Raw genomic sequence first — 281,628 nt, 5'->3', positions numbered from 1 at the left:
TATTTGATAGATTTGGAAAAAAAAAATTTTGTGATTGGTCACCGAGACTGAGCTTTAGAACGGTTTTCAATTGAGTGTCGTAAAACCAAAACCAAACCAATTACGTACCATTTAGACTACTCAGCCAATCTCAAACCGAAGTAAAACCAAAACCAAAACCAAAGTAATTGTCTAATTACTTTTGACACTCAATTGAAAACCGCTCTAAACTGTATAATACCAGTTGGTGTATAAAAGAGAACACTTGTACACATATCTTCCAGAAGTCAGGAACAACACAGAGGCTCACAATAATTTTAGTCTTCATTATTTGAGAAACAGAAAAGATATATCCTGTTTTTGTTTCAAGTTGAGGAAAGATTTGTGGAAGTTTGGAGCTCAATCTTTTTCGAGTTCTCCTAAAATTTCACCAGTGTTTCTAACTTGGTATAAACAGAGGGAACTTGATTTTTTTTCTTCCTTTCTTTTCTGTTAGAAAACATAGCAATAAAAGAAGGGAAAATTATTATTCTGAGTGCCTTTCAACAGCTTATGCCAGCTGTGTTTCTTTCAAGTTATAGAAGTGTGGCTTCTCGTGCAGTCTTTCTCAGAGGGTGTTGTCAAAATTCTGTTTTTGAAGATGCTGTGAGCAATATATTCGGCAAACATATTGACTATTATACTCATGTCATTGATAAGCCATATTATAATTTTTGTTTTCCACAATATTAAGGGATTATACTACTCATTTATCTTGACCCTTAAGCGTATTATTCAATTTCTATCATGTTCTTCCGATTTTTGGTTAATTGAGTCAATAAACCATAGAAATGAGCTTTCTATTGCTTCTATTACTTCCAATTTAAGAAATTATGTGAGAGCAATGACAGATAGAATTCAATTTGCATGTTTTGGAAACCTATACCCTATACACTACAGAGTGAGTTTCGTGACATAGTAATAAATGAATGGAATTAAACAAAATATGACCTTCCATTTCCTTAAGGACATGTGTTGCCCATATTTAACTTTCTGAAGAGCTGAATTCATGGTTAAGAAATTTAAACTTAAATTAAGATTATTTAGGTCTACAATCAAAGCGTCAATAGTGATCATTTTTGATATTGATAAACCAGCAAGATATTGTTAACACATACATATTGCTTTTCAGAGGAAATTCATAAATCTCAAGTAGCTGTTATTGCAGATGGCAGGTAAATGTTTTTGTATTGTCATGGAGGACAACCTAATGATTATATAATAAACATTTTCTTCTTTGCATAATATTAATAAGGTGACAAGAAATGTTTGATGTAAATAAAGAAAACTGCATCTATTATTCTAGCACCTGATACATCTCATCTTGATGTGCTATCATATTTTTTAAACTAAAGTAGCTCTATTTGTAATACTCAGTTGAGTATTTTTACTTTACTTAAATTGAGTGTGGTGGTTAAGAAAGCTTATGCCACATACACATATAATTATGTACTGCTGAACATGTAGTTGTTTCTGCACAGGTAAGTGCAGTCTGAATTAAATTCAAAGCCAAAAAACCAACGATTGATCACTTTGTTAAAATTTGGAAGTCTCTGTACACTGTACAAAATGTATTATTGTAATACAAGAGAGCAAAGCTACACTTCACTTGACATTTGTTTGTTCTTATTTGCAGTGATGAGAGTCCATCATCAGCTCTGCCTCCTCCTAAAGGAAAGCAACCCTTTATTGAAGCAGACAAATATTTTTTACCATTTGAACTTGCTTGTAAATCCAAGTGCCCTCGTATAATTGTCACAGCACTCGACTGTCTGCAGGTACTGTTAACTTGGTTAATATCATAGTACAGATTGATAAGCTCTATTTTGTATAACAGTGGAAGCATCATTCACTTACACTGTATATGTATGTAGTTTTATAAATAATTGTTGGATGAGGTTTTTGTGATATCCAGAATAATCAAGGTCTCGTTAAAGTGCCACTGAAACGAAATTTTCGTATGTGAGATTTTTGCTTAGTAATAAAGTTTCAACCTTACTTGGAAACACTGCAGACTTTTTTTTCCCATACGGTAAGTGAAAACTGCTTTTTCAGCCGTTCGAAGTTGGCTGGTTAAGCCCAAAATTGGCGGCCATCTTGGCGCGGCCAAAACAGCCTAGTGACGTCACTGGTTGTATTGCTCTCATGCCGCGCTGAAAATTTAGAGTGATTATGGGAGAAGAGAATACTGTTCGAAGCCCCCCAAAAAACATCTTAAGGACATCTCAGGGCTGTAAAGCAGATAATAACAGTAGCCTTAGACATGAAGAGGTGGAGAGTCGATCCTGGGGCTTTTCAGTCTATTTAATTGGATATTTTATGTAAGCAAGCAAACGAGTGGGAGTTCTTAGATCGCAAAATGATCGGGACTCTTAGTGAAATGGCCAGCACTCAATTAAACAATATCTACACTCATAAAGTAAAAAAGACATGAAAACAAGAGAAAGCGGCTTTTGAAAATATTATCCGGAGTGCTGCTGCATGAATCGTAACAACAACGTTTCGAGTTTTCGAGTCGCTTCGCTTCGAGGAAACCGGATGCTTTGTGAGTTTCACCGCGGACGAGATTGTGCCACAGTGACCTTTAGTCTAGTTGTATCTGCTACATCCTACAAGTTATCACAACAGCAACAATTTAAGAAACCCTCTTCTTCTATATGAGGGAGCGAATTTAAACTATAAAGGTAAACTTAGCTGCCATGACCCTACAATTATATGTTTTCAGGAAACGAGAGAAAGCGTGACAATGTCGGCGGCGAAAGGTCGTATATGCAAATTAGTTCAAATTCTGTTTAATAAACCTTCGAAAGGAGTGCAAACTGGTGACGTTTAACGAATTGCTTTGAACTTGAATACTATTAAATGAAGATCATAAACATAAGTATGTGCTAAAGAACTCCAAGTTATCCATCGGCCGTGAAATATTACAATTGGGAGATACGTGTAAAAGAGACGCGAAATTCCCGCTTTGTTTACACTGATACGTATGCGGCGATAAAGCAAACCCTGCTGCGGATCATAATTTTCAAAGATACATTTTGTCTACCACAAGAACTCTCACTTACTAGTATCATAAAAAGATGCTCTCTGTGTGCAAAGAAGTACTCGACTCAAAGCTTGTGGACCGTTAATAACTTCATGATTGTGCGGATGGCTGATGCGCTTACGGCTTTTAATGCAGCAAAGTTGCCGAGGATATATTCGAACCTTGTTAATAGACCTTAGATAAACGTGAGAATCCCAATTTCAGAACCAGGCTGAAAACAGACGACGAAATATCGTGTTTAGGCTTCAGGACGTGATACAAAAGTTGCCACACTCGTCTTCGAAATCTCCAATCGAGTACTCAAGATGTTCGAAAAGTATACTGAGCTGTTCTAATCTGTAGCATTCATTTTGGTGAATCTTCATTCTTTGGCGCCCTCCAACGTTTATGATGCATATTTCCTGTCAAGGCTGGACTGAAATTACAAGGTAGGAAACTAGCAGGTATCGACAATATGAAGAATAAACTTAAATAAATCAAGTGAAAACAAGAGAGAATCTTAAGCGCTTCTTGCGTGAATACAACCAGTGACGTCACAAGGTTCTTAAACTCGGTTCCAGAGCCCGGACACAGTTTTGCTCCAAAAAGTCGATTTCAGAAGCTAAAAAGAGCACTTTCTGTTAGGATTTGACAGAAATAAAGTTCACCATTATTTTAAGCACGTTTGAAACTATAAATTGGGCTAAAAAAAGAGAGTACGAAAATTTCGTTTCAGTGGCACTTTAAGGGTTATCAGCCCCAGCCTTTTATATTGTTTTTATCTTTTATAAACAGTGTACATGTGTAATAAAAATAAGGTGAAACCTGTCTATGTGCATCCTGTTTATTTATCTTCCATCATATCACTTTTTGGATCTCCATTATCCCTTTTAGGCTTCATTTCAGGAAAACTGAAGTGTAAACCCAAAGGAATTTTCCTCATCTTTCATTACTAGTAAAATGGTTGTTTGTGTCACTGTAATGTGGGTTACCTACTAAACTGGGTTTTGTTCTTCATAATTTACTTCTGATTTCTCTGTGTTTTTCTTCAGAAACTTATTGCTTATGGTCATCTTGCTGGCGACATTCCAGACAGTACTGAACCCGCCAAGAGGCTGCTAGACCGTATAGTGGAGACTATTTGTAGCTGTTTTGTGGGAGTGCACACTGACGAAGGAGTTCAGCTTCAGATTATTAAGGTATCAGATTGATGCAGTGATGAAAGCCCCGGCCAAACGGACTTGCAAGTACAGTAACCGCAAGTTGAACTTGCATAGAGACTTGTGTTGGGTGGCCAAACAGATTCACAAGTTTCCTTGCAAGTACACATGCCAGTCACAAAAGAAAAACCATTTCAGGGTTATGGGCTGAGTCCTTTCATTGGCTAATAGGTGGCTATAACAACAAATGGATGTCACTCAACCTGCATTGACTTGGATTTGGTTACTTACAAGTCCATTTGGCCAGGGCTTAACATATTTTATTATATAAATATTGACGAAAGACCAGGATTTTTCTTTTTCCTAAAGTTTGATTTCTTCATTTTGTGCGCAGTAAAGATACTATTTTTATCTTTCACATTTGAGGATAAGGATGTCTTCATGGTTGCAGACATGTATAATTTTTCTTTCAACAACAACAACAACAACATCAACAAAACTTTATTCCTTTCTCAATGATTTACATGAATTTTAGGTTAATGAGTTGTGTCACATCTGCACTTTATTTATTAAAAATAATTAAGTTAGAAACTTAAATATAATGACAGATGAAGCCACAGGTACATGTAGTCTTGGATAATCTAGGCGGGCCACATCTATATATATATTATACCATTAATATGCAATAAGTATTTGTCAACATCATTATGTCAATGAATACGTTTAATTGTTGTGTTTATTGTCTGTAGGCTTTGCTCACTGCTGTAACTTCGAATTCTTGTGAAGTTCATGAAGGAACACTCTTGCAGGCTGTACGGACCTGTTACAATATTTACCTGGCCAGCCGTAACCTTACTAACCAAAGAACTGCCCAGGCTACACTCAGCCAGATGATAAGTGTTATTTTTCAAAGGATGGAAGCTCAAGCAGTAAGTGTAATTTTATTTCTTTCTCTTCAGGAACCTTTATCATCCAGGGTCCGAAATTAACTTTTTTCCGCAGGCGTCAACTGGCGACTGACATTTTTTTTCAGTCACCATATGGAAAACTGTGGTCTCCAAAAAGTGTCAAATAAAAATTTTCCTTCGCAGCGAAACACAAACCAAACTTTTGGGTCGCCACGGGCTTGCTGGCAAAATATTTGCAATTGATGTAATCAGGAATCAAACCAGTACTGAAATCATCTTTTGACCACTTTGACAGATCTACATTTCAACCTTTTGATGCCCAGAGAATATCTAAATCTTCATCTAATTTCTTCGTGGATGTTCTGTCTCCACTTTGTAATAAATTACGGAAAGATTTCAGAGCATCTTTGGACACCACATTGCCTGAATAAATATTCATGGCGAAAGAACGCATGGGGCCTCTTGCACCCACAATACATATGTTATGGGAAAACCGCTGAAAAAACATGGTGGTGAAGCTTTGCACTGATTGTAGCTGTGAAACGTTGTGGTAGATTTATAATAACAGGAAAATCAGTTTTATACTTCAAAAGCAGCGGAAAGGTAAAAAGGAAGTGACCAATTGGCGGGCGGCTTTGAATTTTATTTTTTAAAATCGATTTGGCTGAAAATCAAAGTTATTGTTTGTGCAATTATCGTGGCATGAAATAGTTAATCGCCCTCTGGCGACCAGTTGTGGAATTCTGGTTGCCAGTGCAAAATTTTTAGTCACATTGGCGACCAGGAAAGCGCAATTTCGGACCCTGTCATCTGTGGTAGTGTTGGGAATTTCAAGTTAGGAATTAGCATTTGTTGGAAGTTTCATGGGTAATATCTAAAATTAGCCAAGCCTAAAAGCAGAGCTCCTGAGTACAATAAGTTAACTGGACTTGAGCCTGCAATCCAATTGAAAAATTGGGCAGCAGTCATTAAATGAAACATGACCTTGTTGAGCTTTAAACCTGAGCCGGCAATGTGGTCACGTGACACTCGTTAGCGGATACCTTGTTTTGACTAGTGTCAATTGACTATAACATGGATGTCCAATGTCAAAGACGTAAGCTGTAAACCAAGCCTGTGTGCCTCTGTCAACCTTTTAGCTGGATTATGGCTGCCATGGTGTGCAACATCATCGTCACTGTGTGTACACGCCCACAAGCAATAACCATAGCCAGGATGTCCACGAGAAAAGCAACTCATGGGTTCCTATGAGTATGGTGCTCCGCTTGGCGGCCCAAAGCTCTCTTATTATCGAGAGATCTAATAATGACTTTTTGTACTTGCCATAAGAATATCCTACATGTAGCTTAGAGTGGTTAGCTTCCATTTACATAAGTTATTCCATTCCTATACAACACCACTAGCAGAATATTTTACAATCTCTAGGCAGCAGAGGAGGAGTCAAAAGAAACAGAGCCAGACACCACATCTGTCCAGACAGCTTCTACCCCCACCCCCTCAGAGACGACAGAGCCACAATCTCCTGACAGACTTGCTACTGTGTCATCAAACTTGGATAATCCTGCTTCTGACTCTGTGGTAGAGGACCATGAGCCAAAGAGTGTGAACACTGACAATGACAGGACCGAGGAAGAAAGTAATCAAACCGATGATGTGGATGAGGGTGTTGATCTGCAAGGTAAGAAACACAATGAACGGAAAGGTAAAAGTTTAAGATTTCTTGAATTACCTTCTACCGTTAACTTCTGACATTAACAAGGAACTTGGTGATTTTATCTTCAGCTGATGAACAGCTTGAAGATGGCACAAAGGGATCTTTAGAGGAATGCAAAGGAGAAACAGGAGCCTCAAGTTCAACTGATGGTGGTAATAACAGTATAGCGGAGTCTACTGAGCAGGATGGGGCAGATAAGGCTGAAGTAGATGCAGAGAGTGCAGGTAAAACTATATCCCAGAATGGTACAGATGGCAAGGAGGACACTGTGAAAGACAACACAAGTGAAGTGACTGCTGACAGCATTCCTGTTGTTGGTGATGAGGATTCTGATAAGGTACAGCTTTGAAGTAAAGCAAAGTTCACTGTGGTTTTAGAGTGTAAAGATTTATTTCAAAAGTTTATTTTATTATCTATCTTTTACCTATCTCATCCTGTTAAGTGATGTACTCATTAGGTAATGTGTTGTGTGTGCAAGTTGTTAACTCCAACCACACCTTGGATAAACTAAATAGAAGGCCGAAAAAGGTCTTGAAAGTGTCAAATAGCTACTAGACAAAAGTGTAAAACTTTTTGGGGCTAGCTCTCCTTCAATTCAACGTACTGAAGAAGGGTTAAACCTGAAAAGTCTAGTTTATGCTAACTATTTGACACTTTCAAGAGCTTCTTCAACCTTTTATGTCATCAGATTAGTTGTCTCTTATTTTACATCTCTTGAATTTGTTACTTAACACTACTGGTAGTACTCAAAAACACTATTTTCAGAGTTTATATGGGAGCCCAGAATGCAAAGTAGAATTTTCTCAGAAGTGTCTGTTGTTAACAAAAATGTCGCTACCAAGGGACCTGAAATATTTGTTTTTTTTTTTTAACATTGCTTTTTGTTGGCACTTTTGAGATACAATACATGCATTGTTCCAAAGTGACATGGCTTGTGTAATACCAGTGTGGGAGGCATATGCTGAGATCTTTATTTTTCTATTTGTTTATTTGTTTGTTTGACTGTTTGCTTGTTAGGCTGAAGAACCAAGCAAGCTTGAGCAAATCAACACTGACAATCCTTCAGGTACTGTTAAATGAAACTAAAAAGCTCTAAAACTGGGAATTTTTATACAGGGGTGTCATGAGTTTCCATCTGCTGGCAAAATCACTATCTACTTCGTGATCTCAGACAGCTACTCTCCTTGCCGTTAATCTGTTGATTCTTTAGCAGAAAGATACTTGTAGCAATGTCAGTCACTTACATGAGCCCCAACAATAATGTTGTCTACTTTAAAGTGTCACAATCTTGTTATGGTATCTATTCCATGATCATTAAGAACTTGCAGACCATAGAACAAAGTTTTACTACATTTTTACTGCATAAACTGTTGTGAGTATAGCAATACCTTGTGTATCATAATTGCATTTATATAACAATTCATGTCAGTGTGAATAAAGAAATTTCATTGGCAGTTTTTGTTTCAAAAAATCATTCCCACTTCCTCTCCACCATTTGAACATTAGTAGTGAAGTTGTTGTCTTAAATAACATTATTATGTTCTTTGCAAGCCTCAAACATGTCTTTCTCTTGTCATTAGATCAAACCATTCTAGCAAATGGTGACATGAGTGAAAGTAGTCCAGAAAAGCCAAACATCAATGGACTTCCACAGTATGACCTCCAGGTACCCTCAACACCAACAGAAACATCGTCACCTATGTCTGATGAGCTAGGAGACACTCACAGTGAATCAGGAACTGAAGCAGAAGGAAGTGCATCATCAACTTCTGTCAACAGTCAAGGAGGAGGAGCTGTCAAGTTTTCTCACATCACGCAGAAAGATGCATTTCTAGTGTTTAGATCCTTGTGTAAACTTTCCATGAAGCCACTGTCTGATGCGCCATTGGATCCTAAGTGAGTGACTCTTTTGACCTAGGAACTGTATGTGGTCTTCTTTCAACTTCATCTCAAACTTCTTCTTTTTTTTTTTTTTGTAAACCTCTTGTTCCATTTCAGGTCCCATGAGTTAAGATCCAAGATTCTGTCTCTGGAATTGATGCTTTCTTGTCTTCAGAATGCAGGACCAGTGTTCTGTACTCATGAGATGTTTGTAACAGCCATTAAACAATATCTTTGTGTTGCATTGTCAAAGAATGGTGTTTCCTCTGTTCCTGCTGTGTTTGAATTATCATTGGCTATCTTCCTTACATTGCTGTCATCATTCAAAACTCATCTCAAGATGCAGATTGAGGTAGACCATTTTGATGTGAAGTTCTGCTCTTTCTTGTTTTTTTTTGGAAGGAAAACATATCATGATTATTTTAATCCATCTGTCCATTTATTCATTCCTTCTTCCATGGGTTCATTTGTTTACTGTCCGTGTCTGTCCATCTGTCTGTCTGTCTGTTTCTGTCTATCAGTCAGTCTGTCTGTCTGTCTGTCAGGCTGTCAGTCAGTCTGTCTGTCTGTTTGTCTGTTTGTCTGTCTACAGGTCTGTTTTTCTGTCAAAAATCTTTTCCAATCTTGTTAGCAATATTTGAACCATCTCTCTGGTAGGTGTTCTTTAAAGAGATCTTTCTTAACATCTTGGAGACCTCAACCAGTTCATTTCAACACAAATGGATGGTGATGCAGGCGCTGACGAGAATATGTTCAGGTACGAGATAAAATATTCTGATAATGGTATGTCCAAAATGCCAGGTAATTGGTGTAATTCATTTTAATCTTTCTTTCAGATGCCCAGTGTGTTGTTGATATTTACCTCAACTACGACTGTGACCTGTCACTGTCCAACATCTTTGAACGACTAACAAGTGACTTGGCCAAGATAGCTCAAGGAAGACAAGCAATAGTGCTAGCTGCAACTCCAGTAAGTTATTGTACTTTAATATTAATAGGTTGGTGTTCAGTTGTTCGAGTAAAGTGAAAATTAATTGCTTGAAAAAACTCTTGGAGAACAAGAATCACAAAGGAACGCTTCAAGATACCAAAGGCTCCTAAAGGAGCCACCCCTCATGAAAAAGGCAATGATCAACAACAACAATGTGCTTTCCATTTGTTATATGTTTATTCAGTGACATCTTAAGACGTTTTGTATGAATATTAATTAGGCCTTAGAGAACTCCAACCTTAGATGTTTCTGTAGATGAGGCGCACCCCTGATTTTTGACTTGAATTTTTAGAAAAAAGGTGCAGCTTATACATGGACTTTTACGGTATCTTGCTTAGAAGCTATTTAGTGCTGGTACATTACACTGGCAAGCATAAAAAGAAAAGTGGATTGGAGAGTGTTTTTCACACCAGTCAAATTAATTAGGAATGATAGGGGGATTCTGTGTTCTTAAACAGTACGTCTTCAGTGAGCTGTGTGCTTTCATCTCTAGGTGCAAGAGAAGAGTATGCGTCTTAAAGGTCTGGAGTGTTTAGTGTCCATACTAAAGTGCATGGTGGAGTGGAGCAGAGAGCTTTATTTAAACCCTCACTCCCATGTGGCTAGCTCCTCAGGTTGGTGCTTAATTGTTTTTCATTGTTATACTTCTTCCAAGTGTCTGTTCAGTTCTATGTTAAATTGCATACAGAGACAGTTGTTCATCAGGTTTCTATTTAACCTGCTAATGTTGCAGATACACCAACACCAGGTGTGAAGAGGAAAGGCAGTATGAGTGAAGCAGATGCTGAGGAGGCAGGAGATCGTATCAATTTGCCAGAAGATCGTATCAGTCTCGGTTCAGAGCTCAAGTCATTTGGTGGAAGCCAGGGCTCGTTGAATTCTACATCAACAGCGTCAACTGTGGCACCAGACAACCCTGAGCAGTTTGAGTCCCTGAAACAGATGAAAGGATTGATGGAGCAGGGAATTGAAAAGTAAAGTGCTTCTGACTTTATTGTAATGGCATTAGATGCTGCCTGATATGACTGAGTTGATAGCTGTACTTCGTGAGTGTAGCCAATGAAACACTTGATGAAAAAATTGCAGCTTCATCGTAACAACAGTGATAACAGAGCTACATGTAATGGGCTGAGTGGGATCCAGCCATTGTTTATGACATCCATAATTCCAATAGCCCAAGGCTTCTGACAGAATTGACTGAACAGAGCGCAGTCAAACCTTCACAAATGAACCAGGACTGTCACCTGTTGCCTTGATCTTCACATGTTGTATCTATAACAAAATTGTTACACTGTGGGTAAATTGTATCATTCAATGATGACACACAAGCTCACCAGGAACATCAAAGGCCCATTAAGCATGTTCAGCTGTGACGGGCATTACAGGAGGTACATGTATTACAAGGTGTGGTCCGTAATGACAACCCTTGGGACCTCTCAAAAGCCGACCCTTTGTCATGGTCACAGACACTACATTTGTATCCTCCCATCAATTGAAACCTCTCCTACATGTAAGTGGATACATATTCTGGTCCTAAAGGTATCTGCTCCCGGAAGGCTTGACTGTACATGTTAAACACATATCTGTCTGGAAGTCAGTAAGAAAATTAATAAAAACATTTAAATCACAGCAACAAAAAGACGGAATGTTAATAACTCTTCTATGTATTTCCATGTGGGTTTATACATTTACCCTTTGCCCTTTCCCATAGTGGACAATATGTTCAGTTCTGTATCCTTTATAGAAGTAACATTACTATGAATTTATTTTTCCTCATCAGATTTAACAAGAGTCCAAAGAAAGGAATAAAGTACCTTCAAGATAATGGCCTCCTGGGACCTGAACCAGATGATGTTGCTGAGTTTTTACACACAGATGAAAGACTAGACAAAGTATGTTTTCTTTTGTAGGAGAATTTTTGCCTTTATGCACACCACTGCAGGAAATGGAGCAAAACTTGAAGAATGTATTGATAATTAAACTGATTTGTTTCAGACACAAGTTGGAGAGCTGATTGGAGACCATGACCTGTATGTATTGAAGCCTTTACTATTGGTCGCATTGCTTTGTTTATCTTGATAATCAGTTCTTATTTTCTTAGTAGCACTTCATTTCATCTTTGGCAGAGGTTGAGTACTGATTATTAGCCAGATGACCTTGCCTAATCCTGCTTCTGCCTTTCTTTGTCATCTGCTCATGCCAGGATTTAAGCCAGGATTTTAAAAGTGGATTTCCAAAATTTGCTATAGAGTCTGCTCAAATGATCAATTTATAGAGCAACATGTGAGACATGAAACAATTTTCTTGTGAAAGTGAGCGTCCACAGGATGCCTGGACACCCATCTGGCTAAAAGCCTGGCTCATATATATGTAATTGACTGAATTTTCATGATGAAGGCAAAACTGAACTTGCTCACTTGTTCGGTTGGTCAGTCTCTTGGTCAATTCCTATAAACATTTTTGTTTCTGAGCTGTGCTTAAAGCTTGCAAATTTATTTTTTGTTCAGGTTCAGTAGAGAGGTGATGTATAGCTACATCGACAAATTCAACTTTACGGACATGGACTTTGTGTCAGCCTTGCGCTTGTTTTTAAACAACTTCCGACTTCCAGGAGAAGCTCAGAAAATTGATCGGCTCATGGAGAAGTTTGCCAGCAGATATCTTGAAACTAACCCCACGTAAGAGCCCTTGATACATGCACATTTAGTGTCATAATAAGCTTTGTTATCTTTTGCAAGTCTGCTGGGGAGTAGAGGGTAAGAGAAGATTGACAGCAGTTCTTTAAACAGGAAGTTGAGGGCATAATGTGTAGAGTAGCAGAGTAGCTATAGTTGATTTTGACTCGTCCTCCACTTGCTTCTTGTGAGACAATTTTAAGTTGTGGGTGATGATTTTTCCTAGTTAAGAGATGACTGGGGATGAGTCTGCAGTTGTTTGGGGTATAACTCTCGAGCTTACATGTAAACTGCTGGATTTCAATCTCATTGAACTTGCAGTCATCTTTGTCACAAGAACTGTCCACTGGCCTTCAATTGTATCCTCTATATAGGGGGTAATTTTCAGTCCAATTCTGTCTAAAATGAAGACTACCAGAGAGATGATATTTCTTTTTGTTATACAAAATTAAGTGGTCTACAGAGTGGTAACAAATCAGTGAAAACAATATCCCACATGTGAGGATATCATTTTTGTCCCTTAACTGCACTAGAATTTGTTGGTGTATGATTGAAATGTTTTTGGATCTTCTTTGGAAGTCTTCAGCAATCTATGAAAATCTTCAGAAATTTTTTGGAAGTTTTCTGAAAATGTTCGGAAAAGTTTGTCTGGCCTTTGGACACTTTTGGGGAATCTTTGGAAATCTTCAGAAAGTGGTCGGAAATCTTTGGAAAATTGCAAAAAACGTCATATGAATGTGTTACGAGAATTTTATGTAACAAAAAGAAAATTATGTGGTTACTTAGAGATATGAAATTTCTCTTTTCATGTTGAAAAGTATTTTACTTGTTTGCTGCGCTTACTCATGAAATATTTTTCAACAGTTAAAGAGAAATTTTGTGTCTCTGTGCAGTCATGTAATATTCTCTATGCAATAGGTGTTTTTAAATTCTAATCTGTCTGTTGAAAATGCTTATTGCTATGCATATATGCTGACAGATCAGTCCCTTTGTACAACATAGTTAATATCACTTGTAGATTGTATTACTAACGTGAAACTTCATTTGTTCAATTCCAGTAACACAGTTTTTGCCAGTGCAGATGCAGCTTATGTTTTAGCATTCTCCATCATAATGTTAACAACAGACTTGCACAACTCTCAGGTGAATGTTTCTGCTGCATATGCTGTTCTCTACTATCGTTAGATTACATCATGAAAAGCAACTTCATTTTATCAGATGATATTGTCCCTGATTAGCACACAATTGCTAGATATGGCTTTTTTTGCTCTGCAGGTAAAAAGAAAAATAACCAAGGAACAGTACATCACAATGAACAAAGGAATCAACGACAGCAAAGATTTACCACAAGAGTATCTGGAGTCTATTTATGATGAAATATCGCAGAATGGGATTAAGATGAGAAATGCACCCAAAACAGCTAACAGATACAGCACTATCTGTAAGTAACATCCAACTATGATTATTTCCTTCTCGATAAAATAAGTACATGTAATCAAGAAACAACCATTTTGTGACAAAATTGGAAAATGGTTAACGAGAATAACAGGACACACATCCGACCCACTTAAAATCACTTCAAACAGAATAGCAGAAGACTCGCTTATCAACTCCAAGAACGAATAAAACTGTTTTCAAATTCCACTTGCGATGGTCACGATTGCCGCACACTCCCACAGAGAAAGGACATCTCGTGTTGACTCGCATGAAGATAGAGAACACGTGGGCTATTTTAAAGGTTTTTTTCATTAATAAATTGACATTTTTATTAATATGGCGGAAGATTCACGAGATTGGAACAACGAAATAAATTTCCAGCTACCGCGGTTTACAGTTTTTATATATTAATTTTTCATTTTGAAGTGATTTTAAGTGCGTCGGTGGTTGATAAAAAGACGTGATGTCTTGTTCTTGTTGTTGTTCTAACACATTCCTGGTATCGGCAATTCAAATTTCCCATTGGAACAAGGTGGTTTTTGCAGAATGATGTTCCCTTGAGAAAATACATTATTGTTGTTTGTCTTACTGGCGCACCTTTCTTCCTTGTTTAGACCTTCAGAATGAAAAACAAAGAAGACTTCTTTACTACCAAGAAATGGAACAAATGGCTCAAACAGCAAAGACATTGATTGAAGGAGTGAGTCAGATTCAAACCACATTCACATCTGCTACTCATGTGGAGCACATCAGACCAATGTTTAAGGTATGGGAAGTCTTTAGTTGAATAGAGCAATTCTCCTAACTTATTTTGATCCACTTCATTTCATTTGAGTTCTAGGAACTTAATGGCACATTTAATATAACTTCAGGGAGTTGCAGTGGCCTCATAGTTAGTACGCTCATCTCTGGATCAAGTGGTCCGGGTTTGAGGCCTGGCTGGGGACACTGTGTTGTGTTTTTGGGCAAGTCACTTCACTCTCACAGTGCTTCTCTCCACCCAGGTGTATAAATGGGTACCGGTGAATTTAATGCTGTTGGGGGGGGGGGGGTGACCCTGCGATGGACTAGCATGCCATCCAGGGGGGAGTAACAACAACAACAACTTTATTTGTACTCAGCTAGAAATTAGACGAACAAATATAAGTTAAAGTAAAAAGAGTACATGACGCGCCAATCTTGTCAGAGTAGAAATACTTGGCTTGTATGCAAACTTTACCTTACATTAACTTGTTGTTTGGTATAATTTCCTACCCAGGTTACATGGAGTCCATTTCTGGCAGCATTTAGTGTGAACTTACAGCACTGTGATGATCAGCAAGTGGCCTCACTGTGTTTGGATGGCATACGATGTGCAATCAGAATCGGATGCATATTTGGAATGCAGGTATAGACGGTTACGTGAAACAATTGTGAAACAATTGGCGCGGCTCAAGGTTTCTGAACGTTTCTCCAACAAGACTTGGAGGTAGCGTGGCCGAGTGTTAAGGCCACCGGACTTGAAATCGCGGGTTTAATTCCCGCTCTGGCCACTTAGGCCTCGCCTACACCACGCCTGGGGAATATAAAAACGGAGTTTTCACTCTGAAAACGCATCAAATGTTTTCCGTCCACATTATGCTCTAGGGATATGACAACGCAACAGTCACCGGTTATTTTGGATTCATGGTCGAGGAAAACTTGGGTAGGGAAATCGCAATATTATTGTTACTCCATTGTTTCCGAAAAGCTCCGTTTCCAAAATGTTTTCCGACCACACTAAGACGCAAAGCCGGCGTTTTCAAATTCCTCGGGTTTGAAGAGGGGACGGGGCGATCTTGGCAGACCCTAGTTCAACTTCACGGTCATGCTTGTAAATAGCTAACTGGTCTGCCTCGCCCTGCCTCCCTTAAGCGCATTATTTTTAATAGTTGATATATTTCTTTATTCTCAGTTTAAGTTGCATGCCTGTGAACTACATGTAGCTTGGTGTAGCTAAGCGCATTGACCACTATGAACCACAACATTTGAACATTTTTTTTGAAGACACGTACTGTGTAATAAGTTTTATAGTGCTTTGTTTCATGGCTTAGATCACACGTTCATCTTTTCTTACAGCTTGAGCGTGACAGCTTTGTCCAGGCTCTTTCTCGGTTCACGCTCTTGACAGCAACAGCAGGATTACACGAAATAAAGACAAAGAACATTGACACAATCAAGACACTTATAACTGTAGCACAGACAGATGGTAACTATCTTGGCAGGGCGTGGCATGAGGTAATGTAAATTATACTTAGAATTATGTTCCAAATTCTGTTTGACTTTATTTTGTTAATATACACACATTTCTATAAGAATGTTATATTGCTCTTCCTGCCGAGGCTGAGTATTCTTATATTTCTGCCGATTTTAGGCTGAAAATATCTTTGTGAATATTCTTAGATTATAGCGTATGACGTATCTGTTTTCGAATGTATTTGATGTCTGGATGGTGTTAAAGTAATTTTGGAGTCAGGCTAAAGGCATTGAAACCTGATATCACGCACATAGCTTCTCGCAGAAATGATATCAGCATTGAACATACGGCTAGTGCTGTTGCTTTTTGGCTACACTAGTTTTGCCGTTTAGAGAAAGGAAGATTTCTATACGGTTTAGTTAAAAACATATAATTGTATTGTATTTACAAATTTTCAACGTACAAAATTATGTTAATTTAAAAATATCAGCTTCGGGTTTATTCTTAAACTGAAATATTCTTAAAATTTCGCAATTTTCATCCTCCATGTTCTTATAAAAAAGAGTGTACTCTAACACTTGAAATAAACAGTGTTTCAAGATTGTTACGAATATTGATATATGTTGATAGATTAAATATGTAAGTAATCAAAGAAATAATTTAGATTGTTCGCTCTCTGTAAGTACGAAGTTATTCATTCATTCATTTATTTTTTTGTGTCGTTTGTTCTTGTTGTCTTCTTTTTCTTGTCTAGTTTTCTTTTTTGTCACTTGTAGTATAACGTAAGCTACTAATGTTAACTTAACAGCCGTTTATTAATTTTTAGCCTATGTTTTTTTTTCACAAATTGATGTTAGCATGAATGAAAATAAAAAATGTGAAGGAAAAAAAAACTTTAAGATACTAAACTGTATTCACTAGCGTATGTTTCTAAAACGTAGAAAGTATTAAACGTACCACAATTTTCTTACATGTCACGGTCAAGTGACTGCCAGTTGTACATAACTTCCTCGGAGAGTTCTAGAAGGTTAGTAGACAATTTTCGTAAAAAAGATTGACAAGGAAGATTTAAAGTACACAGCTGAGGCTTCCACAAGAAAACTGCCTTGAGTCAAGCCATAAGATAAGACTTCAACCTTGATTTTATCACGAGATTGATCATTGATCTTGACATTTACTGAATGCTACATCTGTGCAGATACTCAAGTGTATATCTCAGCTTGAGCTAGCCCAGCTTATTGGAACAGGCGTCAAGAGTATGGGTCCCGCAGGAGTGGTGGGGCAAGGCATTTCCACCCCAGTATCCATGGGCACCACCGGTCTAGTACCCTCCCATGGTGAGTGTAACCTTTACAATATACTGATCAACTAACAAAGTGTTTGACAGGAGTCTGTTGGTTTCTCAGTTAGTCGAAAAGCAAGCAATGAAATGAAACAACCGTACAAATAGTGAGCGACTTTGACTCCTCGGCGTTCAAGAGTAGCAGACATAATTTGGTATCAGGGGTTGGCCAAAAACTTTCTCAGGGTGGGCAAGTGTAGGCTCGATTACCAGCCGCTGTTCGGGAAAGGAGCCTGCTCTCCTCCTCCGAAGGGAAGGAACGAAGACCAGACTCGAGAAATTCTAGGGCAAGTGAAGTTCGTGTAACAAAACACAAAATTTCCTTTTGGATTAAGTATCACTCTTTTCGGAGACGTTTCAAAGTAAGTTTTAATATGTTTGTAATTCCTTAATTTCATTCCATGTTTTATCGTTTTTTTCCCTCAGATCCCAAGAAAATTCAATATATTCAAGAAACAGTTGGTGAAACGAGTTCTCAGAGTGTTGTGGTTGCCGTGGACAGGTGAACATACATACATACAAACAAAAAACTTTATTTTATAGGCTAGCATCTCCGAGAAAATTAAATCCCATATGCGCAGAGATCTTTAAACCAAGTTAATTTTGTGAAGCATTTTTTTAATTTGTTTCTTTTCTTCTGATTGTTTTTCAGAATATTTACGGGATCCACTAAACTGGATGGAGATGCAATTGGTATGTATTTGAGGCCCGCATAGACCGTTACTAATCGAATCAAGTCACGTTTCGGATTACGCATCTCGCGTGACAGTCCCCAACGTGTGTCTTAAAGACATGGTTCTTGGTTACTTGTGGGTAAAACTTGAGATTTCTAAATCTCAAGAGACTGTGAAGCTTCAGATCTTTTTTGGTGTTTGTATTTTATGGAAGGTGCACATCTCTTCCAAGATATCATTTAGAGCGGTTTTCAACTGAGTGTCATAAAACCAAATCTAAAGTGATCACAAAAATGTTCAAATGTTGTTGTTTGTAGTGGTTAATGCGCTTAGCTTCACCTAGCTAGTTCACAGGCACTAATACAGAAGGAAACAAATATATCAAGTGAACATAATTGGCTTTACAAATCCAATCTGGCGGAAGCCAGACTAGTTGGCTATATGCGAGCATGACTGAGGAGTTGAACTAGGGTCTACTGAGAAACAACCCCACCTCAGTAGCCAGAATGGGACTTGAACCGGCGACTTCCGAATTTCAAATCTGGCGCCCAAAACACTCGGCCACGCTGCCTGCCTGTCACTCTGATCTGACCAATCACAAAGGATACGGACAATTCAATGAACCAATCAAAACCGGGAGTGAATACATGTAGCTGACGTGAAGCGCGGGAAAACGTGTTTTAACGAGTCACGATTAGTTTTTGTTTTCCTTCTGATTGGATGAAAAAGTGGCGCGAATTTTCTGAGCCAATCCTGTAGCGAAGTAGCCGATCACTTTTTGACACTCAAGAGAAAACTGCTCATCTGCAGCAAATGATTAATCAAATTTTTCTTACAAGTGTATGTGTTTACTCTCAACAGTGGACTTTGTTCAAGCTCTAGGAGCGATCTCATCAGATGAACTCGCGAACCCTACACACCCTCGAATGTTCAGTTTACAGAAAATAGTCGAAATATCTTATTACAACATGAACCGGATCAGGCTGGAGTGGTCCAGAATATGGGCTGTGCTAGGAGACCACTTTAACAAGGTACAATCTTCGTCAACTTTTGGTTGTCACAATTTGTTTTAGACAGGATTCCGTACTTTTTTTTTAAGTTAAGTTTTTAGTGGAGCTCCATATGGTGTTACGAGTCTTGGGTCACATGGTTTTATTAAACCCGAGGGATTTTTGCCGAATAAACAATAATTAATAGAGTTGATTATTGAAAGCTGCATTCACAGCATGGGCCTTGCTTAAAGGAGTTCAGTTACGGTATTTTGGGTTATTTTCGCCTGGTACAAAATTACCTTTAAATTGAAGGAAACCTGAAAATAGTAGTTTACTCAGATGGAAAAACACCAAAGAGATACTAATAAGCCTTTAAGGAGCAAGTGGAGAAAATTAATACGGATAACAAAACGACAACTTGAAAAATTTAGGCTAAACTTTTCAAGATGCGCGACCCGTGACGTAACTCCTTAATAGACAGAGCTTCTTTACTGTCTGCTTCTAGAAGTCAAAGGCATCGTTAGAGCAGGAGAGGTATAGTTAAGGGGCTGAGCAGATCTGAATTTCCAACATTTAACCTTCATATTGTTCTGTTACAGTGTGGTTGTAATCCCAATGAAGATGTGGCGTTTTTCTGTGTGGATTCCTTGCGTCAACTCGCCATGAAGTTCTTGGAGAAAGGCGAGCTACCTAACTTCCGCTTCCAGAAAGATTTCCTCCGACCCTTTGAATATATAGTCAAGAAGAATAGGTAAGTCGCGTTAAATCGGAATCTGAATACATTCCTTCAGATTTGCTAAAATATTTTCTAATCATAAATTGTTTTCTTTTCAAGTCTCTCGTTGATTAAAAGTGTCTTCTTATTTTTTTGCATCAATCACAGGTCAGCTACTATTCGTGACATGGTAGTCCGCTGTGTAGCACAAATGGTACATTCGCAGGCTCATAACATCAAGTCCGGCTGGAAAAACGTGTTCTCAGTGTTCCATTTAGCTGCTTCTGACGAGGACGAAGGGATAGTGGAACTCGCCTTTCAAACTACTGGTACACTGTTGTAATGTGATGAAATGCTATTCGCTGAAACAGAGAATACAGTTAAAATCAGCCTTCCTATCGTTGTCTCTTATTTGTGGAGTAATGTTCAACAAAAACGGTCCATTCTATTTAGATTTCTTTGAACTACCCTCTTAAAATCACTCTTAAACTCTGTGACAGTGCCCAAATGGTCAATAGACAGATTTGGCGGGATGCGGGATGGGACGAAACATAGAGGCGGGATGCGGGATGGCAGAAATTCTATTGTGGGATGCTGGATAAAAATGTTTCGGCAGGAGCGGGATTTGCCCATTTTGAGGCGGGATGCGGATAGTTGTGAAATTGACGGCGGGATGCGGGATGAAAATCAGAAAATTACAGGTAACGAACGTTACGCAAAAAACTGCTTGTATAACCAGGTGGGATCGGGATAAACATTTTGGATCAGTGGGGCGTGATGGCGAAATGTAGCCAAATGTAGTGGCAGGATGCGGGATTGAAAAAAGTCACTGTCTATGTTGGACCCTCAATCAATACATGTCCCGTTCCTTTCAGCTACCATATTCGAGAAATACTTTTCGGCTACGATTGATTCATTCCAAGACGCTGTCAAGTGTTTGTCAGAGTTCGCGTGCAACGCTTCATTTCCTGACACCAGCATGGAGGCCATAAGACTCATCAGGAACTGTGCTAAGCATGTCTACGAGAACCCTGAGGTAAGAACTCTCACCATCTTGCATGTCTGGGCTTTTAAAATCACTTCATGCACGCACATCGACCAGGTTGTGATGACTCAATATGTTAGTCACGCTCATAGCACGCCACCGTGACAACTCACAGTCACGTGCTCCTTTCAGGCAGCTGCAGTTGTCATTACGATCGAGGTCATTTCATAAGAAAGTCTGTCGGTCTGTCTGCCAGCTCTTAATGATGTGCAAAGCACTCGAAGATGATTTCCAGTCCGTACTACGCATTGTGGAATGTTTGTTTACGTTTGTCTTTTGAATCATGTGAGATGTCACAAAATGTAACATTTTGTAATAACTTACATGAAGCAAGTTCAAAGTTTCACGTCAACCGCCATTATCGACGCGAAGCTTTATGCTTTGTTCCTTCTGACATCACTTATGAAACAACTTCGTAGCTGTAAAGATCAAAGGAACTGTTGGAAAAAGAATTTAAAATGTCTCAAAGATATGGTAAGCGGTTCGTAACGAATAACGTCAATTCACATTCCATCGAGTGAGACTCACAGTCATTGGGGTGCTGAGACTGCGCAGTAGGTGCTTGAAATCATCTTTAATCCGGACAAAACACAGCCTCGACTGTAGGATTTTTGACACGGAAGTGAGGTAACACATACGTGCTTTTGTTGCAGATGTTCAAGGAGCATAGTAGCGAGGATGGTGGAGTTCCAGAGGCCGACAAGGTCTGGGTCAAAGGCTGGTTCCCAGTTCTCTTTGAGTTGTCGTGTATTATCAACAGGTGTAAGCTGGATGTTAGAACAAGGTATGTTGAACTTTGACCCTACCAAATATGTCTTTTGGCTTTCGATTTTTGGAAGTCTTGTTCACGATAGCTCCCGACACATGTCTGGCGTGCGTCAAATAGCACAATAATCTAATGGGTTTGTAACTTTATTTGTTATGTTTTCTTTCAGAGGATTAACCGTGATGTTTGAAATCATGAAGAGTTATGGGCACACGTTTCAGCAGCACTGGTGGAGAGATGTGTTCAGAGTAGTGTTTAGGATTTTTGACAACATGAAATTACCAGACCAACAAGTCGACTGGTCAGAGGTAAACAATAAGCACTTAATGACTAGCCCCAAGGGAAACAGATGAGTTATTTTAGAATTGTTGGAATTACTGTAAATAATGTAGTTAAATTTTAGTCTCTTTTTTATTGTAAATATCAAATTTAGGTTTTTAAATTTTATAATTTATTTTATTTATTTTATGTGTCCCCTATTAGTAGAGGTTTTTTTTTTATCCTCGGCTAGAATGTATTTGACACATTAATAAAGTTATTGTTGTTGTTGTTGTTGTTGTTTCCCCAAGACCTACAATGGGAACACTGAGGGTCGAGGGGAAACAAAACTCGCTTTTTCCCAAGGGGCCGGTCATGAAATGTTTTGAAATAGAACAAACTGAGAAAAAAATATTTGCTTGATGCCGGCTGGCACACAAATTTGCCGCGGTTTCTAGGTGCACAACCTGATGACGTCCAAGTCGAAAGTTCAAGTCATTGTTTCCCCAGCGAGTTAGTGAGTTTTGACCCCTGACATGTGACATGTTCTCCTCCAATCGAAAAACATATTGGAGTTGGGAGGTATAACAAAGGAATTTGTAGTCATTAGGCTACGTTTTCGAGCTTTCATTACTGCTGTTACAGACTGCATCTGAATCATCGCAAGTTCATAGAATCAAAGATTTGCTGTTGTTCGGGTATAACCAGCTGATACAAACGGTCAGTGTAAAACGCAGACTGCGGACTGCAGACCGGGGATAAAATGAACGCTGAGGGTAAAATGCAGACTGCAGACGGTAGACTTTTTAACTCAATCGTGTTACCATTAACCATTTCCATCATCGAGAGCTAACCGTAAGCAGGCTAACCGGAGCATTATTTAGGCTAAACTGAGTGACATTCAGGTTAACCGGAGTGCGGACTTACACTGCGATTAGCTTGAATAACCATGTCTAAGGTCAGCATTCGATAATGAAAACAACACGCTGCTTATCTGTATCTGACATTTTGCGTTTATCTGGTCAGGGAAATTCTATTTTTACCAGGGCAAGTCAGGGAATTTTATAAACTGACATCTGTGGCAATCACGAATGTGTTTAGTTAGCCTCTGAACAGGCTCCGGCTGAAAGGCTTTGACCACGGCTGGAAAGACCGAGAGGGACTAGTTGAGAGTGAAGTGGCCGAGGGGGAATAGGGTGGGGGCTGGGGCGTTTTTCTTTCCCTCCTCTCTTTTCTGTCTTCTTTCTTCTCCCTTTCTGTTCGCCCCATTCTCGACTGGAGAGCCTGTTCACAGGCTAGAGTTTAGTTGATGTGTTACTTCTGATAATGGGTTGGTTAGTTTTCTGATTATCGAGTTTTCTTTCTTATTCCTTGTAGAAGTCAGAGTGGATGACGACAACATGTAATCACGCGCTGTACGCGGTGGTTGATGTTTTCACACAGTACTTTGAAGTGTTGTCTGATGTCCTGCTAGAAGACATGTTCTCTCATTTGTTGTGGTGTGTTCAGCAAGGTATGTTTCCTCTGCTTATTTCTCACTAAATTTTGCAGTCATTTTTCATATGACTGTGTTGTAGTGGCAATCACATTTGCACAGTTAGTTGCTGAGAGCACAAGTCATTGTACAATTATGACGTGTAACAAAATAGTTGTAACTGGTGACAACTGCGCGTAAGGTCGCGTTCGACTGACTTGTATCTGATTGGCTGAGAGCACTGCAGCTTTACTGTGTTTGGTTAGATGGCAGCACAGAAGTTCTTTGAACCTCAAAATAGGCCATTTCCGAGTTACCCTGCGCCTCTGTTTCAAAACGAGTCTGTGCAAAACCTTTCATATGAAAATGCGTTTGATTGGCATGAAAATGAACCTCTAGGCGGAACGCATTTTCATATGAATGGTTTCACACGAAGACAAGTTTTGACACAGGCAAAAGCCAACTCGGAAAGGAAAGGAAAAGAAAAGAAGAAAAAGAAAGCTTTATTTAAACACGGTCACTTTGCTCAAAATTATAATACATTGCACTTTTGTTCTTCCCAAAAGGAGTCCTCTGAAAAGTGTGCTTTGTGGTAGAACTCTGTTTGAAGTACATGTTAGTTTAATCTGTTCCGAAGTAAAGCGCAACAACATGAGATATCACTTCGGAGTCCAACGTTTTTATCTTCCATCTTATTTCGTTCCACAGATAACGAGCAGCTCGCGAGGTCTGGTACCAACTGCCTGGAGAACCTGGTGGTTTCTAACGGTTCTCAGTTCTCCTCCGATATGTGGCAAAGGGCGTGTCGTTGCATCCGGGACATATTCACGTCGACCGTGCCCAGTGAGCTTCTAACATGGCGACCGGAAGTGCATACTATGGGTTTACCCACCCCAGAATCCACACCCGCTCACAGCCCTACACTGACTCCTGCCCAGGGACACTCGTTCGACAATGTAAGTTGTAAGACACACTCAGCGTGCAAAGGAAATTGCAAAATTGCAAATTAAGTTTCTCACAGTAATGAGTACGAGGCGGTAATTGTGACAGGATATTTCTAGTGTACGAACACAGCCACCTCGTACTGTTTCGGGCCGTTTTTGGATGCTAGAAGCGGCTGACAGTGTTGTAATTCTCTTCTTCTTTTGATTCGTTGGCAGAAATCCGTTGATATGGAAGTGAGGCCGGAACATGACATTGTTCCTCGTCTGGAGGAAGGTTTGTTCATAATTAGCGCTTGTCATATCACAGTACGGCCCTGCTCATGGAGTCCCTCATAAGATATGGGTTATTGACCAGGCCTGAGGTCGAGATGGCTGGATATTGGCCAAGTTCTGGTTTTGCATGCTTATGGACCGAGACGGAGTAGAGGTCCATAAATAGGCAAAAAAAAAAAAAAAACAAGGCCAGTATCCAGCCATCTTGACCGAACAAGCTTGAACGATAAAGGCTTTATTATATGGTATAAAGAACAATTTTTTTTTCTTGCGGGACATAGCGCGTAATCCCGAACGGGCAAGATAGCGCCATCTTGTCCACTCGGGCAGCCAATCACATCGCAGGATTTGGTTCATCTTGCCAGCTCTGTGAGCTAGCCAAACATATTGCAATCTGATTTGTGTATCGCCAGGCTGGCTGAGCTGACCCGTTCCGGAAAAAGCCGTCTAGCCCAGCAAATGTCAACAACTTATTTAGCACGCACAATTCGAACATTCACAACTTCACAACGTTTAGCAAAATATTTGTCAAAAAAAGGTGAACTAAACGCGCTTTGATGACGGCACTTTTCCTTTGCTATCCAGTGATTGCATACATTTGGTAGAAGTTCAGATTGGTTTGACATCAGCGGTCTTAAATGACTGGCTCAATGTTTAATTGCTTATACAGTGCTTTGCCCTTGAACGAAAGGTTACTCGAAAAACTCCATCCTTTCTGCGGGCACCAAAAATAAAGACGGACTAAAAAGTCTACTTAACTTGTGTTTTTCTTTTGTCTGTAGACGGAGATGAATGGGGAATGGATACATTGAGAGAGGGAAAACACGCCGACACCGCTGAGGATGCACTGCAGGCTCAGGAGTCAGAAAGTACCAGTAAAAACATACTTTCTGTGGTTCAAGTGGAATCCACAGAAGGATTGCCTCACCACTGTAAGTACTGTTGACTTGTGCAGCCCCCCACAGTGAGTAATGTAAACTTACACGCATGACCACTGTTGGTACTGTTAGGTAGAGCACCCTTCAACAGTCAGTGCCGCTGACCTGCGCGCCCCACCACAGTGAGTACTGCTAACTTGCAGACGCTACCATTGTAGATACTGTTAGCATACGCACCCGACCACTGTGGGTAGTGTTAACTTGTGCACCCCACCACTATCAGTACTTGTAAACTGTGCACGCTTCAATCGAGAGTATTGCTAGCTTGTGCTCGAGAATTTCTATCGCAATCGTTTTGTGTTTTGTCACGCAACACTCGTCATCTGTTTCCAAGTCAGGTAAAGCCTGTATACGAGCCAAGTGACCCATCAGGCCGGAGCTTATCGCGGTTTCTGTAGCATGAAGCGACTAGGAGTATTTCTACTCCCCCCTGGATGGGATGCTAGTCCATCGCAGGGTTACCTCCCAGCATTAAATTCGCTGGTACCCATTTATACACCTGGATGGAGAGAGGCACTGTGAGAGTAAAGTCTGTTGCTCAAGAACACAACACAATTTCCCCGGCCAGGGCTCGAACCCGGACCGCTCGATCTGGAGACGGGGGCACTGACCATGAGGCCACCGCGCAATTAAAGAGCGTTATATTAATTTGAGTTTCGGGTGATGATATTTAATTCACGTTAATGTTTCAGACGATACTCCAGAGGAACTATTTACTTCTCTGTTGATTCGCTGTGTTGTCCAACTCGAGCTTATCCAGACTATTGACAACATTGTGTTTTTTCCGGCTACAAGTCGACGAGAAGACGCCGAGAATCTGGCTTTAGCTCAGGTATGAAAAGTCATCTGTTTTGGGACAAGCGCTTAATAAAATTTTCTTGTTGATAATGTCATTCAACCGCGAATGATTACAGCGTTCATTGTTATGCCTCAAACTAGCTTGCGAAGAAGTAACAAACTTTGACGATTCTGTTTTGTGACCCAGGAAACCCTGTGCAATCTTCTGTGTTCACTGTTTACGTGAGAAAAGCAGGTTCAGTTTCAGAGCTGGGGTAGTCTGTTCAACTATCGAAGTCAAACAAAAACCCGAACAAATAATTACTCACCATACTCCATGAAGAGTTGCGTAAATCACTTTATTGCATCTTTCAGTTACTGCTCTGATTGGTCAATTAAGCGGACCGTACTCTACTGTACATCTCGCTAAAACTTTAAGCTGTTTTTGTGTCCAAAATGTCTCTTAATTTATCGCCAAGTTTTCTTTTGACTTGAAATGTACGAGCGGATCCTCGCTTCCCCATTCGATGCATGTCCCGCGGGGTGTCCCGCGCGCGACGCCTTTGGGCCATAAATGGAATGGCAGAAAACTTGGTCCGTAACTTACAGTACGGCCCTCGGATTCGTGAGTAAGAGGTATGAATTTCATTGATGTCCTGTGCTTTGGTTGCAGTCTGGGGATAAGTCCCGTGGCCGCCTGGATAGTTCACTGAGTGAGTCAGCTGTAGGTGCAGGGATGTATCCGTTTCTCAGCTCCTCACAGCTTCTCCTCTTCGTTGGCTGTTTAGAGGAATCCCATCAGTTCGCCAAGTCATTCAATGCTAATAACGAGCAGAGAACGTTCCTCATGAAAGCGGGTGAGTTGGCAATAGGCCATGTCCGAGTTTGTTTCAAAACGGGCGCTCGTGCAAAACCTTTCGCAGGAAAATGAGTTTGATTTCCATGAAAATGAACCTGCCTGTGGGGAGAACAAATTTCCATATGGTTGGTTTCGCTCGGAGACTCGTTTTGACAGAGACTCAAAAGTGGCCTAATCAGAGTTCCTACGAGTTCCTACTTTTTCTCTTTCTACTTGCATTATCACTGATCAAACTACGAATTCTTTTTGCAGGTTCCCCTTCTTTTGTCTCAATAGGAGTTGAGAGAATTTGATGGAATATAAATTAATTTTATTTCCCAGTATTCAGTAGCAAGGGGGCGATATTTCTTTTGGTATTCTTAATCTGTGTTTGTTTTCACCAGGTTTTAAGGGCAAATCCAAGCCAAACCTTTTGAAGCAAGAGACTTCAAGCTTGGCTTGTATGTTGAGGATTCTGTTCAAAATGTATGGCGACGAAGAAAGAAAAGATTCATGGCCAGAAGTTGAACAACGATCAGTCAGGTGAGGAAGGGCTTAAGCAGTGAGAACCGAGCTAGCCTGTTCCAGGCTTTCGGTCAGTGGGGACGATCAAAGACGCGGCCGCCTCACGAACGGGATCTGGGACCGTTGGTCGCCCGCCCGCCCGCTTTTTCGATCGCCCCCACTGACCGAGAGCTTAGAACAGGCGAGAACCAAACAAGGGCTAATGTTGCCAATTAGTGTGTTGATTCTCGGGACATTTCAATCTCTGACAAACAGCGGAGTAACCTTTCATTAATCTTGACGTGAATTCCGGGTACTTCGATATATTTTACAATATTGTAACTTGAAATTACGTTTTTACTCGGGCTTTCCGAAGGAAACGCCCGAGGTATAAATTCGGCTCCGTTTTCTGTTTTTTTTTTTTGCGTTCAGTCACAAATCGCCGTCGAGGTTACGGCGCATGCGTAGAATCTGTATAGTGCGCATGCGTAGTTTGCGCTACTGAAGCACATGGGCGAGTAATGGCGGATGGTGTTAAGGTCTCGTCGGTGACTGCGATTTCTGTGTCACAGTCATCAACAAAATGGCATACAGCCCTGGAAAATCGCCTTCAAAGAGAAAATCAGAGTCCGTGATCGGATATGTTCACGAATTATCGCTGATCAAGAAGAATAAATCCCGCACGCTCGAGTACCATTCGCTGACGCTGCAAACATTGAGTACTCAACATCGTGAAGCCCTCCTGTATTCAACTCAAAAAAGTAAGTTCTTGGAAGAGAGTCTGGAAACCAGGACACCAGTGAAACTTCAGAACATTACGTACACTGCGGACGGCAAAAAAATTGTCATAAATGACATGACCTCCGTCACCACTCCAAAGCCAAGTGAATACGACTTCCAATACGCAGACTTGTCGCGGCACGAGGACACAACACCAGTCCCGATTATCGACGTACTTAACGAACATAATCAATGGGACACTGTTACCATCAAAAGAAAGATTACACAAATAAAGGATACCACAATCGTCGGATCAAAGGAACTGAGACTCTGCCAAGCACTGATTGCAGACAACACCGCAACCATGCCATTAGATATATGGGAGAACAATATCGCAACATTCAAACTTGGATCCATCTACATTGTAGCACCAGTCCAAGTGAGTGTGTGGTCACGTGCCAAAAAACTCAGCACTATAGTTCAAACAACTGTGACTGAGACCACCGACGAGACTCTTTCAGACATCTCTCTAGTATCAAGCGAGCTGGACGAAAATGAACCCGACCTCGCAACGGTAACAATAAAAGAAGTTCTACGAGTCCAGAGCAGCGACAAATTTCGGAAGTGCCTAAAATGCGACCGTAAGGTTCAAGATTGCTCTTCTCGGGTGGTCAACTGCCAAAAGTGTGGGAGCATGAGAGCAGATAAATGTAAATATGGTCTCACCCTAAAAGTGGAAGTCAAACTTAGTAATGATGAGGAACTTACCATCAAGTTCGCCGATGAATCACTAGCAAAAATCCTCAATGCCGAAATCCTAACAATGAATGAGGACTCTATCACTGAACAATTGCTGTTTATTGAAGACATGAAGATTACTTATAATGTTCACACACATACCCTTGAAAATATCTTATAAGCGCATGACACTGTAGAATACGGAAAATATTTGTTGTTGAGATTTGTTACCGTTTGTCACATTAGATCCAATAGAATTTGAACAATATTGATATCGTTAAACATATCCCTTATCTTAAGACCGTATTATATAGGGTCTGGACAATAATTACAGGTTGAATTAATTAAAGTCTTTGTAAGAGCCACATTCAAATTATTTAGAAAACTTGTCTTAATAAAACCGTTAATGTCAATAATATGAAGATTTCCTTGCTTCCGCGCACTGCCTTCTACACCAACAATTCCGCGCTCATGCTTTTCCTTCTGGTAAGGTCTTTTTTTATCTTTTTTAAGAAAAACATTATTTACATATGAACTATACAACGTGATAAAGAGATACTGCTGGCAATTTAATATTCGACAAACATTATCTTTACGTTTTCTGACGTCACCTGATACAGGGCCAACAAATCTGGTGTCAAATAACTTTGAGATTTTCACGTTGCTTAAAGACGACTTCTGTAGCGTTCGACTTTTACATAGCAAGATGTTGCAAAAAAGCCCGAGTTCACGCAGTCATGCGTCTAGTTCTAATTACTCTCATGTTATAAATTTCCTTTCCGGCAATTCTTTTTTATTTTATCGTATCCTGACCGCTTCTTTTTCTTAGAAATCCGTAGCCATTGTGTTGCCTCAATCATGTTTACAATTCTTGAACCAGGATATCTCCGAACTGACCGTTTTTATAATTTTCTTTCCTGTTAGAATATGTAAAGATGCACTGTATTATTTTCTATCCCTGGAGTCTTCCAGTCACCGGGATGCCTGGACATCTCTTTTATTGCTGCTCTTGAACAGACTTTTGAAGCTTGACGACGATCGGGTAAGATATGTTTGTAGTTCGTAACGAGAAGAAAGCTGAAGCGAGTTTTATCTTTCGAGTTTCATCTCGGGAGTCTCATCACGCGAGTTTAATCTCGCGAGTCTCATCTGGCAAGGTCCATCTCGCAAGTCCCCATCACTCAAGTCTCACCTCGCGAGTCTTAACTCGCTAGCCACATCTCGCGAGTTTCATCTCGCGAGTTTCATCTCGCATAACTATCATGTCAGCATAACGTTTATTTTCTGTGTTTTGATCTCCACAGTTCAAGACCCACATTTCTCAGTATCACCCACTGCTGTGTAACATGCTCTTGGTGGACAGCAAACTGGAGCTGCGCTCCGTTCTCAGACGTGTCTTCCAGCGCGTAGGATCCACGTTTGGCATCTTTGAAATAACCGAGTCCAGTTGACGTGTCTTAAAATTCAACTCAATTTAATCCAAATAAGATGCTAAGACTTGTAAGAAGTTAAAACTTCCCTACGTAATTTTGAATTCTGAGTCGTTAATTCGTTTTAACAGCAAGCGCCAAAAGCTAAAATAGTCGATATATATCTGTCAGTACCGATGTCAATTAAGGACAGACAAGTTCCTCGCGACCAATAAGAAGCCATTTGAGACGAGAAGTTGCTACAGTCATCCATGAGTATCTCTCTGAGGGGTGAACTTCGCATGTACTGCATAACTTTTGGTATAAAATAAAGGGAATTGTTCCACCGAGTTGATATTTTTCCTATATGAACAAGGTTGATTGAGAGTAAAACTCTCCGCTCTCTCAGATGAATGCACTCTGGAAGTTGAATCCCGCTTTGCACGTCAAAGTTGTTAACTTGGCGTTGCCTAGCGGCGTTGAAACAACTGATAATAGGATAATCTACTTTGTTTCGATTGTTACTAGTGAGAACGAAAATGAGAGAAAATTTTTCAGCATTGCTGTATTCTATTGGTCAAATTACAAAATGTAACCTACTTTATGATCAGTCCCGTGATGCAATTTTCCTATTATACTGTTTCTTATAGTCTGACGAGTAGTTACAACTCAATACAAGGTAATGTTTGCTAAGGGTTTAATTAGAAGTAGATTTTCTGTGATGAAGTAATATTTAACGTTGTATTAACAATTGTTACTTTTTATGTAGATTTTTACCTTAAGTCAAATTTGAAGTAACCTTGCGTAAATACTCCACAGAAAGGAAGTATTCAAATTTCTTTTGATGCGGCTGTATTCTCGAGCAACAAAAACGAGAGATTTTAGGATGCGCGTTCTTGTTTTGTATGAAAATTAAATTGAAGAAGTTCTCGTGAATCGAATAGTGGTACGAACAAATATCTCATTCCCTAGGCATTTAACGACTTGTATAGAAAGTGGAACGAAAAAATGTGAGATGGAAATTTCGTAATAAACACAATTTTCTGTACAGTGTCTTGGTATTCATTTATTAATCTGTTTTTGTCGTGAGGGCTCGAGTAAAAGTCAGTGTACGTCTTTTTCATGCTATTCAGAAAAGAAAATTTTTACCACAATTGCTACCAATCTCGCAATCTGATTGGCTAATTTGTCGTTGTCGACAACTGATTGCCTATGCACTATCTATTCTATGCGTTCTATCACGAATACCGTCCTCTGATTGGCTACGTTACTCACGTTCTATTAAACAATTAGATCATGAGCTCGAGATTTCTATCGCGTAATAGTTGACGAAGGCGCAGCCCTAGTCAACAATCACGCATAGAAATCGAGAGCGAAGAATTTAACTGTTTTAGTATAAATCTACTAGTCGTTCAAAACTTTCATCTAAATCTTCTTCACAGACACTTCGAAAACACAAAGAAGCGTTACCCAGCGCACGCTGCTACGCTACTCACTATCTATCACAGATTAGAGTGCAGTGGCTTTTTGTCGTCCACGAAAAGGCGACCTTTTTTCGTTTTCCCGAAGTTTTGGAGGAACGTTTAGATGCAAATGGTAATTAAAATCCTAAGAAGACTGGGAGTATTTTGACTTTAAAAACTTGAAATCATAGAAAAAAACGAGTGCGCGCGCGTAAACAACTTCAAATTTCCATTAACAATTCAGTTCGTGCGATTTTGTTAAAGCGTGAAGTTTATAATAATACGTGGAGAAAAATTAGGGAACTGTTCTTTACGATAATTTTAAATTAGAATTCTACTAAAACAATGAGCTCGAGATTTTTCGAGCTCATAATCTAATTGTTAAATAGAAACACGACTTTAAACCAATCAGTGCGTGTATTTTACTTGGGCTATTTTCTAAATAATATGATCAATATTATGTTATTGTCAATATTATATGTCTGACCGAATTCGCAAAAACATGCCCACATTGACTCAAAGACAGTCCCACCGGCCAGAAGTCCTCTGACCAACCCCCTGGCTAGGAGATTGGCCCCTCGCGCATGCACGTGGCATGGACCACTCCAACAGGGTACCACGTCAACTTAGAAGCTTCCAACAAGGTTAAACAACTGAGTAAAATACCCAGAAACACAGTCAATATCAAGGTTATTTAACACTGAAAACGCAAAGTCTAGCTAGCTGGGGGTGTTACTGCAAGACATTGCATTGGGAGTGGATTCTTCGGTTCCTTTGACGCACCATGATCCGAGAGATGTTGGATTGATCTGTTTGGTAAGGAAAAGCAAAATCCGTTTTCGGATTCTTTCGGATTTAAGAATCCAATCTTGGATTTTCTTAAAGAAACGCATAATTTTGGTCTCGAGATTCTCTTCTTCCCAGTTCATCTCCGCCGTGTCCGCTAGAGATTGGTAACGAGCCATTTCAAAATGGCGGCCAGGATAGATAGCTGTGGTTGGAAGAGTTTTACTTGATCTTTTGGCCGATAAAGATGAGAAAAGGCAGCGATTCTCCACGAAACTTTAAATTATAAGTTTTTTTTTTCATTTTAGTCTCTTAATTCTATGCTCTGTGTCGTCAGTAAATCGGAAAGCAACATTTCCATTCGTATCACATTATAGTGTGTATTGTTGTTTATGAATGAAGCTGTGTTTATTGTAGTTTTGTCTTTCTATTTTATACGCTTCAGCAGACGCTATGCATCACCTCAATAGACTTCAAGCGGAAATGCCTCTTTGTAAGTAAAACTGATTTATCGTAATCATGTAGTGGTACGAAAGATCGATCAGTTGATCAGGAACCTAAAGGTATCAAAATTAACGAGTCAAAAGGGCCGTTCCATTTTTTATCCGCACCATCCCCCCCCCCCCCCTCACCCTTTTGAGATACTAAGAAATCTGAGGGGAAGGGGGCACTTTGATCTTCCTTTCTTAATGGGTAAAAAGTTTTCTTTTCTGAGGTGGTAAAATTCAAAGTACATCAATAGGGGGGATGCAGATATTTAATGCAATGGCCCAATGCGTCCTGATTCAATCAGTAAATCTTTCAAGTAAGCCCAAGTTTATACATCATGTTTCATCTCCAGAACCATAAACAGGCTGAGCGTTGTTCAGACTAACTGGAGTGTTATCAAACCCTACGGACCCCCTCTACGGACTACCCCCCCCCCAAAATAGAATAAAAATAAGAAAGAAATATTTCAGTTATGGGTTGTGTAATAGATTACTCCACAGACCCAGTCCATAGTGGGGTCTGCAGACCAGGGGTCAGTGTTTGAGGGTTACCCGAAATCAAGAGCGAATGATCTAATTGCAGCAGTAGAATTCTAACTTAATGGCTCTTAGACTCATCTGACTAGCAACAATAAGGAGTTTTATAAACCTGCGAGCCAAAGGGCGAGCCAGTGCGAGCCATGCGAGCTATGCGAGTCATGTGAGTCATGTGAGTCATGCGAGCCCTAGAACAAATGTTAAGATTTTTTGTTTGTTACATTTATATTCACATGAGAACAAGAACAAGAGCAACGGAACAAAATGAATAAGATCGCAATATTAAATTCTTAGGGAAGAGACAACCACATGCAGCAGTCAGCCAACCGACAAAGTTTTGATAACTCTGATTCACTAAAGAGCGAACCTGTTAAAATTACGCGATTCACTCACCATTCTTGATGCCAATACATGGAGTTGTCATGAAGTACTATTCTCTTTTTTCTTGAATGATTTTCAACGTGGTTATCAATGAATGACAGGTGCCAATGGATACCATTCACCTACACATTCGAGTAGCGGTGGGGCGGTGGAGCCGTATGTTTCTCTCAGAAAATTTTCTTTACTTTAGTCTTGAACCTTAATAAATTTTTGATGCATTGTTTTCATTTTTTGCGGATCCTGGGCAATTTGAATGGACAAAATTTTCTCCAAAAAACAATAATGTGAAACAAAGAAAAAATTCATCACGCTCAGGGTAGCCATTACTATGACACAAGACTTGGCATGATGTACAGATGTTTAGAGCATTTTTCATATTCGCCGCACCAGCAATAGTTCTGGTAACCGAAGCAAGATTTGGATTTTCTTTTGGGAATATTTCAATTGTAGGCACTTTTGAAGCTAACTTTAAAATTAATTTCCCAGGGAAAGAGAGAGTACCCTGGGCACGAGGTTGTACTCGTCCCCAGGGTCATCTCCGCTTTCAAGATGGCGGGCGGGCGGTTTATAGCGATAGTTTAGTGATAGTCGGGCGCGAGATCTATGTTTCTTGGTGAAAAGTTGACGACCTCCTAGACCAATTGAAAAAAAAATACTCGCAAAAATGGCTCGCATGACTCGCATGACTCGCATGACTCACATGGCTCGCACCGTGGCTCGCATGGCTCGCTGGCTCGCAGATTTAGCACACCCACAATAAGCACCTCACTGATCAGTCACCAGCATCACACTGTGCCAGTTACTAATCAAATTTTGTACATTTTGCAGGGATATGTGGAACTAAGAATCCTTCCTTTGACAAGCAACCTAACAAGATTGAAACTGAACTCCAAACAATGCAATATCTTTTGAATTTTATCCGTACCTTAACTAATACACATGTTTACATCCTTGCTGCCTCCTAAATTCAGACCCATGTGATGATTCATTTGGGAGGTAACAATTGTGTCATTTGTTACACATAACTGATTGCATGGGAGTATGTACAAATAGAACAATTGTAACCTCCCAAATGAATCATCACATGATCTGAATTGAGATGGCTGTAAGGATGAAAACACTTTCTCTGAATCCATCTATTGATAAAGTACTGTTGTATTGTATTGGGGTTTCAACACAGTTGTTGTAACTTTGTTCCTTGACTTTATGTATGAATCATGCGAGTCTGTATCCGCGATGAAAGAAAAACAGGAGAGCAGGACTGGTACGATGCTGGATTTCAACTGGATGATCCAGGCAAAGTTATATGTACAGATAACAAGAAGTATGCTCACAGTAAAATTTGTGTAAAATTTGTGTACTGTAAAGCACTGTGACAAATTTACTGACTTAATAACCAAAAAAGTCTTCATAGCTAAGAAAAGTTAGCAGACATTCATCAATACTTTTTTAATTGCCAACATTTTGTTATTTATTTTTGACAACTTTCTGATGGCTATGCCAAATTGGACTGATTAAGTAAATTAACTAAACAAATTATAAATTAATATTATTTTTAACATGGCAATACATTATTTGCTTATGAATGGAAATATTACCGCTAAGATTCTTAATGATTTATCAACCAATCAATTGGTCAGTTGGTTAGTCTATTCCACTTACAGCAGTCTTTATTTAAACACAGTCAAATCATCATTTAGGTAAATGCAAATTGAAAAATGCTACAAAACTGTTTTACATGGTTGCCGTGTGGGATACTAATGTATTGTATCAGGGATGTCGTTGATTTTGCATTTAGCAGGTATGAAAAATTTCTCCATTTGTTTCTTATCTCACCCAGGAGGAACCTGGATCATTTCTTAACATGCATGCAGAGTGCTGTCAATGCTGTAGATCCTGAGACTGGTGGTGGAGAACTTACAATAAGAATTCCAAAGGAAGTCTTGGGATGTGCACATGGTAAGAAGAACATGCTGCTATTTTGTTGTTCCAGAAAATATCCATACCCCTCCCATGGAAAGTTTTGTAGCTTGAACTCCCTCACCCCTCCAGAAATTCCATTTTAGAGTCATAATTTCCTTTAAAAAATTGGGCTTTTGAAACCCCTCTCCCCATTGGAATTTCCATTAACTTTCCTTGGGGTAGGTATGGATATTTTCTAGAAATGCACATTACGTTAAGACGATATAAAAACATGTCCTTGATCATAGCAAACCCAACAATTACTAATTATATAGCTAGATTTTGAACAACAATACTCAGCAAATGGGAAGAACCTTGCAAGTTTTATCTTTTGACCTTTGAGTCTCGTAAACACATTAAGTAATCTTTATACTGTTCATACCATTTCAGTCTCCATTTTTTGTTTGGAAATATCCATCTAGTAGAATTAGAAGAGATGAAGAACTTTATTCTCTCTTGTACATTTTTTTCTTCCAAAATTTATGACATTTTTCACTCCCCAAAAGTCCTAACTGACTGATAATTGATTTGGATGTTTTTGTTAATGATGTTCAGAAGGTCGACAGTTTCGTGTGAGCATTGAGTTTTCCCTGGAGCATCCTGCAGGAGGAATACAGTTTGTCATTCCAAAAGGAGAAGGCACCATGGCCCAGGTGTGGAACGTTTTGTTAGCGTGTTGTTTGATGTTATGGTAGTTTTAAACACTGGGAGATGTGTCGTTGTAAGTTTGTCTGTACTATAATTCTATCACTGAGGCTGCTTCAGAGGTCTTAGGTTAGATATTTTCAAAGGTTACGTATTGAATATCACTGGTTTAATTGTATTTAAGTAAGTTAAAATTACTTACTTAAATAATTAATCTATATTTTGATGTGGAATTTGTGGAGTAAGGTTTTTATTAGAAATGTAGCACTTATCAGTCAAGTCAAGGGGTTGTATGGGGAAGTAAGCCTCTTAAGTACTGTTCAGGAGTGTAGCTTTAATGAGGGCAGTACTTAATTTGAGGACATATGATTATTTCATTTGTAGGCTTTATGTTCTTACTTCTACAAATGTACCAATATATACTACACTGTCCAGTACTTTAGGCATCTTAGTGAACAGAAATGCTGACTTTTGAATATTGCACTCTAGGTTATTTCAACTGACATGTAATATGCATTTAATATCAATTCTACATTTTGAATGATGAACTTCTGGCTCTAATTTGAGAATTAATTTTTGCATTTCTTTTGCTTATGTCACGTTACAGAGGTCAGCACACTTGTTCAGCTATGGTTGTGCAAATTCTTCAAGGTAAAGTTTCATAAATTTAAACTTACAGTTTTTACCTACACACAGACATGTATATCAGTTACCTAAAATAACTGATTGAAATAAGGTAATTAGTACTACATAATTTTCTTCGCTGATTAATATTATAAATTTGCGATTTGATTATTTTTCATTTTATTTCTTGTAGGTTGTGGTTTCCTTGTGTTGATTCTTATTCTGAATTGTGCACATGGAACATTGATGTCACAGTTGATAAAGACATGGTCGCTGTCAGCTGTGGAGACCTTACAGAACAGGTAGTTTGGTTAGTTAGTTCTGCACCGTAGTTTCACTAGAAACAGACAGCTGCTTGTCAAGATACAGCTTCAACCTTTACAAAGCTGGCTACATTCTAAATTACTTACTTCAGGTATAGATACGGCATTTTGCCTTTTTGTGTGTTAGTAGAATGTTGAAGAAATCATAACAAAATTCTGAAAGCAATAGTAGGGTTCAATTAGTTTGTTCTAGTCACTTGCAAGTGTGTCTTGTGGTAGTTCCATTCAACTGGGACATTGCTGTATAGTTTCTTAAGATTATATCATTGTGTTTAATTAAACAACTGCCGTAGGTTCCCCTCTCCCACAAAACCTTGTTTTCTTAATTCAAGACTTCTATGTAGCCTACTGCTAGCATCATAACCAGTTGTTCCAGTTACCACAAGGATGCATGGAACAACAAATCAATTTTATTAATTAATGACCCCACCATAAGCTGTTAAACAGGATTATTAGGTCACATGTACTGGAAATGATATAATGACAAGTTTCAGGAATAATAACAACGTGATAAGACCAAATAACAAAATGTATTTTGGATTTTTATGAACACATTTACTGAGTTCATTGTTAATTCTGATCAGGTATTGACAGCTGATGAAAAGCGAAAAACCTATCACTACACACTGAGTATTCCTACTGCAGCTCCTAATATTGCCTTGGCTGTGGGGTAAGTTACTTTTCTTCAACCAGTTCTATAATAAATTTATCTTATCAGACATTTTAGGGTAAAGTGTTGTGCACAGTATATTTGTCTTTGGGAATTTTGGTGGAGATTATATTGTTCATTGACAACATTTTTCTTTTAAAAATGGGACAGCTTTTGAATTAGATGTGTTTTGCATTTCCCACCCTCCGCAGAACTAAAAGGATTGAAGTACTAAGTGTTACAATTAACCTGTTTAACTGGTTTCCCAGGTGGTTTGTACCTGTTTTGCATGTTTTCTTGAGTTTTGGAGTGCAGTTGGATAACATAATCAGTAGTATAATGTCACACCCAAAATGACATTTAGCTTTCTTTTCTGAAGAGCAGAAAAAGGGCAATTTATTATTCATCACTTTGTGCCATGTTGGTACAGTGTTCAAATTGGACTGTAAATTACCTGTATTTAGAGAAAGACAGTCAAAATGTATAGCTGGGTATAAATGTGGAAATGAACAAATATAAACCAAGTTAAACTCAAATTGGACTACCGTGAACAAATAGACAGTTGTGTGTCATACGGGGGAAATTCTGCATACAAGCCAAGTCAGTGCTTATCTCTGGTTTCTGTAGCATGAGGTGACTGGGAGTACTTCTACTTCCCCCTGGATGGGATGCTAGGCCATTGCAGGGTTGCCCCCAACATTAAATTTGCTGGTACCCATTTATACACCTTGGTGGAGAGAGGCACTGTGATGGTGAAGTGTATTGCCTAAGACCACAACAAAATGTCTCCGGCCGGGGCTCAAACCTGGACTGCTCAATCTGGAGACGAGTGCACTAACCACAAGGCCACTGCACCTCCACTGTGTGTCATAAAGTCATGTGAGAGGTATTTTATTTTATTTTCTATTTCAGACCATTTGAGATCCATGTGGACCCAGTCATGCCAGAGGTAACACACTTTTGTCTACCTGGTCTACGCCCAGTTCTCAAGAACACCACAGCATTTCTCCATGAGGCGTTTGAATTCTATGAAGAATATCTGAGTTGTCGTTATCCATACACCTACTACAAGCAAGTGTTTGTCGATCAAGCTTATGACATCCTTTCGCCATATGCATCCATGACAATTTTCAAGTAAGTAACTGATAGCATGGTGCACAACAGGCCAGAGGGAAGGGGGGGGGGGGTTACTCTTCAAAGTTCTAAACGGGGACGCTCCACTGCTTAGGTCCAACCACTTACAACCCCTTACTCAGTTAAATGACTTTGCTCTCCATGAGTTGTTGTAGCTCAGTGGATAGAGCGAGCACCTGGTGTTCGGGAGGTCATGGGTTTGATTCTTGTCGGGGACTCAGATTTTTTCTTCGTCCCACGCTCGTGTCATGTTGATCAATTCACCTTTCACATTTCACAACCCCTTACCCTTTTGTATACCATTTTGACAGAATGGGTACTCCTTTTGTATACCTTTAATTGAAAAAAACCTCTTTCACATACTTTCATAACTGGCCTGTAGTACAAATAAATTGTCAAAAAAGGAAGTCTTCTTGTCATTTTCATGTAGTGCCTAAAAAGGAAATGTGTAGTTCCAGAAAATATCCATATCTTACCCATGGTAGGGATTTATTTTAAGACCCCCTTCCCAACCCGTCTGGAAATTTCAGTTAAGCTTTATACATTTCTTTAATGCTTTTGGTTTTTGGTCTAGAACCCCCCACCCCCCAGGAAATTCCAATCCCTTCTGTGGGGTAAGAGTATGGATATTTTCTGGAACTGCTCAATAATATAGCCATAAGGTGCATCTGTTGAAAATGTTTTAGATAGTATAAAATATTTGAAAATGCTCTATTAAATAATTTATTTTAATCTAAATGACACATGTATACCTCAACTTATGAAATCCCTACCTTTTTACACACTTGAAGCTTGAAAACGGCACCCGTTTTGGGTGGAGCCTCCTCGTATAGGCCATTATAGGGAGTACCCCCCTCCCAGGACAACAGAACAACAAGCAAAAATGAAGCTAGTGCCAGCTAATTCTTGGTACTTTTGATTTTCTTTCCAGTACCGGTCTCTTGCACTCTTCAAGAATCATCGATCAGGGATTTGAAACAAGGAAATATCTCTCTCAGGCATTAGCTGAGCAGTTCTTTGGATGTTATCTCTGTATACAAACATGGTAAATTTGTAGCTTAGTTAAGCAGAGCTATTATGTAAACTGAAAGACCATCAGTAATCAAATGCTAATCCTAGGAAATCCAAGTCTTCTACTTCTTCAGTGTGCTTTTACTTTATGGCAGAGTAGGCTTACAGTTAATGTACAGTAGTGACTGATTAGAATTAGTTTTCTACGAGTGACCATAAATTAAATGATTAGGTGTTTGGTATTTTTGTTTAATAGGTCTGATTTATGGCTTGCAAGAGGAATATCTGGCTACATGTTTGGTCTATTTATGAAAAAGATGTTTGGTAACAATGAGTACAGACATTGGATCAGAGAAGTAATTGAACCCAACACAGGGCAATGTGTTTTTCTTTATTAATGGCTGATAAAGTCCTGAAAGTTACATTTACTAGACAGTTACTCAAACAACCTTGCTCTTTCTTTGGCAATCATTAGAAGAAATTTATTCTACTTGAACACTAATGCAAATGTTGCAATCTGTTTGGCTGAGTGATCCTACAGTATCAGCTGTTAGTTAAGTGTGCAGTGGCTTGATACTTTTTTTTTTGTTTTTCCAAAGTTTTGAAAGAACGTTTTGATGCAAATGGGTAATTCAATTCCTTAGAAGACTAAAAGAAGAACATAAAAAGTTTCTTGACTTTAAAAAACTTGAAATTATTGAAAAAATGATGCACGTGCACACACAACTTCAATTTCAAATGACAATTCAGTCCGAGTGATCTTTCTCAGGCGCAAAGTTTTATACATCAAGAAATAATTGGAAACTGTTATTTGAAGTAAATTGCAGTTAAAATTGTATTAAAACAAAAACTTATTCGCTCTCGATTTCTATGAGGTGATAGTTGATTTGGCCTTCAGTCCCATCAGCTATCACCTCAGAAATCTCAAGCTCATAATCTAACTGTTAATGAGAGCATGTAATTAACTGATCAAATGTTTTTCCCACAGGAGTCAAAACAGGTGTGTCATTATGAAATGCAAGGCCCAGGAATTCCTCCCCTTCACAATACAGGATCATTATCAGCTTCGAGTGTAGCAGGCTCGTCCTCAGGTCAGACGCCAGAGTCCCCTTCTGTGGGTGCCCCACACATGCATCCTCACTTGACCTCAGGAAAGAACTTGGAAATTATCTGGAGCAAGTCACATCTTGTTATGAGAATGATTGAAATGCGCATTGGACAGGAACCGTTGCTACAGGTATGTGCACTCTGACAAATTTGCAAGTGAAAAATACACAATTATAATCATAAAAATGCTGTGCCCATAACGCAAGGTTTGTGTGCAGTATCTACCTCTGAGTGGCAACAATATTATTATCGAACAACTACTGAAACCTTTAATGTTTATGCTACACGTCAGGTATTCAACAAACTGTTGTCCCTCGCTAACAGTGCAGCACAGCCCAAGGCTGACTACAGTCTCTGGACAAACCTTCTACTTTCCACTAGTGGGGTAAGGCTGTGAAAATATATTATTTGACATGAACTGTCTGTGGACAATTAGGTGTAAATGAAAATGATCTTAGCACCCATGAAGCAAATTAGGGGGAAGAAGAAGTCTGATACGGGCCACTTCAATCCATATAATGCTATTACTGATATTTTACTGTTACATTTCATTGTCAGTTCCTTAAGTCCATATCAACAGTTTCTGGCAAAGACATCAATGTGTTTGTGGATCAGTGGATGTATCCTGTCAACACAGATGTTAAGCTCTCTACAGCTGCCACATTAGGGCAGAACAAACTGTCCAAATGTAGACATGTGCCCATTGAAGGGAGGTTTCAATAGAATTAGAGTGGATGATTCAGTATATACAGTCGAGGGGAAAAGCCATGGCTGTCATTGAGGTTGCCACTATAGTTAGCTGGCCACCATAGTCAGCTAAATTCAATAGCTCACTTCACTCACAGTTTTTCTTGTCAGTTGTTTTTTTTTTCACAAGACTGTGCAATCTCATAATTATCAATTCAGTATCAGGTTTGCACCTATTACAGGGGCGGATCCAAGATTTTTCTTAGGAGAGGGTGCACCACTAAGGAATGGCGTATCTGACTGGTGATGTAAACAAATTTTAAAGGCGAATATGAAGACTTTATCTTGGAGGGGGGGTGCACACCCCCTGCACCCTCCCCCTAGATTCGCTCCTGTATTAGCTCATTGTGGTTGTATAATCAACCATGAAACTGTATGTTCCATTATAGGTAGTCATACAGGTCACTGAGAATTGACCATTAAATGGCCAAAGCCTGGCTAAAAATAAATGATTATTTTTTTTTTAATCATGTGCTGTTATCTGAAGTAGTATTTTGGTTTGTTTTGTACTTAATTCCTTAACACACACTGCAGTTGTCATAGTGGTGTGGCCAATTTCCATGGAAGCTTTGTGTTTAACAGAAAGCGCAACATCGTTGAGCTTCAAATCAAGCAGGACATGTCAAGAGGCACAGCAAAATATGTGGTAAGATGAAAAACTTTTAAACTTAAATCTGAGTAAATAAACGTACAATCACAAGTCTTACTAATGTTTGGAAAACTTATGTGACTTTTGAGATCATCATCCTCTTTAGGGACCACTAACGGTATGCATACAGGAGCTGGATGGATCATTTAATCACACTGTACAGATAGAAGATGTGTACAGCCGCCATGAACTACCTTGCCATTCAAAGAGTCGCAGAAATAAGAAAAAGAAGATTCCTCTAATGACAGGAGAAGAGGTTGATATGAACCTTGATGCAATGGAGTAAGTACCAGCAATTACCTTCTTAATTAATGTCTGCCATTCTCCTCAAGAAAATAATGGTTCATTTGGATATCTTGTGAACTCTGCTTCTTATAACTCAGTCAACAACTTTCCTATCCAACTATAGGCCACATTAGACAGTGAAGTTTTAAAATAATTTGTTATTATATATTGTCATGCAAAATTCCATGCCAGAAACGCATGATTATTTGTTAATTCTGTAAATTAGTTCTCAATTTGGATATATACATGACCAAATTAGTCCTTGTCCAGTCTGGAAAAAATTAACTAGTTAAAAAAATTCCTGACTACCAAACTGGACTTGGCCTACATGTGTGACTTCTTCCAATTTTGGCAGTCCTCTAAATTTTTGTCACCGGATTTATTATTTTTAAGCTGCTTCAGAACTTTACATTATTATACTAGTAATTATCTTTCTCTGTTTTTATTCACAGCTCAGACTCGCCAGTGTTGTGGGTTCGTATTGACCCTGAGGTGACATGGTTACGACAAGTTACATTTGAGCAGCCTGACTACATGTGGCAATACCAACTGAGACATGAGCGAGATGTCATTGCTCAGAGTGAGGTATCATTACACTTTAGCTCATCGATTTAAGTTGTCCTGGATAATATCAAACAGACTATTTTTACACCATGCCATAGAAAATACGTGTACAGCCAATCAGAATACAGAAAATCTACTGTATACTGGATGGTATTACACCAAACCTTCCTACCATGCACTGCATTGATTTTGTTATCTACTGCATTTTCCATGGCATGGTAGAAAATAATTAATATGCAAAGTTCTCTTTCTCATAGTATACATAAACAATAGCTCCCATTTGGCGCAAAAATATGCACGGATATTGTCCGCGGACATTATGTGTTGTGAGAAGTGAACAGTTTTCCGAGAGCGTAGCTCAAAGAAAACTATGAGCCATGAGGAACAGATAATGTCCAAGGACAAATATCTAAGCATATTTTTGCCCAAAATGGAGGCTATTGTGTTTATTATTCTTCAAATCTTTTTTGCAACACGAGAAGTTTTGAAATTTGGGGAATATTCTCAGATATTCCCCAGTTTAAGCTGGGGAATATTTGGACACATGACGTGTTAAGACCAATCGCATGTGAGCAAGAATATTTGATGGATTATTTTAGAAAACAGTCCTAAGAAAATTCGTGGGCTGCTTGGTTAAAAATCGTGTTTCTGTAACTCGATGGAAAAACAGAACTAGCACAAGCTGTTGGCCCTCATAGTCCTCAAACCTTGTCTTTAGGATTTCAACAAAGTTTATGGTGGTATGTTTAAATTTTCTTATTTTGATAAGAAAATGTTTCTTTTGAATATCACTTTTCTGATGCAGGCTATTTTGGCACTGGAGAAATTTCCGACTACATCAACTCAACAAGCTTTAATGGATTTAATCAACCAAAATGAGTGCTTTTATAAAGTGCGACTAGAGGCTTGTTTTTGTCTTGCTAAGGTAAGAGAACACACATGAGAGCTAGTAAAAACAAGGAATGCAGTCTTTGATTTAAATGTAGTTGGTTGGGTTTACATCGTATATGCTGTCTAGTTTACCAAGTTCCAGTTGCTATGAAACATTTTCACACCTGAGGTGGCTCTCTATGGAGGGTAGCCCTCCAGCAAGCGACAATTTTCTTTTTCATTTAAACACAGAACTTTTGAATTCATGGAAAATGAAACGATCACAGTAAAGAACACCTCTTAGGTTATTATTTTCACGCCTGAATTATTAGCAAAGACCAAGAAAGAAGAGGTTGTATACTTTGGTTTAGCCAGTGTCTAGTAGATTGCATGAAATTACACTTTTCAAGTAGCCCAGAAAAAAATGAAGTAATGGTTATATTATAGTGATGTTCAATTTTGACAATAAGGGTGTTGGATTTGTTGTGTATTCTAGAAACCTGCCATTACTATGGGGCTTATTTTTTACGGCATTCTTTTGTTTTGATCTATCATGAATGCCATCCTTTTCATTTGTACAGATTGCTACAGCATGTGCTTCCAGTTGGACAGGTCATACAACAATGACTGGGATTTTCAGGAATATGTTTGGTTCACAATCTTGTCCACACATTGTCAAATACAATGATTTTTCAAATTTCATTGCCTATTTTATACAAAAGGTTGGTTTCAGGATTTGAAAGAATAGAATAGAAGCTTTACTTTATGAAAATAGCAATGTACTTACAACTGGTGTATGTTTCAAGCAAAAGTGGAAAGCAAAAATTCTGCTTAATTTTGTAACTCTTGTACTCTTTGTAACTCCGGTGCCATACGTGGGTTGAGTTTGTTGTTAGTTCTCCACTTGCTTCAAGGGTTTTTTTCTCTGGGTTCTCCGGTTTCCCTCCCGGCACAAAAACAAACACCTCCAAATTCCAATTCAACCAGGATAGAGGACCTACATGAAAACCAGCTAAGGTTGATGTGGTTTCCTCTCCAAATGAAGTTTTGTCATTAATAAATATTTTAATTTTACTTGCAAAAAAATTAATATGTTTTTGTGTTCTTTAGACCTTGCCTGTAGCTATTGCATCAGTGAGAAATGGTCACTCCCAGTGTCCTCGTGAAGTTTTGCAGTTTATCCTGGACTTAATCAAATACAATGATAACAGGCTTAATAAGGTATCTGAACATGCTAGCAAGCTTAGTCTAAAATTAACTCTCACGTTTACAGTGACCACACTCAAACCACTTCACATTTTCTAGGAACGTTTTTTCGTGTTTTTTCCATTTGAGGTCTCTTTATATAAAGAGAAGGATTTAGTGTTTTTATGAAGTAAAAGCACGAATTCAAGTTTTGTCTATACAAAGAGCCCTCAACTGGATAATTTCCAAGAAAACGTGTGAAGTGTTCATTTCTCAAAAGTCCTCACTGTCTTGCCTTACTACTACAACATTTTTGTTGCTAATCAAAAATGCTTGTTTAGTGCTGTTGAATGCATGAATGGCTATTTTATGGTCACTTGTAAATTTTTATTCAGTTTATCGCTTACAACACATTTCTTAACAAAACAACAAACTGTTTTTGCTAAACTCGTCAGCATCCTCGTTCTTGCTGTGCCACGGGATGCACAAGGCCTCAACTCTAGCTACACCACACCTGTATGTACTTACTCATACTTCCATAACTTCTCTTGACTGCAACATGTTCAGTTACAATGTGCTACATATATCCTTTCAGTAAATCATATTGCATTGTAAAGGTGAAATCAAGCAACAATATATAAGAAGAAATTATGATATAGAATATTAAACCCACCCCTTGGATCGGCTTGTCTTTTCTACTAATTTTGTACTATTATTTAATTTTGTTTAGTACACTGACAGTCATTACCGCAGTACCCTCATTGACGCACTGGCCAGTACTGTCACACCTGGTGTCTCCATAGTAACAACAACTAGGCATGTACATGTGTCCATTTGGTTTCTCGATAGATTTACATATGCTACGGACTGCATTGCTGCATTGCAGACCTATGATGATCCCGAATATACATAGGTCTGCAGAGCGTGCAAAGAAAAACAGTTATGTAGTCCTTGCACAACTTGCCGACCTAAATAGCTCTGACCTACATAACTCTGACTATAGGTGTGGTTCTTCTGCACATGCTGCTAGCTTATGATACTTTGTATTATAGACTTGTTTCAATTCCAGCTTACAACCTTTTTTCAGTTTCTAATTCTGTTTTTAATTGTTGTTTGCGTCAGTGATGGCAAGACGGTGGTCAAATTAACAGAAGAAACACAACTCATTTTAGGAGAAGTGACTCGTCAACTGAATCTAGAGAAGCTGCTTCCCACTTACAGATATGTCGTGTCTGTCAGGTGAGTGTGGACTTTTGATATCGTAGACTCACTCACTCACTGCCCATCATGCCCACTGGCACACTAGGCAGCAACAAAGGACCTCCACAACTGTCTGTCCCCAGCCAGCCTTTGGGTGTAGCTCCAGCTGTGGCCCAAGCTCATCATCTCTGTCTCTATAGTGCGTCGCCATTTATTTTGGGGTCTGCCCCACTTCCACCTGCCCTCTGGTGTCCAGTGGAGTGCAGTCTTAGAAAGAAGGTCTCTCTCCCTCCTGGTGACATGACCTATCCTGATCACATAACCTATCCATCACTTACAGATAACAAAAGAGTGAAGCCTTGTATGCATCTAGGAACAAATAAAGTTAGTAGAGTCATTCACAGGGCAGATTTTCGTTACTTAAAAGTTTTATTCCAGAACCAAGTATTTTACTTGGGAATAGTGTGATTAGCCAAACATAACATGAAATATAAATGCGCAACTGCAAGGTTGAGAGAACATCAACTCGCTGCAAGTGTGGGACAGCAGTAACTGGTGTCAAATAAACAAGAAATCAAGATTGTGTTCAGCCTCGAATCTGATTGAAATAAATGACAATCTTCACTGTGATTGGTTGAATGATGCTGTTTGTTTTTTTTTACCCCAGCAAATGTAAAAATAATTCTATCAAAACAATCGAAGAAAACTAACCAATGATTTCATTTTTTTTACAGTTGTTTGAAGGCTCTCAGAGTATTACAGGTTAATAGTCACGTGCCTCCTGACCCTGCTGCGTTTGAATATTATGCCAGGTAATTTTGTTAACGGACTTTCTGGTGGTAAAATGTTCCAGTGGAGGGTTCCTACAAGAGCTGTAAAAATTCCATTGAGCACATGGGGCAGTTACAAGTCAGTAGTTAGGAGGAAGGCGCTTGTTCGAGATGAGATGATTTTTTTTTTACCTCGACATCTTTGAATTTCTCAAACTACAAATCGTGTACGTGGCTTAAGCTGGCCTTAACTAACAAAGCAAATCGCCCTCAACTCGAAACTTAAGTAAACTAGGCAGACTTGGTAATAGTATTTGAAGACAACATCATTTTCTTAAGTTCGCTTGTTGGAATAGGCTGGGGGAGGCTCATTAGAATGGGAGGTGAGCACTCTACCGGAACTAGGGTGCTACGTTAATGTTCTTCACTTTATTTTATTTTTATTTATTTTTTCAATTTGATTTTTTTTAATTAAATAAACATTTATTTAAAGACAAAACAATTGAACAGGACTAAACTTACATTACAGTACTCCTCTTCTTGTTACATTACTGGACTTGTCGCATTAATCTACTTATTTCTTACATCACATAGCTTGTAAATAAGTTACTCTGTTCATTTTATTTAAACAATCCGACGCGCTTTGAGTATTGAATCACTCTCAGTCATTTTCGTAATAGAGTTACGCACTCAGAATTTTTTTTGTTCAGTTTTGGTCACTTTGAGGATGTGCGGCTTGCAGCCATTGATTGCCTGGTGGACCTGACCAAAAGTGAGTTTTCTTTGTTATATTTAGTTTAGACGTATAGAACGTGTTGGCCGATCTAAATTGTTCGACGTTTGACCTTTCGGTCAAGCTTTAACCGTGTGGGTCGACTCAAATTACAAATTACGTTCGTCTCGTGTGAAGTTCGACGTTTGACCTGGGCCTTAGAGCCATGAGTTACAGTTGATATTTTACACTCTATGCTTACTTGACTTACTACAGTAGGACTCGGATTCAGATTTTTCAAAGTGTAGTATACTTATGGGCTAGTGTTTCCTATGCCCACGATTTCCATTTTCCGCTTGATACCGTCTTGTCATTAATACGACACTGTGTTTTCTGCGTTATAACTTAATTTACTCACCTGGACGGAACGATGCTTGAAACATCAGCTATTAAACTCGAGGTCCCCTTTGCCTATCCACTCCAAGTTCATGTACCCGCTTAGTTCTCCATTTACTTGTAAGTAGTTTCACCCGGTCTTTTTTTAATTTTTTGATTTTGTTTTTAGCCGAAAGCCTGGAAAGGGGTCTGAATTACTTGATGGGATTGATTGAAAATGATCCTGTCCCTTTTATCAGGTGCGTTATCTGCTTCAGTTAATTTTGCACGTATAGTTAACACAATAATGGTCCAGTTTCGAGTTCGCCATGACCGCTGAATAAAAGCACTGAGAACGCATTTGCACAGGGTTAGCCTCGACCTAAAAGAAATATTCACAAATACCGGCGGGAAGGTGCCACAAATTTGAAAATTAAACAATACACAGAGCTGTAAACAGGTCATCTTCTCGCTAGAATTTGTGAATATTTTACTTTAGGTCGAGGCTAACCCTGTGCAAATGCATTCTCAGTGCTTTTAATCAGCGGTCATGGCGAACTCGAAACTGGACTATTACGATAAAACCCTCGATCGTGTCAACCTCGATCCCAGGCTCTCTCTTCTTTGCCTCCGTTGACGTTGGGAAGTTGGACGTCATCGCATTTCTTTGTCTTTTTATAGACACTACACCCTGTGCGCACTGACGAAGAATCCTCCGTTTTCGAGAAAGTCAGATTCTCCTCTGAACAATCTGGATCTTGTAGAGTGTTTGTGGCGATTAATCAAGTAAGCTGTAGAGATTGTTTGATCGCATATCAGTGTGGTGTATTTTCAGTATTTAGGTATTTTCAGGAAATCCTAGACTACGAGTAGTTCTTCTTTTGCTTAGTCCGTCGTGGGTGACGCGAAAGAAAACCGCAAGAAAAAATGGCCGCGTGAAATGTTTTCTTTCGCGTCACGCACGACGGACTAAGCGAGAGAGGGACTACTCGTAGTCTAGTAAATCCTCTTGCACTCATCTCAAGAAATCCCGATGCTTTTAGACAACTCACAGAATAACACAAGGGCACTTAACATTCACATTGATATTAATGAAAGGGTACCGGCGAATTTATTGCTGGGGGGGGGGGGGGGGGGGCAGGTAACCAATGCGACTGACTAGCATTCAATCGATCAATTCAATTCAGTTCAATTCAATTCTTTATTTACACTATACTGGTTATTTAAACACATTTTTTCAGGTAAAGTACTGAAAATAATATACTCACCCATCCATTGGGAAGTCAGTAGAAAAACACCTTGTCACTTTACGTGTTTCACTTCAATTAGATTTTACACTGGATGACACAAATTAATTGCGTTGAGGATAAATCTTCGCCCTTATTCAATTCTCTCACTTTTAAATGGGCCATATCTTAGTTACCTCGTGCCTCTGTGTCAGGACGAGTTTTTCTTACGAAACCATGATATGAAAATCCTAAATTTAAAATGTGTTCGCCTACAGGTTCATTTTCATGTAAATCAAACTCATTTCCATATGAAAGGTTTTGCACGAAGACTCGTTTTGAAACAGAGGCAGAAATGGCCCACTGTCTGACCTGAATACTTATTGGGTCGATACATGTTGGGCCTTATTTGATTTCAGTTCCAGTTCCTCAGTTGATGCTCGGCTCAGGCGAGACGGAGTCGAGTTGTTCAATACATTGTGGGGTCGCCTTACACCTGGCTGTGTTCCCTCTCAGGGGGTGAGTGAAGAACGACTATGAGAGAACCAGTAAACAACTTTTCAAAGGAAATGTTATTCAACCAGTAACTACAGCTAACGAAAGATTAAGGGACAAAGACAATCTTTTGAACAGAAAGACTGTTTGTGAAAAGGAATTGGAGGCTAAGTGGACAAACTTTACTTAAGGATTTTGCTGGAGATGCTGTACGTACCTTGTTAACTACGTTAAACGAATTGTGTCACAGATTTGACTTGCCAAATTTAGGCATAAGAAAATGGCTTTCAAATCGAGTGAAATGTAAAATTAATCACATACAGGGCGACTACGCTAACCAAGGCCGCCCGACAAAAGTTTCTACCCAAGTCAGAAACCTAAAAGCGTGTTAAGTTTGTTTGTGTGTGTTTTTCGTAGATGGGTATCGTAATAGACTTGAAGGAAAAGAAGATCATGAGTCTTTCTCCTCTTCCACCTCCCGCATCACCGGTAAGTCTGTCAATACAACAGAAAGTTTTGTGAGGATGAAATCATGATTTGAAATTTTCCATTTAGAGAGGGTCGCCGTCGACTTTGTAGAACTAAGTGAGTTTGTTAACTTCCCGGTTTTGTTGAATGTGTGTTACGTGTACCGATATTAATGATGTTTGGAGAGTAGCTTAGGCGTGGCCAAGTAGTGTAGGGTGCTGGATTTGAGACCTGTGGTACTTTTATTCAACCCCACTTCCACCCTGCTATAATTTGGGTTTGCTCAGCTCCTCAATCATCAACCTCGTTCCCAGGGCTTTCCCTAAAAGATTCATGCCTTCTAAACATCCACAACTGGTCAGCCTCTCTCAAGTTGAGCTCTTAACACGTTTATGGTCAATCTCAATCGGTTTGTCAGTCGATTTGCAAATTTGAACAATTAGCACTCAATAATGAAGTCACTTTTCTATTTTACGTTTTAATTCTCGGCTTGTTCTTTTCTGCCAGGGATCTGTCAGCGGCGAGGAATCCACAGCGTCAAGGAAGAGCCACAAGAGAAAAGCTTCTCGAGCGGCATCGCCTGCAGGTGAACATCAGAAACTGTCATTTGGTTTAAAGCCCTTAACCGCTGTTTTGTCTTTCGTTCACTTTTCATCTGTTTCCTTCCATCTTTACAGATTTGAGTCATTTGGATTCTCAACCCGACACACCCATGAGTGTTGAGTCCGCGAATTCTGAAGCCAGCAAACTCCGCCTCAAGATAAAGGTACGTGTAGTTTCCAGTCTACGTAATTCTCTCGCTCGTGGTTCTGCGTCCAAACTAACTTTTCTCTTTCGTTTTAGATTGCAGGTGAAGAAAGCGGTGCTGAAAGTGGAGGTGAGGTTCGAATAAAACCAGATCTCGATGGAGGCGTTGCCGGGCACAAAAAACACAAGAAAAAGAAAAAGAAACACAAAAACAAAGAAGACCGGGAGAAAAGGAAACTAAGCACGAGTAGCAGTAACTATGATTCACCACTCATGTTCGACACCAGTCTTACATAGGTATTATTACTCGAAGACGAGGCTGTGAACGTAATCTTGTCAATACAAGGCCTGGAAACCATGTGGTCTGTTCAATTCTTGCCAAACATTTCTGCCTTTAGGAGCTGCAACGAAACACAGCAGACTTTGGCAAAGGACACACCCTTCAAAAAAGAGAACATTTTCAGAAAAACAGTTGAGAGCTAAATTATAATTTAGGAAATACTTGTAAACTGTTCTATTAGGCAAGATGGTTTGTGTGGATTTTACATCAAATGTCTTAAATATGAATGAGCCTTAAGTAAACACACAAATCTCAATGTAACATATTGACAGTTTGCCATGAAGCCTGCGAACGCAGACGTATTTCCGGTTGTCGCTTGTCTCCGCTGTTTATGTAATAGGCCTGTAATCTGTACATGAGTTGTTGCCTTAGAAATTAATCGTTAAAATATGTAAAGAAAAAATCAAATCAAATACTGATGATAATAAAGTACAATCAAGCTCACCCTTGGGAACGTAGGGACGGTTAGTCGGGGCGAGACGAACTACGCAAATGGAGTTCTTTACAAGACAACTGAGACCTTTAATTTGCGCTAATATATATATTTTTTAACGGTTAACTCTCAGATTCAAGTTGTTTTACGCCGGCAAACCGTTAAATTGTAAGCTTTTTTAGGCCTAACGGTTAAATGTTTGGCCCTAACGGCTAACGGTTAAACCCCATCGAGACACTCAATTATATCTTGTGGGACTATCTTGTATCAGGAGTATATAACATGTGACATGCTGCTGCTTGTATCTGATTGTATCTATCATCCTAAGAACATGATTCACAAATTACGCGGAAATTCAATTTTATGAGTTATTTGACAACAAAATCCCTGAACCTCTAAACTCGAGGCATGTTTGCTCCACTTTGAAAATGGTTTTATAAAGTGTTCTCCAATTTTGTCACTTGCCAAAAGTTAGGGGCTGATAATGGGTCGCATGGGGTCGAGTGGGGGGGCTTTGTCCGAGTTGTACCCAGGACTTCGAGGAATGTGACCGGGAAAAAATAACATAGTTGTCATAAAACAACACGGGTAGCTACGGCGAAATGAAGGGGCAAAATACTCTTCTTTTGCTATCATTGCTGTTTGTTTTTAACATATTTTGCCTTCATTTAACGGTAGGTTTTTATTTGACTATTAATTTGGGAGAATTCTGGGAAATGAACAGTAAAATCTTTACTAGATGCTTGCAGGTATCATACATACTTCAGCATACTTGAGACAAACAACTGCTCGGCAAATCATACTTCGACAGTTTGTGCGGTTCTTTCTCTTAATATTAGTAGTTGTTATCTATGACAATTCATATCGAGTGTCATTTTCAAGGCATAACGCAGTTGTCGCGGAGAGGTGCAGAATCTTTCATTGTAAGGTTATTTGCGTCTGGTTTCACAAGTTGTGACTTTTTCGAAATTAAACTCACTAACTTACCTAGTTGTGGAACCGGGGGCCGCTGTGAAGGGTACGGTTTTCAGGCACTTTATTCTGGGTTAGGGTATAGAAATCAGACAGTTTTGGTCTAGAATAGAGTGTTATTTACAAAGTCTAGATCAAGGTTCTTTACTCGGGATTCCATAATAGAAATTGAAACTCTTTAAAAGTGACTTTGTATGATATTGGTTTAGTATGTTGGACAATGATAGTGATAAAGTTTATGCATGGAAAATTAATAAATAGTCTGTCATCGTCATCACCTGTTCTGCTTCTCTGTGTGGAGAGTGGGGCCAGAGTCTGCGATAGTGTAGGGGTTTTTGGTGCCTAGCTAGTCTAGAATAAGGTTGCATATTCGAGTTGATGATGGTCTAGTATAGGGTAAGCAGCAGCACACGACCACCCAAAGATTTAGAGTACCTCCCACCCCCCTCGGAGTTGTGGCCTTCTCAGAAGAACCCACACATTTCAAATTGTTTGATCAATGCTATTTTGTAACTTAAACTTGGAAGCAAACTTAACCTTCAGCTTGCTTATTGCTGGTTATAATGTTACTGACCAGATCACACTCTGACACTCTGACCATGATGGACTACTGGACAGGGAATCGGTGGACTGAAACTTAGACAAAAAAAAAGGCTCAGTACGGTGACTTGAGTCAAAATAATAATGTTGTTAATGATGCAAGGTTGATCGATATCATTTTCCCCTGCTTGCAAAATTGTCAGATACATGCAGATGTTACAGTATAAGGTGAATCCCACTATTTCAAACTTTCAGGGGAAAAAAATAGTTCAAAGTAAGTGATAGGTTATTTCCAAGGGAAATAGTTTTAAGTTCAAAAAAACAGGAAATTCAACATAACCAGGTTCAAATCAGCAGGGTCTAGCCCTATGAACGAATCATGTATCCTAGAGGGTTTAGTGTACAGTGAGGTACATAGCTAAATTTGATTGCGATTTATGGGTTAATGACCAAGCATGAGGTCAAGGTGACTGGATATTCACCAAGTTCTTTGTTTGCATGTTTACGGACTGAGACAGGGTCGAGGTCCATAAACTTACAGAAAAAGAATGAGACTGATATCCAGCCATCTTGACGGAACAAGCTTGGTCAATAAAGGATTCATTACATAGCTTTCAAGAGGATTTTTTTCTTTTGGGACACATCGGGTAGTCCTGAGCAGGCAAAATAGCACCATCTTGCCTGCTCAGGTAGCCATTCACAGCACAGGATTTTGTTCATCTTAACTGATTGTGGAGCTAGCCATATAACAAGACAAACTTTAATAACATAGATCTAGCAAACTCAAAATATTCTGGTCGCATTTCATTATTGTTAGGGGTTCGCTGATCCTCAACCATCTACCGAGTTTCCCATCATACTCTTCTCTGAACTGAATTACAACAATGGCTCTGATAATGCCAACCAGTACTACACAAGTCTCAAAGAAGGCGAATTCCATGTCTGGGGCAGAACAATAACTGATCAGAAAAGAGAATTCCTGTACAGATCACTGATTGTCATGCCTGGAAGGAAACTCACATTTAAAGGTAATTTTGCTTTGTACCATTAACTATTATTAAATAATTTGTATGTCAAGGACAGAGGGCATGGTTCTTGGTCTGAATGGGTCTATTATATATTATGAAATCAGATCCAATTAGTTCTTTCACAACATTGAACTGATTATCTTAAGAGAAGGCTTTCTTACTGCAGAGCTCAGTTGTGGAACAACTTACCTATAGACCTAAGACAAGCATCCTCACTGACCGATTTCAAATCTAAATTAAGTCACCACAGTTTAAAGTAATATCTTTATTTTAAGTAAATTTTTAGACACAGCCTCCATGACAAGCAGTTTTTTTATTGGGATTGTTGTTATTAATTTTAATTGTAGTTAGGTAGATAGGTAGATAGTCCAGAAACTTAATTGACTGATGGAAAAACTGTGTATAAATAAGTTATCTTATCTTATCTTACCCGTAACAAACTTGTTACTCTCTTGGTGAATGGTTTTAACAAACGGCAAGTTCACGCATAGCATTAAGGGCCAATCAAGCATACTTGGCCATAAAGGTGTTACAGGTCACGCACAGCCCTTATTAATGACAGCTCTGATTTGGCCTTACTTGTTTCTTTTTCCAGCTGGCTTTTCTAGTGGAAACAGGTTTACTTCTTTCATTTATAACGTGACAAACATCTCTAACATACACTTGTGGATGTTTGACAATCAAGATGTTGGTGGGTCGTCAGGGATCTGGTATACCCAGTGGGAGCACTGGCAGATGGATTTTGCTCTCAAGGTTGAACCTTGTCCAAATTGTACGTCTCCAGACTGTGGTGGAAAAACCTGTTATTTTGGTACATGTGGTATAGATGGCGAATGTCAATGTTTAAGTGGATATTCGGGAAGTAACTGTTCTACAAGTAAGTCAAGTCTTTGAACTGGTTAGTCTATTATTGACACATTTCACTTAAACCTTGCTCATTTATGTTAGAGGAAAAGTCTCACAGACTATTGACCATACTACATGTAATAGGAATACAGAATAGAGCATTGCCAAAAACTAAAAGTATTAGCTGTTTTCATAACATTGCATCTCAATTGGGCATTGCTTAGCTTGTATTTCTTTAGCATGCACATGAGTATTATATACTTGACCCCCTCTCCCCCCTCCCTGTGCCAGAGCAGTTTGCTGGCATCCAATGCCTTGTTGACTTGTGATTGTGGAGAGCTATAAAGCCAAAGTTAAAGGAAGGAGACTCTTGATAATGGTGTCATTTTCAGGATCAAGTTCTATCAGGCCTGTGCTCTAGAAGTGCCCAGGTGCCACAGGCAACTAACATTTGCCTTTGGGCAACTGGAAAGCATAATTTTTTTCATTTAAGCTTAAGCGTTTAGCAACCAGGATTTCATGATTAGGAACCTTAAGGCTCCTTGTAATTTTTCTTAGACTACAGCCTTGGTTCCTGCAGATTGAAAATTCATCAATTCTCTCCTTGATAATAAACACTTTTGTTATGATTGATTTCAGGACCTGGTGATACTGCTAAATATCCCTCAATCCAGTACCCACTGATTTTGTTTCCCAGCAAATATTTCACAGGAACACCAAAACAGGTGGAACCAGACACTTTTGAAGAGTTTGCCAAAAACAGTCAGAGTCAGTTGGTTTTCGCCTACCAATCAATGCGCATTCTGTTCAGAAGGAAAATTACCTTTTCTCGTGTTGACCATAATGTCCAGTATGAGATCCCCATTGGACGAGACATTGAGGATATTCCGTCTTTCATGATTATGAATGAGGAAGTTGGCGATGCACTGTGGATCAACTATTCACCTGCGATTGACCTGAGCTTTGCTGTCAAGGTGGACGATAATCCTTCTTGCACTAACTGTAGTGACGTTGGTGGTTCGTGCTTTACAGGGAGTTGTGTCTGTCTGCCCGGGTATAGTGGAGAGAATTGTGAGAGTACTGTCTAATCTCTCTACAGTTAATAATATATTGTGTTCTAGTAAGGATTGGTAGTAGAAATTCACCTTGGCAGATGCTCTTTGAAATCCATTTAGACCCATTTGGGGAAATGATAAATCTAAGACTTGTTAAAGGAGCTCAGTCACGTTATTAGTGTTCTTTTGGCCAAGTACAAAACTACCTTTAAGTTGAATGAAACCTGAAAATAACAGTTTACAGTAACAATAAAAAAAACACCAAAGAGATATTAATAATGAACCATAAAGGAACAAGGATGTTTAATGATGGGGAAGATCAACACAGATTCAATCAATCTTTGTTTAAATACGAAAATCTTAATCATAAAAATGGTCTTCCTAGGAGTCGTAAACCAGGACAAAGCTCCTTCATTCAGACCATTTCTTAAAAATTTAGGCATGTAGAGACTAATTTCCAAAAAGTTTTGCCCTTGCACTGACATCAAAGATTCTGGAACATTACAGAAGCAAAGATTTTGTTATAATTTGTTGACACGTTCGACAAGCAAGACAGATTTTTATATTTTACAGACCATTCTACAACCCCCTTTACCTGAGTGAATATATATTGCAAGTTATATATTTTTTTACTTACATACATTGACCGAAATGTATATATTTTTTTGTTCACCTAATTTGGAGTGGTTGAAGTAGAGATAATACTAATAGAGAGTTGCATTGTAAAAATTATATTTTCGTTCCGTGTTCCTGTGTCACAACACATTTCGGTGGAAATGTCATGATGTAGTGAGGCTATTCAGGTAGTTTTGTGCTATTTCTTATCATTCTAAACTGTTATTATAAGCTCATACATAATTTCTGAGTAGAGAAGTCTACCTAGGAATTTTTTACTGATTTTTTTTAAAAATGATTTTGTTACGCACAATTATTTTTCCATAGTATTTAACACAGTGGTATTTATGTGACAATGAATATTTTTGTGTACAAGTTGTAAATATTTTTGCAAATTGTTGATGACTTGCACATATTTTTAAGCATGGTTCTTTGTAATAAAAAATAGCGAAATAAATTTCCGTTTTGTATTTCTTGTGTTTGAAATTTGGGATTTAATCACTATACCTCAATTGAACTAGGTTAGCAAAATTTTGGGATTAAAGCAGAAGAAAAGCACCTGTGACTCTTTTCACTTTGATCTATAAGATTTTCTTTTTCTTCTTCATGTAAAGGGTCTCCAGAGCAAGAAGACTTGTTTATGTTCATGAAATCTTGCTTTACTAAAATAATTATTTTCTCACTTATCCTGCACAGAAATATTCTTCTGGTAACCCTCCAACCCCTAACTGATGGACCATTAAGTTTTTGAGGGAGTGGGAAATTGTGCAATTTTTCTCCCGGGGGGCGGGGGACTCCCATATATAAAGGACTGGGGAGCTCGTAGGAAATCTTGTAAAAAACCCCTAAGAGTTACTAAGATCCTCTTTTGTGGGCCGGGTTTGGCTTGATATTTTTTATCTCCTAAAAGGTAACAATTATTCTAAACAACACATTATCTCATGCCACATTTTTTCGGTTCAATACCCTAAAAGGAACCACAAAAGCTTCCACTGGGGCATTATCGATCTTTTGGGGCTGAATATCCCAAGAGGTACGAAAACCGCTTTTTTGACCCCTAAAAGGTATGACGTACGACGAGCACTCCTGTCCCGTTTCAGGGTCTCCCTTACCTGGTTTTTCTGCGCAATAATTTTTTCAGGGTCACCTAGGTCTGGCAAGACTTTTTTTTGACTTGATTGATATGTCTGTTTTACGTGCCTTGCTCTAAAACTTTTTGTTTGTTTTCCTTTATCGTGTGTATCAGGCCGGAATCATCACTGAACGTTGACGTCACGCAACGTGATGAGAGTAACGCAAGATTGTTGGCTGGGACTGGAACGAGATTTCATGCAAGATGGCGTCGAATTTTGAAGATACGCGTATACATTGGGGACAGCTGATTTTCACCCATGTCAGCAAGCCTCCTGTGCTTATCAGTAAGGAATCAGTCAGATTAGGGAGGAAAGAAGGTGATGGTCAAGTTATAGCAGCTATATCTTATAAGCGGCCGGCGATTAGCTAGTTCCCGCCATGACAGTTAAATAAAATTCAATGGTGGAGACAGACTTATTAAGATATGCAGGTTATCATTGTGAGCCTTCAAAATTTATGTATGAAACATATTTTATGCATTAAGATAAGCCATCTGTGTGCGATCAACTGAACAAATAGCTAATAGCTGCCATGTCTTGATTTGTGTTTTGTTTACATGTAATAAAAGTTGCTGTCTCTGTTATATATGTTATTTCACAGATTGTGACATTAGCTTTGCTGGAAGTAAATTTGTGTCTGGTCATCACTGTACTATTTCAAGAGATTCAGACGGTAAAGTTTGGCTTCAGGACTTCAGGTGATTCAATTCTCTTGGAGTTCCTTTTACTTGATGCTCATCGGACAAAGTTGAAACTACCAAATACTTAGTCTTTGTATTTTTATAAATCTTTGTCATCATTCAAGCTTAATGATGTGTTGTTGAATTTCTAGCACTAATGGATCTTTGCTCAATGGGAAGAAAATTAAAAAAGATGAGGTCAGTGAATAAAAGAGTTAATTATAATGAGGGTAACCCGAAAACACTGACCCCCAGTCCACGGACCCCCACTATGGACCAGGTCCGCAGAGTACCTATGGACCGGTCCATGGACTACCTCTATGGACCCCCTCTAAGGACCACCCCACAAAATAGAATAAAAATAATAAATAAATATTTCAGTTACGGGTTGTCTAATAGATTACTTGTGACGGCGAAATTTCGAACATTACATTGTGTAAATGTAACAGACTTGGATTCAGGTTCAGGCGCAATTTCTATCATTACACATTGCCATTTCCTTTGCTGTGGCAAAGTTTTCGGGGGTCAGTGTTTTCGGGTTACCCTTATTATGATTGTATTTCAGCTTATTTTATACCATGCTAAAAATCTTTTTCCCAAAAATGTTAAAAAATGAATTAAGGACTGAACAAGCTAAGAAAGGAATTTGGGAACAGCAGGAATTTAGTTACAGTATTATTTAAGGCACTGTACATAAATATGCCACCTGTAGATAAAATAAATTGCAACTTATATATAGAGAAGAAGCCGCATCAGCCTTAGCTGGTTTTTATGTGGGTCCTCTATCTTGGTCAAGTTGAGAATTGGAGTGTTGGTTTTTGTGGAGGGAGGAAAACTGGAGAACCCGGAGCAACCCGGAGCAACCTGGAGCAAGGCGAGAACCAACGACAAACTCAACTAAGGTATGGCACTGAGCCCGAATTGAACCGAGGCCACATCAGTGGGAGCTGAACACTCTCACCAGTATGCCAATTCCCTGCTCTCGTAAGAATTAATCAAGTATGTAGTTTCCATTAATTTTCATTCCTATACTTTATTGACACTTTTTTGTTATATTTGTTTACAGAAAATCCTGATTTGCCACAATGATCAAGTACAAATAGTACATCGAAAGGACCACCCTGGGAGTGGTAAGTACCTTCCATCTTGCCATTTTGTTTTCTGTTTTTAAAAATTTTTGCATCTAGACTAGTTAGCTTTTCTTTAACTTTAGTTAACTCAAAGTTTTCTATGATTGAATACTTTATCTTTTTTTTATTATTGTATCCTGAATCAAACATGTTATGTTATGTTATGTTATGTTTATGATCCCCCTCTCACTTTCATTATTATTTTAAGGAATAGAAAACATGTATCATGTTTCTATCAAGTTTTAGTAGAAATCTACTAGCATTTTATCACAAATGACATTCTGTGATTGGCTACGCAACTCACTATCTATTAAACAATTAGATTATGAGCTCGAGATTTCTATCGCGTGATAGTTGACTCGGGCTGCACCCTCATCAACTATCACACATAGAAATCAAGAGCGAATAATCTAATTGTTTTAGTATAAATCTACTAGTCGTTCAAAACTTTCATCTAAATCCTCTTCACAGACACTTCGAAAACACAAAGAAGTGGCCCCCAGTGCACACTGCTACGCTACTCACTATCTATCACAAAATAGAACGTGAGTTGTGGAGCTAATCAGAGGATGGCATTCGTGATAGGACGCCAGTAAATGTAATCATCTGTGATAGATAGTGAGTAGCAAAGCAGTGTGCCCTTCTTAACAAAATGACAGCTGCTTCTTGACGTTTTCCAAGTGTCTGTGAAGAGGATTTAGATAAAGTTTTGAACAACTAGTAGATTTATACTAAAACAATTAGATTACTTGCTCTCGATTTCTATGCGTGAAATATCATGCATAGAAATCAAGAGCGAGTAATGTAATGTTGTTTAAAAGAAAGACAAGTGAATGTTTAGGAGAACAAGAAATGCTGTGGGAACACAAGCTGTTAGGCGAGTGTTTCCACAGCTTTTTTGAGTTCTCCCAAACTTTCATGAGTTTTCACAGCATATATATAAAGTTCAGCATGTGCTGTAAGATTACAGACTAACGCATATCATTTTTGAGTTGGGTCATAATGAGATAAATACGATACCTAATTTTTGCAGATATTGCATTTGTGTTTCAAGACTTGAAGGTTTTGAGGGAGGAAGCTGCGTTACTGGACAACACTTTGGAGTATAGTAATGATACTGGTCTGTACCAATTCTGCACACTGCACAAGTTTAATGTGCAATCCATGTGATTATGGTCATCATTCACCCTGTATGTGCCTAGAGTGAAGTAGTACATGAACAAAGTTTTTCTTGCACCTGCATGTGTGATATCCAAAACTTTAACTCCTCCTGGGTTTCAATTGCAAGTTCAAAGCTGTTTTAATCTATAAATTTCTCTCATGATTTAAAAAATATATCTAGTCTTTCTCAGGACTACACTATACTCAGACAGTTATATTTATTTGTTAGATAAAATTTGCAAGAACCTGCAAAAAAAGAAAATCAATTTATCATTGGGGAACACTGGGATGGTGCAGTGGTGAGAGCGCCTGCCTCCACCATGTGACCCAACTTTGATTCTGGCCTGGAGCCATATGTGGATTGAGTTTGCTGTTGGTTCTCGCCTTGCTTTCTGGTTTTCCTCCCTCCACAAAAACCAACGTCCCCAAATTCCAACTAAATAGTGATAGAGAACCTGCATGAAAACCAGCTAATGCTGAACATCAAATGTGGCTTCCCCTCTAAATATTGTAATTTTTTTATTATTCATTTTCTTACTGTTTAATCTTCCCATTAATTGGTTATATATTCATTTTAAAGGCATATAAGACAGTATGATATAATAGTTACCAATGGAGCTTGGGACTAAGAAATGTTATGTAATATTTTATTTTTTTAGAAGAAGACATTTCTGAAGAAGAAGAAGTTAAGGCAAATGAAACAGGGTCAATCTCTCAAAAAAGATCTCACAGTGAGGTATTACCATATAGTAAATACAAACTATATTATATCATTTTTTGTTTTTGCAAAATCTCAACAGACCAATGAAAGAATAACTGAACATACATTGTATAAATTTACATAATACATATACCATAAACTGCTGCTTATAAGCCCTGGGCTTATGCAACTTCATAAGGGCTTTTAGATGGACTTACATGTATAAACGGAGAGGCTTATGTGGGGGGGCTTATAACTGGAATAAAAAACGGTTTCAAAACAAAACATCTGATGCAGCACATGTTGATCAAAATGGGTTTTTCATTTATTGGTTAATTAAGCTTTAAAACATCATAATAAATTGAATTCAAAACAATGAAAGCTAGAGGGGGGCTTATTACTGAATGTATTTTTTGATTTGCAGGTAGATGGGCCTGTAACTTGAGGGCTTATAAGCGGCAGTTCAGGGAAAATAAATTATCTGTTCATTTTCAGACTGGAGACAGTGATGAAGGTCCTGCATTGAAAAAGAACCATCAAGAAGAGTCAACCTCAGACAGCAAGAAAACCAACCTTCCAGCTCATAACTCCATTGCAGACACATTGCTTTGTAGCATCTGTCAGGTATGGAGGAAAGGCTGCAAAACTGAGCTACTCTGCACTTTGCTATTTAATGAAAGTAAACCCAGCATGCAGTCACGTTTCTGTGACATACCTCGTAAAGAATGTCGAATGATTCTTCCAATCGAAAACAAATGTCTCACAGCATTTTAATCCAATTTTTCATGTATTTAAATTGCAGTGACTGTCTTGTTTTTATATACGAAGCCATTTTGAAGCATTGATTTCTGTTATGATTTTTAATGAATGAGAAAGTCTTGGGCTTCCAGAGAGGACATAGGTCTCACTGCCTTGCAGCCTCAAATAATTTATAACCATTTACCACTCCTTCTTAAGATCAATTTTGCAAATATTGTCACATAATTATATACAACGAAACACAGATTGAGCAGGACGTATTTGTTTTCTTGTTTTTTTGGGGGGGTAAAAATTTAAATCAGGCTAAATAGAGAAAATTTGGTATTAAGTTGATATGAGTCATAACTTAATGTGTTATTAAATTTGAAAAGGAACCCTTTGGCTTACCCGTAATTAACTTGTTGATAAGCAATATTCAAATGGAGGGTAGGTGCCAATTGACAGCAAAGCAGGCAATGAGCAAGCGAGAATGGGCAAAGTGCAAATAAAGGGGATAACCATGGCAACCTCCCACAGCACCTGTCACCAAGAGGCAGTGGAAGGGGGCAAACCAAAGGCAAAAGCAGCAATGCTATGCAAGGCATTAGACCACGAGGGTAAAACTAGGGCCGCAAAACTAGAACTATGCATACCCGCAGTGATCATCCGCTGGCCAACAGCAGATCTTCCAGTTAATTCTGATTATTGACAATCTCATTAAAGCTGAACATACTGTAAATCCTTGAATTAGCCCCCCCCCCCCCTGACACTAATTCGAGGATTTATTGTATCAGCCACAGTGACATTTATTCAGACACATTTTAAAATAAATCTTAAATTTAAATTTTCTCTCTCTTAGGACATATTTCATGATTGTGTGAGGTGAGTCAATAAATTTACATTCATTGGTGTGACTGTAGTCTAACCTATTTTTAATTCTACCCAAAATGGCTAACAAAACAAAATAAATCAAGTGAACATCATTTCTTCAATATAATAGAAATGCATTCAAAATTGAGCCTGATCGCATCCAGGCGACTCTATTATCTGGAGGGCAATAAATACTTTGTTTTAAAAAGAAAATTCTACCATAAATAAATATGTTTAAAGCTAGTCAGAACTTTTATAATTTACAGGAGTAAAAAGTATTTAATATTTACTTTTTATTAGCTTTTTTTATTAGCTTGCAGCCTTGTATTCACTCATTTTGTGCAGCATGCTATTCTCAGTGGATGAATCGATCCAGTGATTGTCCCAGTGTAAGTAGCTTAATTACTAATAATGGTCAACCTCTACTAACAGCCATATAACTGTCACCTTACTGCGTTGTGCGGTGCCAGAGGTCCTTCTGTGGGAAGGCTATGAATACTGCTAATGGTCAGTTAATTGTACCTCAGGGTGGGCATTGTAGAGAGATTTCAAATCACTGTATTAATAATTAAAAATTTATTATTTAATTTTTATAAAACACCCAATTGCATTGGGTTTGCAAACATCCGTCTCATGCGAAAATTAATACAAACAATAATATTTGGCAGGGACTGTTTCTTTTATTAGAATTAACAAGTGTTCACCTGATGCATGCACATTGTTGTCTCATTGAGAAATATCCAGAAAGTTTGTGGTTTAGAATGGTATTAAAAATTTTGAGAACTTATGTTTATATGTACCGGTGGTTTCATATTGCTGTTGTTCTTTAAAATGAATTTCAAGTCAAATTTAATTTAAAGTAGTGTGGTTGGTGGTAATAATTATTATTATTGATCTGGGACAGGAAAATACAAATCAAACTAGTATGAAACTATTTTCACTTGATGTAAAGATCATTTTAACATTACAACTAACCAGTTCACATAAATCCACCCAGGGGTAGAGTCAGTTGCAAAGTGTACAGGTAACAAAGTTTCTTCCCCAAATTCTTCCATGGCAGGTCCCGTAGAGACTATAGTCATATTATCAATAAGTATTGAATAAAAAAATTGTAAGTTCAAATCTGCTTTTGATTTGGTAGTGTCGGAAAAAAGTAGAAAGAATCAGTAAAAATCATGTCATCAACAACTTTGTGGAAGCATTTCTTAAGGAACACCCAGGTAAATAAATTTGAATGTGAAATTTAAAAATAATGACAGTAAATGTGTGTGCGAAAGGTACCTTCAAATAAGCATTTATTTTGTTTATATTTCTCATACATATCGCTTTTGAGAACATTTAGCTGAAATTGTCCTCCAAACATGAAGGTAAAATGATATCTACTTAACAAAAAACTGTTTATTTTGAGCAATGAATTAAAATTTAAAGCAATTTAATTCAAGCAATGTAAATAAATACAAACACAAAATTTAAAAACATTTTGCGACACACTGTCTTGCAGGGTCACTGGTCAAAACTTGAATTAATTATCTCAAGAAATATTTGTTACAGGTGTTGACGAGCTGAAATTGAATTCTAAGTGTTACCAACAGTTCAAATGCCTTTCCTGGAAAATATTTTGTCCAGTACATTAGTTAACATTTAATTAATTAAAAGCACTTTTACCGCAAGCTATAATCTGTTCATCGCTAGTTCAACTTCACGTGCAGATCATTATCTGATTCGATTAAAATTAGTTTTCTATCGAGCCATTCGAATGCCACCAAAGTAGACCAAACATTCAAAGTACTTGCTTGAACGCACTGCTCTAATCATTGATTACTACAGTAACTAGTATGTCATTATCTAAAATTGATTTTTTTCTTACATATATCAGCAAGTACATTTGTAGTTGATTAAAGACAACAACATTTCACTTAAGTGTTTTGTATTATTTAACAGAAAGACGACGATCAGAAGAAGAACTTAGAGAAATGGATTCAAAAAACAAAATCACAGAGGACATGGTGAGTGAATTTGGTACAGGTCAAGATAAGAGATTGTCTTGCTAATTTATTTACCAAATCAAATTTTGTTTGGTTTGCTATTTGACACTTGCCTGTATTTCAAATGCATTGATATTGCAAGTAACTGCAATTATTCTTGAAAGATTAACCACTCCATTGGGAATTCAGAAGACCCAATTTTTCAAGTCTGGACAAATTATGGACAGAAGTAGTATGAACTACTGACAGAATTAGACAAGCATGAATTACTGACATAATTAGTATGGAATACTAAAAGCTGTGAAGGCACAATGGCCTAGTCGTTGGTTATCTTCTTATCTATGGGTGGAGCAGTCCTGGCTCAAGTCCTCACAGGGATCATTATGTTTTTTGCAAGACACCTAAAAACATTTTCAGTGCCCTTCTCGACCCAAGTGTTCAAATAAGTTCTGGTCAATTAAATGCTGGGGGTAACCCTGTGATGGGCTAGCTCCCATCCAGGGGTGAGTAGAAATATCCCCAATCACTCCATGTTGAGGAAATGTAAATCTCTAAAAGTTGGCCTGAATTAGGTCATGAGGCTCAAACATTGATTTAATGAATTACTGTAAGTAAATAACATCTTTAAATTCAATATCAATCTGAACATGTTTTGCAGCTTTGTTCAAAACAGAAAAGAAGAGGATTGTTTGGATCCCCGTCTTTTAATGATGATGATGATGATGATGATGATGATGATGAAGATGATGACTATGCGGATGAGGATGAGGATTACAGTGATGAACCTGACAGCCATGAAAGAGAGGATGGCCTTGTGTAAGAACTGGTGCTCTCATGATCAGAAATATCTATCAGCATGCCTTTCAAGTCTCAATTCCTTTTTCATTTTAGGTTTAAAGGAAGCTTCATAAAACTGGTGGTCTGACCTTGCTTGCAAAACATTATCATTATTTGTTTTGCAATCAATTATATATTAACTATCACATGAGGGCTTTTGAATGTTTTGCAGAAGTTTGGAAATTGATTTATGACTTTAATAAAATTAATATATAATTTTTAGTAATTTTCTGAAAACAGTTTTATGTTAGAAATCTCTGGATAATCTTATCAGAATGTGTTTTGGAAATTCCTGAAAGCTGACAGTGGTTGAGGATCATTGTGATGCTGGTTGACAGTGGAAAACAAATTTATTTTTAAAAAAGTATTCTAATTTTTTTCTCCCACACAGCAAAATCAAAATCCAAACAACCACTTTACATACAATTTAGTATCATTTTTCCCCAAGTACTGTACTGCCATCATTTTCATTAAGTAATTGCTGTTGCAATTCAGAACATTTTGTACTGTTACTCTTTGCCGTGGTAATGAAACGCCAAGCAAATGCAGATTTCCTATCCTGATATATTTTTAAATCTTTTTTTCATTTGCAGAGGAGTATCAGTCATGCCATCTTCTTTTGGGGGTTTGTTTGGATTCTCTCTCTCAAGGTTAGTTTTTATATATTTTTTTTTATTTTGCGAAAGAATGGGCCATTTCTTGGTTCCTCTTTGCCTCTCTGTCAAAACGAGTCTTGGTGTGAAACCATTGCTCTAAAAATGCATTTTATCAGTAAGTTCATTTTCATGTAAATTAAACTCATTTTCATAAGAAAAGTGTTGCACAAGTACTTGTTTTGAAATAGAGGTGAAAGGCAACTCAGAAATGGCCTATTGCCTTACAATTATGCTACTAAGGAACATGCTTATAATTATAATAATAATAATAATAATAATAATAGCCAGCCATGACCTATGTGCAAAGGGTCAAGCTGAAAGCCAAACACCAAGCTTTAGAACAACTCAAGAGCAAATGGGAAGAAAAGCCTTTGCATGGTCAGTACCCAAAAAGAACAAAAGAGAAGGATGTAGACCAAGACAAAACCCACAATTGGCTGAGTACACCTGGCCTCAAATCAGAAACGGAAGGTTTCATTATTGCTGCCCAAGATCAATGCATTAAGACCAACGATTACTGAAACAAGATCCTGAAAGATGGCACCAACCCAGTGTGCAGAATCTGTGGGCAATTTCAAGAAACAATTGACCACCTTGTCTCCGGATGCCCTGAACTTGCCAGGACAGAGTACATACAAAGACACAATAAAGCTGCAGCATATCTCCACTGAACAATATGCAAACACTATAACATCAAAGTACAAGATAAACACTACGACCATGAACCAGCTACTGTGACAGAAAACCAAACAGCGACTATACTTTGGGACATGCCAATCCAAACCGACAAAGAGATAAAAGCAAACAGACCAGACATAGGGGTGAAAGACAAGAAGGAAAGAACCTGTCTGCTTATCGATATGTCCATCCCCACAGAAAGGAACACCTCCTTGAAAACAATGGAAAAACTCACAAGGTACAAAGATCTTGAGATTGAAATCAAGAAAATGTGGGGAATGAAAACAACAACTGTCCCAGTGATCATTGGAGCTTTCGGGCTTGTCAAGAAGGGAACAGAAAACTACATCGGCAAGATCCCAGCCAATATTAGAATAACAGAGCTACAGAAGACTGTCCTCCTTGGAACTGCTCAAATACTTAGGAGGACTCTACCTCACCCTCAGGTGGTTTTCAGGCTGGTCCTGAGTAAAATTATATACACCGGTATATATATAGTAGTTTAAAATTGTTAAATCTAAAGAGTTAAAAGTATACAAATATTATTAGTATTATTTATAATATTTGCTAAGTTTAAGTATTAACCAAATAAATACATATTAAAGGTTTCTAGATTTTAATTTGCTTGCTAGAGTTTGCTCCTATCAGTCTTTAATTTCGTTTAAGAAGACTATAAAGCTGACAGGTTCCCTTATCTTTGTAGACTGAGATTTAACGCATTGGCAGGGAAGAGAGCCAGTTGATGGCCACATAGGAGACCTGGGCTTACAATAATTATACCTTCTGCTATGAAGAGCTGGCGTTTCTCACATAGTGATCGATAATTATAATTTGGCAAACCTTTTTATCTCCTGTTGAAGGCCAGTTCCTACTAGCTGTAGACTTTGTCCAGGTTACATTTCACCTGCTGCTCCATCTTGTTCAGCAAGTGCTGGTGAAGGTTGGTGTCAAGAACAATTCAGTAATTTAAGGTGGCCGAACACAGTTTTCAAGAGCCTATGCCTAATTCACCATTACTTTTAAGCTATTTATGCTTTGGTGCTCGTTTTTTGCAAGAGTCAAGGTTAACCACAGAAAAGTTTATTCTCGCATTTTGGCTAAGGTGTGTGCTGTTACCATGGCAACAGGGCTGGTTAAAAACAAGGCTTAAAAAATGGTTTTTGTTTATTTAAAAAAGATCCAGTCGTTAGATTTTTTTCATCTTTTGCCCAAAACAAATTGACATTAAATCCCTTCTGTCAACACTGTTCTAATAAAATTTTGACATAGGCGATTTTCGTAATTCACCATAAATCGTTTTCACCGCATGTTCTGTATTATTAAAAATTCCCTATGTCAAAATTCAGATTTTTTGCGATAGATCATTCATGTGGTTTCTGAACTATTTTTTTGCCAAATTTCTTGAAATTCTAATGACTGGATCGTCAGAAATCCGCAAGTTTCTGCAAAAGCAATCGGTCTCAATTTTTCCAGCAACTGCGCATGCGCTGCATTTAACTGGGTTCTTTCGGTAAGAAAGAAAAAGCTGAGAATTGTTGGGTTCTTTGCATCGTTACCTTTTCTAACATATCTTTGTAATAAAAGACTAAAGCCATCAATACGCTGCGTTCAATTATAGAGAAAAATAGCACAGATACGGCGGGTGTTGAGTAAATAAAATAATCGCTCTGTTGACGGCATGTTTGTTTTTTGCGATACTTGTGCATGCGCTGAATTGCATCAGCAAAAGCATGCGCAAAAACTGTGTTCGGCCACCTTAAGTATTTACCATCTAATGACAGTGAATCTTGTTGCTATGTTTGGAACGTTTCTATCTTTGAGGGCTGCTCATGATCACTACGATCTCGGTTTAAACCAAGCCTTTTACAACATGTGGAACAATTTTTGATTGCAAGCATGCCTGCGCAATCTGACTCTTTTTCTTTTTTTCGAACATTCACAGAGATGGAGAAAGACTGTCCCATTCTATAGCTATTTTTGCTCTTGAGTCCCATTTTTTAATTACTTGGATTTGATTGTGATTGGTTTTCAATTTTTTACTCTATTTTACCTTTAGTTACTGAGGACCTCCTTGAAAACCATGCAATGTGACAGGAGCTTCCTCTATAAAGATTATTTATTATTATTATTATTATTTTTATTATTATTATTAAGCTGTTGAAATGTAGTCTTTGATAAAAATTAACAAAGTGTCCTGACTATAAAAATTTTTAGGAATCAGTATTTAGTTCTCAATTTTTGTCCAAAAAACGTTTCTTTTGTGCTCTGCTTTGTTTTTCTTTTTCTTCTCCTTCTCTCATTAAATATTAGAACTCCAAAGTTGCAATTTGATCTGGAAAGAGTGAGAAATAACCACTCCATGGATATGCTGCAACTTATTCTCATTCATTCATCATGTTAAGCAAAAATAAAAAGGCTTGACTGCGCTTTTTGTTTTTGGCTCAATTATTTTGAATTCAAATTATGTTTCAAGGTACATCAACAAGTGTAAGTCCACCTGACTATACATGCACTCCAGATCAAATCCACATATTATGTCAATGCTGCCTTCAACCTATGCCGAACAGTTGGCCTGAAACATTAGCAAGAAGCATTCCTGCACAGAAGTGTAAGTGTTCATTTACAGTATTCACAACAGTGAACACTTGTGATCATTTAGTAAATAATACATTGTTATATCTGAAATTAAGATTTTTAAAATTTAAAAACATTTAATGTAGTCTTTATATTCAGTTCTCATGACTTAGGTGAAATCACTGAAAGATCTTTCCCCTTCACCCTACACTATGTTGCTGGTACAATTTACCATGGCATGTCAAGCAAGGCAAGATCCTGAACTGACAATTAGCACTCTATCACAAATGTTGTCCTTTTATTTGCTATTTACTACGCTACTCACTATCTATTCTGTTGTAGATAGTGAGTAGCTTAGCAGTGTGCCTATGTTAACAAAATGGTGGCCAGTTCTTTGCATTAATATGTAAGTGTCTGAATTTGAGGGAAATTAAGATAGAGTTTTAAAATGCTATAGCTAGTAGATTTATACTGAAGTAATTAGATTTTTTGCTCTCAATTTCTATGCATCACGACTTGAGCTTGTGTAATAGAAATCCAATACTTTATGAAAAATATTGCTGGAATTGCTACTTTCAACAGTGTGAAAGAGTGTATTTAATTTTTCTTCAGGGCAAAATAAATGTAAATTTAGTTTGACCTTTTACTGATAGGCTTTTTTATCTGTGTAGGCTCCATTTGTCGGAAGCATTTCTGTCACTTGTTATGGGGCTGCAGGAAAGCACCTGGTGGCTGTCTAGGATGTCTGAATAAATTTACAGGTAAAATGCATGAGAAAACTGGCAAAAATCTTGGGGACTAACATGTGAAAAAACTTGTACACTCTAAGCAGTCAGATGACACATAATTACTTTTTCAATGGGTGTGAAACTTGGAAAACCTGTGGACAGGGAACTGCACTTCTCACTGGGTCAAAACCTGTAAAATGCGGCCCATTTTTCAAGTCAACCAGATTTTACTAGCATGAGGGTATCACATATTCTGAGGATCATAAAAGACCTGCAAATCATTGGAAACTGTTAGTGAGAAACGAGATTGCTGTTATGCTTAAATTGGCTGGTTACCATGGCAAACAGTACAAGAGTAATGTAAGGTTCAAAACATCACTTTCTAAGGATGTATTCACCTGTGAATACTTGTACTATGGGATTTCAAAGATTGATTCATTAACTCAACATATTTAGTTTTGTTACTGTTTGAATTCCATATAACAGATTTCAAGTTTGGAGAGAAGTGTCTTTTATCCGTAATCAACAACAATCCATATGAATCCAAAATACTTAAGGTAAAATTATTCAGAAGTTTGATTGTACTTTGCCTTGTATGTTGTCTTTTTTCCCCCTTCCCCCTTTATCATCATGCAGTGACGATAAAGAGGGAATGGGGTGGGTTGCATTTGAATTTTTAATGAAACTGGATGAAAGTAAATTTAAAATAGGGAAAAAGTTAAAACCACCAGCAGAGATGCTACACATAGCACAATAGCACTTCAGGTTGGGTGCAGTCTATTTTGCTCATAATTTCCCTCTATCAGTTTAAGTCATTATTGACTAAACAATCTAATTTCAAAGCCTCGTTAAATTCTCGTTTTCTCAACTCATTCTCCCCTTTTTTCTCCATTGAAAATTTAACACTTCAACTCATCTAAAAATCCTCAAAATCTCACTGGACCTTCCACAGTCCACTGTAAACCTATGATGGCATTTGATGACTGCAAGAAACCTTACAGAGAAAAGAGTTCCAAAATGTAAGAAATCAGTATCCAGTCATACCCCCCTTAACCTGTTTGCCACAGGAGAGCACTTATGTACTTGTGACGTCACTGTTAGGCTCAAATCCGGTCGATTTCGATGTCTTTGATGAACTTTTTGCAGCTAAATGATCTTGTAAAGATCTACTCATAGAAAGCATAAAATTGTGACCCTCCTATATTTGTATAGTCTACCACCCCTCGAAGTTTTGGAACTTTTTTACAATAATTATGCAGCCTCTAGTGAATTTGTTATTTTCCTATTCATTGAAAGCTGTGATATAAGGTATAGTTCAAGGGTTCTCTCCTTTCAATCCATCGATATTCAAAGCTAATTCACTTCCTTAGTGGTTGTTGACGCGAGTTTTGGAAAACACAGATCAAAAGCTTTCAGATGGTATATTAGAAATGGGTATAAGGAGTATATTATTTAAATTGGAAAAACACCCGGGCAATTTAGGGCTGAAAGGGTGAAAGTAACAACTCTCAAAACACTTTGAGGTATAATAAGCACTTAATGACTGGTCCCATGGGAAACAGTGAGTTTTGTTTCCCCGAGACCCTCAATGTTCCCCAAGGTGAAGCCGAGGGAAACATTGAGGTCAGTGGGAAACAAAACTCACTGTTTCCCTAAGGGCTATACCTCCCAACTCAAAAATAGAAAAAAACTGTGCAGAAATCGTTTCCTTGACACCGGCTGACTTACAAATTTGCTGACTTACAATTTTTCTTACAACTCAAATACGTTTTCCAATTGGAGGAGAATGTGTCACGTGTTGTGGGTCAAAACTCACTGACTCCCTAGGGCGAACAAAACTCACTAACTCTCCAGGGAAACAACAACTTGAATTTTTTGACTCGCACGTGATCAGGCTTCGCCTCGGGGAACATTGAGGGTCTTGGGGAAACAAAACTCACTGTTTCCTGCGGGGCCAGTCATTAAGTGCTAATTGATGCATAGTCCAGCTGACTGGTACTTGTAGATATGTAGGCTGTCCAAGGCACCTTGTATTTCCTGTAACATGCTTATTTTTCTCTAATTATTTGTTTTCTCGCAGGATTATTTAACTGAGCAAGGTCTCAGTGAACAAGACCTACTCCAGAAATGTCTCCAAAAATTAGACTCTAAAGAATATACATCAGTGGGTGAGTAAAATTCTATTCTGCACAAATTACATATTTTCTTCTCTTAGTTCCTAGCTCTCCTCTGGGGGAATAGGGCTGCATTACATATTCACAAATCTCAAAGTAAAATCTCTGTTCCCCAACCCTTGTTCTACATCCCTTTTCGCAAAAGATTAATGTTTAGGGTTATTTTTCAACAGATGCGGCTTCTCATGATCTCAACTCCTCTACTGTGCTTTGCTATAAATGTGGATTACGAAATTTCCAGGAGCTTGCTTACCAGTTCCGTCGAGACATACCAAGAGAGGAGTTGCCAGGTGTGTTAAAGGTTTCCTTCATTTGTTTGCTTCTGGAAATGTCAGCTGATAGAAGCGACTATAGTGGCCTGTTTGCAGTGCGCTGGTGTTAGAATGGGAGAACTCGGTTTTAGCCCATGCTGGCCCAGAAGAAACATTTGCCATCAAAATTAAATTACTCTCATTTCCTTCAAGTGAAAATGAATCACTGTAGTGAGTGTTAAAAGTGTATCCTGTCTAACGGGAAATTAAGGGGGACTTTTTCATGCAAATTTCTTGAAAATAAGTCATAACTGAAACACTGAAACATTTTCGAGGGCCTGTTTGATGAAACTTGTCTAGAAAACAGTGGATAATGGTGGCCGCCATTCTTGGAATAGTTCTGTCATGTTGGGTCTCTTACTCTCACAATGCCATAGTCTGAATAAATGCCTAGCAGTAATCTTACAGGTAACTTAATACCATCCTGGGCGGTAGCTATTTAATGCTGCAAAAAGAAAAGTGTTTAGGCTCTGTAAGGACTATCTCTTTACTGTAAAATGATGTAATAATTTGTTTAATCTGCCGCAGACTCTGTTCTTAGTCGTGCTGATTGCTACTGGGGCAAACACTGCCGCACTCAAAAAAACAAACCACTTCACGCGAGGTAAGTTGCAAACTAGATATGATATTAAAAGAATGTAAGTCGTTTAACCTCCAAGTCGACTAACCCCAAGTCGTTTAGCGTTTAAGTCGATCAACCCCTAGCCGGTTAGCTCTCAGCCAGAAGTCGATTAGCCTCCATGTAAGCTGAGAGAACGAGAAATTGACAGTGTTTTCGACTTCCGTTTGGGGCTAATCGACTTCTGATTGGAAACTTAACGGCTAGTAGCCTGCTAGCAGGCTCACCTTTGAGTCACGCACGCGAGCGGCGAAGAGCAAAGCAATCCGGCGGGGAGGAGTCTGATTTCGCGCTCGCGGCTGCGTCGCGCGCTTGTGCTTCAAAGTGAGCCTGCTCGCAGGCTAAACGGTATCGACTTGGGGGCTAAAAAATAATATGGTATCGTACCCTTTAGAAAAGCTTTGTTTCTGCAAATTCAACGTTCACATTTCTGTCACATTCATGGTTAGTTTCAATACCGATTTAATTGTCTGGGGATTTTTCTTACTAGTCTCCATCTATATTTCCTATGGTACCATTAGCTAATACTTGTTTTTTGTTGCTTGTTTTTCAGTCGCTTCAACCACATTTGTGAACAAACAAGATTTACATAGCTTTTTAAAACTAGCTGTTTATCTAAATCACACCATTTTCAAGGAATCTTCATTCCGTCTCTTTTTGTCGCATTAACTTTTTTCATTTAAAACTAGACGTCTGTTTAATGTTTTATTAATTCTGCTGCATGCGTATGAATGTGAGTTCAGTCTGCATATGACTTTGCTTACAGAAGCTGAGAAATCCAAAAATTGTTGCAATGGATGTAACGTTTTATTAAATGCAACCACAGTGTATTTTTCTATCCATGTTTATCTCAGTGATGTTTGAGCGAATACCGAGACTGGGGGAGTGAATCTAAAATCTAATTGCCTCATTGGCTTATGGCAAAGGTAAAACAAAGTGGATAAACAATTTCAACGCTAGCTTTATGTTGAAAAAATACCTCGTGAAAACTATTGAAATTAGAGTTGAGGGTTCTTTGTATGGAACTGGATAGAAAGCTCATTATACCTCAGTCGAGCTGTGATAGCAGAGTTCGTAGCGTTCTTGACGCTAAAGAGCAACCGCGAAGGACTATTAAAAACCCCCAATGTAGTTGGTTCGAAATGCGGTGTTTTTTTCTTTTTTGCCCCATGGGATATTACAAGATCTGTATTTTCACGAGTCGTAGCTTTTAATATATGATGGTATAAAGGAAAACAAAAATCGGAGTCGTATAGCCGTGTCAAAAGCTCGACGAAACAAACTCGGAAGGTTTTCAATTTCTTCTCATTCCCCTTATGACGTCATTGCTTATCATCCAGTGAAAACTAGAGGCGGAAGAATTCTAGAATTTCTGCTCCTGACTCTGACGGTCCAGTTTTCACTGGATCCTAGGCGACGAGATCTAAACGGAGATCGTATCGTTCTACGCTTGCAAGTAACGACAGTCCTGCTACTGGAAACGGTCCATGCCTCAGGATACCAAAGCATTACCAAAGAACCATGCATCGTGCGTTTGAGGGAACTGACCTGAGATGCCCCATAACCTCCCGGGGAACGTAAAGGAACGCGATGATGATGATGATGACGACGGTGATGATTAGTTTTTCGACAACCTTTTTCCCAGGCACTCTCTTCAAGAGAGGCAGAGGAGAGAGACCCTGGGAACAAGGTTGGTTTTTCGTTTTATTAAAAAATCAAATCATGACGAGTGGAAAAAGGAAATAATTCCACGCGCGTTTTGTCAAAATTTTAATGATGCGAACCTTTAGGCAAGGGAAATAATTGGAATGTTTTTCTTAATTTTACGAATATACCAAGGAGTAATTTGTCACCCAAGATATAGTAAGAATAATAATTAATGCTAATAAATTTTGATGAAAGGTTCTTTTTTCCCCTGGAGCTACCTAGAACCAAAATTTATTTAAACAGTTGTCCGAGTATCAATCAATGTTGCTATAGAGATAGTCAATAACTTGAAACAGAATCGACAGCTGAACAAATAGCGCTGGCAATTATTCCAGAAGAGAAAAACGGTGGCGCATTTTTATAATTTTAGAGGTAAAAACAGCAGAGTAACAGCAAGTTTTAAAAAGAAAACATTTTTCATTTTACAAAACATGTTTCGACATTCCTATGTTATCTTCAGTTGCAAGTGTTCGACGGTTATACGTTTGAATTTTAATTGTATACATGATTACGTTATAGAATTACGCCATAAAATTCACGATAACAATTTGAATATTGGAATACATTGGGAACAACGGACTGCGCGCGCCAACAGTAGTTGAAACACAATCAAAAAATTCAAATAAAATGAACAAAAAAAAAGAAAGAGAGAAGAGACATGAAAAAGAGTCATGTTTTAATTCTTTTTAATTTTTTTGGTTTATTTGATTTGATTTCTGATCCTGTTTCAACTACTGTTTTTTTCTTTTTGTAATCTTTTAGTTTTTTATTGCACTTATAATACAGTAAAATATGACACACAACTTAACATTTCCGAAGATTGCCGAAGAAGATCCGAAGATGTTTCGATTATACATCAACAAATTTAAGTGTAGTTTAAGGGACAAAAGAAAAATGTTATCAAAAAGGAATGATATCTTCACAGTATGAAAGATAAACATAGTATCTTCACTACGCGCGGTGAAGATATGATTTTTTAGTAAAAGGAAAAATCCTGGTATTTCACTGGTGTTTATATAATAAATTACATTACTAAACGTACACTACATACATGTAAATTAAATACAATACTTTGCTCACAGAAAACTACTTACAATGCGTTACGTCAAGTCTTACAGTACTTTTTCGGGAGAGGATGTTCAAGAAAGCGGGGAGAGAGGGGGTACTCGACGTTGTTTCAACGACTGTTGGCGCGCGCGCAGTCCTTTGTTCCCAGTACATTCCTATATTCAAATTGTTAACGTAAATTTTATGGCGTAATTCTATAGCGTTATCATGTATACTGTGAAAATTCAAATGTACAACCGTCGAACATTTGCAACTGAAGATGACTTAGGAATGTCGAAACGTGTGTTGTAAAATGAAAAATCTTGTTCTTTTTTAAAAATATTAGGAGGCTTCTCTAGTAGTTCGATCCTGGTCTATACGACTGGCCTTGAAATAAAACTGCTGAGAGTTGATGAAATCTTGAAAAGCTAGGAAGTATGTATAAAAGATCTCGCGGACAGCTCGCGGACCGGACAACTTCACCGGTCGTGACGGGAGACATTTCATGCATGCGTAATTGACGTCATCCGGGATTGTTACCAAAACAATACGTGGCGCTTTTTGTTTTGGACGCGATCGTTTCAACCCTATTACCTAATATTTTCGTGTTGATCGGGTTAGCAGCTTGGGGAAAAACGCTGGTATTTTGTTTTCTCTTGTGTTTGCTTTCTTGAGCAATCGTGCTGAGCAAAGTCGCACTTCGTCGCAAAGAAAACGTAGCGTTGTTGAAGAAACGAAACATCCTTGTTCAAACGCCGCTCCGAAGACCAACTTGAAGTCAACATGGACGGCGGGGGAGGTGATTCGTTTGACCCGTGCGAGTGTATATGCAGCCATGAAGGCGCAATGCGGAGGTTGATTTCTTTAGTAAGTAGTCATGATGCCTTTTTAATGCTTTCTGAACAAATCTTTTATGCTTCACGCCTGTAGTGCGGTCGCTTCTTGGAATTATAGAGCTGCATGCCGAGAAATCATTGAGTGTGAAAATTTCCGGTTTTTCGTTGCAGCTAAGATCGTCACAGAGCTACTGTACCGATAACCAGTGCTTGCAAGAACGTAAGTTGGTCTATATTCTGCTGAAACACTCCAGAAATGTATTCAAAAGTGTCAACTATTTTGAAAAAATATTGGGCAAGGTTAATGATGGCACTCGACGTAGGTTTCTAACAAGGGTTAAATATCAGCCGATAAACTCATGTAGAATCTTAAAATGGAACTGTTTTCTATGTGAACGAAAAATGTTGGGGGTTTTTCCACTGTCGCTTCGATAAATTATTCTCTTTTAAAAGGTGTTCATGTTCAATGTTCGCCAGACTTAGTATGATGGCCGTCATACATTATATTTCAAGTCAACATTAATAATTAATTATTATTCATTCAAGAGGCATACCTTTCCAAAGTCTTCTTTAAAGCAATGACGTAGATTTATTAATATTTAACTCACGTCCCCATTTTAAATCCTGGTATTTCACCAGACATAATGTTCATGAACTTGTACTCGATTGAATATTTTAGATTTTTTTGTTCTAAATTTGCAAATCATTAGAATTAATTTTAATGATCGTCCACTTGTGAATGACAAGTGAAGATGAGTTATCTATGCATGAACACAGAAAGCAAATTTCACAGAGAATTTTGTTGTTTACCTCGGACAAATTTCATAAAATTTGCCTCCGGTTACAGTATTTGGTTTATTTGGATAGCTCTCTTTTTCACCTCAGTAGTAGTGTGGTGTGCTTGAGACTAGAGCTTGAATAAACCTAAATATTAATAATGCTCAGGTTAAGCTGATGATGCAGTAGCCAATTATTAATGCTGATTTTTAACACAGCAATGTTGCATTAAAAATCAATGTTGTGTAACATGGGGCACTAGGTGACTTTTACAATATAACGCAACATTTCGTTGGGGCAACATGTTGCAGATTTTTGAAAGTGATTCAAAAACTTGCAACATTGTTGCCCGAATTTACAATGCCGCATTAAAAATTGTCTTGTGTAACATACCGTTGCCAACTGTTGTCGCAACAAAGTTGCATCAAAAGTTGTCTAGCGTATCATGGATTAAAAATCGGCTCATGTAACATTACCTTTAGCCTGTTTACAGTTTGTTCTTAATAGTGGTAATGGTAACATGATTACAGTACACCTGAAAGACGTCTTGATTCATACGACTGATTTGAATTGTAAATGTTTTGGTCTCGCAGTTCCAGGGCCACAAGGAAATGACACAGGAGGAGATAGTCACACAACTTTCTACATCATGATGGCTTGGATGGTCATTGCATTTGTGCTTTATCTTCTCAGGTAATAACTTGATATTTACTCATCAGTCCATCTACTGTGCACCTACATGGAGTATTGAAATTTAGCAATAGAGCACTCTCTCCATGGTTATATAGCTTCATCTAAACATGGGGGTGTGGAGAATTCAAGGCAGTTATGCAAACCTGTAAAGCAGGTGAGGGTTTGCATAACTTTCAAGATTCTCTCAACCCCATAAGTGTTTAGATAAGGTTATGTTAACACGGAAAAAGTACTCTGCTTTGATGAAATATTTCGCACAAATTTGCACAAATCTAAAATGTCACAGCTGTGTTTACATACTCTTATCTAAACACACCTATTGACCAATGGGAACATGCATAGTATCTCAGTTATGTTATAAAAGCCACAGAGGCACACCTTGCAACCTTATTTTATCCTTTTAGAAAATAGCCCAGAGAAAATGTCAGCACTGATTTGTTTAAAGTCATGTTTCTATAACTTAATAGAAACACAGAACTAATATGAATTGTTGACGTGATGATGGTGTGAGCAAAGAGAATAACTTTACACTTTGATGATCAAAGGAAACAAGTTATTTTCTTTTTTTGGTCACAGATTTTCTAAAAGAAATAAAGAACATGTTCTCTGTGTTTCCATCAAATTATAGAAACTCTTTCCCTCAGCATTTCTTGTTCTCCCAAACTTCCACTCTCAGTACATGTTTTTTATTTCTTAAATATTACATGTTGTCATAATACACTGAGTTGTAGATAGATGCAAGGGAGAATCGAAGGTGAGCAAGAGCCACTGATATCAAAATTGTCACAAGTTACCAAGCAAACTGTGACAAGGAAAGGTCCATCACATGTGGTGTTTATGTTCCACCAGTAGAAAAGAGAAAGAATTTCTTCAACATCATTATTTCTCCTCCCTCAACTGGGAATAGGGCCTTTGTTAAAACAATTATAGGAGAAATATTTTTAAAGGTTTACTGTTCCAGTACTCACAAGTGACTTAAATACTGTCCTATGTCGGGTTTCCCTAACTAAATCAACATTATGTCTGGTATACCAACAGCTACCTGTAGCATACAGAAATGTAGTCCATAAGGTTTCTTCAAATGGAAGAGATTTAATGTGTAGAAAGTTATATTAGTAGTTTACTTTGTGTGTACATAAGGAGTTAACTGTTAGACATTTTTAATTACTGTTTCTCATCAGGCCTCAAAGTATGAGACAAGGAGCAGAGAAGCCGAGTCGCAGTGATGTAAGTTAATGAAACAATCCACAAATTTCAGATTTGGCTGAACAGGACCACTTTCCTAACTCTGTAACTGTTTAGCTAGGGTTTTAGAGTTTGTTCTTACATTATTTCATGAAAATCAAACTTAGTGTAGTTATCATACGCTCTTTCAAAAGCTGAACGGTGGGAATGATAAAAATTAGGTCTCACTTTTTTTAACATTTCTAGCAATGTCTTTTAATTATATTTTATTTTCAGAGAGGCCCTGGCCCTCAGCCTCCAGCACCTCCCGTGCATTAGGCCACACCCAGCAAGCTGCCACAATGTGTACATTATCAACCTGTCAATATAAATATTAGTTAGCAATAAATAGAAATAGCCCAAGTGTATAGTAGCTTTCTATAGTCTTCATGTTATATACAGAACTTTAATTATGTTGAACTTGGTTATTTAATATCAAACTAGAAAACACTAATTTTCAACTGGCCTTCAAAGTAAAATGAATGGGTGTTCAGGGTATGAAATGGAGTCTAGGAAAATAAAAATCAACACTTCTTGCTATTGTTTTGTCTGATATGAGTTCAGTTACTGTTTGTTAAAATGTAATTGATCCTTTTTAGATTTCTACCATTATAATTACTCTAGTTTCTCTATTGGTAGACTCCTAGATTCTTGCCATTTTATCCCACTCCTGGTTAGTGTTATGCTATGTATTTTAAATGTTGGTTGCATGAATCATTGTAAATAGCTGTTACCTTGTGTTTACCATACCTGTAGAGCACAAGGTGTAGTTCTTGAAAATATAGCAAGAGTGAATCTATTTGAATAAGCAATTTTGTAGTTTTCTTCAAGTTATATATTACTGATAGGGGTGTACATAGAGATTAACTGCACAATGTCTTGTCAGTGCAAAGGTTATATCAGATGGGATTTGTTTCTATATGAAAAGCAATAAACAAAAATTTTAACTGTCATGCAAGTCAGGCATGTTAGTCCTGATAATTGAAGAAGTCTCCAAGGGAAATGTTATGTTGATGCCAAAATAAAGATCACTGACATCATTTAATTATTAGAGGATCAGAAAAAATGGTGGGTGGGGTTATGTTGTTACCTAGAACAATACGATTTTTCCATTGGATGCAAATGGATAAATACAGAAAAGTATAAATGATTCAGTTCTTTGCTCTTTCCAGCTAACCAATAATAAATTATTGGTTGGAGTTTGTTTAGAAATGCTGACATTTATTTATTGCCCTTCATGAAAATAACATGTAACCGTGCATTTTCACTGCCAAAATGCAAAGCGGATATTGACGTCAGGACTACCAGCAGATGCTGTAGCATAATTCCACATAATTATTGGCTAGAATTACATTCCTTCTGCATATAGTACTGCTGTAATGTGACAGCTGTGTTTTCAGACAATTTAATGTTCTAATGTAACATTGTCATCTTTGATATTGGCTGAAATCATATGAGAAAGAACTGCCAATAAAAAATTATCAACTCTGTCCTTGGTGTCTTGTACTGTTGAAAGGGAAATCACAGGTTCCACCAAACTGCACAGTTTATCAGAACAAGTCAGATGAATGTTGGAAATGATCACTAAAAGCAAATCCACAAATTACAGGAAATTGAAAATTAGACAAGAGAACTTACATGTTGACAGTGAGGTTCTCAAACTCATTCATAATAATTCATCAAGTTTAAACAAAGGAAATCAAGACTGTTGTGGTGGTTGGATATCCAATTTTGATTAGCATAGGTTCCACGATTCTATTTCTCCATTTTCCCGTTAGTTTTAGTGTCAACTGAGAAGACATATCAAACATTCAATACTGTGTTGAACTGCAGTTACAAATACCTTGAAGTTTGTCAAACATAACTCCAATTAGTGTCATTTTTTGCAGCTGTCTTTTCGGTGTTTGGAAATGTGGTCAAACACACTCATGTTTGATAAATAATTTATCTAAAAAAGATCAACAAACTAAAACGTTATGAAAGAATCTTTTATTTCCCTTCAAGCCATCCCTAATTATTTTTGTTAAAGTTTGGTTGTTGCAAGTGAGTAACATGCTCCTGGTGGCAGCCAGAAGAGCTCTATGAACAAAATGGCGTGCACACGACATTAAATTTCAAGAGTTGACAAATAAATGTCAATTAGTGCTGAAATCATTAAATTTTAAGAAGACTTCTTCAGTTGAACATCTCAAAAGCCACATAACCATACACAGCAACACATAAGACATCATACAAAGAGAATCAAAATTCAGCCGAAACCTCTGTGCAACAACCTCTTAGGTAGGACTACCCCTCACAAGCAACCACATTTCCAAACTATGAAAAAAAAAAATCGCTACAGGTGGAATGTTTCCGTAAGTGTCACTTCTTGTAGCTGAGGTTAAAATTTCGTATTCCCTTTACCCTGCAGTAATCGACCACTTAACTATTATTTTGTTCACCACGTCACATGAGTACCAATTGGGTAGTGAGATGCCTTATAATTATTGAGACGACAGTTAAGTTCATTCTTAGATAAAAACACGCTTCTGTTGCATTTGGAAATTACACTGGATGCCCTGAAACCTCTTCCAATTACTGGGAGTGTTTTAAATTAAGCAATTTTTCTTTACTGATGTACAAGTGCGTCGTCAGTCTGAAAGGACTCAACAGTTAGATACCTTTTGGGCTGACCTCTTGCAAGCGATAACATCCCGTAAGCAACAATATACTTGGCTTCCTATTTTGGTTAGTCACGTAATTAAGAAAGTTCCAGTAGTAAATAAATAAATTCTAAACTAATTTTTCATCAGAAAATATGCAAAAGAATCAGGTGATTACCAAGATTGACAATTCCTAACCTAGTCTCTCCAGTTACCTTTCATATAAAAAATTTAAACAAATCCATTAACAGCAGTAGTTGCAACAACAATGAAAGACCTGTTTAACACCATATTCACTGTCACCCCTCCCTACTGGGCGAAAAAGACACTGTAAGATGGACAGTGTCAATTGTCAAGAACCTTCCAAAAATGGACAACAATAAATACTTAAAAGTCACTGGTATGGAAATCAAAATCAAGAAAGTGTTGACTGAATACAGAGACTTTAAAAAATGCTGCATTGAGGTTACTCAAAAGCCTCTGCCATTGACAGTAAAAATTATTAACAACTGAAGCATTGCAGGATCAAGAACATTCAACATGACTTTTATATTATCATGCAAAATACAGTTAATTATTTGTGTAAAATCTGGACAAAAATAAAAACTGTAAGTTATTTTTTCGCAAAAAGTTCTTTTGGATGCCCTTAATCCTACAAAGCATCTCAAATTACAATTAATTATTACAAAGACTGTCATTGTTGCACCAATTATTTTGAAAAAAATGTCCATAACCTTGAAAATTATAGTCAATCGAAACCTTTTGTAAAATTAGTACAGTCACTCCGTAAAACAGCCATGAACACACTTAAAGCTGGGTGAGCAAGCCAACCATCCAATATCAAACTTTGACTCGAGGAAACCAATGAACTGATTATTTTCCCATCAATGAATAACTTGACACCACGCATGTCCCTTCTGTATTTGGCACTGCCATATTTAACTTGTAATTGTCTGAACCTTACTACAGGCTCATTTATTGAAATGCACCAAAACAATGTCATTGGTAAAAGTTCCAAGTTATAGTTGTTTAGTCCATCTGATCCAAAATCTCTGCTTGGTTACTGTTAAGCAAATCTTGGGCTGCCTCATTTGTATTTTGTGAATAAATCTTTACTTCTGCAGAACTACTCCTAAAAAAACAAAAGATCAAAAATCAATAATCACACTTGCCAAGAGACTATGTCACAACTATGTCAAGTAAGATCATGGTTGTCACAGACACCACTTCTCAAAATTCTGATAACCTTTGTCAACTTCTATTTCAAGATTATGTTAAATTTGAAGGTAATGTGTGAAATGACTTAATATTATTGCAACAATGTTCTTGAAGAGATATCTGTGAAATGCATACTTGATAGGTGATGTTCCTGAGGTCGGTGGAACTCCTTGAAGACCTGTGAGGTATCCCATAAGCTGAGAGATGTTTTCCTCCTCAGGGGGCAACACAGAAATCTGGCAAAAAGTCATGCAAATAAATTAACAATTATTATTGGAGAAGGTTGGGCAAGACACTGTTAAATTTGCAATAAAATCATTGCACGACAGGAATGTGCATGAGCAGACTATTATTTTGTAAGCAGCGATTTGCAGATGATGTGGTAAACTCTCAGCCAATGAAAAGAAAGAACAAAATACATAAAGTGATAAATATGGGTTATTGACCAAGCTTGTTCAGTCAAGATGGCTAGATATATCACTTCATCCTTTTTTTGTGAGTTTATGGATCTTGACTCTGTCTTGATCCACAAACACACAAAAAGAAACATCCACTGAACAAGCTTGGTCAATAAAAGATTTATTATATGGCTTTTGGGTAAATTTTTCTCACTGGACATAGCGGGAAGTCCCAAGCGGACAAGTTAGCACCATCTTGCCCATTCAGGTAGCCAATCACAGTGCAGCATTTTGTTTATCTTACCTGCTCATGAAGCTAGCCATATAATAATTAACAATATCTGACAGTATGAATGAAAAAAGTTTCAAAATTCACTTATTACAGCATTTAGAAATACATGTAATAGAAATCGTGTAATTCTATGGTAAGGCACCCACAAGAATGCATAACGAGGCGAACAGCAGCTCTACACGGTCTCCAACAAAGGTCCACTGGAATTGCACATGCAAAGTGGTTCTAATCCAAGGGATCAAAGGAGACAGATGACCCTGGTGTCACCACACCATCTAAGAGAAATTCTAGCTGGACTTGACTCACCCCTGAAGCCTTTTTATTATCAGCATCTTTGACTGTTCCTCTTCCAGAAATCTCATTCAGCTGTGAGAGAATTAGTTAGAATAGAAGCCATCAAAAGTGGCATACATGTACATTGCACAGGTTTAACACTGTCAGCAGTCTCATAACTCTCATGCTACTCCCCCCTGGAGGGGACACTAGTTTGTCAACCTGCTGCATTTCTCCACTTCGATATGTAATTTGTAGGCTTACCCATTAGTCATTCAAGTCAATTCATCTTTATTTAGGCAGGGTAGCCCCATCAGCCATAGGCTGGTATCGAAAGGGGCCCTGCGTAAAATTTGCCTTCCTGCACCCACTAGGTGCAGGAAGCAAATGTAAGAGTGAAGTGGCCTTGGCCAAGAATACAAACAAAGACAATATGGCCATGGTCATAATCAGTTTCATTCAAGACTTGACTTGTTGGCTTACCCATTTACTGTGCAGGAAGGCATTGTGAGCCTAAGGTGCCTGCTTTGGCCAAGAATATCAACTAAGACAATGGCCATGGTCATAACCCCAGGGGGAGGGTAGTAAAACACTTACTTTTTTCTGTATAAGGACAGCCTGTTGTGTGCAGTGCTTGAGGTATTCTGAGCTTTCCACTGTCCGACTGTCTCCTTCACCAAACTGTCAAAACAAAAATACATGTAAGACATAATCAGTTATGTCTTGGAGGGATAAAAAGGTTGACAAAAATATTGGTTGCACGGAATAGTAGTAAGGTAAAGTCTGCATACGAGCCAAGTGGCCCATCAGGCCGGAGCTTATCCCAGTTTCTGTAGCATGAAGCAAGTAGGAGTATTTCTACACTAGGTTACCCCCAGCATTAAGTTTGCCAGTACCCATTTATACACTTCAGTGGAGAGAGGCACTGTGAGAGTAAAGTGTTTCGCCCAAGAACATAACACAATGTCCCCCACTAGGGCTCGAACCTGGACCGCTCAATCCGGAAACACTCTGTAGTACAATAGATTTATTTAACAACCTTGCTGTTGTATATGGTGAAAGCTGTCTTCTCTGCAGTTAGTGCTGCTCGATAATCATTTACACAAGCTTTTGCCCTTGCAACAAGATGGAAACTGTGAATAAAGAACATGGAACAGTTGATGGTTATTCTAAAACATTAAAAATCAAATAGAAAATACTCAAATTAACAAGTAAACAATACCACAATAAGTTAAATTAGAGTAATACCTCATGGCTGTGTGAACACTCTCTGGACCATGGTATCTGCAAAAGAAAAACACAAATAAACCTCTAACCATTTAATCAAGTGTCCTACCATTAAATCTTACATAATCACTCTGACCAATCTTAAAGGAAATTATAAGACAATCAAATGAGCAAATGAAAATGTGAAACAAATCCATGTTTATCAGGGCTTAAAAAATTAAACTCATCACAAATAGATGAGCTTGGGAACTGGTGCCTTAAAGGTTAGTGGGGTGCCAAAGTCATAAGCCGCTAGGAGGTATCCATGGCAACCCTGGAAAGTAGGAACCACCCAACGAGCGTCCGCTAACCAGCACCGTCACACTGAAAGAAATTCAGTGGAAACTACTTATCTGAAGAATACTTGCCCTGACCAAGAACAAAACGGGAGAGAGGAGAGGGTGCAAGAATCCGCAATGATTCGCAAGCAAAGCAGTGCAACTGATCCACAACAATCAGCTGAATACACAACAACAGTTATGCAATGAACCATAAACCCCTGCAAAACCCCTGAAGGCCGCCCCACAGGTCACATACTCCCAAACGGGGAAACCGCTGGCTGCATAAGCTCATATTTAACTTGCCTAAATGATAATAGCTGGATGGGCACGCTAGCTGGCTGCATTAGCTCGAGTTTAACCTTGCCTAAATGATATTTAGCCACATAAAAAATGTGATTTCTTCCAGGCCCTTAAAAAGTAGCTCTCGAATTTTGCTTGTCCTGGACAACTCTTAGTTTGCCTTTGCCTAATGATTTAGTCGGCAGATGACTTGCCTGATCCCTTGCCCACGGGCAAGTGAGAATAAAATGTTACCTGCCCAGAAGAAATATCTCCTTGTCCCGGACGACCAGACTGCACTTTTTTCAAGTCCTGTTCATGTGGAAGGCAGTTAACTTTCCATGGCTTCACTCTGATTGCTTTCGCCACTTAAGTGAAAACTGCTCTATTCTTTGCAATGTTTTAATGTTCATTCTCAGAATTTGGTTGTACATCAAGACAATCTCAACTGTCATTCAGTGGTACATGTATTCATTTATTTATCTATTTATTTAAAATAGCTTCAAGAACAGCTTAAATAATGACAATAGTATTATCACTACTGATTGAAGGGTAGGTTCACTTCAAGTTGCATGAAATGCTGAAAATGTATGGTCATCGACATGTATAGGAAAGCTTACTTTAGCTGAACATCCAGAGCTTTTTCAAGAAACTTCTCAGATATCTTGAATTCCCTCTGCCCATGGAGGATAAGACCAATGTTGCTCTGGGAATCACAATAACATAGCGGGAATAAATCACACTTTATAAACATTATAAAGTTTCAGGTCATTATGACTTGCATTTGATCAATGTTATGTGAGTAAACATAAAAGGACCCTAGTCAGCCTCTGCCGTTTTCAATGCCATCAAAATTATTGACATTGCATGGTGATGCAAAATCTGCTTTACTGTAAGTTGTGTTCCTGAAAGTATGTTTAATTATCTTTGGTAGTTCCACAGTGATTTACTTCATTTCGACATAAATAAATAAAAGTAAAAGTATAATAGCCAACCTCTCACATGTAAAAAAAAAAAGGTGTGGCTGATTAGGCCCCTTTAAAAGAGCTCAGTCACGGTATGTTGAGTTGTTTTGACCATGTGCAAAATTACCTTTAAACTGAAGGAAACCTGAAAATCTTAGTTCACTGAGAGATAAAAACACCAAAGAGATAATAATAAACCATAAAGGAACAAGGATGGTTAAGGATGGAGAAGATTGACATGGATTACAAACGACGAACTTGAAAAATTTTCCCTAAACTTTTCAAGATGCGTGAACCGGGACGTAGCTCTTTTAGCCTACAAATGCCTGTGCTTTCTCACAAAGAATGCTGACCAGGATGTTCTAGGGTCAGAAGAAAAATAACAAAGTACTATATGTATGTCATTCTCTTTACAGTTGTAGAATGTTACTCAGATAAAGTTAGTTACATCAAAAGTAGCCATGTCAGGATGTCCTTCTCCATACACTACTAGTGCCAAATATCTTGCTCGGTACATCAGTTTTAATGCGACAGATGCCAGGCCGGCATTGTGGCAGTAAAGAGCAAGATGAACCTGTTAGGTAAACAATAAATATAAAGAAAATATTAAATTTCAACTGATTGGAATAGACCTTTTTCCCTTGAGCGGTTTGTTTTCCAATTACAGACCACTTGATATTCTCTAGAGAATTGCTCCTTTATCAATCTTAAAATTATTTATTCATATGCACATGACTATTTGAAAATTTGAAAGGAAGAACTCTCAAGAGTATCATCACATGGTCTGAAATGGGGCAACAAACTGCCCAGTTGAAAAAGGTCTGTTTTTTGTGATACCTGGGTAGTTTGGGCCATAATTTATGTGAGTTTGTCGGTAAAATTTAACAGGAATTTTTCTTCCAGAAGGCATTTTAGCATGGTCTAAATCCTTTAATAAACTTCATGGAAAATGCTAATGTTCTTGAATCCCACCCTGAAGGGTTGGGTGGGGCATGGAGTGCTTGACAAGAGGGGAGAGAAGAAATGTGCACAGCACAAATACATTTTTATGAACTAAATATAGGGAAGAATCTTCAGTGAAAACAGAAATTAGGGTTATCTTTCTGAAAATGCTAGAGTTCTCCTTGTGTCAGCCAAGTTTTTTTTTTAAATGACTGAAAAAGAGATTTAAGGCATAATTTTCTTACAAATGCGATGATTGTATCAGGATGATCCACACCAAATACCCTCTCACAGACTATCACGGCCTTCTTCTGATAGCTCACAGCCTGCAATATCAAACACAATAGATTTATCACAAATGTCTCCTGCAAACATAGGATCAAATGAGCATTTAACAATGAAAACAGTTAAATTAAAATTCTCAGACTTAGACAATTCATTAACCTTAAAAGAAGAAAATCAAAATCATGACAGTGTTTGGAACTCTGATCTCAATTAGAGAGATTTTAAACAATTAATTTTATTTCTTCTCAATTTAATTTTCATTTCTCTTCAGTATCAGTTTCAATGCACCTCAGAGTCAAATATACTCTACTCTCTGTCATATGTTTGTCTCTTTTCTCAATGTTTGGAAATGTGGTAAGGCACAGTCTTTTGTGTTTGTGATGTAGTTCGCATAATAATAGATTGTATACTGTTCTGTTTATACCTGTACTGCATCTTCTGCTAAGTAATGGAGTCTTGCAATTGCCCTGGGATTGATAAATTCACTCAGGTTAATAACCATAATTTGAATCCAGCAGATTCATGTTGAACATTAATTTTAACTTTCAAGGATGTCACATTTGTCAAGTTCAGTAAGATTGGCTGCATTGCAGTGCTAGATTCACACACTTTCAAATGACAAAATGAATCTTGACGTTGACACTGAAATTTACTTTTTTTTGTCTGGAAGACTTAAATTTGATGATTTTTCTTAGGGCCATACATTTCAAGACCTACCAATATATATATTCTACAATAGATACAATATCTGTTCATTTTAACCTGTTACTCATGAAAAAACAGAATAACAAATAATGAATACCTGTAGCAGGTAGCAATGTCTGCATGTAAAGGACCATATACTTGATGGAAAAGATTGAGAGCTTCCACCATAAGTTCATGGGCTTCTCCAAGAAGACCTGATGAAATGCATCAAGTTAAGATATTATGCTATGAGTACAAACAGAATCATTTTCCAAATTCACATGCATATAGAGGAGTTTTCCATGGAGTGTCAAAAGTAATCAGGCAGTTACTTTGGCTTTGGTTACTATGGATGGACGGATGGACAGATGGACAGATAGATGGACAGACATACAGACAGACAGACAGACAGACAGACAGACAGACTGAATGTAAAATTTATTAATTATATCTAACCTCCTTGAAGCCGACCTTGTGCAGCCTCAAATATAGCTGATGCATCATACGCCTGCAATGTTTATACTTGTTATCAGAGAAGTCACATTTTGTAAATTGTACAGAGCAGGAGGTCAAGACAGAAAGAGAACATGTCTCCAGTGAAAAGCTCACAATGTTGTCTACTGACCTTAGGGTTGGTGTGTTTCACTATTGGAAACAGATTCATGATATCATCCTCTGTAAATGTTGGGTGTTTTCTGCTCTCAAAATCATACTCCCGTAACAAGATCTGGACACCTTCAGTGAAAAAAAGCCACAACATTCTGATCTTGCATCATTATTTTTAGCTAAAGTTGCATTTTGGAGCAACAGAGTTGCTGAGTCAAGTAATTTTCAGCTGACCCACCCCTCCCCCATTCCTCCCACATCCAAACTCTCAGCCAATTAAAGATCAGAAATTATTTAATTGCTGTGATTGTTTCCGTACCGATTAATTGTTATGAGAAGATGTTTAAAAATCAAAGTTAATAAATGAGCAAGTTCAATTACCTGTTTTTAAACAGAATGACCTAAGCAAGGCAATTCTGTGAATGCGATACTTAAGGAAAACTTCATCACTGTTTTTGCTGCAATCAAATTACAAATAAAGAAATTAATTAAAATTTAGTTTACTTAACTTAACATATAAAGCTGAACCAATTGAAACAATGAAGCCAAGAATATCACACTCGCACACAAACCAGTTCAGTTCAAATCCAAACTGCTTTTCTGTGTCATCAGCAATTAATTTCCACAGCTCCTCCGGGGTCAGGGTTGCCCAGGCAACAGTGGAGGCTAGTCACATGTAAAACAACCAAACTCTCATTAGCAAAAACTCTGTGAAAAAAAAAACTTGGAATAATGGGCAGTTTACATTTTCAAGTTTCTAACCTCCATTTCCTGTCTTCAGTGGCTTCTTTTTACTCTTTTTCTTCTTATTGATGGCCTTGGAAAACAAATGATTGCTTGTAAATAACTAGTCCCAAAAAGAGACTGACAATTTACATCTAACTTCAAATTGAGACATGGTTTGCATTGTAAACTGCACTGTAATGTTGTAGCTAGCACAATATAATAGATATTACAAGCAACATTGGATGATTAATATAATATGTATGCAGTATCTAATCAGAATAAGCCACCTGTGGTCGAAAATATTTGGACTATAGCCAGGCATGGTTAAAAAATGTGATTAAAAATATGTTTTTCCTGGCTTATTAAAAACTATTACAGTGCAAAACCTCCCGTAATAGTGTATTTTAAATCAAATTTTTCAGCTGTGGTTGGTTTAGATTTTACTGATACATGAACTTCACAACATTTCTCAACAGACAAAAAAACCAATTTTACATGTTACACAATGCTAACCACCACATCATATTAGAGCTTTTCTTCAAACCAATATCAAAGTGTGCATGATTATGATCATGTACCTCTTCAGCAGGGAGATGAGGCTGAGGACTGGGGTATAAACTCTGAAAACAAATTGGAGTAGTGTTATGGCATGTTATGTCATCAAGGTCTATTTCACTGCTATCAAAATATTGTTACTGTAAGATAAACATTTTTACAAGGTTGCCAAAACTTACCAGAAAACAGTTCAAAAAGTGACTGACGGCAACTGAAAGTGTCCTCAAATTAGCTACAGAAGAAACAAAAATCAATGTAATTAGCTGCCTGCTGTATCATTAAACTGTTCTCAAATAAAAATATCTTCCTACCGATAGTTACAATAAGATGGCAGGTTCTTAAGTTCTGGAAATATATGATATACTGAAATTAACCATGCAAGACATCTTTGTGTGTAAACCTCAGTAATATTATTATCTTTCATAGGATGATTTTTCTCTGGACAATGGCTATTTACCATTTACATGGAGAAACCGGTTCATCGACAGTTTGTGCAAATGTTAACCAAAAATGCCTGATGGTAAGTTCCATTTGGATTTGCCAGGTACCATTTACTCAACAACCCCCAATTAACCTTTGGAATTAGCCTAGGATGAGTTTGACCTGTTTATAAATTCCACGATGGCAGTGAAGAATTCCAAATGATACAGTAAGCACATTTTCAATTTCGATATTTCAGTTGGAAATTTTGGACTACCTTCATGATGTTCTGCTTAATTAAAAAACTTTCTGGTCAGTCGCACCAAAATTTCCTTGTTTCCATTTACGTTTTCACTGTAATTTCTGGATTTTTTGGTTACATGGTAAACAACCAATAATATTCTTATCACAATAATATACTTCTATTACAGACATAAATGGGTTATCATCACTGATGTATGAAGTCAGTTCTCACCACTCTGCATGTGGAGTTTAAATAACTGCTTGACTGTTCTCAGGATCATCTCCTGTACTGCAATTTTCTAGAACAAAAGACAAGCCGCACATGTGATCAATATATTGTAAGTTCCATCAACACTCAGAATCTCAGAAAAAATACCAAACTTTATGAGGATCATCTTAAATTGGCCATGAGCTAGTCTTTCATTTAATTTTTTTTTACTTTAACACCAAATCTACACATGTGACCAAATGTGATTAAAAAATTAAGTTTTAAAAACTTTCAAAAATGCCTCCATCTTAGCTTCCTATTTGCATTGACACAAGTGTAACCCACAAAATATAAAAATAATTTTAAAATCATGTTTTGCTCAAGTCACAAAATTGTATGTTGTTTTTCAGAGTTCCTGAGGCAAAGTGTAGACAGAGGCCAAGAGTTAGCAAAAGGGAAAAATAGGGTATGGGAACCATTATAAAGCTGAACCTCACAATTTCAAACTCTCAGGGGAAACAAGAAACAAAAGTTCGAAATAGCCAGTAGTAAATTACCGGTACCGTAGGGCAAATCCAAAGGAAATGGTTTTAAGTTTGAAATAACGGGAAATTCAAAATAACCGAGTTCGAATTAGCGGGGTCCAACCGTACGTATGAATTATTCAATAACAAGTGTTGAACAAAAAAATTCATATAAACCACTGCAGCTACAGGTAGCTACACTTATTTACATTTATTTAAGAAAGCATCCTATGACACAGGTCATTATAAAGTATCAGCTTTCATTGTAAAGGATAGACAACAATTACTTTAAAATATCTATAGTTAAGTTTAGTGTACAATGTAGCTGTAAGGGTAATGATTCATTAATTAACATTATTAACATAACATGTATATCAACATACAACACTTACATGTACATGTTCTAGATCTGCTCGCAGAGATAAAATTGATGCAACTTTTCCTAAGTACCTCATGTTGATTCCCCTATAAATAAAGAACAAGTTTTTAGGTATAAAATTTGAAACACCATGAGAATAACAAAAGGTATTTGCAGGCCGACTTATGTATTAACAAACATCCTGATACTTGAATTGCTACAGCTGATCTTAGGAATATACTAATTATACCTTAGCCAAATGGGAAGCTCAGTCAAATACGAAGGGAAATGATATTAGACCCAGGCCACATTCAAATAAACAAAGGTATGGCAAGTTACCAAAATAAGGACCAGACAGAAAATATCAACCAAACGAGAATTTTGACAACTGCTCCAAGTCTGAAGTTAGTCAGAGTGAAACTGAACTACTATCGATAAGTCATTTAAAGATTCTCTTGTTGTTGTATGATCCTCTGTAACTGCATGAAGGGGATAGACCATGATACAGTCAAACCTCTATTAAGCAGCCCCCTATTAAGTGGCCAACCTTTATTTGGTGGCTCCCGGAAAAATTGTCAGCTATACACTGTAATAAAAACCTCTATTCAACACCCTCCTCTATTAAGTGGTCGCAGCCAGCTTCTTGCCATCGCAGGGTGATTTTGTTTTGTTTTACAACTCTACTAAACAGCCAGGAAGATTTGAAATCTGGCATTTTTTTGCCAGACGAAGGTAAAAGAATGTGGAAACGTAATTGTTTCTTTGGCATTTGTTAACATTATGGACAGTATTATAACCATCATTGTTCTACTTTTTCTCCACTTGCATTTGTTTGTACTTATATTTGATAAACTGAAAACTGGACCATGCCCAACGCTGTTTTCAGGTGAACCTCTATTAAACAGTCACCTCCATTAAGCAGCCAGTTGTCTCGTCCCCGAGAGTGGCCGCTTAATAGAGGTTTGACTGTCCATGCAGCAATTACGTACCTACTGTGCATGATGTCTGTTAATTGCGAACCATCTAGTGGTGTCTGGGATAAACTTATAAAATCCTCCACCTGCCAAAAGAGGTTGTGAAGTTACTCTGTAAGAAATTGTTGCATCACTTCTTTAACCATAGATACTTCTGTCAGTTTTTACTGGAATCTGCTACTACGTTGTACATTTGCATGACTGGAAGTCTGTTCACTATTTTTCCTAATTCATCAACTAATCTCCATAAAGATGAGCATGCCATATAATGCCCTGCTGGAGAGAAAAGAGCTACTGCTCTTGTTGTTCAAGTGGTTAAATGAATGTCAGCTTATTTAAATAATCCCGCACAAATACTGAACTGAGCCACTGACAAATTCACATTCTGTAGGGTAGGAAAAGTGTAAAAAAAAGATTCTTACCATTTTTATTATGACAGTTTCCACTAAAAAGTCAGATGCATCCTGGACCAGCAGTTTATCACAAGATAACGCAGCCTCCTATAAACGATGAACAGAAGATATGTTCACCCACTGCAGATACAAGATCTTAATTTGACACCATCTATATTCACAAGGGATGCATTGACAGACAATTCATGAACATCCTTAATCAAAACAAGCATTAGGTCAGCAATGGTTACCTCAGATGGAGCATGCTTTGTACCAGGGGCATAGATGTCAGGATTAAATCTTACATCAAACTCTGGAATAAGGAACAAACCACATGTAAAGCCAAAAATTGCAAAATATTAAAACACATGCAGTGAAAAGCTCACTTAGAAACTCTATTTGACATGTTTAACTATAAACCGACAATGCTAGTTTACAAACTACGGCTGATGTTAACTAATGAAATAATTCAAAAACCAACCTGCTTCATTGATTGACCCAACTGCCTTGGATGCCGACTTGATTGCATCTGATGAAATGTCACCTGCATCTACAAAATTTAACCATTTGTTAAAAAAATAAACACTCAAGCAGTTTAGGACATCCTATAGGCCAAGCAAAGTAAAGCAATTATTTTAATCAGCCTTCTAACAGGCCAGACCTGTGGTATTTTCTTGTGATAGTGTTGTAGCTTCCTCAGCTTCTTTTACAACTTCTTCTAATTTAGTGCTTCCCTTGGAGTCATTACCATCACTGTTTTGTCCATTTTTGTACGGGCATTCAGACTTCTCAGCATCTGGGTCATCTACAGGCTTCTCGTCATTCTTGTTCTGCAATTAACAGAATAAGACAATCACTTACCGTACAGGTCACTGAGATAAAATGTTACTTTATGAATTAATCTATCAATGAATCAATCAGTTACACAATCTGTAAGTGAAACAGTTAAGAAGTCTCTGTGTGTCAGTCTGTTCGTTCATCCCTTTTTCCATTCCATCACTTTGTCTGTTGCTCCATCCATCTTTCAGTCTACTGCTCTATCCATCCCTCCATCCATTCCCTATCCATCCCTCCATCCATCCCTGTCTGTCATTCCATCTGTCCCTCCATCTGCCCCTCCATCTATCCCCCGTTCATTCCTTCACCCATCCCTCCATCCATCACTCCATCCATCCGCCAGTCTGTCACTCAGTCCGTCCCTCTGTCCATCTCTCCATCCGTGCCTTCATCTATCACTCCGTCTGGCCCAAGTCCATCCCCCATCCATCCCTTCATCTGTCATTCTGTTTGTTCCTCCATCTGCCAGTCCATCCATTCATCAGTCCGCCAATTGTTTGAGACATTGTAACCTTTATCACTCAAGACATTGATAACTTTGCATGACCAAACTGTTCCTCTACCAACCTGCATTTCCTTCTGTTTAGCTGCTGACACATGCATGGCGACCAGCTTAAGGAAAAGTACATATCGCAAGCTGCAAGTTAATCAAGGAGAAAAACTGTTACTTCGTACAATGAAAAAAGTTTTTTCATTAGTTTGTTGTTTGTTTTAAACTGACACTTACGCAATGAAACCCTCAATAAGCTCAGGTCTCAAACAACATAGCTTGTGTTTATAAGGCCGAGGAAACATTGATTTAGCCTCTTTGTCATCTTTGTTATCAGGAGCTTGTTTACTTTCTGAGAATGAAAAAATATATAATTATATACATTGTATTGTACTCGTCTCATAAGCCCATGGAATAGCTACAAAATAATAAAAGAGTTAAAATTGTTGCACCCCATGACTAATAATGTTCTGTTGCATTTATTTTACATTCTTCACTATTGCTTATTTGGACAGACAGACAGAAGACAAACAGACAGAACAAAGACAGATCAACAGACAACCTATGTTAAGCACAATAAAATTAAAGCTCAGTAGCTTATGGGGTCGTACATAATTCATTAAAATTACATTAAATTAAACTTCGTACGAAATATATGTATGGTAGATACAGCTCATTCAACATTCTAATAACATAAGTTTTTACAAACTGAGAGTGGAAAAATTAACTAATTTCGCTGTTAAGCTATATACACATCTCTAGACTCTTAAATATAATTTGGATACCCAATGGACCATATGTAAAGAAGTTTTAGTTGAGCTTGGTAAAACTGCTTTCCCCTTGGGCTCCCTTTCTTTGCCTCAACATCTCTGTGGTTATCTTTTGTCTCACATTCCCTTTCCTTCACTAAACTACCCCTTAGTGTCTAAGGATAAGCTTGGTCACAAATGACTTTCAGAATCAAGGTGGTCTCTTGTTCTCCAAGCTGCAGTGCAAGATCTTCTATTTAAAGCATTAGAAAGTCATTAAATCATGCTAATAAAATTATCCTTTTCAAAAAGCAAACTAAGGTTTCTAGACATGAAAAAGAAGGAGATAGGGGCAATGGAAAAACAGCAAAGAGGGAGGCTGAAACTTATACAAGAAAACAGCATGTTAACAGCTGTAATAGAAGACAAACTATTTTACCTGCAAGAAAATTAACATCTGGAGGAAAAGTTCTGAAGAGATCCAAAATATAGTGTCGTCCATCTGATCCTATGATGCCCTGAAAAACATGACCATGATATTAAGTAAAAAAAAATCATCATTATTATTGGGAAAAAAGTAACCATGAGCTTCCTAGTATTCCACAATGGGTCAGGACTAGGGTTAGGTAGAAAGATACTTACCTTGCATTCTACTGATGAGCAAAGTTCAACGTCTTCACCATCAGAGTTAAGAACCCTACAGAGTAATAAAATGAACATTATTTAAGACTGTTTGAAATTTCAAGCAACATACCACACCCCTAGAACAGATCAGAAATAGTATTTGAGCAATCAACGAGAAGCTCAAAATGTAATAAAGTTCTTCTTATTGGATATTGCATATTTTTCCTATGTGAGTTTAAGAGAATTTGGTAGTTTGTCAAGACTTTCTTCTGTTCCCTTTATAACTTCTGTTTGCTCTGTGTGCATTCGTTCTGGTACTGTTTCTTATTGTCTACATAAAATTATGATCCTTACAAAAGATCTAATAACTTACTTGTGTGGTCTTATTCTTATAGATTTGCCAGCCTTGTAGAGCTAAAAGGAAACATGGAACAGTTAATCAATGAGAAACACAATAATATCCTTGAAAGACATATTCATGAAGACACTCTATGTAGCTCACCAGCTCCAAGAATTTCTCGTGACTTGAAATGTTTTTTCCTGAGTCAATAGAACCATAAACAACTGATTGCTCTTGCTCTCGCTGAAGTATACCTGCAGTAGAAGAAAAGCAGACAAAATGTCAATGGATGACTTCTGATGTAATAACAAAATAACTAATAAATAAATAAAGTGAGAGACAATCATGCATTTGGCTACACAATCATTTACATTTTTTGACAAGTTCTCAATTTATTGTCATTAAAGATGACAATAAATACAGCTCAAATTGACTCCATTGTGAGACAAACGAGTGAAAAAAAATTCCTCTATCCTATTCTCAATTTACGTAATGAGGGATGTTATGGAGTGTCATTTAAAGCATGTGATAGAACAAGATTAGAGAAGAGAACAAGAGAAATCCATCAGACGCAAGTGAACATAAACACCAGCATTTACCTGGAATAATTGACTGAGCAATGACTCTGTAGCCCCTGTAGTCTACAATGACTGTGCTAAGAGTAAAAAGACCCTAAAAACAGATATCAGAATTATTATAATCTAACAGCTGGGCTGATAAAGACAGGAAAATATGCAGTGTCCTGATCAGAGTCTGGGAGGACTTCAATGCATGAATCACTGGAGGCAGTTTTCCCAAACATATGGTAGCTTATTCTCCTGGATGTCATTGTCAAGTTGATCTTTGATCAACTGGAGTTTGCTCAAATTAAAAGGAGACAGCTACCATGGAATCTCCATTTCTCGAACCCTTGAGTTCTTTTAACCTTGCAATAACTTCAACAGAAACCCGTTGTCATCACCTCAGTCAATACCGTAATTTCACTATGAAATTTCAAACCAATTTCCCCTGGAAATTCCAAAAATTGGGATTCCACAGTATACTAATAGCACACACCTGTGTATCTAATCTGTTATATGCCATCACTCCTCTGAGATCACCACCCTGAATAAAACAATCATGAAACAGACTTCTTCAATAGTGAGCTTCTATTTATCATTGCTTTGCTATAGTTGAGGCTTATTCTGACAAACCAGAGTTACCTAACAGAGAACAAACAAATCAAGAGAACTTACAGCAGCAACATATGCAGCTTCATCACCTAAGAGAAACCAGTATAGTACATCACTACAGAGACTTCAAATATTTTCTCACAACATTGATAAGATAACAATGATTGCAGGAAAATTTCAAATTCTTACTTTGGTCATAAGCATATTAAACACTTTGTATTTACTGTAGCTAGCATGTACAATTTTTCCACTACTGTTTTTGTGCCCAACAGAATGTACCCAAGCTACAGTTGAAGATAGTTAATCTTCTTAAGTCTGGAATCAGAATACAACTCTGACTGAGAGGAAATTAAAATTCAGATTGCACAGAATGGCAATAAACCATTTCAATTTGTGTTGCTGTACAATAATTAAGTGCAATTTAACTAACTTAACAACACAAGGGAAGAGCCTAGCATTTGCCAGGTAGTCAGTGATTCCTTGATGTTAGCTCAGGCACAAAACACCAATTTCCAGTCTAAATTTGAGTGTAACATTCATCCTACCTCCCACACCTTGGAAGTGATCTCGGCTGTCGAATGCATAGCTAAAGAAAATGTTGTTCCAGATGAACATTCTTTTCCTAGGAGAGAAACACAATTATAATGAGGTACAGTACATGGCAATCCATGTGTACCGTTTTTTGTTCAATTCACTATACAATAAACCAACCAATCTTTGGAAAAGTTCTTTGCAGACTTGAATAATGTTTTACTTACTTCTCATCCTCCCCAGGATTAATAGCCATCACATTTCCATCAATAACAGCGACAGCTCCCCGGGTGGCAGCTGACACAAAATCACTTGTGATCTAGAAGAAAATAATCATTGCATTACTGCATCAACATGACGATATCACTCTAACTTGAACTGTGTACGGAGTTCCAGAGAATATCCACAACCCTCACCCAGAGCTTTTTGTGTTTTGAACCATCCCACCACCATTTCCAACATACCAACACTCCGACTTAGCTTCATAGTTTAAGGGAATAAAACAGTCAATTCGAGGCAATGACCTAATTCACCTCTACGATTCTTTGTGGTTTCTTTAGTGCTACATTGCATTTTTAGCATAGCAAGTAGTCTCCCAGTCACCTTAAAAATTGCCCTGTCTCTTAACAGTCTCTGTTGCATGGTTTCCTTTGGCAACTCTCTGGCGGACTGCAGTTCTTCATTCCAGTCACGGAGCTGAGAACAAGATCAAATACAAACCAGTGTATTATAAACCTTACTTAAAAAAAACTTCATCAATCAACTAAGCAGAATAAATCCAAAAACAGTTGACACAGAACCATACAGAGGTCATGATTAATTTGACTGTAAGATGACAAAATAAATACTTCAGATGGCTGCATCCATAATAAAAGCATGAACAAAGTTGTTCTTACTCATAAACCGAGAAATTTAGAAGCAATAGATGAATGGACATATGCAAGCTCTCTTAGGCTTCCACTAAATATCAGAGTACTAAGAAATAAGCTGTATGTCAGCCCTTGAAGTATTTTTAAAGATCCACAATGAGTGTAAATGGGCACACCTATATGGCTCTTTGTATGCAACATGTGCCTAGAATCCTTGAAATGGCAAAATGTGTTCCACTCACCTGTCCAGGCATGTGTTCTTCATAACCAATCCTAACTGCTGCAGCTGTAGAAGCAAAACAAAACGTCTTCTTAAAACAACTACAACTACATTAAATTTCCGACTTCATTAAAACAGTCTGTCTCATCTGTATACATGTTAAGCCAAGAAGTGATACTATTTTGACCAAAAAATTTCATGAATTATGGAATTATATACCCACCATCTTCTGCCCTTAGGGTGTCACTAGTATGCTCTGTCTGAGGAACTGCCCAAGGGAACACTGAAAAGCAATGGTCACAGACTTGATAAGTACATACATTTTAGTATACATGTATATTTATCTTGATCAGCGTACATTCACTGATGCAACAATGTTTTACTTTGTTTAGGTCATGCAGTTGCTAATCAGGCAAGATTAAGTCTGCATCAGAACCTAAAGTGGCCCATCAGGCCAACACTTATCTCCGGTTTCCATGCATGACATGGCAAGTAGTATTCCTACGCCCCCCCCCCCCCCCCTGGATGTGATGCTAGTCCATCACAGGGTTACCTCCCAGCTTACATTCTCCAGTACCCAATTAAGTGAATGCAAGAGTGCTTTGCCAATAAGGAACAGAACATTATGACTCATATAGGCTGCCAGGGTTCGCACCCAGACCAATGTATCAGAAGTCCAGCGCATTAACCAATAGGGTGCCATGCTTTCCACAACACTACTCGGGTACAAAGAGACAAGTCACAATGTAATTTGTACCTTGATAAGGAGTTGGAATAACTTCCAAGGGGTGTCTCTTCAAACTGTAAAAGGAAAAAATTTGAATTGTTTAACCAAGGACAAGAAACTAAGGAGAGCAAATGACCATCTACTTTGTGATCTAGCCCAGCTACTCCCAGAGTTCAAAAAAGTGCCATCCCATTGTCCCAGACAAGTAGATTTTCCTGCTGGGCAAGTAACTTTTCATTCTCACTTGCCTGATGGGCAAGGGATTAGGCGAGTTGTCTACCAACTAAATCATTAAATAGCATACTAAGACTTGCCCAGGGCAAGCAAAATTTGAGAGCTTCTTATCCCAAGGGCAAGCTGGAATTCAAGTGGGTTTTTTTAGCCCTGTACTCTACTGGCTATTCTATTAATTCTTTAGAAAACAATGGAAAAATCAGCTGCATACTCCAGCAACAATGCCATCTAGTTCAAAAGTTTGTGACAATCCTCATTCATTTGATGACCACAATCGAAACATTCTTAAAATAAAAACAAAAGGCCACATTCAAACCTTGTCTTTTGCAGCTGGGCAAAGTATTTCCTAAACATGGGACTCAGCTGAAACAGAAAAAAAAACACGAAAATAAAAATAAATGATTGGAAATAACAGTACTGTACACATGTAATGCTGTGTGTGTTTAAGATTGCAGATCAACCCTTTTCTTTAAGAGATCACAGCTAGGATGCATATTGTTGACAAGAAACAAATCCTAACCTAGTTTTGGTGTTCATTATGATAAAAAATGTTGTAGTGAACATTATTGAAAGTAGACATCACTAGAACCACAGAAAGTAGCAACTTGGGTAATGAGGTGTTTGGACTGCCCTCCAGCTCTGCTATGGGAGGTGTCCCAGAGGATGGGTTTGACAGTAGTGCTTATGCAGGATTATGCCCATTTAATTGGGTGCATAGTCCTTAGGAATCAGCTATGAATGTTCACTGTATTACAGTGAAAGCTGTAGACGTAGAAGCTTACCTGATTTAAAAGTCCTACAAGTGCGTGAGAACGACATGGCTCACTGTGGGGCTGAGGATTAAATACACCATCATGTGTTCTGTAAAATGAAACAAGCAAACTACTTATTCACAGGTCAGTTACAAATGGGGGACAGTTTATGTTAGCAACCGGCAAGTTCACATTTTTGAAGAAATGGGTGATAAATTCAATTTCATTTGCAAGTACCACCTGAAATCATTTGGATATCAGCAAGTGAGCCAAAGGGCACAACAGCATGTAGTAGTATATCCAGAAAGAACAAACAGAAACCATGTGTTTAACAAGAGAAAAATGTGTTATTCATTAATTCCACATGTAGGTTAAAAACTGACCTGTTAACAAAAAATCCACATGTTGACGCAGTTATGTTAACCTGAACATCTTCTAGCGTTACAACATCAATGTAAAGCAGGTCACCTAAAACAAAAAGTGTACAAGTAACAGTCGGTAAATAGTTCACCCATCTGCATTCCCAGTATTCAAGGAATTCAACAGGAATGCTTAGTTAAAAACTATAAAGGTTGGCATACAACATTAGGAGACATGTTGCGAGGACATGAAGCTTGGACAAGCCCCTTTTTGTGTATGTGTAGGGCACATATCATGTTGCAGGGACAGTATGCAAGCTGGTGCACACAAAGTGGACATTAGTTTATTTCTATGTTGTAGCGAGGACACTTTTCAAGAGCAGTGCATATGATGCAATATTGAAAATTGAGGTCATTTTTTTCCCCTGCTTCATGACACATGAATTCGAACCAACTGAATTTCATGCGGTGTTTTGGGGACAAAAGTTTGTTCCTGCAACAGTACTTTTTTGTACAAAAACAGGCATGTCTCATGAGCAAACTGTCACTGCAACATGTCTTCACTTCATGTCCCCGTAACATGTCCCCTGGTGTGTGCCGACCTTAAGTTAATACACACCAGCCAAGTGGCTTGTGTACTAACCTGCAAGTCTTCTGCTTCCTGGTGGAGGGTTCCATGCACTGGGAGACAGATCCTTTACACATTGTGGAACCTGGAAAAGCCAGTGGTAAAAAAGGTTGTAATCAAAGTCTAGACCTGAGCCAAGTAGGCCATCGGGCCAGAGCTTCAAGTTATCCCGGTTTCTGTAGCATGAAGTGACTAGGAGTATTTCTACTCCCCCCTGGATGGGATGCTAGACCATCGCAAGGTTATCCCCAGCATTAAATTCACTGGTGCCCATTTGTACACCTGGGTGGAGAAGCACTGTGAGAGTAAAGTGTCTTCATGCCCAAGAACACAACACAGTGTCCCTGGCCAAGGCTCACACCCAGACTGCTCAATCCAGAGTCCAGTGCACTAGCCATGAGGCCACTACACCTCTACTAGTGGTTTTATTCAAAACATTCAGCACTATGAGGAGATGGAATGGTCTCTTCAGGTTGGCACTTGCCTCTCACTAATGCAACTAAAGCCCAGATTCGATTTTAGCTTGGAGCAATGTGGTTGCATTTTCTTTTGGTTCAAGAATTTGTTTGAGGGCTTTCTCTTGATCAACTTGTAGTACTGTATTTCTTCTTGCTCTCTTACTAAACAAAGCTTGAGTGAAAGACAATCTGCTAGTAAAGAAACCAAAAATGTTTTCTTCTGTTTGCATGTCTTCAACTAAAGTACCAACCATAGGCATATATGTAGAATGCTTTTTGAACTTATACTCAAGTGGAGAAACACACCTTTGGTTCTGCATTAGCAGGAAAGAGTGGTTCCAAAAGGGAAGGAACCTCTTCTGATGCAAACACTTGAGCCGGAGGGAGACATTCTTCAGTTGAAACTGTTCCAATATTCTGTCCTTTGACACGCACAACTTCCTCTGCAATAGTTAAAAAATTTAAAAGGTTGAAAAGTGGCTAGTTTCTCAGCAACCACTGTTACTTTGAATTCATGATCACTACCATATTTACCCGTGTATAATGCGCACCCGTATATAATGCGCACCCTGATTTTCCGGACAATTTTTGAAAAAACAAAAAAATCGTTGTTCAACAAAAGACAAACATTACAATGAGTATATTCCATTGCAACAGTTTAATAACATGAACTTTTAAGCTTACAATACTCAGGTAATTTGTGTTGACCTGCCGGTAAACTTTCCTGAATCACAAAGCAGTTTTTGACAACAGTTTCAAAGTGAGCGATAATTTTAAGATTGTTAACAGTACCTCAAAATCCGTAAAAATCCTCTGACTCTGAGTCAGATGCGAAGAGCTCGTCTACAACCTCATCTTCTAAAATAGATTCATCATCTGAAGAACTGTCGAAAACACAATCATCCTCGGAACCATCCAGAGCATTTGTGATTCCACACTTTAAAAAAGATCTCGCGACCATTTCTCGTGGAATATCACGCCATGCTTCGCCGATCCACTGACACATGAGTTCTTCGGATGGTTTCTTTTGTCTTCCAGTTGCTGTCAGTTCATGGATTCCCTCAGCCATCCATGCCATCCACCTTTGCCTGACTCTGTCCTTAAAAGGTTTGTTTAAACAGACATCTAGAGGCTGCAGTACTGAGGTGAGCCCGCCAGGAATTATGGCCAAATCCGTGTTCTCCGATTTCAGCAAACGTTTCACTTGCTCCGTCTTGTGTGCTTCAAAGGAATCCAACACAAGTAGACTTCTTCGCCGACTTAGACCTCCAATTCGACAACGCCAAACTTTTTCAATCCAAATTTTCATGATTTCGCTGTCCATCCAGCCCTTTTCTTGGACAGCAACTACGACGCCATGTTTGTTTTGGATCTTTGGCATGGTCTTGCGCTCGAAAATGACCAGCGGTTTCAGTTTGGAGCCATCTCCTGTGCATGCCAAAACGACAGTCAGGCGGTTCTTTTCATTTCCTGTGGTTCGAATCTTCACTGTTTTATCGCCGATTGTGCTGACAGTTCGATTTGATGGCATGTCAAATTGAATTGGACTCTCATCCATGTTTGCCACAAGATGAAGAGGATAGTTGTGGGCTCTTCGCTGCCTGATAACAAACTGGTGAAACTGCACGATTTTCTCTTCGTAGTCCCATGGAAGACGTTGGGCGAGCGTGGTTTTCTGTTGCAACGACAAACCATTCCTCTTCATGAATCTTTGGCACCAGTGGTTGGAAGCCTTAAACTCGCCAGCAGCGATGTCATACTGCGGATGTTTAGAAAGTTCCATCGCTTTTAGCCTGATCATGGCCGGTAAAATTGCCAGTCCATTGTTTCGCTTTTCTGTGATCCAAGCCATCAGATCTTGCTCAAGGCGAGGCCAAGCCGCTTTCCTTCCACGATTCGCACGTTGAAGTCGCGGCATTTTCTCTAGGTTTTCCTTGCTTCTTCGCCAAAGGCGGATATTGCTCTCGGCAATTCCAAACTGTCGCTGGGCTGAACGATTTCCATGCTGTTCTGCAAATTGTATAACTTTCAACTTCTCCGCTGTGGTGTAACTTTGTCGCTTCGTGTTTTCTGCTGCCATGATTGCCCGTAAGTTTACAATTATCCCAATAAAGATGCTTCAAAACAATTTGTTTTAATCTATCATATTTAAACAGCTGTTATTGGTTAGTTATGTTTTTATTATAACAAAAGTCTTAATCACAGCCTATTAAAACCAAGTTTATTGTTCTTTCGTGTATTCATGCAAATGAGTGTAGCGGTGTAATCAACAAACAAAAGGTTCCGCATATAATGCGCAGTGCAGATTTCGAACTATAAATTTTGGAAAAAAAGTGCGCATTATACACGGGTAAATACGGTAACTTAACCCCACACTTTTGCTAAAAGAATTTCTGCTATTCAATACTCAAAATTCCTTCCTTGTGACAATCTTCTCAAGAAATCTGGCTTAGACTATTTAGAAGCAAGAGTTGTCATCAATGGTCTGTTAATGTTGTGAAACTTCTAATTGATTATAAATGGTTTCTATTCCTGAGTTTTCTTTCAAATATTTTAATAGACCATAAGCACATCACGTATAAGCATCATAAAACATCGCATGCATTCACCTTCCACATCAACACCAGCAACAGCAGACAAGAAGGACAAAGATAGATGGTCCACGGCAGAATACGCATTCAAATGGAAATTTGTACTAAGAAGATCTTTAATTCGTCGAAGATGTATTCGGGCTTCTCTCACTGAATAAGGTTCTACAATCAAGAGAAAATAAGTAAAAATAAAATGAGATGACTCAGCAGAATGTGATATCAAGAATTAAGTGATGGTAAAATGCTCAAGGCAAGTGTCTACAGAAACAAACATTCTTAAATATATCAAATCTATAATAGGCCTCTTTTGTGCCCAGGTTATCAGTTTTCATTTTGGGAGCTCCAGTCTTTTAACAAGCATACTTTTACCTTAATTTCATTTAACCCCATACGACCTACATTGCAAGGTAAGTAGACCCACATTACTCTTTATTATATCCACCTGATTGAAAAAAACGTTGTCCGAACAAAAGTATAAACCATACACTATACGACTTTACAGAATTATGGGACGACTGGAAAAGCGTGTGCATGAATATTGAAGATTGTTTCCTTGTGGCATTCAATAATCACAGGTCAGCTGCCTGAAATGGTAATTTAGAAAAACAAAGAAACTTCCCATGCCTTCCTAAAGGTAGCCCAGCTAGAAAACAACAGAAAATTTGAACATTCACAGCTTTGAGATGCACGTAGTCCCTAAGAACGCAAATCACTACTAGTTCACAAGTTTCCCAGAAAATCATGTCGTATCATTAACGGTTTATACCTTTTTCATGACAACATTTCTTCAATTAGGTGTATATAAATAAGACAATACATTACATAAGAGGGCTATGATGCCATCTCCAAGTAGTGTTATTTACAATACAGACTGAGCTTACTAAAAGTGGGATGGGGGGCACTTGTAGCCATTTAGACATGGGTCCTTATCAGGGTTGTCACAAAGTAGGCCACTTTATTTTTTGGAGTAGGCATGCCCCTGTGGAGATAACCCTGCAACCACCTATGCCTGCACTCCAGAATTGAGGCTACCATTCCAGAATGGACTGACCAGCCACAGCCAACGCTGTTCCACTCGTGGCATCACCATAGCAACAAACAACTGTACTACTATAACTAAAGGCATGTAATCCAAAGTCGACACTGACCAATGGAGGCCAATGAAGAGGTGGCTGATAATGCAATCTCTGTTTAAGAATTCATTCGGAAATATAAGCCAGCAGAACAGCCAGTTGAGATTATAAGGTAAATGATGACCTTGGACCGGAGGTGGCCTCATGGTTAGTGGCCGCACTCCTCTCTGGATCGAGCAGTCTGGGTTCGAGCCTTGGCTGGGGTCATTGCATTGTGTTCTTGGGCAAGACACTTTACTCTCACAGTGCCTCCCTCCACCCTGATGTACAAATGGGTACCGGTGACCTTTATGCTGGGGGTAACCCTGCGATGGACTAGCATCCCATCCAGGGGGAGTAGAAATACTCCTAGTTGCCTTATGTTACAGAAACCAGGATAAAGCTTCAGCCTGATGGGCCACTTGGCTTGGACCCAGACTATGACTTTTGACGGCAGGCAGCTACTTTTGACAACCCTGCCCCATTATTGAGTGCTTTGTGGAAGGGGTGTAATTATATTAATTCCCAAAATCCTCACTCTTTTGTTAAACTTCACCTAAACACATAGACAGTACCTTCTACAACTTTAATGGTGGTGTCATCTTTCAGACCCTCAATCATGTGTAGTTCTGCAAAGTCATCCAATCGTACACCATCCATTTGTAGGGAAAAGCAAGTCCTATAACAGCTCTCTGGCCGATCAAGAACAATTTGTCGAAGATCCTGGACATTGTCTTGAAGAGAAAACTGCAAAACATAAGAGGTAAGATTAATATCGGATTGCTTTTCCCAAGTTCAAGATGTCTTAGTTCCTTGTTGATAGGATTTTTGTCCTAAGTGTGATCAATAAGTAATTTCTCCTTGTAATATTAAAACAACAAGCAGATGAGTGAGGAGAATCAAGATAATCATCAACCATGGAGTCTTTAATATTTTGTTCCAGATTATTAACTACCAGCTGTACATGTATGTACCTTTTCTTCATGTACTTTCAAAGTCTGTTCGCTGAAAACTAAACTTAGGCAGTACTAATAGAGTGGAAACAGTCTTTATCTTTAACAGACTTTACTGCCTGTTATAGTGAGGTTTGGATGGAATGGTGCGGAGATTCCATGGGGAGGGGGGGCATTTCTTCTGTTCATGAACACCCTACATGAGATCACAAGCATCGCTGACCTTTTCATACTGGAGTCCCCCCCCCCCCTCCCCCCACCCCCCAGAGAGACCCTAGCCACTGTAGAGAGGTGCTAATACACATCCAACTGTATAGACTAACACTGAAAATTATGTATAGTTGCTGTGGTCAGGTATAGCACTGAGTTCAGTAATTACACAGATGTCTCTAAATGAACTCTCCAATCATCAATACAGACAAGATACCTCTCACACAGAAAAACCACAGGCAAAGAGAGACACAATACACTTACTGTGGCAGAAATGGGTTCACTAGTCCCAGGAATCAAAAAATGCAAATTAACTGTTCCAGACTGAATAACATTATCTTTAGTTCCTGCAAGTGTAAGCATTGATACTGTCATTAAATCAGATAACTAATCCCCATTACATGCACGTAGGAGTTTCTTCATACATTCAGTGAAACTATGCATTTTACACTAATTTACGTGGAGATAATCATGATGAGCAATGTCTAAAGTATATTTTAAGAGCTTTCACCTTTGACCACAATTCAAACATTTAATTGCATAACAATCTAAAAGCCATTTTGTAAGATCATTTATCATACTTCTTCTCCTAAAAAATAGGAGGGTGTTAAGAAAAAGCATGACACAGAATTTCAATTTGTACTCTTGTGGTGACTTGGGAGAATAAAGTAACATCTATCAAGCCAAAGAACAAGAGTACGTCATAATTGCGTTTTACAGTCAACTGATTAATTATTTAACACACTTCTATGTACAGATGACGTTTCACAAACAGCAGTTTGTAGGAGACAATCGTACTGATCGACAAACAAAAACAGAATATTTAATCACATCGTATTTGACATTTCACCGGGGTACCAAATTGTTAGGGGTTACACAAATCAACTACTGTGATTACAAGAGAGTGCCTGCAATTACAATTTCTAGTGGTTTCTCCTCAAATTTCCAATACAAGAACGTTACAAATGTGTTTAGGAAATAATTCCAAGCTCAGTTGTTTGGGCATGGTACTGTACAAGACATAAGGTATGATACATTGCAACAAAACTAAACAAACAATTTTATGCAAATTCAACGTTAAAGAGTAAGAGATTTCATTAATACTGCATAAAAACGATTTAATTTCTTACCTGTCTCGTCCAATTGAGTAGCCTGCTCTTTGATTTCTTTTTCTTTCTTTTCTTCTATCTGTGGTGTGTCGGGGTCTGTGTTCTCTCGCATATGAGGGCAGTGTAATTTTCCTGTGCCCTCAGTCACGTTCTCCTCGTCGATGCGACCCGTCACAGCCGGCATTTTTTTTTTTCCCAAACTAACAAAAACCAAATAAAACACGGTGATTGAAGAATTCTTTCACCCTTCCTCTGTCAATGGACGACAACTGTAAGTGAAAAATATGTAAGCCAGCCATGAATAGTGGTTGTCAGAGAAAGAAGTGATTGCATTGCGTCAGGTCACTTATTCTGCAACGCAAACGCACCGTGACAGCGAACCAAATATCATTTCCCTCGCCACGTGAAAAACATTTGCATTTGCTTTCGTGGCCATCTTTTGTCGCATTTAAGAAGGCAAAAAATCTTCTCCTGTTGCCAATTACGGGATGTTTAATTAAGCTGGAATAAATTTAAGGAAATTTGTCAATAAGAGTTAACGCTGACAACGGACTTCCTTTCGCAATGGATCAGATCATTCATACGAAACCTCTATCGTTGTGACCGAAATGTACTTCACATGATTTTATCTTAGAATTCGCAAAGTAACTTACCAGAAATCAGTAGTTACTATCTTAAAGTTCAGAGACAGAATATGGTTGGTTGTGGAGGTTCATGAGATAGAATCGTCCGTTTATCCCGTCGTCGTATATTACTCCTTCAGCCTTGCATCACCCTCGTGGTCTCCACGCCAGCCCGTCCACTACTGGGATTACGCAACAGGCTGGAGGTGTGTCAGCGGTGAAGTAACCTATCATGTAACACACACCAAATAATCGCGCAGTCTGGCATGTGCAAGTATGCTCCCAAGGTGCGGGGCGGGGGGAGGGTACTCCCTTGTATGGGCTATATAGCTATGTGCGGATCCAAAGGGTATGGTTTTTCAGCCGTTTTGGTCGTGAATAGGGTATAGATTTTAGCTGACTTTGGCCATTTTTCGTTTTCGCCCTCTAACCTTGATATGGGTATGTTTTTAAGAAGAAGTCACCTTTTCATTATTATCAAAAAGCAAGAGAAAATCACAAAAGCCCTTCACAAATTATGTTTACGGTAATTAACATTGGTCTAGGGAACTTATTATAACGCAGGTCTGAAACAGAGTTTTGATTTAAGGGTCAGGCCATAAATAGGGTTTCAAATTTTTGGTCAGGTCATAAATAGGATAGGGAATATATCGCAGATTTTGGTCATAAATAGGGTAAGGGTTTTGGGAAGTGGGCCCCACACCCCCACCCAATTTTTCTGGGAGTACCTCTCCGGGTACTTGCTGAAGATTAGTTTTTGACAGTGTTTGTCAGTTTCGTTCAGAAATGTGCATTTTCTAGCTACAGTGGAACCCCGCCTTACGGTCACCTCGCTAATACGATCACCTCGTTATTACGGCCACCTTTTTTGTCCCGTTTTGTTTGGAGGTGCAATTGTAATATATCTGATCAGAGGTTGCTCAGTTTAGACCAGTCGTGAAATTTGACCCTACCCCGTTAACACGGCCAAATTTTCATGGCCCGTAGCTGACCGAATTAACGGACTTTCCCTGTATAACGAAGATAAAAATATGTGAAGTTTTACAGGACAACCACATTAGCGCTATTTTACAGGCCAAGACAACAACACGATTCACCCTCGCTGCGTTTCTCATCCCAAACCCCTCTCCCCAGGAGTATAGAGAGGTTCAGTAGGGGGTAGGGGCTGGTTTAACCTGCGATGTCCATCCACATTCTATCAAGGAGAGGGTGGGGGTATGAGGTCTGCTATTTCTTTTACCAAACTCGTAGTTTTAAACTTTACCAGTTGTGAATCAGTTACCCTTTTTGAGTCGTTTTTCCGACAGAGATTTACGCATTGAGAATTATTTTAGGGGCTGAAAGCTCTGTACTTCGCCGGAGTGAGTCGCATTCTATAGAACTGACTCATTCGACAAGAATCTCCGGGATCAGTGAGCGTGATGTCTTGGCCATTTATTATTTATACTTAACTAGAATGTCCCTAGGTACTCAGCTGTTATATTCTACGGAATATATTTTTTAGTTGTGCGACCGTTCAAGATCGATGTTTTTTTCCTTAAAAGAAATACCATTCGCTACGGAATCAATGCTCGCCTGTCATTGAATGCGGCTTGTTCTTCGAAAGCTCTGGAAAAACTACGCAAGATATTTTGTACCATGAAAATGTTTCCTGAGATTTTCCTGGCAAAACACAGGCATGTAAGACGACAGCTTCAAGCGATACAAACATCGATGCTGCTAATTGTTGTAATTTTAAACGAAGGTAAGATATTTGTTTGTTGCAATTCTAATATTAACTAAAGTGCTTATTTATTGTATCAGATCTTGTCAAGACCCTTGTTTTGATGAGTTACGCTTAACTCAGCTACACATCCGTTGACTGAATTGGTTCAGTTTTCGCCAAGAATGTTTTTTTCTAAATGAAACACACCGTTTCTCAATAAAAGAATAAAATGATGATATATTTTCAGACATAAGATCGGGCAGATATGCGGAGACCCAAACGAAAATCAAAATACATTTGAAACTAACCATATGATCCATGAAACAGGTGTCTAATTAACAAATTGACCAAAAGAACGCCCTTGAAAATATGTTACCTGTTACTGCAAAAGTTGTCTTAAGGAAAGATAAACTGTAAATCTTTTATATTTCTTTGGTCTTCTTCGCTAAACGTGTTATAGTCCTGTGATTATATTACGTTTTACCACAACCGACATATCTAGTTGTTAACTAGACTGTTCAAAGGTAAACTTTTTAAAGTCTTCAATTTTCAATCGCCGTTTTTTCAATAGCGCTAGCACTGCTGTCTAACTACTGAACGCATGAGTAGCAGAATAGAGAGGTTTTGCAGAGTAGTCTATTGGTTAATCTGTAGCCTGCGCAGCAAACGTTTCCTTTTCTTTCCTTGGCGGAGAGTTTGAACAAGCGAGCGAGCAAACGGGCGAGCGAAGGAGCGCGCTTTGGGTACATGTATTTTTCGCACTCGCTCGCAGGTTTGTTCCCTTCGCGTGCATTTTTGGAAACGCCTGCGTAGCAGGCTAGTTAACCTGTAATTTTATCTTCTTTATAGTAAAATAAAAGACCAGAGGTTTTTAAAAATGTACGCCATTGCCTTTCGTGTTTTCCTTATTCTTCTCTTGTACTAAGGTATTAAGGAGTTTACTGTACACGGAGCCCCAACCGAGGGAAGGAGAAGGCTCTTCCAAACATCAGCCAGCCCAATCCCTCACCCTGATTCAAAGAGTCTGAAGAAATCAGCAACAGCAAATAGACTGAGTCATAGGTTTATTTGGATCAATGTTGGACGACCGACACACAGGGCGACTCCCCAGATACCTGAAGAGGAAGTAGGGGTGAAAAAATCTAGCACGGCAGAGAGGCCTGTTGAACGAAGGAGTAGCCTCGTTACAGCGCAAGATTCCATCGAAGCGATATTAAATTTCAAAACTCATCCAAACATGGAGGAGACGAGGGTTACTGAGGAAGGTAATCTGGTCTCAAGAGTTCTTCATGATCAGGAAAAGCTGAAGATATTATACGGCAAAGGTATATCAACGTCGAAAAAGTTTGTGATACCAGATTATGAAAGTGCGATGGTGTTTCGGCGAGATCAGACGTCGCGTAATCCCATACCACGCCCTCAAACGGATTCCTCTGAGGGTAAACGCGGCCTTGTGCTTCCAGGCGACACTACGAACATTTTGCGAAGAAAAACACTGTTATACTCCGAGCCATCATACAGACCCAGTGGGGGTACATCTACAGGGAAAGAGGTTCACACTGATCCTAGACAGTTAATTTCAATCTTAGGAGATCCGTTACCGTATAAAAGAAGTGACATTTCCTACCACGAGGCCTCTTCGACCAGGAGGAAAAAGGCGCATGGAAGTGCTAAACGTTGGGGAAATGAGAGCAGAGAGAGGCGCAAAAAAGGAGCTCACAGGGAGGAGCGTTTTATGGACTCAGAAAACTCAGGCCCGGATATACAAGACGTTGATGCATTAAATAACCGTGATTTAGACGAAGAATTGAGCAGAAGAGATCCAGGCGAACACAGCATGTTAGAGCATCTACTCGATGATTACTCGCCGTCGTTTGGAACCAGAGACGAGAAAATGGAGAAGGAATCTACAATAAAACAGATTGAGAAGCTAACTCAACAGAGCTCTGTTCTGTCCAAGGATTATGACTTCACGGGTCTGCCGTCTGAGTTTGCTAATATGGAGGTGTCTGAGGGTGAGTTGCCCTCCTACGAGCAGATCGGAGACACTGGATTAAACATTCGCAGATCGAAAGTTTCAAAGAATGCGCACAAGAAGCATGGACATAAGGTGGCGGTTTTGAGTTCAAAGAGACTTCGGGTTAAGACTGGGCGTGATTATAACGAAGCCTACTCATTCTCTCAACCCAGGCTACTGAAGACCAAACGGTCGTTGCCTTATCACCATCGTCATCATCATCATCATTATCATCACAGATGGCGGTCGCCATATCTTCATATAAGATCTCCCGAAATTTCCCCTTACAGCGACTATCCAGACGAACAGGAGCAGCAAGACTATGAAGATATGCCTAAGCTATCGAGTATTATGCAATTCCATAGGTTGCCCATGGCACAACGATGGCCAACATTTCCGATTTCACTGATGGCGGAGCGTTTTTTCCGTTTTCCTCGTTTACCAAAGATAAGTGAATTTTCACCAGAGCCTCTGGAAAGATTAGAACACTTACCACCACCCGCACCAATCCCACCGGCTATAATCGATCGAGAGAAAGCTGGTGATAGGGAGGCGGAGCCCGTGGATGAGTGGGCCCCATTTCCTGAGCCTATCCCTGAACCGGAGCCTCCTCCAATACCAGAGTTGCCCTTTATAAAAGAGATACCGCCCATTGCTGAGCCTCAGGAGCCAGCCCCTGAGAATTTAGACCCAAAGAAGACATTTGATACAGGAGAAAGCAATGGCGGAGTGAAGAAGAGTTCATCTCGATAATTTATCACAGCAAGCAAAATAATTCAAATGACCGTCGACATGATGGAAGAGAAAACGTTTCAAATCTCACCGGAACCTTTCAGGAACAGCCAAGATAGAGCATAAACTGATAGCGAATGTGATCTAGTTAAACTAGCACTTCAGCCATATAAAAACTACAAGATCTGCCGGACAATTTGTATGAAAACAGTCTACAATGCTTTTAAAACTGAGGTAGGATTACAAAAAAATCTGGTTTATGTAGCAAACATATCAATAAATGAATGTTTCATTTGTACAATTTTGTTTTTGCTTTTTGTAGCCTTGCCACTGTACATTGCTTTGGAAGACTTTTATGCCCTTCTGATTTTCTGAAACTCTAGTTCAAATGAATTACGAGAGCCCCACACACTACAAAACACTTCTTGTAATATATTTTTTTCGCAGTCTTCTTGCGTTTTGTTTTTTTAATTACTCTTCCCCACAGGGGTCTGTCTCTATTCCCAGGACTCCCAGAGTTATCTTGGCAACAAGATCCGGTTAAAATCTTTCTTTATTTTTTTTCCTCGCAGTACTACATGTACAACAGAAGACCAAAACTTCGTCTTAACACACACTTAAAAAATAATACTCAAAAGCCCCCAGACTGGGTGGGTTAAAATTGTGCTTAATTATTTGTTATGTATGTTTTTATCTTAGCCGTGTATCTGCACCGAATTATCGTTTTTCCCTTCGTAATAATTCTAAATGGACAACAACGTAACCACTATTATTTCTCTAAATGTCCAAAGATCTTCGGATAAAAATAGAGGCTTTGTTACCAGCAAAGAAGGAAAGTGTACTCCGTTGTGGTAACACAATCTAAATTTTACTACATTTCATCTATAGGACGATTAGCCTGCTTAAGTTTTATTTATACTAGTCACTCAGTAGCGTGAGCTACAACAGTAAAGCTTTTCATGTAATAGTCATTAGCCATTCATAATCGGATCGAAACTTCAGGTTGGACTTCTCAATTGCTCAAGCGGTTTTTATCTGGCGAGAGAAAAAAAAAGCCAAGCACATTTAATTACTTGATTTAGTTGACACCACAAATAATTTATGGGCACTTTCCATTCAACAGAAAATTACGGAACTTTCGAAACGAGGGTAAATGGTACGAAACATTCCTTGGGTTTTCATGCTGTCCCGTTGCCCCTCTGAAATTTCAGTCAGATCGGAACGGAAAGCGCCTTAATGTGAGCAAGTGTTTCTGTGTTGAGCATTGTTTCAAAGGAACACAGTTAATTACGTCTCAGTCGACGGCCTGCAGATGTACGGTTTCTGTTGTATTTATAGGATTGGGAAACCAAAACAGTACCACACAAGACTTCCAATGTCTACCCTTCTAATTTTACGCCATTGGTGGGCTTGCTCCAAGTTGATCATTTTGATTCCTCATGCCACGGTAGTATATAGTAACGCGATGCGCATGTAAAATCAGTCTCGCACGTGTTAAGGCAGAGTTGCGCGTATTATGCGAAGGGCTTCATCTACAAGAAATCGCTTTTTTCCTCTTCCAAGGAAATTTCAAACAATTAGTAAAATCAATACGACGAAATCCAAAGTTAATAATAAAGCTGGCGCATTCGCTGACGTGTTTTTAAATTGTTCCCAGTTTCCAGTCAGAACACACCAACATTTTAATTTCTCTGATACTTCCAGGTCTTGCGGGAGTGTCCCGGACTCTCTAGTTCCAGTCCACCCTCGTTTATATTTCTTTGGTAGCGTTTTCCCCACAATTTGACACCCTGGGACGAGGAATCTGACGGCGAAAAGAAACAATGCAAGACTCCGAACCCCAAAAAGGGAAAATTGCAAACTGTAAATAGAATTGTTGGGCGCACGGAGAACCTGTTCGTCTTCTGTTTCCAGATCGAACAGGAATTTGTTGGCTTTTTTGACAGAAAACTGGAGAACCCAGAGAAAAACCCTTGACGCAAATAACCTGGGTGTCTTTGGAGGGAACTGAGGCAAGCGTTTTTTACCAATGGGCTACCCCTGGTCCCAGGGGGGAATACTTCCACTTCTCTATTGAAAGATTGGGGACGGTTGGGAACAAGCTTGCAGATTCCATCGAAGGCTTTCCGCTTGTATTTGTAAATACGCCTTCCAGGTTCGCGTTGACAAAAACCCAGAGCTAAATCCTACAGGCAAGTTATTTACCAGATTGTGTATCCAATCCTCGGCGAGACTCATCTAAGAAGGAAATCAACCACAACAAAGTCAGATACACCAGAACGGAAGTAATTATGTAGACAAACACACAAACAAACAAAGGATCAAAATCTTTTAACTAGAACTGGAAGACTTACAATTCCACAAGAAATCCATGATTTTGGTCGGAATCTTCACGCCCCTTTTCTGAGCTTCGTTCACTTCTAAAAAAATGATGAACGAAATAAAATTTGAACAAAAATAAAAAAGAAACTCCTTTGTTTCTTGCTATTTTCTGGCTTCTTAACGGCCGGAAACATCGGAAGTCGAGAAACAAGGAGAAAAGTGAGTTTTGTCCAGAAAAAAAAAAACTGTAATAGTTCTGTAGTTTGTGAAAGAAAATAACTGGATTTATTATATGGCTAGCTCCGTGAGTGGGCAAGATGAATCAAATCCTGCGCTGTGATTGGCTGCCCGAGCGGGCAAGATGGAGCCATCTTGTCCGCTCGGGACTACCCGCCGTGTCCCGCAAGAAAAACTTCCTCGAAAGCCACATAATAAATCCTGTACTGACCAAGCTTGTTCGGTCAAGATGGCTGGATATTGGCCTCATTCTTTTTTTTGCGTGGTTATGGACCTCGACTCCGTCTCGGTCCATACATACGCAAAAATAAAAGAATATCCAGCCATCTTGACCTCACACTTGGTCAATAACCCATATATCTTACTTGATTTCAACTTCTCCGCTAACAGATCCATGAGATATCGCTTCCGCTTTTGTAGATCCGTCATCCCTGCGTTAAAAACCGTCATAGTCAACTTGGTGATACTTCCAGGGTCAAAATGGAAATTCTCCTCATTGATCCCTCTACATTTCCTTGCATGTTAGGTTTGAGAATTTGTTAGTACATCAAGCCCGGCTGTTGTTATACTGATTCCCATTCGTGTAGTCAAAATAAAGTGCCACGACGTCCCTCCCCTCCCACGACAAGATGATATTTCGTAGTTTGTTCCAGACCCTCAGATTCTTTAATCATCCATCATTACTCCTGTTCTGCTAGAGTTTGCGACTAAAATCTGTCTTTTTTAAAATAATTTAAAAGTTATTCAGCACGAGTCAAAAAGAAAAAACTGTTATTGCCTGGCTCATACCGGTTTTTCCGTGAATTAAGTCCTCGGTTTCCTTATCGTTCAACTGTTTGTGGACATCATTGTACAACCGAGCATCGGCATCTGCAATGAGCACATTTGATAAAGTCATTTTTAGCGATGCCCAAAATTGCCTTCAAATCAAACGCGACCACAAGATGATTGAAAACCACTCTGGGGGTGAAGAAAAGATAGTTAGGACTAGTGAAAATCCAGACGGATTACTTAGAGAATAGGACATTGAATTATTCAAGATACAACTTCTGCGACATAGATCTTCTAAGAAGGCATTACTTACGAGTCATTCCAATTCGTTTAATTAATGTTAGTTGAGAAAATTCAGTGATACATCAGGGGTATATTTCTCAGCTGAAGATCATGATCTCTGCTTCTAGCTATTAACTGTCTCAGGCTTGACAATGAATCGATACTGAATGAGGAAAAAAATGAAATAGTCTGAACCAATCATGAAACACGTTACCTGGTTGTGCTGGTGGAGGTAGCCTGGGTGGGACTTTCACAGGCTCGTTATCTGTTTTGAAGGAAAACTCTAATTTATTACGTCGGCTCGACAACCTGATTTCCTTTACTGTTGTCTGAAAACAAAAAACTTTCAAAGAAGGAACTTTCAAAGTGACATTTATTGACTGTTCACCTGGAAGCCATGTTCCTCTGGAAAGCGCCATGTGTTCCGCTCTAGTCATTTCTGAGGATAGAGAACAAGGAAAGATAAGTAAGGTCTTGAAGATGATTTCCAGTCCGTACCGTACTGCGCACTCTCGAGAGTCTGTTTGCGTTTTTTGTTTTTTTTTTTTCATGTAAGACATCACAAAATGTAGATATTTCGTTGGCGCTGACCAAAAGACACGTGGGCTCTGGGAACGAAATTGCCATGTTTTAAACTAAGGCACGCATGCGCCGTAAAACCGGAACTCCTAAAATCTTGGAGCCTGGAAATTGATTATTCCAGAGCTCCGTGTCTTGGCGCTGACCAAAAGACACGTAGGTTCTGGGAAAAAGATTGCATCACAGAGTTATACAGAAACACTACTGGTTGCTAATGTGTGTGGGAGTGGCTCGTACCTCGAGCACATATTAAAGGGACACACTCAGCTGGTGCTCATGCGCATTAGGTGCCATTTCATAGCTAATTTGCATATCAGAGAGACGCGATCCATGTTGCTTTTAACCAAGTATGATAAAAATAATATCATAGGATGAGCAAAAGCAGACTCAAAAACAGGTTTCGCAGTAAACGACTGAAAATCAAGCAAAACACTGCGAAGATTGAAGCGGATTCCCAGATGTACTCGACGAGTATCTATGATTTCAGGTTGAGATGGACTTTTTTCAAAGTGAGAAAACTAGTGTCCAAGCCAGCGCGGTCCCGAAGCTGACTGTGTCCCTTTAAACATCTGAAAATGCATCTGAACAACTTTCCAAAGAAATCGTTATTACCTAAAAGCTCAGATTAAGGTCTTACCAGAAGGGACTCTTTTCAACGCTTCGATTGGGTCGCTATTGGGTAAAAATCCTCTTCGGTTCCAGGACGAAGAATCATCTGATAAAAAAATGAATAAATGCGAAAGAGTAAGGCAATCATAACACAACATGAGAATGTAATGTTAGTCTCTTTTTATTTATTCGTTCCGCATTGATAGCATTAATTTTCTCGAGGTCAAAAGCGATTTCTTTCCAGACTGAAGGACAGGCGGACAGGCGGACAGGCGTTTTAACGGAGCAGAGCGTGGTACACCAACGCGAAGAGCGAGGGCGAGCGACGTGTACCCGAAAAAAAGAGAGGCCCGCGCTCCACATGTCGCGCTCGTCTCGTACTCCACGCGGTCTGCCGCGCACCGTACTCGTTGTTCTGCACCTCTATGCCACCCTTCCTGTGAGTTGCTTTCCAATTCATCGATTTTCACTGATTGGTCAGGCTGGGACGCTGGGTATAATCTGCGATCGCTCTCACTGAGAAAATCAGAAACGACTTTTTACTTACGTGGAGGATCATCATACGCTTTGCGATACATGTAGCTGCCTTCTGAAACCAAACATAAATGGAGACTGTAGTAAAACGGCCTTCAGTAAATTTTACACGAGTTGAGATTGAAAGAGGGTGGGGTCTGTAGCAATGCTTTCTTTTGTTCGGAATGAACAGCCCAGAAAGAAGCCCAATTAAAAATTAGTGCTGTAGTACGAGAAAATAACTTTGCCTACCGTATGTTCTCCTAATAGGAGCTTCAGGGAAATCTGTTAAAAGACAAGACACAAGCCATCAATACGGTCACACATAGCCACCTTCCATTAAGCTCATCTTTGAGTCACACACGCAAGCGTAGCTGCCCGGCGGGAGGAGTCTAATGCGGAAGCGTCAAGAAAGCTCACCCCTTTTGCTCCGCATACGTGCGTCTACTCGCATGCTAAGTCCAAATATATATTCTAAGTGATCACGTGGTCTATAGGGAAGAATTGTACTGAGTGCGTTGGCGCTTTACTTACATGGTTTACGTTTAGACGGGAGGCCGTACTTGTAGTCGCCGCCTGCGATATTAAACATAAGACAAATTTATCATTCTCTATTTTCCAATTGCCAATAATTCACTTTGTTTGCCCCCCAAGTTTGGTATAAACTATTGTTGCGAAATACTCTTGAGAATATGCAGATCTCCCAAGAGAATTTCACAACAATAGTTTATGCAAAATTTGGGGGGCAAACAGAGTGAATTATGGGCAATTGCAAAATAGAGAATTGAAAACCATTAACGTGCTGAATAACTTCAATCTGAAATCGTCGTACAAATCAGCCAACACATAACCAGCCAAAGCCATACTGCCTCTTGCTTACCGTATGTCCTTCTGGCGGGAGCCTCTGGGAAATAATCTATCACAAAAAAGATATTAGAAAGTTCAGCAAAATGCGCTCGCTCGCAAAATTACGTCTGCAGTCAATGCTAGTGCATTGCTATGTGGTGTCCTTCGTTAGCAATGTAAAAGGAAAATCCAGAGCGCCAACCGTAATAGTGTAATAAACCAATCACTGAAAGCAAAAAAAAAAACAGAGGAAGAAAGAAAGAAAGAAAGAAAGGAAGGAAGGAAGGAAGGAAGGAAGGAAGGAAGGAAGGAAGGAAGGAAGGAAGGAAGGAAGGAAGGAAGGAAGGAAGGAAGGAAAGAAGAAAGCACACCAGCGATGGAAAACAGGCAGCCGGCGGTAGTAGTGTGAGCATGCAATCAACGAAAAGCACACAGAATCATCAAAAAGGCCGGAGGGGTTATAAACCTGAGAAAAACGTAAACACATTTAAAGGAAAACCCGCTCTTACTAATGATCTTAGTCGCTAAAGGAAAACTAAAGAAGACACAAAGTACTTACGTGGTTTAGGGAGAGATGGGTAGCCGTACTTATAGTCATCAGAACCTGAGAAGAGAAGACAACTTTACATGTTGAGATGCCCGGAGCCAAACATCACATGATATTCGCAACTTTTGTCTATCGCAAATTTTCAATAAACCACTCTTTCGAAAGTTGGCATTGTTGATAAAATAATAATCAATCTTTTCAGTTTTTCTCACGCAGATCTGTTCTTGAAAATGTTACTTATTATATGGCTGTGTCTCACAAGGACTGGGAACTACCGAATTCACGAATTTGATTGGCTGAAATCGATATTGACCGCGGTCTAGATTTTCCTATCTAGACCGGCATCTAGACCGGTTTCATTTTGCGTTGAAAAAGTAGCAAACTCAAACACAAAAATGTTCACCGTTTTCTTTTATTTTCTTCTCAATCATTTATGGAAGTGCCAAAAAGCCTGATGACAACAAAAAAGTAAAGAGGACGAGCAAATTTCGGCAGGTTTAAGTTAAGCTCATCTCCGTTTGCAAGCAAAATGTCAGCAAACCAGTTATATTAAACGAATTAAAGTTTTCTTCTTAGCCATATAATAAACTTCTTATTAACCGAGCTAAGTCGGTCTGTATGGGAGAATCTTGACCGAGGTCAAGATTCTCCCATACAGACCTCCTGCTCGGTTAATAAGAGTCACATTAGATTCCGTTTACTTACGTAATTTAGGAAGTGACGGGAGCCGTGGATCCCTAGTTTCTGAAAATAGAACGATAAAGATTAGTTGGCAAAACCAATCAAGCCTTTGTTTTGTTCTTCGACAATTTAACCTCTGAAATAATTAGCTCTTACAAAATTTAAACACGAAGCAGAAACAGTTGAAATATTCAAGTTGAGGGCCAGGAAGTAAGGAAATTTAATGACAGTAATTACTTATGGCTTATTACTTTGTGAAAAATACTCACCCATAAGTCTTCTGTAGGCTCCAGTGTCCTTAAAACCTGCAACCGAATATCAACATTCCCGTACAGTTCAACATGCTAATTCAGTGATTTGAGTAGTTTAACGACAGGACACAGCACAGTAGGTTCTACACACGCTGTTAAAGCATAAAATGAAATATTCGGACTATCACTGGCTATTATCACTGCAAGGAGTTAATGAAAACAAGAAATAAACTCTTTAAAATTTCTTTTTGAATTGCGAGCGCGTGGTTGTTGTTTTGTTAAATATCGTTACGCTTGTATTTCATTCTCCGCTTGAAACTTGGCAACTGCGGAATTTTTATTGGGAGTCCAACAAGGGTACGTTAGACGAAAACTTAGAAGGTACCAAGTCATGACGCTAAGGTATCAAGTCATGTCGTCAAGGTGCCAGGTCACGTCGCCAAGGTACCAAGTCAGGTCGTCAAGGTGCCGGGTCATGTCGCCAAGGTACCAAGTCATGTCGTCAAGGTGCCAGGTCATGTCACTAAGATACCAAGTCACGTCGCTAAGCAACTTGCGTAACGTTAATCAACCGCTGGCTTACTGATCTTCTAACTAAAGAGCTCTTTATAACTTACTTAGTTTTGGGAGACCACGAGTAGACAAGTCGCCTTTAATATCTGATAAGTGAAAAAGACAGACAAGTCAATAGTCAATGAGGTGATCTGCTAACTTTAATCAGGGAATACGTTTCAGAAATGCTATGCGGAGCTTAGACCTTTAGAAATTGGAAGGGGCGGGAGGGAAAAGCCCTGGAAACGAGTTTGTAAGAACTGATGATGTAATAAACTGTAACTAACTGAGTCTAGAGAGTCAGATATCTTCCGTTCCAAGACATATCTTACCAGCGTCAGTAGTGTCACGGTAAGTAAGTTCCTCAGGAACTAGTGGTTTATAAAAAGAAAAAAAAGTTAAAAGCATTGATCTAAGATAGAAAATCCGTTAATTTAACAGCTTAGTTACACTCTAGAACTTCACAGAAGTTAATACAGAGTGTTATTGAGAGATATGACGAGCAATGATTAACAAGATGTATGAATTATTTAGCTGAATTCCGAATTCAAGTAGGTTTCGATTTCCAGCCATTTTGGGAGTCCGGTTGTAGTGTGCAGCAAGGAACGCGGGCTCACTAAACGGCTGGAAATTCAAGGCGTTGCCCGTAATAAAATGTTTAATTGTCCCAGTCTTACCTGGTTTGGCAGACTTTTTAGGAAGCATGGCTGCATCTGCAGAGGCTGTAAAACAAAACCTACTTAGAATAGTTTTTAAATTTTTTTAGTAGGCGTATTAAACTTTACTCTGTGACTTGTAGAAACGCGGATTTTATTGGGGGTATCAGTGCCGGTTATGCAAGTCAGAAAATACAACGAAAGTTGTTAGGTTAGCCGAGTTTCTGGCGTTCAAAGGCGTGGGATAGAAGAAAATGAGAAGTGCGAAGATGTAATTCTCGAAAGTTGTTTGTAGTCACCAGAGACTTGGTTGAGCATGGAAGCTTGGATTCGTGGAATATTTTGAAACAGCCACGCAAGCACCACAAATTTGAATTTCTTCTGACCTACATAAACAAGTCCAACCACCGCAGAGCCCTTAAAATAAACTAATGAAAGAAACCGGGAAAAAAACAGCAAACTTACTGGGCTTTTACTGCTAAAAGTACGTTAAAATCCTGTTATTGACGAAGAAACTCTTACTATCTGTTGTTTTCTTCTCTGTTTCGGCTTCTGTCCTCTCAGTTTCATCTTTTTTTTGTTCAGTGTTTGTCACGCCTGAAAGGACGAGAATTCTATTGGTGCATTCGACTGGTTTGGAACAGTCAAGTAAAGCAAGTAACCTAGCAACTAACCGAGTGGAACTGAATGCAGGGAAACCTGGTACCCCATATAAAGCGGACACCCTCTTGAGTCCCTAGATTTTCCTCCCACATTTACTGTAAAATAAACCTGCATTCAGCAGACAGCTCTGTTAAGCGGACGCGGACACCAATATGAAGCCATTTTATTGCACAAAACCTGCAATAAGCGGACGCTTCAAGGGCATTTTACCTCTAAAAGTTCAGCTGAGACTTCTTTAACATTGTTCAGCGATGTCGTATTAAAGCTAAGTGATTATTCCAGATTGATGCATTCACTGACTGGACATTGTGCCCATGAGCAGTGTTCGACCCCACACTGTGTTACAATGTGTTACAAAAGAGTTAATAATTAACTATTATTGCACAACATATTAGAACCTGTATAAAGCGGACACTAATGAGGGTCCCAAGGGTGTCCGCTTAATACAGGTTTCACTGTACCATAAAGAGAAAGTCAAAACGGTTAATTTGTCTTACTCTTTTCAAGGGCCTCGAGTTTTTCTAAGGAGACTTCCCTTGCTTTATCTGTAAGTTCCTTGGGAGCCTCTGAAGAGATAATAAGCAAGTTGTAAACTTTGTGAAAATCTGTAGGTGACTAAAATGTTGAATTATGCTCTCCGCCATTCATTGTTGGTTGTTAAATTGCAATAAGCGAATTAGGAATTAAGATTAATAAGAGAATTAAAAGTTACTGAAATAAAAGTTAAAGATATTTGTAATTTACCAGGCTGTGTGTTTTTTGAAGAATCCTCCTGGTCACTCGTCTTCTTTGTTTCTATGCAATGATGAAATGTGAATTAACAGTCTTCGAAAAAAAAAATGGAAGTGTGTCATTTGTTTACCCACGGAGCACCAAGGAGTTCACAAGAACTCGTTTAGAAATGCCCGTGCATTCCAGGATCGCATTGGAATTTGGAAATGTTGGTTTTTGAGGAGAGGGGAAAACCGGAGTACCCAGAGAAAAACCTCTCGGAGCAGAGTGGAGGACCAGCAACAAACTCAACCCACATACGGGAATCGAATCCGGGACACATTGGTGGAAGGAGAGCGCTCTCGCCACTGTGCATCCCTGCTACCCTAAAAAGAACCGCGAATGAGCGTTTTGAGAGGAAAAACAGGTATTTATCAAAACCCATAACATTGCGTTTAACTTCTCTGGTATTGCATCTGGAGAGCAACGCATTTCGTAACACCGTTGAGGGTGTTTTTCAAAAAATGCTTATAGTGTAGCATGTAAATACATTACATAATCAAAATATATCAATAAAACGGAAACCAAGCAGAAACAGAGACAAATTAAACGAAGCGCGGTATGCATCAAGTTTTGCGGCCTTTTCCAATAAAAAATGGGGTTTTGTATATACCGTTTGTCAGCTGTTGATGAACTTGCCGTTGTCGAGAGGTTTCTTTTGAAAGTTGAGAACGCGCTTTGGTGGCCGTTACCGTTGTAGAGGGGTTTAAATAAGAGTAAATGTACGGACCGTCCACAAGGACAAAAAAAGTAGCCGTTGTACAGAGGTGGCTGGTGTGGTGGAGAGGAGGCCGTTAGTGGAGGTTCGACTGTATGTTGTGATCATAGTCGTTGGACTTACCTGAAGAATCACTTTCCTGGGCAGTCAATTGTTCAAGTTCTGAAAAGAGAATTACAATATTTGTAATACGTCCAATGCCTTCGAGTGGCTGTTTCTATTTTCTCGGGTTTTAGGTATATATCTTACTTTTTTATTATTATTTATTTGTTTACCCCTTCCTTCCTCTGACTATGCCAAACATACATGTCAACATATACGTTTCTACTTGGAAATATCATTACTCGTTCAAGCGATCAGTTTACTCCTTTACAGTGTATGGTGCTTTGTAGGAGGCAGAGTAAGACGAAACTGAGCAGAGGAACGAAAGAATAGGGGAGTAATATCAGAGCAGAGGTCACGAATCGTTTTCGGCGTCCAGTAGAGTGAAAATATTTCAGTCTCGGTTTCCATTGACAATGGTATTGTCCTTGATGTTCTTGGGTGCAAGAATCAGAAAAGGCAGATTAATATGTGCACAAATCGAGTTGCGAAAGCCGAACTAGAAACGAGAAAAATGTCCCCGACACTCAAAACAAAAGCGCGAAGTCCGAAGAAGAGACAGACTGAAGAACTAAAGCACGGAAAAACGAAGAGCTGAATTTTCTTTGTCGCCTTTTTCCCTTCACTATACAGAGATCTAAACAAAATAACTCAAAAGCAATAAGTCTAATCTTGCCTATCATTTGGTCTACATCCCCTCTGCCCGAGACAAAAACCGGTTTATTAAAACTATGAACATATACGAAGAGTTTCTGGTGAAAATGCTTTCATTATATATTTTAGGGAGAAGCAACTCGAGGAATGAGACGAGATCACTAGCTCCGTGACGCGTGGGTTCTACATCTATTTTGGCGCGTATTAAAATTTTTCAGATTAAGCGAATTAATTTGGCGATAACTGAAAATCGTTTTAGGTTGTGTTTTATTACATCGCTCCGAAGCATTCTCACGTCCAAGCATAATCGGTTGACCCGAAGGAGCTACGTCACGATTTGCGCATCTTGAAAAGTGTAGGCTAAATCTGTTAAGATTGTCGTTTGCAATCTGTGTACTGTTTGTTCCTTTATGGCTTATTATTATCTCTTTGGTGTGTTCCTACATGATCTTAGTAAACTGCTATTTTCAGGTTTCCCTCAATTTGAAGTTGATTTTGTACGTGGCGAAAACAACTTAAAGACTCCTTTAAGACCTAGGAAAGAACTTCACACGTCGACAAAACGCAACTATAGCAATCACTTCAAAAAAATATTTGCTGTACAGTTATTTAAATTTTTTTAAAGGGCTAGACAACTAGTCGCACAACTACTTTAATAATTCCAGAAACTGCCGAGACAAACAAAACTCCATTTAAACATTTGGAATATGTTTGTGTTTGTAGGTATTTGGTTCAAGACACCTAAAGCTCTTTACTGCCAGGTTTTTGACGTCAGAATAAATATTTACTTGAGTAATGTCCACGCCTCTGCGACTAAAACTTTGCGTACATTGCGGTGAGCATAGTTTTCATAAAGAAACCAAAATTATTCTCCATTTAAGCTGAGAGACAGATTAAAGGTATTTTACAGACTCCAGAAATATGTGCCGCGCCTTCTCCCGCGAGCCTATCACTATCAAGGGGCTGGGCGCCAGACGCTGTAATAGTATCCCGCGTCCCTCGCAAAAAGTCAAAAGGTGACATAAGCGGACAACAACATATCTAGCGAATATGATACAACAGAAGAATGAACGAAAAAACATTTAGGCGTCCTGTAGATTTACTCCGTTTGAAGTACAGATCTTCGTTAAATAACGACTTGCTTAAAATGTTTGCTGCACATTCATGGAGAAACTAAATCCCCTTCCACAGCATTTCAAATTATAAAAGCCACGACTATGTCTTCTGCAGTATAGTCGACTATAACAATACTGTATAGTATAACTCAACGGTCGGATTGTGCTAGCGGGACCCTTCGAGTCTTGCCAGCTAACCCGACCCAACATTGCTTTTAATATATCCTTAAAAACAAAGCCTTCTGTTTTTCCCGCCTGGTTATAAAATCGTTAAAGTTTGGGCTATAATAAATGTAAAAGGCGGGTGCTTACTTGTATGATCGGAATGAATCGTTTTAAAATGAAATTATTTCATTGCAGCACGTACTCAATCCCGCCAATACACAGAAAATCAAGAGAAAAGAGACGTTGGCAAAGTCACAGTGAAGACATTGTTGAGCAGAATTTTAGACCCACATCTTGATAACAAAACCGGTGTACACAAGAGAAGATTAAGCTTTTGTATTGCTCTGTTTTACAGCTCGACTTACCTTTTTCTATCTCTTCTAAGCTGAGCTCTGGGCTTGGGCGCGCAGAAACCAACGCTAACAGCAACATGAAAATAAATCGACTCCACAACATTTTGAGCAGTGAGGTATGAAAGATCAAAGTTAACTCTTGGCGCCTCTCTCACGGCGCGCGACAATACTCGATCTTATGCAGACCGACGCGATGGAAGCGTGCTTTATATAAATTTCGTTCAACGGTTTGCGCGGTTCATTTGATTGAGCCGAGACTGACCAATCACAGCTTTTCTTGATGTACCGGTATCCTGTTCAACATCATAATCACGATTATGAACCAATGACATGAGATGACACTGACGACTTTTCAAAATTATGTCAGTTACAAATTAATTTATTACATTAGTCTATTTACGAACGTGCAAAGGTGATCTGATTGATCTTGATTGCTTCAATATATAAAGTAAATGTTAGCGCTTCTGGGGTGAAAGGAACGACAAGCAAAGAACGGAGCGTAGAAAAGAAAATATCGCAGTAATATTTAACAGCCCGTCGTAGCCGGCGGGATTTTGTTCGCGAGTGCTTTTACGCACGAAATTCCGTCATCCGCGCCCCAATTTTCAATAAGAAGCATCCCCTCCCCAGCACCACATTTGAAGGTGACATTCAACAACAGTTTTATTGATAGATGTATTTTCATTTATAGACGACATGGACGATATTAGTCATATTACCTAATCAATAAAATTAATAAGGAGACAGTAAAGATTACATGGAACTTTTTCCAGGCGTTCGGTCAGTTTAGGGGTGGGGCCGGGGCGGGGATAGCACCAAAATTGGAGAGAATAGAAGGGAGGGGCTGCTGCACGACATCGTGCACGGGGAATCATTTGGGTACCAAAGCAAGGCAAGCAGGCGTTCACAGGGAACGCAACGGAGAGGGGGAAACTAGATCAAAGCGCGAAGCACGATCGAAGGGAGAGGGAAGGGAACGCCTGCAAACACGCCATTATTTTTGCGATGGCGCTTTTGTAAATTTGTAAGAGGTAGAGATTACATGAATACTGGTTTACTTTTAAAACTATATATCATAGTCTCCTTCGCAGCCGTTTTTGGGGCTGTCATGCAACGCTACTTCTCATGTAATCTCTACCTCTTACAAATTTACAAGCGGATTTCCTACCATTTCTTTTCACATTGTAGTCTTGACAATTCCACGTTTATAGGAAAGAAAAAAGCTGGATAGTTGTATGTGTTCCCATTGTTGCAATTGTTGTTGTCGTTACATTTGAATGGGAGAGACCTTCCAGCTGATGGAGTTCAGATTAAGTTCTATTAGCTAAAGAGCGGGCGTAACTCAGCTTTTCCTCAATAATGTTTCCCGTCATTTTATTTAATCGCATTTATGCCATTCCAGTTACATGTGATAAGTATGCTGCGTTGTAAAACCCGAGAAATACAAGTTATAGGACTGACTGAATGTTAATGTGCGTCGTTTGGCTCATTTCATAAAATGGTGCTTTTTATCGCGGAAGTACTCCGAGAACCTTCAATTCCGGCGAGGGGTCGCTCAGAGCCACAACATTTTGTAAAAAAAAACGGATTGATTATGTAAATTCACCCAACGAATCTCGTATGGCACAAAGAGTCAAATTGAGTTTTTCTTTTTCTTTATAGTGGTATTCAGCTGTTCCATCGTACATGTCTTTAGGCCTTTGTCTGTATATGTATAACCTGCCTTACCACAGCGAGTATAGCTCTCATGAGATTGAAGTCGATTTCAAATCGTAATAAGCAATTCCGAAAAAGGTTCGAAAAGTGATGTGTTTTAACTCGAAATACCAAAATAAAGCAAAAAGAACGGGACGACACGTCCAGACGTGATTCTTTTTTAACTTTTTCGCCCCCCCCCCCCCCCCTCCCCACAAAAAAAAAAAAAAGAAAAAGAAAAGAAAAGAAAGAAAAGGAACGCTTGATCGCAGGTTAGTGCACGGCTGCCTACTTGCACACTAACTGTAACATGCTTCAAAAAGTCGTGTTACTTGTGACAAAAGTCCTCGAGTAGCAGAGGCTCGTGCGGAGCAGGGATTCCTGAATAGTTTTGTGTGACACAGTTCGGATTTCCGACTCTAAAATATGCTTGGAATTTGTATACTCATACCATTACGTCGCAAAGTAATAACACTTGAATCACAGAGTTGATCATATTGTGTCTTGAGAATTAAAAGATCAGTCTTGCCGCAAGCCACAGATTTTTACTGTTTTGTTTATCTAGAAGATTTAATACTGTATGTATAGACGGCTGACGACCGTTCAGTAAAATACGGCTTGGAAACTTGACATTTTTCTTGGCAAAATAGTGAAATACCTGTACACAAATACCTTCAGGTATTGTAAGGTAGAATTTAGAAAACAGCAAATGTAGATTGTATTCGAGAGAAGCAATCGAAACCGCTAAAAAAATATGCGGTTGACCGTTTTTCATCTATAACTGAGGAAGGGGTTTTACATCTTATGATGAGCTGTTGCGAAGGAAGTTGTTCAAAATTGTTGCCGCCGGATTTCGGCTTTCAGATACGACATTATTTCCAAGAAAATAACAGTTTGACCAATACAAGGGAATGTAAGGGCTTACGACTATCCCCAGATTGTTGACATCACAAGAAAGCATCGAAAAGCTGACAAACTGATTACATTATTTTCGGCTCAGGATTGTTTGCAGATCTCTGTGAAAATGTGCTTCGAATAAGCTTGTTGAGTTTTAGGAACAAGTAAATAACAATCAATACAAAGATTTGCTGCCTGAGAAAATCTTCTCCGGATCCCATGCACTATGACCACTGTTTTATGTTTGTATTTTCAGTTTAGTAAAGAATGCAGTGCTTGTTTTTTCTCCAGTCACAACCTCAATGGTCTGTATGTCATGACCAGAGCATTCTTCAGCATAACCGATTTCCCGCGGAAAGTCAGAAATAGGTAGAATGTTCAGTTTCGATTCGAAAACAATCTATGACAAAAGTTATAACCCTGCTACTAGAAAGAATGTACATATAGATAGATGAAAACAAACGAGTGATGTATTGAAAAGTACGTAGTAAAGTAATAAACTAAAAAGGATTTTAAGTTTGAACTGGAATGGAGACTCACGTCTAGGTATAGAATTCCGCGGTCAGAACGAAGGGAACTATAAAACAGGCTGATCGGATCGATGGCTACAAAAACAACAACAAAAATCAAATTAAAATATTTAGAGCGGAAGCCACGTCAGCCTTAGCTGGTTTTCACGCGGGTCCCCTATCATGCTCGCATTGGAATTTGGAGATGTTGCTAACATATAGGCATGCTATTTTTGTAAATCAGCAGGATCCCACAGACTTCAATTCTTCAATTCCATTCTGACTGTTTCGCAGTTTTAAAACTCAATAACCGCCCATACAAAGAGATTTATAATTATTATTTGTATACGTACGTCCTATTGACTAAACCTCTTAATCTTACAGGTGGTAATCTAAATTACGCCGAAACAATCGACTGGAGTCTCCTGTCTGTGAGAGGATTTTTTTCCCGAATTGGAAAATGTTTCAGCAAATTCTTCAGATACTTGTGACTGTTAAAAAAAGTGAGCTTATACTTTCAGTTATAAAGTTTGTCTTTGCCTGATCTGCCTACAGGAGGAAATGTTCCTCATACCCCTGCATTGCCTCTGTTTCGCCCCTTTCCCCTCGAATAACGACACCTTTTAAACTAGACTTAATGGTTTTTTTTTGGGGGGGGGGGGTGGGGGAGATGTTGCCGTGCGATGAGTGAACTGAGGAAAACCCTGAGTCCTGCTTATGTTAGGAATTCTGTTCAAATATTAGAGTTTCAACCAGTTTGTGTAAAATCCGATTTCATCGGTATAGATTTTTAGACAAAAAGAGGGGAAGAGAGCTAAAGAAAAAGGGGGCCTATTATCTGCGTTGAGCTATAGCATTTCACAATTCCTTGCAAAGCTTCTTTGCATGACTTGCGGAACTATGTCGTGGTGAAGTGGATACTGGGCTCTCGAAAACATCGATGGGTAGTTTACGGTTCATGGCGGAATAGTTGTATCGTTCCAAAAACAGCTGGATTTGGAATTTTACAATAACTGTCTAATTTCTCGCGCGCTGATTGGCTCATTTTTTCATCAATAGGAGTTCAGACGGATAAAATTTTAACTTATGCAAGCTTTCAAGTTCAACTTTCAGCTGTCAAACTGTTAACTTTTTAACCAATGTGATTTTATTGACTTTTTTAAGTAGCCAATCAAAAAGCGAGAAAATCTATTGACAATGTTCGCTTTGAATAAAATTCACTTATCTGTGTTGACGGCAAGTTTACGGTGTCTTTTCCCCTCATTTATTCCCGGCATTTGACCATTTTGGGGTCTTGTTATTGTAAAAAAAAAAAAGCAAATTGATTTTTATGCGTCTGTCCTGTTATTGCGCCTACGGCTCGTGGTTCCACTGCCACTTTGACAATGTTATGACGCAATTTATCATCAATAAGAGGACAGACGCGTAAAAAACTGACGTCAATTTGTTAATTGGCCATTGTTTATTCCATTCATCGCTAAACAATTATCTGTGAGAAAATGAACAATAAGAGTAATTGCAATATTATAAGACTGCGTTTAAAAAGGCGACCAATTAACCTTTATGAGGAATAATATAAGAAGTCATACAAAAATTAGCTAGGAAATCTCAAAAGGGGAAATGTATATCGTTGTTTGAAATTGAAGAAGTCGGCATTAAAAGGATTTGAGTTGAAATTACAACACTTTGCGATCCAGTCACGCTTTAGTGGGTTTTAATAAAACCTGGTAAATTTTCTAATTTTCAAGTTGCCGTAAAATCTTTCCCTTGCGGCTGATTACCTTGAAATTTCCCCTAAAAGATATTTTTGAACGCTCTTTATATATTACTCACTGTAACATAGCAACCATTTCTGTTTGAAGGAAATCGATTTAGATGGCAAAGCATTCTCACCTCGGGTGATTCAAATCTTTATAAAAGTTGTGTAACATTGACCTGAACACTGGAATACCCTCTTTCCATCTCTGGAAACCATATAGCTCTACCTAAAAGTGTTTTTTTTTTTTTTTTTTTTTTTTTTTCCCCGCGATAAATGGTCACGTGACCAGTTGTTGCAAAAGGCCTGTTCACGGCTGAGCAAGCATAACATATATCAAATACATACATACATAATCTTTATTTCAACACGGTAAAAAATTCGTCACCTAAAACTACAAATATACTCAATTCCTAATATCTAATAATGCGTCTTACAGTAAAACAAAATAACGTTTAAATATATTTAACAATTGAATTATGAGCTCGAGATTCCTATCGCGTATAGAAATCGAGAGCGAATAATCTAATTGTTTTAGTATAAATCTACTAGTTGTTCAAAACTTCTCTAAATCCTCCTCACAGACAGCTCGAAAACACAAAGAAGCGGCCGTCATTTTGTTAACAAGCGCACACTGCTGCGCTTCTCACTATTTTTCGCAGAATAGATAGTGGGTAGCATAGCCAATCAGAGAACGGCATTCGTGATAGAACGCTAGTAGATTTATACTGAATATAGTATAAATCTACTAGCGTTCTATCACGAATGCCGTTCTCTAATTGGCTACGCTCACTATCTCTTCTGTGATAGATAGTAGCGTAGCAGTGTGCCCTTGTCAACAAAATAACGGCCACTTCTTGGCGTTTTCGAAGCGTCTGTGAAGAGGATTTAGATAAAGTTTTGAACGACTAACAGATTTAAACTAAAACAATTACATTATTCGCTCTCGATTTCTATGCATGATAGTTGACTAGGTCAACTCTCGAGCTCATAATCTGATTGTTTAATATATTTCTACGTTGGCTTTCCTATTTTGTCAGCGAAATCAGATACAACTGTAGAATGCTTATAATCCTTTTTCCCTCAGATTGCCCTGGATAACAAGAGAAGCTCGGCGGAGTAGAAACAAGGCACACCCGGTCACCCCCGTTTTTTTTCCTTCTCCAAATCGTCTTGCAAAGCCTGCAGGGAAAGAAGAAACTAAAATAAAGAGACCGCATACCACGAAAACTAATTCAATATAGACGAATTATTAGTGTCGTAAACAGTTGTGATATCTTCAAATTAAACATACCGACAAACCACGTGAGCCTGCAGCCGATACAACAGCATCGTGAATGGATGGAAACATCACGTGACTGTCAACTTTGTTTGCACCAGCTGTTTCAGTCGAGCTTACAAGCATCTTGGTTATATAGGCTGCAAATTAAAAAATCAGAAACTTCTCATACATGGTCTGTTAAGAGACGATTCACTTGTGGTATATATAAGACTTCAGTTGTGAAATCTGCTCCCGCGAAACATTTATTGTTTTAAACAACTTTGCTATGAACATTAACTCCAACGCCCTATGGGGATTTTGGATTCAGGTTTTCCTATTTGTATTGGTATTGCCGAGGACTGTTTTAACTGATATACCCAGTTAATAATGATAGTCTATGGGCAGGTTCTGAGAAACGCTACTCGTAGCAATCTCATTGGGAAGTGCTTCGCGAGGCGTTCGATTCTTTGCTTAGAGCTTGGGGCTTGCCAAGCTGATGAGCCAGCAAGGATTGCTGTCCATTTATAGCGCCCAGTTACTCAAGTACTTTCTACGGCACGCAGACACTTTGTAAACAAACTCACATGAACATCCAGCCAAGTAAATGCGAACTCCGTGTTTTTCGTAGTCTTTAATAAGCTGAAATAAAATATGTCCAGTTTAATTTTAACAAGGATTTGGGTGGCTGAGGACACTTGAATAAGTATGGAGATTTATTTTTTGCCATCATGCTTGGATAAGCTAAGAATCAAGCCAAAAAATGAGTGGAATAAAGAAGGAACAAATCTATTCCAAGTACTCATAGGTGTTGATCATTACACGCATATATTTTTTTTGCAAAGTCAGATACTGAGCCGGGCTTGATACAAGCTGTCAGTTCTACCAGTAAAACGAAGCAGATTCATTTGGTTTTAGGCTTATTTTGGAAGTGATCCTTGATGCTGCCAGAAATTAAGTTTGCGAAAAACTGCTGGCAAACCGTGTCAACTTCTCCGAACAAACTGCTAACTATAGCAGTTACTTCAGTTACAATTTATCTGTGCTTCCTTAGACGCAAACGGCGCACGGCATGACAGAACAACTTTTCAAAGCAGATGGCACATATATTAATATTAGGGGTCTGAAAATGTCAAGCACGTATCCTTGTTGTCAATGTTGGATTAGCCTGCGAGGTTGGGGTTTCTACCAGTTGACAGTCTACCGCACAGAAAACTAAGATGAGAGCAGTAGTTCGGAGGAGCCGGGGAGGACGACAAGACAGCGGAAACTCTCCCCTCCCCTCCGACTGCCAAGTTTTGCTCTTATCTGTCCCAGTTAACGCGCGGTCCAAGATCGAAATAACGTAGAAAATCCAACGGAAATAAAACGCTCGTTACTATGGAAATACGGAAATAAAACGCTCGTTTCGTGATTTTAGACCACAGCTTTCTGGCAAGGAACCCGCAAAGTTAAAATACTCACAGTCGGTAGAACTTGCAGACCCATTGAATCGATGAATGTGAAGCTGCTGCCGTCAATAACAACAAAGTGAACAGGTTGATCTGGCTCGTCAACGTTGACTGCCATAGCTTTGTGGTCGCTTCCTTTCACAGGAGTCATTTTCTACGATCAGAATGAAAATGAACGGTGAGTCACCCTTGAAAACAGAAGCAAGTGGCGGATGTAATAGATGAACGACTACTGATCACAGTTTTAGATAGAGCTTAAGGCTGGTAGATTCCTTGTTTTTATGCTTATGCTTACGTAAAAAATATTGAGGGTTGTCTAGTACACCCGATCCGTAACGGGTCGCCAAACTGGTGACGATCCGTGACGGATCATGACGGCCCGTCACCGTTTGTCAGTTTGCGACCAGTTTGCGACATGTCGGTGGATCGTTACGTTCGGGACGGATGGTAACAACCCTTGACTGTTTGCCAGGTCGCGAGAGACTTAGAAAATATTCATGGCGGTGTTATGGAGGGGGCTGAAAATGTCGGCGAATCGTCCGGATCGGGACGGATCGCGACGACCCGTCACAACCGTGACGGATGGTGCCGATTCGTGACCGTTTGTACTTGTGCGAATGTTTGTGGCCGCTTCTTTTAGAACGAGGAATATTCACACAGGGGGTTCCGGTGTGACGGTCGAGACAGTCGGTGACGATTCGTGACGAGTCGTAACGACCCGGCGAACCGTCACCCCTTTTGCGACCCGTTACGGATTGGGTGTATTGAACATGAGTAGAGGGAAAATATTTAAAAAATATAACCTTGTGTCGTGATTTGATTACCATATCAGATGACCATAAGAAGATGAAATATCAGATGTCGAGAGCGATCAACGAACACAAAAGTCTAGTTCCCTGGCTGGAAGTAAGCCAATGACTTGATTGACTGACCCGACCTGACAGCGATTTGGGAACTGGCGACTATTCCGGACGTGACAGATTTTAAGCTCACGTGACCATGTGACCACGCGAACAAGTGTCCATGTCATGTTGAAACTTTAGCATATAAAAGTAGAAGTTATTATTTTTCGATTTTTGTGGTAAATTTATTGGTGAATTAATATTTTTTATATTACCCCGGAGTATGTGATCTCATGTTGCCCAGCATTCTGGTTTCTTTGTGTTCCTTCGTTGTCGCCATTTGCAAGTTTCACCTCTTTGCGTTCTTCCTCTTTAATAGAAGGATCTTTCCCAGTGACTGACACGAGGGCTTTTCTGAAGCGCTCCACGTTGGCAAAGTACAAAGACGATTCAAATCGCATCACCTTTATTCCAGCGACCTCGGTGGCCTTAAGAAGAAATTGATCAAATGCTTTTTAACTAGGAAACAATTTAATCTAGATAAAAGTACAGACGACAGAGTTGCCACTAATTAATTAATTAACTAATCTTTGAAAATCTAAGACGTTTGCTTTGGTTCAGCTTTACTACGGAATGTGTTTTGTGAATGAACTCGCGCTAATTTTTCAAGAAATAAAATTCATTATTAATAGTCTATGAAACTGTAAGCAACTACCGGGTTAGATTTTGGAACAAGACAGTAACTTTTGGACAGATCCGGCCTTTTGACAAATATCATTTAAAATCATTTAATTCTACGGGTTTTCATTTACACGTTCAAAGAATTTGCAATCGGCTGAAACCGTTCCTTGCCTATAAAGGGACAATGCCACAGGTTTATATACTTTCCCAACAGATGTATATGTTTTCCTATAGGTCAAACTTAACCTTTAACATCAACGTGTGCATTCTCCTTACAGTTTTTCACATACTTCGTGCAACATGTAGGGAGAATTTGTATAAAGTTAACGTTAACTGATTTGATCCCTGATGATCGTTTCCTATATTCTCACGCCCTGTATTACTGACAAAAAAGTGATTTGGTAAGGAGAAGTTAGATGGTGGTCACTATTGGGACATAAAGGGTTAACTCTCGATAAAAGGTTTGCTTATGATCAGTCTTGAGTTTCTCTTTTACGAGTTTTTAGGTTCCTTTGGTTTTCTTTTGGTGATTTTTTTTTTTTTTGCTTGCTTTACATTTTATATTGCGTCTTTCAAATAAAACCACCTGTCTAACAACTACACTAAAATTGTCAAATAAATATGGTAATAGCTATGCAAGGAGCTAGGATTCACTAAGAAACAAAAACGACTTGCACATACCGATGGACATTTCTTAATATCACGGTACAGTTCTGTTTCTTTCACGTGTCCGAGTATGAAATGATTCGACCTAAAAGCAAAATAATAACAATAATTTTTAATAATAATAATAATGTTTATTAGTGGCTTATAAAAAATTACAACTGTAAACAATGATTCTTAGGACAATATATATTTCAGGGAAATACTAACTTACAAACGAATTACAAATTACACTCATTCTTTACAACCCTTATAAATTTGTCTATTATCATTTGTCGAAAAAATTTAAATAGTGATAATAATAATAATAATAATAATGATGATAATAATAATAATGATGATGATAATAATAATAATAAAAATTATAATAATAATAACGTTAATCTTGATGACCTCACGGATTTCATAATATTACAGAAAAATGTTCATAAAAACAGTAGAAAATAATTTCCACTGAACGACTTACTCAATTGATCGATCGAATGATTGATTGATTGATTGATTGATCGATAGATGAATGGATGAATGGACTGAGTGCGTGTGTGGGTGCGTGCGTGCGTGCGTGCGTGTGTGAAAGAGTGATTGGTAGAGAACAACAGAGAATAATTGACGAGTAAATATTTTACCTGGACATTGTAAGCACGACTGCAAACAAAGCGCAAATTATTCCTATGCCAAGTCCCAGGTCCACACCCATCAGTATGACGCCAAAACAACTCAAAAACCACACAATCTGTAAACGAATCCAGACAAGCAAAAATCGATTTTGTAATGCTGAGCGACCAAAACCTTTACTTAACCATCTCTTAGGTCAATTCTGCGAAGAGTTAACTGCGTATCCGAAGATGCCAGGCAACGTAAAATATTTGGCTTATCATTATCAGCATTTTCCGGTGATCGCCATTCCATTTCTAACAGAACAACAGACCACTGTTCTTTTTCCGCGAAGTATAGGAAGAAAAGCTCTAACAGCCTCCGCTAATCGCATCTCATATTATCTCGGAAGACGTTCGGTCGATAATTAGGAACATACGGAATAAAAGAAGTAGGATAAAAAGCTCATGGAATTCCCTGAGAGCAATCTCGGCGACGATTTAATCCCCGGGAGGGGGGCACTGCCATATATGGGCTAAATAGGTATGTGCCGCTGTGAAGGGTATGGTTTTCAAGCAGTTTACTCTAGGATAGGCGTTTGGGTCTAGAATAGGGTATCATTTTTCCCAAAACTGACTAGTTGGTTGAAGATTTTATCTAGACTAAGGAAACAAGGAATTGCCACTCAAAAATATAAAAAAATCAAATCAGCAAGTTTAGATTTGCGCAAATCAGCCGCAATAGTGTCGATAGATGGGGGATTGGGGAGTTTACTCTAGTATAGGGTAGCAAAATTCAGCTGAACTAGCTCTGGTATAGGCTAAGGGTTCCAGGGTCCCAGCGGCACATCCCCACCCAGAAATTCCGAAAGTACCCCCCCGGGATTTAATCAGAACTGTTTCAAATACATTCATGTGACAAAAAAGTTCAATCTTACCGCATCAGGTTTGTATATTTTCCACAAAGCTCTCAATCTTGAAAATTGTTTCAGGAGACCCACGAGATTAGCTATTACGACAGCGGCTAAGATGGCCTGCAATGGTACAAAGAACACTGTTAATAATGAATTGTGAAAATGGAAAGCAAGGTTAGACTCTTAAAGCAATTTTCGTTTGGCCTTCAAAAACGCGTTCCGCCTTCTAAATTGACCCGGCACGCACCTCTCGTAACACCTTACAGGATTGGCTGAGAAGACAATAAAACAAATCATCGAAACAATAGACCCTAGGCCTAAAACAGTGGAGCTGCGTGTTAATAAGGACCATTGGAAAAAGAGGTTACTAAGAGGTGCATGGCTGCTGTCCGAATCCGTCGCTGCTTGTTTCATCGACCACCAGTTAAAAGTATCAGAGCAGCTTACCGGAGGAAACTCAAATACAGAACAGAACGCACTGTGAAAAGCAATACCAACTAAAGGGAAAATCTTTTTTTTTTCTTTTTTTTTACTTTACCTTGGGAAGATGGAAGAAAAGTGGAGCGATAAACAGCAGGACCAGAATAACAAGAAGGATAACAACAATACTGCACAGCTGTGAACAGTAAAATGATAAAAAAAAATATAAGCGTGTTAGATCTTTCACCATTCACGTTCAAATAGAATCAGGGGTCAGTTGTACGTGAGATTAAATCATGTCTAAAATGCCTAATTGTTTTTAAAAGAATTACTGTCCAAATTATCCCAAAATCCGTTCGAAGATGTTAGAAAATTATTTACCAGGCCGTTCAATAACGAGAGAAGACTAACATGTGTGTGACATTGTAGGAAAATGGCGTTTTGCTCCGTATGTTACATCTTTCCACCTTTTGTTCAAGTAGCTAGTTTGGGGTGGGTTTCCTGTGACTTGCCGGAAGAGGACCCTGATCTTGGCCTCAATTAAGGAATTGATTTGAATTCCATAGAATAACATTTTATGTTAAAGTGCGTGTATTTACCTGTGTGTTGGCGAGGTTTTCCTGTACAGCAGTTCTCGCCAAAGCGTTGCAAATTGGAAAGCAAGAGAAAAATGAGCCCGCGACGTTCCCAGCGCCGTAAGCGATCAGCTCCTAAAAAGATATCGATTTTGGTTTAATACGCGAGCTTTTATATAGTCAACAACATATCGTAATTTTTTTCGGCCTTACATAGATGAACATCTTTCCCCGAAGGGTCATATACCATCAGCTGTGGTCTTCACTGCAATGAATGGCGTGGAATTTCAGGCCTTTTCGGTCTGATTTATTTAGCTTGTACCCAAGCTACCCCTCCACGGACACATAGTCCGCCCACTATTAAGGATTTACGGTACGAACGTACCTGGTTCGGCTCCACCGTGTAACCGCGCTTCTTTGCAAACATGACCGATACCGAGATGTTTGTAGCAAAAATAACCACTGCGATCACAAAGGCGTCTGGGAAAATGTTTGACATCATGGAAAGGGAGGGCACACTTAGAGGAGGAAGTCTGGAAATGAAAGTGGAGATGTCAGTGAAACTTCAGTAATCAATATTTTCTTTTCTTTTAAAAACATAATTTTTGACATCCTTAGATGGGTGATGTTCCCTTGACTCGAAATGTTCGAGGCTTACCCTTTCGGAATTTTTCCTAAAATAGATACTCCAAACTTTTTATTTATTGCTCCTCCGTATGAAATTGCAGTTCCTACAACAACCTAGGAAAAGGGAAAAAAGGCTAACGTTAATACAGGAGCTCTCTACTAGACGAATCGACAAATTAGGCTTGTCTGCTTACAACGAAAATTTGGTTTATCAACGGAATTCATAATGTAAATTGACCACCGTACAGGAATTAAAAAACGTTGATGTCAGCTGTATGGTGGTCAATTTACATTGTTATACCTCCCAACTCAAATACGTTTTCCGATTGGAGGAGAACGTGTCGTGGGTCAAAACACACTAACTCCGTAGGGCGAACAAAACTCACTAACTCCCTAAGAAAAAAAACAACTTGAACTTTCGACTCGCACGTGATCAGGTCGTGCTCCTTGAAACCGCGGCAAATTTGTGAGCCAGCCGGCGTCAAGCAAACGATTTCTTCGCATTTTTTTCTATTTTTGACTTGGGAGGTACAACAAAACACTTAATGACTGGTTACGACTGAGGTACATCCTCGCTCGATAGCTGCTAGGGCTGGAAGTCGCTCTCATCACTGCCGCCATTTAGAAGATTAATCAGGTCAATCCGTCTATGTTTGCATTTGCACTCGCAGCACTTGTGGCCAACCTCGTTCCCAGTACTATTCCTTTTCTTTTGGACGTGAAAGCAAAGGTCCTAGGAACGAGGGTCTTAGCTAAGACCTCGAATGCTGTATTTAAAGAGGATTTTAGTGAAACACTTCAACTCAAGAAACCCTTGTCGTATCGGCATGGACGTTATTTAAGTTCTGAGAGTCATTTAGCTGCCCTCCACCAAAAGAAGAAGTTCTACAGAGAAACAAATCCGGTATTTCGGAATATCTTCTGACTGATGCCCAGTTTACAGAAAAAATGCCCTTGTTTAAAACCCCCAGTAGGGAGGGGTCAGACCCAGGCTATTTCCCCTACCCCTCATCCCACCTCCCCGTGCGCCCATCCTCGTCACCTAAATTGGTCCCTGTTCCCTCAACTTGATAAATAATAAAATAAAATAAACAATCAAAAGGATGACATTACCACCAGCAGTTCAGCAGGGATAGGGACGGGAAGTTTGTTCTTGAATCGTTCATTCACTTTTTTTAGTCCAATCAGAATCGCTAGACAGAGCAAGCCAGTAATGATGGCTCCGCCGTTGGAAGACGCTATGTGTTTAAGCATGTAAACCACGGCCTGAAAAAACAAACAAACAAACAAACGTAGTCATTCGACTTATAGAATACTCTGGGCCAAGAACGCAGACTGCACCATCTCGCATTATGTACAAAGCAATACATATATGCATGCAAGACACTTTCGAAGATTCCTAAGATTGAGGAACTGCAAAGTAAAATTGAAATTCAGTGGAAAATCGAACATTGTTCTTCCTCTCCATTAGAGTGATTGTGAGCCCTCCTTTCCCTTCTTTTCTTTTCTTTTGTATGTATCAATCTGGTTTGTAAGTATCATTCCATTTTTATTGTGTTCTATCAAGTCACTATATCAGTGCTATGTGTGTTTCTTGTGACATGTTCCATGAAAATTCCAGCTTAGTGGTCAGAGCGGGACTTGAACCCGAGACCTCTGGATGTCAAGTCCGGCGCCCTAACCCACTCCTACAGCTCATCTACTCGGGCCCTTTCCAAAGAAAACGCTCAGTAAAAATTTTCACCTTAGGCGCAGCAAGTGGTCTTGAGAACTGTGGAACTTTGATTCCAAGAATATGGGGCATTTGACTGATAACAACCAACACCGCTGACCCTGTGGTGAAACCGCTGATCATCGGATCTGACATGAACGTGGCCACAAATCCCAGTCGAGCTGCTCCCATTGCGATCTAGCAGTGTAGCAACAAAGTTTTGTAGTTGGTGACTTGCGTAAATGGGTAAGAAACACGCAAAAAGATTCTCAATGGGGAAACGACATTGACCATGGCGCATGGCACAAGTCGAAGTGACGGGTTACACATATGCGAATTGGAATTAAAGCAATTGTAATATAAATGGTTTAATCCAGGTATGTGTTTCTCAAAACAAGAAACGCGCGCCACGAGTTATAGCATAGCTAAATGAAGCCCGATCCTTCGGGTGAGTGTATTCCTAAGAACAACTGTTTATGGTAACATTGACTGATGTTTCGATAACTCGAGCTGAGGTTAAGTCACGTGACACTGATAATGGCTTTCGGTCAGGCTGTCGAAATCATGGGCTGTACTCCAAAGAACACTCACTCACGGACAATCACACTACACTTAGTCCTGAAAATTGCAAGTATAAAACAACGAATAAAAACCAGAGAAGAGATTTTAGTTCTCATGGTTAAGCACAGCTATAATTGATAGGTGAATTTCGTTTGTAGTGTTTATTGACCCTTAATTTATGACAGCGAAAACAGCTCTATGAAAAATATGTCTACTGTCGATGCCACTGAAAGCAAGGCAATTTATCTTGAGCTACCATCGGACAAAGACGCCGTAACTAAGAGGTCAAATCACCTGAATAATGCCAATAAGGCACGCAAGGGAAATGGCAATTTTCAATTTCATTGCATCAACTGGTGACCATAGGCCGCTTGAGGCAGTTGTCGGGAGAGAACCGGACGTCGTGCCGTTCATTGGAGTAGGAGTAGGACTGGGTTCAAATGACATTTTCGCCACCTCTCGCTCACAGACACTCGCCACCATCAAACAAATCACTGCGAAGCTGCCTGTCATGTGACAATAGAAAAAAGAATTCAACGGTAAAAAAAGGTGTAAAGAGAACAAGAATGGGCAAAACAGCGCGCTTTTGAAAACCACAAATTTGTATTAAGGCCCGGTCCACACTATGCCGCATAAATTTGAAAACGCAACTTTATTTTTCCGGTTAGGCCTTCTGTCCACACTAATCCACACGAATTCGGATAAATTATTCCCCGAAAAGGGAACTTTTCGAAATAGTCTCCAGAGTGGAAGAATTTAAAAACGCAGGCTTTGCGTTTTGGTGTGGACGGAAAACATTTTGAAAACGAGACTTTTTGAAAACGCTGACGTCACTATAATAATAACACGGCCGTGGCAGCATTGCGTTCACAAGTATATCCGGATTAGTGTGGACAGAAAACAATTTATCTGTTTTTGATCTAAGCAAAGAGAAAAAGAGCCATTTTCAAATTTATCCGGGTTAGTGTGGACAGACAACATTTCCTCTGGCGTTTTAAATTTATTCGTTTTTAAATTTTTCCGGCATAATGATGTGGACGTAACCAAATTTCGGGTGCCTTGAATAAGTGAACCTTGTACCCTGACAGTTGTCAGGGCGCGTCTTTAAGATCATGCTTCGTGTTTTGAACATTTGTTTTGTGGTCTATCCACTGGCTGACTGGTTTCAACCGTAATATTTTGAAGGCGGTAGGCTCTCGACGTTCCTTCCTTTGCTCCAAGTAATGATCCACCCGCGCGAAACTCTGGAGGTTTTGTTCAAAACTAAAGAATAAACCTTTTGCAGTTTACTTTTAAAGGCAAAATCTTACATGCACTAGCTTGAAAGCGGTAGATTTACATTCCATGAATCTCAGCGAAGACGCTTACCTACAGAGAGATGTTTCGATGTTCCCATAATCATGTAAACCAAGACTGGAATGATGGCAGTGTAGAGACCAGTAACAGGGGGAAGGGACGCCAACATTGCGAACGCAAGACCTAAGAAAACCATAAAAAACGAGATAGGAAGTTAAAACTAACCACGCAGTTAACAGCGTTAGGCCACTTATTTACCAGACAGGCATTTTAGTGAACAATTTTATACTCTGAGGAATGGAAACCAGTTGCTGAGATGAACATCAGTTGAAGTAAGGCCAGCCATTCAAAAATGAAAGGGATTGGAACCCTTTGGCTTGATTTATCTGCTGACTAGCCTGCAAGCAGGCTCACCTTTACGTCACACGCGCGAGCGGCGAAGAGCGAAGCGATCCGGCGGGAAGGCGTCTGATGAAGAGGCGCCAAGAAAGTGAATTTTTTTTTCTCGTCTCGTGGCTTCGCCGCTCGATTTCGCGCTTTCGGCTACGCCGCGCGCGCTTGTGCTCCAACGTGAGCCTGCTCGCAAGCTATCTGCCGACGAGTGGGTGGATTTTCTGAGCTAAGCTCATAAACAGCTCAAGTTTCTATGAAGATAACCTTGGCTTCTGGAACATAAAATGGTTTCGAGTATGCTTACAGCGCCTTGTGAATTGGATAACAGACCATCCAGGTTTTTACCCTTCCTGCGTTCCAGCAATCGTTAAACATTTCAGTAAAAATTTAAAGATCTTTGTTTCGAGGGGTCAGGCCACCGAGGAGCTTAGTTCCTCACTTTTGGAGATAAGTATTTGTTAAATGAATTGATAGATTTTTCACCGGATTATAAAATTGTGTTAATGTAATTTTAAATAAGCCCTGGCGGCGGATTTCAAGGCAGGAAGGAAGTAGAGCGTAAAGACCACGGGGGGGGGGGGGGGTATTCCCTTATATGGGCTATATAGGTATGTGCGGTCCCAAAGGGTATGGTTTTTCAGCCGATTTGGTCATAAATAGGGTGTCAATTCTAGCCATTTTGGTCATAAATAGGGTACGGTTATTGAACCCTGGTCTTGAACTGGGTATGTTTTTTAGAAGAAGCTACTTTTTCATCATTATTGATAAGAGCGATCAACATACGCCATCCACGATGCCTTTAACATCAGTCTGAACTAGGGAACTAAATACACGGCAGGTCTGAAACAGGGTATCGGTTCAGGATCAAGTCATTCATACGGTATCGAATTTTTGGTCAGGTCATAAATGGTGCAGGGAATATCGCAGATTTTGGTCGTAAATGTGGTAACGCTTTCAAGGAAGCAGGCCGCAGACCCCCACCCAATTTTTTTCGGAGTATCCTCTCCTCCCCCCCCTCCCCCCGGGTAAAGACCTTTGTTTCTTTCTGCTCACTTTAGAGTAGGAGTCGCTATTACGGATACTGCCCGCAGTGTTTGTTTCTGGGAAATTTTCTTCTACTTCACTGTAGTATAGCCGCATTAAACCAGTTTGTAGGACTGCCTCATGGACCCCTTTTCAGCATGTCACGAGTTACCGAAATTGGTTGCTTTTATTGTTTCGTTTCGAAAATCAGCTGAATGAAAACTATTTAATATGAGGCTTTCATACTGGTACAAATCTCGCGTTCTTAAAACTTCATGCTCCGAGCAATGTTTAATCATGTTTGATCACTCTATCTCTATCCTCCAAAACTTTACGACCGCCACAACTCGTGACCAGCCGTGTTCAGAAAGGACGGCAAAACTCTCGACTTAAATGAAAAAGAGAAAAAGAGTTTTTTTTTTTTTTCTTGTATTCCGCGAAGTGGGTTGATTTTGTTAACCGAAGAATCGTATTATTGTCTTTGACATGTAAGTCTACTTCATGTATCCAAACTGTTCACTTCTTCGGTCACCTACGTCTTCTTTTTAAAGGATATCAGTTTTCCATTCTCTTTTACTTCAAGTGTCGCACAAACGTAGGTCTGCGAAGGATCCTCCAAACCTCATCGCTCTATCGCTGTAGTCCTTCCGACTTTTAAGTTTCGAAGTCCGTAGATAACTTTCATGTTGCCATAAACTTACTGTTTTAATATCCAGTCAGTAGTGGTAATTTGATATAGTAAGAAGATCAGACTTTCAGGTACGGACTCTCGACTGGGCGTAGTTAAATCTTGATCATGGACACTGGATTGCGGATTGCGGATTGCGGATTACGGATTCAAGACAGCATTAGAAAAAGGTCAACATTGTGCCCACACTCATGATAAGCACGTGGTGGCAGCGAAAAAAACTAGTCCTTAGCTACTGTTGATTTTCGTTAAGATCACTCTGAACCACTAGCGAAAATAAAGAAATAAATTACATCTTTTCTAGGTTTTTGTTATCCCCTTTTGTTTTTCATTTGTTCACGCCTTATTTCTATGTTTTTTTCTTTTTTTATTGGGGGGGGGGGGGGATTATTATTTTTTTCTTTACTTCCCCCCAATCTTAAGATCCAATGTAAACAACAAATTGATTGATTTGGCATATTTCCCGAATCACGTTTGGCTTCCCCCCCTTTTCTATAGGAAACCTTACGACTTAAATGTTAAGCGAAGGTTTGCTGTTATTCATATGACCATGCTATAAAAACAAAATCTTTAACTAATCCGCAAAACAGCTACTCGGATCTATTTTATCACGAGGCCACTGTCTGTCTGAGGTCCATAGTCCTCCGCCGTTTTGCGGGAAGCCGATTTTTGTGAGCGTTTTTTCACCAATGTCATCTGTTTCAAACGCTTGGTTGTTTGTGCCTCAAATGCTTGGTTGTTTGTTAGATTTGATTGATAGTGTAATCGATTGTTTTCTTTTGCGTACACGTTTGTTTTGTTTGTTTGCTTTTCTTAAATCTGAGAAAGGTTTATTTAACGACAAGTGTAATGGCGCTCTTAAGTATCACAAGATCGGATTCCGATGTTAACTCTTACACAAGAAATTCTAGTTTTTACAGTAAACTGGGATGCAAAGCGCCCCTGATAGAACGCGATGTTAAGAATATGTTGAAGTGGACTATGCCCGCGCAAGTATAAGCGCAAAGATTTTAAAGAATTATTTTTAAATATTGTGAGTATTTCGACCGCAAAAGGAATTTAAACGCTTGAAAAGTTTCTGCACTCATTGGTGATATTTTTCGTCCCATTCGGGATATGTAAACTTGATCATAAATAAATTGTTAAAGTTGTTGAGACATTTCTCATAGTGAAAAAAAAAGACTCGAAGAAGAGCACCTTTTGAATCCACTTATACTGCATATTAAAAAAAAAGTTTATGAGAATGGAGACAACCAAATTGTGTTACCTTGAGGAATGTGCATGATTCCAACTGTCAAGCCTCCGCTTATATCAGCCACCAAATCTCTCTTGATGTTGTACTTCGGCAGCCAGCGAATGATCGGAAAGAGATCTACCAGCCATTGGCAAAAAGAATCCTTAGAACAGGAGACTGAGGACACTTTTGTCTTAACAGCTTGTAAATAGCCCTTGTTTTCTAATGACGAGTCTGTGGAGCGCCGTGTGGCCAGAAGAGGCACAGATTCGTCATACACTTTCCGTTCGATTCGTATGTCGGGAGCACCGCCCTGAGTTGAGGCTCCTTCCATCTCGCTTCACAAATGAGGATATAAAACATTGCTTTACAACAGTTTTTATATGATGCGGCACCAGGTGATCAGCTCGAGGACGTAAGAACTTGCTAAAGCATGTCACTTCGGTCATTTCGTCGTAACGTTGTCGACATATCAGGTTCCGCAGGTTTACCATGCTCGCGATGTTACCGAGCCAGTGGTAAATAACCATTTTGACTTACGTTATATGATAAACTAAGCTTGTAAGGAAAAGACACACCAATAGTCACCGTAGAGATGTTCCGATCGTGATGTAGTTTACCGGCAAAACAATGCGTCTTGTGTAGTAGCTGCACCTCCGTTGAAATTGTATATAGATCGCCAATGGAGAATGAGGTAATCCTAATGATGATAGTCTCGTGTGAGTAAAATCAAAAGCTTGACCGTTAGGTCACATTTCTTTAATTGGCCACCGGACTTGTTTTGAATTTGTTTTGCAAGGCACAGTGTAGCTACAGCGATTATTCTTTGGTATTGTGGTCTAGTAAAACAGCAGAAACTGCCGTGTGCGTAGATCCATGGAATCACTACACCAGGCCCATTTGTTTTGTCGGTAAACTACATCGTACGTATAGTTACGCGTTTAACATTGTTTAATATACAACAAATGTTTGATGCGTTGTGCTTAACAATTTTATGACTCGAGTAGCCGGCGTGTTATGCAACAGTTGTTGAACTTAAATGTTGTAACGTTTAGACGTTTAATTCATAGTACCTTGTATGAAATAACTTAGAATACATGTTTCGAATAATGTAAAAACAATAAATAACATCCAGTCATTGCCAGGTTTTTAGAAGAAAGAATAAAATTTCACGTCTTTGTTTGCAGCCACTTTCGTTTTACCGGCGTAAACATCAAAATCACGTTTTTTAGCGGAACACAGATTTAATTTTACTCGCAGGTGACTATCATCACCAGGATTACGACATTCCCCACTGGCGATCCCTGTTGACACTAGGTTCACGTGAACACTGATAGACTGGTATTGAGATTTCGTCCAAAGGCCAACATTGTATGTGAATTCGATCTATTGTAGCTGTTTGCGGTCACTGGATGCAACCTTTGAACATGGGAATGTTCTGTAATTCACATGTTAGTTTATACGACTTCGGAGTTTCATTTTTACGTGTTGGCCTTTTCTCGGAGTGAGCCTTCTTCGCCTACTTATATAAATGTTTTTCTTATTGACATGCATTGTTGTTCTTGTTTTTGTCGTTATGAAACCGCTCGAGCTCTTAAACAGAGTTGCAATTTCTCTCAGTTCTTTAGCCTCTTTCAAGCGTTCAGTTAGTTGGGGCGCAGCGCGAAAAACAGCGCGCGAAGTCACGAGAAAACAAGAAAACCAAGACACCTGCCGAGCACTGACAAATGTGTTCCGCTGAACAACGTGATTTTGATGTTTACGCCGGTAAGACGGAAGTGTCTACAAACAAAAACGTGAAATTTTATTATTTCTTGCAAAACCCTGGCAATGACTGGATGTTATTAATTGTTATTATTCGAAAACATATATTCTAAGTTATTTTATAGAAGGTACCATGAATTAAAATTGCGTATTAAAGGACTACCCTCTCCCCCCCGCCTCGCTAAACGTTACAACATTCAAGAAAAACAACTCTTACATAACACCCCGGCAACTCGAGTTATAAAATTGTTAAGCACAACGCTTCAAACATTTGTTGTTTTCATAAACAATGTTCAACGCCTAGCTATAGGTCATTTAACATTGTTAATAGTCGGACAAAATGTTTGATCGATGGCAAAACATTCTTCCAACAGAAAATGCCGGATAAACATGGGGTACTAAACGTTCTAACTTTGTTGAGGCAAAAACAAACATCAGGCACAATCTGAGCGGATCTGAATCCTACTGTCGTTTCATTCTGTGGGGTAGAATTTTAACTGTTTACACACCACTAGTAAAGGGTTGGAATTTGTATCTTGGTTACCAGAAGGTTTATGTTTTGTTTTCGCTTGTTTGATTGGGGCGCTTGTATGAACTTTAATCTTTTGTATCATATTTTTTTAAGCAATCACATGCAACGAACGGCTTTGACCAAGAGGTGAGCATATAACCATTCCATGATAACGAAAATCATACAAGGATTCAGTTGTAGGGGGAAATATATCATGCACAGAATAGGAACCATTTACACTGACAAAGCACGTTTCCAGACTTTGGCCTTCCGCAAAATCCGGCAGAAATTTGCCAGTGGCCGTAGCATCAGAGTGTGTTTTTTTCCTTCGTCAGTCACGAGAAAACAAAAAAGCCAACTTAACCAAGTCACGAGAAAACAAGAAAACCAAGACACCTGCCGTGCACTGACAAATGTGTTCCGCTAATTAAACAACGTGATTTTGATGTTTAAGCCGGTAAAACCGAAGTGGTCACATACAAAAACGTGAAATTTTATCATTTCTTGTAAAAAACCTGGCCATGACTGGATGTTATTTATTGCTTTTACATTATTCGAAAACATACATTTTAATTAGGTCCGTTTATACAGTCTCGGGTACTCGAGACAACTCTCCCCGCGAGTTACCCTGGCCGATGCATCAAACATTTGTTGTATGTTAAACATTGTTAAACGTGCAGCTATGCGTCATTTAACATTGTTAAAAGTCGGACAAAATATTTGATCAGAGGCAAAACATTCATCCAAAAGAAAATGCCGGAAAAACTAAGCTTGTAAGCAAAAGTTACACTACTAGTCACTGTAGAGATGTTCCGATCATGATGTAGTTTACCAACAAAACAAATGGACCTTGAGTAGAAGCTGCACCTACCGGTTGAAATTATATATGGATCGCCAATGGAGAATGTGGTAATCCTAGTGATGATAGTCTCGTGTGAGTAAAATTAAAAGCTTGACAGTTAGGTCACATTTCTTCAATCAGTAAGCCATCCGAACTTGTTTTGTTCACTCTTTTTTTTTATGAGAACCTTTTTCATACTGAAGAACGTTGAGGCTGAGAGACGCCAAAGTTTTAGCAAAATCAGAAGTTCTTATTTACAGCTGTTCCAAAATAACTTCCACACCATCAACTGAAGTCATCGAATGATACAAAGTCTGAAGTACAGTCGAACCCCTATTAAGCGGCCACCTATTAAACGGACACCCCTATTAGGCGGCCACAGGAGCCATAATCGGTGGCTCCTGGCGGCCAGTAATCAAGGTCCCGATGAGGGCTTTTCTATTGTTTTCAGCTCTATTGAGCGGTCAGCCCCTTGTAAGCGACCACTATCCATTTCACCGAGGGTGGCCGTTTAATAGAGGTTGAACTGTACTTGTTTTGCAAGACACTGGGACTATCCCAGCTTTAGGCCCTCTTTCAACCAAGCGTAATTGAAGCGTTATTGTGGTCAAATAAAACAGCAGAAAACACTTGGTGGCCTGGAGGTAGATCCATGCATGGAATCACGGCTGTTGACACTATAGGTTCACGTGAACAGTGATGGACTGGTAAGGGGATTTCGTCCAAAGGCTAAGATTGTATGTGAATTCGATCTATTGTAGCTGTTTGCGGTGGATGCAACCTTTAGATGTTCTGTAATTCACATGTTAGTTTATACGACTTCATTCTCGGAGTTGCATTTTCACGTGTTGGCCTTTTCTCAGGGTGAGCCTTCTTCGCACACTTATATATAAATGTTTTTATTGTGACATGTTTTGCTATTCTTGTTTTTATCCTTATGAAACCGCTCGAGCTCTTAAACAGAGTTAAAATTTCTCTCAGTTCTTTAGCCTCTTTCAGGCGTTGAGTTAGTTGGGGCGCAGCGCGGAAAAAAAGCGCGCGAAAAAATAAAAAAAGCGCGGGGAGAGGAAGCTTCCTCTTCTTTTTACAGTCGACCTTGGCCTTCCGTAAAATCCGGCAGAAATTTGCCGGTTGCCGTAGCATCAGAGTGTGTTTGTTTTCTTCGCCAGTCACGAGAAAACAAGAAAACCAACTTAACCAAGTCACGAGAAACAAGAAAATCAAGACACGTGCAACTTGTGTGTCGAGCACTAACAAATGTGTTCCGCTAATTAAACAACGTGATTTTAATGTTTACGCCGGTAAAACGAAAGTGGCCACAAACAAAAACCTTGCGTGAAATTTTATTTTTTCTTAAAAAAACCTGGCAATGACCGGGTGTTATTTATTATCAGTTTTACGTTATTCGAAAATATACATTCTAAGTTATGTTATACAAGGCACCATGAATTAAAATTACGTAAGTATATTAAGCCTCGGCTAAACGTTTCAACATTCAAGACTGTTGCATGACACGCCGGCTACTCGAGTTACAGAATTGTTAAGCACAACGCATCAAACATTTGTTGTATATTAAACAATGTTAAGTCGTAGCAGTATACGTCATTTAACATTGTTAAATTAAAAGTCGGACAAAATGTGTGATCGATGGCAAAACATTCACCCAACAGAAAATGTCGGAAAAACATGGAGTGGGGTACTAAACGTTCTAACTTTGTTGAAGCAACAAACATCAGACACAATCTAAGCAGATCTGAATCCTCCTGGTCGTTTCATTCTGCGGGGTAGAATTTTAACTGTTTATACACCACTAGTAAAGGCTGGGAATTTTTAATTTGTTACCATGGCTAGAAGGTTTATGTCTTGTTTTCGCTTGTTTGAATGGGGCGCTAATATCATGAACTTTAATCTTTTGTATCATATTTTTTTGGGAATTTTTAAGCAATCACATGTAACAAACGGCTCTGACCAAGAGGTGAGCATATGACCATTCAATGATAACGAAAATCATACAAGGAGTTGTAGGGGGAAATATACCATGCACAGAATAGGAATCATTCATTTTAATTTATTCCTTAGAATGCCCTCTAATTGTACCAAGGGCTTAGCGTATTTGCCAAAAAGATCTAAACAAAATTGAAGTATCATTTCCGTTTTCATAATTTCAATAGAAAGTTTAATTTAACACTACCAAAGTACTAAGGTGCTAAGCGGAAAGCTATGAATAGAAACAAGGGTCGTACCAACGTAATATGGTACTAAGGAAAGCTTTGAACACAAATAAGGGTCGTACTTTCATACTAACGTACTAAGGGGAGCTATGAATACAAACACGGGTTGTACTTAAATGGAAGAAAAGCCGGATAGTTGTTTGTATTCCCGTTGTTGCGATTGTTGTTTTTGTAGTTGTTGTTGCTTCATTTGAATGGGAGAGACCTTCCGGCTGATGGAGTTCAGATTAAGCTCTATTAGCTAAAGAGCGGGCGTAACTCAGCTTTTCCTCAATAATGTTAATAATAATAAATAATAATAATAATAATAATAATAATAATCACTTTATTTAAGTGTCAATGTATTTAACACTAATGTGCTAATTGGGGACACTGTAAATAAATAAACAAATATTTCAAATATAACATAAACTGTTAAGAATCCCAACTGGTGGGAGGCTGACCAGTTGGCTATTTACACAACGCGGCCGAGGAGTTGAACTCGGGGCTACCGAGAACAAATCCAGATAGAGGTAGGGCGAAGGATTTGAACCAGGGACCTCCAGATTTCAAATCCAGCGCCCTAAACCACTCGGCCACGCCGCCTCCCTTGTTGCCACTCGTTTTATTTAATCGCATTTATGTCATTCCAGTTACATGTAATAAGTACGCTGCGTTGTAATCACCGAGAAAAACAAGTTATAGGACTGACTCAATATTAATGTGCGTCGTTTGTATCGTATTATAAAATGCTGCTTTTTATGACGGAAGTACTCCGAGAACCTTTAATTCCGAGGAGGGGTCGCTCAGAGCCACAACATTTTGTAAAAAATCTGAATGATTACTCAAGTTCCTGATGTAAACCCACTAGACGAATCCTGACGGCACTCGGTCCGTAAAATAGCCCAAATGGGTTTTTCTTTTTCTTTATAGTGGTATTCACTTGTTCCCGGTCGTATATGTCCCTGGGATAGGGTGGGGGAACGTAATCCTCTGTCTAAGCTGCCTTACCCTTCAGAGCGGAAAAACGTAATAAACATGCGCGAGTTTTGACTATGCGCCAGGCCCCAAGTTTGAAAAAATGGCGGGAATTTCGTCGATCGTGTAAACAAAAAATGGTTACGAACTTTGTATGCTTTCCCAATTTTCCCGGTAAGCAGCAACATTTTAACGTCACTAATGGAAAGCTGGTGTATTGTTTTCGTAGAGAATCAAATTTTTGGGGACAAAATTAACCTAAAGACGGTTTCCGGTTTAATTATTATAATTACAGTCACCCAACTAGTTTAGCTTTTTAGTTATTTTGGGTGTCCCACTACTGTATGTACTGTACTGTTTATTTGTATATTTATAATTACAATCTTGTAAATTCTTTTAGTTGTTTACAGTAGTAGAAAATAAAACTGTTGTTCCGAACCCTTTATTTTCCCTCGGTATAAAAGAAATTTCGTTGCGAAGACACATTTTATCCACAAACACTCTTTATTTATTGCCATAGGCATAAGGGCAACTTTTTGCCAGGGGGTGCGGTGAGCCATTTGCCTAAAAAAATTCGCTCAAGTTGTCCAAATATTTACGAAACTGAGTTGAAAAGAAACGAGGGTCACTAACGGTGCACTAAGACCTACATATGAAGTGAATATATTCTTACATACGATTCTATCATACGAGCTCATAAAACACGATAAAAGAAATAGCATTTCGACGGCCGAAGATATCAATGATACGATCCATGTCATTGTTGACTACAGAGTTGGCATATGCCCTTTCAATGTTAATAAGTGCGATGTTACTGACACGTTTTTGCCCCATGGTGCTGCGGAGGTAAGTTTTTAATCTGCGCAACGCACTGAATGATCGTTCTGCAGAACACGATGTAGCAGGTATCACTGCAAGGATATGTACCACATTAGAAAATTCTGAAAACATAGATCATTCTCGTGCATTGTCTCCAGCATTTCTGAAACAGTCATGCAGCCTAATCCGTGCGCACGACGAAAACTCGCGCACATTTTCTGCTCGGCTTCCAGAATCTCGCCGTCGATTTTGTAAAATGTAGCAACACGGGAGAAGCTTTCTTTGTCAGGTGTGTCACTGTGACAGATATTTCCCAAAGCACAGAGTATTTCCTGGTCATTTCCGCTAAACCTGAGCTCAAGCTCGGACAGCACCTTGACGATGGACGCATAGTAAGTGTTAACACGGTGGTGCGTTTCCGGTGTCAGCTGCGTTTGTCTTTGCGCATGTTCACCAGCAAAGGCTTGACTCAGATCTTCTGAGAGTCTCCAGTCAATAATCTACAATATGATTCTTGAAAATTATGCCGAAATTGATTAATCCACGACTGCAAATACCTCACACCAGCTAATGCATTGCAGTGCAGTGACCAAAAATAAAAATAAAAATCCAAATATGTATATCAACATATGATTCCCTTCAACCAGAAACTCATCACATGCCAGGCAACCACTGTTTCGTGTGAATTTAAATGGCTTTACCACGCCGACCTCAGGTTAATTAAAATAGGAAATATCTATCTCTTCGAAAAAACGAACATGGAAACTTCTGTAAAAACTGGCTTTGCTCAAATTTCTTCTTGTTGCCCAAAAAATTCTGAGTTGCCCAAAATTTTGGGGGTGCTGAAGCCCCCCCCCGCCCCCCCGGGCCCGTACGCCTATGCTTATTGCAACCCACTGAATATATAAGCAAGAGAGCCTCTTAGCAGGTAGGGGAGGACTTGTTTTTTTAGCAGTGAAATGTCGAAAAAAATTCATGCTTGCCCAAGTATAAATAAATCAACCGAAAGACGTCCTCGCATACCTTATATTACAGTCCGCCGCTCTTTCCAACCATTGCGAACCATTTCAGCTCGCATTATTACCTGAGCCCACAAGCAGGGTAAAGGATGCGCAGAAAGCTGCACAGTACGTACGTTTTTCCGCTCTGAAGCCTTACCCCATGCCAGATCAGAGCGACCTAGTTCCCTTGGCTTTTCCCGTAGAGATTATCTGAAAGGAAAAGCCCTGTCAAAGGGTGAAGGTCGTCTACAAACAAAGGATGATCATCGACTTGATTAAATACGCCAAAATATGAAAAAAGATTTTAAATTATAAAGAATCGTTCCGGAAAAGGTTCGAAAAGTGATATATTTTAGCTCGAAATAAGGGAATAAGGCAAAAAGAATAGGACGACCCGTCCAGACGTGATTCTTGTTAACTTTTTTCAGATGACAAATTTCCAAGAAAATAAAAATTTGACCAATACGATCGAATCTATGGGCTTGCGACTCTCCCCAAATTGGTGACATTACAAGGAAGCATCGAAAAGCTGACAAACTGATTATATTCTTTCCGGCTTAGGACTGGTTGCAGATCGCTGTGAGAATGTGCCTCAAATGTGCTTGTTGAGTTATAGGAACAAGTAAATGACAATCAATAGAAAGATTTGCTGTCTAAGAAAGTCTAATCTCCGGATCCCGCGATGACCATTATATGTTTGTATGTTCAGTTTAGTAAAGCATGCAGTGTTTTTCTCCGGTCACGATTCAGTGGCCTGGATGTCACGACCAGAGCATTCCTCAGCAAAACTGATTTCCCGGAAATTGATAGATAGAATGTTCAATTTCGATTCGATGGAAATCTATAGAAAGGCCATATCCCGAACCAATTACGAGCAAGAATGTAGATATAGCTAGATGCAAACAAGGGAGTGGTGTGTTGAAAACTTAAAGTATGATAGTAAACTTATATGCTAAAAAAGAGTTTAAGTATGACATAGTATGGAGACTCATGTCTAGGTATAGAATTCCGCGGTCAGAACAAGGGGAATTACAAAACAGGCTAATCGGATCGATGGCTACAAAAATAAAAACAGCAACAACAACAGCAAAAATCAAATTACAATATTTAGAGAGAAAGCCACATCAGCCTTAGCTGGTTTACATGCGGATTTTCCATCATGGTCGAATTGGAATTTGGAGATGTTGCTACGCTAATATATATACGCATGCTATCTCTTTTCCCACAGACTTCAATTCTTCAATTCAATTCTGACTTGTTTTCGGTTTTAAGACTCAATAACAGCGCGTACAAAGAGATTTATCATTGTTTAGTCAGTCCTATTGTCAGGAGGCCCGGGACAGGAGGTAATCTAAATTATGAGGAGAAATAGACTAGAGTTTCCTGTCTGTGAGAGGACTTAACAATATTTGTTTTCCCGAAATGGTCTGACTCATAATTTGAAAATGCTTCAGCAAATTTTTGAGATGTTTGTGCGTGGTAAAAAAGTGAGCGTGTACTTTTATAACGTTCGTCTTTGCCTGATCTGTCCACAGGAGAAAATTTCCCTCATTCTGGCCTTCACTGCCTTTTTAACTTCACTGCAACTTTTTAACTTAACTTAATGTTTTTTTGTTTTTTTTTGGAGGGGGGGGGGGGGATATTAAAGTGAATTGAGGGAAACGTGTAATGGGCGCCTGGTCCTGCTTATGTGAGGAATTCTGTTCAAACATTAGAGTTTCAACCAGTTTGTCTAAAATCCGATTTCATCGGTATAGATTTTTATATAAAAACGTGGGACGGGGCAGAGTGCTAAAAAAAGGGGGGGGGGGGCATTACCTGCGTTGAGTTATGGCATTCCCTAATTCCTCGCAAAGCTTCTTTGCATGACTTGCGGACCTAGATGCGGACCTATGTCGTTATGTGAAGGGGATACTGGGCTCAAGAAAACATCGAGAAGTTCAAGGTAGCGTTCAGTGTAGTTCACGGTTCATGACGGAACAGTTTTATCGTTCCAAAAACAGCTGGATTAGTGGACTCTTTTATCCCTGCTTCGATTTGGAATTGGCCATTGTTTATTCCATTCATCGCTAAACAATGCTCTGTGAGAAAATGAACTATCAGAGTAATTGCAATATAATAAGATTGCGTTTACAAAGGCGACCAATTGTTCTCATGCACTTATGATGCAGAAAGCTTGTATTGGGCATGTTTATATTATGCTAAAGAGCTCAGGTGAGGTGTTTCCTGTGGCACAAGGAAAGTTATATCAAGGGAAAGAGGTAAGTCACGTATAAGTTTAAATACGATAAGAGAACGAGATGAACCATCGGTGTCATTCCACGAAATTATGAAAGTTAAAAATTCATAATGTTTGTCACGCGGAAAGATAAACTAAAAGTGCATCTCTTTAACAAAATCAAATAACCTCAAGGCTGTTAAAAGCTTTATGAAGCAACGTTTAAATTAAGCTTCATTCATTCAAGTATTTGTGTTGTGTTGACAACAGAGAGCGCTAGTATAAGACTTTTATGCCTTCCCCTTTCTCTCTATATAGCTTACTTTAGCTAGGATTATCTGTTGTTGAACCTTGAATAACTTTTTTGTGAACTTTTAAGCTTAAGCTTATATCTTAATTAAACGATCTTGGCAGCGCATCGGGTGTTCATCTATCACAAGACAAAGGTCAGTCTTATTGTCTTATTCCGTTTAGGAATGTTCACGAAAGGACTCAGATATGAACAACTACGCTTGTAAATTAACTCGTGATCGGCACTTTTGATTATTATAAATGCTATGAGGAATGTGAAATAAAGCTCAGAATGCAAACGACATCTTTCTCCCAGTTGACACCAAACAGAGAACTATAAACTGATTGACTGAATGTTTATCACAATCTTTGGGAATGTGAAGAATTTTTAGTTTTATGTTGATCATATTAGATTTGTCACATACAAAATTGAAGACAATGATTGTATTTTTTCCACTAATTGGCATATAATGAAGTGAAAGAGGGGGAATTTTTCCGGGAGATTTTTTTTTTTTAATTGGAAAATGTATAATTGAATGGCATTCATGTACAATACGATGTTTCTTCAATCATATCAGTTGGTTGTCACTATAGTGAGTTAAAACAGAAAGTGGCTCAGTTAAATCATTAGCAGTAGTTCTGATAAAAAGAACTTGATCACACGTGTAATGGGTTAGAAACAAAAAAGCGACGTAAGTGGTATTGAACTATAATTGTTATGTTAATAGCAGAGTTATGTTCCCAATATTTGCACTACAGCGAACAGGCAATTTCTAGTGATGCATAATTTTGTAGACCTGTACATAGATAATTTCTGAATTGGTTTTTTTCCCCATAAATGATGTAAAGGCTATATGGATCAATTTAACTTAAATTTTTAGAGTGAAGTAGTTTGTAAAGAAACTGTTGTTGAAGGGCTAGCCTCGAGGTGTGTTTTTACACAGATCAGGATCACACAAAGCATGAATATCCACACTGGTAACAGGACAGCTTCTTTGAAACTTGGAGGGACCGAATCCAAGTGTGCAAGATGTGGAAAAACTGTATACTTTGCTGAACAAGTATTTGGCGCTGGGAAGAAATGGCACAAACACTGTTTCAAATGTGCAGCTTGTAACAAAACTGTCAACAGTTCTACCATGCGAGACAAGGATGGTAAGGAAAACAATCACTTTATCGCAAAAGGTTTTGATGTGTTGTGCCAGAAAATATTCATTCTTCTCCCATGGAGGGTTTTTGGTTTGATCCCTGAGAGCCTCCCCCCTGGAATTTCTAATAACCCTGTCCATCAGATCCTTAGGGTGGGTATAGTTTATAGATATTTTGCTAGAGCCACACAATCAGTACTAGTAACAGAAGCTACTTGCCACTGGGGGAAACAAATTCTCAGTTCTCATGACAGAAGTTAATATCTGACACATGCCAAAGCCAGTCAGACAGTTAATGACGTGCTCTGCGGAGCTACAATAAAGGGATAACAGCTAGGCCATCTTGATACCTTGGTTTAAGTACCTTGCATGGGACCAATTAAAAAATATCTTATTGAATGTTTTTCCATCAATTTTCCTTTATTTAAATGTATGTGAACTGCACTTCCTGAAACTGCACATCACTGAAATAGTACTTTATTTGGACCAATCAAAATGCATGTTATGTTGCTGGAACCATAATTTAATGTGACAGGTGATAAGAAGCAATTTTTCGTTAGAATAGGGGAAGGCGCTTGGCCAATAATGTGGGTCACAACCTTAAAAATCCTCTTTCCAGTAACATGAATTTGATCTTCTACTATTGACCTCAAAATGCGCAAACCTGTTTTACACCACCCATCATCTAGGAATAAAGTTTATTTATTTATGTTTAACAATTCCATTGCTTTGTATTTTAAGGTGAGCTGTATTGTGGCAGTTGTCACACCAGGTTATTTGGTACAAAGGGTTATGGCTATGGTGTTGGTAGTGGTGTACTAAGCACAGACACTGGGACGGCAGGAGAAGCTGTTTCTACAGCTCCAAAAACTGCTCCTGTAAACACTGGTGGGTCAGGCACAGGAAAGAGTTGTCCACGTTGTAATCGAGTGGTGTATGATGCAGAGAAGATTCGGGCAGTTGGAAAGGTAAGTTAACTCTGAACATTTTCAGTGCTATATGTCCAGATCTCTGTTTTGTATGAACAGTACATTTCTTGTCCTCCTGTAAGAAAACAGTAATTGGAGATTCACAAGCCCAATAAATTTATACTAACCACATACAACTTAATAGACTGCTGGCAGTCTGTTTTTCTCCTAAAATTCAGCAAGGGGTTATGGGGCAAGACACTTAAGCCTAAAGGGGAATGGGCTAAGCAACCCTTAGAGAAAAAAATGGCTGCCAGAAGTCTAACACAATAAATGGTCCTTCAAAAAATAGAAATTGCTCAAAATTTTAGTCAAATTTCACACCTCTTGCCAACTCAAATTTTTTTTCAGGATGATGTCAAGTGGTTTTCGAAACAGTTACTTTCTAGTATTTTTTAAATAAATTAGACTGTATTTTTAAAAACATTTTCTTCTGCCGTAATAGTTATTACACTTGCAAAGTGGAAATTATAAAGAAATGTGTCTTTTCCAACTCATACAGGAAGGAAAACTTCATGAGATGGTGAGATGGGCTTTAGATTGAGTAGTTCATCGTATTTTAATACATTTTTCTTCCAGCCTCTTTTACATTGATATACTTAAATTACATACCCTTTTAGATATAGCGCAATATTCAATATGACAATATTACTATTATAATAATGTTATATCATGTCCTTATTATATGCACTGTTTGGTTAATTAGGTTTTTCACAAGCAATGCTTTAAATGCCTGACTTGTAGCAAGGGTCTTACTGCAACAACAATGCGAGACCATGATGGAGAAATCTATTGTCGAGGTATTCTTTTTGTTATTTGCGTTTCTGTGGCTGTCTTTATTATTGCTTGGGCTCCTGATAGGGATTGTTGCTATTGAGAAATTTCATTGATACATTGTGTTGTTTCAGAAAATATCTATATCCCTCCCACAGAGGATTTTTGTGGGTTGTCAACCCCATCCCTCTGGAAAATCCAGTTTTAGTTCATAATTTCCTTTAGAAATTTAAGCTTTTCAGGTCCCCTCCCCCTTGGAATTTCCAATAACTCCCTTGGGGTTGGTATTTATTCATTCGTATTTATTTCTTATCACATTAATCAATCCATGACGAATTCAAACCTTCATTTGTTTGGTTTTCGTGCCTTTGTTATTATTTATTGAAATATTGTTGACTGAAAGATAAGTTGACCATATAGTTTGAGAACATTGATGTCCATCCCAACTCTGTGAAAAGCCATTGGAAACTCTGAGGGGGCGAGGGAATTCAAAAACCAAAGATTTAAAAAGATTCTTCCATGGGAGGTTAAGGACATTTTGTGGAACAATAATGCATTGACCAACTGTATTTATTAGGTATTCCTTGTATTATTTCTTACAGCGTGTTATGAGAAAAACTTTGCTCCTAAAGGGTTTGGATTTGGCCAGGCCCTGTCCAGGACATGAGAGTTACACCAAACTAGTACACACCTCTGAAGAAAAAAAAAACAGGAACAACAACAGATGCAGAGCAAACCAACAATCTGTTCTCCCTGTGATTGGCATTGTGAAATATTTATTTAAATTAGCATCAAGAAGTGTGCATTGCCTTGATGTAGTTCTTAATTCTCAGAACTTATACGAAACCAAATGTATAGAAATCAGGAACGCAAATTGATTGTTTGATCTTGGGAGTGAAATGGTTGATAGAAATAGTACTGTTAGAAGAATCGAAAGTTTTACCAAAACCACACTTTTCTACAGATTAGACTTTCATTTAACTTGCAGAAATTATTTTATTAGAAATACATGATTCAATAAAATGCTATATTTTACAGTTTTGTACGAAGTTGTGCATATGCATTCAACAGATCTAGTTTAATCTTTTGCATTTTTTTAAGAATTATATATAAAAAAATCCACTCACTCATTTTAGGTAAGTTAAATGTTTCAAGCTGCCCAGGCTTTAAGGTATAGTTTTATTCATGGCCTTATCAGTGATAGTGTAGTGTTCATTCATGCAAAACAAGAATTGGTTTGCCCTTTTATGCCTGGGGAGGTGGGGGGGGGGGGGTTACTCCCTTATATGGGCTATGTAGGTATGTGCGGTCCCAAAGGGTATGGTTTTCAGCCGTTTTGGTCATAAATGCGGTATCGATTTGGCCATTTTGGTCTTAAATAGGGTATAGTTTTTGTACTCTTTTCTTGAATTGGGTATGGTTCTTAGAGAAAGTTACTTTTTCATCATTATCGATAAGACCATAAACAAAAGCCCTTCAGAAATTATGTTTAGGGCAACTGTGTCAGCCACAGGTCCTTGCATATGGCTGTTGCACCTGAAATTTGAATCGACCAATCAGGATTCAGCAGGCGGGAAAAGCTTTACTGTCTTGACGTCAATGTAAGTTAATAGGAAAGGCATTGAAATCAGGCAACTTTCTCACTGGATATGGCTTTAAATATTCAAGAAAAGGGATTTCAAAAACCATATCAGATTGTAAAAAGTGAAAAACATGAAGCATTTTGTGTCTCCAAGCTCCTAATTTGGTGCCAAAAATAGGTCACCGGCGTACGGCATGACAACTCACTGGTAGTTCGTTGAGTGTCGCCAGGTAGGATAATATTTGTTTTATTTTGAACAAAATATGCTGTTCCTCGTCAAATTAAATCCGGAATTCTCAAGTTAACTATTAGAAGAGGCCAACGCAACTCTAGCATTGTCTTTATTTTTGTTAGCTGCGAAGAAAAAGACTATTATTGGGTCATTTCGGTAGGGCAGCTTGGTTTTGACTGTTGCTCATTCTGTGAGCGCAGCCACCATATGTAATTGCAAGGGCAACGGTCAAAAATAGGGTATTGAATTTTTGGTCTGGTCATAACTGGGTAGGGAAAATTGCAGATTTTGGTCATAAATAGGGTAAGGGTTTTGGGAAGTGGGCCACACACCCCTACCCAATTTTTCCGGGAGTACCCCTGCCCCCTCAGGGGCTTTAATGACAGTAGCATATTTTCTTAATGAAAAGCAGTTTACCTTCAGTTTTATCTGACAGGAGAACAGATAACTAGATATTTCAAGTTTTCACTAATTTATTGTTTTGGTCACGTCTAGTGTTAGTTAAAATTCGGATTACAGTCGTTTTGCCTACAATTCGTTTCGCTAGATTGATTATTTATACGCAAGGTTTCTGTTCAACAAAGGGATGATTAAACACAAAAGGTTTATAACAGATAGCTTTAATACTTTAATAAAATAATAGTATAGTCTTTTTGAATTTGTCTTGTCTTGTGTATGCGGTTTTTTTCTAGATGCAAACCAAAGGTTCTTTGAGCTATCTGGTGCAACAGTTCTCCGTATCTCTACTTTCCATTTTTTCGGACATGCGTGACCTTTGAGATACGTAGAGACGTTACATAAATCTGTAAGGTTTCGTATCCCTTTAGGGGTTTGAGGTAAGGGGTGTCTCCCAGTCACGTTTACTAACTATCTGTAGACCAAGTCAGTAAACCATACCCTTTTTAGGACGAACGTACAGTAAGAAATCCTTGGAAATCGTTTTTTTAAGATATAATGCTCGCACTAACACAAAACAAATAAAAGGAACTGACCTGATAAGGCGAGGCGAGGCGAGGCGTCTTTATTCGTGAATCGTTCAGAACTGATTTGTGCCATACAATATGAACGACCTCGGACCATCGAAAGAAAGTTTCTTTGCCTCATCTGGTCGCCAGTTTTCTCTCTAGGGCTTACACATAGAAACTTCAAATTTCTTCAATATTTCATTACAATTGTCTCTCGAGAATTGTACTTTAATACAGTTGAACCCATCCTATCCATAACGAGGTTTTGATTGAATCTTGGTTCGATCGATACTTGCAGTCCGGGAAGTGGGAACGAGATGTAACAGAAAGGAACTAGAGGCGTTGATCGACCAACTATTCTCTGAAAACGAAACTACAGTTGAACCTCTCCACAACGGCCACCTTGGGGACGAAGAAAAGTGACCAAGGTGGCCCGGCTTTATGCCCGGCCTTTATGGGGAGGTAGGCGTATAATATGACACCGATTTTCTTCTTGGAGTTCAATATTTTTATCTTTGAAAAGCATATTTAGCATGTAAATACACAATCAAAATATCTCGAAAAAACGGAAACCAAACAGAAACAGAGACCAACGTCGACGCGCAGTATATAAGATCAAGTTTCCGTGACCTTTTCCAATTAAAAATGGGTTTTGTATACACCGTTCGTCGGTTGTTGATTAACTGGCCGTTGTCGAGAGACCGTTCGTGCGCCGGGGCAAAAAAGTGGCCGTTGTAGAGAGGTGGCCGTCAGTGGAGGTTCCACTGTACTCATTATTTTCAACAGTTTTAACATCATGTAGTACTCCATCCTCAAGACACAAGGGGCTGCTAGTCGGCACGATGCGATATTTTCGGGCGAAAGTTTGCTTCAAGGATACCCAGGGGCTTTTCCGCTCAGGCTCTTGAAGTAAACTTTTGCCCGAAAATATCGCATCGTACCGACAAGCAGCCCCTGGGTTTCCGAGGATGGTAGTACTTGGGCATTGGGAATTACTTTCTTCATAACTTGTGCAACAGACTTGGAATGGACAAGTGAGGAAGGTGAATCGTCCACCCTTGCTTGAACCTAGTATCACCCGGTAGGAAACAGCCGCAGGTGGAGAATGAAACACTGGGTATTAGGACCTACTGCACTGATCAAGCTTCAGTTGAATTATTGATAATCGGTTGTTGAATTTCCCTCTCATTCTTGTAGAGCAGTAATTTACAGATATTTTCAGTCTTGGCATACAATCTCATCAAGGTGGTGAATCAGAGATGAAATATCTTGCCAATTGCTGGAAATGTGTCGCTGTGGAGCTGCAGAAAGGAGAATTTAACAACATGATCATCTAAATTTATGACAAACAATGCCTGTCTGGTCCCTCTGGTACCTGCTGCTGGCTTTGATATTATTTCACTCTGTGTTTTGCAGTGAAGCTCATAACAAAGGTTAGTTAAGATTTATTTTCCCAAATTAAAATTCCTGTTAACTTCTTCAAGTATAAAGCTGAGATATATTTTGAATAAAGAAACGAGCGAGCACCATCAAATTATTGAAAAGCATCATGACCCATCATGGCCGAACAATTGATCTTCTGTAGGTCTTTGCCTTGGCTCAGTAAATAATATTATTCAAAATTTCAATTTTCTCAATAAGCTCTACTTTGAAATCAGTAATTATAGTTTGGTCAACTATGACCGGATATTTGTACTGATGAATTCTTTAAAGGACGCATTTGTCGGTTTTGTGGCAACATAGTTGACTGTCAGGGACTGGTAACTACAGGAAACAGGATATTATCGATCTTTCTTTTGTTGTGAGCGGCAAATACTCTATAACAGACATTGAACACTTCAATGTGTGTGTGTAAACACTTGACTTTATGACAGGGTCGATATGAACACAAAAATCTGTTTCAGTTTATAGCTTAAAACGCAAGTAATGTCTCAACGTCATTTCCATTACAAAGAAAATCCTAGGGTCGGTTTCATTCACAAGAAATAATGATCAGGCGAACTTCCCGATGGAGGTCGGCGCTGTGCACACGCGATTTGGAGTATTGCTTTTCCGATTGGACGGTACGCTAGTTCATTCCGCAAAATTTTTTCCAGAGCAATTTCCTAGAAGTTGTTTACACATCTGTGAGTAGGCTCGATTACCAGCCGCTGTTCGGGAAAGGAGCACACGTTCCTCCCCCGTAGACCCGACTCGGAATCGAGCTAGCCTGTATGGGAGGAGAGGGAGAAACAAAACCACAGGTGAACCCAGCCGAGACGGGGATCGAATCAGGATCTATCGACAGTCTGAAGTCAATGCATCAAACCATTGGAATTAAAAGCTGTATTGTGATGGGCATGTTTAGCTTTTTAAGGAAAAGGCCATGGGAAATTGTTTCATTTACTCAGTTTACGCTCTTAACATTTCTGGTGTGATTATGAACTTCTTTACAGGATCAACTGTTAAGCAACACAAAGAATCTCTTCTAAAGTTCTTCAAGCTTAATGATGAAAACCCGACTTCGGAAAATGCAGCTTTGAACATAACAAACAGTCCGGGGAGATGTGGACTCCTAACCAAGAAACTCTGCGCCCAAAAGCATAAAAGTAAAAGCAACACGGTGAAAAAATCATTTCGTCCTTACTATTATGATGACGACGACGACGAAGATTCGGATGATTACGATGAAACCGCCGATGACGACGACTTTCCGGAGGAAACCGAGACAGGTTCTTATCGATCTTATGCACCTCGGGATCACGAAAGGCCATACGATGATGAGTCCGAAGATTACGATCGCGAATCTTGGCGAGGTCAAAACTTCGACGATGAAGACTCTGAGCCACGTGAAAGGCCTGGGTACGAGGGAGATATGGATGATTGGGACTGGGACTCACCAAGACGTCATGGTGAAAGACACACTTTCAAAGGTGCTAGGATCATTGATCAACCCAATAATTTTGCACTAAATTTAAAGAGAATCACTTGTAGTGTCTTTGGTTTTGCATTTTTTGTGAAGTTGATTTCATTTCGAAAACTCGAATGACTTGCTTAACAATCCATCAAGTAAAAATAAGATTGCACCTCTTTTCTCGCTCTTGCCTCATTAACGTGTTTTCCCATGCATACTATCGCTAACATGGTTTCCTGCAGCGAAATACGAGATACAAAAACCCTCAACTTGTCGCACAACATCGTTTCGTTGCAAGTTTTGGGTCGACGTTTCGCATTTTTCACCTTGCGTGATGAACTTGTGGCGCAACAAAAACATTTGTTGCGTTTTGAAGAAAGTTGTTGCAAAAAGTAGAGCGAGAGTCTGCTTTGAGCAACAAATTAAATTTAGGCCTTGTTGCTCGTTTTTCATCAAACTCACAACTTGTCACGCAACAAATTTGCTCATGCTCAAGCAAATCAACCAATCAGCGCGCGGTATTTCTTCAACCCGCAACAAATGTTTTTGTTGCGCGACAAGTTGATCACGCAAGGTGAAAACGCGAAACATCGACCCAAAACTTGCAACGAAACAATATTGTGCGACAAGTTGAGGGTTTTTGTATCTCGTATTTTGCCGCCTTTACCATCGTAACATGCTCGAGCCGGTCCGTATTTTTGATCGGCTGGTATGTAGTTGTTATAACCCCTATGCTATGTATACAGATCCTCAAATGTAGAAGGGGCATCGAAATCAAAAATCGGTTTGCTCCTGTCTTGCAGATAGAGAAAGATGGAGGTCACATGACGTTCCACAAGACGACGATGAGTTCGAACCAAGCTATTCCACTCAATATCGCCATCACCCAAGACATTCGCATTATCGACATTATCACCATCAGTATCGACCCCCAGTTCATGCAAGTTATCGAACATTCAGCCAAGCCGCGCCTTCGTGGCCTACGTACTTCCAGGAGTATTCAAGGCGTAGCCCTTTCGCTGCCCCTGTGCCGTATGTTACTAATCCGGCGAGCGTGGATTGGACAAGAGGTCTCGCCTCTTACCAACCAAGGTGGCAGCCTCGGTATTACCCTCCTGTGGCAGCTACATCTGCGCCGCAATCGTTCAACACTCGGCTAGCAGGCCCTAGCAGTTTGAACCCTTACCAACAGAACATACTCAGCTATCAAAATCGGGAGTCCAATTCATTTTTTATTCCACCCTATCATGTTTCATCGCCTTCATACTTACGAGCTACTACGCGTAATCTCGTGGATTTTACTATCCCAAACTCTCTCCCGGGAGTAGCAGCGAGTTCCCCTCGGCTATCTCACCATATCTATCATTACCCTCCGGTAGTTTCTCACTCCAGACATATAATCAGCCCGTTTTCTAGACCGTTTATAAGACGTCGGGAGTTTTCTGACGCAGTTCTTAACAGACTCAGAGACATGAATCTTCATTAGCAAGAAGGCACGATCTGTTATGCTGTGATTTCAGCAACAATCTTTAAAAGTGAACGAGATCTCGCAGACTGACAAGATTATCAGCGTTTCAGTGCAACCTGATTGAAAAGTTCATCAATAACGAAATAAAGAGCTGCATCGCCATGCAAGATCTGGTTAAGCTCTCGCGATTTATTCAATTCCTACCATTCTATGAACATTAAAAATAACTAGGTGGACACGAATTTTCGTCGTAATATCAAAAGGTATGACATAAGATATATGTTATTATTCATAATGTTCTCTGGCTAATCATTTAATAGTCATTGGGTAATTATAATTCATTGCACGACAGTTAGACAGAAACGTTTTTCACAACAGGACGGCAGGCTGACTCAAAGCTTGTTGTTAGTGCTGTGGGCCGCAAAATGGGCAGAGTGGTCGCTGAAAGCAATTGCGCATGTGCAGGACTAATCATTTTAACATCCGCTGAGTAAGAGATAGACACTAGTCGCTGGGCTGGCCGCGTGGGCTGAAGCGTAGTACTTGAGACTGGTAACGAGACCATGGAATTTGGTTGTGGAACAGGGTGCAACAAAGGTGTAGGGACAGCGGTCATCTGAGGTAATCCTGTTGAGCTTGTGGGTAATGTTGGAGGTGTTGACGAGGCGTCAATTTTGAAACATCCTGGAAACAAAAATAACAGTCAGGGTAAATTTCCAGTGATGAGCTTATCCGCCCTAAATCTTGTATCCAGCCAAAGTTCTCAGAAGGAGCCTCGGGGACTCTAAGTAATAGGGTACAAGATTGATGCGCGCATTATGAACCATCGTGTTGGGCACTTTTTATGGACTCTGAACCAGGAGCCTCCTACTCTGGACACATTCTAGAAAGAGTGCTGTATTACATACATTCCGCCGCCTTACTCGATCAAAATATCAATTCTCTCTCCAATCGTTTTTCTGTCGGTAATAAGGCGACATGTTTACTCGTCTTTTAATGAATTGATTCATTTCTAACGCCGGACTGAACGCAGTATAAACTTACAACCAATTAGGGGGGCTTTTATATTACAACCAATCAGAGAAGCCATTATATTGCAATCAGTCAGGGAAGCCGTTATATTGCGAAGAATACAAAAGCAAAAAACCGACACAACGTAGAATGCTTTTTTTGAAGGTGTACTGAAGAAGGTACATTGTACCTGAAGAAGGCTGGTTTGGCCAGCCGAAATGTAGTACACCTTCAAAAAATCATTCTACGTTGTGTCGGTTTTTTACTTTTGTATTCTTCATTTTATATGTAAAGCCGATTAGATCACTATTGATCCAACGTATACCAGCAGGATCATCGTTCCGGTTGCTTGCTTAAACATTTTATAGTCATTATATTGCAACCAGTCAGGGAAGCCGTTATATTGCAACCAGTCAGGGAAGCCGTTATATTGCAGCTTAGAACTGACAGACCTTCAGTAAACTCCTCTTACTAGTTCACTCAAAACGTTTCTCAAAGTAAACTGACAAGTATTTCTGATGATTTTTACTTACTGACTAAAAGACACCCAGGGTAAGACCATAAGGAAAGGAAAATGAAAACAAAAACAGCCATTCCACGTGCTTTCAACAAGAACCAGTTGAGGGTGACAAAGTTTCTGCGGGTGCTGTGAAACAAAAACAATAATATGAATATAACAAAAGAATCTTTGTTGACTAATGATGAAGGCAAGATTTTCGTAGGATTTTCTTGAGATAAATAAAAATCTTCTTTTAGATAACTTTACTGAGCGTAATTTCGCTAAAAATACAACAGTAGCATAATAAATTGTAAGAACTAAACTGTACAACTGTACTCACCCTTTTTGATCCTATGAAAGTATTCTAGTTCCGGTCCGCTATCATTCTCCTCCAACCTTGTTTTGACGTAAAATTAGAGTGACTGCCTGCTAAGCTTATAGGGAAAACTGTCCCATCTTCCTTCATGCGCATCTGTAATGTCTCAATGTTTCCCACAGTGCATAGCGCCCTCAGAGGTTTCTTGCCAAAATACTCGGCGACCTAGTAGCGATGTGCAGCTTGGCAACTCCACCAGCAAAAGCATTTTGGTGACAATTGTGCTTGCGTTTTCATGTTTCTCATGGAATAATCATCGCCCTGGTTACTCTTAAAGGCTGTGTTCACACTTTTTACCTACGCTCTGGTGCCTGGGCGCCGGCACAAAGCAGTGTACCCTACAATTAAGTATTTTAGACCAAAACCGCTCAAAATAAGAGAATATATTCTCTTGCTCAAAACCATACCTCTTAGGGCCGGGGGGGGGGGGGAGGACTCTCATATAAAATTGACGGGGTGCTCGTTGTACCTTTAGGGGTTAAAAAAACGGCTTTGAACATGTCCTGTGCTGTGATTGGCTACCCGAGAGGGCAAGATGGGAGAAATCCTGCCATTTCGGGACTGTCCGCTTTATCCCGCAAGCCCGAAGAGTTTGTTCCTTTTGCCATGTAGTGAGTCCTTTATCACCCAAGCTTGTTGACCCCCTCCCTTCTCGTTCGGTCAAGATAGCTGGATATTGACCAAGTTCTATTTTGCGTGTTTATGAACCGTGAAACCCAATAAGCACGAAAAAAAGAACGAGGCCAGTGTCCAGTCACCGAACACTTGCCCAGTAACCCATACCAGAAATTATTTTGCTTATTCCGCTCGAAACTTCATTCTGTTCTCGCGTAATTGTAAACGCTGTATGAGTTTCGTCACTAATCGAAGAATAAAACACGATATCAAGTTTTCTTCTTGTCCCACGGGTCTGCTGGTCGTCCAAACTGGCCGTAATCCATGATTGTCAATTAAAACGATGCATAACAATTCGTTGTTATGACTAAGTTGACAAAAAGATCAAAGCAAGCGCTTATCTCTGAATCATTTGCCCATATGGGTCTCCACGTGGTCTGTCAGAATGGATTAGATTTCACGCTTTATTTTTAGCTTTTTTTTGACATCAACTCGATGGGGGCAAACCACAATGGATAATTCTACGTTTGTTGTTATTTCGTTTAATATTTCATCACGTTAATGCAAGAAAGTCTTTTACGTGGCACTTAAAGCTGCGAGCAAAGCAAAGTGACAAGACCAGGAACTTTGAAAAAGATAAGAACTGATGAAAATAAATTCAAAAGTGTATAAAATTTACGGAAGAAAAGGAAAAGTCTACGGAGCCAGGAGCGGTCATGGGCTCCTGGCGTAGCCAAGATTGCACTGTATCAAAATGGCTTCCTGAGTGGTGTACGAAAAACGTGCAATTTGATTCCGGCCGTTGCCTGAATGGGAAAGGATCTTAACTAATAGCCCTTCAGGCGTGATAAACTTTGAACCAAAATCCACAGAGTACTGATCCGGGATTAAATCGGTTGAAAAAGAGGAAGAAAGGATATCTTTGTTTATGTCGTGCCCGGAGTGAAAAAGGCGTACATAGATAATTTCCTACCCCCACTTCCGGCTTCTCACTGGAAAAAAAAAATCCCTGGCACTGCTTCGAGTGTTTCAAAACAGACAGTGTCTGATCCGTCGATTCTATTTGTTACCCATTTGCAAACTAAAAGATTTTGCTTATTAGAATCAACTATTTGATGCTGTACAATTTTTGCATAAACTTTTTTTACCATTTAAGTGCCAACGATATTTGAGATGAACGCATGATGGCATTTTGTGGACGTGAGGTTCAAGCACTTACAAACGTCCTTACAGCTTCCGTTTTGCTTAAAAGGAGCTTTCCAGTTCCCTGCTATAGGTCTTGTTTATTCCCCTCTTGCTAAGCCTCACTCTGTTCGGAAAGGTAACGAAAGAGCTATAACTGATTGTGTCTTTCATGGACTTTGCATTATAAAATTGTTTGTTCAGCCATTTTCACAGCAGACAATAGGTCGCGAAGAGTTTAGCCATTACCCCCTGCAGAGTGCCTCGGTCAAGTGTTTGATTCTCGCTGTCAGTGATAGTTGTTGAATGTCTCGCGGGAGATGGCGGGCTTCCTGAGACATAGTTGTTTTCTTTTCCTTGTTGCTTTATTACCAACGTTTGGTGGCTGCATTCGCCCATTTGCAGTTCCAAAGAATCTTTTCGTGCACGGCACCTCTCCGGATACCTTGCCAGAGGGAGTTCGTGTGATTCGACGGGCGCGGGAAGCTCACGATGAAGTTGATCTGGAAAGTCCGCAAGAGCTCGTAGAAGACCTTCACGGGCGCTTTCGTCGTGATGCAAGCCCCGAACCGGAGGTTTCTCGTGTGAGTTTTGATTCAAAGTTCGTAATAAGTTCTGATCTGTAATACGTCTTTTATAAGCCTACCGGGTGATAACCAAAGGTTGCTGAATGATGAAAAACTACGCTGCATATTTAAGCTTAATCTCCTTCACTGATCTTTTGTGTTGTATTATTATTTTTTCCTTTCAGTTCTCTCTTGGATACTACGACACATATTTTATGTACTGGCCTCGGAATCGTTTCAGGGAAAACTACGTGTTCTTGCTAGGCAAGAACACTACACGCAGTAAGTCCAGCAAAGTTTTCGTGTCGACAGACTACGGAAAGAGTTTTACAAGTCAGAACTTTACAAGTCCAAGCACTCCATCCCCATTGATTGACCAGATATACTACGGAAAAGCTGATCCTCACCTGGTAAGGCAGATCACTGTTCGTGCTGCTGTAATATCTTGTGTTTTGCTCTTGGTATGATAGCGTTGTTACATAACTTGTCGAGGTCGACCCACGTGTGTATTAAATAAAACAACAACATCAATTTCAGTGCCAATGGGAGAAGCTTTAGCACGCTCACTGCTTTCGCCTGTACCTCTGTTATTAGCTAGTTATCGGCACTTTTCGTTCATGACAACACAGAATCTGTCTGTTTATCAAGTCGAGTGTACATGTCGAGGTCGGCTAAGGAATGGGTAATGCAAGCAGAAGGTCGAATATAAGTTGAAGTGTCGAATATACACACATGATAATTAAGACATCGAACATAACTTACGTTACGTTGTGAAAAATTTAATTTTCACTCGGCGTCAAAACTTTTTTAATTTGGTCTCGTGCTGTGTGCGATGATAAGTTTTCGTGAATGAGAACTGTTTTAGTAATTGATTTATGCGTATTTATTTCGTCAGCAAATTGCTATATATAAGCTTAATGGTTGTGTACCTAAGAGTACGACTGTCGCGTAGAATTTGTCGGCACGATAAACAACGTTGGCGTTGTACTCCGCCTCAGAGGAAAGGAAAGTATATTAGAGTACTTTTTGGTTGTGGTGAAGGCGTTGGTGTCTGAATAAACCACATTTGTTTCTTGTAATTAGTGTTCGTGGACACATATATCTCGTGACTTGGGACGTGGGTATCGCGATTGGCCAAAAGAAAGTACAAAGTGAAATTCATTTCAAACGTTGGTTTTCGAGTCTGAGGTGGATCGTTTTTTTTTTGGTTTTCTGTGATTAATTAAGTATTTTTCTGGGGGGCTTGAATAAACCAACGTTTTTTGTATTGCAAATAGTTTTCTATAATTGAAATGTTTCTGAATTGATCTCGTTGTTTAAAATAGAAGCATGCTACGTAATTTGCTTGCTGTCAATTTCTGTTAAACATTTCACAGTTTTGCTTCTTGTATAACTAGGAACTACAGCATTGACCTGTCGTCTGTGAGTCTGCTGTGCAACTGAAGTGATTAAACAGTACTGCCAGTAATAAATTATGTTCAACTATAGAGGCAAAATTTCTAGTTGATTTACCCCATGCAAGCAATTAACGTTTCAAACTGCAGTGGTGATGGAACTTATTTTTTATTATGACTGAGATAATTACTTGAATGTGATTGACTGAGAGCCTGGCCTATTATATCTGGGGGCATTTGGCAAAAAGTGATTGGCTGAGAGCAGACCAATGTATCATCATTAGTCTTAATTTGTACTGTTGTTTTGTCTGGGCTGTAATAATAATTATTATTATTTGAAAAATATGCCTCAATACTTGAATCATCCACAGACCTGCTGCAAACTGCAACAGGTGTCAAAGTGGCAGATTCTTGAGTTATAAAGTATTGATAAAGAGCACAATGACACAGACATAAATTTTATGCAAAGTGTGCTGTATACATTATAAACATTTCTAAAATGAGGGAAACAAAGAGAGTCACAGTAGCTTTTGTTTGGCATGATAAAACATACTATAACGTCTCAAAAAGGTAACATGTTCATTGTCATGCCTAGCATGAGAGTTATTCTTAAGTGGGTCTGAGTTTCCCAACAGCAAGTAGTCAACAAGACACAGGACAATTGACTGCTGTTCATAGAAAACAAGAAGATCTGTTAGATCTTATAACCGCGCTTTAAAAATGAAACGGTTCGCTTAGCACTACCGTCGGAACGCAGTGCACATTCCAAAGCAGTCATTGATGATTCTTTTCTTACTGTAGACATCACATCACTTGATCAACACAAACTGTATTATTGCACCATCAGTGGTAGCCGTTGACAAATCTCCGATGACGTAATGGTCTTAATCTAGAACTTTCTTCAGGATATGTATGAGCATGAACGATATGAACGACACAATAATAACACTATTAACAACAGCTTTCTTTCTTAAAAGTCATGATTAAATTTAATTGGTGTTTTCCACGAGTAAAGGGCTAGCAAAGTAGTCACACAAGTCATCTAAAAAAAACCCTATCCCAACCGATGTATCGATTTTGGTCACTCCAGTGACCATAGATTGAAAACGTGACAGAAAATTGGCGTTACTTTTGATTCTCACCAAATTTGTCATATCCCCCCCTCGGGAGAATTTTGTTAAGTTAGCTAATTTAGTATGCAAGCCACCGTAATGGCGGTCGCCGTCGACGAAATGTTTATTTGCTCAAAATTGGGGCAAAATCTTTCGGAGATGGAAATCAGGACATTTGTAAGGATACAGAAAGAAGTTTCGGACCAGTTACTGGCTTCTAAGGCTGAATTTATCCAGAAGTAAGCTGTATTTTCGTTTTCGTGCTGAAAGCCACGCGATGAAATATTATCGGTTTGTTCTGCTGTCTTGTTCTGTTTTTTCTCTTGGTCTTTTTTGTAGCCCGCCGAGGCCAGTCTTTCGTCTAAATCAGTTGAAAAAAGTTCGAAAAAGATGTTCCCATTCAAGTTTAAGCTCTCAGGCGATAATTCTGGAGTGTTTTGGCCGAAACGTCGGCTTTGTTATGTTCATGTTTTTCGGTTGCTATGGGCGACCGTGGCTTTCTTTGTTAGGTCAAGTCTGGGGAGTGAGGTAACAAAAAAATTCTAATTAATTCTGGTTTTGTTTGATTTCGCTGAAATTTTAACACGATAAAGCTGGATTGTTAAGGAATAGATTTACCGCCTGCCAATGTGTGGTAGCTATTAACGCTTAAGTGATATATCGCTTTGAAATCAGGGTTTTTAAGAGCTTTTTTGCAACGTGTGGGTTCGGCGTGATTTTGTAATCAGAGGGTTTTGTTGACCCCGAAGGAAAAAATATCCGGAAAAGGTCATTTCGTCGATGATTCAAACGAATATAAATATGTATATGTTCCGAGCGAAATTTCTGCTGAAAAAATATAATTTTTGACGAACGCTGGGTTTTTAATTTTTTTTCCGCGAAAGTCAGTATCGGAAATGAGATTTATTAATGTTTCAACAGCTTTTGGCGAGTAAACATCACAGGTTGCGTGACTCAAAATTTGGTCAAGTGGAAGCTTGGGTCTGGTCGCCTACAAATCGAAAAAAAAACCACGGGTAAACCATGAACCGCGCTCGACCCATGGCCGCGCGGCTAACAAGAGTGAGAGTAGTGTAATTTGTTTAATAGACACCATAGAATTGTAGTCCAAACATTCAATTTTTAGTATTTTTAAGCCAAATTCATATATAACTTAAACTATTTTAGACTTCCTTCATAGTATAGAAATAGTGCTTTTCCTCTTCTCTTTTTTCTTCCTGTGTGTGCATTTGTGCTCAAGTTTTCTTGCTGACCTGTATTTTATTTCTATTTAATGCTGATGTTAACTGGCTGCCTGGCTCCACTAGCCCCTATGGTTATTTCAGGCAGCCAGTACTCAAATTTTTACTTTTAATATTTTCATTGAAATTGTAATTTTTTCTGTAGCAAGAGTGAGTACAAATAAAGATTGATTGATTAAATGATTAAAAGTCAAACATGATTTTCTCATTTTGAGAGTAATGCATACACTGTACCTGATCATGTTCTACCAGGGAATAAACAATGTGTAGTGTTAGTTTCCTTATCTGCCATGTACAAAGTTATTTTTCTGCATCTCATAGTTATTGAATGTGCCGTGTAAATACAACTTACTGGGTAGTGCTGATAAAGAGGTTAGAACAAGAGGATGATAATGCAAATTTCTAACTGTTAATTTATTTTTGATCTGCAACAATGTTAGCAGAAATAAAGCATAAACATAGCATGTTCATGTATAGAGCTCAATAATATTCGTTATCATACATTGAACTCACTATCTCTTTTCTGATTGGCCGAAAGAGTACAGTGAATTTTTGAAATCAGCACCTGTGACGTCATCTAGCTGCAGATTATACAGTTATCATGTCAAGGACACTCAAAGTGACGGGTAATCATGTCATGTATGACCGCGGTGCATGATTTCTAAGGGTAATCATGTCAAGTTTGCATGCTTTGTGTTGCTTGCTGTTAATGAAGAAGCAAAAACATGACTTCCATTTTTTTTTTTGTTCAATGTATAATAAAACAATTATTAGATTCGGTTTTTGTGATATCCAGAATAATCAAGGTCTCGGTAAGGGTTATGAGCCTCAGCCTTTGGCTATTCTGGATATCACAAAAACCTCATCCAATAATAAATTGTTTATTATTTAATGTCGTGTTTTCATTTCCCATCAGTGCATCCTTGCCGATAAAGTGAACAAGTTTCTCTATAGAACAGATGATCTGGTCAAGTTTACACCCCAAAAAATTACCTGGGAGCCATCATATCTTACATTCCATCCTTGGGATAGTAAATTTGTCATGGGATATGACAAGCCAGCTGAAAAGGTACTGCAGCTCTTCAGTAAATGAAAACTAATTACAGTGGAACCCTTTTAATTCGGTCACCAATGGGCCACAAAAATCTGGTGCTGTTAAAGGGGTGGCCATAATTATTAAAGGGGTTAGAGAAAATGACTGACTGAGCTTTTGTTTGGGCCAGAAAAAAGTGACCGTAATAACAGGGTGGCTGTGAGGCAGGGTTCCACTGTACATATATAAGGTGAGGTCAGTTGCACTGATCTGAATTTATAGGTGTAAAAAAAAAGATACAGAGTTCTGCATATACCATTTTGTTGTTTTGGTCTGTCAGCTAGTTTTGTTGTTTCACACTAGCTTTAATTTCTTGCTGCTTGTGTTTCTGATTCGTCTTGAAGAGGTCCAATTAAGGTTTAACATTCTTGCATGTAAGTGTTAATTTTGTCTGTGACACCAGGTTCACTGTTCAGTACCTACTGAAAGTGGAAAACTCACACAGAAGTTCAATCATCCAATAATATGTTCACCACATTTATTTCTTTGTTCTCTGTGGTCTATAGAATGACAAAAAATGCCTGTCATGTAAATCTGGTTGTATTTTTATAAGGATTAACCTTTTTTCAAGCCACCACTACAACATCCATAACAATGCTTATACTACAATTTGTGCAATATTTTTGTTCTTTTTATCGTATTACCTTGTAACAGAAAGCTGTTTGTACAGAAGCTAGTATTGTTTGTGTATTATTTTATCTTTTACAGCTCTACTTGTCAAAAGACTCTGGAAGAACATTTACTCAAGTACAGGATGAAGTGAAGTCATTTAATTGGTTAGTGTTGACCGCAGTATTGGTCATTAAAGTGGCCTTAATCTCACAAGTAAACTGACTTGAATTAAGTACCAGTAAAATCACTGCAACAAAATTGACTCATGTTCCTTGCTTCAAGCAATGCCATTTCATCTGATGATTTTCTCTACAAACTTTCAATACATATGGATTGTTGACCAGCTTGTTTGGTAAGCATTTGTCTGGCCAAGATCATTTCTTGTCCAAGCAAAAATAGATTTGACCAGACAACTTGACCGGCGCCAGCCGAAAAATTATTTCAAGCCCTGCATGGCATTAGTGCTTCAACTTCAACTTCAAATTCACTTTATTTTGTACTTACATTTTGAAATTACAATATTAGCATAAAAGAGAAAAAAAGATACATATATAACAATTAAAGGTGACAATGGTATATAGTTTGTGCATGGAGGCTAATAGAAATGCAAGGTTATCGAGTTAGCCTCCATCTCGTTTGAGCGGACATAAAAAAACATGACGGATTACTAAAGGAAAGAGCTAGAAGAGTGCTTATTTTACCCTAAGTGTGTTTCTGCTGCTAACAAAATTCCCCTTGTTGATACTTGTCATGCATCTTGCAATGTCTTATCTATGTGTCACTTTCCTGGTTAGTGCAAGAAACAGTGCTGAGACATTAACAGTATCACACTTTCACCTGTAGCTGTGTTATCAAATAGAAACTCTGTTGTGTCTTGTTTTCAAGGGGTGTTAAAGGCCTTGATTTACCAGATGTAATTTTTGTTGAGATATATCAAAAGCCTCTTCAAGAACGACGTGAGTATAAAGGATAACTTGTATTAAGAACTGAGTGACAACGTGGGGCATAGTGCTGAGTTGGCTATCATTAATCCTCTTAATTCCAAAGTGACTGGAATAATAAAATTCAAAATAACAAAATGACGGGGTAATTTTTCATTGTTAACATTAAATGAGACATGGTGTAAATGTGGGTTATTGACCAAGCTTGCGCTCTCAAGATGGCTTGATATTGACTTTGCACTGTTTTTGGGTGTACGTGTGGGACCTAAAGTGCAATAAAGGATTATTTACATGGCATAAAGGACACAATTTTTCTTGTGGGAAAAAGTGGATCAAGGGCCTGAAAATGTTATCCCTTTCTGAAGAAACAATAGGGCCCTCTCCCTTTAAAAAGCCCCTCTGGATTCATCTCCTTGCTCTTTTGGTCGGTAGGTAAGTAGGTTAAGTCTGCATATAAGCATATGAGCCAAGTAGGCCATCATGCTGAAGCTTATCCTGGTTTCTGTAGCATGAAGTGCCTATGAGTATTTCTATTCCCCCCTGGATGGGATGCTAGTCCATCGCAGGGTTACTCCTAGCATTAAATTCACCGGTACCCATTTATACACCTGGTTGGAGAGAGACACTCTGAGGGTAAAGTTTCTTGCCCAAGAACACAACACAGTGTCCCTGGCCAGGGCTCAGATCCAAACTGTCCAGTCCGGAGTCAAGAGCCCTAACCATGAGGCTACCTTGTCTCCTCCCTTCTTTAGGGCCTAGGATAAAATAAGCTCACAGTTGGCTTGGTTACACTTACACTAAACAGAAACTGATACCAATAAATTTTACAAAAACAAGAGAAAAATTAGGCACAATGACTAATAATTTTAATGTACAATTTGCCTGGCGTTCTTTTGCTACAAATGGCAAACTCAAATTTGTTCCAGTATGCCCTAATCCAGTGTTGCTCATTACTTGTAGTTAAATCCCGAGATAACAAAACTTCAGTAAACCAGGTGGACAGCAAAGGAAAAAGAAAAGTACTTGCAACTAATGTGGAGGAATTTGAAATGATGAAAAACTACATGTTCATTACTACAAGGACGGTTAGTGGAGTGTCTGATGTTTTGTTAGGAACAGACTGAACTGATATAAATTTATGTTCGTCTTTGTTGTGGCCATTTATTAAATTAAAGTGAGAGGGGACAAGCCACCCCCTAGTGAGTCAGCAATGCGTAGTGTATTGTTTTAAATGTGACCTGTGTGATGCAGGTTATGTCAGCTATACTTGCCGACACCTACACTAACGAATTAAAGAACACAGATGCTAGATGACGTTGAGCAAAGTTTTAAAATTTTACAGTGCATTTACTGAAACCAGGGCCAGCCAGACAATGAAAACCAATCAGATGGCAGAACTGAAAGAATAGATTCCAACGTTTCAAATCTAGCCAATCAAATGTCCTATTTTCAAATGGAACCAATCAAATGTTCGGTACAAATCAATGAAATCTCAACTTGTTTGTTGTGATGCTTACACGACTACACTGTTGTTTATCAGTAAATTTTCAAGCTCAAACCATTAGTACTTTCACATGCTGAATTGAATTACATGCTGCACTTTCTATGGGGTAGTTGGTTCAGGTTTAGAAAATACATGAAAAGAAAAGTTGCATAAGAGTGTCACTTGTTAATATATTTCACCAGAGTGTGTGGTGTAGGGTTTGAAAATTGTCGTGACTGTTTGATAGAAGCCCTTCAAATGGTCTCTGAGTAGGGAATGTTCCTATCGCACTGTCTTTCCTTTTTACCGGAGTGATTTTACACACTGAGGCTTTGATAGTACAATGCAGAAAAACACTCGTTTGAATTTTTGGTGAAGATGTTATTTCAATACACTGATAACCCAGAATGGGAGCTCAAACTCTGAAATGTACAGCTGCTGAGACAGTGAACGCAATAGTTTTTTTCCGAGAACTGTGTGGTGGATTTCATGGTCAGCTGCATTAATGTAACTGAAAGCTGTATAAAAATAGAAACATGCACAGACAACAGGTGCGAAATTTATTTCATAAAAAAGTGTTGAAACCTGTTTACAATTTTAAACAACAACCGTAATGATGATATTTTGTTTGGCCGTACGTTCACAGTTGAAAACGGTCAATCTAATGAATTTATCACGGTTGTAAATGCAAATCTAAAGTAGAGTAACACAATATTTTATAACACAAAAGTTTTGACGGTTTGAGCTTATTCAAGAGGTTTATTAGCAGACACTGTACTGTAGTTGGGAGCATCACAACGAACAAGTTGAGATTTCATTGTTGTGTACCGGACATTTCATTGACTGGATTTGAAAATGTTGGAATCTATTGTAACAGTTTCAGTTCTGCCATCTGATTGGTTTTCATTGTCTGGGTGGCCCCGCTTTCAGTAAACGTACTGTAAGAACAAATTTGACTGTCTTATTTTCGAAATGTGTTTTTTAAAGATTGTTCAGACCAGTTCTCCAAGCTTATTAGTATTATTTTATTGTCTCATTGTTTTAGGTCCCCTATTAACTTGAAAAATATTTTTATCACTTATCTTATGTACATATTTTATCACATTTTACCGTTTTACTTTTTAAACATTACTATATTTTACTGATAGAAACATTTTTATGTTAATTTAGTTATTTTTTACTCGTCCTTGAAAATGACCTCAGAGAGGTTGAAACATAGGGATTTTTTATCATTAGTTTTTATTGCAAAATCGATCTCTAAGAAATTACTTGATACATCAAAATGTTAATTTAATATGCACTTCTCAAGTTTACATCTTGTTTCTCCATAGGACCCTAAGGCCAAACACCCTATCTTGCAAGTGTTGAAAGATCGTAATTTGCCCTTCAAGAATACATCATTTCCATCGAATGAAGAAAGCAGAGTAAGTTAATCACTGCCCTTATAGCTTTGTAAAACAACTGCTCCATTCAAAACACAAGGAGAACAAGGGGTTTTCTAAAACAAATATATAATAGCTTCATGACGTTTTCAATGGAGTAAGGTAGATATAACATGTTTTTACCTGGTGCACACAGTGACTTACCCCACCCCAACCACTTCCTAACCCCAGGACCAATGAATTGATAATTGATTGATTAATTAATTAATTAAACATTAAAGTTGACATGTTTTTGCCCTACTGACTTAGTGCCCCCAACTCATTCAAATAGTGCACTCAGCACTGACATGGATACACTTTTTCCAGGTTTTCAGGCAATGAACTTGCTCTTGACTATTGAACATTTTATGCCATTATAATGCTGTGATCAATATCAGAGTGTAAATAGACCATTAAATTGCTGTCAATTTGCTAAGTAGGCTTGTACAGTGAAATCCTGTTGATCCAGTCACCAATGGGCCACAGAAATCTGGCCAAATTGACAGGGTGGCCATATTAAAGGGGCTCTTTAAATAAGAAAATGACTGACTGAGTTTTTGTTCAAGCCAGAACAAAGTGACCATAATAATGAGGTGGCTGTATTAATGGAATGATTGTAAGGTGGGATTCCACTGTACTAACAGTAATCCTCTGTGATAAAAGTTCATTGTAGTTTCCTGTCTTTTCTTCCACCACGACTTAATTTCTCTGATCTTATTTTACAGGACTTTTTCGTGTTTGATGTGGTCGAAGAACATGTATTTGTGGTCATCAACCACTTGAGGAATCTGTCAAATATGTATGTGTCGGATATGAGTGGCCTCAAATACCAACTGTCCTTGCCGAGGGTTTTATATCATAATCCATTCACAAATGTTTCATCTCCTTGGCTCAGGTATGGAAGTTACAAAGTAACCGTTTAAAATCAAATATGATTTATTGTTTAATCCAGAAAAGTAGGTCATACAGGTCTACTTTAATTTTTATGTACACTTTTGTAGCAAATATGAGATGGGGGAAGCAGATGGGGGAAGTCTGCTTTGTAGATTTGTTGTAAGAACTCCTATATTTTGTTGTTTGACTTGCAAGTAAGACATTGCAGCATACTGTTTTATTCAAGCTTTGTTGTTCTCAAGTCTTCAAAGTGATGCTGATAGTTTTGTTGTGCTGATCAAAACTATACCAGCAAAGTTCAGGGGTTTCAATAAGTTTTTTAGCAGGTTGGCACCATGATATGACAAGTGGGCAGAAAAGTTGCAAACTAGGGGTGTCCAGGGCATTATCCCCAGAAAATTTTGAAATTCACGACTTGCAGAGGTGTATTTTCCTGCACTTTGGAGTACAAAATCCTTACTGCTTAACTGCCTACAGGAGATCATTGTGTAGTTAACTAAATCATACTTTGATGCCACTGATCAAGGGATAAATCAGTTTTCATATAATTCTGTTTACATAAAAAGACTGTATCACAAAAATTTCTATTCAGTACTCCATGATAATTACCGGCTTTGATAGTTTTCTAGCAAAAACAAACTCGCAGGAATTTTTCAAATCCTTTGCTTTTTTAAATACCATGAATGATAAATGTCCCTCTAGCAAAGCACGCAAGCAGAGCCACATTTATGCTGTAAAGAGAATTGGGTTATTCCAGATATAAACCACACCTTCAACAGGTGGGCACATTTTTTAACCCCCCTCCCACCCAGATTTCCTTAAGCACTAGACACCTCTCCCTCCAAGGCAAAAGAACCTGCAACCCTCCAAGTTGCAACAATTTTAGTCACCAAGGTGACTAGAATTTTATGGCTGGCGACTAACTTGAAATGGAAGTCGCGAGCCTGGCGACTAAAATTAAGGGCTTGAGCTGACCATCATCCAGAGTGAAAAAAAAAAAAAAAATGCCCAGAGCGTTATGAATTCACTTGTTAAAATAAGTTCTTCTGCCATATTAACCCACTGAAATTGATACTAAACTAAAATGAAATGTGTTATTCCAAGAACCCATCATAAAAATGAACTAATTTGCAGTATGTCATTTGTATGCGGCGAACTTCGGGTTACTTGTGTCCTGTGTAAGTTGCAGCAAGCAAATGCACTGATTCTGATTGAGGTTACAATTTGTTTTAAGTTTGTTGGAATTGCTTTTTTTCTCTTTTAGAAGCGTGATACCTTATGCTTTTGTTGATGTGGATAGAATCCAAGCCATGCGTGGTATTTATCTTGCTACCCAGTTAACACCTGGTCCAGTGGGCAAGAGACATCTGCTGACACTTATCACTTATAACAGGGGTGGAAAATGGCAGCGGGTTCGTTCTCCATCTGTGGATAACCGTGGTGTCAGAATTAACTGTTATTTGGTGGGTATTGCTGTGTTAATAACATAGTTATCAGTGAGTACTATTGACAAGAAAGACAGGAAGAACAATGTGGAATTGACATGGTAGCAGTGTCATTGAATGTTGCAATTTCTAAGCCTTGTTGCAGGTGTGCCATGCATACCTCTCTTAATTGGTTCGTCCTTAAACAGGGAGGGAAGACTAGTAAGTGATGAATGGTGTATTCTTCACAGCCAGCATTTAAGCCACTACTTATCCAGTTTTTCAACTTCTTTTGTTTGGTCATGGGATTTCATTAAATCAACTGAAAACTGTTGTTTTATAACTAATTTATTTGCAGCCTTCTTGTTCCCTTCATTTCAATCTGCTCTATGGTGCGGTGTATCGTGTTTCTCCATCAGAGCGATTGCTTTCCAGTGAGTCTGCTCCTGGGCTTGTGATAGCTTTAGGTAAGAAACTCAATTCATATGGAAACTTGAACAATTATTATCACCCTCATTGTTACTTGGAAAATTATGTAGTCATTTCCGAGTTCTTCTTCCAAGTTACCCCACCAAGGTTATGTTTGATTTTAAAGTTTTCTCTAGGTCTATCATGTACTTAACTTGCTATTAAAGCTTGCAGTCATACTTTTCAATACTATACAGTGCAGCTCAGATATAAGCAAACCAAACTATACGTGTAATTCGTGTCAGCTGAATATGCGTATAGATGTGTATATGTGTATACGCGTATACATACACGCACATACGCGTATACAGTATACGCACGCACGCCTGATTAGTATGTATGAGCTAACATATTGTTTGGTCATTGTTGTTTTCAATGGCTTGACAGCTTGGTACAGAGCGAGAGGAGTTTTTATTTATTTTGAATACGTGTGTACAGTATACATACATGTGTATGCCTTCAGACAAGACTAAGCTGAAACAAACATTTTTCTACTGGGCACACAATTTACTGCTTTCTGTCAAATTATTTAGAACCGGGGATGGAAGCTTTAACAATCCCATCGTCAAAAAACAAATAATTTGTGCCAAGTACAACCAAAAGATAACGTTTTTCGAAAGAAAATGAACATGGTCAATGCAAGCGACTGGTACACAGAATTGACTAAACGTGAGCAGCGTGCTGTAACACTTAAATAAACAATCCCTTTGTTGAAGAACGGAAAGACTATTTCTACCGTTTGATTGAACAATTTGTGTCAAATAGAACCAGAGATCTCATTTCTTCGACTAGGCCACGGAATGCTTCAGACAACAAACATTTCACAAGTGATTTGCCCAGGCGTGCGAAACACAAAACTGTTCCTTGTAGTTTCATAATTTACTATTCTCAAAATTAACTGGGAGTCAATGTAAAGCCAAAGGCAATTATTTCATTTAAAAACTATGAGGACTACTTGCAAAATAATTTTTTGCCCCTGTTAGTTGTTCACAGCTGTAAACTGCAAAGTAAACATTACAAGTAATATGCGGTAAATGAAAACAATTTGTTAAAATAAGGAGTTTAAGCAACTGTTTCAATTCTCTTCCCAACTTCTTGGCAGCTAAAGATCAAGCAAGTGTCAATAAACAGTGGTTTGTCGGTGAACTTGCGAAGCGATCGAAAACTAGAAATATTTAAACTTTCATATTGACGTTTTTAACAATATGCAAATTCCATGCTGAAACCTGACACTTTTGTATTCCAGGAATGTTCTTTGTTTGTCCAACAATGCTTCATATAAAGAAACTTACGGGAATGCATAACAAAGAGACATATACCCATGTATATATGTGCATATGTGTGCGTATACGCAAAATACACGCGTACAATACGCGTATGTGTAGTTCACTTATATCTGAACTGCACCGTATGTGACTTAGGCCAAACAGAAAGCACTTTGTTTTTCTGAACATTTAGAGCATTTTTGCTTCAAACCAATTTGAGAGTAGTGCCATTCTGAAGTTTGCCAAAAAATGTAATTTTAGCACCCATTGACAAGCTGCCAATCGATGAATGAACTCAACTGTGAAAAATTAGAGGGCTTTTTTCAGAAATCATCGTGCCTTCTGGCAAACTTTCCCTTGCACAACCTGAAATGTAGAACAAGTTTTTTCCGCTAGTATTAGAGTGCTTGGTACTCAGGCTAGCAGAAGCTCAGCCAATCAGATGGCAGCATTGGCACAAGTATGTAAGTAGCATTCTAAGCCACTGGAACCACAGAACATGTATTCTATTTCTCAAATGTTTTCTTTCAGGTGTGGCAAGTACTAATCTTAAGATATATCCTGATCTGTTTGTATCACGGGATGGAGGTCTGGGATGGAGCAGGGTAAGGCATCTCAAAGGTTAATCTCAATTCATCAGCATATTCACTTCTCTGTTTGGTTTTGAAAACTGTGGTATAAAGTGACGAACAGGTCTGATCATACTGGATTTGTAAACCAACAGGTTCTACGAGGGAAATATTTGTTTACTTTTGGGGATCATGGTGGAGTAATTGTTGCTGTTCCCTACAGACGCTACACTAAGACACTCAGGTTAGGAACAAGAGTACATTCAAGTAAAATGTTCGGCTTATCAGATCGTTGCTGGTAGCCGGCCACTTTTCACAACCCTGTTATGTAGCATGCTTCTGTCACAATATTTATAACATGATTTTGTTCATGTTACAAGGTTGCTATATTCAGCCTCCAGTAACACAGTGTGTTGCTAGTTTGGATTTCAGAATGAGAGGTGCAAGCCTTGGCTCGAGGATTGTAGCTGAATATTAATACCACTTGGATGAATCTAGAGATAACGACCATGTGCATTAGTTTCAAAGATGCAACTAGCTTATAGGCAGAGGGTCTGATTTGACTTTTGGCCAATTTGCAATTTAGTGTGAAATCCTTAAGACTAATAGCAAGCCAATAACACTCCACTAGTCTTGCTTCATGCATTGTATGTTATCTAGGACTAGAAATTAGCCCACATCAGTGCCATTGTAGCAACAAGAACACCAGCTTCTAGTCCTTACAGCTTCTATCTACTGTCATGTTCTAGGTGTTGTTAGCTCCAGGGGGGACTTACATGTGAAAGGTTCACAGATGCTTGTCAGGAAATTTGAGTTAAACTGAAGGAGACCTATCTGGGCATGGCTTGGGCTTTATTCAACTCCTAAAAGACCCCACTTAAAACAGAATAGGCTTCTGCTGTTCATGAAAGGAGCTTGTGCTAGTAGACGGCACTCAAGAGACTGGTGAAAATCGAGCCTAACATGGAAATAAGAGCTTTTTTTTATTATTTCATTGAGTGCACCCTAAAAGACAATTTGACAGCTAAAAATAGTGGCGTTTCGTCATTGGCACCCTAAGTGAGACTTGGAATCCTCATTGAAACTAAATGTAGAATCATAATAATTATGATTGCTGTTTTTCACCACAGGTATAGCACAGATGGTGGTTTTACATGGAAACCCTACACCTTCTCTCAAGTAGCTATTCTAGCACGCGATGTTGTCACTCAACCCGGGGAAAGACTGCCAATTTTTGTAATTTATGGAAATGGAAATCGAAACCGAGCATGGACAGCATTTTACATTAATATGACAAATGTCATGGGTGAGCAACCCTTAAGTAACTTTTATGAGCAATGTTGTGATTTTGTGTGGATCACCACTGGGGCCATTTTACATTTAACATGGAGCAAGTTGATTGTTTTTGAAATGACATTCTCAAGCTTATTATAATTCATCAAGTTGTATTTAATCTTAATTAGCCTAAATATTCCTAATCTTATTTCTGGGTTTTCTCGTTACAGTCAACTCTCTCATAAGCGACCACCCCTGGTGCAAGACAAAGTGGTTGCTTGCACGAGGTGCTCGCTTACAGGAAAAATCAACAAAGTAACTCCAATGCTGGACTGACTGATCTATTACATAAAGATGTTACCTCATCAGCTAAAGTTAGGCAAAATTATAGAAACTAAGTTGTTTGATTTTTTTTTTTTCACATGCAACAATTATTGGGAAAAGTGCAATAGAGTGTACTTGTCAGTGTGTCTCTGGCCTCCCTTGCAGATGCTCTTGGGGCTTGTCACGCATTCCTCCCCACGAACGTCTGCTCAGTGGACCGATCACTTCCATTTGCTGGCGGTTAGCCAATCTTAGCTTCTCTTCCTATCAGTGGAAAGCTGGACTTTGACTGACTTTGACCCCACACTTCAACTTGGGAAGTTTGTGCTGCAAAATGTCTAACATTCTCACATTCATACAAGTTGCACCTGCATCTACAGACGTACAGAGTATTTTAGAAATGCCGGCAACTGATAAGATCCACATGGAGCACCAAAACCATGGCCTTGCCTGAACTAGGTCAAACAATGGGGTATACAACATGCAAAACAGTCAACTGATTAGCGTGCTAAAACAGACAAAAGAATAATAAACCTATACATCGAGCTCGAGAGACATAAGCTTGATCAAATTGATGGAAAAAACACAAGAACCTCTCTACAGAAACGTATAGCTTTCTCGAGGTAAAGCTACGCCGTCTCTGAAGAAAAACCGGATGAGGATAAATATGATATCCGTGATAACAAGCAACATACCCTACTTGCAAATAGTTCTAATCAAACAGCCAAGCCTGATGACACAATATGGAATGCAGCATGTCTCAGAAAATTTCATATTTTCCATTTTTTGCCCCTCGCAAGCAAATATTTTGCGATGGAAATGAGCCTAAACACGCATAAGCACGTGGCAAATGACAGAGGTGTCAACATGCAGATAACAGCGGATTGGTTCTTTTAAAACAAGGGCTAACCGCCAACGAACGGAAGTGACCGGTCCGTTGAGCAGATGTTTGTGGGGAAGAAGGCGTGATGAGCCCCAAGAGTGTCTGTGTGGGAGGCTAATGTGTCTCTTGTTGATTAAAATCACCTGATTGAAATCTAAACTAAACAAAAAACAGAGTCAAACATGGGGTGCATATACGTGAAATCTAGATATTGTGACCTTTGTCACCTCTGAATAAAGATTTCTTAACGATCAGGTACATGATCATGTTGGGTGGTCGCTTACCAGAAACAGGAAACAAAAGAATATGTCAAACTTCTGGCCGAAAAACTGGTCGCGGTTGCTTAAGACAATTGACTAGTGGTTGCTTGCGAGAGAGTTCTTGGAACAGTATTTGACTGAGAAACAAAATGGTTATTTGCAAAGTGGTCACTTATGGGAGGTGGTCGCTTACAAGAAGTGGTCGCTATGAGAGAGTTGACTGTATTTTTATAATTCTGATTGCGAAGATATATCAAACACTCAAAAAAGTGTCTGACCACATTTCCAAAAACCACAATGTTTTTCAAAAATCCTCTGCCACTTGTCGTATTTTCAACTCTTCTCTCGGTGTTTGGAAATGTGGTGAAACACGTTCTTTTGTGTTTGATACATTACCTAAGCTTGAAGTGAGGAACTTAAAGAAACAATTTTAATGGCAGGTCCATTGTGTAATGCTTCTGGTTTTACCAAGTTTACGGATGGCTGTCTTCTTGGTCGCCAACAACAGTTCGAGACCAGAAATTTCACCCTACCTTGCCATACAGGTCGTGACTATAAGAGATTCAAAATTGTTCAAAACTGTGAGTGCAACCGAGATGATTTTGAATGGTAAGGAGATTCCAAAATTGATCATCTTTTGCTTGTTGTCATGCATGTGTTGTGATGTTAGTGAATCAGTGAAGTTGGTAGACAGTTCATTTTGAAGATCTCACCCAGCCAGCAATTTTTTTGAATTCTCACCTATGGACAGACACTCGATTGAGACGTTGATTGCAAGTCGGCCAAGTGTCAACCGAGTCATCAAGTGAGATGTCGATCAATAATATTGTTGATCGAGATGTTGATTGAGTGTTGATCGAGGATGGATCAAGGGAATTGATTGACACTCAACAGTGGATGCCTTTAGTACACAAGATTCCATTAATTTGCTTTCGTTTTTGCTGCATCTTGATGCTTGCTTTTAACATAATAAGATTTCAGGTGTTTAATCAAAGATGCTTGACTTATTTTTAGTGACTATGGTTTTGAAAGAAAGCGTTTTGATGAAGACTGTACTCGCATTAAAAGTGAAGACTTGAATAATGACATTATACCCGATAATTGTCCTGAGGGTACAAACTACAACAGGACCCAAGGGTGAGAAATATAATGGTATCTTTAGGTACGATTACAATAATTATTTAAGTGCAAGACTACTTTGGGCAGTAAAGAAAAGCCTGTTTCAAGGAGACAGATTGTTCAGCTAGTTTCACGAAATATCAATTTCACCTCAAAGAAGATTACCCTTTTGTGAATTTCTGAGGAGGAAAGTATCAAAAGGCAAAGGTTTTTGAAGCATAGAATGAAGTCAGTGAAGAGAAATGGTTATGAGGCTTGACAAGAGTCTATGATATAATCTGTGTTTGTTTGCTGTTGTGGTGTTATGATGTCTGTCTTGTGGTACGACTTGTAGCCACTCCACATATTAAATTGTAGCAATGTAGATAGAGGACCACCCTAATTAACTTAGTGTTAGCTTGGTAAATATTGTTCTCGTTCTCGTTCTCGTTCTCGTTCTCGTTCTCGTTCTCGTTCTCGTTCTTATTGTGATGATGATGATGATGATGTTATGTGCAATAAATAGAACTGGTTTTGACTTTTGTTCAAAGAAACATGGATACAATCATAATTTAACTGAAGCAAAACAAGAAAATGTGCACTGTTGTAGACCTTCCAGCAGCAATCTTGGCATCTTTGTCAGGGTTTTCAAAATAAGCTGGTGCTCGACACAAGTCACCGGCTACATCAGGCTTTTATGCCGGGTACTTTTTGTCACAAAGTTTGTTAACACAGTTGAACCTCCCATAAGCGCTTATGGGAGGTGATTGCTTACGAGAGCTTAGACCATAATGGGTCAAAATTTTTCCTCATCAGAATGTGGTAACTGCCGAGACTTACCCCACGTGCCAACGCCGATGTAATGTTTTATTCATGTAAAAGTCAATTTTGAGAAAAAAATCCGGTTCTTCCCGTTGAGAAATTTCTGTTTCTTGTACTAGCCAGAAATACAATAATGTTACAGTACCTTATTATTCATTTTTCTTTCCATTAATCTGTCAAATGGTTGCTTACGGGAGGTTAAAAACAAAGGAAAATTTCAAACTTTTAGCTCTAAAAGTGGTTGTGGTGGCTTAGGAGAGGTTGGTTGCTTACAAGAGGTTCCAAGTAATAGCGATTTAACTTGGAAACTTTTGGTATTTTTGAAAACTGGTTGCTGAGGAGAGGTGGTTGCAACCAGAGGTTTGACTGTATACATTTTTGTGTCACCAATGTAATCATGATCTGCTCTTTCTGAGGACATATATAAACAGGTGAAAATCTAAGCAGTGTGGCTATTGTATGCATCCTGGTATGTTACAGTCAGTCAATTTGCCCAGTACCCAGCCCTTAATGAAACCCCTGGAAGTTCAAATCAAATGTAGAAATAAATCTTTATTGATAAAATAAACGTTTTTGAGAGAAAATTTTGAGTAGACTGTAAGTATCTTTTTGACATCATCCTCTCTTGAATTCTACATTGTCTTATTATGTGCTAGGTTCCATAAGATCGAAGGAGACACGTGTGTAAATGGATCTGAGAAAGACTTTTTGCCAGTTTCAACACCCTGTCCTATCAAAGGTAAAGATAGCCTTTTACTATGTTCATAACCAGGGCTCGCAAAAAACTTGACTCCAGCTTGCTCTTTGGACAGGTAGCTCTCAAATTTTGCTTGCCGTTGGTAAGACTTAGTTTGCTCTTAATTGATTTAGTTGACCAACGACATGCCTGATCCCTTGCCCACTAGGCAAATGAAGATGTGCAGTATAGCTGCTTGCCAAGCAGGAAAATTTACTTGTCACGGACAACCAGGCGGTACTTTTTTGGAGCCCTGATAACTATTTTCCTTTATTAGCTATTATGTAATGAGGGAACTTGAACAGAGGAGGATGTCAAGGAAGCCAACAGAAACAGCTTCAGAAATGGAGTTGATTTTGAGTTGAGTTTTTAGCCCTGAATTAGAGTTGTTTTAGCAATGTAATTGAGCATACTCTAGCTTGCAATATATGACTTTCTGGACAAGATAAATATTTATCATGAGTCACTGGAACCTTAAACTTAGAGCATGTTTAGGATACAGTGTCCTTTATCAGACTGTGTGTTATTTTTTGCAGAGCTGCAAAATTTAACCCTAACAGGCAAAGGTAGCAATGTCACTGAAGATGGCAGTATTGCAGTTGAAACTGGGGCCAAGGTGTCTTTCACTGCTTCTCTTGCAAAAGCATATCAGCCAAATATTGCATATAGGTGAGGGTTGTGAAAAGCTTCCACAACATCGTGATTAATTTTCTTGTAAGAAGGATTTGAAATACCTTCAGTCAGGACACAGCCTTTGATAAAAGATTGATTGACAATTTCTTTATCCTACTGGGAGTGTTGCTTAGAACAAGTGCATGTAATTTCTTTGGTTTTCATTTGGATTGTAAGAGAGATGAAAGTCCATGTGGCAAGACTTGGGATATCATATATGTAAACTGCCACGTAAAATTCACCCTGCTCCACCCTGGATTTGGTTTAACTTGCCCACTCATGGGGCTAGCCATATATAATAAAAGATGTTTTTGTCAAGCTTCACACTTACTAAATTGTGGGAAACACATGTCTACCTTTTGAATTCTGGTGAAAAAATACATTGTAACCAACATAGTGGGTGAAAGTTGAACAATGTTGTGAAGAACCTGCAGAAAAGTGATTAATATTTCTTCATGTTGCTTTATAATCAGGTGGTTCTTTGGAGATGGGCAAAGAGCAGAAGGGACAGGAATAAAATTTGCCACTCAGCAGCACATGTATTCCAAGTAAGATCCACTTAATTTACCACACAAGTCTTTGGTACAAATTCAAATGCAAATGGTTGAAAGATGCAACTAACCCTTGCCTCCATTTATTTTGAATACAATTAAACACTCAAGCATGGAAAATTTGGACATATAAATACTGCTATGGTGGCCTCATGGTTAGTGTGCTCGCCTCCAGATCGAGTGGTCTGTGTTCAAACCCTGCTGGGGACATTGTGTTGTGTTCTCAGGCAAGACACTTTACTCTCACAGTGCCTGTCTCCACCCAGATGTATAAATGGGTACCAGCAAATTTAATGCTTGGGATAGCCCTGTGATGGACCAGCATCCCATCCAGGGGAAGTAGAAATACTCTTAATCACTTCATGCTACAGAAACTTTACATGGAAAAAGCTCATGTGGGAACTGAATTGCTTAACAGCAAAAGAAACACCAATGCCATCTGGAAGGTCATCAACAACTGTATGCCAGTGAAGAGCAGAAAAATTCCCTTGACAACTAAAAATCAATCTGTTCTGACCAATAAATTCAAGAAATACTTTATATCAGTGGGGAGTAAGACTGCTCGGAAAGCTTGTGACCTTGCTATTGAGCATAATTTTGATACTTAATAAAGAATGTCGACAGTGGAACCCGCACCTGGTCAGTGTTCAGAAGCTTTCCAGTTTCACACAGTGCTAGATAAGTATGTGGAGTGCATTACTTAAGGCCTCCCTTCAAACAAAGCACCTGGTTATGATTAAGAGTGCCTGCCTGTAAAAATCAGACAAATTCTTAATTTCGTGGCAAGGGTCGAAAATTCGATTTCGCTCATATTCTTATGGTAGATAGGCTAGGGCATGACAAAAACTACTGGATAGTTTTCTTGGCAAAATATCCTTTTATTTCAAAGAAATATGCAAATTACCAAATTCCGTTAAAATCGTCATTTGACGCACCATTTTATTAAGCAGGTTTGAGAGCCTCGCATGCAAAACCGCATCATTCTTCCGTCTTTAAAACACTCAAATATTTTTATGCAGTGTTTAAATGTGTATTGGGTTGGTTTTAGGGAATGTTGCGTTGTCTTTTTGGGTGCAAAATAATTAAATTTCGAAGACATGTACCTCATTCACTTAAAAGTACTTCGTGTATATAATTAATTTTCACAATGTGCGAAACCTTTAAATGGATTAAGCTTCTGGTGGTTGAATCGCAGAAGGATGATCTACAGATTCCTGTAAAAATTTCTTTGGGCAAATGATTGTGAGCGACGCGAGAGCTTTTCAAAGTACGTCAAAAATGCACATATTTGACCATCCGTCGTCAAATTTCAATTTACGGGTTAGACGTATATTTTAGCATGCGCCACATGACTTGACCTATAATAAGTTGAAATAGACACAGAGCTGATAATTTCGAAATGTTCTAACCTTATTTGTTGCAAAAGGCAGGTCCAAAGCCGATTTGACGTGTTTCTAGTCGATCTCTCACCATTCGTCCCACATAAAGCAGAAGTTTGCTTTTGTTTACACAAGGTTAACGTCCGATGTACATTGCCAACTGTCAACCTATTATTGGTCGAATATCATGAATCTGTGACCATCTTTCTGCGCATATGAACATCACTGCATCTAAGTCAAAAACGGTTGAGTCATTTGTAGATAGTTGCTTGCTTTGCACTGCGCCAAGATAATACGTTTGACCGATTGCTGACCATTGCTGATAAGCGTGTCGGCGCAGCTGCAATCTTACAGTCGTTATTTGTTCGTCACGCAATGCTGTCATGGCATACGCTGCACATTTTGATCTATTTTGTATAGAACACTCTCAGGATAAATGAAACAATTTAATCATTGTCCATCTGTTTATTCATATGTATAATAACATGTGTATATTTATATAATCGTATTCTATAGTGTACGTGGCCTAGGTCCAAATCACGTTTGTTGTACGTTTTGATGTTTCAGACAACAGCTGATAAAGCTAGTGCCTGTACTCACTAGAATTTTAAAAAAAAATCGCTATGAAACAAATTATAGATCAATGAAGCAAGAACTAGCTGAAATAAAAATAGAAAATCGCAACATGTCTAATTCGTGAGAAAAACAGACTAAATTTAATTAGTAATTAGGTGAGTAAATAGCCCTGGCCATGCCATTTTATTTGGCGTATTTTGTTTGCCTTGTGGCGAGGCATTGGTATGTTTGTAACAGGAAATAGAGGACTGTTGTCAATACAGTCCAAAATTATTGTCAGTAAAATATTGTAAATAAAACGCCTATTGACCGGTTACCTCCGCGGCCACCATTTGGTTGTTCCGATAAGGGTTTCATTATTGTCTTTACCCCTATTAAGCGGCCACCCAAAATTTAAAAACTTTGTTTTGGAAAGGGCGATGGCAGATAAGAGTCTGAAATTGAAGGTGCATGACAAGTGATAATTCAAATACACGTCGATCATGATTGTCTTGAATTGACTCCATGTTCACCAAGAAATTTATAACCTGATAGTGAAAATTTTTTTTATTAATATATTAGTAAGTATTTTTGGTATATTAGTATTTTCCTTATAAGTAGTGTTATTAGTAACAGTATTTCTTGTTTTTGTTCTTGTTGTTGTTGTTGTTTTTGTTTTTTTCATCTATACTAGCGTTAGTCTATGTAGTTTCTTCTAAAAAAGTAAAAATTAGCGTAGTTTTATTCATTAATATAAATAGTAAGTATTTTGGGTGTATTAGTATTTTCCTCTTAAGTAGTCTTATTAGTAATAGTATTCCTCGTTTTTTTTTTACATCTGTACTCACGTTAGTTTATCTAGTTTTTCTTTCTTTTATCTGCAAATGTATTTTCAATTGTTATTGTCACTCTTATTTGTAAGCTTATATAAATATCAATAAAATACAAACAAACAAACAAAAAAAATTAAATATTCAAGGTACACCAACCTCTATTTAAGCGGCTAGCCCCATTAAGCGGTCACCACCCATTCCCCCGGGGGTAGCCCACTGTATTACATGTAAACTAAAAATAATTGCACAGCGCGAAAAGACCTAGGTATGAGTTTAGCGTTACAGTATTACGCAGGGCATGTAGGTAGTGGTGGTCGAGTGAAAGATAACAACAGGGGCAATGGTAAACTATTCATTCTTCTCATTTCTTAATTTAATCTCTTCCTACTCAACACGATTGTGTGCTCCCAGTGGTTCCCAGCCTTACGGAGCCTTATGTATTAGGATAGAAATTGTCCTACCCCTACCCCCTCAAATGGGATGACAGCATTGCGTGATGAACAAGGAACCGCTGCAAAGCAAGGATTCAAACCATGAAACCATGACTATCAAAACGTAATATTTTGGTGTAGTGCAAAGCAAGCAACTATCTACAAATGACTTAGCCGTTTTTGACTTAGATGCAGTGGTGATCATATGTGTCGAAAGAGGGTCACAGATTCATGGTATTCGACCATTAAATAAGTTGACAGTTGGCGATGTACATCGGACGTTGTGTAATCAAAAGCAAACTTCTGCTTTATGTGTGACGAACGGTGAGTGAAACACGTCAAATCGGCTTTGGACCTGCCTTTTACAGCACATGAGGTAAGAGCATTTCGAAATTATCAGCTCTGTGTCTATTTCAACTTAACATTGGTCAAGTCATGTGGTGCATGCTAAAATATACGTCTAACCCGTAAATTGAAATTTGATGAGGGAATGGTCAAATATTTGCATTTTTGACGTACTTCGAAAAGCTCTCGTGTCGTTCACAATCATTTGCCCAAAGAAATTTTTACAGGAATCTGTAGATCATCCTTCTGCGATTCAACCACCAGAAGCTTAATCCATTTAAAGGTTTCGCACGTGGTGAAAATTAATTATATACACGAAGTACTTTTAAGTGAATGAAAGACATGTCTTCGAAATTTAATTATTTTGCACCCAAAAAGACAACGCAACATTCCCTAAAACCAACCCAGTACACATTTAAACATTGCACAAAAATATTTGAGTGTTTTAAAGACGGAAGAATGATGCGGTTTTGCATGCGAGGCTCTCAAACTTGTTTAATAAAATGGTGCGTGAAATGACGATTTTAACGGAATTTGGTAATTTGTATATTTCTTTGAAATGAAAGGATGTTTTGCCAAAAAAACTATCCAGTAGTTTTTGTCATGCCCTAGCCTATCTACCATGAAAATATGAGCGAAATCGAATTTTCGACCCTTGCCGAGTTATTTTCCATTTTTATGGACAGGGACTCTTAAGTCTCTGCACGAGTACTCAAGGACAGCCTACCAGTAATTCTTCCATCGATCACAAGTGTTATGAACAACTCTTCCTTTGTAAGAGCATGGAAAATTGCTGAGGTGACTCCTATCCTAAAATCAGGTAATCCTGAAGATCCGTGCAACAATCGACCAATGTCTCTTTTGCCTATACAGCATTATCAAAGGTGTTAGAGAGTCTGGCTCATGGGCAGTTTGTGGAGTTTGTAAGAGCAAGCAAAAAGCTGGCCTAAACTCAAAGTGGCAACGGCAAGCTTCATTCAACTGAAACCCCCCTTCTCCATGTTACAGATGAGCTGGTGCAGACAGTTGATGATAACGAGATCTTTGCTCTGGTGTTACTTGATGTGTCAAAAGCCTTTGACAGTATTAGACATGATTTTTTATTACAGAAACAACAAATGCGAGATGTTCCTTCCCAAAGTCTTCACTGGTTCCATAGCTACCTCGTTGGCCGCAGGCAAAGAGTACGCATCCAAGATGCTATCTCTGATGCTCCTCCATTGAAATATGGAGTTCCTCAGGGGTCATTATTAGGACCAGTGCTATTTACCATTTATGTTAATGTCCTGTTGTCTGTCCCTTCTTACTGTAAATCAGCCTGTTATATTGATGACTCTAAACTGTACTTGTCCTTTTCGTCATCTGATATATCTACTGCAATCGACAATCTAAATGCAGACCTGCAAAGTGTCTCCAGATGGTGTTGTCGAAATTCTTCATTGATAAACCCTGATAAGACTTAAGTCTTAATGATTGGTGTGCCTCAACTTCTTCGTCAGCTGCCCACAACATCTGTTTGGATGCTCGGAAAAGAAATCACACCCATTCCTGTTGCTGATGTTCTTGACATTTATCTTGATCAGTTGTTGACTTATAATGAACATGTTACTAAGATAATTTCTACCTGCCTTCATAAACTTATACAAATAAATAGAATCAAACATTTGCTAGATAACAAAACAGTGCTTTTCCTTATGGGTTCCTTTGTTTTCAGTACACTATATTACTGCTGAACCATCTGGTCAAATACTAGTAAATATAACATCAAGAAACTCCAGCTGGAAACTCTGTCTGTATGTATGTAAACTGAAATAAGCTCTGGCCTGATGGGCAACTTGGCTTGTATGCAGGCTTTACCTTTTACCTTATTGTTTGCTGTCACAAAAAAGTCTTATGGAGACAAAATCACTGTACATCCCCAGTGTCTTATAAGGCTCCTAATCGGTGTCAGAAATCTATTAAGCCCTCTCTTCCTCCACAGTTTTGTCTTTTTTGACATCCCAGACAATAAATGGCAGACTGCTTTCTACCTGTAGCAGTCTGAGTATAGGCTTGAGTGAATCCCGTGTGGGATTCATAGCTGAGTTTTGTTAATAGCATCATCTTCATTTTGGTAGTGGCCAGAGGAGCAATGTACAGTTAGTGAAACAGTAGTGGTGTAGTAGTGAAACAACTTTTTTCACATCCTTATGGGTTATTGCTTTTTCCACTAGTTAAACTACCATGATAGTTAACCCAAATCATTGATATGCTTTTCTTTAACTAAAACATCATTTATGTCAATGTTGTTAATATTATTCAGGCCTGGGAAGTATATTGCATCAGTTGTTGCATCAAACACTCGAAGTACTCTTGTGCAGATATTGGAAGTGCATGTTCAAGGTTGGTAACTTGTAATACTTGGTCAATAAGCATTTGTCGCATGGTGCCTGTCAGCCTGTGTTCTTGATAAGTAAGGTCTCTTACCAGTCTCAATATGTGGTAAAGTTACTGTGATCAAGCTAAATGGACTGCTTTCGTACCTAATCATGAAGCACTTGATGACTGGCCCCAAGGGAAACAGCGAGTTTTGTTTCCCCCCAGACCCTCAATGTTCCCTGAGGTCAAGCCAAGGGGAACATTGAGGTTGAGGGGAAACAAAAGTCATTGTTTCCCGTGGGACCAGTCATTAAGTGTTTTGTTATACCACCCAACTCAAAAATAGAAAAAAATGCAAAGATGTTATTTGCTCGATGCTGGCTGGCTCACAAATTTGCCGCGGTTTCAAGGACCACGACCTGATCACGTGCGAGTCGAAAGTTCAAGTTGTTGTTTCCATAGGGAGTTGGTGGGTTTTGTTTGCCCTAAGGAGTTTTGACCCACGATACATGGCACGTTCTCCTCCAATTGGAAAATGCATTTGAGTTGGGAGGTATAACAAACCTTTTTGGTACACTTTGGCAGCATATCAGGTGAGTTTGGTCAAGACATGGTCCAAAATACCCATGGCAAGACCAAATGAGCCTCATATGCCTGAAAATACACAGAATTGTAGGTTTCCTGTTGTAATCCTTTTAAGTCTCTACAAATAAAAACAATTAAACTACTTGCCTTTGTTTTCTAGTAGTCAACTTGGCTATGCCTTGTTGACTATTTGCTCATAGAAAACTTGGGTTGTAATCTAATAATTGTTAAAGTTAATATGATGGATTTTTTTTGCTCCTGAAGAAAAACTTGCAGCCAATAGAATGATGATGAAGTTCAGTCCCAAAGATCCTGGTGTAAATGAAGACGTCCTATTGGCTGTACATCTTAATTATTCAGATGTAAGTATAGTTTATTACATTGAGATCAAATGTTAGCGGAGCTCCGGCAGCCCAAAGCACCACCAGGCGAAGCCCCATACTCATATAGGAAAGAAAAGGAAACCCTTGAATTGATTTTCTCATGGTTATCATGGTTAGTGGTATTGCTCGTGGGCACGTACGCACGACGGCGACAGCGACAGTTGTGCAACATGGCGGCCACAATCCAAATAATAGGTTGACAGAGACATGCAACCTTGGTTTACTCTGTACTTCTTTGATAGTGGACATCCATGTTATGATCAATTGACACCTGTCAAAACAAGGTATCTGCTGACAAGTATCACATGACTTTATCACAGGCTCAAGTTTTCAGCTCATCGAGGTCACTTGTTTTTTTTGAAGTTGACCACTGACCAAGTGCTGGTTTTCGATTGGATTGCGGGCTCATGCCAGGTTAATTTGTTGAAAACAGGGCAAGATTGTTCGGAAGCCAGTTAACGCTGACCCAGGATTAAAAGTTAACCGAATTATAACTTTTTCTTCTATACACATGTTTTTTGCTGCTTTGTTTTGTGTATATGGTGATTATTAAAACTCAAAACAGAAGGCCAAACAATATACAGAAAACCTCACCACAAAACAAAACTCAAATCAAAAGTCTACCTTTTCCTGGGTTAGCTTAATCGGGCTCTGAGCAACCCGGCCCAGGAGCTACGCTTCAGAAACTTCATGACCTCATCTGAACAAACCTTTTTTCATAATCTGTTATTATAAACTGGTTTTATACATTGTTAACAAATATAAAGATTGAAGTTTCTTTGGCTAAGCGCCACACCAGTGGTTTATAACAGACTGTCGAGTACCAATATGCCAACACTGATCCAGCTTCAGGCTATGAAATCTAGGTATCTTTGATATCAGCTGTAAAACGGACATGTCTATAGAAATGCACCATTGTAGTTACAAATAATGTTAGTGACTGGACTTGTTTGTTGACAATTTGTTATCAAATGCCCATTTTCAGGTAGAAGTTGGGTATGTTCGGTATAAATGGACATATGATGGTAAAGAAACTCAAGGATTGCATCCAGTTAATATTCTTAGCTTTAGTGAAGCAAAGAGGTAAGGAACATGAAAGCTAATACTCGATTTTTAACTTTTGAAGCATTGTATAATAAAGTATTTGTAATAATATATTAATTATAATTGTGCAGTTCCAGAAAATATCCATAATTCCTCTACAGAAGGGATTGGAATTTCTTGGTGCAGGGGTTGGGGTTTCTGTTACTGTAAGGCCAAAAACCTTAAATATATGAAGTGTTGTTGGAATTTCCAGAGGGGTGTGGGGTCTTAGAAAAAATCTCCTCTGTTGGGGAGGTGTGGATATTTTGTAGAACTACACTTTTTGTAACCTTCAGTTTGTTTTGTTATGAAATACACAATTAAGATATTTTTACTCGCAGCTCCCTACCGCTGTTGCCCTCCTTTGAAAAAATCTTGGATATTAAAAGCAAACTGATGAGTACTTCAACCTTTATCGATAATTTATTCATGGTTGAACGTAATTGAAAGGCAGCGTGTAAGAATGTCCCCTAGATTTTTTGGCCATTTTGAAAGTGTTCAAAAATAGCTGAATTTTGGCATGTAGGCTACGTTGTACCTGAGAAACATTGCTCTGAACTTTTTTTGGCTGGGGTGCTCTTCGTTCTCGAGAAATAACGTATGCAAAAAGCTCAGTTTTCCAAGCGGCATCTTTTGGAGATCTTTTGTTGAACAAAAAACAAAAGAAACCTTATTATTTTGTTGAACAGCAAACAGGCAGACTGTTTATAGTGTATTCCACTGAATCTTAGCTGTCTTAAAGTCAAAGGAAAATAGTATATAGAGCGGAAATCTGGGAACAGATTGTTTACATCGGTTATTGTGACGTAAACACAACACGTGAATCGATTGAGCGGCAAACGAAATACCATCGAATGAAAAAGAGATGTGCCGCATTAGAGCTCTGTCAACTAATATCTTAAGCATAGTGTTAAAGTACCTTGTGTGCCTGCCTGGTGGTTGAGAGGCATCATAAAGCCTCGATAAACCCGTAAGTCATCAGCACGTTTTAGAGAATCAAAATGTGTTCTGAAACTTCGAAGGTAGCTGATATACCGTAATTGTGTTATCGGCGTTCGAAGTCAGATCGAGCCAGGCAGCAAAGTCCAAGAGCAGTTCTTGCCCAAGAAAAATACCCTCTCGTGAATTGTGGTCCATTTGCCAAGCGTTGCTAGTGTCAAAGTTTGGAAAGCAAGAACTGGTTTTTGACTTATAAAATTTGTCTTGTATATACCGCCATGTTTTCCCGCGCACGAGGTGTAAAGACCCTTCCCGGCATGCATTGCGATCACATTCTGCTCGCGTTTCTCGAACTGGTAACTAGATTGTTTCGGCTTTTTTCATTTAAAGGTAATAATGGCCAACAAGTAGCGATCGATTGTAACATAGATCTGTGATCCACGTTGCGTTGATTTTATTTCATATCGGCATGATTTGTAGTGTTTTGAACTTCTGGGATCAGCGGACATGCAGATGTATGGAGACCCGTACGTTGCGCAGAAGGGTTAATTTGTTAATCTGTTAGGCGGTGTGTGACATAAAGCTACGATCGCGTTTGTCAAAAAATATGTATTTATCTCATGATTTTTAGCCATTTAAGACATTGCTGTATTTGGAAAAGTGCTTATTTGATGTTTATTTGTTCAGTGCAGATAATCATTGTCCCAGATAACCAAAGTAAGTTCCAGATGTTAACACTATTTTCCGGCTGCCATATTTTACGTATTTAAACCTGAAATCAACATTTTTGAGTTTATACGTTGCGTGAAATTAACATTTTGCTGTTTTCTAAAAGAAATCAACATCCTTTCCGTCACGCGTTACGTGAAATCAACATATTTACCTATTTAGACCTGAAATTTACAATTTTTAGCTTATAAGTTGCGTGAAATTAACATTTTGCTGTTTTCTAAGTGAAATCAACATCCTTGCCGTCATGCGTTAACGTGAAATCAGCATTTTTACCTATTTAGACCTGAGATCAACAATTTTTAGCTTATAAGTTGCGTGAAATTAACATTTTGCTGTTTTCTAAGCGAAATCAACATCCTTGCTGTCACGCGTTAACGTGAAATCAGCATTTTTACCTATTTAGACCTGAAATCAACATTTTTGAGCTTATACGCTACGTGAAATTAACATTTTGCTGTTTTCAAAGTGAAATCAACATCCTTGCCGTCACACGTTAAAGTAAAATCAGCATTTTTACCTATTTAGACCTGAAATCAACATTTTTGAGCTTATACGTTGCGTGAAATTAACATTTTGCTGTTTTCTAAGTGAAATCAACATCCTTGCTGTCACGCGTTAACGTGAAATCAGCATTTTTACCTATTTAGACCTGAAATCAACATTTTTGAGCTTATACGCTGCATGAAATTAACATTCTGCTGTTTTCAAAGTGAAATCAACATCCTTGCCGTCACGCATTAACGTAAAATCAGCCTTTTTACCTATTTAGACCTGAAATTAGCATTTTTGAGTTTATACGTTGCGTGAAATTAACATTTTGCTGTTTTCTAAGTGAAATCAACATCCTTGCCGTAACGCATTAACGTGAAATCAGCATTTTTACCTATTTAGACCTGAAATCAACATTTTTGAGTTTATACTCTGCGTAAAATAAATATTTTGCTGTTTTCTAAGTGAAATCAACATCCCTACCATCATGGGTTAACATGAAATCAACATTTAAACTTTTTTTGACCTAAAATCGACATTTTTGAGCTTTTACATTGTGTAAAATTGACATTTTGCTGCTTTCTAAGAGAAATCAACATCCTTGCCGTCGCGCGTTAACATGAGTCAACATTTTAAGCACTTTTGACCTGAAATCAACAAATTTGAGCTTATATAAGCTGCGTGAAATTGACATTTTGCTGGTTTCTAAGTAAAATCAAAGTCCTTGCGGTCGCGGCGGGCCGATCCTTTGTTATAATAAACCGAGGCGAGACTTCGACTTATAACAAAGGCTTGGCTTGGCTATTATAGCAAAGGATCGGCTCTGTTTATCATAAGAAAGGCCCAGCTTCATTTATTTGAAGGACTCGGCGGGAAAAGGGTGTCAGGTATTTTAATCAAAGGTGAACTTTGTCGAAAACGTTCCAAATTTCGCATGCAGTTTTGTTCAGGTATGTTAAGCAATGTCCCGTAGTTTTAGCGCTAAAGTTCGCTTCGTTCTTGAGATATTGCGTATGCAATAAACCACTCGGTTTTTCTAACCTGTGTGCCTTTTTTGCATACGTTATTTTTCGAGAGCGAAAAGCAACCCAGCGAAAAAAACGTCAGAGCAATGTTTCTCAGGTGAAACGAAGCCCACATGCCAAAATTCAGCTAGTTTTAAGCACTTTCAAAAATGGCCGAAAAATCTAGGGGACGTTCTTGCACGCGGCCTTTCGATTACAACCCAAAGTGCAACACATTAACTGCTTGAATTAATGCTTCATATCTTTGCCTTTTAGCTACGTCGTTACAGTCACTGCAACAAATTATTTGAACTCTATAACGAAATCTGTAACAGTCAAAGTCTTGAAAGGTAGGGTTAAACTGTCCAAGATGTTTTACTTTTGCTTTGGAATAGCACCTCACTTCAGCTATGATTCAAGAGATTGGATGCCTATATAGATAGATAATCTTTATTTATCCATGGTAAAAATTCGTCAGCTTTGAAAATACTTAATACCCAATAACAAATTGAGATGGAAACTACAGTTACTCGAGTTTTATGCTTAAAACGATCATCAGACTGATGATCTGATGATCGCTTTAAGCGTGAAACTCGAGTAACTGTAGTTTCCATCTCAATTTGTTTTTCGCTCTACGTGTATTTGTATCAAGCACTCCTACAATTGTGTGAAACCACTGCTATTTTTCTTTGTTTAATACACGATAACAAATATAATGAAGAATGTTTAGATAAAAAGCTGAATTCCACAAATGCTGTGCCTTACTGTTCTTGATTGAGTAGGTTTTGAATTGCCCAAGGGACTCTGCTGCCCTTAAGCCACAAGGAAGACTGTTCCAAAGAATGGCACCACTATAGTTGAACCTATTTTTGTAATAGTTTGTGTGCAGTATTGGAACATTGAGTTTATTCTCAGAGTCCCTTAGGTTATTTGCAGTTTCCTGCCTTTCAAATGTAGAACTTAAAGATAGTTTGGACCTGTGCGATTGTAGTTCTTTGTAGCTTTACTGCAGGCTAGCTGGATTTTTTCCACCCTAGAAGTTTGAATTAGTTGACATGCTTAATTTTTGTCAACAGACCTCACTCCTGTGAATGTTACAGCTAGTGTTCTTGGGCCCACAAGAGTTTTAGTTAAATGGAAACAATTTGCCACAGAAGCTATTAAGCTCATCAAAGAATACCGGGTTTATAAAAGGTAAGTCAGTGGCTCACAATAGAGAGCCACAAAGAAAGAGCCAAACATTTCTCACCCATCTTATTCTCTAGTGTGACTCAAATCTGGTGTTAGAGTTTTCATTTGATGTTCTGTTGAGAGATGTTCTACCAGAATGTGGTAAAAATGTCATGGTTACTTGTATATACCTGTGACAAGTGTAGCTGGGGAGCAGGAATGGCGCAGTGGTGAGAGCGCTTGTCTCCCACCAATGTAGCCCAGGTTCAATTCTGGCATAGTGCCATATATGGGTTGGTTTTCGACCTTGCTCCAAGGATTTTTCACCAGGTTCTCTGGTTTTCCTCCCTCTACAAAAACCAACACTTCAACTGGGATAGAGGATCCACATGAAAACTTTCCAAGACTGATCTGGCTTCCTCTCTAAATATTGTGATTTATTGATTGATTGATTTAATATTTCATTTATATTGTCCCCCTCTATGAGCAGAGTCATGTGGCTGATCCTGTTTGATGTTGAAACCTTGTTGAAAAGCAGTTAATATGTTCGAAAGTATATCTAACAGTAATATCAAAGTGTATCTATCTATTGTATGCTTTAAATTAGTACTTCAGGTAATGTTGAATTCAAGATGGTGTCCTGCACAAGTCTGACAAACTCATCATGTATACTGGACAACCTATCTCCTGCTACAACATACTACCTCAAGGTGTCGACATATTCTCAAGAATACAAGGAGTCCACATTTTCAAACCTTGCATTTGTCACAACTAATACCAGCGGTAAGTTTTAACATTTTCTGTCTAGTCAGGACACAAGTTTATTATTTGGTCAGAATTCAGTCACTAGAAATAAAGGATTTTTCAGTCTTCATGAGATGCAATACTAGGTAACAACGCAATATGGATCTAAAGCTACTACAAGATAATTCTTTTGATGTAAGGTACATTGTGAAGTACCCTAATGGTTCCAAGTTTAGTGTGCAAACATTATTTTTACTTACTTAATCCTCTCCGTCCCCTATGGGACATAATTGCAACAACAATCCCTCTCCATTTATTCCTATTTGTGCAGCATGTTGTTCCTTACCCCATGTGAGTTTCACCTCACTGAGCTCAGCCATGACAATTCAGTGCTGCAAACATTGTTACAAAGCGCTGATACAGATGATACTTAACTTTCGGAAGAAGTTAAGTAGAGAAGTCTGTCTTGCTTGATATGATTTGTTTGGGAGTCTTTTGTATTGTGGCACACTCAGCATGCCGGTAATGTGCATCTCAAATTTTTCCACAGCAGCATTTTAATTATTCAACACTTTATCATTTTCCTTTCCAGCTCCTGGGGCACCTGAAAGCCTTCGTGCATATCCTCTTAATTCTTCAGCCATTAAAGTGGACTGGAAGGCTCCAACAAACCCCAATGGACCCATCAAAAGTTACACAGTAAGAGATAAATACATTATGCACCCTACTAGCTTTGTGCTTAGTAATTTTTTGCGTACAGCACTCTAAGAGTAATCAGCTCTCTGTAACTCAGGTCTGACCCTGTCTGTGGTACAGACTTAAGTGACAATTTGGTTAACACACTTAAAAATTCTGAAATACTTTTTTTGTTTTGATAGATCCGCTATTGGTCCCACAATGACCCCACTGTGAAGAGTGTTGACAATGGTCCTTCACTATTCAAAATCTTTACAAAATTACAGCAAGATACTGTTTATTTCTTTGAGGTAAGCTTCAATCTTTAAAGCACATCATGTATCTTAATCCAAGCTTTTGTGTGTGTATCCTAACCATTATTAAATCATTTGAACCCAGGAGTATCAGTAAGAACAGTGTCTGGGGTTCATTACTTGCAAAAATTTTTGGACAATTTTAATTTATGACCAAAAAAATGTCCAAAAATAAAACCATCCAAAATTTTTAAGTGTCTGAATTTTAAGCATTTGAAATATTATTTTACAGTATAGTTTATAATTTTTAAGCAGCTCTAAAGCTCTTAGTTTCCTTTACAAGGCAAACTCTAGTTGGGACACTGCGTGAGATAATTGTTTTTGTTATTTTCTCCTTGGTTTTACTCCAAAATCTTGAGGGTGCAGTAAAACTATCTTTTTCACAGACGTTTTTGGTCTTAGTCATATGTCGAAGGCATAAATTTACTGTAGCTATGTTTCATCACAGTGTCCAAAATTTTTGTTTGAAATTTGTCCAGAATGAGACAGAAAGTGTCCGAAAATTAAACATTCAAAATAAAACATCCAAATGTAGTGTTGGTGTCAGTTATATCAGTTTACTCTGGCTCCAATGGGATTCAAGGAATTCAGCCTTTGCAGTTACATTGCAAACACCTTTCTACTGAGCAATGAAGCCATTTGGAGCTGGTCAGCAATGAGTTTTCTCTATACAGGCCAATGATTTGATGAATATGAGATATGAATATGGTTCTTGTAAGGATGGATAAGAGATATTTGAAAACATATTTCAGAAAATTTGTCATCTGGTGTTTCTTGAGAGGGAACCCTAAGTAACAAGCCCCATAGTTTTTATTAGGCTCCCTCACCATTTTGTTTTCTATCCCTTTAATATATAAATTGTAGTTTTGTATCTTCATTGTAATCTTGTATATTAATTTTTGTCACTTATGTAATTCTATTTTTGTTTGTGTGGCAAGTCAAAAAAAAGATAAATAAAAAAAATAAATGAATAAATATTCAATTGCCTTTTCTTGTCGCAGGTCTATATAAATAGTGACTCTGGTCGTAGCATAGCAGCAGGGCCTGCCCAAGCACTGACAAAGTTATCAAGTAAGGGGTTCTTTTTGGCTGTTTCAATGTCAAATTGTCCTTACCTGACACTTAAGTCTTAGCAGGGTGCATGGAAATCAATTTTTGAGTGTGCTCTCTAGGCAAGTTTATTCTCACTATCCACCTAAGTTTTAGCAGGGTGCATGGAAATCAATTTTTGAGTGTGCCCTCTAGGCAAGGTTATTCTCGCTATCCTCTGTGTCCCCCCCCCCCCCCCACCCCTGCCCCGCTTCCCCAGAAAGAAAATTTTACTAAGCATGATTAGTTAAGTTAAAACTAAATTTAGTAAATTTCCTCAAAACTTTTCCCAAAAACTTAAAAAAACGTCAAGACTTGCAGTTTTTTACTCTTGTTCTGTTCCATTCCAGTTGTTCCAGTCGCATTAGTGTTTAGTGGATGTTTTTGAAATAAATTATGTTTATTATTGTGACACACAATAAATATATTATAAATATAATAGTTCTAGATGTGACAGTATGTTAGCTTTATTTCGTTTCTCAGATACGTTTTATCTTGTCATTACAAAACATTTTTTCATTCCACTTGTATGCCCCCCCTGGATACAAGCCCCCCCCCCCCCTGCCCCATTTATAAGCCCTTCCAAAACCCCTTATGAAGTTATATAAGCTCGGTGCTTTAACGTAGGATTTTACCATAATATAATAAACATGCTCCTAAAATAATAAAGCTGGAACAAACTATACCCATGGTACTAAGACTTAATTTGCATCTTGAGCTCAGTTAAAGGAACAGCCTGTGCTATATGTTCTGTCTACTTTCAACAATGTAATCCAGGGCCACGCAATGGGCAAATTGACCAGCTGTGAGGATTATTTTGCCTGCCTGGTTTGACCATCTAGAGGAAAGTTTTTCTTAGAAAGAAGTTAATTCAAAATGTTGTGCCTGCAGTGAAGACCAGTTGCCCTTCTGCTAAAAATGTTAATGAAGCCCCTGCATAACCATTTATTTCAGAGCCAACCCTTCCACCACGGGACCTTAAGAAAGTGTCAGACAACGGTACTTGTGCTATACTAAACTGGAAACCACCATATCTTTCAAAGTCAGACAACAGGTCATTTCCAGCCAAGGTAGGTAAATGGAAAATCTGCCAGTGACTACATGGCTCCAAAGCTGTAGGAAATTGGAAGTTGCGTTTTTGTTGTGTTTGAAATCATTTTAGTGCCCTTTATACCAACCTGTAGTATCCCATTCAGGGAGGTTAGAAATACCCTGAGATGCTTTGATGTGCTTCTAGGCTTGAAGACAATCTTTACCTTGCATTTGTCTGTTCAGCAAGTGGTATTGTTTCTGTACGATTGAATCAAAGGGCGGTACAGTGCAGAGGTTTCAATAAGGGCTAGTAGGTAGGTCAAGGCTGCCTATGAGCCAAGTAGTCTCATCTGAGGCCGGAGCTTATCCTGGTTTCTGTAGCATGAAGTGACTAGGAGTATTTCAACTCCCCCCTAGATGGGACGTTAGTCCATTATCCACTGGGTAAATTGACTGGCTGTGAGGATGATTTTGCCCACCTGCTTTGACGATCTAGAGGAAAGCTTTTCTCGTAACTTAGAAGTTCAGTTCAAAAAAGTTTGCCTTTCTGCGAAAACAATTGCCTTCCTGCTGGAAATATCTTTAAAATCCCTGGCGGTGGTGTGGTAATTATTTCAATGTTAACTATTTAGAGTTGCAGGTCTGGGCCAAACTGGGCAAGGTTTTTTTGTTGTAGTTTTGACCAACACACTTTATGCTCACATATCTTTCTTCGTGAAAAAGTTTTTATTTGTATCAGTAGCTTTGCAATGCATGGAGCAGCAGCAATACTCCTTATTGAGTAAAACTACATCAGCTTTTAAGGAGACTTGGCTGGAACTCTGCCTTTCAATTATTTCAGGGTTACAAAATTCAGCGGCCAGATGGCAGCACAGTTGATGCTCCTACAAACTTTGCCATTATCTGCAAGCTACCACCTGGAGACAAATACGAGTTAAAAGTATGGGCTTATTCACAAGCTGGAGAGGGGCCATGGGCATCAATCACCATAAATACACAAATAATAAGTGAGTCTGTTTTCTATTTTTTGTTACTTTTTAAAGACATTTTGGATATTTTTTGATAAGAGAGGATTGGTGACTTGGCCCTTCAATATACAAGGTGAAAGGTGTTTTCAGAATTTTCAACTGTGATGCTTAAAACTTTCTGTCACTTTTCATTCATCTCTTGCTGAGATTTTGACTTTGTAACTGTCTCTCTGCATCATTTGACATTGTCATAGCAACTACATTTTGACATGAGGGTGAAGCCAAATTTTGTCTTTTTATTTCAACAGGATTCTTCATTTTTGCCCTCTTTTCTAGAGCATTATCACAGAATGTACTGCCTTGTTACATTCTATTCATCATCATTTTCAGTTAATGTCCTGTCAGTTTACATTATTTTCTGATTGTCTGAGAAAACAATGTAATATATGATGGTGGACTGCATGATGTCAAATATGTGATGTCAGAATGTGTCATGACCAATAAAAAACTGGTCATCTCTTAGAGCAAGCCAAAGGCTACGTATTAAATGCAAAACAATTCAGATATGTTTGACTACAACACAAACCCTGTGGAGTGGTTCCATCCACACACCCCTCTCCCTCCACTCTGTACCACTATGAAATCTGAGTTTTATGGTCATTTTGTTGATGATAGAGCCTGGTGCACCACAGAATGTGAGGGCCAGTAAGATACTTGCTCATGAAATAACATTAGAGTGGAAGCCTCCTGCACAGAGCAAGGGAAGTCTGACATATGAAGTTTACCAGGTCAGTATAAGGAGTATTCACAACATTACTATATGGCAAGGTAGTCTTGAGGTAAATTGGTTCTTTCTTGGTCAGGATTATACCCCACAGGCCATTTCCAATGGAAACGGTCATAGGCCATGTATTTTTTACTTTCAAGAGCTGGAAAAGCCAATGTCATATCATGTCATGTCATGTCTAGCCATGTCATGTGACATCATATCATATCTTGTTACATGTAATACAACAATATTTAACCTGTAGGAACTTTCAGAAAGCAGCCAACTACCTAAAGAACGGTTAAATTCCACTGTTTTCTTGATGTTTTTCAAACCGTCACAAGTTTTTCTATGACCACCATTGAATGCCTTTTTTAATAGGAACCTTTTAAAAGTTGCTTTAGGGTTGCTTACCTTTATAGTCGGTTTTTATAATTTTTTTGCTATGAGTGTTCAATGATTTTGATATGTTGTTTCATTTTCAGTTAAGCCCTCTCAGAGAGACGCCATTTAAAGTTCCTCTCTCCCAGACAAATTTCACAGTAACGCAACTGGATCCCTACAAGACTTACAAGTTTGCAGTTAGCGCTAAAAATAGTCTGGGCTCTAGTGTGAAGAGTGCAGTAGTGACAGCAACAACACAGCAAACTAGTAAGTTAGCCATCGGTTGTGCAGTACAGTAAAAACCCACTTGTAAGAACCTGGACCGGGTTTTTCAGGAGGAGTTAAAAGTTAAATGCAGTTAAATGCAATTTAACAGAGTTAACAACAAAGAGCGCTTGCGTTCCCCTGGTAGTCAGTGGTGTCGACACACATGAGCATGTGTCGGAATTCCATGTGCTTGTGGATCGTAGTGTGATGTACGTACAGGAGGCGTTTTTGGCGTTTTTTGTAGTGTGGCAGCTCATTGCCCAGGCAGTTCCCCTCCCACCCCTTTCCCTCCCTCTTTCCACCGTTTCAACAGTGTGACGGGTGCCTTTTCCTCTTACTGCGTGGGGGCTCATGGCTGGGTTGCCAGGATTTGCCAGCCGTGGGAGCAGTCTTCATGTAGGAGCTGGCTGCCAATGGTTGAAGCTCCTGGATGTCTCAGGTACCCAACCTCCATTTTAGTGGTGCAGTTGTTAACCGAAGTATTAATTTGTCTTGTATAGAAATGTTTTTCACTGCTTACCGGTATGTTTTTTGTAGTTCTAGATTATTCAAACTCAAAACTGAAGGACAAACAATTTAAACAGAAAACCTTGCTGAAAAGTTGCAAAACTGAAATCAAAATTCTCGCTAATCCTGGGTTAGCTTGATCGGGCTTTGAAAGACCCTGCCCTGGTGGTTTAGGAATCGAAATTACTGGCAGAAATCTACCATATTAAAACCCAAAAATATAAGATCTTGTTTAGGCAAGCAAGATCAAGCAGGTTCCTATATGTTTGTGGGTTACAGCTACATTATGAAGTCATGTTATTGAGGCAACACTACATTAACATTCTGTAATCAGTTGTGTTTGGTTTATCATAACACAGCTGTGAATAAATGAGGTATACTTATGGACCAAACCCAATTGTAGTTATTTTTCTGGTTATCAACAGCTGTATCTCCTTCATATAAATTAAGAACCTATTAAAAATCAACTTAACCTAAATTGCCAAAATGTAACCCAAAATATACCGTAAGAACCTACTTTGGCAGACTTCAAAGAATGTAGGTTTTTACATGCAGGTTTTTGCTGTAGCTCAGCACAAAGTATTAAATTTGGCGTATATTAGAGTGTCTGAATTTCTGTTTGGATTACATCTTTGTGATGATCTACAAAGTGGTCATTTGACCTAATGGTGTTTTTTTTCACTGATTTAATTTAAGTCCCTGGTATTGTGGAGTTTGTCACAACAGAACCCGTTCAACCTTACTCGGCAAGCATAAAAGTCACGTGGTCAACACCATCTGAACCAAATGGAGTCATCAAACAATACAAGGTATTAATTACAGCGAACTTAGTTGAACCTACAGTTGAACCTCCAGTTGCGACCACCCCTCTTCAGCGACCAGTTTTCCGAAATACCAAAAGTTTCCAAGTCAAATCACTACATTTGGAACCTCTTGTAAGCGACCACCTCACGTAAGCTACCATGACCATTTTAGAGCTAAAAGTTTGAAATTTTCTTTTGTTTTTAACCTTACACAAGTGAACACTTGACAGATAATAGAGCGAAAATTGGATAATAAGGTGTTGTAACAATACCACATTCCTGGACAGTACAAGAGACAGAATTTTCTCAATGGGAAGTACCAGATTTTTTTCTCGAAATTAACTTTTTACATGAATAAAACATTTAAAACATGGGGAAAGTCTCTGCAGTTATCAGATGCTAATGAAGCAAAACATTGACCCAACATGGTATAAACTCTTGTAAGCGACCACCTCCTGTAAGTCACCACCTAGTCTTAGCTGTGGCTTTTGTGTACAACTGATCTAGCCTTGAACAGTCTTGAGCTTTTGAGCAATAATGTTTTAATTTCATTTCACTTTATTTCAGATCAAGTGGGGGAAAACTGTAATTGAAGACCCATCAAACACAGATAAATTTGAGGTTATGACAGTTGATGGCTCGGAGTCAGCATCTACATTTAAGCATCTATTCAGCAACACATATTACTCCTTTGCTGTGACTGCTGTAAATAATGCTGGTGAGGGATTACAGCACATAAGTCCAAAGAAGGAACGAACAGAAACAGGCAAGTCTAAAAACAGATGTTTTCTGCTACTTAACAACCACTGTCTGCTCTTCCCCCCCCCCCCCCCCCCTTCCACCCTTATCCATCCTACTCCTCCTTCCTGGTGTTCTTCCCCTTCTTATTCTCCTCACACCCTTGCTCTTGATGCCTATCTGTTCATCTTTGTGTTATTTTTGAATCTGAAGCAAAATACAGTTTATGTATATATGTATGTTTTTCCCCTTGTCCTCCTCCCCACCCCCTCCCTCCTCCTTTTCTCCCCCACCCCCACCCTCTTCTCCTTTCCCCACCCTCTCCTGCTTCCCCTTTGCCACCCCCATCTTCCCCACCCCTTACTCCTCTCCCCCTCATTTCAGTAGAATACTCCAATGAAAAATTCAACTCAAGTTAATAGGTTATGCACTTATAGAAAACTTGGGCTGGTAGTCTAATTGGTTAATATTTGATAGTGTCAATAATATGAGAATTATGTGGGTTTGTCTGTTTGATAGATGAATCTTAAGTAATTGTGATTACTGATCCTCAGCTCTAAAGGGCACAGAAACATTGAACATGACTTTTACTGGTCCCATTATGGATGGTGAAAACGAGAAGGACTTCATCCGTCAGTTCATTAAAGTTGCAAGCATGAAAGCTAAGTTATTAAAGTAAGTATGTTTAGTCAAATTATTTGTTACTTTGAGTTTCTTAGCTAAGGTGCCTAGACTTGGTATATATTATACATTGACAAGTTGAAAGATTGAAAAATGAAATTTAACCATTTTTGTTTGTTAATGTTTTGTTTTTTTCAAGGTTTTTTTTTTCAATGAATTAAAAAAAGTTTAAAAACTCAATACTGGATCCTTCACGTGAGAACACTTTAAGATGTGGTTAAGTACACTTGCTTCTTTATTGCTATATGAATTAAGATATTTTGCTGAAATGTTCTTTAAGCTCATGGAAAAAACCTTGAAAGGAAAGACAACAAAACATCGACAAAAAAATGGATAAATTTTATTTTTTAACTTGTCAATGTAGAATATATACCAGTTCGTGAACTGTAAGGAGAGCAGAGTCAAAGTAAATAATTGCTCATGAAGTGACAATACTACAAAGACAATAAGTCTGGTCTGATACATGCCAAGTCTTTAAAAGTTATGAAGGATACCAGACTATGATATAATTTATTTTTGAGGAAATCTCCAACAATATTTCATTATTAAAACTTGGTCAGTTCTGTAGATGTAATGAAACTTGCTTTAGTTATAGATTAGAGCACACTGTGCCTTTGTGTTTGAAATGTTTCTTTTGGATTTAGGGATCGTATAGCTGCTGTTGAGGTGAAGAGAACTGAAGACCCAACTAGAGGAACAGTTGTGTTTGATCTCATCCCACCACTTAATAGCTCAGGTAATAGATGTACAGGTTTTGAAATTTCAATTGTTCAACCAATTTTATTTGCTACCATTTTGAATTCTTGACTGTGGCAGTGGCCAACCAGAAAGCTTTTACTACTTTGGCCACCATTCACATATAAATTTTATTTCCTCGTGACTTTGTCTTTCTGAACTTTTTTTTTACTATTTTCATAACTTTCATAACTTAACTTCTGTAATCGTGGGGTGTCCGCAAGGTGAGAGTTGACTGTACACTGTAATAAACATCTTATTAACCTAGGAAATTCGGTTTTTACAGGAAAATCTCAAGCCTTGGCCATGCCGTATTGACCGAGCAATAGTGAGGTCAATACAGCATGGTCTTGGTTTAAGAATTTCCCATAAAAACCTTACTCTTGGTTAATAAATAGATAATAATCTGGATCCGTTTTTGTTTAGAATTTTTTTAATCAAGACAGTTAGTTTGTCTTTGGGATCATTTAATTAATTACCTTGAATTGAGGAGTCAAATATTTTATCTCCCATGAAGATTGGTTAACAAATGACAGACCTACAAAGTTGACTAAGGTTTTGTTCTTTTGAGTTTCAGTCAATGGGTTTCAAACACGCATGATTCAGCACTCTTTTGATGGGGACTAACATGTAGCCCTTGGGGATCCAAGGATTTATGACAAAACTGTCTGACAGATCAGTGAAGCAAAGATATTTTATCAACTCTTATAATAATGTTTTTTGTAGGTGTTTCCATGGAAACAGCCAAAGCTGCTATCAATAATGGCTTTAAAGCAAGTGATTGGATTCTTGACAGTGGCTCCTTAAGGTTTGTATCTACACTGTACAGTTTACAGTTTATTTGACTGGTTGACTGTGCATTAAGATTGGTGATTGTGAAGTTACAATTTTTCCAGATATTTTTCTTAACCTAAAAACTGCATCACAGCATGAGATACTTCACAGCTTCTTTAATACATGCATAATTTATACTTTGCCTTGATTTCAAACTGAGGGAACCGGGGTGAAACAATAATTTAGCTCATGAATGTGTCAAATGAAACATCTTTGGCTAGCCATTTAATGCATACCAGTCGACTCTCTGCAGAGTTCTGAAACTAACTCTTACAACACAAATTTATGATTTATGACTTGTTTTATGTAAATAGCTATTGTTGATGTCTCTTTATCTGTGTATTTAAGCCTACGAAATCTTTTCATTCTTTGTGAGTGTCTGTATCCTAACTTTACAATAACTAAATAAACACCTACAGGATGTTGCACAATTTTGCAGTGGCTTACAGGAGCATGTTGGGGTTGGGTCAGCAGCCTCACCTTATTACCCCTGAAGTATAGTTTCACACAAAACCTGAGACCTTTTCAAGGGTGGGTGACTGGGTTTGTAAGCCAAAAAAAATCAAATTGAAAGACGCCCTCCAGAGGTGTTTGTAAGACCATTTTTCTTTTTCTTTCAGTTCTTTGTCCAGTTGAAAGTTATCTCTACCATGTTGCCCCTCTGTTTGTTTGTTGTATCATAATCAACAAAGTAAAGTAATGCTTTTGTTTTTGCAGAACTGTTTCTAGAGAAACCGTTCCAGCTACACCAGGAGAGAGGCCATCAGTTGGTGCTCAGAAAGGTGGCTCACCTAATGATGGCAGTCAAAAGAAAAGTCTGGCGATAATAATACCCCTTGCATTAATAGGTACAACCTTTTTTTGCAGTGTAGTGAAATTGTTGATGTATAAAAATGTTTGGAGAGATGACACACACAGTAGAACTCCAGAATCCTACAAAGCTCTCCCAACTCACAGGCTTAAATTGCTGTAATCAGTTAATGACTAATTTAAATATTAAAAATTCGACACTATCCTGCATTGGAGAACACCTTAAGGACACAGGCCACAGGCCACGATTTTGAAGAGAGTAAGGCTGCTGTCATAGCTAGAGAAGAAAACAACTTCAGAAGGAGAATTTGTGAGGCCTTTGAAATTGTGTGCCAGTCCTGGATGCTCAATCAAGACCGTGGATTTGAACTTCCGGCCCTATACTGGGATGTTTTGGCGCATGACTTGGTCCACCCAACTTCACGTGACAAATAGATTCCGGCCATGTTCAGTTGAGAAAGATGTTTGCACAGCATCGAAAGCTTGCGATTGCTAAAACATTGACTCTGCTTCGGTTTCTCATTTCTTATTATTCCCTCAACTCAGTCCTTCATCTTCCACCAGACAGTACTACCAGCATTCTTCCTACCCTCATGTCCCCCCCCCCCCCTACGAACTCTTCCTATTGACTTATGATGAAAATAGTCTATCATCTGTTTATTTTGTAATTTATTTTGTGCTGTAGTTTTTGTAATGTTGTACTTTGTTGTATGTTGTTATACAAATAAAGATAATTAAGTGAAAAAACTAGTCTATTGTTTCAAACTGATTGATATTTTATTGTTGTTATTCTGCAGGAGTAGCTCTATTAGTTGGTTTGATATTTTTTTACATGAAATACAAATCACTTGAGAAGCACTACAGAAAGATGAGTGAAAAAGACCATGAGGAAGATGAAATGAAAGTTGTTTACAATGAGGAAATGCAAGCAGGTAATAGTTGCAAAACATTGTGTACTTTTTCTTAAGATAGAAAGACAGAAATTTGTATCTTTTACCTGTTCTTTGTGTGGGAGGCAGATGGGGGTAGAGCTGTCAGTGTGTTACGCTCTAGATCAAGCAGATCACTGCTTATGGCCCCTGGAATTCCGTTGTGTTCTTCTGGGGCAAGGTACTTTCTTACACAGTTCTGAAGTATTTTTTATGATTTTTGAAATGGTTGAAAATATGATGAGACACTGTCTTGTTTGTTTGAAACATCTCAATCGAAACTAAAACTAAGGAGAAAACAGAGAAATAACATGGTAAATCAAATATACATAGTTCTTTGGTGTTCTTATACCTTTAGTTTATTAGTAAACTATATTTTTGGAGTGGACTTAGAGTTGAAGTTTACTATTATGCTGGCAAAGGTAAACAACTAGTTTTGCTGAAGAATCCTGTAACTGATCTTGACCAATAAATGTGACAAGCACGTTACAAGCTGCCTCTACTACCGTTGATGATGATGATGACGATGACGAGGACAAGGACGACGACAAGGACCACGATGATACCAGCAGTTATACTAATAATAATTATACTAACTTGACTGATTTTGTTATAGATTCTCCTGATGTTATTTTTGGTGATCACATGAAAAGAGGAAGGAGTAAGGTTTACAGAGACTCTGAGAAAGTTCCTCTAGGGGACAATGATGAACTGGCAATGATATAAGACTCTGGTTCTGTAATTCCTCATCTCAATGCACCAGTAACACTACTTTAACATATGAAAAGGTGCATCTTGGAGGTTTCTATTGTGTTGTTCCAGAAAATATCCATACCCCTCCCATAGAAGGTTTTTCATTTTGACCCCCCTCACCCCTCTGGAATTCCAGTTTAGCTTCCTTTAAACATTTTTGCTGTTGATTCAACCTCTCTCCCTCCCCCCCTCCCCCCCTTAGAATTTCTGTTAACCTTCCTTGGGGTGGGTGTGAATATTTCCTGGAACTGCAGATTGAGACTCTTTGAGCGCATAACTTCATAGTCCTACCAGTAAAATAACATGGTAAGCTAAGGTAGATAACAAGTCTTAGTCTAAACTGAAGTTCCTTTAAGCTTTATTTTCATCTGTTTTTGTAATTTTTAAATAACTTTCTCCCATTGTGGGGAGTTGTTTTAAAGTCAAAGACTTTCTTGTGAGATTCCAGATGTTCAGGTTTTCTTCACTTGTAACTGGTCTGGTTGAATCTGCTATACAAGCAAGCAGATTAGCGATATGTCAGTGTTTTGGGAAGTAGAAGTGGTTTTATTAAGTGGTGAGTAGCAGCTGTAATTGACTTATGTTGTGCAATTTTGACTCTGGCTAGTCTCACAAGTTCAATTCATGTGAATTGTAACTAAGATTCTAGAGATCTGAGGGAGACGCAGGAAGATTTGTAGGGGCAGTTCTTCCATTTGATAGAACTGGAAACGATGTAGGATTCCTCAGTTCTCTTCTGTAAAGTGAAACACATCTTGTAAAGTGAAGACGGTTGTGAAGAAATTTTTCTTGTCATGTCTTCTATGAAGTAAACTGCTTTGAATATATATTCACCAGTTACCATTCAGAACGTTTGATTTGTGTCCATTTATGCTTTGTTAAACAGAGGGTGATATTTTAGTGTTACAGTACATCACTCATAACTATACTTGTAAACGTTTATGTAAGCATACAATGTAGTACGCACAAGCATAGGAACCCTGTTTCTTCTGTGAATGTTTGGAACATGCTAAAATGCTTATTATCCTGCTAAGGGATGTGGTAATTTTGGTATATGTGCTGTCAAGTTCATGTGAAGCATGTTTGTGCAAAGATAAGCGCTTTTGATAATCTTTTATACCATTAAGATAAACAACAAAAACATATACCACTGTTTTAAACAGACAGTATGAACCAGTTACTGTTATGGTCATGGTTTTAATGAAAACTCATATGTCTTAAAATGCATCTAGTTGTTACAGTGGAACCCCATTAATCTGGTCACCAAGGGGCCACAAAAATCTGGCTGTATTAAAGAGATTCTTTAAATAAGAAAATTATGGACTGAGCTTTTGTTCAGGCCAGAATAAAGTGGCTATAATAACGAGGTGGCCGTATTAATGGAGTGGCTGTAAGGTGGGGGTTCCACTGTATTTTAGTAAAACAGGGAAGTTTTTGTTGAAAGCTTTCAATTTATTAGTGCAGCTTGTGTATTAAATTAAATTTAAGGTATCTGATACCATTAAGTCAGGGGGAAGCTTTTCTACTCTTTTTCATTGTATCTCGACACAAATCGGTGTGTCACTAAGTGAAGACTGTTAGTAAGTTTAAAAAGTGGTAGTTTGCATTTATGTAGTTTTCTAGAGCATTTTAGAGTGCAAACATATAGCACAAGTGTAAGACAGTGCATTTGATTTGTTTTATACCCTGATTATACGTTAAGGAAGCCTAGACCTCAGGAAAGAATAATACTGTGTCAAAGTTGTTGGTGGTGAGCTTTTTTGCTTATTAGGTTTTACTTTTTCGAGTAAAAGTTAAGAATAAAGTAATTCACCCTCAAAAACATAAAGCTGCCTTATGCAACTATGCCAAAACAGGTCTGCTGATATTACCACTAGTTTTAAAATATATTCAGTGTTAAGGTGGCGTGAAAGGATTTGATAAGCTTTGTATTCGTGTAACGTTCAATAAAGTATTGTTTTTGTAACTGGTAGAAGTGTCTTTAATATATAATTGAAATAATTTCAATGTAGAAATATTCACGGGAGCAGGAAAGTGGCCGTTTTGGGGAGGTAGGGGTGTAATATGACACCTGTTTTTTCAGGGGGAGGCAACACTGCCTTCCTTAAAAAAATGCCTATTTTAGCATATAAACTGTTTGTAACATGATAAAAATAGATCAATAAAACTGAAACTAGACAGAAGCGGGACCAACAAAGCATGTTACAGATCAAGTTTGGTGATCTTTTACAACGAAAAGTGGGTTTTGGTATACACCGTTTGGCGGTCATTAGTTAACTAGCCTGAATTTCAGCCACCTCCGCTCGCTAAGCCACTTGGGGAGAGAGACGACATCTCTCAGACTCCCCGAGTGACTTAGCGAGCGGAGGAGGTGGCTGAAATTCAGGCTAGAGAGGTTATTTTGGCAGTCGGGACATGTTTCAGTGGCTGTCGCCATTGTGGAAAGGTGGCCTTTGTAGAGTGGTTCCTGTTAGTGGAGGTTTGACTGTGTTGTTCTCAACAAAAAACTGCCGAAGTATCTACAATGTAAATTCACTTTCAAAACGTTTAAAAAAAACCATTCACTTTCAAAACGATTTTATTTGGACGATTTTTCTCTTTGCTTGCATTAATCTGTATACAATGTTCTACTTTTAAACTACTCGAATAAACTACTCTAATGCTATATTGAACTTAGCAAACATCTAACAGGAATAAAAGCATTAAAAAACGTCTAAAAAATAGCAATAGAGTGAAGTAAAAATTCTGGCTGCTGTGTACAATTGTCCTAAAAGAAAACTATCAAAGCACAAACAAAGCCAGAAAATAATTCCTGGGGTTTGAACTTTTTGCACTTGCTGAAAATTTAATGAAAATGGAACATTACCAAGGATGTTTATTGTTTAGGACAGTTGTGGCAGACTTGTGAGTAAGCACTAATTCTCTTTTTATCATTGTATAAAGACACCAGAAAGCTTTGCTTCCTGGCTTTGGTAGTAGCAGTAATAGAAAATTAAACAATCAATGTCAACAATGAAGAAATAATAAAGTCTAGCCAACCAACTAAACGTAGGCCAAAAAGTTGTCACTTAGAGTACAATAAAAAGTCATTAACTGTAACAATAAATTACTATTCACCATTGTACAAAACTGCTAATAAAATATTAATCCACAAACTAAGTAGTCATTTTTTGACATTTTTAAAGAGGCTTTGGCAGCTTTTTTCGTAGATCAAGAGGTACTGCGAGACCACTTTATGCATTTCCGGAAGTGTCTTCTATTTTATAGAACTTTAACAAGAGACACAGTCAGCTTTGGGACTGCATTGACCTGGACAGTAGTTTTCTCACTTTGAAAAGAGTTCACCTCGACCTGAAATCAAATGTACGTGTCGAGTACATCTAGAAATCTGCTTCAATCTTTGCAGTGTTTTGCTTGACTTTCAATCATTTATGGAAAAACCTGTTTTTGAGTGTGCTTTTGCTCATCCTATGATATTAATTAATCATATTTTGTTAAGAGCAGTATGGATCGCATCTCTGTGATACGCAAATTAACTATGAAATGGTATCTAATGGGCATGTACGCCAGCTGACTGTGTCCCTTTAAGAGTTGAGAATATTTTTATGCAGAGCATGAGGCTAGTTTCTGACAATAAGGGGATTTAAGCATGAATGAAGTCTGAAAAATCCCCCAAAAGTTGCAAAACATTCAGATTGAATTTTTTGTAGCACAAATCTGTAGTGTTGCACAAATCAGAAGGGTTGCACAGCCAGTATTAGAGTGGGTAGTCAACTACATGTTAGACTGTCAACAAAATTAATGTTGATGATGTGAGTGAAACCAGAGCAGGTCACTCCTTTCCCGGCTTTGTTTGCATCTGGTCGACAGTGTCAACCAGAATTGTTGTACTAGACTCCAAGGTCTTCATTCTCATAGGTTCAAGAAATTTAAATTTGCATGATAACTAATTAAAAATGATATACAAATAACAATAAAGAGGTGTGCCTTCTGTACCTGACTTCTCATCAATGCATTTTTCCACTGGCCTTTCTCCAAACTTGAACATTTCCTGACAATTGCAACTGACACTAAAAATAAGTTATAATCTACAAGTGCTTACAATAATGGTGCCCGGCAATTACTTTTGTGACACCAAGCCACTTTACTGTGGACTTACGCACGTTTAAAGAGATGTCAAATATTATTTACAGTTGCTTAGAGTTAAACAACTCTTCATCTTAGTACAACTATTCTTTGTAAAAGATTTATTCTGGATAATCTGCATAATTTGTAGTGTCCATAACAAAGAAGTCTTCTAAGCGCCACTGAAGAGTTTCGAATGTTGGCCGTAACATGGGTTCAGCTTTCCAGCAATCTTTCATGATATTGTAAAGACTTGATGGACAGTTCGGCGGACAAGGCATGCGATAGCCTCTTTCAACCTGAGCTAATACCTCTGCATTACCCATTCCTGGATAAGGGACCCGTCCATAAGTTATAAGCTCAGTAAGCAAAATTCCAAAGGCCCACACATCAGACTTAATTGTAAATTTATTGTACAAGGCAGCCTCTGGCGCTGTCCATTTGATGGGAAATTTGGCTCCAGCCCTTGCATTGTATTCACCTTCATCAATAATTCTTGAAAGTCCAAAGTCACAAATCTTGACCACATTATTTTTGCCCACTAAAATGTTCCTTGCTGCCAGGTCACGATGTATGTAATTGTTAATTTCTAAATAAGCCATTCCACTGGCAATTTGTGCAGCCATGTAAATCAACTGTGGAAGTTGAAGCTCCCGACCTGCAGGGCTTTTCAAGATATCCAATAAACTTCCATTCTCCATTAACTCAGTCACTATGTAAATTGGCTCCTCTTGTGTACACACAGCATAAAGCTGAACCAGGTTATCATGACGCAGTCTTTTCATAATTTGCGCCTCTGAGAGAAATGCCTTAGGTGACATTGTGCTTGGACGTAATGTTTTAACTGCAACAGGTGTTGTGTTATTCCACAGTCCCATCCAAACCTCCCCAAACTGTCCTTGACCAAGCTTTTGCACCAATCGGATGGAGTCGCGTGGGATCTCCCACTTGTCTTTTGTATTGTATGCAAGATCCTTGGGTGCGGGAGTGTGAAGGGTGGGGCAAGGCTTGCTAAGCTTAATGACGAGTCCATCTGCGTTTTCTTGGTAGTGTTCCACAAGCTCATTCAGGGTTGCAAACTTAGCTCTATGAGCAATGTAGAAGCCTCCACTATCCATGGATCGGATGCGGTAGTGTTTCACAATTTCTCCATCTCGCAGTGAAAGGGAGAAGTCTCCTGGTTTACTCTCACTTTCTCTAATTAAGAAGGATCCACTTTCTCCATGCATTAGAAGCATTTTTTCAGCATCTACTCTTTTGATTGGTCCAAAGAACCAGCTTAGTAAAGAAACCAGAAAAAATTGATTGAGTTATTTTGAAATTATTTTAATTAGCAACAATAATCACAACTTTTTAACGTTGAAGTGTGTTTGAATCATGTTGTACAGTGGATGCAACAGTTTAGCTGGGGTAAATGCAGGCTATATAAAATGATATGTTTTTCCATTATTTCAAATTCTACAATTTAACAGTGGAATCTTTGTCATGTTGCTTACTGAATGTGAACCCTTATTTCCATGATCATAAAAAGGTCAAAGCTCTGCCTCAGTAAACATACCCTGGCAGAACATGCATAAAAATTTGCTCACAGTAAATTTCTCCACACTTCATTTCTTCATCCATATTTACCTCTCCTCCATAGATTTTTCTTTTTCTGAAAGCTTGTCCAGTAAACCTCATTGTTACATATTAATGGCAAAATAACACGGCTTGAAAAACACTTGAATTGCAGCTTGCCCTTTGGACAAGTAGATCTCTCTCAAATTGGCTTGCCCTGGGCAAGTCTTAGTTTGCTCTTTTAATGATTTAGTTGGCAGATGACTTGCCTGATCCCTTGCCAACTGGGAGGGTGAGAATGAAAGGTTACTTGCCCAGCAGGAAAATCTACTTGTCCCAGACAACAGGGTGGCACTTTTTTCAAGCCCTGAATATGAGACCCAATTTTGCGTGTAACTTATCTGCAAGTCATAAAATTTGAACTGCATATTAATTATGTGTCTTTTTGTTTGCCTAAGCATTTGCTGACCTGCCTGCCTCAGCCCTTCTTATCAAACTGTCCTACTTGTAGGTACCAAATTTCGTGGCTCTTGCCGACATAATTATTTTTGTGAACACTTTCTTTGAGCCTTGATTTGTTTTGCAAATGAGAAAGTCCTGGTGGTAGTCTTGCCATCTTGCGAGGTTTCAAATTCACTGTTTGCTACCCCTAATAGTGTTTTGCAATATTTAGAAATATAATATACAAGAAAAAAAAAACATCAAGAGCAGTAAAAGGAGAATACAAACAAGAAAATCAGGATTGCATGAAGTGTTCAAGCTAAGTCTGCCTTTGATTGAAGCTTTCAGACTGTATTAGAGAACCTTTCTTGACATGGGTGCATTTCATGCCCACACTGGCGTATCTAAAGAGAAGCTAGTTTGTCACAACATGGGGGGTTCTATTATCTTGTTTACTCAAAACAATTTATATTACAAAAGCAAACACATCTTATCACTGTCAGTTTCATCCATAATCCTTTTTAACTGAGTGTATTTATGCACAATGTATAAGTAATTGAAGACATCATGTCTTTCCTTCTACTGGCATTTGATATTAGACTTACGGAATAAAACAAAGAAAAGCATCTTTTATGTTTTTATTTCTGCTCCATTTTTAAAAAGCCGGAAATTGCGGTCTGGTTGGCTCGATTTCACATTCGGTGCCCTCTTCTTGACTTAAAAATTTTAGCCCGTGTAATTAAATTAGCATATTTTTCTAGTCACGCAAAAGAAAACGAAATTAAGGCGCTCTGAATTTTTTCTTCATTCTGCGATAGCATCAACAAAAGAATTGATTTTCTTTTACAGAATAGAGATCTGCACCCAGCGTTTCTGGAATCTTATTACAAAACAATTCAGACTTCCTAAGGCTTCAGTAATATTTATCCTCAAGCACGTTCCGTTGAAATTTCCCAGTGGGTTCCGTTTCGAATCTAAAACAATGACGATGTCGAATAATAAACAACTGCTCGTTTCGTCTGACACTTTTGGGCACAAAATGCCCTGAAATAAAACCTCCAAGTTGAGTGTTCAACACCATGGTTGACCCAACGCGTTAAAAATGACAAATCTCACAAATCCACCGGCCGCTCAGGCAAAGAAAGCGCTGTTCAATTTGAAATCGGAGCGCAAATTCCCGTCGAGTTTTCGATGAAAGTGATCCTTGTCTGCCTAACCTTGGCAGACCGTTTCACTTTCGGGTCGCGGTAGAGTGCAGGGACACGAAAGCTACAAAATTTTCTTCGTGGTCTGTCTTTTGTTGTAGGCTTAATTGTATAATTGCAGACTACCGCTCGCTTTAAGAAGTGGCTGAAATGGAAGCTTGAATAAAGAAACTTCCGCGAATGTACAGAACTGTAAAAGTTAACTTACTCTTCGCTCTTCAGAGAGGCCGCCGGGGCAACATAATTACTGGGGATGTAGCCAACAGCATTTGTGGCCAGGGAACGTGCCTGCCACCAATCTGCTCCATTCAGCGCATCGTTACTGTTAATCACTTCGAGTTTTTCTCCTTTCTTAAAACTAAGGTCCTCCGCTGTTCTTGCTTCGTAATCGTACAGCGCAACAAACAACAGCTTCTGTTCAGCCGGCTGTTGGGGAATTTCAGGGAGGGCAGGCAGCACTGGTAAAGCTTCATGATTCTGCAAATCCTTTTCGTCAGCGTTCACGTTATCAAAACTTTGAGCAGTTTTCGAAGTCTTAACGTTTCCGTTCGCTTCGTGTCTGCTTCTCTTGCTATAAGCACAACCCATTCCATGCACTGTTTTTCAGAAGATAGTGTTAACTGCGGTTGTCAGTTTCAAGTGAATGTTATGATTACAACACAACTACAAGTGCCGTACGCGAAAAGCAATATAAATTCAGGGTTTCCTATCCTTTTTCCGCCGAACCGGATTGAAGATCAACAATACAAAGAAAACTTCTCTGAACGAGGCGGCTCCCACTACGTCATTGCCGATGACACACCGAACTAATCCCGACTACCACGAACAATTCCGAAAACTTTCGACGAATTTCGTGCCCAGTTCAGCTCGACCATTTCTTCAAAATTTGTGTTCAATATGGCGGAAAGAGGCAGCTCTTCGCTTTCAGGAAATTCAAGTTCCTCTGGGTCTTCAAGTCGAATTGACAGTGTTCAAGTAGATGGATTGGTAAATATAGCTCACTTACAGAATTTTACTCGCCTCTAGTTCACTTCTGTTTCTAAATGTAGCAGAAAAGTCGTAAAATATTGTTACACGTGATCGCATATAATTAAGCTAGCTAAAATGAATTTGACTCTCATTTCATTGTGTAAGGGCTTTTCCTTATATCTTTTCTTACTTAAAAACATTAAGGCCGTTAAGGAAGTATCCAGGGTCGTGTAAAATGTGAAATATTGTTGAAAATTATCTTACTTAGATTAAATTGATTTTATCTTGTCAGTCACTCGATACAAATCCATTAGTAATTATAAAGCTTTAGAAAAAGGCACCTAGTGGCCCAAATCACTGCCGCGGTAGTAACTTATGTGATTGCTTCAAGGTTGTGTTGAAAATAATCAAACATTGTCAAGATGAAAGATCAGCTGGAGAGGTGGTACAAGGAGTGTTACTTGGATTAATTCAGAATAACAAACTTGAGATCACAAACTGCTTCCCCTTCCCGTCATCAAGAGCTGGAGATGACGATGATGAAGATGATGGTGAGAGAATTAGTAAATAAGTAGCTTCTCAAACCTAGTTGTTAACTACAGTCAAACCTCCACTAACGGCCACCTTCCTACAGCAGCCACCTCTCTTCAATGGCCACTTTCTTTTGTCCCTGCTGAATGTCCATACATTCACTTTTATTTTAACCTCTCTACAACAGCCACCTCTCCACAATGGTAACGGCCACCAAAGCATGTCCCAAAATACCAAAATAACCTCTCTACAATGGCCAGTTAATCAACTACTGACCAATGGTGAATACAAATCCCCATTTTACGTTTTTTCAAAAAAATATAAAACTTGATCCGTTCCGCATGTCATTGGTCTCTGTTTCTGTATGGTTTCTGTTTTATTGCTATATTTTGATTGTGTTAGGTATTTTTCTGTTTTACAGTCAATTATCAGATGGAGATGATGCGTCGCTTACGAGCTGTTAACGTTGATCACTTGCATGTGGGGTGGTATCAGTCAACTTATCTTGGGTCATTTGTGAACAAAACATTACTTGACTCGCAGTTCAGTTACCAGAGTGCAATTGAGGAATCTGTTGTGCTTATTTATGGTAAGAACAGAATGATTCTGTTATAAAAAAATCAGTAGTATACTGAGTGGCAGCAAATCGATAAAAACGCTATCCCACATGTGAGGATATCATTTTTATCCACACATGTGTGACATCATTTTTTAAAACATCTTTATCCCTTTAACTGCACTTAAATTTGTTGGTATATGATCGAAGCATCTTCAGATCTTCTTCAGAAGTCTTCAGCAATCTTTGGTTATCTTTGAAAATTGTCAGAAAAATGTTCAGAACGTTCGTCTGACCTCTGGACAAATTTTGAACTATCTTCAGAAATCTTCAGAAAATCACCAAAAACATTTTTATGTATTGCGAGAATATTTTTCAATACTTGAACAGAATTTTGTATCTCCATGCAGCCATGTAATATCCTCTACATCATACCTCTTTTCCACTACTATTAATACTCCTTTTTGTCTGTTCAGATCCATTGAAAACCTCTCAAGGAATGCTGTCTCTCAAGGTATTCCGTTTGTCTGATAAAATGATGACAATGTACAAGGATGCAGAATTCAGTGCTGAAAGGTGAGAAACACCTCATCAAGTTAAGATACTTTTAATTTTTAAACTACATATACATGCATATATATATTGATCTCGCAGTTGATAAGTTGAAGTGAAAAAAAACAGTTTATGTGTAATTCTGTTATAAGTGAATCAGTGTGAGAACTTGCTTTTCCTTGAATATTTCACTTAAAATAATGAAAAGAGAATATCATCATGACCTAACCATTATTAATACCATTTTTTTTTTTTTTTCAGGCTTGCAAAAAGTGGTCTAAGTTTTGAGGCCATGTTTGAGGAGATTCCGCTTGTGATAAGGAATTCGTCTCTCATCAATGCTCTGCTCTGTGAAGTTGAAGTGTTATCACCTCACACACAAACGAATGATTTCCTCAGTCTCTCAACTGGGTAAGACCTGACTTTCCGTAGTATTGGAGTATTGGGCAAATGTCCCTAATCATAATCATTCGAATATTTTCGCTCACACGCAATTGATCTAAACATGTCGTGTTACTGAAAATTCCCTAGCTAATACTGGGGAATATCCAACTGATATTGCCCAGTTTTCAAAACTGCACATGTTTCGAAAAATATTTGAAGGATAATAAACACCATAGCCTTCATTAAGCACAAAAATACATGTATGCTCAGATAGTTGTCTTGGAACATTATGTGTTCCTCGTAGCTCACAGTTTTCCTCAAGCTATGCTCTTGAAAAACTGTTCACTTCTCGAAACAGGTAATGTCCGCAGACAAATATCGTCGCACATTTTCACATGAAATGGAGGCTATTGTTTATTTAATTTAAAACTATCAAACAGCCATTTAAGGTGTAATGATTGTGTAAGCAATGGTCTCAAAATAAACAATCTTTGGCTACTAATTTCATTGTGCTGTTTCCATTTCTGGCATCCATTTAGTGCCATAGTATTATTTTTCATATTTGCAAAATAATGCAATGGAATTCTACAAGATCCTATCACCTTGGAATTATCTCCATTAATTCTTTTTTGCCTTTATATTTCATCATCTCTCTTCCACTCTTGGTGACCATGAATTTTAACCAGATGAGGCAATATCAATCATGAAAGATGGTGGTGTCTCATCACATTTCAAAACAACAACAAGAGAGCTGAAAATTCGATGTACAGTGGCATAATTTTGACAAAGCTTTACGTGTTTGGAGATGTGATAAACTGTTGTCCTGAGTGTTTGCATCAAGTGAAACAGAAACTAACTTAAAGGAGAAAATTAGATAATAAAGTAGTAACATTCAAGGGTAATTAAGAACAGACATACAAGCACTGTTATGTATTTTTTCAAGATCCTACTTAGAAAAGAATGTGCGGTTACTAATGGAGAGTGTTGATGAACTTTGTCAAGATGCAAATAAATTCAACAATCACTTGCGTAATGTAGCACGGCAACAACAGCAGAAAGATGCATACATTCAGCGAAGGGTAAGTTCTTTGTTTAGTTTATTCAACAAAGAAACAAGATCATTTGTGCACAGTGACCTTGTACTTATTGTAGGTTGCTCTAAATTGTTCAGTTTTCATGGTTGCCATCAACATCACTTTTCAAAATTCCCTTACTTTTCCCTGATAGAAATAAAATTTCCCTGACCAAATAAATATAAAATGTCAAATATAGTAATGGCTTCTGACCTCAACTTACAGCCACCCATTACAGAAAAGTTTCAACAAATTTTCCTTCTTCAGTAAGGAAAAACATTGTTGAGATCACAGTGGCACCAAATATTTCCTCAAGCCTTCAATGGTATTAAATCAGCCTTGTTAAATTATTTCAATTTTCCCTGACTTTTCTTCAAAATGTCAATTTCTCCTGACTCAAGATAAAACTCCCTGACTTTTCCCTGACATTAAAGAATTTTTTCCCTGACCATTTCCTGACCTGTGGCAACCCTGGTTTTACCGGTAGTTATTCTTTGTTTCCAAGATTACTAATGTGATTTTGTTTCAAGCAAGCTTTTTCTGTACCCTTAAGCATGAATCCGGATATTTTTGAATCTGCAACTTTTTCTTTTCAGATACGGCATCCATCCACATGCATCCGGTGAATTCAGGAGCGAATCCAGATATTTTTTAATCAACTAACCAGAGTGGAAAAAAATAAATCTGCAACAAAACATTTGGACGGTGAATCTGGATATTTTTTTAATCCGATGACATAGCATAATTGTGTCCAGTCTCTTACCGAACAATAAAACAATATGGTGGCACAACATGTAGGCCTAGTTTCTCTAAAGTGAATCCAGATACCATCAGATGCATGTGGACAGGTGAATTCGATTTGAATACACTATGTGTGAACAGGGAAATTTTTGAATCCGGAAAGAAAAAGTTGCGGATTCTAAAATATCCGGATATGTGTGGATGGGGCCTTAGTGTCAAATACAAATCATTGAATGTTCTGTCATACTCATCCACTGCCATTATGTAACAAGAGATTTCTTTCCATATATTTTTAGCAAGCTGAAAATACTACACGGCATAATCGAGGGGAACCTCCTTTACCAGAGGAAGATATCTCGAAGATATTTAAGCCCCTACAGTCGCCGTCACGCCTTGATTACCTTCTGTTATCTCAGCAAGTAAACACATACAGTGCACAAGTGAACCAGTTTTCAACACACAGCTTTGGAAAGCTATTCCTTGCACAAGCTCTGCAGGAAAATGAGAAATAGATGTGTAGATATGTGAGCAGCAAAATAAAATTATGCCATGATCCAACAAGTAGCTGTGATGTTCATTTCTTTGGGGGGGGGGGGGGGCACAGCAGGATTGCACAGTAAAGGGAAATAGCTGAGAAATTGCTGCTTATTTGTGGGCATGTGTAATATTCAGTTCCGGTTTTGCAATGTTCGCAGTTTCCAGTCACGTGACCAAAGGTGTGATGAGTCCGTTCGTATAAGTTATTCACATGCTTGTGTGTATTTGCATATTATTCTAGTTCTTGTAGTCTTCATACCATGATGTTCTAAACATCTCTCTCGTCTGGTTTAAAATGGTTTATTGGTTCACTGCTACTACATGGTGTCAAAAGTGGGAGAGGGGAGGTTAGCCAAAAACTTGACAATTGGTAGGCCAGGGGTGTTTGAATTTCGTGCTTCTCCTTTTTTCAATTCTTTCCTACCCACCTTCTTACAGTTGTCTGCATGTTTTTCTTTGTTTTTTTACAGCCCTTTCTCAGTTTACTGGTTGTTATATCACATAATCTTGTGTCCGAGTTTCCAACCTTCTCCCTGACAGTTCCCTTCCATTTTGATAAGGAATAGGAGGTTCTTTACAAGCAGGCTGATAGTGTACTGGTCTGTCATGAAATATTCCATCAAGCCAGGTGGTCCATTCTGCTAAAGCTTACCCTGGTCTCTGTCGCATTAGCAACTAGGAATATTTCTACTCTCCCCTGCATAGGATGCCAGTCCATCACAAGATAACCCCCCAGCATGTACCGGTTCCCAACTGAACACCTTGGTTCAGTGTGCTAACCATTAAGGTTGGAACATGCTCCAGGAAGGAAACGTGACTGTTTTGGGGACATGAAGCAGGAACATGTTGCAGGCACAGTTTTCCTCAGGTGACATAACAGAATTTAGAAAATGCAGGATTTTAGTTTGAACAGATGTAGGTTACTTCAACTGAATTGTGTAAGGAACAATCAAGTTTACTGTACATTATATTTAGACACTTCTAATGACAGATTTCATTAAACACAAAGAAACTATTTATAAAACTCAGTAATAGAATGGTAGTGTGGAACACGTTGGCTTGAATGAAAGCAAAGATTTTGAAAATGAATGAACAACAGTGGGCTTGGCCTTACAGAGAGAGTTTGTCATCCTTTAATTATCAATAGTACAGTGGAGCCACATTAATACAGTCATCAATAGGGCATGAAAATTTGGCCATAATGGGGTGGGGTCAAATTTCATAGCTGGTCTAAATTGAGTGACAGCTTAACAGATATAGTAGATATATCAATTTAACCTCAAAACAACTGTCCTCAATAAGCATCCGGAATGCAGATATAATTTTATTGACAATGGGAAGATGAGCATAACTGGGTTGAGTGGTTGTATAAACAGAGAAAAATTACAAAGGATTATACAGGTTAGGATTTTGAAGAATGGCTGTTGGCTGTATTTATGGGGTGGCAGCATTAACAGGGTTTTCTTATGAGAAAATGTACTGGCATTTCGCTGGGACAAAAAAAGTGGCAGTAACTGTATTAACAAAGTGATCGTAAGGTGGGGTTCCACTGTACTTGTCCACTCAAACCACTGAAACTACACTATCAAACAGATAGAAAATGAGCATACACACAGTCATCACCTAGGGTCTACTGTTGAGCCATAACATTTCAAGAAATGTCTGGCAATTAGACATACAGTTCAACCTCCGGTTGCAACCACCTCTCGTAAGCGACCACCTCTCCTCAGCGATCAGTTTTCCAAAATAACAAACATTTCCCAGTGAAATCACTATATTTGGAACCTTTTGTAAGCAACCACCTCTTGTTAGCAACCGCAACCACTTTTAGAGCTAAAAGTTCGAAATTTTCTTTCGTTTCTAACCTCCTGTAAGCGACCACTTGACAGATAATAAGGCATAAATTGGATGACAACGGTGTAACATTACTGCATTCCTGGGTAGTACTAGAGGCAGAAATTTCTCTATGGGAAGTACCAGATTTTTTCTCAAAACTGACTTTTCACATGAATAAAACAGTTAAAACATGGGGTAAGTCTCTGCAATTACCATATGCTAATGAAGAAAAATTTTGACCCAATATGATCTAAGCTCTCATAGGTGACCACCTTCCATAAGTAATCTCTCAGGCTTGACATATTGGGTGGTCGCTTATGGGACGTTTGACTGTATTTTAACACATCGGACCTATAATTTAACACATCAGGTACCTTGTTTAATGCATCTTGGAAATGGCTGGGTTTATGGTAATAAGCCAAACAAATACTGCCTACATCTATTCACTGAAGTTGAAAAATGTACTACCACTTTACATAAAGTTTTTTATTTGCCTGCCTAGTAAAGCTGGTTATAAACATGCTGAAATGTTTTTGTGTAAGCCTCGTGCTCCTCTGGCGTCATTTCCCTCAACATTTCATCAGTGACATCATCAATTGGCACCATCTTGTCTCCAATTTTGATTTCATGTGTGTCGTCATCTTCTTGCTCACTTTCAGTGTGAGTTTCCATGGCTTCTGTTACTTCACTTGCTTTTGCTGCTGGTCCAGGAGTTGGTGTCTCAAAGTCAGAGTCATCACTTGGACCAGAGTCACTGTCATCGTTATCTACCCCCTCGCCAAGGGCTTCATTGATATCTAGACGTGGTTTCTTATTAACTGATTCATGAACCAATAGCTCTGCAAGGATTTCATCATCCTTTCCAGAGGTCCCTGGCTTCTTGTGGTCAGATCCCCCATGACGTGTTTGATCACTGGCAGCAACATCACTTTGTACCCCTAAAGCTGGTGTCACTGTACTTTGCCTCATCCATATGGGTGCCTCCTTCGCCCGAGGTTTGTTAGTTGCTGCATCTTCATCATTTTCATCTCCCATTATATCTACTTTAATACCCGGTCCATTCACATCATTGCCACCAGTAGAATCATTGGCCCATGATGGTTTATTACCTCGGTGTCCTGAGGGGCGAGACCCATGACTTCCACTGGCAAGTTGGGCTGGCTGTGGTTCTGGCTCCAGAATGGCAGGTGCTAGATTGATATCTTCACAGTCCCTAAGCAGTCGGAAAATTGGCTCCATTTGCTCATTAAAGCGAGCCAAGCTTGTTCTGGAAGTGTTGCTTTGTTTAATTCCAGCAGCATCCTCCTCTACTAAGCCCTCACATATGGTGCATTTTAATTGACAGGTTTCCAGATCCAACAAGCGATCAACTTCTAAATCGGAATACTTTTTCTCGCACTGGGTACATACAAACGATGGCCGATTTTTCGCTTGCTTTTCTTCGCTTTCAATCTTCTTTCGCACATGATCCAACTTGTACTTAACAACATTGACAAAAACCTTGTAGTTAATAAAATAGTAGTTGAAACTGATCAGGGCTCCCGTCTCGGGATTCTTTTCCTTGTGCACTCTTTGCTTTATGAGTTTTTCGTTCTTTAAGCGCACTAGACTTTGTCGTAATTGCTTCTTGTCAAAGCCCAACTGTCGGATCAAATCATCTTCTTGTAAACACGGATATTGAGAATTGGTAAGTAAAGTTATGATAGCGGCGTGTTCGTTTTCGTAGAATCCTCGGACAACTTTTTTACAGAGACGCTTGAGTACGTTAGGAACTGTTGTAAGTAATTCCTGTTCGTCTATTGCGCCGTTCATCGTGTTCTCTGTGCCGTTCTCTGTCTTTCTCGGCGTCTACTCTGCTTTGCAGCCAGGCCTAAACGGACGGCCGTGGGGACAAATCCCTGGGCCGGGTTGTCCGGAGGATTGAAAGTTTAAAACCGAACGCGAAGTATAATTTTTTCTTGTATACAAATGTTTTTCACTGCTTATGTTTTGTGTATTTTGAGATTATTCAAAGTCAAAACAGAAGGCGAAACAATAAAAACAGAAAATCTCACCGCAAAGTTACAAAACTCAAATCAAAATTCTCGCTGGACATTTCAGGCTTTTTGCCGGTTTTCATGCGCGTGACGTCATCATTTTCCAAAATAAAAAAATACCAGTTCTTCTGAAGTTTGACTTTCACCGGATGTAAGACCCTCTAATAACTTGACGCCTTACAACTTCTAAGCTCGACAGGGTTCCTCATTTAACAAATGGTAAACGCCATAGCGTGCACTATTGAGTTATGGATGCACGCGGGAGCTGAGGTTGCTAAGCACGAAAGAAGCGTAAGAGTCGCACGAGGCGATAGCCGAGTGCGACTCTAGCTTCTTGAGTGCTTAGCAAACCTCCCAAGTGCATCCATAACTCAATAGTGCACGCTATGGCGTTTACCATTTGTTTTATAACATAACATTGAGACATTGGAACAAAAGAAGTCCTTTTATTGAGCTACATCACAAAATAATGTTCGTGTAGTCTTACATGACAAGAGAAAACAAGCGCGCGAAAATTCATTCATGACAACCGACTGCACACCAGTAACTCGATAAAGTTTCATCTTCAGACAACTGTGAAGACAGTTTCGCATTTCTGGCAGAGGGACGTCGGCCATTACTTTGGAAACAATGTCTGTCAAAAGATTTGCTTTGTAAACATTAGCACACACGTCAGCAGCGTACACCCATGGGCAAATAGTAGACGTTAAATTAACCAGTCAGAGCGCGCGCTTTGCTTTAGTTATGTTATAATTTGTAATAGAGCACGTTTGAAAGTTTATGCGGTGTGTGACAATAAAATGGTGGCCCGATTAGGCTCTCAAAAGATGAGTCATTGCTCACGTTTATGACAACTGAGCAGTTCTTGCTCTAGAAGAAGAATTAATTTCAATTTGTCGGAGCTCTAGGGTAATAACTTTTCGTTTCGATGGCAAAACTCAATGACAGATGTTTCTGTTACTTTACGGCGCCATGTTGGTGCCCCTCTAAAAGGGCACCAGCATGGCCTCTCCATACAAAGCTCTATAAATCTGGGTGATACACTTTTCCTTATAACACGAGAATGAATAACCGCACAGGCCTAAATCTTGGCGAGGTTGTTTATATATCAATCATCTATCATATCCCAGCTTCTTGACTTAATTTATTGAATGGTTGCGATTTTTATTTTTGATGGCGTGACAGTGTCCCTTCGTGTGAAGCCATTTTTGTCAAAAAAAATCTAGTCGTAGCCACTTGTCCCACCAATTCAACCCGATTTCAACTGAATGGGACTTGTCCCCTTGAACCCTTCATGAGAACAATTTTTTAGCGTGTTAAGCCCCCATAATTCCGCACGAACTCTGTTTCGATGTAGAGTGTTTTTAGTCTCGGGAACTTGCTCCCTAGCAAGAACAACCCCTCATTTTCTCTTGGTCAGGGGTGGTGTTGGTAATAGGAGTGAAAGCAGGGGTGGGGTTGAGGTTTTGGTTAGGGTGGGTATGATAAAAGAGTGAATAATAATAGTTAGATTAATTAAGCGGAATTTCTTCGGAATGTAACATCAGAACGAGCAACATTTCACAAGAAGACTCTTTAGCCTATTCAACTCGTTTATTTATTTATTTTCATTTATTCCACTTCATTCTTTCGTTGACAGCCATACCAAATAGCGTGCCTCGTTTTAATTAGTGCCCTAACACTTGTAAAATCAACCCCTCCCCCCATCTACATCCTGAACTCTCTGCCTCAAAGAATGCGGTTAAGAAGGAGACTTCCTTCTTCGCCGAGAGGAACCTGGAGACGAATTTGATGTGACACCTGTTGCCCCTGTTGCCACCAGTACTAAACTAGCTTATGCCGCTGTTTATATTTGTGTTGTCTGCCGTCGTATTTGAACGCTAATTACCTCATTGTTATGCGCGAGTTAGGTGATATGATCTCGTTAAACCCTCGAAGAGAGTTTTCAATATTTGGTTATCTGTGGTTGTTAGAATTTTTACTTCTTATTGTTAGTTTTTTTCCCTGATTCGATTCACCCTTGGCAGCATTTTCAAGGTAGGACTAAATAGTTGTATTTTTCCTTCCGCTTTCTTTATAATTATGTTTCATTTGTTCATCGGTTTATGTAGTGAGAGCAAAGGTTATTACATATTCCAGGTGTCCATAGTTTTCTCTTGGTTAGAAAAATCTTAAGGCCGCCGTGGTTCTCGCCCACTACCAACCCAGAGGTAGTTCTTTTATGTGATGAAGCTGTCACCTTTAGTTCTACAGTGACTCATCACTCGTTTCGCGTACACTTTAGAATCTTGACTTGTCTGGTTCACCTGGTTGTATTCAATTAGTTTCATTGCCTTAATTTTACTGAAATCTTTTGTGTGTGATCTAATTTGGATGGGCGATTCCCCAGGACGGACTCTGCACGGATGAAAAAATGCGTCTGGCCTTGATTCAATGTATGATGCGTTACATGATGTACGATATACCTTCCCAGAAAAATACCCTAAGAGTAAGAAGCAAATCGTATTGATGTGTTTTATATAGAGGCCCCAGAAATGGGTTCTTTCAGTAAGTTTTGTATCTAAACATAGCTGATCAGCAGAAGTCAAAGACTTCTGTGATACAGCAATTTACCTGCGGTTTATTTCAACTGAAGTAAAGTAAGTCAAACGGCGAAAAGGAACATGTCATATACATAGAACCCACTTGGGAACTTCTTATTTAAGTGTTTCCATTCTGGAATAATCTTTACCTGTCCATATTTGACGTTTAATTGACGTCTCAGTTACAAACAGTTACGTTTTGTTGGGAAAAAAAATTAAAAAACAAATGACATAAACTGCTGGGAAATTTTTTTCTGAGATCTCCATGCATACAATCTGGTGGTAGATCAAGACATTCTCTATTATACTCTCGTAGCCTGTCAAATATCAATAGTATAAACAGTGATACAGTATAACAAAGAAAATTACAGCTGGTGACCAATTGAAGTTAATGAGTTCAACGAGAGAAGAAAATCGGACTTGAAAGTGATTTTACTTTACTGTTCATTCGTCAAAATAACCATTTGTTAATAGAAGGAAAAAGGCGACGACGCCTGGCAAAATACTTTGTTACTCGGCTTTTTTCATTTTCCTATTAATTGTTTTCCACCTGTTTCCGAATTGACTCTACCCAAAGCGCAATAGGTTTGGAGATGCGTTGGAGTACGTACCTGACCAAAATTATGGTCCCCTAGCCAATTCAGCCAAAATGTGAGATTCCGAAAAAAAGATTGTGCATAGTCGTGGCAACCTAAGCTAAAGCTGTGAGCGATGGTCATCTAATATATAGTGGTCAACGCAACATTATAAGACGTTGTAAGGGATTATTTTCGATCGGTTTTAGGACGGTTCAAAATACTAGAAGGCTCCTGATCCTAATTCCACAGTGTTTTGCTTGCTGTCTGTTCGCTTATTCTGCTTGTCATATTTGTTTGGTTCTTTGAAAGTTACCAGGCACTTATGATTTCGCTCTAGTAATTACGCGCAAAAACGGGATTTTCTCTTGCTTTTCCAGTAATTGTCCAATTCTATAAGTTGGAAAAGCTAGTTAGTATTCTAAATTCCGTTGGAAGTCGTTTTCTAAACGTTTTGCGATGATCAGGGCTGGCCTGGGTTGTTCCAAAGCCGGTTAACATTAACCCAGGATTAATAGTTAACCGAAGTATTAATTTTTCAGTTTTCACTGCTTATGTTTTGTGCAGTTTGAGATTAGTCAAATTCAAAACTGAAAGACAAACAATACAAACAGAAAACTGCAGCGAAAAGCTACAAAACTTAAATCAAAATGCTCGCTAATCCTGGGTTAGCTTAATCAGGCTTTGAACAATCCGACCCAGATTGTAAAATCAACACTCACATTTGACCAATCACAAAACTCGAAGCAAATAACCCAGTGACCAATCACAATTCGAAGCGCAGTAATATGCAATTCGCGTCAAGTCACAAAGCGCGGGAAAGTGGACTTAGTCTATACCAGGTCACGACTGATTTTGGTATTTGGGTTTTTGCCCCAATGCCCCATGTTTTTGTTGCTCTCTCTCTGAGTGTAGAACGCTGCACAGCAATATTACCTATCATAAACCTCGACAAACTTCAAGCTGGAGCAGACAATATCTGTGCGAACAAAACTGGAAGCATCATTATGTGGAGGCGGCGTGGCCGAGTGGTTTAGGGGGTTGGCCGGATTTGAAAATTAAATCTGGAGTTCTACCCACTACCGCTATCTGGATTTGTTCTCGGTAGCCCCGGGTTTAAATAGCCCACTGGTGTAAATAGCCCACTGGTCAGCCTCCCACCAGTTAGGATTCTTAATAGTTTATGTTCTATTTGAAATATTTTTTTTACATAATTACAGCGCCCCCAATTAGCACAACAGTGCCAAATACATTTGACATTTAAATAAAGTTTTTTATTTTAATATTTATTCATTTTCTCTGTTTCTTTCTACAGAACATGCCTCGATCCTTGTAGATGGCTGATGAGGTCTCGTGGCCAATTCCCTCCACCATGAGCTACTCATTCGTCGTGTTTGTTTCGTTGTTTGTATGTTTGGCGCCCCTGCTTGGACCAGTTGAGTCAGGTGGAAAGTTTCTTTTAAAGAAGAATTCCGACGGTACATTCCTCTTAGTACCAGCGCCTGCTAACGCAAGTGTAGAATCCACTGTGGATCTTAAGAACCTTCCCCCCATAGCAGTAGCGGACAGTAGTTCCAGAGAAGCCCCTGGGGTAAATTCGCAGTCACCTCCTGTACCCGCCTCCTCGGTGAATCCCTCGCCCGCTCAAGCCCTTGCCAGTTCACAGGTTTGTAAATTCTGCATGTTAGAGAGGAATAACGCTCACTTAACGACTCCTATTTTCTTCATTCTTTGCTAATAAGAGAAAAAAAATTGGATAAAAAAAATGGATAAAAGGGAAAAATGGATAAAAGTTTAGGCATTTGTAGATATGTACATGTGTGATAAAGAGAATAACGAAGCAAGAGGTAAATTACTTTAAACTTTATAAACAAAATCTGTCCAGTCCTTCCGTATTAAAGTGGTTTTCACATTGTGGGAGGCGCGGTGGCCTCATGGTTAGTGCGCTCGTCTCCGGATCGAGCGGTCCGGGTTCGAGCCCTGGCCGGGGACATTATGTTGTGTTCTTGGGCAAGACACTTTGCTCTCACAGTGCCTCTCTCCACCCAGGTGTATAAATGGGTACCGGCGAACTTAATGCTGGGGGTAACCCTGCGATGGACTAGCATCCCATCCAGGGGGGAGTAGAAATACTCCTAGTCGCTTCATGCTACAGAAACCGGGATAAGCTCCGGCCTGATGGGCCACTTGGCTCGCATGCAGACTTTACCTTTACCTTTATAAACAAAATCTGTCCAGTCCTTCCGTATTAAAGCGGTTTTCACATAACTTGGTTTAGCGAGATCTTTTCAGTGCCAATATACAAAGAATTTGTGGAGTGGTGAAATCGACCGTGCACACTAATAAGAGCCGTGACTGTTCTGCAAATAATGGTAGCGCCTGATTTATTGATCAAAATAATGACATCTGTACTGATTTCTTGCCCACAATACTCAGCACGAGTGTCTCGCTCTCTTTCTGTCGCTTACTACTAAAACAAAATGTTAAAAATCATTTCAACCAAATATACCGTTCAGCAACACGGAATACGGACTAGCTAAGCATTATATCTGTGTGTTTGTAACAGCTAGTTCTTTTCCTTTGTTTTTTCAAGTCCGCGACACAAGCTCCAGTACCTGCAGTTTCACCAGCCGCATGTCCCGGGAACACTCAATGTAAAGTGAAGGTTTCACAGGTTTGTTGCGAACTTGAAAACATGATTGTCTCCTAATCAGTCTCACTTTTAGGTTATTGACTTCCCTTTAATTTAGGAGTACTGAGGGTAGTTCCTGTTCCAGACATCGTTTTCCCTTGAAGAGAAACTGCATGACTCTATGGGACCAGGTTAAGTTCCCTCTAAGTCATTCTTAATTTTCGTAAATATCATTGCATTAGGTGATGGGAATACGGAGCTAATTCCCCGGCTTTGCCGCCCAAGAAGAATTTAATGTAGAAAGGAAGCCACCAAAAGTGCTTTGAGGACTTTGAGGACGTTGAGAAAGATGACTACGTGTGAATGGTTTCTAAAAGTCTTTTTTTGTTTTGTATAGAACATGATGACCCTTGCATTGAAGGGAAAAGATGGAATAAGTGGAAAGCCTGGAGTTAAGGTTTGGCAATCATACAGTTGCATTGCTCTTGAAAATAAATGAAGGAAGGGACGTGGAATGACGAAAGTGTCCTATATATAAAATGGGAGGCTGGGATAATTTATAGTGGCTTATCTGACCATGTGTCTCTGCTCACAGGGGTCTCCAGGACCACCCGGACCTCCAGGAGCCGCGGGGCCTAAGGTGAGCGAGAGAGACGACTTACATAATCAACATAGATAATCAAAGAATGTTTCAAATGATGTTCAGAAAAATTTAAGTGATTTAGAAAGGCCCCCAAGGAAGCTTCTCTGCTCCCTTTATGGCTAAGGAAAAATTGGAAAGCTTAGTTTTAACAACAGGTAGAAATTGGTTACGCTGGAGACGCCGTGAAAAGTAAAACAGTTGATGTGCACAGTGCATGCTTGACACAACTGATACAGACTTATCGAAAGTAATCTGATTTGTTCGTTTCATTGTATTTCAGGGCCCAACCGGAGATCCAGGTGTTTGTCAGCCATCTCCGGTACTGTATTGACTTGAAGTTCTTTTCTTTTTTCTATCATGTGCCATTTAAACAGTTTATACCCTTATTACAGTACTATAAGAGGTTCGTTTATAACTTGATAACATCTGCACAACTTTCCCGCCAATACGCACTGGCGCGCGTCGATCGACTTCACTCTGATTGGACGGACGTGTCTAACGTTGCTACTTGATTGGCTAACATTTCACATAAGAGTTTTTGGGCAAAAATGGTTGTTTTTACTCTCTGAATATTTTTATCATTTTTTTTTTATAGTTTCAGTGTTCTCCCGGGGTTATAGCGACACTTACAGCAAAAATAGTGGAGCTGGAAAAGACCTGCAAGGTAATAAATTTGAATGTACCTGTAAATACCAAGAGCCTACGTAGTAAGTGCGCAAAAAAACTGAAACAACCTTTGTTATATCCAGCAGGGCAATTTTGGTGGCCCTGGAGGTCAACCTGACAAACCAAAGTGCGGCCAGGGAAGGTGGTAGGTTGATGTTCACGCTGTCTGGATTCTTATATTTTGTTACACTAGCTTTAAAGTAACATAAAATTCAGCGATTTAACGGTTCTTTTAAATGTTGTTGACTAAGACCTTTGATACACGTGCAAAAGATACGGTGCAACCTCGAGCAAGGCTCTTTCGACAAGGGAGGCAAAGGAGAGAAGTCTTGGGATCGAGGTTGGATACGCCGATTCTTCGTTATCAGGTGAACTCGTGTTGCTTGGTAAAGAAACGAGTAATGACAGCGGGCTCAGTTTATCACTTAGTAGTCCCCTGTGTGTGTGTTTTTTTCATAGTAAAGACAATCCCGCGGCCAATTGTCAGGAGATATACAAGAAAGATGCTGGTGCTGTGAGTGGTGCGTACTGGATAAAAGGCAAGGGAAAACCATTCCAGGTCAGTATGCTGCCAAACCTCTCACTTCCAAAGTCACTTCCTTTTTTTTTTGGGCGGGGGGTGGGAGCAGGGGGGTCATTCTTATTACCATCATGGTAAAGAAATAAATTCGCAATGTTCACTCTGCCAGAGATGGGGCGCGTGGGTGTTTTACTTTAGACTCGTAGCATTTATAAATACATTTCTCTCGTGTTGGGCGTTTTCGCCCAAACTGCTTGAATATTCCATAATTGGAGTGTTTTTTTTTCTGAGCATTTGAATGTCAAAAAGTACCCTGGGTGATGTTACGCTTGATGATCCCCGTCTCTTATTTTGATTAGAAAACGTCGCCAACCACATCAAACCTCCCGATTCTTCTTCAGCCAATCAGAAGGAAAACCAAACCCAAACGATAACTTGGTTAACGGGTGTCTTCCCCTGCGCTTGGCACGTGTCGCATGTTTTTCTTTGAATTCTGATTGGTTCATTAATTTGTTATGCAGAATCAGTTTTCTATTTAGAAGTATAACTTGAAGCAGATCAGAGTGAGCATGTGACACCAGGTATATATTGAACTTGCACAAAGTGGCGTATATAAGGAAAACCGGAGGAAGAACTACCAGAGACAAATCGCAATCAAATTTGCTAAGTGCCGTGTCGCATTATAGTAATTCAGTGAAGTGTTAAAGGGGTGACTAAAGGATGCGAGAGAAAAGGGTTCGGTCCACTGATGGGGTATCCGGGTGCATCTATACCGGGAAAATTTTCAAACTGGAGATCCTTGGAAATGGGATTTCAAGTCGGCGTGTTATAATGTCTCTTTTTTTTAATTTAGGGGTTCAGTGGAGCCCCTCCGAGATCCGTCTCAGTGTTGACAATTCAATGTCTGGTTTTGGACACTATATTTGAATTTCAGACACATTGCGAAATTGAACCAATGGTGGCTCGTGGCTGGACGCTCGTCGCTCGGGTCCCGGGCAGTTCAATCGAGTTTTCACCAGTCAGCAATACCTGGGCAACCAATAGCGTCATCAACGACGAATCTGCACCGGACACCAACACACAAAAGGTCATGAAAAACATTGGCTGGGCAGACTTGCCCAGTAACGTACTGCGAGTGTGTTACGATGGTCCGAAGACGCATTGCGCTACCTTCACGCACAACCGTAACATGTCTTTATCAGAACTGTTTAATAATCAGTTTGGGGTGACTGTAGATGAGCGCTACACAATGGAGTCACTATTGCGGGCATTTGGGAAGAGTTGTGATCTGTCACGCATGCGCAAACAGTGGTGTGGTTTGAACACCGCCAGCGTATGCCACCCACAGGACATCAATCCAAATCTGAATCCAACCAATCATATCGCGCGGATTGGTTGCCTAGGTGACCTTTTGAGGACTTGTGGACCGAATGATTACGCCCTTGGTATCGGCGTAACTAGTTGCTATGATGGTTACGGATGCTCTAAAGTCGGACCCATGACACCGAACTTGCATTACGCATGCGTGCCGAGCTATGGCGCTTTCAATCAAACATCGTTCCTCTACGTTCTCTAAACCGCGGATTCCTTTTATGACCTACCATACAACTGGCCAGAATTTCATCGACGTTATGGGTTTGCCCAGTTATTGCTGACGGGATGGAAAATCATCACCATAAAATCTTATTTAATCACAAGCCCAATTAGACCAATTTTTCACACGTGCAGGCCTCGTCAATAGTTAGATGTCTTCATCTAAGTTTAGAACTCTTGTAACCGGGTGAGTAATGAACGCTGTTCATTTGATTGCAGACGCATTGTGAAATGATTCGAGTGGAGCCACGCGGCGATATACTCAATCCAGACAAACCCGCTACGGCGCTGGGGGGCTGGACTCTAGTTGCCCGGATAAATGGTGGCAAAGACGAATTTTCACCCGTCAGTGACAACTGGGCAAATGAAAAAACGTTCAATGATGAAACTTCGCCAGACACAACACAGAAGACATCCATGAAAAACGATGGTTGGTCAACAATAAAGTGTAAAAAAATCTTGGTGTGTTTATCAGGTCCTACAACGAGCTGCGCCCCGTTCACACACAATAAAAACATGCCTCTTGCAGAGTTGTTTAAAACTCAGTTTGGCATTGTCCCCGCTGAGCAATATACCTTCGCTACACTTCTCAAAGCTTTCGGAAAGAGCTGTGATTTGTCCGTTCTTCGTCAAGGCTGGTGCGGTCTCAACTTGGCCAACACTTGCAACCCACAGAAAGACAACCCTAACGTTACCCCTGTTAAGACAACTCATATTGCACGGATAGGGTGTATTGGGGACCAACAAGCCACCTGTTTTCCAGATGATTTTGCTTTCGGAGTAGGAGTCAGTTCTTGTAAGGACGGCTACGGGTGCACGGCTGTCGGAAAATCCAAAAATCTTCATTATCGATGTAATTACGTACATGGAACACTAATGGAAACGGCCTATCTCTATGTTCAGTGAGCGTCATTGGGACGGTAGTCACGCAATACCAGTTATGCTACGGTTGTCACGCAACGCTCGTAATGACATGTGACAGTATATGAAAAACATTATAGAAACCTTCATTAGAAGCTCGATTACAGTTATTGAAATACGTGACTACTCCACTTTTTTTACCCGTGTGTCATCTTGTTTAAAATACTGAACGACAGTTTTTTTTAAAACACAAGAAATACTAGCTTTAAGTCGTTGTGCAACATAAATAAAATTGTCACTTCAAATCAGATAAATATCTTGTAGTTTTGCAATGATTTTAATTTTCTTTTCATCGCACTTCTTATGTAGCTACACTTGTATAGCATTGTACATAGGTCTAAAAATTGTCAATACATTAGTACAGAAATAGCATTCAAATTTAATTTCAATTGAAAATAGCTTAGCACTAAATTCAGGGGCATTGTGGGAAACAGCTTCCAAGGTACTTCCCCATGTGATGCGTTTTGACTTTGACGTCATAATCATCAAGCTCAACATGGACTTCTTCTCCATTCCCGGCAAGAAAGCACACAGTGTACAACGCCATTTCAAACTCTGGGCTGGTGCCAATGAAACTGCTGCCGATTGGCTTCACGTCGTCCTTCCAGTTAAACTGAATTGTGATCAGCTGATTCATACTCTCTTCTTCACTGCTCACATGTCTCTTCTGTAACGGAAGATATAGACATCAAGCACTTAATGACTGGCCCCAAGGGAAACAGTGAGTTTTGTTCCCCCGAGACCTCAATGTTCCCCAAAGTGAGGCCGAGGGGACCATTGAGGGTCGAGGGGAAACAAAACTCAATGTTTCCCAAGGGGCCAGTCATTAAGTGTTTTGTTGTACCTCCCTATTCAAAAACTCAAAAATAATAACAAAAAAAAACTGTGGAAAAAATGATTTGCTTGCATACGGTGACAGTTCCAGCAGAGCAAGCAGCAGTAAAAGGCATTTAAATTGAAAAAGGCTTGTGCAAGGGAGATGGAGTGAGAGTGTGTAAATGTAAAGCTAAAGCCATTGCACTTGAGCCAATTATTGGCATTTGTTCACTCCTAATATCTTCTAACAGTATAAAAAGCATCAAAGAGGTCTGGACCAATAAGATAAAATATTATTTTAAATACTGTACCATTAAACTAGAGAAAATTAACTGGGTTCACAACACTTTTAGTACAGTATGGGTCCAAATCTACTACTTTAGCATCTTTCTTGTACAATAGGCCACTTTTGATATATTAAAATTTAGCTTAATAGTGAGGCCTAGAGGACACAAACAAAAGATATGAACAATTAACGTGGTCATTTAATTTCCTTTGTTTGTTTCCTCTAAGCCTCGCTGCCAAGCTGAATTCTAATATATCAAAAGTGGTCTATTGGATTTTATGTACTAAAGGCATATGTGGTCAGGTGTCAATTAGTTAAGAAATAGAAAACATGTACTGTGTTTCTATCGAGTTATAGAAACACGAGTGGAAGTTTGGGAAAATGAGAAATGCTGTGGGGGCGAGTGTTTCCACAGCTTTTTTGAGTTCTCGCAAACTTTCATGAGTGCCTTTTCTATAACTTAATAGAAACATGGAGAACATGTTTTCTATTTCTTTTAGAAAACACTGCAACAAAAAATAAAGACAGCTTGTTTACCTTGATCATCAAAATGTAAATTCTCTTAGCTCACGCCATCATTATGTCAACAGCTCGTGCTAGTTCTGTGTTTCCATCGAGTTATAGAAACACAAGTATGTAAAAATCAGTTGACTCTCAACTGAGATGTCAATTGACTGTCAACTGAACCTATGTTGATCAGTCATTGAACGAAAGTGAGATCAGGGGTCGATCAAGGGTATTGATTGACTCTCGACTGCCGATGCCTTTAGTACACATGATCTGTACAATTTACAAAAGCCATTCTCCTGGCTTACCCTTCGACTTGGAAAGAAGCCCTTGTAGTCAACTAGACCTCGCTTTTCTTGTAAATAGAACTGAATCCAGTTGTGAAAACCAATTACCTCTGCCCTATTGCGTGTCTCACCTACAAATACATGTTCAAAGGCAGAGGAGTCCATTTCCCTAAAAAAAGAAAAGATGTTTTTGCCATCTATTAAACAGGTGTTAAATTTTCTCGCCAATAGTTCTTCAGGATGGTTGTTTCAAATCAGTTCTCACCTACTTAACATACAGTGTATAATAGGGTGGATACATCTGCTTTCTTATTTACTAAATAAGTAATGATTTGAAATAATTCTATTTTAGACTGCAACATTGTATCTTCATTGCATCAGTGTAGGTTGCCAAACTCTACACACACTGCATGCCTACAGACAGACAGTTTTTTTGTTTGCTAGGACTTGGAACTAGTCAGGTCGTGACATCAAGAACAAGAACATAGGTCTACATATCTTTTGTAAATGTTAACAATTTTGAACCAAAATTAGAATTATGCTTGATTGCCTACTTATTTTACTTATTTTGTTTAATTTCCATTTGTTTGGTTCAAGAAATAAGAACAGCTGTGTTCTTGTTTAGACATCACAACCTGAATAGTCCCAGCTCCTAACCTTCCATGGTTTCTGAAGGCTGCAAAATTTCACATTTTCAGATGACTAAAATGCAGTGAAAAGAAACAATGCTACGCAATTTTTTTTCGATTTCCATATCATGATCTTGTATAGATTCTATCAAGCAAATAAAAAAATATCTGTCATGGTCACTTTAATCGTAGTGTTCCCATAAATTTACAAATTGTCGTTGGGTTAACATTTTTAAATAATATACCTAGCATGAGAGACAGTGTTTCATCAGGATATCCAAACACCGAGAAGAGAGTTGAAAATATGACGTGCAGCGGAGCATTTTTGACAAAATGTGAGGTGTTTGGATAGCTGATGAAACACTGTCTCGAATGTTTGATATATCTTCTAAATCGAAACAAACACTAAGGAGTAAACAGAGAAGTAAAATCGTCTAAATCTATGCTAATTAATACCGGGAATCCAAGCCTCCTTCATGGTTGTGATTTTCTTTGTTTTAACTCAATGAATTAGTAATGAGTTTGAGAAGGATGGATGAACTTAAGCACAAAAAGATGGGATGAGTATATATCACCTTACTCCACGGGTTCTTCTGTACATGGTAAACCATAACGAGTAAAGTGCTCTCTTGAACTGTGCACGATCACGCGGCATCAGACCTTTGTTGGCCAGGTATTCATGAGCTATCTTCATTGGCTCTGTTTCCATAATGACATCAATGAAAACCTGGTTTTCCCTCACTTCGTGCTGAGTGACAACTTCTCCTTGTCCAGTTTCACTTTCATAGTTGTCTAGCAAAGCTACAAATCCTAAAACAAGTAAAACAGGTGCTATTATGAATCAAGCACACACATAATATTCTGAAAAGGAATTTGCTGAACAGGAAAATATCAAGGATGTGCTTTATAGTTGGCAGATGAGGTGATGGGATGATCTGAGTCAGCACCCTCCTTACAATAAGCACCCTCCCTTGAGCTACCCCACAAGTGCCTTGGGGACTTAATTGAATGATTGCAGTAAGCCTGAAGAAGAAGGCATATTGCACCACCACATGGTGAATCCAACTTGCCCACAGCAAGGCTGTGGTCTAAGAAAAATTATGAGGAGCCCAAAGGTTCCAGACCATGAAAAGTTTTTGTAGTCACCAAAGGCAAAAAGTTAGTTGCCTGTGGCACCCAGGTGCTTTTAGAGCACAGCCTTGCATGTGAAAGACATCTCTTTTCTTGTATCTTTCTTCAGATGGAATAAATTGTTTTAAGAGGAAGGGTCAGTGAACAATTAAAAGGAAAATAGAGAAATCAAGTATAGGAAGTAAAGAAATCAGCACAATTTATATAGAGATTGAAATTATTGATGCAACAGACAAAATGACAGTTTTGTGAGAAGGTTTCTTGTTTCTTGATTGATGTATGTTATAGGCAAGGAAGCCGAGGGAAGCCAATAAGATTCAAATTTTTGATACAGCACACAAGTTTGCAGTTTGATGCACTTACGTTTGTATGTTGGCCACTGAAAAACTTCTGGGTCAACAAAGCTAAAGAGTGGATCCCTGGCATGATCTTGCCGTGAATGGAACCGTGTCCTGCCTTGCGGATCAATCTTGTAGTGTACTCCTGGCGTGAGGCGGTTTTTATCTGCATCCCACAGGCGATCACATAATGGAGACAACTCGGGATGGGGGTGAAATCTAGGAGGAATATTTTGAAACTACTTTTACATAAGGTAAAGTCTGCAAACGAGCCAAGTGACCCATCAGGACGAAGCTTATCCTGGTTTCTGTAGCATGAAGCAACTAGGAGTATTTCTACTTCCCCATGGATGGGATGCTAGTCCATCGCAGGGTTACCCCCAGCATTTTATTCGCTGGTACCCATTTATACACCTGGGTGGAGGGAGGCATTGTGAGAGTTAAGTGCATTGCCCAAGCACACAACACAATGTTTCCAACCTGGGCTAGATCACTCGATCTGGAAACAAGCACCACATCTTTTCACACTCCTCTTCCATGTACCAATAAAATAATGTCGGGAAGCAGAAAATAACAATAGATCAGACTTAGGAAACTTTTAAAGTTAAAATAAAAAGAAATATATCAAACAAAATCTACATGACTGTATTCTAAACACAATTTACAAGTACAATTTCACTGTCATCGCTGTTTGCCAATTTAAAGTGCCCTGCTTCTGTGATGTGCTGGAAAACTTTAATTTAGTATTAAAGCTTGCCATCCGATTTTGGGCAGCTTAAATTTAATTATGCTCGGTTATGCAAAAAGCCGTGTTATAATTTTACAAAAGATCCCGCAAAAAAAAAAAAAAAAGAAAAAAAAAAAACAAACAAATAAAAAAAAAATTACAAATAACGTCAAAAGAAAACTGTGTAAGGATCTGTAAGGGCCTATCTGTTTGCAGGCAAAGATTTTCTTTTCTTTTCTCCGTCGCGATCGATATAATTTTGAAGCCTTTCTAAAAGATTCGTCGGAAAGATCTGGAAAGTTTGGATTGTACTGAAGACACGTAGACCAGATTCCACCCAAAGCTACACCAAGAATTTTGAAATAGAGATTGCTCTTGACGGGTCACCAGCTTACATTAACAACTTTAGATTAATCCCCTCTTTAAAAAGTTATAAGCCTCATGAAGAATTCAAGAATTCCAAGCAAACGAACGCGAACTCACCCTTCAGAAGACATGTTGAATGTGCGAGACTAAAAAAGAGTAGGACTGGAACTAGCCTCGTACTGGTGCGTTTGGAAAAAGCCCGGGAAGATGGTTCAAGATGGCGGGAGTGACGAGGTTGGTAGAGTGTTTATTTTTATATCAATATTAGGCCAAATCTTGGGACTGAATGAGTCCAAATAAGATTATATTTTAAAGAGTGCAGTTTTAATGCTTGTAATTTAGCTTTGGCATAGTTTAAAACCTGGTTTCATTTTCCTCTGAAGACAGTGCTATAATTCGATGAAATTATTTCGAATCTCGTGCTGTCTGTGGCACCAAATCTATTTTAATGCTTCAAGGGAGGGATTCTAAACAATTAATTCTATAAGAAATAGAAATGGAAATTTTTATTCGTGTTTTCATATATGCATTTGCCCAATGTAACCTCTTTCGATTCAGTGAGTCAGAGAATTTAGACATTGTTATAAAATAAGCTTATTTTTACATCAGCAAAAAGTAGCTTTTGATCATTCTAGTAGAGTGGTCTTGAGTAGGCATGTACTGTGTGTATTGTTACCGCATTATAGAAGGTGCTGATGCTTTGTTCTTGGGTGAGAAACCTAGCATCTAAAAAAAGGAAAAAAGACGCTAGCTGCCTGAAAGTGCCTTCTGTCAGAAACTCTAAATAGTGTTATAAATGGGTGCTACCAAGCTCAAAAAATGAACTTTGTGATATCGCTGGTTGATCATGAGCCTGTGACAGACTAGCTTCCTATTCAGAGGCGATACTCTTTATACTCATAGTCACGGCGTGGGTTCTTAAGGTAATTGGACAAGACTCTACCTAACATTCCAGATCATGTAAACTAAAGGCATCATGCAGTTGAGTTTCAATCGATACACTCGATCAACCCTCAATCGATACTAAATTGACACTTGATCAACACCTCTGCTGGAACTCAATTAACACTCGAGCAAAATCTTGGTTGAGAGTCAGTCGAGAGTCAACTAATTTTCTTAAACATGCATTGAGTGTCGATCTAGAGATATGAGTCAGATGACACTTGTAAGACTATTGACTAAAAGTCGACTAGGCATCGATCAGGTGTCGATCAAGTGTCAATCAGGTGTATATTAAGATGTTGATTGAGTGTCGACCAAGTATCGATTGAGATATCCATCGAGTGTTGATTGAGATGACGATCAAGCGTTGATCGAGGCTTGATCAAGGGTATCAATCAACACTTGACCATGGATACCTTCACCATGTATGGTCCAACATTCCTTTAATTATTTGTACACCTTGTGTCATAAAAATCAATTCCGTACAAAGTTTTGTCATTCTTCTCATAGATCCATAGAAGAAGTCAACAAACTAGCTGATGCTGCTAGTCTTGTCAATAGGACAGGCCCTGTACAGGTGCTGCATTTCTCTGTTAATCCCAACTCTGATGAGTACAAACTATTAGAGCTGCCAAGAAGTATACTGGAGACCCTTGATGTTGGAAATAGGTAAGTGTATAATCTGGTGATTCCACCCTGAGCTTCCTAAACTGGATTTCTTCCTGCACAATGTTGGCAAGTATAGTCAACATTGTCAGTTCAACCAGCTAGAAGCTAAGCTACTGGAAGGCAAACAGGTCTTGGATCATGTTTACTAAAGGCATCCTCAATCAACATTCAATTGATACCCTCGAGCAATCCTCGATTGCCACTTGATGGACACTCAATAAACTTCTCTGTCAACTGTCGGTTGAGAGTCAACTAATTTTTCCAGACATGTCATTGAGTGTTGATCAATACATACGAGTTGGTTGACACTCAGCTGTCTCTTGACCGACAGCCGATTGAGAGTTGATCAAGGAATTGATTGAGTGCTGACTGAGTATTGGACTTGGCTGAGTCTCAATTGAGATACCGATCAAGTGTTGATCAAGATGTCAATTGAGTTTTGATCAAGGGCCGATCGAAATGTCAGTTTAGTGCTGATCAAGGGCTGATCTAGGGTATCAATCGACACACAACTGCAGATGCCTTTAGTAAATGTGATCCCAGGTCTTTTGCTGTTATCTTGGGTAAGACTTCAGTTGACTATCAACTCAGCAGCAGTAGGCTGCAACAGACTTAAATTCCATTCATGTTCACATTGCCTAACTATTCTCTATGTTTGATTGATCTTATTAATGGCAGTGTGGCTATAAGAGGGGATCACCAAGATGAAGCTGTCTTGTGTACGGATAAAGCAACATTTGATCTGAGAGTGGCTGAGACTTCTAATTCTCTGTTGTTAGTACCCCACTGTTCCTTGCCCAAGGATGAAGGTAATTCGTCTTCAGTCTCAGTTATTTGCTTATCATAAGTTGTAAAATTTATTTAACTTTGTATGCAATTAACTGTATCACAACTGATTTAATACACTGGAGATGTATTGAAACATATTGAGGGGTATATACTGGGGTGTCCAAAGCTCGTCTTTTTCTCCTAATTCCTGTCCTTTTTTTAACATAGTAGCTCTCTCCTCTTTTTGGTTCTTCTTTTAGAAAATCTTAGCTAAGGCAATGTTGAAAACGTTTTAATTTTGTTTTTGTCCTGGCTCCCTCTACTTTTAAATCCAGTTGTCATTCTATCTTCTTTCACCTTTAAGACTTCCCCCACTCTCCTGTCCTACTCCACTGTTAACTTTAAACCTCCTGGTCTCTAATAATTTCAAATTCCAATTTTTTTTTGTAGATTTCAAGTCTGAAGTCTCTCCATTGGTTCACAGAGAGGTAAGACTGGATCGCCAAGTTAAAATACTTGTCATTTTGATGAAAGCCACTGGTACGCTGAGAGCAGGGAATAAGGTTCATGTTTACTAAAGACATCAGTAGTAAAGTGTCAATTGATACCCTTGATAGACCCGTAACCAACATCTTGATCAACACTTCATCGGCATCCTGATCGATACTTGGTCAACACTTGATCAACATGTGATTAGCATCTTGACTGACACTCGATCGGCACTCAATCAACAGTCAGTCAATAGTTAACTGGGTGTCGCTGATTCATTTGCATCAGTTAGTCGATTCTTGATTGACTGTTGACTGAGATGTCAATGGAGTGTCGATCAAGTTTCAACCATTGTGTTGATGGACTGTCAATGTAGTGTTGATCAAGAGGTCGATCAAGGGTCAATCAAAGGTATTGATCAAGGGTATTGATCAATGCTCAACTGCTAATGCCTTAAGTACACATGATCCAGGATTTATAAGGTTTGCAATAAAGATTAAACTATTGTCGTTTTTTTTGACAGTTTTCTAGTTGTCACACCATGTACTTTGAAGTAAAACAATGCAGGCCACGTTTGGAAAAACTCAAGTATCTGCTAAATGAAAATCCGTACAAGGGATCAGAAAATGACGTGAATCCTGAAGATCAGTCTGAAGGATCTCTTACAAAGAGGCCAAGTCTGGTGTGTTAATTTAATTCTGATCTAATAAAACCTTGTTTTCTTTAATTCCCATGAGAGACGTATTCCATTCAGTCAGAACTAAGGGATGATGGTTGACATGCCAATATTCTCAAAAACTAATACATAACGAAATATTCAGAAATCAGTTTTTGTTATTATTTTAATTTTGGAAACAGGAGGGTTATCATTATTTTTAATAAAAATAAGTTCCTGTTCAGACAGAATTTTGTGCTGTTGAAAGAGCTAATATTTGATATTTATTTCATATTAATTTTTTGAATTTTCTTGCATGTGTGTTATTTTATGTTTTTCAATTTTGTAGTACTCTCTTTTGGACTTACTTTCCAAAGTGCAAGCAAGTGAAACAGAGCTTCTTGAGGCCTTAAAGAAAATTGAGGCTCTAGAAATTGATGGTGGGTTGCATTGCTTGCTTATAGATCAGATCAGTTAATATTAATTAAATAAAAAAAATAGAGAGCATAGTTTAAGTAAGTAGTCTTGTTAAATATTTCAAGAGAATTAACAGTCATCATTGCAAGGAGACTCAGGGTGACTGGCACAGAATTTTACCCTCAATCGACATCTCAATCAATACTCGATCGACATTCTGATCGATACTCAGTTGACACTCTATGGACACTTGATCACTCTATGATCATTAGTCAGTCGTTAGTCGGCCAAGTGTTGACCAACTAATATCAATGGATTGAAAATTAGTCAACTGTCGACCGACTGTCGACCAAGATGTCGATGGAGTGTTGATTAAGTGTCAATTGAGGTGTCAATGGAGTGACGATTGAGGGTGTCGACACTCCATTGACACTTGATCATCAGTCAGTCCTTAGTTGGCCAAGTGCCAACCGACTCATATCAATGGATCGAAAATTAGTCAACTGTTGACCAAGATGTTGATGGAGTGTTGATCGAGGGTATCGACCACGGATGCCTTTAGTACATATGATCCCAAATTTCTTGTGCCACAGATTGTCCATGAAGGCAGGAAGGTAGCAGGGCTTAAGTCAGATATGGGTGTGCCCAACATGGTCCCAGCTCTGACCCTGCTGAAGACATATATCCATAGATTTGTAAATGTACTTTTCAGGATACTGGCGGCTACTTGATACAGATTACAAGGAGAAGGTGGTGGTTAGGATTCTGACTTTACTTGAAGAGATGGACTGGAGTTACGAAGCAGTACCAATGAAGGAATGCTGTGATATATTGGAGGAACTTGAGCCAAGGTGTGTCACTGAGAAAACAGTGCAATGTGATGGTCAAATGTAAAGTCAATACAGGCTAATTTAATACACCTCCTGTAATGTGCAGGACCAGAAAATATCCATACTCCCCCCACAGAAGGGATTGGAATTTTCTTGGGGGGGGGGGGTGGGGGGTTCTCTAAGTTAGACCAAAAAATTTAAAGAAATGTATCAAGTTTAATTGGAATTTCCAGAGGGGTGGGGGATCTTGGAAAAAATCCCTTCCATGGGGGAGGTATGGATATTTTCTGGAACTACACAATCAATCATCCTTGAGACCAGAAAAGTGATGAGATGTTATTTTGTCTTATCTTAGCTGGGACTGTGACTAATTGTATGCTTTACAGAGTGTAGGTTTGAGTGTAATTAGATTTAGAATTATATTGTATTATTAAAAAGCTCCTCTGCATTTATTTTTCAGAAATATTCTGGAACACTGTCTTAATTGTTATGGTGAAGTAAAAGAGATGGATATTGATTCTGGTTGGTGGATGTTGTTTGTTGACCAAAGAATGTCTTCTCAATATCTTATGTGACTCTAACAGTTATTCATTGTTCACACTTTTGGAAGAAACTTTAACAGCAGTTTGAAACTTTAGCATGTTCCTTCTGGCAAGCTGATTCAATAATAATTCCAAAATGCATGATGCACACGTGATGCATGCAAATGGTATTGCTTTATATCTCTCCGCACGCCATACGTACCCATGATTTTTGTATTTTTAGTGAGGGTAGCAAAGGGAGGTTGCACTCATGTTTCGTGTGAAAAATTGACAGAAATTCATACATCATGATACTTTGAGCTTCTGTTAACAATGTTTTTTTAAATACTTTGCTCACCGTGGATGTCTTTTAGTTGCTTTTCACACATCACACACTACTTTTTGCCCTTATCATGGGTCATGCACCCTTTGCCATCCTCTTTGAAGACAGGTCCTTATTGAGGGGTGGGGGTGGGGGAAATTTACAGTTAACTTATTCAGACTAATGACCTAACAAAGCAGCTAGTGAGTGTTAAAGTTAATAGGCTAGTTCTGAGTTACTTTGTGCTTCTGTTACAAAACGAGTTGTCATGCAAAACGTTTCATGAAAATGGGTTTGATTTGCATGAAAATGAACCTGTAGGGGAAACAAATGTTCATATGAATGGTTTTGCATGAAGACTCATTCTGACACAGAGGCCAAGGGCAACTCGGACATGGCCTATTGTCAGTAGTTTTTTAGGTAGTTCTTTTTCTTTCTTTTATGGTTAGATTCAGGGTGTAATGTTATTGGTTCCTCACCGACTGTTGATCATTTTCAGGTGACAGCATCATTCACTACAGACTCTCAGAAGACAAGATTTGCAGGTTTTATGCTGAGTACCTTTTAAGACAAGCAGGAAGGGTAATTACTAGTTAAAAATTAAAATAACAGAACCATTATTTTGTTACCCCAATAAAACCCTTCTAGTTTACAAGTTTTTTTGTGAGTATTTGTCAAACCTTAATGCTGTACTGCCCAAACATCTATTTTTTAAGTTTGTTGTACAAAATCCAAATCAGCATCACTTACTAACAGCAGCAGCCATGGTTGAGAATTCATAACAACATATCCCATTCACTTGGTTACACGTAAATGACAACAGAAATCTAAACTGCCTATATGCCAAATAATCAGGTGAAGTATCTGAATTGAAGTCTACCCCTAATAATGTATGAATTCATAGTTTCTCTAGTTTTATAGTTTTATCATAGTTTTATCTGATTATTATGTAAATGAAGGTTTGTTAGCTGTTTATTGTGTGGTTTCACAAAATATCCAAGGAAAGTATGAACAAAAACTGAAAATTCCAGAGAGGGGGGATTTCAAACCAAAAGCCTTCTAGGGGATATGATACATAATTTATGAAAATATAATTTAACAATACTTATAGGTTACCACTTTGGTAACCCATCCTCATTTTTTGCCTTTTAGTTCAATTATCATGAATTTATGGATTCCTGGCAACAAAGTGTTCCAGAGGGAATGACCACAAAGTCTGAACATTTAGCTGTGAGTGATCAGCCCCTGTTTTCTAACAGTTACAACTGCTTCAGTGACAATGTAGCGGAAACACATACCAGTAGTACTCGGAATCAGCTGTAGATGAAGATTTATACTGTGATTACAAATGGAGGCATAGTGGCCTCACAGTTAGTATGCTCACCTCTGGCACAAGGCAGTTTTTCTTTCCACATGTCTCACAATTTTGTTGTGACACAAGTTGCGAAAAAATAACTAGTGTGACACCATTGTCACTGCCAGCACTGCATGAAGTAGAATCAAGTTTTACTTATCACAAAGATTGCACCAACATGGCAGATAACTTTGTATGTGTTTTAATGTGCCTAGGAGTGTAGCACTAGTCAGTGGTTCTTGCAATTTGTCTTGTAATGGCACAACAAAATTGGAGCCAAGTATGTTGCACAAATCATTGTTTACTGTAACAATACATCTAGCTTTTGCTTTTCGTTTTGTTGTCACTGCTTTGTGCTTAGGGTATAGCCTTGAAGGACATGAGAAGTCTCCCACCTGTAATTTGGCATTTTCCTGCTTCTGAACTCCCAGATGACCCTGCACTCAGGTAATTATGAGAATTCACATTACCATTACTACATAACATATAAATTTAGGCTAGCCTAAAAACATAGCTCCTGGGTCGGGTAGTTCAGAGCCTGATTAAGCTAACCCAGGAAAAGGTAGAATTTTGATTTAAGTTTTGTAACTTTGCGGTGAAGTTTTCTGTATATTGTTTGGCCTTCTGTTTTGAGTTTTAATAATCACCATATACACAAAGCAAAACGGCAAAAAACATTTTTATGGAAGAAAAAGTTATAATTCGGTTAACTTTTAATCCTGGGTTAGTGTTAACCGGCTTCCAAACAATCCTGCCCTGTTCTCAACAAGTTAACCTGACATGAGCCCGCGATCTGATCGAAAACCAGCACTTGGTCAGGGGTCAACTTCAAAAAACCATGACCTCGATGAGCTGTAAACTTGAGCCCATGATATGGTCGCGTGACACTATTCAGCAGATACCTTGTTTTGACAGGTGTCAATTGATCATAACATGGATGTCCAATATCGAAGAAGTATACGGTAAACCAAGGCTGCATGTCTCTGGCAACCTATTATTTGGAGTATGGCCGCCATGTTGCGTGACTCCGTTGTCGCTGTTGCTGTCATGCATACGCACCCATGAGCAATACCACTAGCCATCATAACCATGAGAAAATCAACCCATGGGTTTCCTTTTCTTTCCTATATGAGTATGGGGCTCCGCTTGGCGGTCCTTTGGGCTGCCGGAGCTCCGCTAATAAAAAAAATGGTGTGTTTGAGACAGAGGCCTTCTCAAAATCATTAATAATTCATCAAGTTTAAACAAAGGAAATCCTGAATGGGATGGTGTTTAAATATTTGATCTTAATTTGCATATGAAATTTTTGCTATTTCTCCTTAGTTTTAGTTTCGACTTAGAAGATGTATTAAACACTTGAGAGAGTGTTTGATCATAACCACATTTCCACAGAAACAGCTTGAGGTTCATCAGAAATACCCTTCGATGCGTAATATTTTCAACTTTGTTCTCAGTTTTTGGAAATGTGGTCAAACACGGTCTTTCACCCTTGTTGTATTTAATGAAATTTAGCAAAGTAACTGAGAGTATAGGGATTCTTCCTGGATAAGATCCAGGATCTTCCAAGGTTAATACCCCAAGCTTAAATTCTGACACTCAAAATGTTCCAACACTGTATCCACCTACAGCATAGAAATGTAAGCATAAGTGATATTATTTTTTCTAGGCCATCTCATTGGTCTAGAGTCCTGAATCCTAGTATTCGATTGGCTAATCATGTGAAGCAGGGTTTTTTATGATACCAGGCAATGGAGATGTACCAGTGAAATTGAAATATGTTTCTTTCATCAACAGGTTCATGAAACTGTTTAAAGTACAATCCAAGTGGACATTTGACGAGATACAGCCTTATATTAGGTTACTAAGCACTATTGAATTTGTTCTTTCTTTAAAAAGCCATCAGTCTCTGTTAGCAGTACTCCTCTGAAAGACATTTTGGAGTTATCTGTGCACGTCCGTGGGCCAGTTCTTTAAGAGAGGCTTTACATAAGCCTCCTATACATGTTCTTATTGCTTGTCACACACTCCTCCTTGATGTGGGAGGGAAGATTGCATGACAAGCCCAGAGTGTCTTCATAGTCATTGTAATAAGAACATAGAGTGATTTATTTATGCTTCAGCCTGTACATTACAGGAAATTCAGGCAGGCTGTTGAAGAGAGATTGAAATGAGATTTGTTTTCTTTTCTTTAGAGATCTAGAGGCACCTGGGCAATCACTGAATGCTCTTTTAATGAAGTTTGCACGGTCATCGACAGATGTGACAGGGTTGAAGGTCTACAACTCCAAAAAACCCACATGAGGATGTTTTGAACCAGAGCTTCACTGTGCAGTTAATATTGAAGCAGTACAAACAGTTATCCAAACTGAGAATACTTAGGAGTGAAGCAATATCTGAGAGGCATCTTGGTACATTGGAAATTATTATGAGGAATGAATGAACCAACTGGCAGTTCATTTTCAACTTGCCAACCTTGTAAATAATTTGGCACTGGTGTTGTACACGTCTTTTTGTGAGGATTTGCATTGCAGAGGGCCCAACATAGGTTTGAAAGGATGTGGGATGAGGGTAAAAATGAAGGCAGGGTACAGGATAACATAACTTTTACTAGCAGGATGCTGGATGTGCATGTTGACAGGCGGGATGCAGGATGGTTTTAAAACTGATCACAGGATGCGGGATAAAAAAGGGAAATCACAGTTACAGACATTACACGGAGAACTGTGACTCTAACCAGGAGGGATCAAGATAAATATTCTAACTGAGGCGGGATGGCAGGATTGAGCCAAAAATAGCGGTGGGATGTGGACCCTCAATGCAGTATTAGCCTTTCTAGTTAATTTTCTGGACCCCCAGATGACCAGGAAAGACAGAGGGATGTCAAGAAATAACCTTCACGTCAGTCAAACTCAGCCCAAGTGACTTTATTTTTAATGACCATACTAAAATGTACATCAAACTCCAACAAAATTACCAGGTTTAAATATAATACACTATTACACCTTCATGAGTTCTCCCTTGTACTTATCAAGTGTTTTTTTGACACAAATATATATTCAAGTTGCAGGGTGACCTTCAATTTATGTAGTCTGTGTACAGTTGCTTGCTCTCTTCAAGAAAAATCAGAGAGGCATCTATGTGAATGTGAAACCATTTCAGTGTTATTACATCTGATGTGACACTCAGAGACAACAAAGGTAATTGTTCTCTGCATGAGACAGTTAATGACCTTTGCTATGTTAACAGGTAAAAATAGATCACTTACAGAATATTTTTTGCTTATTACCTCCATTAGCAGGCTTTTAAACTTCATAATTCTAAATGGAAACCCTGCACAACATTGTGGTCTCTACAACAAACTCTTGAGATATTTGTCAACATGACTGGTACACAAAGCAGTTATTTCAACAATTTAAAAACATTTATTACACGAATGGTAAAACACAGAAGCCCTCTCTCTGATATTTTTAAGGAGAGGTCACATGTACACAGGCTACCAGAAATTCTCCTAATCATGTAGTTAGTATTTGGAATCACTGTTTTCAACCAGTCAAAACAAAGTAAGTTACTCTTCATTGCTGTAAATATGCCAAGAATACTGCAGCAATTTTAATTCTTTCTTTGTGTGAAATTGTATGGTGACAATAATATTTCTTCAGGATGGCACCATTTTGACATTGAACAACAAAAATAAATAATTAACTAGTTTTGTTTATTTTGACGAAAATGTTGCAAAATTTGGAAATTATATATAACTTTGCAAACAAATTCAAATTATTTCTTACTAACAATTGCTCAGTTCCAGCTATGAGAAGCACTTACAGGGAATCATGGTAACTGCATTCAATGAAACATGACCAAGACTCAGTAATGTTAAAAAAAAATTGACATAACTCCCTACAGGGATGCCTGAAAATGGCAACTGGCCATTATTGATTAAATGATTACGTAGTAAACTTACTTTTGTCCAATGGTTATTGCATGGAACAATAACCACGAGAAAAAGGAACTTATTTCACTGCTACAGAACAAGATTTCAAAAAGCGCAAATCAGAAAAGCACATCCAATAGGCCCTTTGCACGATCCGGTTACATGGTACAAAATCACACATGCTGGGACACAAATGGCACAGTGGGACTTCCAAAACAAAGGCAGGTCAAGGTGGACTGCTTTGTTTTGGAAGTCTTACTGTGCCATTTGCGTCCCAGCATGTGTGATTTTGTACCATGTGACCCAATGGTGTAAAGGGCCTATTGAATAGAATGGTGAAGTACTAATGTGTTGTAAAGGAAAACAAGCAAAATGATGTGAGATAAATATACTACAAACCTCGATGGTAAATATACATGTCATCCCCGTGGTTTGATTATGCCAAAGTCCTATCAGTCTTCAAGCTTTTCAGATTTACACTATAAATAATTAGTATTATTAGTAGCCACTTAACTGTGTTTTATTGGAAACCCGTGAATCTGATTAGTTCTCATTGTTTTCTATTGGCTGATAGACAATGATCACATGCACTGCTCTTGAAAATGAAAATTATTCACAGGTTGAGGCTTAAAATACACAAAATTGCAGGTTTTGTGCTGTAATCCTGTAGAGTGTCTACTAAAACAATTATACTACTTGCCCTCATTTTCTATGAGCAACTATCAACTCTGCTACGCCTTGTTGACTATTCACTCATAGAAAACTTGGGCTCATAGTCTAATTGTTAATTAGAATTAGCATTCTGTAATTAGAGTGCAAGTGGAAGCATTGTATTCACTAACACTGCTTTGAATGCTACATTCACATAAATCTCTGTCCATTTGTCTGCACAAAGAAACAAGTGATTCATTCTCTGTCTGCTAAATTCTAGTGAAGACAGCTCTTGACTTCCAACTGGTTTCATCAATGTTTTTTGAGTGAAAAGCAACTGATGTGAAGGTGGTCACACAGTTCACGTACCTATGACAGAAGACAATTCTATAAATAATCAAACACACTGACAAGTCTGCATGCATCCAAGTGGCCCATCAGGCTGGCACTTATTTCCCATTTGTGTATCATGAAGTGACTAGGAGTAGATCTATGGGCCCTGGATGCAATGCTAGTTCATCGCAGGGTTACCCTCAGCATTAAGTTCGCTGGTACCCATTTATACATCTGGGTGGAGAGAGGCACTGTGAGAGCAAAGTGTTTTGCACATGAACACCACACAATGAATTGCATTCATGCATATTTCCTACAGTGGCCACTTTAAACATTATCCCGAACTTCAGCAGCATCAAGCAACAAATATTATCATTCAGTCATTCCTCTCAGTATGCACAAATACTTCATGGCATCTTGCCTGACTTAAATTCAAAAATGCTGACAAAAGTTCAACTAGGCCAAAAGAACTGCTCAATCATGGTAGGGGAGGGGATGGTGTATTGAGGATCCTGGCTTACCTGACTGAGGGGGCAATACAATGTGCATAAGCATCCTTTAAAAATTAATTTTCTTACTGAAAGTACAGTGTGAGTTTTACTCACCAAGAATATTCCATAATGAATGTGACAAACTACTACTGCTGCAGTGTATAAAATGAGAATTGTGACCTCTAACTCAGTTGATCTTACAAAGGGTACAATAAGCACCCAGATGAACAAAGGATAAAACATCGCATTGACGGCTTGACATCGCTGATTGGCCATTGTACTCACAATCAATCGGCACTGAAAGAATGACAAATTCAAAAGCAGATTAGTTAAAGGGTTACGGGTCAATAGCCCATGAGGCCAAGCCAAATGGGCTATTGTAGCCAATTAAAATGCAGGATTTGCAGTAGTCTACTAGTTGGGTGATACTAATTGGTGATAGACAATTGCTTAGACTGTGAGCAGTCTCTCTTAATTTCCTCGAAAATCTGGGGGAAGAATGCCAAACAAGTAAGCATGCAAGCGTGACTGTGAGCGTGACGTGTGTCACAAACAAACTCTGATCAAACTACATGTGAAGTATGTTACCGTCACATTGGAGAAAACAATCCCAGTAGCTGTGAAAAATATCCGTGGCTGAATCTCGAGAATGTTGGCAGGAGATAGGATGGCCCAGGCAAAAAATAGGAAAATTAGCAGAAAGAACGACAGAAGAGGAACAAGACCCTCAAGGAGTGGCAGCCCACGGTCTGTCTTGGAAATACGAGCTCTGAGGGTAAAAAGAAAACCAAAAAATTATTTTTCAAATTGACTTTTGAAGCTTGGTTAATTCTCCAACCCAGTCCTCCCTCACTTTTAATACCCTTGATGCCTGAGTATTGGTATTTGCTGCACTCTGGATGAGCTCCATCTTAAGGAGGCCTTCTGTAAGGGGTTGGGGATCCTGTGTAGCTTGTCTGAATTTTGAAATGTCCTGCGTCACTCCAACAAGACAACCAAACCTATCCAAACAGACACTGCTATATAACAGACAGCCCACTGGTTACCAAAGGAACCAGAATCAATGTAACCTCTACTTCAATAGAAATAATACTAACACCTCCATAATGTGAACACTTGACTCTACCCCTTTGGTGTCTGTCTTAAAGGAGTTTAACTGTACTTTACGCACACTGTTAGAAATTGGAAGAAAATTACTGAAAGAACGACTTTGCAATTTTACTCTATCCATTGCAGTTGCCACTTTGGGGCCATGTGGCTTGCCACGATTTACCATGGCAGGACCTCTCTAAAGCACCCAACCATCCCCACCCCCCATCCCTCCGACAAACAGACATGCATAACCTGACCATAAAATTTCCAAATATGAAAATGATATTATTATTATAAAGAACTTACTGGTATAAGTTGTACAGCGTCATAGCAAGTGTAAGGATAAGGGAACTTCCTATAGGGATAGCAAAATTATACTTTGAAACCAATTGCTGGTATTTGGTATTACAGTGAAACCTGTATTAAGCGGACACCCTTGGGACACTTACTAATGCCCGCTTATATAGGGTGTCCACTCTAGACAGGTGTAAATATTTTGTGCAATAATAGTTATTATTAACCCTTTTTTAACATAGTGTAGCACAACTTGTAAGATCAAAGACTGCTCGTAGCACAATGTCCAGTCAGTCAATGCATCATCCTGGAATAATCTATTTAGCTTAACACAACATCACTGAACAATGTTAAAAGAGTCCGAGCTGAGCTTTTAGAGGTAAAAAGCCCTTGAAGTGTCCACTTATTGCAGGTTTTGTGCAACAAAATCAGGGTCCGAAATTGCTCTTTCCTGGTCGCCAATGCGACTAAAAATTTTGCACTGGCGACCAGAATTTCACAACTGGTTGCCAGCGAGCGATTAACTATTTCATGCCATGATAATTACACAAACAATAACTTTGATTTTCAGTCAAATCGATTGAAATAAAATTCAAAGCCACCCGCCAACTGATCACTTCCTTTTTACCTTTCTGCTGTTTTTGAAGTATAAAACCAATTTTCCTGTTATCATAAATCTACCACAACGTCTCGCAGCGACGATCAGTGCGAAGCTTTGCTGCCATGTTTTTTTTCAGCGGTTTCCCATAACATACGTATTGCGGGTGCAAGAAGCCACGTGTGTTCTTTCGGCATGAATATTTATCCAGGTGATGTGGTGTACAAAGATGTTCTGAAATCTTTTCATAATTTATTACAAGGTGGAGAAGGAACATCCGCAAAGAAATTAGGTGAAGATTTAGATATTCGCTGGGCGTCAAAAGGTGGAAATGTAGATCTGTCAAAGTGGTCAAAAGATGATTTCAGCACTGGTTTGATTCCTGATTACATCGATTGCAAATATTTTGCTGGCAAGCACGTGGTGACCGAAAATTTTGGTTTGTGTTTCGCTGCAAATAAAAAATTTTATTGACACTTTGGCGACCACATTTTTCCATTTGGCGACTGAAAAAAAAACTTCAGTCGCCAGTTGGCGCCTGCCGAAAAATGTTAATTTTGGACCCTGAAAATGGCTTAATATTGACGTCTGTGTCCACTTAACAGAGGTGTCTGCTGAATGCAGACTTATTTTACAGTATATGTGGGAAGAAAATTTAGGGACTCAAACTAGTATCCACTTAACAGAGGGTGTCCGCTTAATATGGGGTTTAGTGCAGGTTTCACTGTCAGTGTTACAACTAAAAACTGTACTAAAATAAAATTTACAATAAACTGATGGCACAATAGAATACATTTGTTGCATGCAAGAAGGAAGCACATGAGAAATGAACAATATACATACCATAAACTGACCACCGAAACACAAAGGATAAAGGGAAACCTTCAATTAACTCAATTTTCCACAGATCCACTCCATAGTAAAATGTTAAGAGGTACACAAATGCAATGGCCTAAAAAGATTGAAATGGAAATTTAACTTTATTACCAATATACTCTTAATATACCCAAATTTGCAATTAGCCAATCACAAGCCTTGTCCACTGCCCTGATGTCCTGTGATATCAAGTCACTGAACTTTTTGGCCCGGTGTTTGGGTGAATTTGGATATGGAAAATACCTTATCATACCTCTTTTGCTGTACTTCAGCAGTACATCAGGCTCATTTGGTCTCACCTGGTTATATATTTTGGCTTGCCTGATACAATGCCGAAGTGTGCAAAAAAGGTACAGTTGGGCATGAGCACTATGCAGGCAAGGTATTTTATCATCTACATGTATATATGCATTTTAACAAAATACACTATTTTGTGTTAATCGTATCTTTAACAAAATTCTCAATCATGCTTGGTTCTCCGTGAGCCTATTTGTTACATAATCAGTGCGTGATCACGTGGGTGTCCAATTACAGGTATCCAATCTGACCTTTTTGTAATTGGATACCGGTACCCATAACTGGATACCCATGTGATTCGCATGTCAATTATGCCTTCTTTAATGGCTTCCTTCACACTGCTTCCTATGGGTTTCAAAACTTATGAAAAGCATTACAGACATTTTCACTCAAAAGAAGTTCTCAAATGACATTTTTAATTCCGAAATTTGTTATAAACACCATTAATTAGTAATTGGACCTCAGGTCATACAGTTTAGGGAGTAACTGTGCTCGTAATTTCCAACCACCTCGTGCTTCGCGCTTGTAAGATTTTGAAATTACTAGCATGATTACTCCCTGAATTGTACTCCACTCAGTCCAATTACTATTACTTGCAATAATGATCTTATATGTGTAACCAGTAACATGCCACAAAACTTACTATCTGACTTGCGTCGTAAGTCCATGGTAAGAACAAAGTCCCAGTGTTGTATTTTTCCCAGTGGGCCATGTAAAATCCAGCCAAACAAGCTAACATCAGTCGATATAGCTCCCACAGAGAAACGCTGTGAGGACCATGACCAAAGAGTGAAAACAGACTAATGGGAATAAGAAAAGCTGCCGAGCTGTCCAGTCCATGATCAAACAATTCACCCAGAGGAGAACTGAAAATTAATGGAATATAATATGCCAAATATACATACCTAGGCATTATGTGCCACATTAGTCATAACAAAGAAGATATGTTCAGAGCCTTCAAGTTGACTATCTCCCAAAATGTGAGAAGTATTTGGAACAATGGAACTGCAGATCCCCTAGCTTGCAGGTTTTGAGAGAATGCTCCCTTGAAATTTTGAAGCATCTTAGATGTGTTTCCCTCAAATCTTAAGGTAAAAACAAATATTAGGTAACTTGATGGCAATTTCTCACCTCAAAATTACCCAATAAGAACCAAAAACAACATGTCAATGCAGTACTTAACATATGTTCTTAGATTTCTAAACATAATTCTTGCACTCGTGTGGTGAGAGTATTACTTTGTATGTTATCCACAGTTAATTGTGATTGTATACTCTCTCCAAGACCCTAGATTTTGAGGTGAGGTACAAAAGAGATAATTATGCTACCTGGAGTTAGTTCTGCGAGCTTGCTTGCCATCACAACCATCAAATGTATGGGCAGCAAAGTGTGCTACTGCAAAGATAAGCCACCACAGGGATGGCAGTCTTTTGCTCTCATCTGGATCACCTGCTGCAGTAAAATGAGGATCGTAATAACATGTTACTGCATAGATCATGAACAGGAGAGACCAACCACTGAATGTGAGAACATTGGGTGCCAGCCACCTGGGAAAGAACTGGAAAAGGAATACATGTGATAAAACATCAATAATACCTCTTCAACATCTATATGACTTAAAACAGATGAAAGGAAGACAGTAGATATAATCACAAACTAAGGGAGATTAAATTTCCTATTGTTCGATTGTAGGGAGTATAATATTTGTCAAATATGATATGGATCTTGACAATACCATAATTGTATGCCATGTTTAGTTAACTGTTTGCTACATGACAAGTCTGAGTCTTCTACGAGCAAATAGTCAACAAGGTGCAGCTGAGATTGCTGTCGCTCATGGTGATGCTGAGTGATTGGTAAGCAATTCCTGTCTTATTTCAATAACAATTTCCTTTTCAAGGAAATTTAAATTTTCCTTTTTCAAAAGCAACCTGTGCAATATTGATCATGCTCTATCACCAAATAGATGACAACGGGAAAACCACTTCCAAATATAGAACACAGCGAATGACGTTGAATCAGTGTGAGTTTATCACTATCATGAAATCAAAATGGGTCAAAAATCAAGGGGAAAAAAATATTAGCAAAATTATGCTAATCTAGTAATATATGATTATGCTAATCTTATAACATGATTACCCTAAAAATTAAATGCCTCCAGCAGACTCCATGTTAAAAATCAAAGTAATATCTGGACATCTGGCAGCCATTTTCTACAACTAACACAGTACAAGTAACCCAAGTAAAGTCTGTATGACTGATCAACACAAACATGATGATTCCATACAGCCCCCCTTGGGATCAAAATCTGTTCGATATGCCACTCCCCAAAGTCACTGGATTGTAGATTGGTTTGATGACCATTCTTAATCGATTTTCCGGCCGGTCGTGTCACAAAAATAATACCTTCATGTTACCCCACGTCACCTGTTTGTATAAAGCTGCTTACTAGCACACAAACAATCTTGCAAGCAGTGGGCCTAAATCTAAGCTTACTCAATGGAGTCTTAGAAGCCGCAGCAACAATCTTCCCTATTTTCCCGAGTCCTCACCTCCACAACAAAATTCCAAAAAGGATGAGTTAAGTAGTTTGACAAGGGTGATGTGTCTTCCGATTTGTACTAAAGGAAAATAAAAAAAGCATGAGAATGCAGCAGATTTCAAAGAACTATCAAAAAAGACCGCGACTAATACTCGGTCGATCGATGATCGATCGAGCGAGTGATCCAATCGATCGATCGAGGTGTACCTTGTACTTGTCAAAACCTCTTAGCTCTTCAGCGGATAAATAAATTCCCTTCATCCTATCCAAGTCTGTAGCATGCAATCTATGAAACGAAAGAGATTTGTCCTTTAAAGAGGACAGATCTTTCGAATCAGGAGGCATGTTCATTCACCCCGCGGCTGATCTGAAATGAAATGTGCTACAGCTTGCTTGCGTTGGACACTGGGACTGGATCATGCCACATTGCGCGCCGGTAAGCGCGCGGGGACTTGCTTCTCCTATCGCCCACGCGTGTCCTCCTCGCACCTAATTTCAATTTTTAAAATGCGCTTCTTTCTCCCTTTCAATCTATAAACTTATTTTCATGAAAAAGCCATCTATGATAATGTCATTTAATTGACAAATCATGATCTGTTGATAAGCGTTAAAAAGTTTTAAAGTAACTTTTGTCAAAGGTTGAGCCCGCAGGCAATTCAGCAGCAATACCAAAACAGGAAGTTCGAGCGCATCTTGCCCGCGAGTTTTGTGCCTCACATTGTAAGATCAAGAATTTTAATCTGCAGCGGAGAGAAAGCAAGCCTCGTGGTTACAAGTTTTATTTGCACGAACGTTCTTTCCAAACATTATGGGCGCGTATTTGGCGAAACCAAAAACGGAGAAGATTTCTGAGAGCAGCGAAAACGGTAAAGTAAGGTATGGCGTATCCTGTATGCAAGGCTGGCGTGTGACTATGGAGGTAAGTGAGTTTGCACCGCAAAATAAACTCTTACACCTTGTGTATAAAGCGAAGCGTTGATAACAGTTGTATTTATTGATCATTGACAACTACTCTTTGAGTGATTGGCTTTAATACACTCCATCTTGTATACCTTTGGCTCTCTGGATTCCACCTTTCTTTAGCTTCACTGAGTAATCAGCTTTGTTGGCTGACGATAAAAATCGACGAAATCCATTTCGATGGTTTTCTTCGGAGAGGCGTTTTGTTTATTCATATGGCAGGGCTAAAGGTTGTACCACTTGAAAGGGATTGAAGTGAATCACAGCCAGGGAAGAAATAGTGGCAGATGTTTTTAAATATTAAACTTTACAGATAACATGGTGAATCCGATGTAAGCTGGAGCTTATATAAGATAGGTTTAAACTATTAAGAGCTCTAACGATCTGCGGAGGTTAAGCTTATTTTTCAGGGAGAAAAATAAAGCTGAAATAGTTCAAAGTCATTCCAACCTATTCTATGATAAAAAATCCAGAGAAAAACAGTTTATCTCCATTGAGTCGTGTCTGAATAGACTGTCACATCTTATCCTGTACAGCAGTACTTAGCAACTGTAAATAAACCTTCTGAGCACATACTCTGCGTGCATGGAATATACAGTGCTATCCAGGTGTTAAATTTTGTTTATGTAAACCATGTTCTGATTGGATGGCTAGTTGTTTGGGATGATACTGATGTATCTCAAATATATGGATACAGTGGAACCTTGGTTTAACGAAGCCCTGTTTAGCGAAGTCCTTGAATTGTGTTAACAAGGGGTATTAATTCTTTGCCCCAGGAATAGTAAAACATATAGAGAAGAATCCTGATATTTGAGACCCTTTTATGGTGAACATATTTTGCCAGTCCTTTGGCCTTTTGTTGTATCGAGGTACCACTGTATAATGCAAATTAAAATTTCTTGCTTCTAGGAAATGGCCATGTAATGGTCAGTGCAAAATCCTTGCCTGTGCAAACATTGCAATGTTTGCAATGCACCATATTGGGCAAACATTCCCTGGGGTGCACTGAATAGATGCATTTGTTGATTGATGTGGCTGCATCTCTGAAATGCCTACCCTGTAAATAAGAAAAAAACTTTGATTCATTTTCCTACTCCATCTAAGACAACACCGTGGTCTTTTCATTGTAGGATGAAGGGTCCAGAATAACAATCTCCAATTAACAAAAAGTCATTTACCTTGGTTTTGTTTCACTGTTAGTTTATCTTGTATTTACAGTATATCTTAAACTCCTGATTCTCAAAGCGATTTTTTGTTTCACATGGAGTTTAGAGTAATCATGATTCTTCCATACTAACAAGTTTATTTGTAAACTAACAGCTTTTCAAAAAAAGTTGCTTGAAAAGTTTATTCTGTCACAGTGAGTGAGATCATTTTTGAATGAGGTCCAAGTCATTGATGGGGCTGATTATCAAGAAGAATAAAAGAATAAGTTGGAGACATCACATCTTCTATCTATATCTGATGCACTTAAACTTTCAAAAATAAAAAAGTAAATTTATAAAAACTGTATATAAACTGTAAACCGAGCTTAGTCAGTTGACTGCCATATTGAAAATATCAATTTGTTTAATATGTAAAAAATCATTACAATAGCCCACATGTTCTTTGTCTTCTTTGAATGTGGATAGAAGACGTGATGTCTTCATCTTATTCTTCTTGTTTGTCCAACACATTCCTGGCCTCAGAGAGTCAAATTTCCCAGAGGGGCTGATTATCATTTATCAAGTAGACATTATTCTAGGCTTAACGTTAGCTTTGGTTCATTTTTTTACAGGATGCACATACCTGCATGTTGGATTTTGACAACAGTTCCACACTGTTTGCAGTTTATGATGGCCATGGAGGTATAAAAGGATCTGGAAAATTGTCTTTTAGTGGCATTTTGAGCAATGTTTTATTTTGGCTGCCTTTCACTTTGCATTAGGCAAAATGACCCATCACCATTGAAGATTGTCTCAGTTTCTGTAACAAGAAGAGGTTATTTCTATGCCATTTCTAGTCCACCACTATTTTATCCTCTGGCAATAAAGTTGTCTGTACAAATTTATTCCCTTGGGTATAGAGAGGCATTGCGAGTGTAAATTGTCTTGCACAAGAACACCACAGAATGACTCTGATAAGGGTGCAAACCTGGCTCACTCAATCCGGAATCCAGCACCCTAATCAGTAGGCTACCATCCGTCCCATTTTACTAGGTAGATTTTTGAGCTTTCATGCTTTTTTCTGACTGAAGTGGTAAACATGTTTTTTAATATATTGAAACACACCATTTTAAGATGATTTCCAGTCCATACTGTACACTCTCAAGAGTTTGTTTACGTTTTTTGTGTTATCCCATGTAAGACATCACAAAATGTGAACATTTTGTGACTTCCATACTTACATGAAGTAAATTCAAACTTTCATGTCAACCACTCTTATGGTGCGAAGTTTCATGCTTTGTTCTTTCTCCTATCAGTTGATGAAACAACTTTGCAGCTGTAAAAATCAATGAAGCTGTTGGAAAAAGAATTTGAAAGGCCACCAAGATAGACCCTTTTCACAAATGGCTGCCAATTTAAAATTCTTTTGTATGCATTTAAATTAGCCTTACTAACCTCGTTTCAGAGTAAAAATTCTTTTGAATTACCAACTTCAAAACGAGATTAGTAAGGCTAATTTTAATACTTGCCAAAGAATTTATAATTAGCCGCCATTTGTGAAAGTGGTCTATAAGGTATGTCGTTCGTGACGAATAACATCGATTCACATTCCATCGTGTGAGACTTTTTATTTTTGTAAACATTAGGGTGCTAGGACCATGCAGTATGGACTGGAAATCATCTTTCACATGGTTTGTCACTTACTTCCTATTGTGTTGCTCACTTAGGATCAGAAGTAGCACAATACGTAGCTAAGCACTTGCCAAAAGTTCTGAAGAACACAGAGAGTTACAAGAAAGGAGACATCAAACAGTCAATGGTTGACTCATTCCTGGCAGTTGACCAGCTGATTATCAGTGATGAGGTTGGTGACAATGAATAATAAATTTCTCTAAATACAATCTGAATGATGTACAATACATTGTCAAGCAGATAGATAACAAGACAGAATAACAAGTCTTCACCAAATATATAGATTTAGCCAAACTCCTGATCACAATAAGGTAACCTGGCTTGAGCCTGTGATCCAAACGAAAACCACTACCTGGGCAGTGGTCAACTTCAAAAAACATGTGACCTCGATGAGCTGTACACCTGAGCCTGTGATATGGGCACATGATACTGGTCAGCAGATACCTTGTTTGACAGCTGCCAAGATGTATGCTGTAAACCAAGGCTGCATGCATCGGTTCACATATTAGCTGGAGTATGGCAGCCATGTTCCGTGACATCGTTGTTGTAGGGCACCCAGGATCCATGCTGCTAGCCATGTAAAAAGAATTAAATGGTTTTCTATTTTTATGCATGCATGCAGTTCTATTTATATAGTTATGGTGCCCCACTTGGTGAGCTGCACTACTAAATGATACTGTCTCAAGTGATATTTTCACAATGGTGGATCTCATTAGAAGATGTAATGCAAAGAAATGATGTCACTGAAATAACTTGAAAATTCCCTTTTGTTTTATGATCTTGTTGTATAAACCTCCCACACTTTCCTTCTGTGGCCATCTCAAACAGGAATGGATATTTTCATCCTCACATTCTCATGTAACCAATTATTCTGTATCTGTTGTTCAGGGTCTTGCAGAGTTGAAGGAATTAGCAGGAGTTGATAAGGATATTGATGAAGAAGAAGATCTTGGATTGTTGGAACAAGAAGCTTCAATGCCTCTGCATGAACTGTTGGCTAAGATGAAAGAGGTCTGTAATTTAAGATTCGAATCTCATCAAAGAGGAAATACTGCTCATTCTCTTTGTAGTTCAGCTAGCAATTTACAAGCCTTTTTTTGCCAGAAAATAGTTATAACTTTTTCATTCAGGCTAATGAGTGGTGCAAAAAGATCTTAACATGTACCACATTTGTGTCACAATCTTCCCTTCTTTTCTAAGATATTTCTTACAAATTCTATTTACACAGAGCTCAACGTTGTTACTGCTGGGGTCACCAATGCGACCAAATCTTTTTCATCGGGGACTAACTTTTCATGCTTTTCACTGAAATACTTTTGCTGGAAACTTACTGTAGGGGCCAGGTGGCCCCAAGGTTTTTTTCCTGAAGGTCGAGTCCTGTAACAGCACAATCAAACTTTCCATCCATAGTGTAATACACTATATTTTTATGATCACCATACAGTCTAAGTGAGGATAAACTCATTCAATTTCATTAAATCAACTTCAGTCGATTTTTCTTCTTTTCAGATGAAAAAGAGGTTAGGAGATGGTAATGAAGAGGAAGTGGAATACTGGTCAGAAAATGATGAGCAAACCGCAGCTGATGATGGTGAAGAGGAAAATGAAAATAAAGAAGAGAAGAGTGCCATTATTGATTCACAAAATGAAAATGGTAAAACGATACCGTAAACTGCTACTTATAAGCCCTCCCTGCTTATAAGACCCCCAAGTTAAATGCCCATCTACCTGTAAACAAGCCCCCTTTAATTGTCCTTGTTTTGAATTTGTTTTATTGTGATGTTTTGAAGCTTTATTAAAAACCAGTAAAAGAAAAACCTATTTCAATCAACACAGCTATAGCTCATTTCAAAATGGTTTTTATTCTGGTCATGAGCCCCTTGGATAAAAGCCTCTCTGTTTATGAGTCCATCTAAAAGCCCTTACAAAGTTGCATAAGCCCAGGGCTTATAAGCGGCAGTTCAGAGTAGTGGAGTCAAGTTGAAAGAAAAGAATAAAACAAATTACAGACTGTATTCTAGTGAAATACACATACAGTCAATCTATCAGGATTCGTGATAATTCTGATCAAAATTTTGACATTTGAGTGGAAGCTACAATCGAAGCTCTCCGTACGGACATCTCCAATACGGAGACCTCTCTGTTACGGACCCTGTCTAAAACAGACGATGGACACTAAATCTCGGCCCTAGGGAGCAAATTCATGCAAATTTAACCTCTTTATTACGGACACTCCGGGGACCGGGTGTCGATAATTTGCGGTATGTACCATTTCCTGTCGGCAGTTACACAAACATTGACACTAATTGATACCAATACCAGATCATGTTAGAAATTTACTTCACTGTGTCCGTATTAGAGGGGTTCGACTGTATAAAGAAAAAGTACAATTTCATTTCAAATTGTACAATTTGTGCAAGGGATCGAAATTAATATCAAATAATGCAAGCTATCCCTTGTTTATGGAAATATTCATGAGCTCATTCACTATTTCTTCAGGCATCAAAAACGGCAAAGACGGGAAAGAGATAAGTGAAAATGGTTCAGAAGATGGAGATGGAAGTTCTTCGTCTAACAAGGACTCTACAAACGAAACTACAGAGGATGACAAGGAAAGGAAGAACAAAGAAATAGACACTGACAGCAAAAATGACGAAAAAACACAGAAAGAAGAGGCAGGGACCAGTCAAGAGGAAAAGGTGGAAGAAAATAATACAAGTGATGAGAAGATTGCTGTTGAAGAAGGTGATAACGATGATGAGGAAGAGGGTGACGAGGAGGAGGAAGAAGAAGAAGAAGATGATGATGACGATGACGATGACGAGGATGATGATGACGATGATGATGACGTAGATGGACAAGTTGCCAATGAAAATGAAGGATTTCAAAGCTCAGATGAGGTGAATAGTTTACTTGTATGAAAAGTTCAAAAATGAATGTTATCCCTGATAAAGTACAAAAAGTACCTTCATCTTGCTCGAAACATTCACTTCGATCTCCTAGCAGTAACAGTGGTTTTGCAGAAGTGAATAGTGATTGACAATTGACAACAACAATGGGGAGCTTAAGCAATAACAACTGCTACGCCAAGGACGACGCTTAGTAAAAAAATGAATTTATATTTTACCTTCGAATTTCTCAATTTCCCAGTTGTCTAGACTATATGCCTCAGAAAGTTTTCAAGCTAGCAATTAGCCGCCTTCGTTTGCATTCTCCAAAATACGCAGAGTTTAGACATTTCACGTTTTTAGAGAACTTAAGCAAACCACGACGGGAACGAGAACGCCACCAAACAAGAGGTTAATGAGCAAAACAAAAGCTGTGCACGTGCGTTATAATTCTTGGTACATTTCTTTGCCGTCCTCTGCAAAACAAGAACGTGAAATGACCAAATCCTACATTGTCCGGGGAACGTGAACCACGACGGTTAATTTTTTTTATTTTTATTCCAAATGTTTCGCCCTGTCCCAGATTCAGTGTCGTAATAGTTTGACACTGAGAAACAAAGGGAAATGACTTAAGAATATAGCGAGATTCGTAGGTAAAATATAAATTCATTTGTTAATCGATGTTGCCCTCGGCATCGCCGTCGTGGTTTCTTAAGGGAGTTTCAGCAGACAACGTCGCTTAAAAAATGAATTTATATTTTACCTGCGAATCTTGCGATAGTCGCGCTCTAAGCATGAACCAAATCTGTCTGCAAACTCAATTTTCAAAGTTTTAGTTAGGCCAGTTATTAGTGGTCCGTTCGGGACGTGTTTAATGAAAACACGAAATGACGAAATGGCACCTAACAATGTGGGTTAACCCATACAACTAGTGCGAGCTAACCACCTTCAAGTCAGTGATATTTAGGCTGACCTGAGCGCTATTTAGGCTAACCTGAGCGCAATTTAGGTTTATTTAGTCTAACCGTGGTGACATTTAATAATTTCGCCATTTCATTGTGTTTTAAACACGCCCGACCGTTCGTGACTGTACCAAATTATATTTTATAGGTTGGATATGACAGTGGAACTACAGCGATAGTCGCTTTGTTACATGGCAATCAACTATCTGTAGCGAATGTGGGCGATTCACGTTGTGTGTTGTGTCGCAATGGTATTGCTTTGGAAATGTCTATGGACCACAAACCAGAGGACGAACATGAATTAAATAGAATTCACAAAGCAGGCGGGAAGGTCACATGTGAAGGAAGAGTTAACGGCGGCCTAAATCTATCAAGAGCGTTAGGTACGATGTTAATGCTCTAGTTAACAACTAGATTATGAGAAAACGTTGAAATGTTATCGACCACACCAAGCCAGTGCACACTAATGGCTGATAGTGTGCAATGGCTCAGCCAATCAGATTACAGCATTTTTAGTATAAATCTACTAGTCGTTGAAAACTTTTTTTAAGTCCTCTTCACAGACCCTTCGAAAACGCAAAGAAGCGACTGCTATTTTATTTACAAGGGCACATTGCAAGGCTGCTGTCTGAACTTCGACACAATAATGGACATTCTCGGATTATCATTCATAGTCTCTATGTACTAAAACTTTCAGCTGGTACTGGGTTTTAGGCTACTCCTTATCTACAACAAGAGGTAGCGGCCTAGTCAATATTGAGAGTACAGCATTCGTGATAGGACGCTGGTAGATTTATACTATACATGTACTCTAGTATGTTCATACTCTAGCAAAAGTTAATCGGCTATAGTTTGTGTGCATAAGAAACTGCACTTAATGCAATGGAAGCATGTTAAGTTCTATACTTCTAGGCAGAGTTCACCTCATTTGTTGAGCCCCTCCAGTCAGCTACTTCACATTTTCAAGCCAACAGAAATTCAGAATAAAGAAAATTTAAAATTTTAACCAACACTGTAAATTCTCAGTCAAACGTTGCCAACTTTTTTTTGAGAAATACATTGCTAGAGGCTAATTCTTCGAGCCGGATTGTTGACCGCTTTGCTGGAAGAGTGAGTAGAAATAAAATATCATCCCCCGTGCGCGTTAGCACATTGCTTGTGATTGTTTGCCCGTCAGAAAAGCAAACAAAATACGTCGTCAAATATGTTGGAGTATCGTAACACTTGTTTCGCCTTCCAGGTGATCATAGCTATAAATTACAAACAGATTTATCGGCTTACGAGCAGCAGATCACTGCAGTGCCAGATGTCAGACAAACACCACTAACAGAGTAAGCCACCAACAAACTTCTCATTTGTTATGCCAGTACTGCCTAATATATAAACGTCTTTCAGAAATAGGTATTGTTTAATGTTATCTATAACACGGAGTTACACAAACCCAGTAGAGTTTCATCATAAAAATTACAACACCCTATGGCATGGGAGGCAGTGTTTCAACAGTTAGCTTCGACTGGGGTTATTGTTCTCGAAGCACAGTAGCACTATCAGTGATAAACTCGGTTACCAGCCCCTGTTCGGGAAAGGAACTTAGACCAGACTCGCGAGAGCGGCCGAAATCTAGCCTGCGTTGCAGCCGGACGTGTCAAAATCCCCGGTAATTTAGACTGTCTGCGACTCAGGCTACAGAAATCGAGCTTATATATCTGTGATGAACTACCTCCTATTCCAGAGGGAATAGTGATTCTCCTAGCCGCCTCAGAAACCGGAGTTAAGCACTGGCATCATTAGCCATCATAACATCATATCCTCGATAAACGATGCACGGCAGGAAGAATTAACCTGGGGTTCCTTGTTGGGAGACGGTAGCTCCATCGCTGTTGACAAGAGGGTGGGATGGGGCGGGGCGAAGCAATGTAACGGAGGCGCTTACGAAAAAAGTCTGAGTGAAGTGTGGCGTGAGATGAGGGCTTTAATACGGCAAACACGGTTACTAAGTAATACATCCTCCTGGGTCACATACTGCAAGCAAAATGTACTTGTTGTTTGGGCTAAAGAAACATTGTATGCGAGGTCGCCATTGAGAATGTAAACACTGATATCTGTCATTTTTCTTAGGGCGGACGAGTTTATGGTCATCGCCTGTGACGGGATATGGTAAGAATAATCATTTATTTTAGCGTAGATATTTTTGGTCTTATCATCAGTTTTGTATTTTGTCTTAGTTTGTGTCCCCTTATTGGTATGGGTTTCTCCCAGGCTACATGGTTTGACACCTTAATAAAGTTTCATTATTATTATTTACCAAGTTTCGTAGCATAGGTAGTCCAGTTCTGCACCTCACTCTGTCACGCAACGCTACGTTTTTGGAGTAGCGTTTTATTGCAGAGAGAAGGCCAGAACTAGACTACATCATAGAAGACGTTCTGTTGAAATTCTGTTCTGTCTACAGTGTGTGCAAACCTTTACATATGATGATAAGTTGGAAAGAGTTTTCTTTGTACCACGCTCGTGTCATGTTGATTAATTCACCTTCACATTTCATTACCGAGCTTAAAATTCACCATCATTATCAACTTATCACTACTCACGATGAATTCGATAGCGTTGATCCTAGCAGTATGCAGGACACCTGTCATATATGAACTCAGTTAAATGACCTTCCTCTCCATGAGTTCTCGTAGCTCAGTGGATAGAGCGCCCGCCCGGTGTTCGGGAGGTCATGGATTCGATTCCTGTCGGGGACTCAGAATTTTTCTTTGTCCCACGCTCGTGTCATGGTGATTAATTCACCTTCACCTTTACATATGCTGTTCGTGCTAATTGTTAACCCTTTAGAAACTTTAGTGCTTTTTTTTGGTTATTTAGGAATGTGAAAGGGAGTCAAGAAGTCGTAGATTTCGTGGGAGACAGACTACGAGAACAAAGAAAGAACAGTCAGCTTAACCTAACAAAGATTTGTGAGGAGGTAAACATGCACTATCAATCTAGCCTCCCACTCAGACGTCTGCTTAGGAGACTACTGTCAATCAAAGTTATTTTAATTTTTAATTGGAAAATAGCCCAAAGAAAACACGCGCGCTGATTTTAAAATCGCGTTTCTATTAAACAATTAGATTATGAGCTCGAGATTTCTGTCGCGTGATAGTTGACGAGGACGCAACTATCACGAATACAAATCGAGAGCGAATAATCTAATTGTTTTAGTATAAATCTACTAGTCGTTCAAAACTTTATCTAAAGCCTCTTCACAGCTACTTCGAAAACGGAAGGAAGCGGCCGCCAGTTCGTTAACAAGCGCACACTGCTAGGCTACTCACTATCTACAACAGAATAGATAGTGAGTAGCGTAGCTAATCAGAGAGCGGCATTCGTGATAGAACGCGGTAGGTTTATTTTTTATTTTCTATTTTTTAATTTATTTTATCGATAAAAACATATTACAATATTGCAACAAATTTCAAAAGTAGTGCAGAAAAGAGGGTTGTTACAACTGATAATATTCTAATGAAAAATAAGCGATAATATATACGGTAGTAACTATTACGAAAAATATGTCTCTCTAGGTAGGTTTATACTAAAACTCGATAGAAACACGGAAATAGATCTCGAGTTCATAATCTAATTGTTTAATAGCAACACGATTTTTAACCAATCAGCGCGCGTGTTTTGTTTGGGCGATTTTCTAATCCGTTATAAGATACCTAACTTACTGGTCTTTACAGCTTCTAGATTCTTGTTTAGCGCCGGACACTACAGGAGATGGAACTGGTTGTGATAACATGACAGCCATCATAGTGCTGTTCAACTCTGAGTCTGGCGGCGCAACAGAACACAACGACAAAAAGAGAAAGCAACAAGAAGCAGACATACCCGACGGAGATTTAGCTGGAAAGAGGATCAAAACAGACGACTCTTAATATCCACTAGCGGGGACAAACATTATTTTCAAGCGTTCTGCCATCCCTTGCATTCACTGGTCATGTTGTGAAATCCTGCGTCAAGCGATGGGAGCCATCTTGAAAGTACACAATGAGCTACAATGGACAGAGAATCGTTTATCTCGTCAGGCATTGTCTGTTTATCCTTTGACTCAAGATTGATCGGCATTTTATTTCTCGTTTCAATATCATTATATCATCATACAGAAAGGTGATGAGAATAAATAAGCTCATCAACTAAGTGATGATAGGGAGCTTAAGCAAACCGCGACGGCAACGGCGAGAACACAACAAACCAAAGGTTTAATGAGCAGCCCAATGCCCGCACGTGCGTCATAGACTTTTATATTTCGTAGTTATCCTTTCCAGAAACAACGTGAAATAACCAAGTTCTGAGTACTTTGGATAACTGCGTCGCGATAGCTTACTTTTCGTTTTTCCTTGTGGAATTATAGCTGGCACTGTAGAACTATTTTGAGTGGGGTTTTAGACCGATTGGCGTACTAACCGTATCAATGACAAATTCTCGACCGTGATTAGTTCTCCGCTCGCCTATTTGTCACCTAATCGGTGCGCGATCACATGGGTGTCCAATTACAGGAATCCAGTTTGAACTTTTTGTAATCGGATACCTGTAATTGGATACCCACGTGATTGGTACGTCAATTACGCTCGCTTTAATGGCTTCCTTCGCGATGTTTCCTACAGTTTTCTAAACTTATGAAAAGCGCTACAGACGTTTTCGCTTAAAAGAAGCTCTCAAAGACATTTTT

General features: G+C 38.8%; 22 protein-coding genes across 32 annotated transcripts in view; 14 read left to right on the top strand and 8 right to left on the bottom strand.

The window, feature by feature from the left end:
* Positions 1-31,479, top strand: part of LOC145464275 (brefeldin A-inhibited guanine nucleotide-exchange protein 1-like) — a 33,134-nt gene extending 1,655 nt beyond the window's left edge. The window contains exons 2-40 of the mRNA XM_081448110.1: positions 1,151-1,193; positions 1,655-1,796; positions 4,096-4,242; positions 4,953-5,132; positions 6,537-6,789; positions 6,894-7,162; positions 7,843-7,891; positions 8,406-8,721; positions 8,824-9,058; positions 9,364-9,463; positions 9,543-9,676; positions 10,191-10,311; positions 10,431-10,671; positions 11,478-11,589; positions 11,693-11,727; positions 12,205-12,375; positions 13,431-13,515; positions 13,648-13,813; positions 14,424-14,575; positions 15,068-15,196; positions 15,907-16,065; positions 17,223-17,361; positions 17,793-17,868; positions 18,019-18,059; positions 18,902-19,071; positions 19,632-19,783; positions 19,916-20,076; positions 20,623-20,783; positions 21,446-21,576; positions 21,728-21,866; positions 23,194-23,329; positions 23,999-24,246; positions 24,451-24,508; positions 25,290-25,439; positions 26,138-26,277; positions 26,896-27,079; positions 27,465-27,603; positions 29,947-30,064; positions 30,327-31,479. Coding sequence (XP_081304236.1) covers positions 1,151-1,193; positions 1,655-1,796; positions 4,096-4,242; positions 4,953-5,132; positions 6,537-6,789; positions 6,894-7,162; positions 7,843-7,891; positions 8,406-8,721; positions 8,824-9,058; positions 9,364-9,463; positions 9,543-9,676; positions 10,191-10,311; positions 10,431-10,671; positions 11,478-11,589; positions 11,693-11,727; positions 12,205-12,375; positions 13,431-13,515; positions 13,648-13,813; positions 14,424-14,575; positions 15,068-15,196; positions 15,907-16,065; positions 17,223-17,361; positions 17,793-17,868; positions 18,019-18,059; positions 18,902-19,071; positions 19,632-19,783; positions 19,916-20,076; positions 20,623-20,783; positions 21,446-21,576; positions 21,728-21,866; positions 23,194-23,329; positions 23,999-24,246; positions 24,451-24,508; positions 25,290-25,439; positions 26,138-26,277; positions 26,896-27,079; positions 27,465-27,603; positions 29,947-30,064; positions 30,327-30,473 — 5,729 coding nt within the window. The 3' untranslated portion in view covers positions 30,474-31,479. The remainder of the gene's footprint in view (positions 1-1,150; positions 1,194-1,654; positions 1,797-4,095; positions 4,243-4,952; positions 5,133-6,536; positions 6,790-6,893; positions 7,163-7,842; positions 7,892-8,405; positions 8,722-8,823; positions 9,059-9,363; positions 9,464-9,542; positions 9,677-10,190; positions 10,312-10,430; positions 10,672-11,477; positions 11,590-11,692; positions 11,728-12,204; positions 12,376-13,430; positions 13,516-13,647; positions 13,814-14,423; positions 14,576-15,067; positions 15,197-15,906; positions 16,066-17,222; positions 17,362-17,792; positions 17,869-18,018; positions 18,060-18,901; positions 19,072-19,631; positions 19,784-19,915; positions 20,077-20,622; positions 20,784-21,445; positions 21,577-21,727; positions 21,867-23,193; positions 23,330-23,998; positions 24,247-24,450; positions 24,509-25,289; positions 25,440-26,137; positions 26,278-26,895; positions 27,080-27,464; positions 27,604-29,946; positions 30,065-30,326) is intronic.
* On the top strand, positions 27,608-29,925 carry LOC145464290 (uncharacterized). The gene has a single exon (XM_081448137.1). The coding sequence runs from the start codon at positions 28,148-28,150 to the stop codon at positions 29,201-29,203; it is 1,056 nt and encodes a 351-aa protein (XP_081304263.1). The 5' UTR covers positions 27,608-28,147; the 3' UTR covers positions 29,204-29,925.
* A 61-nt stretch (positions 31,480-31,540) lies between the features above and the next one.
* On the top strand, positions 31,541-52,595 carry LOC145464277 (transcription initiation factor TFIID subunit 2-like). The gene is made up of 32 exons (XM_081448112.1): positions 31,541-32,965; positions 33,119-33,173; positions 34,915-34,987; positions 35,299-35,410; positions 35,927-36,045; positions 36,604-36,701; positions 37,301-37,344; positions 37,511-37,619; positions 38,225-38,310; positions 39,202-39,423; positions 40,355-40,468; positions 40,691-40,790; positions 41,423-41,671; positions 41,834-41,926; positions 42,100-42,161; positions 42,823-42,934; positions 43,044-43,219; positions 43,675-43,807; positions 44,592-44,711; positions 45,238-45,378; positions 45,767-45,877; positions 46,572-46,657; positions 46,964-47,080; positions 47,776-47,853; positions 48,522-48,583; positions 49,089-49,158; positions 49,580-49,684; positions 50,544-50,643; positions 51,037-51,108; positions 51,595-51,673; positions 51,765-51,853; positions 51,931-52,595. The coding sequence occupies exons 1-32, from the start codon at positions 32,928-32,930 to the stop codon at positions 52,129-52,131; spliced, it is 3,426 nt and encodes a 1,141-aa protein (XP_081304238.1). The 5' UTR covers positions 31,541-32,927; the 3' UTR covers positions 52,132-52,595.
* Positions 52,596-53,110: 515 nt separating this feature from the next.
* LOC145464291 (uncharacterized) lies at positions 53,111-58,111 on the top strand. The gene is made up of 4 exons (XM_081448138.1): positions 53,111-53,281; positions 54,937-55,147; positions 55,743-56,024; positions 56,633-58,111. Exons 1-4 carry the CDS (start codon positions 53,210-53,212, stop codon positions 57,079-57,081), a joined length of 1,014 nt encoding a protein of 337 aa, XP_081304264.1. The 5' UTR covers positions 53,111-53,209; the 3' UTR covers positions 57,082-58,111.
* An 818-nt stretch (positions 58,112-58,929) lies between these two features.
* LOC145464285 (E3 ubiquitin-protein ligase CHFR-like) lies at positions 58,930-76,730 on the top strand. 2 transcript variants are annotated; one of them, XM_081448129.1, is made up of 21 exons: positions 58,930-59,114; positions 59,398-59,494; positions 59,629-59,674; positions 60,543-60,606; positions 61,640-61,726; positions 62,427-62,503; positions 62,963-63,091; positions 64,065-64,087; positions 64,389-64,464; positions 65,217-65,295; positions 66,017-66,081; positions 66,719-66,876; positions 67,491-67,547; positions 69,092-69,171; positions 70,705-70,839; positions 71,477-71,566; positions 72,020-72,090; positions 73,614-73,701; positions 73,881-73,997; positions 74,547-74,622; positions 75,191-76,730. In XM_081448129.1, exons 1-21 carry the CDS (start codon positions 59,000-59,002, stop codon positions 75,228-75,230), a joined length of 1,770 nt encoding a protein of 589 aa, XP_081304255.1. In that variant the 5' UTR covers positions 58,930-58,999; the 3' UTR covers positions 75,231-76,730. The 2 variants fall into 2 exon arrangements, 1 of the variants encoding a protein (XP_081304255.1); XR_014041411.1 differs by lacking the exons at positions 73,881-73,997; positions 74,547-74,622; positions 75,191-76,730 and having other exon boundaries at positions 72,020-73,079; positions 73,451-73,698.
* A 1,104-nt stretch (positions 76,731-77,834) lies between these two features.
* Positions 77,835-82,426, top strand: LOC145463726 (small integral membrane protein 14-like). The gene is made up of 5 exons (XM_081447512.1): positions 77,835-78,258; positions 78,399-78,447; positions 79,598-79,697; positions 80,879-80,924; positions 81,159-82,426. The coding sequence occupies exons 1-5, from the start codon at positions 78,175-78,177 to the stop codon at positions 81,198-81,200; spliced, it is 321 nt and encodes a 106-aa protein (XP_081303638.1). The 5' UTR covers positions 77,835-78,174; the 3' UTR covers positions 81,201-82,426.
* Positions 82,427-84,260: 1,834 nt separating this feature from the next.
* On the bottom strand, positions 84,261-111,260 carry LOC145463653 (clustered mitochondria protein homolog). Of its 2 annotated transcripts, none has more exons than XM_081447410.1 (50): positions 111,071-111,260; positions 110,439-110,686; positions 109,573-109,655; positions 108,721-108,892; positions 107,052-107,195; positions 104,749-104,885; positions 104,000-104,069; positions 103,381-103,465; positions 103,028-103,106; positions 102,562-102,608; positions 102,042-102,085; positions 101,508-101,567; positions 101,307-101,350; positions 100,799-100,891; positions 100,423-100,514; positions 100,210-100,286; positions 99,728-99,753; positions 99,549-99,596; positions 99,092-99,164; positions 98,655-98,746; positions 98,526-98,566; positions 98,171-98,225; positions 97,968-98,046; positions 97,017-97,131; positions 96,857-96,926; positions 96,114-96,282; positions 95,934-96,002; positions 95,704-95,765; positions 95,483-95,560; positions 95,076-95,146; positions 94,121-94,193; positions 93,229-93,295; positions 92,513-92,565; positions 92,357-92,398; positions 91,815-91,869; positions 91,625-91,718; positions 91,434-91,510; positions 91,072-91,181; positions 90,903-90,954; positions 90,565-90,661; positions 90,187-90,229; positions 89,723-89,803; positions 88,984-89,109; positions 88,191-88,276; positions 86,993-87,028; positions 86,784-86,877; positions 86,342-86,425; positions 85,778-85,837; positions 84,917-85,017; positions 84,261-84,695 (listed from the first exon to the last, which is right to left on the bottom strand). In XM_081447410.1, the coding sequence occupies exons 2-50, from the start codon at positions 110,599-110,601 to the stop codon at positions 84,593-84,595; spliced, it is 3,972 nt and encodes a 1,323-aa protein (XP_081303536.1). In that variant the 5' UTR covers positions 110,602-110,686; positions 111,071-111,260; the 3' UTR covers positions 84,261-84,592. The 2 variants fall into 2 exon arrangements, with proteins under 2 accessions (XP_081303536.1, XP_081303537.1); XM_081447411.1 differs by having other exon boundaries at positions 110,439-110,617.
* Positions 111,261-111,687: 427 nt separating this feature from the next.
* LOC145463666 (uncharacterized) lies at positions 111,688-115,936 on the top strand. Its single transcript, XM_081447439.1, has 2 exons — positions 111,688-112,784; positions 113,672-115,936. The coding sequence occupies exons 1-2, from the start codon at positions 112,679-112,681 to the stop codon at positions 115,513-115,515; spliced, it is 1,950 nt and encodes a 649-aa protein (XP_081303565.1). The 5' UTR covers positions 111,688-112,678; the 3' UTR covers positions 115,516-115,936.
* Positions 115,937-116,031: 95 nt separating this feature from the next.
* LOC145463687 (uncharacterized) lies at positions 116,032-129,108 on the bottom strand. Of its 3 annotated transcripts, none has more exons than XM_081447463.1 (23): positions 128,894-129,107; positions 126,616-126,654; positions 125,748-125,798; positions 125,501-125,569; positions 124,863-124,937; positions 124,362-124,406; positions 124,017-124,055; positions 123,750-123,791; positions 123,151-123,186; positions 122,906-122,944; positions 122,213-122,257; positions 121,688-121,723; positions 121,342-121,383; positions 121,060-121,092; positions 120,842-120,880; positions 120,323-120,400; positions 119,495-119,545; positions 119,321-119,371; positions 118,843-118,923; positions 118,419-118,484; positions 117,849-117,914; positions 117,700-117,732; positions 116,032-116,529 (listed from the first exon to the last, which is right to left on the bottom strand). In XM_081447463.1, exons 1-23 carry the CDS (start codon positions 128,982-128,984, stop codon positions 116,507-116,509), a joined length of 1,170 nt encoding a protein of 389 aa, XP_081303589.1. In that variant the 5' UTR covers positions 128,985-129,107; the 3' UTR covers positions 116,032-116,506. The 3 variants fall into 3 exon arrangements, with proteins under 3 accessions (XP_081303589.1, XP_081303588.1, XP_081303590.1); XM_081447462.1 differs by having other exon boundaries at positions 120,842-120,883; positions 128,894-129,106; XM_081447464.1 differs by lacking the exon at positions 124,017-124,055 and having other exon boundaries at positions 120,842-120,883; positions 128,894-129,108.
* A 4,899-nt stretch (positions 129,109-134,007) lies between these two features.
* Positions 134,008-149,213, bottom strand: LOC145463665 (prestin-like). Its single transcript, XM_081447437.1, has 17 exons — positions 148,702-149,213; positions 145,403-145,513; positions 144,329-144,540; positions 143,507-143,671; positions 142,876-143,028; positions 141,794-141,876; positions 141,521-141,668; positions 141,160-141,270; positions 140,679-140,756; positions 140,165-140,260; positions 139,260-139,366; positions 138,652-138,721; positions 137,565-137,777; positions 136,461-136,601; positions 135,584-135,638; positions 135,033-135,157; positions 134,008-134,920 (listed from the first exon to the last, which is right to left on the bottom strand). The coding sequence occupies exons 1-17, from the start codon at positions 149,000-149,002 to the stop codon at positions 134,879-134,881; spliced, it is 2,211 nt and encodes a 736-aa protein (XP_081303563.1). The 5' UTR covers positions 149,003-149,213; the 3' UTR covers positions 134,008-134,878.
* An 8,007-nt stretch (positions 149,214-157,220) lies between these two features.
* Positions 157,221-164,610, top strand: LOC145463712 (cysteine and glycine-rich protein 1-like). 2 transcript variants are annotated; one of them, XM_081447494.1, is made up of 5 exons: positions 157,221-159,053; positions 160,246-160,456; positions 161,191-161,417; positions 162,124-162,217; positions 162,794-164,610. In XM_081447494.1, exons 1-5 carry the CDS (start codon positions 158,955-158,957, stop codon positions 162,856-162,858), a joined length of 696 nt encoding a protein of 231 aa, XP_081303620.1. In that variant the 5' UTR covers positions 157,221-158,954; the 3' UTR covers positions 162,859-164,610. The 2 variants fall into 2 exon arrangements, with proteins under 2 accessions (XP_081303620.1, XP_081303621.1); XM_081447495.1 differs by having other exon boundaries at positions 158,969-159,993; positions 162,794-163,199.
* Positions 164,611-166,156: 1,546 nt separating this feature from the next.
* On the top strand, positions 166,157-169,357 carry LOC145463684 (uncharacterized). Its single transcript, XM_081447459.1, has 3 exons — positions 166,157-166,403; positions 167,406-167,882; positions 168,667-169,357. The coding sequence occupies exons 1-3, from the start codon at positions 166,322-166,324 to the stop codon at positions 169,347-169,349; spliced, it is 1,242 nt and encodes a 413-aa protein (XP_081303585.1). The 5' UTR covers positions 166,157-166,321; the 3' UTR covers positions 169,350-169,357.
* A 314-nt stretch (positions 169,358-169,671) lies between these two features.
* On the bottom strand, positions 169,672-170,983 carry LOC145463724 (uncharacterized). Its single transcript, XM_081447510.1, has 2 exons — positions 170,876-170,983; positions 169,672-170,015 (listed from the first exon to the last, which is right to left on the bottom strand). Exons 1-2 carry the CDS (start codon positions 170,934-170,936, stop codon positions 169,684-169,686), a joined length of 393 nt encoding a protein of 130 aa, XP_081303636.1. The 5' UTR covers positions 170,937-170,983; the 3' UTR covers positions 169,672-169,683.
* Positions 170,984-172,306: 1,323 nt separating this feature from the next.
* On the top strand, positions 172,307-221,399 carry LOC145463651 (uncharacterized). The gene is made up of 39 exons (XM_081447407.1): positions 172,307-173,598; positions 173,766-173,990; positions 178,244-178,396; positions 179,129-179,196; positions 179,918-179,988; positions 180,934-181,058; positions 182,788-182,880; positions 183,603-183,772; positions 185,036-185,234; positions 185,554-185,662; positions 187,460-187,533; positions 187,653-187,741; positions 188,628-188,803; positions 190,680-190,848; positions 191,254-191,376; positions 192,816-192,898; positions 193,432-193,564; positions 194,041-194,115; positions 199,964-200,043; positions 200,869-200,966; positions 201,973-202,070; positions 205,511-205,584; positions 206,311-206,428; positions 207,012-207,187; positions 207,741-207,847; positions 208,027-208,134; positions 209,139-209,208; positions 210,181-210,296; positions 211,100-211,265; positions 211,902-212,014; positions 212,478-212,643; positions 213,847-213,959; positions 214,521-214,719; positions 215,246-215,366; positions 216,017-216,108; positions 216,834-216,915; positions 217,659-217,789; positions 218,549-218,683; positions 219,297-221,399. The coding sequence occupies exons 1-39, from the start codon at positions 173,335-173,337 to the stop codon at positions 219,404-219,406; spliced, it is 4,872 nt and encodes a 1,623-aa protein (XP_081303533.1). The 5' UTR covers positions 172,307-173,334; the 3' UTR covers positions 219,407-221,399.
* A 594-nt stretch (positions 221,400-221,993) lies between these two features.
* On the bottom strand, positions 221,994-227,486 carry LOC145463675 (tyrosine-protein kinase Src42A-like). Its single transcript, XM_081447449.1, has 2 exons — positions 226,970-227,486; positions 221,994-224,836 (listed from the first exon to the last, which is right to left on the bottom strand). Exons 1-2 carry the CDS (start codon positions 227,347-227,349, stop codon positions 223,681-223,683), a joined length of 1,536 nt encoding a protein of 511 aa, XP_081303575.1. The 5' UTR covers positions 227,350-227,486; the 3' UTR covers positions 221,994-223,680.
* A 112-nt stretch (positions 227,487-227,598) lies between these two features.
* Positions 227,599-232,159, top strand: LOC145463693 (eukaryotic translation initiation factor 3 subunit H-like). The gene is made up of 7 exons (XM_081447472.1): positions 227,599-227,748; positions 228,122-228,281; positions 228,683-228,850; positions 229,294-229,393; positions 229,631-229,780; positions 230,697-230,832; positions 231,864-232,159. The coding sequence occupies exons 1-7, from the start codon at positions 227,659-227,661 to the stop codon at positions 232,077-232,079; spliced, it is 1,020 nt and encodes a 339-aa protein (XP_081303598.1). The 5' UTR covers positions 227,599-227,658; the 3' UTR covers positions 232,080-232,159.
* Positions 232,158-235,823, bottom strand: LOC145463683 (general transcription factor IIE subunit 1-like). The gene has a single exon (XM_081447458.1). It carries the CDS (start codon positions 235,750-235,752, stop codon positions 234,439-234,441), a length of 1,314 nt encoding a protein of 437 aa, XP_081303584.1. The 5' UTR covers positions 235,753-235,823; the 3' UTR covers positions 232,158-234,438.
* Positions 235,824-236,235: 412 nt separating this feature from the next.
* On the top strand, positions 236,236-246,254 carry LOC145464536 (uncharacterized). Of its 4 annotated transcripts, XM_081448459.1 has the most exons (10): positions 236,236-238,013; positions 240,449-240,799; positions 241,727-241,807; positions 242,163-242,222; positions 242,361-242,405; positions 242,689-242,727; positions 243,004-243,072; positions 243,158-243,219; positions 243,534-243,633; positions 245,407-246,254. In XM_081448459.1, exons 2-10 carry the CDS (start codon positions 240,470-240,472, stop codon positions 246,091-246,093), a joined length of 1,473 nt encoding a protein of 490 aa, XP_081304585.1. In that variant the 5' UTR covers positions 236,236-238,013; positions 240,449-240,469; the 3' UTR covers positions 246,094-246,254. The 4 variants fall into 4 exon arrangements, with proteins under 4 accessions (XP_081304585.1, XP_081304586.1, XP_081304584.1 ...); XM_081448460.1 differs by lacking the exon at positions 236,236-238,013 and having other exon boundaries at positions 239,739-240,799; positions 243,161-243,219; XM_081448458.1 differs by lacking the exon at positions 236,236-238,013 and having other exon boundaries at positions 239,739-240,799.
* A 146-nt stretch (positions 246,255-246,400) lies between these two features.
* On the bottom strand, positions 246,401-251,366 carry LOC145464540 (uridylate-specific endoribonuclease B-like). Its single transcript, XM_081448466.1, has 5 exons — positions 251,313-251,366; positions 250,128-250,321; positions 249,209-249,443; positions 248,026-248,173; positions 246,401-246,775 (listed from the first exon to the last, which is right to left on the bottom strand). The coding sequence occupies exons 1-5, from the start codon at positions 251,324-251,326 to the stop codon at positions 246,521-246,523; spliced, it is 846 nt and encodes a 281-aa protein (XP_081304592.1). The 5' UTR covers positions 251,327-251,366; the 3' UTR covers positions 246,401-246,520.
* A 34-nt stretch (positions 251,367-251,400) lies between these two features.
* LOC145464539 (sister chromatid cohesion protein DCC1-like) lies at positions 251,401-261,883 on the top strand. 2 transcript variants are annotated; one of them, XM_081448464.1, is made up of 13 exons: positions 251,401-251,429; positions 252,648-252,806; positions 253,485-253,615; positions 254,025-254,062; positions 254,587-254,745; positions 255,068-255,158; positions 255,848-255,986; positions 256,426-256,487; positions 257,308-257,390; positions 257,961-258,038; positions 258,524-258,609; positions 259,957-260,019; positions 260,355-261,883. In XM_081448464.1, the coding sequence occupies exons 1-13, from the start codon at positions 251,413-251,415 to the stop codon at positions 260,461-260,463; spliced, it is 1,215 nt and encodes a 404-aa protein (XP_081304590.1). In that variant the 5' UTR covers positions 251,401-251,412; the 3' UTR covers positions 260,464-261,883. The 2 variants fall into 2 exon arrangements, with proteins under 2 accessions (XP_081304590.1, XP_081304591.1); XM_081448465.1 differs by lacking the exon at positions 257,961-258,038.
* On the bottom strand, positions 261,072-269,685 carry LOC145464537 (ethanolaminephosphotransferase 1-like). 2 transcript variants are annotated; one of them, XM_081448463.1, is made up of 9 exons: positions 269,475-269,684; positions 269,278-269,346; positions 268,054-268,283; positions 267,369-267,591; positions 266,396-266,504; positions 264,967-265,015; positions 264,157-264,337; positions 263,683-263,865; positions 261,072-263,113 (listed from the first exon to the last, which is right to left on the bottom strand). In XM_081448463.1, exons 1-9 carry the CDS (start codon positions 269,616-269,618, stop codon positions 263,057-263,059), a joined length of 1,245 nt encoding a protein of 414 aa, XP_081304589.1. In that variant the 5' UTR covers positions 269,619-269,684; the 3' UTR covers positions 261,072-263,056. The 2 variants fall into 2 exon arrangements, with proteins under 2 accessions (XP_081304589.1, XP_081304588.1); XM_081448462.1 differs by having other exon boundaries at positions 261,072-263,865; positions 269,475-269,685.
* Positions 269,686-269,980: 295 nt separating this feature from the next.
* LOC145462957 (protein phosphatase 1G-like) lies at positions 269,981-281,108 on the top strand. The gene is made up of 11 exons (XM_081446638.1): positions 269,981-270,186; positions 272,005-272,074; positions 273,100-273,236; positions 273,953-274,075; positions 274,574-274,718; positions 275,564-275,964; positions 277,063-277,297; positions 278,155-278,245; positions 279,033-279,071; positions 279,783-279,882; positions 280,640-281,108. Exons 1-11 carry the CDS (start codon positions 270,076-270,078, stop codon positions 280,832-280,834), a joined length of 1,647 nt encoding a protein of 548 aa, XP_081302764.1. The 5' UTR covers positions 269,981-270,075; the 3' UTR covers positions 280,835-281,108.
* The last annotated feature ends 520 nt before the right edge of the window (positions 281,109-281,628 follow it).

The sequence above is a fragment of the Orbicella franksi genome, chromosome 12, assembly GCF_964199315.1.
Source record: "Orbicella franksi chromosome 12, jaOrbFran1.1, whole genome shotgun sequence".
NCBI lineage: Eukaryota > Metazoa > Cnidaria > Anthozoa > Scleractinia > Merulinidae > Orbicella > Orbicella franksi.
This window is presented reverse-complemented; position numbering and strand designations above follow the sequence as displayed.

Coding starts and splice junctions, on each gene's coding strand:
- LOC145463683 (XM_081447458.1), bottom strand. CDS start 235,752: ATGAACGGCGCAATAGACGAACAGGAATTACTTACAACAGTTCCTAAC.
- LOC145463666 (XM_081447439.1), top strand. CDS start 112,679: ATGAAAATGTTTCCTGAGATTTTCCTGGCAAAACACAGGCATGTAAGA. Junction 112,785..113,671: donor TGTTGTAATTTTAAACGAAG/GTAAGATATTTG, acceptor TCTTGTACTAAG/GTATTAAGGAGTTTACTGTA.
- LOC145463712 (XM_081447494.1), top strand. CDS start 158,955: ATGATGCAGAAAGCTTGTATTGGGCATGTTTATATTATGCTAAAGAGC. Junction 159,054..160,245: donor AGTTATATCAAGGGAAAGAG/GTAAGTCACGTA, acceptor GTTTTTACACAG/ATCAGGATCACACAAAGCAT. Junction 161,418..162,123: donor AGATTCGGGCAGTTGGAAAG/GTAAGTTAACTC, acceptor TTGGTTAATTAG/GTTTTTCACAAGCAATGCTT.
- LOC145463665 (XM_081447437.1), bottom strand. CDS start 149,002: ATGGAAGGAGCCTCAACTCAGGGCGGTGCTCCCGACATACGAATCGAA. Junction 138,722..139,259: donor GTCGTGCTTACAATGTCCAG/GTAAAATATTTA, acceptor TTTTGCTTTTAG/GTCGAATCATTTCATACTCG. Junction 135,158..135,583: donor TTACTTGGCTGGATGTTCAT/GTGAGTTTGTTT, acceptor TTTAATTTGCAG/CCTATATAACCAAGATGCTT.
- LOC145463675 (XM_081447449.1), bottom strand. CDS start 227,349: ATGGGTTGTGCTTATAGCAAGAGAAGCAGACACGAAGCGAACGGAAAC. Junction 224,837..226,969: donor GCCTCTCTGAAGAGCGAAGA/GTAAGTTAACTT, acceptor TTCTTTACTAAG/CTGGTTCTTTGGACCAATCA.
- LOC145464291 (XM_081448138.1), top strand. CDS start 53,210: ATGAAGGGGCAAAATACTCTTCTTTTGCTATCATTGCTGTTTGTTTTT. Junction 53,282..54,936: donor TATTTTGCCTTCATTTAACG/GTAGGTTTTTAT, acceptor CATTATTGTTAG/GGGTTCGCTGATCCTCAACC. Junction 55,148..55,742: donor AAGGAAACTCACATTTAAAG/GTAATTTTGCTT, acceptor TTCTTTTTCCAG/CTGGCTTTTCTAGTGGAAAC.
- LOC145463724 (XM_081447510.1), bottom strand. CDS start 170,936: ATGGCTGTTTTTGTTTTCATTTTCCTTTCCTTATGGTCTTACCCTGGG. Junction 170,016..170,875: donor CCCTGGGTGTCTTTTAGTCA/GTAAGTAAAAAT, acceptor TTTTGTTTCCAG/GATGTTTCAAAATTGACGCC.
- LOC145463693 (XM_081447472.1), top strand. CDS start 227,659: ATGGCGGAAAGAGGCAGCTCTTCGCTTTCAGGAAATTCAAGTTCCTCT. Junction 229,781..230,696: donor TTCCTCAGTCTCTCAACTGG/GTAAGACCTGAC, acceptor TATTTTTTCAAG/ATCCTACTTAGAAAAGAATG. Junction 230,833..231,863: donor ATGCATACATTCAGCGAAGG/GTAAGTTCTTTG, acceptor ATATATTTTTAG/CAAGCTGAAAATACTACACG.
- LOC145464540 (XM_081448466.1), bottom strand. Junction 249,444..250,127: donor TCAGTGGCCAACATACAAAC/GTAAGTGCATCA, acceptor TACTTGTTTTAG/GATTTGTAGCTTTGCTAGAC. Junction 248,174..249,208: donor AGAAGAACCCGTGGAGTAAG/GTGATATATACT, acceptor TTCTTTTTTTAG/GGAAATGGACTCCTCTGCCT.
- LOC145463726 (XM_081447512.1), top strand. CDS start 78,175: ATGGACGGCGGGGGAGGTGATTCGTTTGACCCGTGCGAGTGTATATGC. Junction 79,698..80,878: donor TTTGTGCTTTATCTTCTCAG/GTAATAACTTGA, acceptor GTTTCTCATCAG/GCCTCAAAGTATGAGACAAG. Junction 80,925..81,158: donor AGAAGCCGAGTCGCAGTGAT/GTAAGTTAATGA, acceptor TTTTATTTTCAG/AGAGGCCCTGGCCCTCAGCC.
- LOC145464285 (XM_081448129.1), top strand. CDS start 59,000: ATGGCGTCGAATTTTGAAGATACGCGTATACATTGGGGACAGCTGATT. Junction 64,088..64,388: donor ATATTTCATGATTGTGTGAG/GTGAGTCAATAA, acceptor TTTTTTTATTAG/CTTGCAGCCTTGTATTCACT. Junction 72,091..73,613: donor ATGAATCCAAAATACTTAAG/GTAAAATTATTC, acceptor GTTTTCTCGCAG/GATTATTTAACTGAGCAAGG.
- LOC145463684 (XM_081447459.1), top strand. CDS start 166,322: ATGCCTGTCTGGTCCCTCTGGTACCTGCTGCTGGCTTTGATATTATTT. Junction 166,404..167,405: donor CAGTGAAGCTCATAACAAAG/GTTAGTTAAGAT, acceptor ACTTCTTTACAG/GATCAACTGTTAAGCAACAC. Junction 167,883..168,666: donor TGAAAGACACACTTTCAAAG/GTGCTAGGATCA, acceptor CCTGTCTTGCAG/ATAGAGAAAGATGGAGGTCA.
- LOC145463687 (XM_081447462.1), bottom strand. CDS start 128,984: ATGTTGTGGAGTCGATTTATTTTCATGTTGCTGTTAGCGTTGGTTTCT. Junction 120,884..121,059: donor TCCTATTAGGAGAACATACG/GTAGGCAAAGTT, acceptor GTTTGGTTTCAG/AAGGCAGCTACATGTATCGC. Junction 118,924..119,320: donor ACCTCCACCAGCACAACCAG/GTAACGTGTTTC, acceptor TGCTCATTGCAG/ATGCCGATGCTCGGTTGTAC.
- LOC145464537 (XM_081448462.1), bottom strand. CDS start 269,618: ATGAACATGCCTCCTGATTCGAAAGATCTGTCCTCTTTAAAGGACAAA. Junction 267,592..268,053: donor GCTCGCAGAACTAACTCCAG/GTAGCATAATTA, acceptor ATTAATTTTCAG/TTCTCCTCTGGGTGAATTGT. Junction 266,505..267,368: donor CTTACGACGCAAGTCAGATA/GTAAGTTTTGTG, acceptor CAATCTTTTTAG/GCCATTGCATTTGTGTACCT.
- LOC145464277 (XM_081448112.1), top strand. CDS start 32,928: ATGAGAAAAGGCAGCGATTCTCCACGAAACTTTAAATT. Junction 41,672..41,833: donor GACAGGAACCGTTGCTACAG/GTATGTGCACTC, acceptor GCTACACGTCAG/GTATTCAACAAACTGTTGTC. Junction 47,081..47,775: donor AGATATGTCGTGTCTGTCAG/GTGAGTGTGGAC, acceptor TTTTTTTTACAG/TTGTTTGAAGGCTCTCAGAG.
- LOC145463653 (XM_081447410.1), bottom strand. CDS start 110,601: ATGCCGGCTGTGACGGGTCGCATCGACGAGGAGAACGTGACTGAGGGC. Junction 107,196..108,720: donor CACCATTAAAGTTGTAGAAG/GTACTGTCTATG, acceptor TCTTGATTGTAG/AACCTTATTCAGTGAGAGAA. Junction 89,804..90,186: donor TAGCAGAAGATGCAGTACAG/GTATAAACAGAA, acceptor TTGATATTGCAG/GCTGTGAGCTATCAGAAGAA.
- LOC145464290 (XM_081448137.1), top strand. CDS start 28,148: ATGGCATACAGCCCTGGAAAATCGCCTTCAAAGAGAAAATCAGAGTCC.
- LOC145463651 (XM_081447407.1), top strand. CDS start 173,335: ATGGCGGGCTTCCTGAGACATAGTTGTTTTCTTTTCCTTGTTGCTTTA. Junction 212,644..213,846: donor AGCAACAACACAGCAAACTA/GTAAGTTAGCCA, acceptor ATTTAATTTAAG/TCCCTGGTATTGTGGAGTTT. Junction 217,790..218,548: donor AATACCCCTTGCATTAATAG/GTACAACCTTTT, acceptor GTTATTCTGCAG/GAGTAGCTCTATTAGTTGGT.
- LOC145462957 (XM_081446638.1), top strand. CDS start 270,076: ATGGGCGCGTATTTGGCGAAACCAAAAACGGAGAAGATTTCTGAGAGC. Junction 274,719..275,563: donor TGATTCACAAAATGAAAATG/GTAAAACGATAC, acceptor CTATTTCTTCAG/GCATCAAAAACGGCAAAGAC. Junction 277,298..278,154: donor AAATCTATCAAGAGCGTTAG/GTACGATGTTAA, acceptor TTCGCCTTCCAG/GTGATCATAGCTATAAATTA.
- LOC145464539 (XM_081448464.1), top strand. Junction 252,807..253,484: donor ACCCTTGATGTTGGAAATAG/GTAAGTGTATAA, acceptor TATTAATGGCAG/TGTGGCTATAAGAGGGGATC. Junction 254,063..254,586: donor CTCCATTGGTTCACAGAGAG/GTAAGACTGGAT, acceptor TTTTTTTGACAG/TTTTCTAGTTGTCACACCAT.
- LOC145464536 (XM_081448459.1), top strand. CDS start 240,470: ATGGCTGATGAGGTCTCGTGGCCAATTCCCTCCACCATGAGCTACTCA. Junction 242,406..242,688: donor CAGGAGCCGCGGGGCCTAAG/GTGAGCGAGAGA, acceptor ATTGTATTTCAG/GGCCCAACCGGAGATCCAGG. Junction 242,728..243,003: donor GTGTTTGTCAGCCATCTCCG/GTACTGTATTGA, acceptor TTTTTTTTATAG/TTTCAGTGTTCTCCCGGGGT.